General features: G+C 45.4%; 22 protein-coding genes and 1 pseudogene across 25 annotated transcripts; 11 read left to right on the top strand and 12 right to left on the bottom strand.

Moving 5' to 3' along the window:
- Positions 1-17,572: 17,572 nt before the first annotated feature.
- On the top strand, positions 17,573-86,592 carry LOC6595459. Of its 4 annotated transcripts, none has more exons than XM_026988487.1 (6): positions 17,573-19,219; positions 65,670-65,711; positions 77,795-77,927; positions 77,998-78,209; positions 85,318-85,595; positions 85,685-86,592. In XM_026988487.1, exons 1-6 carry the CDS (start codon positions 17,927-17,929, stop codon positions 85,797-85,799), a joined length of 2,073 nt encoding a protein of 690 aa, XP_026844288.1. In that variant the 5' UTR covers positions 17,573-17,926; the 3' UTR covers positions 85,800-86,592. The 4 variants fall into 4 exon arrangements, with proteins under 4 accessions (XP_026844288.1, XP_026844289.1, XP_002020892.1 ...); XM_002020856.2 differs by lacking the exon at positions 17,573-19,219 and adding an exon at positions 47,040-47,954; XM_026988488.1 differs by lacking the exon at positions 65,670-65,711 and having other exon boundaries at positions 17,574-19,219.
- Positions 22,348-129,008, bottom strand: LOC6595463 (dynein-1-beta heavy chain, flagellar inner arm I1 complex). Its single transcript, XM_002020860.2, has 7 exons — positions 128,904-129,008; positions 128,126-128,851; positions 126,199-128,057; positions 125,458-126,139; positions 125,017-125,396; positions 39,224-39,269; positions 22,348-22,501 (listed from the first exon to the last, which is right to left on the bottom strand). The coding sequence occupies exons 1-5, from the start codon at positions 128,965-128,967 to the stop codon at positions 125,017-125,019; spliced, it is 3,711 nt and encodes a 1,236-aa protein (XP_002020896.1). The 5' UTR covers positions 128,968-129,008; the 3' UTR covers positions 22,348-22,501; positions 39,224-39,269.
- On the top strand, positions 103,296-122,632 carry LOC6595461. The gene is made up of 5 exons (XM_026988490.1): positions 103,296-103,466; positions 104,344-104,805; positions 117,112-117,244; positions 121,679-122,141; positions 122,200-122,632. The coding sequence occupies exons 2-5, from the start codon at positions 104,443-104,445 to the stop codon at positions 122,327-122,329; spliced, it is 1,089 nt and encodes a 362-aa protein (XP_026844291.1). The 5' UTR covers positions 103,296-103,466; positions 104,344-104,442; the 3' UTR covers positions 122,330-122,632.
- Positions 122,613-124,185, bottom strand: LOC6595462 (UDP-glucuronosyltransferase 1-1). The gene is made up of 2 exons (XM_002020859.1): positions 123,539-124,185; positions 122,613-123,483 (listed from the first exon to the last, which is right to left on the bottom strand). The coding sequence occupies exons 1-2, from the start codon at positions 124,183-124,185 to the stop codon at positions 122,613-122,615; spliced, it is 1,518 nt and encodes a 505-aa protein (XP_002020895.1).
- A 177-nt stretch (positions 129,009-129,185) lies between the features above and the next one.
- Positions 129,186-130,575, top strand: LOC6595464 (tax1-binding protein 1 homolog B). The gene is made up of 3 exons (XM_002020861.2): positions 129,186-129,533; positions 129,593-129,986; positions 130,046-130,575. Exons 1-3 carry the CDS (start codon positions 129,221-129,223, stop codon positions 130,548-130,550), a joined length of 1,212 nt encoding a protein of 403 aa, XP_002020897.1. The 5' UTR covers positions 129,186-129,220; the 3' UTR covers positions 130,551-130,575.
- On the bottom strand, positions 130,547-130,998 carry LOC6595465 (probable 26S proteasome complex subunit sem1). Its single transcript, XM_002020862.2, has 2 exons — positions 130,829-130,998; positions 130,547-130,761 (listed from the first exon to the last, which is right to left on the bottom strand). The coding sequence occupies exons 1-2, from the start codon at positions 130,938-130,940 to the stop codon at positions 130,634-130,636; spliced, it is 240 nt and encodes a 79-aa protein (XP_002020898.1). The 5' UTR covers positions 130,941-130,998; the 3' UTR covers positions 130,547-130,633.
- A 1,825-nt stretch (positions 130,999-132,823) lies between these two features.
- On the bottom strand, positions 132,824-137,302 carry LOC6595466 (menin). Its single transcript, XM_002020863.2, has 3 exons — positions 135,917-137,302; positions 134,302-135,581; positions 132,824-134,155 (listed from the first exon to the last, which is right to left on the bottom strand). The coding sequence occupies exons 1-3, from the start codon at positions 136,188-136,190 to the stop codon at positions 133,346-133,348; spliced, it is 2,364 nt and encodes a 787-aa protein (XP_002020899.1). The 5' UTR covers positions 136,191-137,302; the 3' UTR covers positions 132,824-133,345.
- A 500-nt stretch (positions 137,303-137,802) lies between these two features.
- LOC6595467 (WD repeat domain-containing protein 83) lies at positions 137,803-139,577 on the top strand. The gene is made up of 4 exons (XM_002020864.2): positions 137,803-137,897; positions 137,948-138,139; positions 138,203-138,733; positions 139,076-139,577. Exons 1-4 carry the CDS (start codon positions 137,819-137,821, stop codon positions 139,201-139,203), a joined length of 930 nt encoding a protein of 309 aa, XP_002020900.1. The 5' UTR covers positions 137,803-137,818; the 3' UTR covers positions 139,204-139,577.
- A 1,862-nt stretch (positions 139,578-141,439) lies between these two features.
- Positions 141,440-163,992, bottom strand: LOC6595468. Its single transcript, XM_002020865.2, has 3 exons — positions 163,096-163,992; positions 155,362-155,671; positions 141,440-143,251 (listed from the first exon to the last, which is right to left on the bottom strand). The coding sequence occupies exons 1-3, from the start codon at positions 163,185-163,187 to the stop codon at positions 141,779-141,781; spliced, it is 1,875 nt and encodes a 624-aa protein (XP_002020901.2). The 5' UTR covers positions 163,188-163,992; the 3' UTR covers positions 141,440-141,778.
- Positions 163,993-165,376: 1,384 nt separating this feature from the next.
- LOC6595469 lies at positions 165,377-172,121 on the top strand. Its single transcript, XM_002020866.2, has 4 exons — positions 165,377-165,513; positions 165,597-165,809; positions 165,887-167,440; positions 170,364-172,121. Exons 1-4 carry the CDS (start codon positions 165,486-165,488, stop codon positions 172,103-172,105), a joined length of 3,537 nt encoding a protein of 1,178 aa, XP_002020902.2. The 5' UTR covers positions 165,377-165,485; the 3' UTR covers positions 172,106-172,121.
- LOC6595470 lies at positions 168,291-169,773 on the bottom strand. The gene is made up of 2 exons (XM_002020867.2): positions 169,026-169,773; positions 168,291-168,959 (listed from the first exon to the last, which is right to left on the bottom strand). Exons 1-2 carry the CDS (start codon positions 169,034-169,036, stop codon positions 168,344-168,346), a joined length of 627 nt encoding a protein of 208 aa, XP_002020903.1. The 5' UTR covers positions 169,037-169,773; the 3' UTR covers positions 168,291-168,343.
- A 635-nt stretch (positions 172,122-172,756) lies between the features above and the next one.
- LOC6595557 (ubiA prenyltransferase domain-containing protein 1 homolog) lies at positions 172,757-175,465 on the bottom strand. Its single transcript, XM_002020869.2, has 2 exons — positions 174,466-175,465; positions 172,757-174,382 (listed from the first exon to the last, which is right to left on the bottom strand). The coding sequence occupies exons 1-2, from the start codon at positions 174,889-174,891 to the stop codon at positions 173,744-173,746; spliced, it is 1,065 nt and encodes a 354-aa protein (XP_002020905.1). The 5' UTR covers positions 174,892-175,465; the 3' UTR covers positions 172,757-173,743.
- A 537-nt stretch (positions 175,466-176,002) lies between these two features.
- LOC6595558 (zinc finger protein 205) lies at positions 176,003-177,591 on the top strand. Its single transcript, XM_002020870.2, has 2 exons — positions 176,003-176,334; positions 176,394-177,591. The coding sequence occupies exons 1-2, from the start codon at positions 176,203-176,205 to the stop codon at positions 177,570-177,572; spliced, it is 1,311 nt and encodes a 436-aa protein (XP_002020906.1). The 5' UTR covers positions 176,003-176,202; the 3' UTR covers positions 177,573-177,591.
- Positions 177,589-178,950, bottom strand: LOC6595559 (glia maturation factor beta). Its single transcript, XM_026988363.1, has 4 exons — positions 178,831-178,950; positions 178,577-178,670; positions 178,249-178,439; positions 177,589-178,196 (listed from the first exon to the last, which is right to left on the bottom strand). The coding sequence occupies exons 1-4, from the start codon at positions 178,831-178,833 to the stop codon at positions 178,068-178,070; spliced, it is 417 nt and encodes a 138-aa protein (XP_026844164.1). The 5' UTR covers positions 178,834-178,950; the 3' UTR covers positions 177,589-178,067.
- A 1,433-nt stretch (positions 178,951-180,383) lies between these two features.
- On the top strand, positions 180,384-182,614 carry LOC6595560. The gene is made up of 7 exons (XM_026988162.1): positions 180,384-180,539; positions 180,607-180,764; positions 180,831-181,102; positions 181,163-181,728; positions 181,788-182,116; positions 182,193-182,327; positions 182,390-182,614. Exons 1-7 carry the CDS (start codon positions 180,403-180,405, stop codon positions 182,512-182,514), a joined length of 1,722 nt encoding a protein of 573 aa, XP_026843963.1. The 5' UTR covers positions 180,384-180,402; the 3' UTR covers positions 182,515-182,614.
- A 125-nt stretch (positions 182,615-182,739) lies between these two features.
- LOC6595561 (transmembrane protein 147) lies at positions 182,740-183,804 on the bottom strand. Its single transcript, XM_002020873.2, has 4 exons — positions 183,716-183,804; positions 183,485-183,626; positions 183,307-183,415; positions 182,740-183,240 (listed from the first exon to the last, which is right to left on the bottom strand). The coding sequence occupies exons 1-4, from the start codon at positions 183,787-183,789 to the stop codon at positions 182,879-182,881; spliced, it is 687 nt and encodes a 228-aa protein (XP_002020909.1). The 5' UTR covers positions 183,790-183,804; the 3' UTR covers positions 182,740-182,878.
- An 87-nt stretch (positions 183,805-183,891) lies between these two features.
- On the top strand, positions 183,892-185,833 carry LOC6595562 (syntaxin-5). The gene is made up of 2 exons (XM_002020874.2): positions 183,892-184,908; positions 184,980-185,833. Exons 1-2 carry the CDS (start codon positions 184,275-184,277, stop codon positions 185,738-185,740), a joined length of 1,395 nt encoding a protein of 464 aa, XP_002020910.1. The 5' UTR covers positions 183,892-184,274; the 3' UTR covers positions 185,741-185,833.
- A 260-nt stretch (positions 185,834-186,093) lies between these two features.
- On the bottom strand, positions 186,094-187,172 carry LOC6595563 (protein cornichon). Its single transcript, XM_002020875.2, has 4 exons — positions 186,929-187,172; positions 186,745-186,857; positions 186,545-186,688; positions 186,094-186,463 (listed from the first exon to the last, which is right to left on the bottom strand). The coding sequence occupies exons 1-4, from the start codon at positions 187,076-187,078 to the stop codon at positions 186,436-186,438; spliced, it is 435 nt and encodes a 144-aa protein (XP_002020911.1). The 5' UTR covers positions 187,079-187,172; the 3' UTR covers positions 186,094-186,435.
- Positions 187,173-187,507: 335 nt separating this feature from the next.
- On the top strand, positions 187,508-189,684 carry LOC6595564 (cell division cycle protein 20 homolog). Its single transcript, XM_002020876.2, has 3 exons — positions 187,508-187,989; positions 188,056-188,392; positions 188,453-189,684. Exons 1-3 carry the CDS (start codon positions 187,678-187,680, stop codon positions 189,400-189,402), a joined length of 1,599 nt encoding a protein of 532 aa, XP_002020912.1. The 5' UTR covers positions 187,508-187,677; the 3' UTR covers positions 189,403-189,684.
- On the bottom strand, positions 189,681-204,935 carry LOC6595565 (NF-kappa-B inhibitor cactus). Its single transcript, XM_002020877.2, has 7 exons — positions 204,704-204,935; positions 203,057-204,110; positions 202,451-202,628; positions 202,092-202,302; positions 191,357-191,445; positions 191,019-191,276; positions 189,681-190,034 (listed from the first exon to the last, which is right to left on the bottom strand). The coding sequence occupies exons 2-7, from the start codon at positions 203,845-203,847 to the stop codon at positions 189,963-189,965; spliced, it is 1,599 nt and encodes a 532-aa protein (XP_002020913.1). The 5' UTR covers positions 203,848-204,110; positions 204,704-204,935; the 3' UTR covers positions 189,681-189,962.
- Positions 204,936-205,470: 535 nt separating this feature from the next.
- LOC6595566 (NIF3-like protein 1) lies at positions 205,471-206,420 on the top strand. The gene has a single exon (XM_002020878.2). The coding sequence runs from the start codon at positions 205,499-205,501 to the stop codon at positions 206,348-206,350; it is 852 nt and encodes a 283-aa protein (XP_002020914.1). The 5' UTR covers positions 205,471-205,498; the 3' UTR covers positions 206,351-206,420.
- Positions 206,352-207,379, bottom strand: LOC6595567 (39S ribosomal protein L4, mitochondrial). Its single transcript, XM_002020879.2, has 2 exons — positions 206,700-207,379; positions 206,352-206,641 (listed from the first exon to the last, which is right to left on the bottom strand). Exons 1-2 carry the CDS (start codon positions 207,359-207,361, stop codon positions 206,422-206,424), a joined length of 882 nt encoding a protein of 293 aa, XP_002020915.1. The 5' UTR covers positions 207,362-207,379; the 3' UTR covers positions 206,352-206,421.
- Positions 207,380-241,484: 34,105 nt separating this feature from the next.
- On the top strand, positions 241,485-242,154 carry LOC6595569 (annotated as a pseudogene).
- The last annotated feature ends 7,490 nt before the right edge of the window (positions 242,155-249,644 follow it).

Below are 249,644 nucleotides of genomic sequence, written 5' to 3'. Positions count from 1 at the left end.
GGGGATTACTTTTGATGCCTCCTCCTCTTGCACTTTGACTTTATTTGATTTCCTCTCTTTGCTCCAATTTGTGGCAGATTTGCCCCCTCCCCGACACTTCCCGTGGCTCCAAATCTTTATGCAAATGCTAAGCTGCTGCATTAGCCGCTGTAAGCGCCGCAAATCGAACCGACTGAATCGACCGACTCGACGGAGCAGCTGCTCTCACATGTGGCCAAGTGACTGACTGCAATGTTTGCATACGGCTTTCGGCTTCCGTTCGCCACTTGGCTAAAATTGTCACGTTTCGGTCAGTGGAGCGGTGGCCTGGGGGAGGGGGAGCGGAGAGGTGTGGGGTGGCTCTCAGCAGGTGCTGCAAAATACATTTGCCATTAGGTTTCAACTTTAGGAAAGTTTTGGTTCAATTTATAACATAATTTCTTTTTTAAAGTTTTGGCTTAAAGCCCACTTGAAAAATATGCAAATTGGGAGCCCCCACCGCCTCACGAGGACAATCAAAATCACAATCAGAGTCCCAAAAGTGCATCCGGCCGTAAATATTTGATTTTCAGTTTACGCATTAAATGCAAATATTGATGGAGAATGCTTCTGCCGAAGTGTCAAAAACACAAAACGCATTGCTATGAAAATTGAAATGTAATTTACAAATTTATTCATTGATTTTTTGCGAGTGAAATTTAATTGAAGCCTATGGGAGCCAGTGGGAGTCAGTGGAAGCCAAATGAGAGCTGAAATGAACACGTCACATTAAAAGGTGAGTAGCGAGGATTAAAATGAATGTCAATTGGCATTTGAATGCCACAAAGGGATTCCGCGGATGCGCCTCCGCGAACCTGACAAAACATTATGCCAGCAAAAACAGAAAAAAGCACATTTTGTCGTGTCGAAAATTAAAACAAATTGGACTAAATGAACGGAGATGAATGCTGACATGCAGAGCAGAGGCGAGAGGAGTGCGAAGTGTGCGAATAAAACTAACAAAACGGACGAAACTTTCGCCTCTGGGAGGAGGGAGAGCGGAGCCCACAAAAACCATTCGGGGGCAGACTCGCTGTCAAATCTGGATGGCTGACAATGACAGCAGCAGGGTAGCCGTAGCCGTCAAGTTCTACAGCAAAATAAATTGTTTTCGTTACACAATTTTTTGGTGTTATGCGCGGCACTTGACTTGTAAACGGGCGATGGCCCCGACGACCGGAATAACCACAAAGGAAGCACACAGAGGCAGCATCGAGGGGAGGGGGACGGACCTCAAAGAGCTCGCTTCTTCCTGCCATTGTTGACCCAGTTATGAGCCACAAACAGCCAAGGCGGCATCTCCATCTCCTTCGTCTCCACTCCTCCGTCTGAAGAATCTCTCCCGCTAATGACAGCAACTCAAGTTTGGTGCGCTGAAAAGTATGCTATGGCTATGTGCTGACATAACAAGGAGCATAAGAAATTAAAGATATATGAACCCCGCCAGACAAGAAGCAGAGCAGCCGAGAATGCTGACCATAAAACTGGCAGATAGAAGCCACAAGCACAGACAGCATGACGCCCAGGGGAGAGTTCTGGAAGGGCGGAGCAGCGCAAAAGCCCCAAGAACCAGAGGAAAGTTTTCCCAAACGGAGCTCCAACGGAGTGGGGACTGGGGAGGGAACGAGACGGAGCTCTGGTGACAATGGTATATGCGATTGTCGGGGGAAGTTTAGCACATTAAACAGGCGGATTAGTTTCGGGAATGCATAAATAAATATAATTGGGTTTCGCCATAAATTTTGGAGGGGAAAGATCGAAACGATAAAACGGAAGGAGGGCTATGAGGGACCTGCCACAATTGTTGCTACTGTGTGGGGAATCCCTAACTATAGAATTCCCTAGAGCAAGCCCCAGATAGGTGGGTATAAGACTATAACATACGAGAGCTACATATGATTTAATTTCCCAGAGTTCTCACAGAGTTCTCTCTGTCAAATGACTATTCACTCGGACAGCTATTTCACACAAAATATTCAGCAAAACTCACAGCAAAACATTTAGCATTCCTCATTAATGTCAGCCCCAACTAAAAAACACAGTTTACAGAACTCCCATTGAAACCCCGAATGCGGTTGACTTTCTGCGAACAAAATAATCCAGCAACCCCAAAAACAATTCAATTCAATCTCCAACATTGTTTGCAAAAAGTCAACTTTGTCCATAACTACAAATGATTAGTTTTTCCTGGTCAAGAGTGGAGGCTGTATGGTTTATCCTCTCCACTTTCCACTCTCCACGCTCCTCTCTCCTCTATCTATGCCGAGACCCCGACCCGAAAATATTTCAACTAAATGAGTGAAACTAAAAATCTATTATAACTTTTGCCCACACAAAACGTCGAAACTTTTCACAGGATGCCGCTCGCTGGCCCTGCGGTGGCCCCTCATCAGCACTCATTCCTGGCCGGCGCTGGCTCTGGCGCTGGCTCTGGCGCTGGTGGGAAAACTTTTTACATGGGCCATCGCGGCGTATGCGGAATGTGCTGCCAATTAGAAGTTTATGTCCGTCAGAGAGCGCGCGTGAGAGGGGGCTCGACAGGGCACGCAAATTAATTTGCCACTCGCCCTTTGCCCCCACCCCATCCTAGCCACTCGGAAAAAAACTTTAACTCAATTTTTTTTTCGTGTTAATTAAATAGACAGGGCCCTAGCCAGGGTGTCGACTTAGAGTTGGTCCGGCATTGGTTACCTTTTGGGAGGCGTAGGGGCAGGAGCAGGAGCAGGAGCAGGACAAAACAGTTTTGTCAGTTTATAATAATTAACTGCGTGACCCGGCTTAGGTGGGCGCCTTTCTAGGGTCAGGAGGTGACAGAGAGAGAGAGAGGGGAGCAAATCTCTGACATGACCGCAATAATCCCCAACAAATGCTGCATACTTTAGGGCGGCTTAGGGGCAAATACTTTTGGTATTCCCCTCAAGACTTATTCATACCAAAGTTTTCCAGAAATACAGCTTCTGCTTAGTCCCCCCCGCAGCCCCTCTGTGTGTGTGCGTGCGTGTGCAACCAAATGCGGCAATGAAATATGCGATTGCATTTCCCGTCTCCGGGCCCAAGTAAACCCCATTAAATGCCACTTACTGTCCTTAATAGTTTGCTTAGGCAACAATATGTTGCCCACTCTGTGGAACTGCTTGCTCCCGTGCACCATGCTCCCCCCCTCCATCCCCCATCCATCCCATCCCATCCCATCCCATCGCACTCCATCCATGGTGTCTAGCCGGGTTTTACCACATTAACCTCATGTTTTACGACATGGCAGGCCGCATGAGAAATTTATTTACATTTCATGGTTTTCTGGCAACATGTTGCACTGCTCTGCTCCTTGCCTCCTTTAACGCCCATACACATTACATAGCCGTATATAATCTCATATATGTATGTGTGCGTGTGCATCTGTGTGTTGTCTGGGTGTGTATACATATTTGACACGAGTCCAAGGAGGCCAAAGCGACCGACAATACATAACTCAAAGTGCAGGCAAACAGCTGAAGGCGGATAAAGGCAAACACCAGGAGACACCAGACGGAGAGCCGAGAGCAGAGAGTCGAATTCGTGGCAAAAGCCAAACGCAAGTTGACACTCGGCCAGCCAGCGAGGGTTGCCTTAGGGGTTTCCGTGGTGGAGTGTCCAAAATGGAGAAGAGTACAGAAAATACACAGAATTTGAGTTACGATTCAATATCATTAGTCAAAGAATATCATAATATCAATATAATGATATATTCGATATTCGACAACCCATAGAGCCCATAGTTTTTCAAATTTAAGAAAGTTCTGCAAGTTCTGCCATGATTCCAGCATTTCATCCCACCCCTAGATACGAGGACATATGTTCCATTCTGTATTCTGTTCAATCACCCCTCGCCACCCCTCATTCCGCTCGACTGGGAAAAAACTGCAATCTCACTTTAGCGCTGCAGCTTAGCGGGGTTTACCGTCTCGGATCCGCTCTGCTCCTCTCGGCTCTCCGCTCTCCGCTCCCCGCTCCACCACTTCTCACTCGTCTCTTGGCAGCTCCTCCCGTTTGTCACTTTTAAGCAAGCGGAAATTCTATTTAAATTCTCGTGCTCTCCTTTTTCCGCGCGCTACTTTTGCCAATAAATTTGTTGCCATAAATTTGGGCTCCGCTCCGTTCCACTCCGCTCTGCATCGATTGCGAGCCCCACAAGAATCGTGTGAGACTGCTGGCCGCCACGCCTTAACTGTGGCATCCCACATGTAGCACAGTCCCCTCTTTTTATCCCACCAAAGAACGGCTCCTCCCCTTCATCTGGGGCAGTTTTTAATTGCGCCATAAATCAAATCTACGATAAATGGCAAGCAGTTAAAGGGCTGCTAACCAAATGGGAGCCATAAGCTGATAACAGACTGTCTAAAGGGGGGGGGATGTGGGGTAGCAGGCAGGTTGGGGCTAGGGCAGGGGCAGGGCGCAGGATCAGTGTAGGTGGTCGACGTGCCAGCGATAAGACCACCGCCGTCTGGCTGCGGCTTTAAAGTGTCAAAGTGCTGGCACCGTATCCGGAATCAGTCGCCGTCATCCGGGGAGCTGCCTCCATTTCCATTTCCATCTCCATCTCCATCACCATCTATCCTCCAGCCACTTTAGTCATTCTCATCGCGTTTAATTTTAATGCCCACGGACGTTGGACGATGGACGATGGACCACGGACGAGAGTCAACGTAATCAAGCCTCTAATTAAGTTGATAAACTTTGTCGGATGTGCCACGCCCCTCAGCCAGTGCTCGGTGCTTTTCTTTGACTCCTGTCATGGCACTGCCGAAAAAAAGAGAAGCGGAAGAGGGCAATAGTTTTGGTGGCCGAAGCTGCGGATACCCTTGGGAGGTCTGTCGTTGTTGTGGGAGTTTCTATGGAAGCCCTGGGATACGGTTGTCCGATTTTGTTCTGCTTTTACTGGACTTTGCCCAAAGACATGCTGATGTACTCTTCACAGTTTGGCGTTTCAAAGATCGAGCCATAATCGTAATACTCTTCCTTTTCAAAGGGTACATCAAGAAAGAATCACAAACTAAATTCCGTTTGGCAGACGAAAGTTGTCGGCCATTTTACGGCACAGTGAGCTCTGGGAGGAGTCACGCCACGCCCCCGCGCCTTACACGACCACCAAAGGCAGATGTCTCCTCAGACTGAGGACTGGGGACTGAGAGCTGAGGACTGGGGCACACTGCCCTCTTCCACTGCCAAAAAACTTTTGGCTTAGTTTTGTTGATTTGCTGCGAATGTCGCCGTCTGTTCGGGCGCTTTTCATTCCTGACTTTTCGCATCGTTTCGGTGCCACTGTGCTGGGGAGGGGGGAGAGGCGGGGCGGCGCCTCTTCTAATTTAATTAAGTGCGGCGACGCGGCGCCTGTTGGTTTGTTTTGGCCCGGACACGGACACGGACACGGACACCGACACGGACAGAGCAAAAAGTTTGCCGAGCAGCAGCTGAAGCTGGAAGCTGGCGAAAAAAGCGCGCCACTGAGAATATAATTTGGAAAAAATATAAGGGAAACTTGGTCCAACAGTTGGCGCATTTAATTTGCTGGTTTTATACTTTTTTAATTGCTAGACAAATGGATGAAAGGCGGGAGTCTGTCGAAGTTCTGTCCCGTCCCGGAAATTCCTTCCATTTTAATTTGTTTGCAGATTGTGGCAAATATTTGCCCGAACGGCGTCAACATCGCAGCGACGGCACTGGGTCAAGCTAAAGACGAGAAAATCGCAGATGATTGGAGCTAAGTAGTTGGGATTATGAGGGGGAGGATTACAAAGCAGAAGAGTAACGGCTGGGTGGGACAAAGAAGAGAAGAGTGATATGCTGAGGCAACATTTGCGTTTGGCATTTCATTCCACGAGAAGTAGAGCACATTCCATTCCATAAGTAGCCTGTTTCCAAATACAAGTTAAGCAATTACAGGTGGCACCCCGAACGAGCACTGCAACTTCCTCTTAATGTGGCATCCCGCCCCACTTGCCCCTACCATGGGCCCCAATGCAGGCATTGGCTTCCAGAAATTACACCTCCATTGAGAGAACAGCAATTGAAGTTTTTACGATCGGAAATTAGTGAGTTTTTTCCGTGGCTATTGCCAGGGCTGCCAGGGTCATGCATAGCACTCCCCTGCACTCTGCACTCTGCACTCCTCTAGCCGACTCGCTCGATGCCTTTGCCCTTTTGGGGCCGTGTCAAATGAGGTTGCCGGCTGCTGGGGCAAGACGAGAATTTCTATTCGATTTGTGTAACGAGTTTTCTATAAACATTTTTAGCTTTTAAAGTTAGCAGCTGACAGTTTGCTGCAGTTGTTGGCAATTGCACACAGATACTCACTGGCAGTGCCACACACGCAGCACAGCACTCGCACACCGCCGGACATACGTATAGAGACACTTGTACATGTTCCATTTACTTTTATGGCATTGCAGGGCAGAAGAGTCTACCATTCCCCCTCCCCCTCCTTCTCCTGCCAATCCTCCGTGTGAGTTTTGTTGGCCCTTTGGTTTGCGCTCTTTTTGGATACCCTGGAAGGTTGAAAAGGCGACTTTATGGAGGATCTTCCACTGGTCTATGCCTCCAAGAGTCACAGTCTGGCAGGTCTCTCTAGGTTCTCTCTATGGGTAGATCCCATTGGATGATTTACTGCTTGAGGATGGACAATAATGTATCGTCTAAGGCAAAGGGTATTCAACAAGTCAGCCCTTCTTTCCGGGTTTTCCTTTGAATTTAGTGTTGAGCTTGGACTTGTCCAAATGCATTTCACAGCTGTCTGTCCGCTGGGTCTTGGTCTCGGGCCTTGTCCTGCTACTGCCTGGCCGCCATGTGTCATGACCCTGCCCGCAATCCTGGCAGCTCATTTCGACAAATGGCCACCAGGAAAAGTGTCCGTGTGCATGTGCGCTTGCACTTTGCCATTTCCCCATCACACAAGTTGACATTCAGCGACTTTAAGCGCCGTCTTAAAGTCTCCTAACGCGCCGGCCTCCACTTCCACACTGCACACACGGTACACGGAACGGGGCGGTACTTGAAGCCACAAGGAAACTATCAGCTCGGTCACGTAATCCCCACAGAGCTCTGCAGAGGGGAGAACTATTGTTTCTCTGGGGAAATTGTTTATTATTATGCTGCCGGAATTGATTGAGTTAAAGTTGATTCAGGCGGCTTTTTGCCTTATTGACACATTCATTGAATTATGGCTCAGATAAATACATCTGCACGCATGTGGAATATAGTCGTTGTCTGGCCAGAAGCCACGACTGTGTCTCCGGGCCGCCTCCATGTTTGGGTCAAGTGTGGCTGACCGCGCATAAATCAACCAAAAAACCAAAAACAGAGAGAGAACCCAAACGATTTGGAGTCCCATTGCTCTCGGGTCCCCGATCCCGTCCCCGACCCGTCTCCTACCCGTCGCCGTTCCATTCCTGGCATCTCAAATATTTACAGGCAATTTTCAAGCAAATATTTTTCTTTTTACTAGACACTGGCGATGTCCATTTGCACCTCCCCGGCCCCGGCCCCGGCTCCTCTCATCCACTCGGTAGAGACTTGTGGCATAGTAGCCACGGAAGCGTGACCCAAATATTTGCTTGATTTATTAGCTTCGGATTTTCTTTTATGTGCCATAAGAATACTCTGAGTGGAGTTGTAGGAGTATGTGCGCTTGGGGTATCGTTGATACATGGCGAAGTTTGTCTTGGGATTGGGAGAGGCGAGGGGGATCTGAGATCTTTCATAGGATAACCCGGAGCCCTGATTTGAGAGCTGATGAATCCTTCTCAAATTTGACATGGGCTACTTGTAGGTAGGTGCACTCTGCATATCTATAACTCGAATTGGTGTAGCTCTAAGCCAAGGAAACTGTCTTGATCAGAGTTGATTGATGGGCCTGTTAAGAGAGAGAAGAACACCCTCCACAGGAAGGGGAGATGTAATGGGAATGGTAATCCCAAATACCTTAGAAGCTAAGGTATCTAATCTCCGAATGGTAATGAAGGGTATTCCCTCTTCCACTTCAGAAAACCCACCTCTGAGTACAAGTGCTGCACTCGAAAATGATGTGCGACAGTTCGCACAGCTCCTAGGATGCAGCTGACGGATAGAAAACAAAGTTTAACCAAATTCTCACCTAATTTTTGGCAGTACATATTTAAGGCTACCTTCGGACAAGATAACCAAACAACAAGTGGAAGTGCCGGGCAATGAGGAAGCGCAATCGAAAGTATCTTCTGGCTCTGGCTCTGCCTCTGCCTCTGCCTCTGCAGCGGCCTTTCGATGATGGGTCTCTGCCGATGCTGTTGCATCTTTGGGATGGTACTGGCTGGTTGTTTGTTTTGCAGCAGCATCTTGTTTATTTTCCTTGTTAGGGCCCGTGCCTGTGCCCCGTTCCCCGTGCTGAAAACTCTGTGAAAATCTGCTGTGGCAAGTGCCGTCGCCGAAACTTTTTACGGCACGCCTGCTACGCGACTTGCGCAAGTTCGGGCTCGGTTCTGGGTTTTGGGAGGAAACTTTGATTCAATTTCCACTCGGAATTCTTATTTGTGAGCTCACTTTTTGTTGGTCAATTGGATTTGTTTCTCACGGGCTTCCGAGGAGATGGGACGGGACGGGATGGAATCAATTGGCCGGGCTAAGCCAGATAAATTCCTTCGGCCCAGGAATTTATGACTCCTGCCCCTCGTTGCGGTCTCGTTTCGTTTCGCTTGTCTCTAAACAATTTGTCACGCTCTTCAAGGGCTGGCAATGTCAAAGCCATCGACAATTGGCAATTTGCCAACAAAAGAAAGGACGAGTACTTGTTGAGTATCTCGAATTGTATCTTGGTAACTGTTTGTGGGGAGGGGCAGGGGGGCGGGGGGTATTTCTGATATTCTCAACACTTCAATTATTCAAATGCCTTGCGATTTCGATAGGCCACGGCCTCCCGCCTGTGGGAGAATCTCAATCGCATTTTTCTTTTCCTTTTCTCTTGTGTGTTTTCCATTTTCCATTTCCCATTTTCCATTTCCCATTTTACATTTTACTTTTCATTTGCATTTCCCTTGATTTGAATCGGCTCTGAGGCCATTGAGGCAGGCTCTGGCAGGTCCCCCCCTCCCTCTCCCCTTTCCCCTCTCCCTTCCTCCCCTTTGCATTCGGAATTGAAATGCTTTTAGCCCTCGACTTGTAACACAAAACTCTGTTCTAATGGCTGCTAATGGAGTTCTAGTCGGGCAGCGAACGTCTTTGAGGGGCTTTACCTCTTTGGGGCCTCTTCGCTTCTAGCTGGGTTCTTCTTGGTTTTCTGTTCTCCGTTTTCCGCTCTCTGCTCTCTGCTCTCTGTTTGATGAGTCAGATGGCTGGCACATCATGGAATTGTGGTAACTGACCTGCGATGTGGCCTCGTCATGTCTGCCTATGATAAATGGTTTAATTTCCTAATGAAAGTGGTTCAGAGCAGGGGAAACTTTCCTTACAGAAGAATTCTTAAAAGTGTTGCATTTTTCAAGCGGTATTCCCCACTAATATTTGAAATCTTCAACCAATTGAAAAGGAAATTTGAACTACTTCTGGACCAGAATCTATTCCTGCCTCTGCTGTTTGTCAACTGCTTGGCCGGAGCATCCGACTGCCTGAGTGGCATTCCAAAACCTGCCCACAACCAGCAGTCATCAACCATCTACCAGGAAAACCTCTTGAATCTGTCAATTGTGGCTTGTGGCTAATAGAACGGGCTAGTGGGAGGGGCGGAAAAGCTAAGGAAAACCGCCTTTCTGACGTCTGACAGTTGGACATTTCAATCAATGGCGTGTCTCTACCTGTTGGACGATGATTGCTAATCACTTGACTGCTCCATTTGCCAAGGCTCTTGAGCACTCTCGAAACTCGAATTTCGCCGACTGCCGCCTGCCGCCTGTCAGGGTCCCGGTCCCCGGTCCGAGTGAAAACAGTCGGCAAATGAATTTGATTTATGCAACTGCATTCGATTGGGATGGTCTCAGTGCTACCTCGGACTCTAATAACTGGAACCCAATCGGAGGCCATAAATCTTGTCCACGCTGGCGGTCTCTTCGGTCGTCTGTCCGGTCCGGTCTGTCTGGCCGAAGGAGGAACGTGCCTCGTGTCTAATCGGTGGCATCATGGGCTGCTCAGGGGCACCCTTTCTTCAACCATATGCTGTCATGTTGAACCGTTTTCCCACCTCCTACCTCCCGCAACTCCTCTTGTGGTCCCACGAAAACTTTTTCAATTTTGCTGGAAAAAGTTGTAAAGTTCCAACCGAAAATTTAAGCCAACATTTTTAAGGAATGAAGAATTGGGATGGAATGGAGGCGGATGCCCATCTACATAATGCCTTGCTCTATATGTATCTCTTGCTGTATCGCAATGTGGACACGGACACGGACACGGACATGCGGATGCGGATGCGGATGCATGCACTGTACTGTACTCGTGGATATCTGTATCTGTATCTGTATCTGCATCTTGCCACCACCATCTTGTTCTTCCTTCTTCCTGCTTCCTGTGTCCTGTATCCTCTGGCTGCATGCAAATTTGATGCAAAAATATGTGAAATTTTCGATTTTAAATGACGCCGCTGCTGCGGTGCATTCTCCCCCGGATTCTCCATCTCCTCGGATGGCCCATCAGTGTGTTGCTGTTACTGCCACTGCCGCTGCCACTGCCGCTGCTACTGTGTTACTGCAACTGCCACTGCCAGTGCCACTGCTGCTTCTTGCCTCACAAAAATTTATGGCGTTTGCATGTCTGAATTTATCTGCTTGTTTCACATGCAAATGCAGCGAACACGGAGATGGAGACGGAGCTGGAGCTGGAGTCGGACACGGGGGATGGGGAGGATGAGGGAAGAGCTTGGTTTGGGCACTGGATCTGGGACTGCCGGCTCGGACTGGTACTCGGGGCCTGGCGGTATGTATTTTCCATCTCGTAATAGTGATAAAAAGAGAAACATTTTACTGGCAAAACGCGAGCACAGCTCCCGCACAGAGGGAACATGCCAGCTTGGGTAAGTATTTGCTGGAAGCCTAGTCTGGCCCTCTGCCTCTATGCCCCTCTGCCCCTCTGCCCACCGCTTGTCTCTGGTCGGTCTGGACTGGGGCTCCGTTCCGTTTGGCTTCGTTTGGCTTGCTTTCAGTTCGGCTGTCTGTGCGCTACCTTTAACAGATTTTCTGTTTTGGCCTGGTTAAGCGAAACCATGTCAGTCCTGAGGTGGCCTCCAGGGAGGAAGTGGGTTGTGGCAGGAAGGGACGGCAGGTTGCACTGCACGAAGGTGTGTGTGTGTGTGTGTGTGTCGAAAAGGGCCATGCCATGCCATGCCATGCCACGACACGCCACGCACTGTGGGTAGGCCGAAGACATTGACGCCTTAAAATTGGATTATGGAGATGGTAAATATATTAAATATTTTTAATAAATATAGGTCGATCATTTATAGATATCATCGTTCTTCTATCTGAGATAATTTCTCCTCTTTAGCTCCCCTACCCTTGACTCTTCCATCTCTTGAAGAACACTTAATGCTCTTCCAATCAGTTCGGGTTTGTTTTTGGGGCTCGCACTCCCATTGTAGGAGTCTCTGCTGTGGGTCCATGGGCGCGTTGCTCTTTCATCATACGTGTTCATTCATAAAAATTGTATATTTATTTGCATGCACAAACAAGAGGCAAAAAGTGGGGCCCCCAAAAGGAGAACTGAAACAAGCCCAGGCCCCGATGCCATCCAACATCCTCCATTCCTCCATTGAGTGTATATATTCTGACCTTGAGCTATGGCACAGCTGAGACGACCTGGCCCAGAGCCCACTGTTGGCCAGTCGGCTTTTTGGGCTCCACAGCTTCTGCGACTGTTTTAATATTCCTTCAAGATACCAGCACGAATATGCGAGAGACCTGCCTCCTCGACCTCCTCAGCCCCCGCAAGCTCCACTTCACTGGATGCCGGGCCCTGCACAGGGAGGAGGGGCTCTCTGTGCCCATTTGAGCGATTCCTTCAGTTTTTATTATATTTATATTCTTTTTCGGGTCGTTTATAGCCGGCGGTTATTTGTTGCCACCTACGTGACTCGGCCTCCACTCAAACCCCCCACCCCCCTTCGACTACGTTGCTGGGGCAACAAGTGTGTCCAGGCGCAAAAGTGGAGCGGGCGCAACTTCAAAGTTTCCACGGGAATATTTCAGCATATTTTCTTTAAGGCTCAGTTTTTGCTCCGAAAGTTTTCGGCTTAAAACTTTTCTTCGGGGCCCAGCGACAAAGTCGGACTTGAGCGAAATTCTGTTGCCATTTATGATGGCTTTTAGATGGAGAGCTTCCACAGGCCTTTGTAGGCGCTCTCAGTGCGTCTTTTAATGGTTCAAATGTTGAACTTCTGGGTGTTATTTTACTGAAGATTGGGGTTTTTAAAGGGAAGCAACTGTAAGCAACTCCACATCCACATCTTTAAAGAAGTGCTTTCTCGAATTTGTTTTAAAGGCTTGATGGACTGTAACCCTTTGGCCATAAAAATGTGCGGCTCAAGTAGCCCCAGGATGTGGCCTGTGGATGAGTGTCAGTGAGTACTTATGGCTCACTCACTTGTGAGTCATCGCGAGCACTCCACTGATAACATTTAAACGGTTTGACTGACTGTTTCCCATGCCCCTTGGAGACGACTTGCCATCTGGGAACAAAGTTGTTTGCTGTGTGGCCAGAACTTCCGTCCGGCAGGAGGAGGAGCCGAGCACCTTCCTCGATTGCATCTCCATCTCCGCCATCAATGGCAGCATATTGTAATAGAGCACTATTCCCTCTGCCTCTGTCCCCACCACAAGCGTTAAACATTCCAACTTAAGCGGGGAAAAAGAGCGGAGAGAGGAGAAGAAAACATTCTAGAGACACAAAGCGGCGCCTTCTTTTCTGGCCAAACAAAGGGGGCCTATGGCCCAGAAAACAAGAGAAAAACACAGAAAAAAGCCTGGTAATAGAACCCCACGAAGGGAAAGAGGTTAAGCAGAGCAGAGGAGCGGGCTAGGATGGCTGAGACAATGGCTGAGGACAGCAGAGAAACACGTACATGTGTATGTATGTATGTATGTATCTACCAGGAGAGGAAGCGTGGGACCCAGCAATGAAGGAGCAGCGGAAGCCCAAGGAAGTGTCTGCCTCCTGGTGTTGTTAACAAGCCAACAGCAACACCAACAACAACAACGAGAAGAGTGCTGTAAAAAAAGGAAAGGAAATTGTAACCCTACAGATAACTCCCTGTATAACGGAAAGCCAGACATATTTTTTCACAGATTTAACGAGGGAAAAGAGACACCGATGATGGCAACTCGTCTTCAATGGCAAAGGCATTTGTCTCTGGCCCTAGGAATACCATACCATAGATATATATACGAGTACGAGTACGAGTACGAGTACAAGTACTAGTATATATCAGGATATCTCTTGTCTCTTGTCTCTTGCGTGGGTGGGTGTAAAGTGGGCGTGGCAGTTGAGTTTACGTGCTCGTATGACGCTGGCAACATTGTGCACTCTGCCTCTGCCTCTGCCTCTCGTTTCGTTTCGTTTCGTTTCGTTTTGGGGTTATATTTGTCATAAAAGTGGCTACAAAGTGTGCCAGGTGGAGGGCTAGGGAGGCAGGAGAGTGATAGACAACTGAAAGTTTCTGCAAAAGGAGATAAGAAGGGGAGGGGAAGGGGAGCGGAGCGGAGAAGCAGAAGTGTATTTACATTGCGATGTCAGAAGGGTCTCGATATAAATTGCCATTGGATATACTTGAAAACTGTATAAATTGGTATAAACACAAGAAGCAGCTCTAAATTGATGGCCAATCGATTAAAGTTTTGAATGTGCAACCTATCTAGGACTCATGCATAACCGTTAATGCCCCTTCTGCCCATTGATACTACCATTATCGCAGTAGGGGATGACAGAGCGTCTCCTTCCGAATTCCGTTTGAACACAACTAGTTTTTCCACCCCTCTCTCTCTCTAGTACTCTCTCCCTTTCGCAGTTGCTTTCCCAGTCTTTGGGCCATTGGTTACTTAGTCTGTTTGCTGATGACTGCCGCACCCACTGCTCGTCTCTGAGCTCTGAGCTCTGAGCTCTCCTGCATTCCTGCACATGTACTCTCGAGGCTGGTGCTGGTGCTTGGTAAAGATATCAACTTGAAAATTGCTAGAGACACGCCCCCAAGCACAACGCCCTCCAAAAAAAAAACAACCAGCTTCATGTTCTGCTCTGCCGAATCGTTCTCTGTGTCTGCTCTACAGATTGGCCAACAGCTAAGCCAAAATAAATTCATCCATTACAATCACAGCAACAACAGCCACGAACACAGCCAGAGCCACAGCTACAGCTACGGGGAAACAATTTGAGCCAAGAGTTGCCCCACCCACCCACTTCTCCCCCCGTCCCCCGATTCCAATCGTAGCTCCCTCCCCCACTCCCACCAATGCTGTGCTCCACTTTGTTTATCGCTCTTGACTTTGTTGGCCTTTTGATGCCCTGAAACAGGGTAATATGGTTCGAACCAGGCTCTCGACACCCAGTGGACCGAAACCCTATATCTGTCCTGTATTTATTACACATCCAGAGGAAGTACAGTGCCCACCTTAGAGGGCATCGAGTGTTTCGGCTTCCCAGTTGTTTATTTTCTTCCTTCTTTCTGGCCTTGTCTGCTCTGTTATTGTTTTGCCTGGAAGTTTATCGGCATTTAACCAGCGGACCCGCCCCCCACTCGACTTCCCCCGCACCCCCCTCTGATTGATTAGGCCGATCAGGAAATGCTAATTACTGTCTGCCCCTGCGGCAGTGGACGTCGCTTTGCCAGCAAATTGCAATTACAATTTTTAATTTTGTCGCTGGGAAAAAGGAACAATAAAAAGTTTCACAGATGAAATTTAATTTAATTGTAGTTTCAAAAGTGATTTATTTATTTATTTACCTTCTTGATGTCGCTAAAATTCATTTAAAAGATACATTTTTAATCCTTTTTCTCAGCTCGAGAAACTTTGGCTGCCAGCAAAAAAAAAACATGGAAACTTTCTGGCTTGCAAAAGTTTGTTGCAAGGGAGGGGGGTGGTAGGGGCTGGGAAAAAGGGGGGGGGGGGGGGGGGCGGGTTTAATGCCTTAGCCCATCATTGCCCCACCGCAAAGTTTGTGTCGCCACCGAAGCATTTTAGTCAACCTAATTAGCAAGTTGATGATTTTTTAACGCTTTATCGAGCACTGGCAATGATTTCATTAGCCCGGCTAAGAGCAACAGAAGGAGTGCCGGAACGAGACTACAGAAGGGCGGGGTGGGGGCTGGACTTCTCTGAAGTGCAGCGCAAATTGCTTCATGATTATTAAATTGCCTTTCGCTCTATGGCTGGGATTCAGTTTTGGGAAAGTCATCCCCCCTTCCAGCCCTCCCCCCCCACCCCCCCGAAAAACTTGTTGAGAAGTTGAAAATGTTGCAAATTAGTTGGGGGTTTAGTTTCGGCTTAGGGGCTTGACGCAGCGATGCATGCCAATGGGTGGGGGAGGGGAATGGGGTTGGGGTTTAAGGTGTTGCATGAGAATATTTATAGAATTTCGGATATAAACAGAAATAAAGTTCGGGGGATAATCTAATTGAGGAGGGAATTTGGTTTAAAGTTAAACGAAGGCAAGACCTTCCTCATAGCTACCTCCCTCCTTCTCTTCTATCTTTTTATACGCATATTATCTAGCTTTCCCTTTGCAAACTTCTTCTACATTTCCCAGAAATACCTCCTCCCCGACAGTCAGGCCTCATTACCTTGTAAGCATTCAAAATTGAGCGTTAAATTCAACACGTAATATAAGTTTTATGAGCGCAGTGGCTTATCACCTACCGTTACTCACCCCAGAGAAGATACTGCGGACACAGATACACCCAGCCGTGGTGTAACAATCTTTAAGCGCTAGAAAATGAAACTTGTTTGCCTTTGAGCTCAACAAATTCAAACAAAGAGAGTTCTGGGGGAGGTGGGGAGTACGAGGCCGAAGAACCTTTAAAGAACCAAGGTACAGACCATCTATCAGCCCGTAATTCGATATAATCAGGCGTCTTAGCATCTTTGATTTAGTTGGAAGCACACACTATTTTTTATGGAGGCCCTGACAAATCCTATTTGCACGCTTACCAAAGAAAATCAATTTTCCAGCACAGAAAAGAAGAATCATAAAATTCCAAGTCTTCATCAGCCCTTCATCAGCCCCTTTCCCCGTCTTTTATCATTGATCAGGCTTAGGTCAGGGGTCGGACGGGACTCTTTTTTATGATCATGCTAAGATGTGTGTTTCCTCCTACCCCCTCCCCCCTCCCCCCGCCCCTAGAACTCTGACTCATGCCGGATACCCTTTTTACTCGATTCGTTTAATGGCAATTAGTTGGAAAACTGTTCGACGGGGTTCAAGGTTATTAAATTCCCAGGATTCTCTGGAAGTCACACACGGAAAAGTGAACACCGTCTGAAGAAGCCCCAATCTCCATGTTATTAAGCCATGTAATGCAATGCCTGGTCATCGGCCCACACACAAGAGCCCAGCAGCAGCAGCAGCAGCAGCCAACGCAAATCTCGGGAACTCGAGAGGAAGTTCTCAAGTAAAAGGCAAATGTGGGCAGGCATGGGCGTCCAACGATGATTACTACAGTTTAAAGAGGTTCAGCCAGATTACGTGGGAGACCTGCTAACATTAACCTTTCCAAACTAAATTAAATTTGCATCGCTTTAGGCCTAGTTCGGGCTATTCTGCTAATAGATTTTCCTATCAATTTTCCACTGTTCAAACCAGCTTCGTGCTGCTGGCAGCATGAGGCCAGCCTTCTCCTAGCTACAGCCACTTTTGTGGATCGCAACATTTGTTGCCAGTGTAACGTGTGTCTGCCAACATTGCATCTCAACATGGCGCATCTCCATTCAGAATCCATGCGAGATCTCGTGCCGCATTTGTTATCTGTAAGTCGTCGGGTCTTGTCTTTATTCGTGGAGCCAGCCCCGCCATCTGCATAGACCAGAAATCAAAGTGGTACGTGCTGCATGCCCCATCTGTGAGGCCAGTCCCCCATCTGGCAAACTTAGTCCAAACAAACAAATTCGTGCACAAACAACCAGATATCAGTGGAGATATAGCAGTACATATAGTACTTATATTCGTACAAGTGGAGCCGTGTATCTCTGTGTCGGTGCGTCTGTGGGAAGTGCGTGCGTGTGTGCGAGGAGGGCGTTTGTCTTGCCGCTGGCATCGCGGCAAAAGTCGCGCGCGTTTTCTTTGAGCCGATTTGCAGGCGATTTGCATAAAAGTGGACAGAAAAGTTCTCGAAAAGAACCATTAAAATTTGAATTTATTAAAAATTACGCAAAAAGTAAAAAAACAAAATTGAACCAGAATATAAAACATAAAAGTGTCTAAAATCACACAAAATTTTTGGTCTCAAGTAAAAGTGAAAAACTGTACAATAAAAATACAAAATAAATTGCATTATTTAAGAGTATTCCAAAGTGGGAAACCATTGAAAGAAAATTAATTGCGTTTCCTCGAAAAATTTTCCAGATGACAAATTGTTGTAAAAAGTGAAAATAAGTGTCGTAAAATAATCTGCGTGCCATTAACGAGAACAATTAAAATTCCCTTTATAAAAAGTTGGGAGAATAAACAGAAAGAAGGGAAATACACATAGAACAAGTGTCGGCAAGTGTCGGCCAGTGTCAAAACATAAAACGCAAGAAGCAATAAGCAATAAGCTCACAAAACAAAGGAAAATATTTAAAAAAATGAATATATATAAAGCAAAATAAATATACACAAACAGAAGATCAAACGACAAAGAGAATTCCACAAAAAGAGCGTACGAAAAAAGTGAGACAAAGGCAGAGAACAGGGGATCTCTCAGCTGGTATTTAAGAGGCCGAAGGTAATACTCGAAATGGCGATGCCTCCCCAAGGAGGCGGCGGGGGCAGTGGGGGACCACTGACCCCCAAGTTCGTGGTGATTCTGCTAGTGCTGGTACCCCTCATCAGGGCCGGGGGGGACGCCAAAGGAACGTCGACGGTGATCACCACAACAGCTCCGCAGATGGGAAACCGCAGTCCCCATCAGCAGCAGCGTCTGCAGCTCTTGCAGGAGGCCCAGCAGCTGGAGGCGGCCCACCAGCACCACCACCACCTGAGGCACGAGCAGCATCTGCGTGCGGAGCTCGAGGGGAACCATAAGCCGCCGTCTGTGGGCGTCGGACCTGGAGCTGCCACGGCCATGAAGCTATTCGATCAGCAGCTGCCGCCGGCGGCCACGGGACAGCAGCAGCACCATTTGCGTCATCACAACCGCCACCACGTGACCTGGGAGCAGAGAGTCTTCCCCTCGCTGCGTCACCAGCAGCACCGCCTGGCCATGAGCTCCACTCCAAGACCCGCCGTCACCACCGAGGCCCCCCATCCACCCCACTCGATGATGGGCAATCACAGTCGCTACTTCGATCGCGATGGAATATACCCGCCATGGGCTGAGCCCAGGTCTACGCGGGGACCCAACTGGCGGCAGGAGGTGGACACCTCCTCCGAGGACGATGACGATGACGATGATGACGACGACGATGATGAGGACTACGAGTACGAGGAGGACTCCGGCTCCAATGCTGTGGACGAAGAGTTGGCCCGACAAATGCCGCGCTATTCGCTCTTCAGTCAGAAGCTGCCGCACATCGAGTCGAAGGAGGAGGAGTACGATGCCTACGACCAGTCCGACGAATCGGACATGAACTCCAGCAGGAACAAGCATCCCAGTGTGGGTAATTCACATGAGAAGGCTGCGGCCAAGAGGAACATCTTCGACTGGCTCTTCAAGAGGGACAAGGAGAAGGAGCAGAACCTGGAGCAGGACAAGCAGAAGACCCATAGGGACCGTGCTCTGGTGGTAGTCAGGAAGCCGCACACGACAGAGAGACCCACAGAGAAGGCCACGGAGAAGCCCACAGTGAAGCCAAAGCTGCAGCTAATCGACGCCAATCTCCAGGAGGTGGACGAGGAGGACTCCTCCGACGACACCGACACCGACGCAGACTCCGACTCCGAGGAGAGCTTCTCCAACGAGCAGTGGAACAAAATCGAGCACGAGCACCATCTCAAGCAGCAGAAGCACCAGAAGGAGCTGCAGGCCCTGCGGGAGACCAGTCGCAACACCCCGCTCATAAGGGGAGCCTCTTACAACATTGAGAATGAGGTGAGTCGTTGGGGTCTGGCATTGCGCCCATTGTGTGCGCTGATAAGGCGGCGTCTCATCTCCGTCCACAGATTCCATGATGTCATTAGCTTTTGTTGCTGCTCTCCCTGATCACTGACATTGCTCCATTGTTGTGCGGGGCTGAGGGGGCACGAGGGCAGCCCCCTCTGTCTGATAAGCGACATGCCTGTACGATGGCAGCCAGGGGATTCATTCAGACATTTCCACAACAACAACAACAGCAGCAACAAAAAAGCTGTGGCCACAAATGACCAACAGATTTCGGAGGGGGTCTACGAGAATTTGGTTGTGGTCTCGGTTTCGGTTTCGGTTTCGGTTTCGAGTTTGATTTTGATTTTGGTGATTACTCAGTCGGTAAATCCATAAGTAAACAGAATAGAACACTGCGAGAAATGAGTGGAACTCTGGAGGTTCGTAGTAAAAGGGAATCCATTACATGGAGGCATTGCTGGGCAGTTATTTCCAAAATGTCATTACGATCTCCTACCACACATTTCTCCCAGTGCTTTGGCACAGAACGCACTGACCATGGCTAATGCCGTTTGCATTTTGGCTTACAACAACAGCAATGCCCCATTTACAGGCAATGCGAAACAGCAACTACAAACAATTTCGCTTTGCCCCCTGTTCTTGTCAAATATTTACCCAGTGTCGTAAAAGGCCAGGGGCGTGTGTTTGCGGGGGGAGGGGGCGGGGCGACCAGCGGGGCGTTCTTAGAGGGGGGGATGGGGCACCGGACAGCAGCTGGCGCTTGTCGCATTTGCACTTTTTGGTTGACCATTCACCGTTCACCACTCACCACTCTCCATTGCTGGTTGGCTAATTGAAAGCAGCAGCACAGTAGCAGAGACAACAGTTACACCAACAATTACAACAACAACACCTGCAACATCAACAACAACAACAACAACTACAACGACATCAGAACGAGTTAAAAACAACAGATACAACCAGCTTCGAAACGACACCAACAAGTTCAACAACAAGAGAGCCAGGGCCAGATGCACGTAGCGAATATGCTGATACCCTTGCAGACCCATCAAATGATCTGCTAGATAATGTAGAAATCAATCTTTGAGTTGGGTGTCTTCCATGTAAAGAAATCTGCAGTTTTCAAAGCTTTGCTGGATAATCCTTCCTTTCCCGGAATAGCCATGGGTACCCTCTGCAAAGGGTACAGCAATTAATTTGCTGCATTTGATTTGCACTTTTTGGATTCCCTTCCCTTCCACTCCATGTTCCTGCTTTGAGCTGTTGTTTGTTGTCAGTGTTCGTATTATTTATTTTTTCTGCGGCGAACGTCCAATTTTAATTGCATTTTCATGCGTTTCTTTGATCCTGCGACCCTCAGGTCAGGTCTGTCCTTTGCTCAGCGTAATTACCTCGAAAAAGGACAAATTAAATTAGCCCCAAAGCAAATAATATTGGTTCTGCGGGAGGGAAGCCCCAGTGGAGCGGAACCCACTAGTTCCGGCGGGAAATTGCAGCTAACCAGAACTCTCTGTTGTTGATTTTAGTGCTGGCTGTTTGTTTTTATTGGCCAACCATTTTGACTTTACTGCAGCCCGAACGGCAGTTAGCTGTGGAGCCCCTGTCACTGAAATGAGTGGCTCGCACTTGATGTCTCCGGGTAATCGATGTCATTAAGTCGAGCGACGGGAGAAGATAAACTTCATCGAGAACTGCCATGGCCTTAAAGTTTACAGTTTACAGTTTACAGTTTACAGTTTGATGCGAAACCAGTCAGTAAATGGCAAAAGTTCTGTACATTGGAAACCAGAAGTACCCGAAATCCGATTCCCAAAAGCGTGAAGGGCACTCGTATTTGCACAGATATTTATCTATGTATAATGTGCCCAATATTTGGGGGATTTAATGACATGATTTGGCTAATTTATAACAAATATTAGCGTCACTTATCCGCAAATAGTAATGGTCCAAACCATTTCCGGTTGCAATATATTTTATGATTTATGATTAGCCCCGAAACATTTTTGTCACCTCATAAACGTCCTCAATTATTTCGCCCGATTAATGTCAATTTAAATGTTTGCCAACGCAATCAACATTAAATCCCATATCCGAATAAATATTCCAGATAATTCAAAACATAATCCGAAATTTAAATTTGAGTTAAGTGCTCGGTCGGTGGCGGGCCAATTTCCCGGCGAAATGTAAATTCGAAATGCACTCGAAAATATTGTTAACAGCTAAACAAACACTCGGGGAAAGCCAGCAGCAACAATGAAGGCAAACAAAATAAAACAATAAAAAAATTAACAACGAATTGCAACAACAACAAAGACCAGCTGCGTGTAAAACAACAGTGGAAACAAAAGTGTAACAGCAATTGAAGGTTTTTCGAGGGGGTGCCACCCCCTGGATCCCCAGATACACCTTGCCACCGTGCCACCGTGCCACCGTGCCACCTTGCCACAGTCGCAATCACCATCCTTTGCCCGCCAGAACAATACAATTAACACATGTCTGCGGATGAGGACGCCGGCTACTGTGCAGGATGTGTCTTTCACCTTCCCTTCGGGGCCCCTCCTCCCGGCGTGTACGTCCTTCCGCTCTTCCTTCCTTCCCTCCCCCATCCCTCCCTCCGCTTTGGAGAGCCGTCGTTCGTGCCACATTTCAATTGTGTCTCCGCCTCGATGTTAACAAGCCCCGACTCGTGCATTTTGCCCTACTTACTCGTAAATACATCATTTAATTGCAAACATAACATTTTGCATTTAAGCCCGTCGCTCGTGCTTCTTCGCTTTTTGTTGCAGCTTTAATTTGTTTTTCTTTTTTGTGTATTATTTACTTCGTTTGGCTGTTCATTAATGTATTGCGGTTGAAGTGGCTCTGATTTTTAATGGAAGGCCAGTGGGATATGTCGAGTGTTTGCAGAAGAAGCAAGGAAATTGCATTAATTTGTGCATGAAAATTACTTAATTTGCCCGCCCCTCGTCAAGTACAGGGGAGCTCTGGTACACAGAAAAGGAGTTAGTAAATTAAAACACAGGAATGTTCTCCTCAGTGGGGTTCTGTACTGTACCAAATACACAATTATATATTTCACTATACAGCAAACATTTCTTGAATATTTCTCTTAATTACAAAAATGCAAAATATTTCATAATAGATCAGATTAAATTTAAATCCCATGTCAAAGCTCTCCGGGGAATATATAACATGAATCCTGGTAATCCCTCTAAGCCGGCTTCGTTTCGTTTCGTTTCGTTCCATTCATGCATGTTTTTCCTTACAAAACTGCAAAAAAAAGAGAAACATTTTCAATGCAAATAGTATTTTCTCTTTTTGGTTTCCGCTTCCTGTTAAAGGTGTTTGAAAAACATTTGAAATGCAATTTGGTCAGTCCTTCAAGGTGTTCTCCATGGTGTGCGGTGTTGTGTTGTGTTGGTGTGTTGTTGTTGAAGCTTTTGGTGTGTGTTTTATTTCTGGTTGTACGCTTTTGCAGTTTCTACTCCAATTTTATACAGTTTTTGATGGTTTCTTGTAGTTGTGTGCATGTTTTCCCGTACTTTTTGAATCGTTTTTCTATTCTGTTGTTGTTGTTGGTGTAAATTTGTTGGCAAGTCTTTTGCAGGCTTGAAAGGTTCTGCTTCCTTCGTACATTCTTTCTGAACTCTTTGCTGAACTCTAATGCATATCCTTCATTTGCACTCCCACACACTTGTTCAGGCCTGCCTCTGTCTCTGCCCCTGCCCCTGCCACACCCCCAAACACTCTTGCTCTTGTTTCTGTAGTAGTTTTCCCCCTAAGCTTTTACCAGCCTTTTGTGGGTGTCTTTTCCTATATTGCCTGCCTGCTGTTCCTCTTCCTGTTCCTGCTACTGTTGCTTCCTTCCAGGCTGTAGCTTTTGTGGCCTTCTTTCTTTCATTCTGTATGTTTGCCGAGTATTGACAGAGCAGTAAATGGGAGAAGAGCGAGAGAGAGGGAGGGAAAAGATGATACCAAGAGTGGAGCTTAGCTTCTGTACTTACTTATATCGAAATGTCAAAAGCGGTTAAGCAAACGCAACGAAAGTTCATCTCATCACTTGCCACCCGCTGGTGTGCCTGAAGGCTGAAGGCTGCCACAGCCACAGCGGTTGCACTGACCTTGGGGCTAGAACCAGCGGGAGCGCAGTGTGGCTTATAGGCAATCGCTACTCACGGATAATGGAGGGGTAACGTACTGATAGCTACTTATAGAAAAAGACAGATGGAGGAGAAGCGTAGAGGCGACATTAACTTGAACAGAATCCGACTTTAAGCCTCCACGAAACAGCCAGTATCGCCTCAACATCAATCTATGATGGACCCACTTTCAGTTTCAGTTTCTGTTTAAATTTGAGATACATTTTGTATATGTTTTGCTTGGCAATGTTGCCTCCTCTCCTGTTTGTGCTGGCTCTGAGTGCTTTTGGTTTCTCCTTATTTGGATCATCATCCTCAGAGCATCATTGTGCCCCTCTTCGGTCGAGTTTTCTTTCCTTAGATGCTTCTGATAACTTTTTCTGTTCTGTTATTTATTTTAAAGCTTGCTCTCGGTTTTTCTTTTATTGATTTCGACCAGCAACTGGACGCTTGGGACTGGTCGAGTGGTCGACGGGTCGACGGGTCGCTTTCCTTTTGTAATTACTCGCTCGGTTGTGGGGGATTTTCCTAATTATTTTTTAGTTATTTCTTCATTGTGTGGCCAGTGCTGATGATGACATTTTCCAGCTAATTTCCACCCGCATTTCAAACATATTTCTCTTTGTTTTCGCCCCGTTATTGGCAGTGCTTTCCTGGTCTGCTTCACCTCTGGTTTTTCTGTTCCTGCGGCATTCATTAAGCCGTCCAGTCGGTGCTGTGCCAGTCGGTGCCGTGCCCCGAGGAACTGTGAGTACGAGTACTACATCATTTGAAAATAATTTCGCCATTTTCCCACTTTGCCCCATGGAAAAACACTCTTCTGGCCCACGTTATGGCTGGCTGCTGAGACATTTTCCATTGCACAACTTGTGCTTACTTATTGTCTCCAGATTGCTCCGCATTCAATGTTCTCTTTTGGCAGACTCTTTTTAAGCTCCTCTGGAGGGGTCTCCGGGCTCTTGACTTGTGCCCGTGCTCCCCATAATTTATAGCCGCTTCCAATATAAATTTCGAGAAATTATTTTCTCGTATTTCCCCTCTCGCTCTGAACCGAAAAAGCAATATAAATTCTCGCAACTAATTGGCAATGTTTGCCGTTGTCTTGTCGGTTTTGGTTTTGGTTTTAATACTCGTAGAGTCTTGCCAGAGTTGACAGAGTAGCCAGAGTTGCCCGAGGCAACTCCAATGACTTTATTAGACTGAAAAGATTACATATGTATGTGCAGGGGTCTATACAGCCCCCACTTCGCACTCCGCACTCCGCACTCCGCACTCCGCACTCCCTTTTCCTTTCGGTTGAATCTTTCTTTGTGGCACACACATGCTGCAATGGAAATTCTTGGAATGCCGCGAAATCTTCAGCGGCTTCGTCACTTTATAAATCATGCCACACTCGCACACAAAACATGCTCCCAGACGCACTCAAGAGGGGGAATGGGAGGTGGCAGCATTGTGGTAGCGACGATAGCAGTTTGTTAGTTAATCTGACAGAAAACTGTTTGTCAGTGGAGGCAAGGCAAAGCGATATGTATCTGCGTATCTGTTGAATGCATTCGCAGTTTGTCGGTTTGTCGGTTTGCTAGTTTGTCAGTTTTCCAGTTTGTTTGCTCAGCGAGAGCTCAAATCATTTACAGCACTCCGGCCTTTGTCTGTGCGTCAGCTTGCATTTTAGTAACTGAAGACACATGGCTCTGGAGCTCTTGGCTTCCCTTTCAATCGCTGACTGATGCCGACTTTGTGATTGATTTGATGATGAGCTTCAGCTTCAGCTTCAACATCGGCAACAGCAGACGATGCCTTCATTGAAATGCATGTCGGGATTGGGCCGGGCCTCTAGTTAACCCATGAATCGGGGTCAAGGTGGATGGATTGTCGGGGTGTGTTTACAGTTAGAACTGCATTACGATCCGCGATCACGTGGCCATGATATAAGCGCTGGCTTGGAGAGCCCTGGTGACATAAATACTTTATTACGTGACGAGAAATTCTGAAATTCTGTTCTCTGGACAAGTGAGAGAATGACCATTTTAGTTTATGCTTAATGTGAATGACTGTATGGATATGGATGTGGATGGATGGATGGATATGTGCCACCAGCAATTACCATATAACTTTACAATTCTCTCGAGCAAAATCGATTGGTCAAAGAAGTTTCTTTATTGAAGCGGATATATCAAAGAAGTCGATTGATTCTGGAAAATTTCAAAGGGAGTTTCCCCAGGGCCTCTGTTAAACGATCATAATTGATCGTATCTCGTATTTTTTCTGTCAATTACGATCATTTAACAGAGCAATAGCCGCGAGAGCGTACGACTATGATGGGCAGAATGGAAATCAGGGATTCAATAAGATCTGGGTGTCGAATAAGGTCAAAGTTTGACTTTTTTGACAGGCATTAGCCTACCGATGTGATCGATTGGATTCAGATAGGTTATGGGTCATCGATCTATCTGAGTTCTGGCCCAGAGTTGTATCTTGTGAGACCTTCCTTCCATGCAACAAATCTTTAAGTATTCTTCACTTTGTAATCAAATTTCCGTTGTGTTGAATCCCAAACCCAGTTCCTTTGTTCTGTAATTCGAACAACTCAAACACTCACTCCCTCTTCCTTTGGCCTTGTCAAGGCCGCTCCTTGCTGCTGTTATTTCTCGTACTTTACAGCCAGCAAAACACCTTTAAATCATGCCCAAACATTCTGGTAATCTAATATCCAAGTCCAAAAGCCCCGCCCGAATGGAAAATGCTTTTATTTCACGCAACACTTGCAAGTGACAAAGCAACACCCACAACGGCACACAGATCCCAACAGCAACAACAACAACAACAACAACAACAACAGCAACAACAACATTGAAAATAACACGCTTGTCAAAAGAGTCCAACGATAAATCATGACCAGCAAACGAAAATATTTTTGTTGACGCGTTGGCTTGTTGCAAGTCCATTGCGAAATGCTTGCCCTACAAAAATCCGCCTCCCCTCAAACAAACTGTGGGGGGGAAAGAAAAACGAGAGAGAAAGGTTAGTGTTAATCGGAGATCGAAGATAGAGATACACTTACGGAGTGGATTAGATTGAAACTGATGGAAGTCTAGTAGGAAGAGCATAGCTGGAATATCTTTTAAGATATAATAAACCATCTAGTCGTGGGGGTACAGACTTTGAGAGGGAATTACTTCCTAAACAGTCAAAATCCCAATACCCTCTGTGAAAAAAGGGTATGAAATGTCCGCAAAAGACAAATTTAAAGTCGTGTTAGGCACATCGTGGATGTGGAGGGGTTACAGAAAGAGTAGAGTGGGGGGGAGGGCCTGTCACGGTCATGCCTGCAGTGCCCCCCCTTAGAAAAACAACCAAAACTGTAACTAAAGCGAACCATTGAGCCATTGAACCGCAAATAGAGGCACAAAAACAGAAAAATCCAACTGAAAATAAAAGACTCCATTTTTCTCGCTGAGACACAAAGATATAAAAGTATCTGAAACCCATTTACGAGCATGGAACGGTGTGTGTTTGGTGAGTTCTAATTCATCAAACGCAACGGATAAATCAAATCGGACTCGGACTCCGACACCGAGAAGTAAATGTCGATTTTTGATGATCTGTAGCCCCCCCCGCCCCGCCCCGCTTCCACCGGTGTCACCTGCTGTGCGCATTGTCCACCTGTCCCTGGGTTTGATAGTGGTACTTCTTTTTGGTTTTTTACTTCTTTGTGGGTGCCTCGATGTAATCTCAGCTCTTCACACACTTTCAAGTGGAAAATCCAGAGAATAAAGGTCAAAGGTTGCCTTGCAAATGTCTTTATCCAATACGAGTATGTATTGAAGTTGATGCATTGCCCGTTTGGTCATTAAAAATTTAACATAAATCTTTTGAGTCGCTTATGCCACACTCTTGGGACCCTCCATCCGTGTATCTGTGGCTGTGTGCGTCTGTCTGGTATGTGTGTCAAAAAGTCGCAGCAAATTGCAAACCCATTATATGACACAGACTCTTGCATACATATGGATAACGTAAGGGGCCCGATTATGGACCCGAGGCAAGGGAGAGACTCTCCGGCGAACGAGAACTCGAACACACACCCACCTGAGAGTGTCACACACAGAGATACAGATAGAGAGTGTGTGTGTGTGTATCTTTGCCTCTGACAAGTGTCACACAATTTCGGTTGGATGCACCGTGTGACCAGATATTAGATCTTATCCAAAGTTGCATTCCATTCGAAGCAAAATAGTCTAATATTTACTGGATTTTCAATCCCTTTAATGGTCATGTGGGACTTTCATCAATTGTACAATTCCGTACTTCTACAATTCTTCATCAAATATTGAAAATAAAATAATCAAAAGTTATGGAATCACAATAGATGAACCCTAAAGAACGTGCCCATCCTATGAGTATTTATAGAACTTGTCCAGAAACCATTCTTCCACCTTTGATATAGATTTGACTTCCTTAGAGATGCTATACTCTGAAATGTATTATCTATAGATTGCTGCCAAAGAGTGACATTTAACATTTAAGCCAAATCGTTGGAATTAAAATATCTGCAAATACCTCCACAATTAATTAATAAAGCAAATACCTGACTGGTCGGGGCGCTCTGTCCGATTAGGCGCTGACAAATAGCTCCAGTGACTTGCCCATTCACTTGATTAATACCCGTGTCATGGCACAAGTATTTCCAAGCACTCGGACCACTGTAAGCCTCAGCTCATTTGGCATTACCAAAGTCGACGCTGACTCGGACAAGACCCGAAAAAAGACACTGCCCGAAAGATATGCACTTTTTGACAGCTAAATCAATAAACATAATTTTGGGCCGTGACAAGAGTCGAATCTGCTGCACTTAGTGCCAGTGCCAGTGCCAGTCGAATGTTGAATGCTGAATGCTGAATGCCCCCAAATGGGGCTGCTGTCATGGGGGGTCCGTATCGGACTCTGGCATTTGGCAGATTGACAAAAATTTTAATTAATGTCTGTTCTGTTCGGCGGCCTGCGAGGATGACTCAATTTTTGTTGGCTTGGCATCTGATAAGAGCAGGGGTCCGCATAGGTCACGACTCTTGTCTGTGTTGTGTTGTTGCCTCTTCTGCCTGCCAGCAGCGTCACAATTTATGACATTCGAAATTGTTGAGAGACAGCGCTGAGGCCGAAGCCGAAGCCGAAGACAGCAAATTGAATGCCAATGCCAGGCCCATCATCCATAAATCGTCTAATTGATTCGATTGGCATAAAGAAAAAGCCCAGTAGCGGACAGCCAGTACGAGCACCTCCTCTCCATCCATCGATGATGGATTTTTTCTTGTGTTTCTGTTAAATTGTTAGAAATTTCCAACGTCTCGAGTTGCACTCGGCTTGCATTATGCATGAGGAGTTGTTCGAATCGGAATCGGACTCGGACTCGGACTCGGAGTCAAGTTCGTTCGCGGACATCGCGGACCGCAGATGGCGGCGGCGGCGGCGGCGCTTGACATGCGGACAATGCATCAGTAAATTTCATCAATATTTCATTTTCAGCATTTCGATTGGCCCCAGCCACACATCGGGCTCTGGCATTTTGTATAAGCGATTTTCTTTTATTACACAATTTCATTTCAATTTTATTGGATTCCGATTCGGCTCGTTGGTTCGCCGGTCCGCCGGTCCGCCGGGGGGGAGAAACAAAGCCCAAAGCCCTCCAAAGTCTTGAAAACAAGACACGAACTTGGGGCACCACACCATCGAAGGTGTTTTGTATATCCAGGGCTTATAACGGGGTGTCTTAATGGCTTGGGTGGGGTTTTCTTGGGGATAGTGTGGGGTGTGGAGTGTGGATTTTGACACTTTCGCTTCTCAATAAACTTCGATTGGGCTGCACACCCAAAAGAGGCTTTAAGGGCATTTCGGGGTTCTCTCCCTAAAGGGGTTCTGCAAGAGGTTAATGCAGCATTTATTTATTGCTTGGATACTGCTAGAATTTCACAACTTTGATGGAAGTTTATTAAAAGAAACAAAGTCAAGGTGCAGATGATACATAAATACATTTCTTGCCGGCAATGAGGCGCGGCATTTTTAGATATTGTGAAAGATTGTGAACAAAATAGACCTCTGCTTAGTTTTATGAATCATAAATATTAGGGGCTTTTTAGAGGAATTTGTTAAATGTATAATTCAGAATTTACACGAATCTTTAATTTGTCAAACAAGTGGATTTCGATTTGATCGAATCAGTGGAGGTTCCACCCTAGAACCTAGGAACCTGAAGAGTTAGAACCAGTAGAGAACGTGTGTCTGTGGAGGTGGAAAGTGGGTGAAGGTTCCAGTCTCAATTGTGGTTATGGTTTGTCTTCACGAATTATATTTATATTTGTATTTATAAAATCACAATTAAAGTTCGATGGAGGAACCTTTGGAGCCAGCGAAGGTCTGCTTCATGTTTGGCTAATTCCCAGAACTCACGATTATCTCCATAAATCAAATTTGATTTTTTCGCAAACATAAAAGTCCCTTGCTGCTGCTTCTGCACTCTCTGATGTCGTAATTTGCATATTCCATCCATCCATCCATCCGGCCATCCGTTCATCCAGCGACTCCCATCCGCTTTCCATTGTTACCCCTTCCTGGGCTCCCCTCCGCCCCTCCGCCCCTCCGCGCCCCGCCCCATCTGCCATCCGCCTTCCACTTGGATGGTGCTGCACCTGCTGTGCGCTTCATCAACCGCAAATCGCTGGAACATTGAGGGGCCCTCGAGGTCAGCTCATAAACTAAACGATATCAAAAAGCCGAATGCTTGCTGGCTTGGTTAATCACTTCATCAACGTCCAAATCGAACACAAATCAGCCCCCAAACGGAGCGGAGTGTGGAGTGGAGGTGGCACGAGGTGCAATGGATTCTAGAGTCCGTTGGCAAACAAATTTCAGAGTCATCAAAATCATTTTTTTGGCATACCCTTTTGAAGAGGGTATCATGGTTTTTGCAGAGCAGAATGGGAAGACTGTGTTCGCTACATCTATGGGATTCATCGGCATTAGTGCGTGAAACTATGATATTAATAGTTCCTTTAGTTCTAAAGACTTTTCACTCATCATATATTTGGTTTACCTCCCAGATTGGACTTCAAAGATCACAGCTCTGTCGTTATAGAGTCCCAATTATGATATAGTATATTATGGTAATTCCAAAGCCATCTGCTGAGTAGCGCATTAGCCGATAGATCTTTGTCTTCTCAACTGCAACTCGCAGTGGAGTCTGCTCCCCAGACTCCAAGGGTATGTGGACTTTGATGCGCCGTGGATTTTTTTTCGCTTTCTCGTTCGTGGCCTTCGTGTCCACCGCGGGGCAGTTGCACTCTTCACGTTGAAATGTGCTCTACGTGGCTGGGCTTTGGTTTCTGTTTGCTGCCAGACAACCGCGATGACGACGACGATGACTATGACGGTGCCGACAGCGACGACGGCGACTACGTCTACGACTACGACTACGACTGCTAACTAATAATTGCCAAAGGCAGGCCACGGTGCAGCGCGGATGGGATGGGAAGGCGATGGCGATGGCGGTGGCGGTGGCGGCTGTGGAGACGGGGACGACAGGCAAATAAATTTGCACAGAGTTGCAAATCATTTGACAGGCGGCTGCCGTCGCGCCGCACCGAAGCTAAGAGATTTAGCTGCTGCCTTTTTGTTGGCTCTGGTGCATTTTTGCTTTTGTTTGTTTTGCGCAAAACTTTGGCTGCCGGCTACCGACTGCCGACTGCCGGCTGCCGACTGCTGCTTTTGCTTTCTGCTGCTGGCTGCTGGCTGCTGGATGCTGGCACTTTGATGATGTCATATGCAAATTCCCCTCAGCAAACGAGCAAGCTGCAGCCCCGGACCGAGAGACAGACAGATGCCAAATTTTCATAGCTAATCCGTGCTCGGTCGCAAAATGACAAAGGTGATGCTAATGGTGATGGATACGGCAGTCGATTGTGTTTCTTTCGATCGGAATGTTGGCTTGCGATTGCCTGTTCGTCTGTCTGTTTGTTTGTTTGCTCGCCAGCGACTTATGCCAGATATTTGACTTATTTTTTATCATTTCTTGCATCTCCTTTCAGGTGAGTTCTGGCGGACGTTTGAACGACATTTCAAGATTGATATTTCAGGTATGTGATAAGAGGGGAATGTGGTGTGTGGAACCTGGTTTTGGCTTGGAGTAGCTTCAGGCATACCTTCTGCAGAAAGCTTATTCGCGGAGTTCTTCTTAAGTAGGAGCCAGGACAAGGAAGATTATATGGAGATTGAAGGGTGTAGTGGAGAACAGTACCAGTTTCTTAGTACTACTAAAAGGTTAGGGATTGTACACCCTGTGGTCTCCTAGGTCTAAGTAGAGGTTCTGTTGATCTTCACCACTATTTCACCACCTATCTCGGCATAGATACATATAGACAGTACCTCCTTAAGTTCCCCCCGATAGTTATCGCCTTACCCCATTCAGTTCCTCCCAGAACAAATACAGGATGTTGTTGGCCTTTAAATTCCTCTCGTTGGGGCCCATCCTTGACCTCCACTTAACATAAAAGTTCCCTTTGTAATCAGTTCGCGTTCCCCATCGTTGCCATCCTCCCAGGGAGCTGCCGATGAAGCGCTACACGCAATTTGTACCTTGTTAAGGAGCAGGACCAGGCACCACGGCCCGAGCATGACTAACCAGCCTCCGCGCCCTACCCTGCCCCGCCCTGCCGCCCCTCCACCTGCTTCCCCCTTATGCTGGCCGGACATATGCCTAACGACCAATTAGTCACGTCAAATCATCATCACGAGCGCTCCCCAACCGCAGCCGCAAGTGCGAAAACAAGGGAGACATCGCCGTGACGGGCCCGGAAAGACAGAGGAGGAAAAGTACATAAAAGTACATTTTGAAAAAGGCAAAAAAGTGGAAAATGCAATAAAGCCAAAGTGATCGTGACCAATTGTTGGGCGTTGGTCAAGCAGCAGGCCACTGGACCAACAATTACCAATCAACAATCGCCAACAAACAGCACCGTGGAGCAGCAACAGAAGCAGCAACAGACGTGGAGCAACGTTTGGATATCTGCAAATATTTGTCCCATGCTGACGAACTTGTGGCAGCGCAGTGTCTCCCCAGACTGCCGCCTGCTGCCTGCCGCCTGCTGTTAGGCATTTCTGTGGAGAGGCTGGACTGCCAGTCAAGTGACCACAAAATGTGGTCCACACAAAGGCAAAAACCAGACCAGTCTGTCCCCACATCTGTGGACTTCCATAGCTGTCCGTTTGGACACCTTCAATCGGAAGAGATATATGTTTATGGGACGTGACAGGCGGCATAGAGTGCTATGTGAGGCGCAAAGAGAATTAAATATATTGGCCGTACGGCATTGATTCGACAATTGAATTTGCAAATTAACATCAGTTTTGGTGCGGATTTTTATTGCATTATATAGCGACAGCCCTGGGACATATGTGGCCCATGCAAATGAACACATTTCCCCCCAGAAACAGCAACAACCAGGGCGCAAAAAGACCGGCAGTCGGCGGAGAGAGGCAGTAACATGCTAAATCCATTTGGGGCGCGCAACCAAAGCCCCAACACAGCCGAAAATTCGGAATCCCAGTACCAGTTCCAGTTCTAGTCCCGGACCCAGACCCAGACCCGGACCCGGACCTAACCCAATGCCGTGTGGCGTGTGCCGTGTGGCGTGTGCAACGTGCAGAAAAACGAATTTCAAGCAGAAATTCAACAGCCAAAAAAACAGCCAACTGCGGGATGGACCAGAGGAAAACCGTCCTAACCGTGGAGCTCCCCCCTTCTGGCACACGAGACTCGCAATCGCCGCTCCCTCACGTACAATACGAGTGGTGGGCGCTATATTTTTTGTGCCTTTGTCCGACAAGGGTATGATGACTTTATCAAAAGCATTTAATACAGAAGGATGCAGACGGGAGTCCATCTCTGGCACTAGTCGAATCACTCTACGGCCTGTCCATCAAAGTGAGATGTCCAACCTGTTGATGCGCAGCTCAAGTGCTTATGGAATCGAATCAGGCCAAAGGGAAGGCACTGGGGAGGCCTCTATTGTTGGCTAAACTACTCCCAGATCTGCCCAGATTATTATTCCATATAATGCCCGTCTCCAAAAGAGTATCTCCACTTTTATCATGCATTTTTCAATGTGATTTTCATGGTTTGTTTTTCCTTTCGGGTAAGTGCAATCGCTTTCTGCGCCATACGCCCCCCTTGCTGGTGGCTGTCCCCCTTCTAAACCTTCTGCGAAATGGGTCTAGTGCATGCTCAGCAGCAAAGCATCGTCCTTTGTCCTTGCTGGCAGTGGCTGTGGCTGTGGCAGTGACTGTGGCAGTGGCTGGGGCAGCACTGTTCGCTGCGTGTTTGCCGGCAAACAAATAGAAAATAGAAAACGTTGCCCGCTGCTTGTCGCCATATGCTGGAAGGGAGGATTGACAGGCCACAGTGGGCCGAGGGGTGGGTGGAGTGGTTGGGGCGGAGGAAGCCGTGCCGCAGCAACTTGCCACATGCTAGGCATCCTCGATGGGCCGCAGCTGGGGCTGCAGTGCCACGCCGAAATTGAGTTTTCGGCCACGACTTGGATTTATTTGCATAGGAGACACAAAAATCGTAGAAGCTTCCATGGTAACACCAGATGAATGCCAGATATAAAGACGGGACGAGGGTCCGTCCGTGCAGGCGAGTGGGGTCGGGGCGATGTTTGTGGGCGTGTGCGACCCACAGCCCTTTGTGGCAGCTTATGAGCTCATGTGTCCTGGCCGTACACGGTCCTCAGCCCCAGCTTCAGCTCCGACATCGGGTCCGTCCCGTTCCTACAGCTCCTAATCCTGCAGCTGACCAAAGCTGCAGCCGGAGCCGGAGCCGGAGCCGGTGCCTGGAGCCTGGAGCTGAAGCTGAAGTGTAAATGCCGTCATAATGCTTGTACCGACATCAGCTTGACAGCTTTCACAGCCCCGCAGTCGTGTGGGCGTGGCACGTGGCTGACCAGGCCTTCGGAAGTGCTGCTGGCCAGGCTGGGGACACCACGTTCGGAAGAGGCCAAAGAGGTTGGCAGCCCCATGAATCCTCGTGGCGGCTTCTGCTTATTAGTATGCAGCTGTGCTCTCCTTGGGTCCAGAATGGTTGCTTGGCTGCTTCTGCTCATGAGCCTGGATGCCAGGACGCCAGGACGCCAGGACGCCTGAATGGCAGTGTCCGTGCGAGTGGAGTGCGTGTCTGTCACTGTCATGATTCAGTTTGCCTTAATTAATTTCGGACTGCTCTCGAACGGAGCCCAGAAATGCTGGCACAGGCCGTGCGATGTGTGAAATTAGCCTCGATTGTTCCGTTTGAAGGTGTACAGTGTGCACTCCGTAAGGCAGAGCTTGTAATCCATAAAGATCCCACAGATAACGGACGGATTTACCCAGTGAGACATAGAATAGTTGTGGTGACAATTTGATCTAGATTCAGGACGATAGCCAGTAATGGAAACCTTGTCATGAGAGCGCCATGTGGGTGATCGATTGCACTGCCATGCACTTAGAGTAAACGCGTAGATCTCTTGGAATACAAAATCCGTGCCATTCCCCCAATTAAATCGATTAAAAACTAAGCTCCCAATCGTCGGAACCGCTGTCAGCAGCACTTGCAACGCACTTGAAAGAACCCAGAGAGACGAGCGGCACTTTACACTTTTCGCAGTACACGCAATTTTTGATTACATTTCAATCTCCCCGATTTGGGCCGCGGATACGGGCCCACAGACGTACCCACTGCATCTGTGGAGCACAGAGCCCTCGTACTCGTAAAAAAAGAGCACTAAATGGGTCACGTGCCGAGCTGAAACGATTTGCGGAAAAATGCAAACTCAAACGCAGTCCGCGAAAAGCGTTTTCCCCCTCTCGAAGTCCCAGAAATCAGAGGGGGGAGGGGCGGCAAATCTCTGCGCAAAAATGCAGCTAGAAAATATCTATCAAAATTAAATTTCAGCTGCGATTGCACTCGAAAATAGAACTGAAATGTTGTTATTTTCCCAGTGACTGGGATACAGTGACTGCGACTGCGACTGCGACTGCTATTGCGATTGTGATTGTGATTTCGAGTTGATTTGTAACTTGATTTATGCAATTTGTGGCTGATTGTAGTTGTTGCCTGTTTGCTGGTCGTCGGGCATGTGATGGAGAGTGGAAAATATTTTTCAGCTTTGGGGTTCGATTTTTCGGTTATTGGGTTATTCATTTCAATTTGTAATTCAGTCAGATGCAACTTAATTTCGCAGCGAGAGAGTCCCACCCCCCCCTCTCCACTCCCACACACAGACGTGCGTTCTGTGGTGGCATTTTTGGGGGAATTCCCCCGCTCGATCGGGCTGCCACTGCAATGAAGAGCGATGCGACTATGATATGTGCCGTGACGACTGGTGTCTGTGTGTCTGTCTGTGTGTGTTTCTCATTTTTCTATTTTGCATAGAAATTATGGCAGTTGTTTTTCAGGCCGAAATGTGGTCTAGTCGAGCCGAGGTGTTGTCTGCATAATAATTGGAATTTTGTAGATGATTTCTGCATCGGCAGAACACGATGTTGGCAGCATATTTCGTTTACATTTGATTTGGATTTTGAGGATTTCCGAATGAATTTCTGTATATTTAAAAGTGCAGTTTAGTCGAGGTTTGTTTTTAAAGAAACATCTAGGGATGTGGCTGAGAACAATTAGGATATTGAACATACATATCTATAAGGAATATTCAAGAGCAACGTAGACCGGACATCAAACATCACATCATCACATGGCACAATACTTTCAGAGTATTCGGAGCATACTTATTCGAAATGAGGGTGGTCTATCTTTAGTATTATTATTGCTTGCTATCTACGCGAATCATTGGGTGCCTCTGGGGTGGTCTCCAGGTCCCCATTGGTCCCATTGGTTCGTCAGTATTACAAGGCATCTGGCAATATCCGTTTGCCATGGCTAACTAAGATCTATGTGGATACGGTTGCATTGGAAGCTTTAGTGGAGCTTTTCGTGCACTGAGCGTACATCTCTGATCAACAGAAGGGTACTAGCCTTGGCCCCATACCTGGCAATTGATGTGCACACATATTTGAAGTACGTGAATTGGATCCTCGGCGTTGTGACAACTGCAGTAGCCCGCACTTTGATTTGTCTAATATTGTACTTTCTGCCACGAAAATGTCTTAAATAAATAGCTTTTTTTAATGACAAAATGCAGTATTGGTGGGGTAGCATTTGGGGTCAATTTATCCATATCTCTAGCATCTATCCTAGGATGGGGCTATTCTGTTTAAAGTTCCACAAGCCATTTCCCATTTCACAGCTCTCTTTATTACCAAGTTTTTTCTTTACTTCTTTCTGGGACACAGAAATCCTCTGATTGCTCTTAGCCCAAAATTCGATTTTGGTAGAATATTTGCACGAATCTTTGGTTTTATTTGGAAGAATTTCGAAAATATAGTACGAAATAGTGAAGAATCCCCACATGGGGATTTTGGGTCACAGTCTTGTGCACAACTTCGGGGCAACAAATACAAATCTCTATTCAAAATCAGAGTACACTCGTCACGAAGCTTCATATAGTAAATTTTAGTACTCGTCTAACACGTTGGAGAAAAACTAAAACTAACTAAAAAACATGTCGGTGGCTATTCTATCCATTTGCTTGGATGCCAGCAGGCTCTGGATTGGATGGGAGTGCAGTGATCTGACGCCAATGTGGGCTCCGGATCTGATGCACTTCTACGATTTCTTCATGGCTTACTATCTGTACAACACTGTGGAACAAATGGCTGCCATCCTGCCACCAATCTGGCATCAAAGACTCCAGATGTTACTGCAATTGGTGTCGAACTATTGATCCACCGAAGAGGTACACAGTTTTCGTCTACCCGGAGATCCCGATACGGCAAGCATTTCTGTTAATGATAAATAAAAACTACGCTCAACAAATCTAAGAGTAGTCTTCCTCTGTTTAAAGTTCCACGAATGGTAGGTTCTTCCTCGACTCTCCCCCGATCTGTTCTTAAACTGGGATAATTAATTTTTAACGTTGATATCCTTGTCTTGTGTGTGCCCAAACCGTTTCCATTAGCTAGCATTTTCGTCTCTATTCCTCTGGCAAGTCTTTGCCTTTGGCTGCTCTTTTCTTGGGCCCCACTTCGGGGCACGTACTCCAGCCGCTCATTTCCCCAGTCGCCATCAACAAATCCTTGAGTCGACTATCCCCCCGACTGACGTTTCCTCTTTAAAACTGCTTAACTTACTGCCTCGGTTACTGTCACTGCTGTTGCTGCCATGCTGCCATGCTGCCATGCTGCCATGCTGCCACGCTGCCACTGGGGGGCAGCTGCAGCTCTTCGCCCGCTCTCTACCCTTGCCGGGGGAGGGGAGGAGGGGGTCTCCGAGAAGCGTGGCTCATTAATCAAGTGGCGGTTGGTCCAAACGAGCGAAGCGTTGACGTTGCCGATGCTCTGGCACTGGTCCCTGCCCCATGCCCCATGCCCCGTCGTGTTGACGTTCACCTCGCAAATGTCACTTCCTGGGCGTGACATTCTCCTCCCAAGTGCCACCACGCTGCCTGCAGCCTCCCTCCCGCCTCCTCCCCTTCCCCTTGACCACCGCTGCCACATGGTGAGGCTTTGGTTTGGGTTGATTAATTATTTAGTTAGTGATTAGAGAAAGAGCGGCCGCAGTGCAAAAACTAGGAGACTGGCCGCTGTGGCCGCTGCCGTTGGTCCAATTAAAATCGCTCACGAAACGCTCGAATAACGCGCTCGCGTTTTCCCAGACAAGACACACGCGATTTTCCGCTCTCTCCCCCCTCTCGCCCTCTTATCGGTGGGAGGTGGCTCCCCGTGTGGTTCCCCGAGCTGCTGTCGTCTCAATATAAAACGTCAACACCCGTTATTGGCACTCCAGTGATGGTTTCTCCTTCGCTCCACTCATATCGTGATGCCCTTACTGGAGGAGGGTACTCCTGCAGTTGCATGGAGCTTCCAGTGAGAGGCAAGCATCTACCATGGAGCAGGAGTTTGTATCCATCAGACTGATGGACTTCGCTACGTATGTCTGTATAGAAGATCTGTAGATCTGTAGCTGAAGATCATGTGGGATACGGAAGTGTGCTCTCTTTTGGACTCCTAACCTACAGGGTATCTAAACTCCGGTTTTTAGCGGTTGTCTCTCGTGTTTTCTATCGTTTTTTCTCCACTGAGCAACACTTGAACACACTCGCTCAGCCACTCTCCTTCTGTGCCACACTTTTTCCTTCTTTCTTTCATCTTTTTTTCGCACTACTTGTCTAAAATGCAGCCAACAATTCTCCTTCTTCCCCTCCAGCCATGCTGCTATCTCTGTCGCACACGTGTTCTCCGCTCTCGTTCATCCACTTCTTGGCATTGTTGCTGCTCTTCTCCCCCTTCTCCACCCCCCTATCATTGAGTCCTGTTCAAGAACAATTCCTTCCACGCAGCAAAGCACACACAATCACATGTGTGCGTGTGTGTGGTGTGTATCTATGTGTTTACCTCTTCAGAGTGCAGTTTTCTGCATGTGACTGCAGTGCAAGTTCTCATCAGCATCCCCATCGTGGAAAAGGAGAGCGCAAAATACTGTTGTCGTCGTCATAAATGTCTCATTTTCTGGCTAAGTGTTGTCGCCTGATGGATAGACGCCCGCCCAGTGAGGCCCTCATCCTCATCCAGTGCAAATACCACGAGTCCAGCCCCAAGGCAGCCAGCCCCCTGACATGTCCAACGCCTCACGTCAAGCCATTGAGGAAGCCCCACCCCTCGCAGGACTCTTGCCCCGTTCTATGCTTAAGAAAATTTCCATTGTCAAAAGTTTACTTACTTTCCGAATGAGTCGTCTCGTCGTTTTTCTTTCCACTTGGAAAGTGCTGGAATAAATGAGTTTAAATTTAGATTTAGTAAATTTAAACAAAAATCTTTGTATGAAATGTATCTTAATGTTCAGTAGAATAGTAGGAAGATTTACTTATTAGAACTCAAGGGATCTTCCACACATTCTTGACCTTGGGGGGTCTTCAACTTAAATTTCTAAAGAGGTGAAAGGGCTGTGCATTTAGTATACCTAGTTTATTCATTATAATCTAGTGGCAATTGAAGTTTTTTGGTTACACTTCCGCCAGAAGTTGTGAAAATATATATTTTCCTAGCACCTTTCCCTCCCGCACTTCCTTGGTTCTGCAAACTTAGTTTTTATTGTTCTCTCTTTGGCAGAATGTCTTAACTTTCATCACATTAAATAATTTTTACTTTTCGTTGCTTGGGGCTGTCAAATACTTTCTCCCCCATGGAGAAAATATAAGAAAACACTTTGCTGCCAGTCATGTTTGTTCACGTCGAGCGTAAGAAAACTTTTCACACAATTAAGTTGAGCAAAATGCTGCGGCAAACCCGAAATTGAAAGGAGTCGTCGTCGCCGTCGTCGTCGCCGTCGTCCTCTTCCACTTCCACGTCCCAAGGATCTTAAAAATGTCTGCCACTGCTGCAGCTGCTGCTGCTGCCCCTGACGGATGCTGCGTCTGCCACGAGTTCCGCATCAACAAAAAAATAATAATAAAATTTCGATTGCCAAAAAATATATATATAAATGTATGTATAATTTTTCCGCCCAAGTTTCCAGGTTGTGGGCTGAGGTTTCAGTAGGATTTCGACCGAATACCTCAGAAGATCAGATATATTAAATATTCATCGTCGATATCGAAGAGTTTCATTTCATTTCTATGCATTTTTGGTTGGAATGATAGTCCAATATAGTTTCCATTGGGAATATCCGTATACTTTATAGATTACACCCCTCCTTACCCCTAGCCGGTTTGTTTTTGGAATCCCACTCAATCCAATTAAACATCATACTATGGTCATTTTCAATTTCGAACTCAAGTAAAACTTAACCCATAGAATGCTTTAGAATTTCCATTCTTTCGTTAACAAAACGAAATCAAAGTGGAAATAATTTTCGTTTAATTTCATTTTAAATGCACTCGAACTCGAACAAAAAAGAGAGAAGAGGAGAGGAGAGAAGAGAGGAGAGGAGAGGAGAACCACCTCCGACGTTTTGTGTGCTATCGCCGAATCGAAATCATCGTAAAAGTACGAGTACGATACAAATGGAAACCGAAAGGTGCAACACCAATAAAAACCAAAATGACTTGCTCGAAATGCCATTGTTGTTGGGGGTTTGGCTGTTTACATTGATTGCGCTCTCGAGATACGAAATACGGAGCCAGAACCAGATCGAGAACGAGTTTCTGTTTCTGTTTGTGTTTAAGAATCTGTTGTCTGGTATCCTGCTCGTACAGCCCTTCCATAAGCGCAGATATGCATAGATCCTACCTGCCGCAGAACCGCTCCCTGAGTGGTCCATTGTCCGTCAGTCAGTGCGGTTCGATTCGGTGCTGTTCTGTTCAGGTCAGGCATCAACTTTAATCCAATTAGTTAAACAATGTCCGAGGAGGATACTGAGATCAGTCTTTGGGCTCGTGCGGCGCCCAAGCGGATCGAATTTTCTTAGAACGCACCCTTCACTCCGTCACTCCATTCGTCACTCCATCCTTCTAATCCTGTCCATCGCCATTTGCTGCACTTAATTAGGGAGGGGTGCTCGGAGAACTAAAGGCATTTCAATTCCGTATTCCCATTCCCGATGCTTTGGCACGTCTCGAACTGGACGATTATAGAAAAATATGCGGAGGATACGGGTATTCCGACAGGCGCACGTTGGCATCGTTAGTTCGGTTGTTCTACCGGACCGTTGCCATTAACTGGAATTGGCTCAAATTGTTTATGGCCAATACACAGAGTCGGGCCTGCTGCTGCTGCTGCTGCTTCTCCTGCCTCTCCTTCTGCTCCTCCGATACACAAACGCATATCAATTGAGCTGCAGATTATTATGTTTATAGAGAAGGCATCCCATCGCATCGCATCGCATGGCATCGCATCGTATCGTAGCGTATAGCAGAGAGAGAGAGAGAGAACATTGTTTGCTTAGTTGGTGGGCAATAGAGGGGGCAATATTGAGGATACAATGGCTTATAATTTAGAGGAGAATGCTGGGGCGAGATGGGTTCTGTTTGGTGCGAAGTATGTTACAAGAGACTGTTGGGGAAGGAAAACTCAGGGAAATGATGCCCTGTTTGCATGTGGGCTTTCAATGGAATTAAGTTTACTGATGACTCAATTGAGTCTTTGTTTCTGATTATTGGGACTTACAGCATTTGAAGTTTGCTTGGGAATATGGCAAGTTAAACAGGAAAAGGTAGATGATAATTGGATTGTATAGGGTTAATTTAAAGTCTTACATCTCTTAAAGAATACTTTCGTAATAGTAATGCGAAAAGCCTTGTAGTATCATATTTATAGTCAGCATCATTATATCATTGCCTTCTCTGTAGGTGGAAAAGGGAAATTTAACTGAATAGAGCCCCAAGCAAGTCCCTCGAAAGTTGCCCTCTTTCCACCCTCATGGAAGGTACGCGAATCCCGAGTGATTATGAATGGAACTGATTTCGCACAAGACTCTCTAGAGAGTTCCCAGAGAGTTCTTGGGCAGCCTGAATGGTACATGATCCTTGCATCATTCCCCTTCTCATTTGTAAGGAAATTTCAATGGTAACTTCTTATAGCACCGTCGTAAAGACTTCCCCCTACGTGTTTTCCCGACATCTTCTGCTTCAATTACCTCGAAGACAACATAAAAAGACCCCCTCTGTCCCTCTCTCCGCACTTCTATTTTAATGCTCTACACGCAACCTGCTGCAGTGGCAACAACACTCCTCTTCCTGCTCCTCCGCTCCTTCTCCACCTCCTCCTCCTTCAACTAATTGCAGCTTCAACGCCTTTCAACACACTGCAAATGCCGCTTTAATAGTCCCCATCTCCCCCGTCTCTTCCCATCACATGGTTCCATTAGATTCCATTCCATGCCACCTTCTCCTTAAATCTTTCCAGCTGCCTGTGCTCGGGGAATGCAAACCATGTCATTGGGTCTCTCGGAATTCGGGAATCTCCAGATGCATTCTCCCAAACTGCATTTTCAGCTGGATTTTCGACTCGAGTTTGCTTTTATTGTATTTTCTTGCCAGCAATTTACATTTTCCCCCTGCCCTGCGCTGCATTTCCATTTCCATTGAAAAACTGTGGCAGCTTCCTGGGAACTTGGCAACTCGTTAAAATGGAGCCATGAAAATGCCTCCATCGCGGTCCCCATCTTCTTGTACCTTTCACCTTTCCATATCGGGAGTTCTTCTTCGCCGCCTCTTCTGCCTGCTCGGAGGCGTGGCATTCCATCTGTAAGACGAATGCAAATTTTCCCTCTCGCTGACAATCGATTGAGTCTCGTTGTTGCTGCCACTGGGATACTGGGATACTGGGATGATGGATGTGTGGCAATCGTTTGAAACGATCTTAAACCATATGTCACAGACCCCACCCTGAATCGGGCGGCGGCCCCCTGACAAGCTTCTCACTCGTTTACCCGCACAGTGGGGCTCAAGAGGGGAACGAAAGCTACTCGAATTCGAGCAAATACACTTCTAGAATCCCCTCCTGGAACGAACAGTGTTCAACACTCACTACACTGCTGAAACGCACTGTACACACACGAATACTGTACGTCATGCACTGACCTTTGACTACACAAACTTTTCTCTGGCCTTCAAAACGAAACCAACGACAAACGAATGTCGTTTGATGATGACAAATATTTGAATGCTGACTGGCACTGGGACTGGGACTGGCACTGGGCTCTTTCGACTCTTTCGACTCTTGTGGCTGTCCCTGTCTAGCTATCTGTCTCGCTTCATCTGGTAACCCTGCCCGCCCCAGGCGGGGGCAACCGGAAATTGCGTTGCTCTTTAACTGGGGTTGGGCACCCTTTTTTTCTGGCTATGGTTATGGTTTGGCCTTGGGCCCCGGGCAATGGGCGATGGGCGATGGGCGATGGGCCTTGTGCCTTGGCAGTTTTATCTTGAGTCAATTTGCTTTTCCCCTCGTCATTGTCGGGCTAAGCGGTTTAGGGCTTTCAAAAGAGTGTTTTCCGGGGCGGGGGGGACAAAACACTGTCATAGATCAGCATTGTTGTCCTCGCTGCTGTCGCTTCTGTCGCTTCTGTCGCTTCTGTCGCTGCTGGAAGCCAAAAACTATTTTGAATAATTAGCAGGAAGTGGCTGTCAGAGGACGAACCACACACGTCGCCAGGGGTTCGTCTCAATTAGGGGTTGCCTTTGCTTTGCTCCCGATTCGGGTTCCCAATCCGCATCGATTCTGCTGATCCAGTTTTTGCCCCTTGGATGATATCCCTCTACTGTTCCCCCTCTTTCCCGCTTTCCATCTATCAATTTCAAATTTGATTTTTATGATTTCGATGGCGTCTCATTTTCCTACCATTTCCCATTCCGCTTTGCACTTGGTCTCGTTCTGTGTCTCATTTGCATTTTGTATTGAATTCGTTTGCGTTTCGGCAGCTGCTGCCTCGGATGCCACCGATGCCGCGGATGCCACCGATGCCTCCTCGATTGAATGGCAACTTAGGCAAATTGAATGCGGTAAATGTGAATTGTAAAAACGAGGCATTGGCAACAGAGGCAGAAACAAAAGCTAATGCCAAGGGCAATGTGGCAGAGCCGCACCAGGTCATGGTACGACTGGAAGATACCCCGCCAAAGGGATTTAGATCTTGTAGGCGCTCCTCCAAAGACTCGACGAGGCAGAAACATAGATTCAAGAGTGCGGATACCTCAGATACTTTATGCTCTCAAGGTTCTGGCGTTCTGTGCGTTGCAAGCATCTCCAACAAATCATTAAAGCCACTTCCGAGGGTACAAAAAACAAGCACAAAAGTAGGATGTTTCGCTATGCTCATCAAAAGCCTCAATGGGAAATGGTTTTGCCAGCAATTTCAGTGGCGGGGCCTAAAAATAGAGCCAGATCCATTACACAATAGGATCCGCGCAGCTAATGGAAAACAGCCCCCGCATACCGCTGCCCCTCTCTCTATCTATCCCTCTCCATCTCCCTCTGTCTCTGTTCTTCTGTGTTTTCCTGAACCTGATTCATTTTAATTAGCGCCAACAAAAACAAGAAAAATTAAATGAAAATGCAGTTGGCGGCGCCTCGACGTGAGAAAAACGGCAACGTTGCAGGGCTCGCCCAACAACAACAAAACGGAAAACACAACAGCAAAAATATAGTAAAACAAATTCTGCGCCTGCTTTCACCGGGTTGGGGCCGGGGCCGGGGCCGGGGCCGGGGCCGGGTACGGGTCCCTGGAAAAGCCCCAGCCCCAGCCGCCACATGAGGCAAAGCTCTTCTTCTACAGATTGCCCCAAAGGCGGCCTGGCCTCCTCGCCTGGGTGGCCTCGATGGTTCCTGTTGTTGTTGCCACTGCTGTATGTGCAACATAATAATTTGTAAACATTTATCAATTATGCAGCAACAGCAACAGCAGGAGCGCCCATTCACCACCCTCCTGCCGCTCTCTGTTGGCCATGGCCAACACTGGCCACATAAATTTCCACGCTGGTCGCCGCCATCGTCGCATACAGCAGGGGCGCCGCCTCTCAAAGAAGCAGGGTGTGGTGGGGGGGAGAGCAGATTGGAGGCACATTGGAGGCACATTCCAGGGGCGTTTTTCGGCTTTGACTTTGGCGGTCTGTCGAGGCCCTGGCAGTGGCACTGGAACTGGCACTGGCACTGGCACTGGCCGGGGCGTTGATTCGCTCGACCAAACATGCAATTAAGTGCAAGTGGGCAACACCTCATCATCATCATCGCCTTCATCGTCAGCGGCAGAGTCAGCGTCATCATCTTTTGGGGCAAGCCACATGGGAGACAGGTGCACGAATGCGGCAGATTCTGATGCGTGTGCCAGGGCTACAGCTGGAGTGCTCTGGAGTCAATCAATCACACTGCAGCCCAACTTGTTGACACCACCAGCCTGGGACAGCACGATGAGGCAGAGACAAAGGCCATGGCGGAGGCAGGAAAGGAGTGGCAGCAGGGCAACGGGGCAACAGGGCAACAGGGCAACAGGACAGCAGGCGCAAACAATAGGTGCAACAACGTGACCGAGTGCTAATCCAAGGCATCTGCCAAAGCGGCAGGTGCGAGTGCAAAACTGATACGGGAATGCGACCCTGCTGCTTGGGAGCCCACATAAAAAGAAATACCTGAGCGTTGGTCAACACTGGTCCACTGAAGCGTTGGTAGGGCCAATGTGGGGTGAATGAAGAGCATTCTGTTACGCAAATTAGTAGACGGAGACACAGACTAGGCAGACTAGGCAGAAGTTTCGACAATTACGAGCTGTTAGGAGATCCAATCTGGAGAGACTCGTGGAACCGCCAAACTTTGACGAATCAGTTTTACGTTCTGGTTCAATGGAAATGTTTACCTCTATTTGCCGAAGAAAATCCCAAAAATAAAGCCATTACCCATAAGAACAAGGCTTCCCCGCTGCGTGTGTGCTTTCCTTCTGTAGATACGAGCATTACCAATGCGTAAGCACAGAAAACTAGATCAGAGCAATAGAAATGTTGAACAAACAATCAAAATGCAATTCGTAACGCCATGGAATCGCGGCCAATGACTCCACTGGAGCCGTAGTGCATTCGATGCAGCCAAAAGCGTGGCACACATTGTATCTTCAGAATTGTGATACTCTCAATTTGGTATTTAAGCTGTTTAGATTCAAGTTTTGAAATACTTTCGCACAAAATACTTCCCCTACTGTCGCTCGGCAACATGCTGCCAGGCCCGCAACATGCACCAACTGCAACTTGTTGCCAGCTGCTGCTGCACTCACACGTGCGCAAAGCCATGCGCTCTCGCTCTCTCAGTATTATTGTTGGCTCCCCATCGCATCTCTCCCTCTCTCTCCCTCGCTTAGCGGCGTCTTTTGTTTATGTTGTCAGCTGTTTTCTGTTTACCATCCACACACACGCACTTGGCATCCACTCGACATCCGAAGGGGAAATGTTGCCAGTGTAAGTCGGGGCAACAAATGCTGCTGCCAAGCGGCCAGACACATTACGAGTGTTGCCGGCCGTCATTCGGTGCCGTTATCTCGAGCTGTATGTCCGCTGTCCCCCTCTTGAGCGCGTTTGTGTGAGTGCGTCTGTATCTGTATCTGTGTGTGCTGTACGAGCGCGAGTGCCAGTGCGAGTGCGTGCATGTTGCGTACGTAATTTTGTATCTGTATCTGTGGATTGTGAAATGGCCAAGAGCAGCGCGTGTTCCGGACTGCCAGCAAAAATTGTGTAAAAACCAAACAGTTTTTGAACATGTTCTAGAGCCCAAAAGACGGATAGACAGCCACAACTCTTGGCATTTGGCAATCAATTGTTTGTCTAGCCGATTTCCTCTGTGTATCTGCATCTGTGCGTCTGTGTATCTTTTGGCATCACAGAAAAGTGTGCAAGTGTGTGGAATCCAATTAAACTCAAATGATTCATTAGCAGCATTCATTCACAGAATTCGTGAGTGACACAAGAATTTCCAAATCTTTTATGCTTTATGATTTATGGCGCTAAAATGTGTGAAAGAATTATTGTCGAAACAAAATCTGTGGCTTATTTCAAGATTTGTTAATTGAAAAATTACAAGAAAAAAAGAAAAGTAAAAACTACAAAGAAAAACAATTAATTTTACGAAAAGACAAAATGCTGCGGAACGTGTTGCTGCTCTGTCCCCTGGCCCTGATCTGTTTGTCTGGCCTATGGCTGGGAGCCAGCGCTAATGACCAGCTGAATAATGGGCCAGAACCAGAGCCAGCACTAGCACCAGAGGATGCTGATGATGATGATGGCCTGCAGAAGGTGTTGCTGCCACACGAACCTGCCGCCGCAGCCACAGCCGCAGCCGCCGCCGCTGATGACTTGAGAAAGGAACGTGATAAAAGTTCAACCAAGATGCAGAAGATGCTGCTGCTGCAGAGTTACAGAGGAGCAGGGGAAGGAGAGTCGGACCAGAATCGAGAAGAGAATCTACGACTGCGACTCCGACACGAGCAGCATCATTTGCGGCACCAGCAACGGGCGTGGGAGCAGCCACTGGGACTGGAACGAGGACTGGGCCGGCCGGTGCGTCATCATCAGCATAAATCTCAGTGGAATCCGAGGACAGAATCAGCGGCAGTCAGGGAGATGAAGCTCCAGCAGATGGAGACGGCCAGGGAGATGGAGCTAGAGCTGGCGAGGCTGGAGAGAGCCTCCACAGATTCCCCCTGGCAGATGTATCTGGAAAAGCAGCCGAAGAAACCCATTCCCATTAAAGATACCCCAGCACTGCCGCCTTCCACTTCCAATGAGCACATTTTGGTTAAACGCAAACTGCACCACAGCCAATGGGACGGCGACAACGACAACCACAACCACAACGATGATCCCAGCCAGCAGAGCCGAGTAGCCCCAGAAGGGGGCCCCACTGCCCCGCAGTGGCAACAGAAGCAAATTGCCCATCAACGCCAAAAGCTGAGGCATCTGAAGGAGATTCTCGGCCAGCGACAACAGCAGCGACATCTCCTGACGGGATTCAATGAGGCCAAATCGGAGGATAATGATGTGAGTACAGCGATTGGGGATTCGATTGAATGTCCCCCGGGGAATACGTCGGGGCGGGAAGCCGTTTGCCGGAGGCTGGCAGTTGTAATTGAAAGATTCTTGGCAATTTTCTTAGATAAGTGGAAGTGGAATCAGTGCCACAATTCAGCGATTCCGTTTATTAAAAGAAGAAGGAGGTTCTTGTAACTTATGATTCATAATGAGTTATTGGTAAGGTCTCCAGTTCATCATCTTTCGAAGGAGTTCCACTGTGCCACGAACGTCACTTGCCTACAAGAATCCCCCATACAATTTCCTATAAATATAATTGTTGCTTGATTTCGATTTCGCTGAACCAATCCACGTCAAGGGGTTTTCTTCAACCAATATTCGTGTAATCCCAGTCATGACTCATTTGCATGATCACGAATGATCCAGAATAGTCTCCCATGTTCGTCTTTTTGTTCAATTTCATTACACCCCCAAACATCAATCTATATCTAATCGAATGATCCATTGCTTTCCAGAACTCTCTCTGGCGTCTTCTTTGTTCCAATAATTGTTTATTTATCACCAATTTAGCTCGTCGAGATTTTGCCAACAGTTGGGTTTTTATTTCTTTGATTCAATTAGGGAACACTCATTGCCCCGCCCCCGCTCCCACCCCCACCCCGAATCCCCATTTCCATTTCATTTGTGTTTTTTGCGTCCCTCTGCCAGCAGAATTCCCCCACTTGGCATACAAATTAATTTGTGAGAGCATTAATTGTGACTGCCCGTTCGGCACGTTCCCTGTGTAAAGGAGATCTCTTTGACCAGATTAGGCCCGGCTTTTTGTTTGTTTTGTATTCTGTTTTTATCATTAATTGCTGTGGGTACTCGCACTCGTGCTCGCACTCGTAATTGTTCAGATTCAATTGAGATTTATGCGATCGCACGGGCTACGAGCGACTGCCATGCAAAGCGTTTACCAATTAGATGCGTATTTATTGCGAAATGCCCAATTGATTCGATTCAATTCGATTCGATTCGATTGAAGTGCTCCGCAGTTGGCAACAGTCCCTCCGCCTCCGAGGATTACTCATCGCATAGGTGTCGAAACGATCTTTCAGTTGGAATTCCTAGGCCGACTCAATGCCAAGAATTGTCAGGTTCGAGACATGTTTGCTCTGCTCCAACGTTGAGCGAACTCGTGTGTGGTCTTGGAATACATTAAGATTGATTGGAAAACTTCTAGAAGATCTGAGCACTTGATGAATTTATGGACAGGCATTCTTTGGAATTGCTAGATACACTAATTGGCAATCTATTGGACAGCTATTACTTGCTATTAATGCTATTATTATTAGATTTTGGTGGATTTATGAGCGCTGCGTCCCTATATATCTATTCTGCCTTCTCTTAAAGTAGAGAAACGATCACAAAACTGATGGGAAGCTTTTGCTTAGAAGTTTTCATCATTTAATCAATTGCAAAACTTTTCCTATAATCCAGATATGTTGGAGATCTTCCATTATTCCACTATAATTTCTTCCGAAATCGCACTTAATACTGTGTATGATTTGTGCCCGAGTAATCCCTTTGGTACTTCCCTAAATTACAGTCTTTCCAATGAGTATCCATCATGTGCATAAACCACAGCCCTAATACCATAATTAGAGCTCGATGGGCTGGTTGTAATAGATTGCTTTCAAGAGATTTTAGTGAGATTTATAAAGAGAAATAATTAGGGTAATTTCTCTAGTTCTTAGGGAGAACAGTTTATGGAAAGAAAATAGTGGAGGTAAAGAAATATGAGGGGGATTAACTTCTGAGGAGCATTTATGTTTCATTTTAGTGAATTCCTCTCATATATAATTTACTTGGATTCTTTCTAAGTGCATTCCTTATTCTATTCCGATTCCTCATGGTGGGTTCCTTCCACTCCTCACTTTTTGTGGTCTATTCTTTTAATGATCTGCTAACTATATCTGTGGCATAAGCAAATATCCCTCTAATTATCCGAGAAGCAGTGTGCCCTCTTTTATCTTTTTATTTCTGTTTTGTGGAGTAAATCGAATTCTCGCCTAATTATTAACACTTTCGATTTGTTTGAATGCACTTTGTGGATGCACTCCACTCCTCTCTGAAGCGTGCTATTCCCATGCCACACTGCCCTTCCCCCCTCCCCCCTCCCCTCCTTCCACCCACGCACACTCACAGTCTTCCTCCCTCGATTATTTTGGCGCCTCTGGGCAAAGCAACCGCCAGTCAATTTTATTTGCTTTTCAAATCGATTCCCAACACTTTCACTTCCCTCTGTGCACCGCTTTCCCCCTCTCCCCTCTCCCCTCTCCGCTCTCCCTTCTCCACAATTTTCCCCACTTTTCCTGTGCGTGGAGCTGGCGGTGGCTTCAGCTTTTGCAATCAGTCTATTAGCCTGAGTTTCGTTCTGCCTCACTTGAGGCACAGGCCCCCACCCCCCCTGCCACTCCTTCTCTGACACCGTCACCCCCACCACCTCCTGTGGGTGCCACTTCAAACATTTTGGCGCGAGTACACAAACGCAGCTGCAGCTCCAAGGGGGAAGGGGGGAGGGAGATGCGGAGAGAGGCAGCAGCGGCAGCCTCTTGCACATTCAATTAATTCAAAGCATTAAAACAATTAAACGTTTGTGGCATCATTGACTTGCCACACGCCTCCCCATCGCACCCCACCACCGCATGCCCCCCGCCGATCGACTACGCCTCTTGTTTGCCAAATGCAGGCCCCAATCAACTCAATCTTGTATCCCTGCCTCCCTGCCTCCCGCCCCCGCTCCCGCCCCCACCACTGTGGAAAATCCACCCCAGAGCCCAGAGCCCAGACCCCAGACGTGACCCAATTTTCACACAAATTAGTGCAGCTAATTTTTAATGATGATGATTTTTCGGTTTCGGCCACTTTACTCGGCATTTTTCATAATTTCCATGGCCTGCCGCCGCCACCGCCGCTTGGGTGTGGGATATTTTCCCTCCCGGTTTTTATTTTTACGCAATTTATGATATTTTCACCCATCCCCACGCTCCACCCCCCGACGTCGACTGGAGGAGAGGCGTCTGTGGAGTCGTCGGAGTCGGCCGACAAGTGCAATTGAAATAAACATGGGAATACAGAGGAAATTTGGATCGTTTTTCGAGGGGGAAACCAGGAGTGAGAAGCGAAAGGGATTGGCTTTCCATCCCATAGGAAAGAGGAACCTTGAAGGCCAGAGACCGCCGTACGCCTTGCGTTTTAGCTCATTTGAACGTAATTGTCATGCAAAGGGGGAAGGGGAGTGGAAGGCGAAAAGAATAATAGAGGACATCATGAGAAGAGCGAACTTAATGCTAATCGAAACCGAAGTAGATCCAAAGGGAGAAAAGCGTGGATATCTGGCAGAAAGAAGACGAAGCGCAACGCAAAGGAACAGAACAGAAGAGAACAGAAAGAATGGAACGGAATGGAATACAAATTCGTAACCAGAACCCAATTTAACGTAGCTCCCCGCACAGCTGTGGCTCCAATCTAGCAGATACTGCAGTATCCTTTGTGTCCACCCCGAAATCCAAATGCAAATCCAACCCCACCCCTATCCTGTTCTGTCCAATCCTCCCGAGAAAACCCCGCCAAAGTTGTTGACTTAATCTGCATTTTGTTGGCGCTGCACACACTTTTCACATCTTTATTTAGCTGGTCAGCGAAAAGGCAGCCAAGGAAATGGAATGAAATGGAAAACTGCAATGGAAATGAAACGAAAGCCAAAGGAAATTTGCATGGCTTGGCCCCTGTTTAAAGTCCCTGTCCCCCTGGCTTAAAAGGGGGGAAAATGGGGAGCACAATTAAGCAGTGGAGGGGGGGATAATCAAGGGAAAAACTTCACGAATATTAAGTCTCATTGCTCTTTCCGCCTTTAAGCAGAAACTTGTGTGCAGATTTGCTTTAATTAAGGTGACATTTATTCGTGTTTTCCGTATGAGAAATGGTTGAAGGATAATCTGTTAAGTTTCCCATAAATAGCCGTGTGGGCCATGTGACATTAATTCGTGAGGTTTTATGGTTTTCGATTTTCGAACAGAATATCATAAATAATCATATTTAAATACTTTACTTCTTTAAAACTTTCCAAAGAGGTTTGAGGATTTGCTAGACGAACCCCCATTGTAGGGGGTGCCCCCATTCCTAAATACAACAGAAAATCTCTTAGGAGATGCTTTAAGCTGTTCCGAATTGAATTCACCCAATCTTGATAATACCCATCTTTAATTTAATTACTCATTCTGCGGGTCCCGTGTCCGCCCCCGAAATAGTTCTGCATATAAAAGGCTTCAAGTTCGTTTTATTACTACTTCCTGCTGTAACGGCCAGGTCCTGTTCAATGGAAAAGTTTTCCTGTTTCCCGCTGAAGCCCCTTCTGTTTTTCGCCGGCATCCTTTTGTAGTCCTGCTAATTCTTTGTCACCTTAAACACAACAAAGGCCCCCAGTGCAGCCATTCTCCCCGCATTCCTTCTTTTGTTAACCAGTCGCCTGTTTACTGCGCCCCTCTTTAGCTACAGCTGCTCCTCCACCCACCCTCTCTCTGCCCCTCCACCCACAGGCTCTGTTGTGCCCAGCTGTCCAGCCTTCAGGAGCCAAACAAAGCGCGGGGTCCGGTCGGTCCCCCTGCACGGAAATACCTAGTGATGGCACATCGGGACACGCAATGATTCATCGTGCGAGTTCCGTTTCATGAGCTTCATTGGCATAGAATTCCTCCCACAACAAAGAGGAAAGCCCTCTCATTAGTCATTCAACTTGTTAGAGTTATAAAACTATCTAGATACTTTCCAAAGGGCTCTAGTCCGATCTTCCTCTCTCTGGGGAGTGTTAGAAAGCGCTCCCTTCAGCGCAGTGTTGGTCAGTGCCTCAAAAGCGTGGTTCGTATTCCGTTAGAATTCCTCCCACAACAAAGAGGAAGGCCCTCTCATTAGTCATTCAACTTTTTAGAGTTATAAAACTATCTAGATACTTTCCAAAGGGCTCTAATCCGATCTTCCTCTCTCTGGGGAGTGTTAGAAAGCGCTCCCTTCAGCGCAGTGTTGGTCAGTGCCTCAAAAGCGTGGTTCCTGCTCCCATCTCTAGTCTCCTGCATTCTCTTCCATCCTCCATGGCATTTCCTTCTCTCTTTTTGTGGCTTTAATTCTCATTCTCATTTATGCAGCCTGTTTTGCAGTTCGCCCACAAATTTTTTACTTATTTCTTCATCCTCTCATCTCATCCCTCCTCCTCCTTCCGCCCTTCTCCCCCTCCCCCTGAAATTCCTTTCATGCTACCAATTTTTGTGTTAGCATTTGTAAATTGCATTTGGCTTTTTTTTTCCCCCTCCCCTCTCTCTCCGTCTCCGTCCTTTTTGTGTGCCACCTTTTGTTCTCGTTTTTCGCCTGCATATTTTGCTATTTATTTCGCTAAATTTCGCTGGCCCCCCCTCCCCCTCCCCCTCTCACTCTGTCTTCTCGTTTTTCCCGTGTTTTATTCCGTTATTTGCATTCTGTCATCATCGTTTTTATTGTTTTTGTTGTGGTGCCCGCTTTTCTTTTTCCTTTCGCTCTTCCTTTTGATCCCCCCCGCCCACTCCCTTTCTCCATCTCTCTCGCTCTCTCTGTGCCTCTACGCCCCATGATGCTTTAAGCGTTTTTATTACCCGCAATTTGCGCATTTTCGCTTTTAGTTTTAATTAACTAAAAAATTTGTGCGACAGCCACGCCCACAATTCCACAAAAAATTCGCCTCAGGCTGCACTAGAACCCACGCCCTCACCCCCACCCCCACCCCCACCAACACCATGCCTCTTTTGCTCATTTTCCTTCCTCTGCAGTAGATTTCTCTCCATCCTCCTGGCGTTCTTTCTTCTCTCTTTGTATACCCTTTCGAAGAGTATTTCGATTTCGAAGGAATTCAGTTCCATCCAATTCGGGTTGGGCCATCGGAATAGGCCTTAAACCTAAGAGACTTTACAGATCTTTCTCTTTGTTACCAATCCGATCGTATCGCTGTAGGATACGTATAAAATATATCTCAAACAAGAACTTGTTGTTGCCATACAAAACCGTAAGATCTGCGACTGCAAGTGTATCTAAAGCATCAGCCCCTCTGTTCGCAGTATTCCTTATATTTTTTCTTGTTTGTTCTCTTTTTTGTTTTTTATTTCTTGCTTTTTTATTTGCTGTCCTCGTTTTCTCTTTCTATTTTCTCTATTTTGTTCTCTTTTTTCCTTTGCTTTGCATTTAATTTGTGTTTATGTTTTTCCACACAGTTTTCATGGCATTTTCTTGTTGGTTTTATTTACTTTTCTTTGTAATTTTTTTGTTTTTTTTTGGTGTTGTTGTTTGCTTACAATTTTAATTATTTGCTAGCTGAAGCCTTTTTTGGCCTGCCGAGCGAAAATATGAAGAGGGTGGCAGTCCTGTCCAGTCGAGTTGGCAGCACTCATTGTGGCAGGGCCTCAACAAGTCTGGCGTCTGGATAAAGAGAGCAGGAGTCTGCCACAACCTTCCTGGCCAAACCCCCCTTTTGTTGATCAAAATGCAAAAGCCAATGAAGGCCAAACTGTTTGCTCCCGGCGTTGGTCAGAGTGCAAGCAGCTCTCTTAGCACATGTCCCTGTCCCTGTCCCTGTCCCTCTCCTCTCTCTCTCATGCTTCTCGCTTGTGCTTACTGTATCTGTCTCGTTCCTTCTGAGCAACGGCTTGTGGCTTTAATTAAACTGAACTTCCAGACACTTTTACCAAAGCAAACAACAGCAACACGGAACACGAACGACGACCAGAATGGAACTAAAAGGTACCCTAATGGCACGTATCTATTTCTCAGATCATCTCTCAGAGTGGAAGAGCCTAAGTGGGAAGAAAGCCCCACAGATAAACCCAGAGGGGCTCCCAATGAAAGTCCATATAGTGCTTTATCTGGCGATTGTTTCTGTTTTGGAAGACTTATCCGGGATTTACGTAGAGGGAAGAGGAACCTTTGAAGGCCACGGATTGTTACGGATCTTCTTCACGAGACGTCTGTAGCATACACCTCCACAAACACAATATACCCTTCAGCTCCAATGGCACCAGCCCTAAAGAGCCTTTGGCTATTGTTCTGCAAACTAATTAAATATTGGAACTGTGAGTTCTAGCCCCAGACCCCCAACCCCTTAGCCCTCCCTGCCCTAACCCCATCTCAGCCCACAAGCTCTTTCTTCCGCGCGCTGCTCCAACTATTAATTCGTTTTAAATCGTTTCTCCTTTGTTGGGGCTTCTTTCTTTCTTTTTTTTCGCCTTGCTTTCTTCCACTCCAATTACAGGGTACCCCGACCATCGCTGTGCGGTGATTAATGATACCCCGCACTGGAGGTACCTTCGTTTTGATTGCCCTGTCGAATCCGACCGGCCCGGCACATCATTTGTTTGAGTGCTGTTTGTTCCAGCACAATATCAATACAAAGCGTACAAAATTCCCCCGACGCGATTGGCTTTTCAATTTCCTCGTTTCCCCATTTGCTCGCCGAAAAATGTACAACTTTTCTTGTCGGGGTTTGCTCTCCGGATTGCTGGATTACTGTATTGCTGGATCGCTGGATTGGGCCATTAATCAAGTTGAAGACTTGGCTCAACCTTCGGCTGTGTGGTCTGGACGACGGCAGGCCGAAAGGGGAGCCCGTGCCCCAATTGATTTGTGTTTACACGTCTAACATCATCAGAGAGATGCGATGGAAAGGGTGAAATGGGAATTAATTGTATACATCTCTGTTCAAACATTGTCATTCTTCATTTGACTGCCTAATGCGGTGACATCGGCTGGAAGGCATTCGGCCTCTAAGAAGATACATTTTTGTGGCCTGGGAGCCACTTTTGTTGAATCTTTTGAATGATGATGGTGAAAAATGGTTTATAAATTAATTGTTGCTTGGACAAAAAAGAGGACAAATGGATAAAACTCTTTTGGTGCGAGAAAACATTGAGGAAAAGTTGAAATTAAATATTTCTTTGTTCGTTTGGTGTCACAGAAATATCTAAACAATTTCCCAAGAGATGATTTAATGGGGATTTTATTTCGAAATTCTATTACAATTCTGTGTCCCTCTACGGCTGCAGCTCCTTGAGGCAAAGGCACCTGCAGCCTTATTATAAATTATATTTTAACATGCAAAAGTAAAAGTTATGGAAAATGCGCTTGCAATGATTTGCTTTGAATTGATTTGATTAATTAAGGCCCAGGTAAATTCTTATCTTATATTCCAATTAAAACCGAATTTCAATACGTGGGAAACCACACATGGACACACATTGGCCGAAGCCAATAATTCATTGGCAACTTTTTGCATTAATTATGGACGGGCTCGTTGATTCAGAAATCAATTCGTGGGCTCGTAATTGGACTGCAGTAATCCACTCATGTTGCATGGCAAAGGGAATGCATAAAGCCACTCAGATACATCTCCAAGCCAATCAGAGGACAGAGTTCTATCTATTTATAAGAGAAAAAAGAAGGGAAAGAAAACTTTTCGTAGAAGATGCACCAGAAAAGAACAAGTTTTATAAATGTACTGCGGAATGGGAAAACATATCTTTGTTTTGTTTACACAAGCAAAGTTTTGTGGAAGAAATATGAATATTGGATTTCGGTGCAGTGTTTATCTTAGTCTGGGGCTGAGGATGGAGGATGGAGGCTGGAGGCTTCTACCTTGAAAAAAGTCTATTCCACATCGAGTTCAATGCTCCAAGGTTCCCCTCCATTGGAGCAGCCGTGTGGCAAGTGGCACTTTTTACTTGCAATAAACACTTGGAGTGCATTCGGGAGTTCAGAAATGAAAGAAAAAGCCCGGGTATGGGGTTAAAACAAAGCAATTTACCGATGACTGCATAAACAAAAGGGCGAAAAAAGAAACCCAAAGATTTGCCCCCCACAAAAGGGTCACTCATGCATGAGGGAAAACCGTATCCAAAGAGAGCGAGGGAGAGGGGGATGGGGGATTCCTTTTGGCAATCCATTAAATATGCCTAGCTGACAATTGCTTTCGAAAGGTTCCAATCCAATCGAATCGGGTGCCAATGTCTCCGTCTTGGAGCAAAAGTTAATGAAGCCCAACAGCGGGCATGTCGAGCAACCAAATGAAGCCAATCGAAGGCACCGTCGCCCAGGGGTCGCCGATGGGTCTGTGAATCCCACGCGAATCAGGGGCCAAGCTCCTCGGAACATATACAAAAATGGAAGGAATATTGTTAATGAGATTAGCCGGAAAAGCTGTTGAGTAAGGGATAGGAAAAAGAAGGATATTATAGCTAAATAATGAGGGAAAAAACAGTTCAAGGACTAAAGGAACTTGCAAACAAATAAAGGTTTTATCTCTGACTAATATAACCGTCACAGGCTTCCTTCAAGCAGATTCACCCGAAAGAATTCCTGGAAAACACTGGTGTTTTTGTGGAACTAACTAAACACCAAATATGCACTGAAAGGTTGCCCCTGTCGCAGTCCCAGTCCCAGTCTCAGTCCCATTCCCTTTGCGGCATCAAATTTGGTTATGAAAGTTCTGTGGAAATTGAATTGACTACCGAAAAACGACGAAAAACAACAATGGGAAATGGAAAATGAAAATTGAAGCCCTCGTCAAATCTTTCAACTGACATAAACTGATTGAAAATGCGGGTGGTACGTAACAGTAACAGTAGAAGGGAGGGGAGACACAGAGGGAGCGACAGAGAGAGAGCGAAACAATGTTTGAGAGGGGCCCCAACGGCGATTCATTCCCGTACACTGATTGCATCGCAGATACAGATACGGATACACGGAGAGAGCCGAGCAGGGATGCCCAAGCCCAAGACCAAGACCCGACCCGTACAGTGGCAATTGCCAAGTGCACGCATTGAGTCATTCACTCGAGCATACACTCGCAGTCTGTCAGGCAGTCAGTCGGGCATGCCGTCAATTATTCTATACTCTTACAATGTTGCCGTCAACCTCAGCGCCGACTATCCGACTAGCCAGCGAATCCAACGCATGGAGCGAAGAGGGCAGAGCCTCTGTCTTGGTCTTGGTCTGGTCCGTATCAAGATGATATCTGTTAGATACTTTCGTATGCAACGCAGCTAACTGAATTTATGTCCGTTTTTATGTGAAGCGAAGAAGCAAAAGAAACACACATACGTACTAGATACAGATACAGATACAGATAGAGATAGAGATAGAGATAGAGATAGAGATGATGACGATGACTGTGATGATGATGGCTCTCTGACATTCCGTTGATGGGTGGCCCGAGCCCCCATTCTCCGCTGCAGCCGGACCGCAGCACACATGTTGACTTCTTGTCTTGTATCTGTCAGATACATATTCTCCGCTTCTTTTCATTCATTCATTTCAGCTTTTGCTCTTGGCGCTTGTGTCGTGTTTTTAATTTTCGGTTTAATTAAATCATTTGGCCAAGGCAGCCCCCTCTGCACCCCTCTCCACTCCCCTGCACTCCTCTCTAATGAATTATGCTTCCAGTCACTCGGTTCGCGGCTTTTCTGGGTCATATTTTGGCCAGAATTTATGACAGCTGCGCTTCGGACTTGTGCTAAGTAGAATCAGCCATAAATTCCGAGCAGAGTGCTCCAAGCGAGTGGAGTTCAAGTTTGGAGTTGTTTGAATGAATGGGTAGGGATGAATGGGTGTGGGGTATCCAATAAATGTGTTGAAAGGTGAATAAACTTGGCATTCTATTGGGTGTAAATAAACGTAAAGGAAGGCAAAGATATCTTGTATAAACAAAAGAAGAGCAGAGAAGGAACTGCGGCTTTTGCTTCTGAATATTCGAAATCTCTTCGCTTTCACTTCTCTGATATCTTTTGCCCCCTCCATCGATTATGATTCAATCGGTGCTCGAGAATCACTTTACAGCTCTATCAAATTCCACATCACCCTCTGAAATCTTTGAGATCTGAAACCTCTGACCCCGTTCTCCACCCTCCACATATAATAAGCCTCGTAAACCCCATTTGTATCTACGGCTATTACTTATCTAATAAACGGCCATAAAACCTTCACTTTCGTGCCACAGAAGTCAAGCGATCGGACAATAAAAAACTGTCATTTTGTATTTTGAGCCAAAGTGAAAATTGTTTTTATTATTGATAGTAAAATAATATTTTCCCTGGGCATTAAAGGGCATAAAACTCTCTTTTTATTGTGTCTCAAATGTCTCATCGGAGATCGGACACACGCCGCACGATGATGATTTTATGGGGGAAAGAGCAAGCCCCAGCGCCAGACCCAGCCCCAGCTCCAGCCCCAGCTCCAGCTCCAGCCCCAAAGAGCTGGCCAAGATTAGAGGTTTCTTTTGAATGCCAATGCCGACGTCGTGTGTGCGTGATCCATGTGATGGTCGACCACAAATTGCTTAATTGGGTTTGAGTGGGGGACGGGACTGCTATGGGAGGGGGGTGTCTGGATAGTGGATACTGGATGGTGGATGGTGGACATTGCATAGTGGCCACCGTGAGCCATCAAATGCTGACAGCTTGAAGTGTGTCACACACACACAACGCCACACACACGGTACGACTCACTGGGGACAGTTTCTTCAAACAAATTATAGACGGGAACGAGACTCCTCCACACCCAGCCTCGCCTCTTGCGTGTCTCTAATGGAGGGGGGTAGAGGGCAGAGCATCCTCTGCTTCAGAGGCACTAGACTAGCACTAGTGGCAAATGCAGGTCCCCCCAATACCTAATTGATCAAAGAGTTCAGAGTTCGTGCTTCGGTTTTGGTTTTCGGTTGTCGGGCGATATGGAGGTCACGCTGGGGCCACTCTCCAACGATGGATATGCCGGATTCCGGTAATTGGCTGCTGGACATGCACTTGGAGAGTCGAATATTATGGGGCTCTAATATGATAATGATAGGCTAGCATTCAGGGAATTAATTCATGAAGTATCAGGGTTGAATGGAGATATCTTTGGACAAAGTTCCAGTCTTCGAATGACTCTTTTGATAGGATAATGTCAGGGTTCCGTAGAGTTAATTCCGTGCTTTCGAAGGAGGTTCAAAGCGTACAAATCATACATCATTCAACGATCCGCAGATCAATCATTCAGTGGAATATCAATAAATAGATTAAGGAATTCTTGGAAATATTTTATGAGGAATGATCCCAATAATCCCTTACGATCATCCGATTCCACTGCGTCTTTCAGCAAGTGCAAGTTTGTTTATCAGATAATTATTATCTGTAAGATACACAATTTAAGCCAACAATGGACACCTGAACCCCCGTTCAATTACTATAAAAACATGAGCTTCAGCAGCATTTCATGGTGTACACAATCCCCCGATTTTGCCTTGTTCAGGTCGGTTACGCTCTGCGGATTTCACGACATTGAAGGGGATTTCCTTATGTAGGGTCTGCCCGCCCTCCCCTTGGTCTCTCCCTTGGCTGTGCCACTTCCAAGTTGAATGTAAATAACACAAAGCTACGTAAAAGTGACACATGCAGCACTTGGCACTAACCAAAGTTGAACACAAGTATTTACAATCAATAAAAGCCAAAGCCAAAGCCAAAGCTAAAATGAAATTGAAATTGAAATCGAAGTCCGATTCGAAGTCGGACACGACACATTGAGTGGAGAGTGGAGAGTGGGTTGTGGGGGGGCTGGGGACTGGGGACTGGCCACTGGAGACCACTGGAAAAGTTATGCATTTGTTGGATACATTTTGAAACGGTCCCGCGTGGAGTCGTGGAGTCGTGGAGTCGGACCGAAGCGAAACCGAAAGTGGGCGTTGCTAATTAGTGCTTGTCCGACTGACCTTCTGTGCGGTGGGTGGGGAGAAGAGATTTATTGTTGGATTAATTTTGAAAAGAGCCAAGAAAAGCGAGAAGCGATGTGGGGGATTCGCCGCCAATGAGCCACTCACTGAACTTCCTGTTAAAATTCGTCTTTGTTTGTGAATCAATATGCTTTGAATCAAATTAGATAAGGAAAACCCCAGAGTGATAACGATTTTCCGTTCGTTTTACGTTCCTCTAGATCTGCATAATCGATTAGCTAATTATTTTTGTGGGTTTTGTGGGCTTTAACTAGCTTTTTACTACTGAAGATTCCTACAACTTAGTCGTAGCAAAGATTTATTTATTATCTTTAAAAAGGACTTCTTTCCATCAATAACTTAATTTTCTTTAAAGTGCAATGTATATTCCAATTTGTTGTTAGTTTTCTAGGTCAAAATATGTCCCCTTTTATTCGATAATTGACACATATATATTCCCAGTCACCATGCGAATAATTCAGTCATTAACCATGCATTATTCATCTTTATTCTGTTCGAGCACCTAATGTATTCGATGCCACAATAACTATAACTATCATCTATTCCTGAGCAAATACGAATACGAATCTCTCGTCTCTATTTACATTCATTGTTGCGTATTCCCACTCATTTACCTCATTCGTTGAATGGAACAACTGTCTCCGTTCGGCAGGGAGTGAAATAATAGTTCTGTGAGCAGGCATACAGTCGTGTACAAAACTATAATTTATATTTCGTTTGCCGGCGATTTATATTTACGCTCACAATATTGGCAGCTCCAACAAGACCGTAGATCACTTTAATGGCATTCCGACTCCGACGCTGACTCTGACTCTGACTCTGGGCTCTTGGGCCATCAATGGCAGCCGCCTGCTTCATTCTGGTAGTAGGCATTCGAGTGGTAATGTCAGGGGCGTTGCTGGAGGGGGGCCTGGGGCTGGGACTGGGGCTGGGGCTGGGACTGGGGCGTGTTCAAAAGTTCAACGATTCGACAGAGCACTTGATACTTTTTATGTTCTCGTTGTCACTGCACGTTGCAGCATTCTCTGCTTGTCAATGGCAGAGCTTGAACAAGTTTTTTCTTTCATTTTCACGAACTTGACTTAGTCACTGTGTACACAACTGTACTGCAGACAAGAGGAACAATCATGCCGGGAATCGCTGATGCTCTTCGGGGGCGCTCTTTGGGGGCAGCAGAACTGAAAGTGAATCAGGAATTTCAGGCAGCGACAGCGGCAGCCAGCAGGAAACTCAACTTGAATCAATATTGAAGTCTCAATCAACATCGACTCGGACGGAATTGAGGTGCAAAATGGCATCGAAGCGGACTGGAGGTGTTCAGTCCATGGGAACACGGAGAGCTCTTAATAATGTGGCTTATCACGGAGAAGTTTTCAGCCATTGAGTGGAAGGTGAAGGCTAGTTGGGGAATCTATAAGGATGCTGCAAGACTGCAGGGTATCACTGTCAAAGAGTGCTCTACTTCCGCTCTATAGACGATCTGGTTCTACAATTTCCTACGGTTTCAAAACCCTACCCTCTGTCCCAGAGTTCATCTGCAATTTGTTCGGCGATTAACTTCGTTTTATTCCCCACTAAAAACACTGATCTTTGCTGACACTTTGAGTGGTCTCCCCATCGCCTCCACTTTCGCTCCGACAGATCCGACAAACATCCATAATTGGATGATTGCTCATTTGCATCCGCACCGCCCAATCTCACCCACTCCCCGCTCCAGCAGTCCCCCGAATGCCGACTTCCCCCCCTTTTCGACCGCTTATCAACATCGATTATAAAATTGTTGTCACGCTTCTGTCACCACACAGAAATGGGGAATAATAACAATAAAACATGAATGCAGTGGTTGAAACGGGAACCGAAGCATTAGATACCCTTGAAGATCCATTGTGGAGGTGGAGCCATGGAACGTTCTATCGATATATCGACAATAAGTTGTATGCCCTGTAAGCAATCCTTGCCTTTTGTGTGGCTCTCGGACATCTGCATGACTCCCTACCCTTTCCCAGGGTATCAGAGGGAGAGCACACTTAACCCGCACTGGCGACGCCTTTCAAAATGATGCCATAAATTCCAAAAATTATGACATAAAATAATAAAAACACAAATGAAAAACGAAGGCAAAAAAGTCATTATCAATTACGCCACTTAATTATTTTTATTGGAGCATAAAATGCTCCATTTCTTGGGAAGACAGCAGCGGCAGAATGGAGCACAAAAGAGCTCAATATCGCATGCATTCTCCCTCCCTCTCCCTCTCTCTTCTTTCTCTCCACTCCACTCCACTCTTTCTCTCCGTCTCCCTCTGTTGTCCCTCCATTTGCCGCACATGGTGTCAATGATGTGCTAATTGTCGCGTGCGCCCACTTCTCCGAGGACCGAGGAGTGTCTGCCTGAGAACATTTCTCGGAGTCTTTGGGTCTCGGGGTCTTGGGGTCGGTCCTGCTCCGCCAAGGGGGACTCCGCTGCCTCGTTTTTGCATAATTTGTTGACAGTTTCTTCGAGTGTATGAATGAATGAATATTATATTGTTGGTCTGGCGACTTGCGGGCTTGGCCCCAGCCCCAGCCCCAGCCCCTGCCCCTGCCCCTGCCCCAGCGACATCTCGAAAATTGGAGGCGTTTATGTTCAGGCACTTTCTAAACGAATTTTGAATAATTCCGTCGTATGGCAAATTATTCAACAGCAGTTGACACCAATCACTCACAAATTGGAGGAAATTCCCTTGGCCAGGGCGATGGAAATAGAATTGGCTGTGTGTCAACGAAAATAGACGACAGTCACTTGATAGGCCCCGTGGAAAACCCAGAAATAGCAGAGCTTTTCCGAAGGAACTCTTCGTGCAATAAATATGCATACAAATCGTACGAGATAGAGATATGCTCTAATCTGTGGAGTCTTAGTGCATTTTCCACTCAATCCACTCAGTCGAAAATCAATGGAAAGATTATCCCCTGCAGAGCCGCATAGACCCCCGATGAAAACTGCTGCAAGTCCAGTAAATGAATTTCCAAGCGACAAAATCTGCAATGCAATTAGCCGACTCGACCATTTTTGTGCATTTTCCAGTTAGCCAATTGTCTAAGATTTTACCGCCAGTCGGCAGTCGGCAAATGCCAGCTGCTCCCCGTCTGACGGAGCAATTAAAAATCATTTAGCGGGCGATGCGGGGGAATGGGGGCCCGGGGGGAGGGAACTATGTGGAGCGACATGTGTTGGTGGCGTTTTATAGCGCATTAATTGACTTTTTGTTGATTAAAAACTTCGTATTTCAATTGTGCAAATGCAGTCTTTGGCTTTGGCTTTGGCTTGGGTTTTCCTCGCTTTTCTTGGGCCTGTTTTTTGTGCAATAATTAAATTAAGGCACGGCCTGGGCCCGACGACCACCCACGGCAAAATTGAGGAGAGCCTGACTGCAGCAATTTGCTGGCCTGTCTCCGGCATTGTCTGCGAGAAAGTTTCCAGCCACAAAAACCATCGGGAAAACATTGTTCGATGGGAGGCATGGGAAGGCTTTATCCGCTGTAATATTATACATTACATTAGCCCGGGCAATTAAGTTTGGGTTTTGTGGCTAGTGGAATGCAATTTCACTTGTCAACAGCCCCAAAGCGAGTCGTCGTCCACGTCATATTTAATCACAAGTTTAGAGCCCGAAAAACGCTCGTCTCGTATATCATCCATGTTGAGGCAACATTGTGGCTGCCAGTGGGCAACATGTTGCCGGCGATTGGACAGGTCTCAAAAGTTTTGGTAGTTCGACCGATGATTGATGGCTCGTTAGCCATTGGGGGCCGACACTTGAATACTAAACACCGAAATGACTCAACAAGTTGCAGCTTGTTGCAACGACAGACGTGTGCAAAGAAGAGCCGGGCGGAAGGCAGGTGGCAGTTGCAGGAAGACAGACACACCCACGCGGGAGCCAGCGAGAGCCAGCGAGAGCTTATGTTTGCATATGAGCTGATTATGATTATAGAGGGGGAGCAGGAGGGGGAGGAGCAGGGCACAGCACAGAAAAAACCCTCATCATACGAAGGGGAAAACTTTTAGTGCAAATGGCAGCCCAGGTAGAGGGGATTACAGTTTTCCTTGCCAAAAGATTATCTCGGTGAATTGTACAAGGTTGTAATGGGAATAAATTCTATGCGATTGCAGATAATTCCATTCCACATTGTGTCAAGGACGAAATGGATTGTCAGGGGATTGCTTGGAAGAAGAAAGATATGGGAAAAGTCTCCACAAATCCATCTTAATGGTGCCCCACTTGTATTCTATCTTATCGCACCTTAACGACCTCCATTCCACAGGAGGCATTCGCTTTGCTATATCTTGTCTATACCCTGTCCGTAGCACATAGAGCCATCCCAGTGCCAGTCCATTACATTGATCATTAAATTTGTGGCTAATTCACATGCAAAATGCAAACAGCGTCTAATGATGCCTCCCCCGCCCACAATCCAGATTCCTTGAGTCTCCCCATTGAGTAGAGTTTCCCGAGTGCGAGTATATTCCGCAACACACTCCAGCCATCATCCAGCAGAAGCACCAGAGAGTAGTAGAACTTTGAAGTACGTCCGTAACCACTCCCCGCCTGTTCTGGGGCAGCCCGGCCATCGTTTGGGCAACACTGTTTGCACTGGCACTAAGCACTTCACTTCCCAGCACTGCCAGCAACTGTTTTTATACTTTGCTGAAACAAAAAGAGTAAAACTTTGGCCAGCCCCGAAATGGCTGCGCACATTAGTGAGTGCCACAGACACAGAACTCGGCAGAACTCAGCAGAACTCGGCAGAACAGAAGAGAACTCAAGACAATTGCAACTTTGTTTGGAGCAACCCACGAGCAACTTTTTGGTACAACTGCAATAATTTTGTCTCCTCTCCTCCGCCCTCTCTCTCTCGTTGCAGGTAAGTGCTGCAAAGACATTAGAAGACGGCAACGATGGCCATGTAAGTACTCAAAACAGCATAAAACCCTCCCACATGTTGCTACTCCCTGTCCCTGCCCCTGCCCCTGCCCCCCAGCCACGTCTTCTATGAGTCCATGAGTCTACGAGTGCCTCAGTCTATGAGTGCTTGAGTGTGTGGTCCGTGTGCCAAGTGAAGTGTACTGAAACCACACCAAGACTGAACCGAACCACTCCTGACAATTGCCGGCACTTCCGTTGCATTGAACTTCGCCATATACGCCCCCATCATCGTCATCGTCGTCATCATCAGAAATGCATCTGTCGTTGGTGCGCCACACGGGTAGATGACCTGCGAACGATCCCATACACACACACACACACACAGTCGTACTACAATAGGCGTCTGCTTAACGATCGTGACCAATTTGTTGGTCAACGAACAACAAGATCTCCCCTCCCCTCCCCCCCAGCGCAGAACCTCAGCTGCATCTGCTGTCGCTTTGCAAATATTTACTCTATGAATAGAGAACGGATCTGCCTCTCGCCTTATCTTCGAGACCAGGGAACAGGGGGGGAACACTATTTGTTCTGCTGCTGCTGCTGCCGCTCGGCACACCCGCCCCTCGTTGTCACCGCACCCACTGGAGACGGAGACCTGTCTATCAATATGAAAAGCGCTGCGGCTGTGCCTTGAATATTCAATTAAAAACCGGCGGCGACTGACGATTGCCATGCAAAAAATAGGCAGAAGGGAGCCCGGGAATCGAAAGACGAAGATGGAAATACACTAGCAGGAAGATCTATAAAGCTACATCCCTCTCCGTCTCCATTCCTTAATTACTAGTAGTATTTCAAGTTTAATAGACTCTGCTTCCGTTTCCGCTCTGCTTCCACTCCGACTCCAGCGAACCCACGGCCATTTAAGGGTATTCGCCAGCGATTCATTACCATACTCGTACTCGATATAGCTCTTGGCGCTTGTGTCAGTGGCTCAGAGTGAAAACGTGACTTGTCTGGCTCTTGTCTGTCAACAGTCTGGTCGGGTCTGTTATGGGCTGCTCTGTTCTCTTCTCTTCTGTTCTGGGCGAAATGATTCGCAATGAACTTAGTTTAATTGAAACGTTGGCCAGAACTTGACGCTGATTTGACTGGAAATGTCGTGGGCTACACACTACTTGCATTACTTACTCTCTGACCTACAATTGGGTTGGAATGGGGGTTGGGGTTGGGGTTGGGGTTAGGGGTTTGGGGTTGACGGTAATGCGGGCGAGAGACAAACAAACCCCTAGCCTGGCATGTTTCTGCGCAAATTTATGACTTTCATTTGTGTTTTTGTCGCACAAATCACGGAAGAGCCCTGCCAGCAGTTGGTACAGCGACAGCGACAGCGATAGCGACAACACCGAATAAAATAAATTGAAATGTGGGTCAATGTTTATGTGGTTGTGGCCACGTTTTCAAGAAGGGAATGACCCCAGACCGAGCAGAACAACCCCCGCCTTAAATGCGCGCTTTTGGAAAACAGGGATTGGCATTTTGTTTGCTCAACTGCCAATTTATTTGCCCGAAAAACCCTAAACTGTCAAATGCCGGAACCGGAACCCGATCCCACGCCCCACAACAATCAGATTTCACTGGATCCCTGCATCTGCATATTCATTCACGACAATAAATGCAGGGAATGAAAGGATTCGGGTCTACAGATACCCTTTTCGTGGGTTTGTGTCGTTGGAATCTCCTAGGGGAATAGCAAGTAGCAGACCTGTTCTTCGACCGATCATATCCTGGGAATATTAATCCGATATATTATACCGAATGTCCATCGGAATATTCATGGCACCCTCTTCTCTACGCCGTGGAAATATATTAAATATAAACGAGAATATTTTAAACAAATATTTAGTTGTCCGCCTTTTGGGGGGGGCGGACTCCAATCCAAACAATCAAATGGACAATTGGCAAATTCAATTTGTGACCCGCAAAAACCCCATAAAGGCATTCATTTGTTCAGTCTGAAGGAGGGATATAGTACATACGTATGTATTCACGAGTACGAGTGTACGTACGAGTGTGCTGGGTCCTGTAGAGTGGATTTATAGATTTATATAAAACATTTTCCGCTGTCGTTTGCGATTTTAATTTAATGCAAACATTTGTGCAACAAAGATTAATTATTAAATATATATGAATGTGGATATCTGGTTATGTGGATGTGTGGATATGTGGCCAGATTTTATTGCTGCCACATGGAATTTTAATTACTTTTTTACTCCTATTTGGAGCAGTGCTGGAGGGGCCCAAGTGAGCAGCTGTCGAATGCAGCTTATAACGAATGTTGCTTATAAATATGGCAAACATTTCAGGGCTCCCATTGGCCTGCTATTTCCTATCTTTGCTTCACTTTCTACTGAATTTGTGGCACAAACAGACTTCTGTTTGCCCAAGAAACACACAAGTTTTATGGTTGAAAAAGTCAAAAGGAACACAATTGAAGTGCAAATGGGAGTCTTTTCTATGGGTTTAATGTTTATTCAGAGCAGGGAATGATATTGGAAATGGTGTTGCATCAGTGATGAATGCAGTCGGAAGATCTGCAGCAAAGTGGATGGATTGCAAGGAATGACCGTATCCAAACACCTGGCAGCATAGAAATGTGATAAAGTAGGTGTCTGTAGGGTTTCCCCCAGGCTTCCAGAGACTCCCCTTCCTCCGGCGTGCCCTAATATCCCTCTCCGCTGCACCTTCACAAAGGATCTCCGGAGGAGCCAGGCCACAGTCGCACAGATTGCTTGTATCGTCATCATCTTTACTAATTAGATTTGTGTACACGCACAGGTTCTACCTGCTCCTGCTGCCCCTCGTGGCCACAGTTCATTAGCCTCCATTAGAGAAGGGAAAGGCGGCAACTACAATAACCAAAGGGTGGCGAGGGGCAACAGATAGAAGAGTAGAGGCAGGGCTAGAGCTAGGGGGAACTGCATTTACAGTACAGATAATTGTAAGACTCCGAAGATGAAGCCGAAGCCGAAGCCAGGGACGGAGCCATTCAATTACTTAGAGCAAACATCTCCGAACGAAAAAAAAGGCGGGGAGGCGGGGGGAAAAAAGGGTAGCAGCCGGCAACAAACCTCAGACAAAGTTCAAAGTGCAGGCGCTCTGCAGGGCTCCCCCTGAGAGCTGGGACCAACAGACACGGCACTTGTTCTCCGGGTTTAACGTACGATAAACCCCCCCTCCCAGCACATCCCCAGACCAAGCCCCACTTCAACGGAACTCAGGAATGATAACAGCGGGCGGCATCGTGGAGGAGCGGAGAAATCTCAAGCAGTTTGGGGCAGCCGTTGACACTGGTTCGAGTGGGGCGGGGAGGGGGAGGGGGAGGGAGGGAGGGAGAGCAATTAGCCACCGGATTATCGGAAGCTGTCGAAAAATATTTGTATATCAGCAATCAATTGAAAGTTTTTTGTGGCTAATGAAATCACTCAAGCGAAAAGAACTAAAGTTCCCAGAAAAACGAACAAAAAGATACTCAGAGGAGCCCAAAAGATACAAGAGATGAAAGGAATGGGGGCTCCAGGGCAGGGCATCGGGGGATTCAGCTGAGAACCAAGCCAATGAACCTTAAATCAGAATCAAAGGCAATTGATGTTGACTTGAGCATGCCCCCCCCACCCATACTCCTACCCCCGCCCCTCCCCCGTGCTCATCCTCTCCTGTGCTTTGGTAAAATACAAAATAAAAGCCTGCACAAAATTCTCAAGAAACTTTACACCAAGAGCAGCGATAATGTTAATTTTGGGCCCCATCCTCGTGGCTCGTGGATCTCAAGCCCTTCGACAGGCATTTGGCAACCTCGTCGTCATCATTTATTCAAGGCAACTTAAGCTCTGTCTCTGCCACGGCCTGTCACGGAGCGATAAGGCCCTCTCGGCGAATTATGAAAGGGAATGTTTAAGAAAATGAAAAATTGAATAAGACCCGAATGAAATCAATAAATTGCAGCATCCCAGAGGAGCAGGGAGCAGGGAGCCGAGCCGGCTGAAGGATGTGCCCGCAGAGGAGGTGGAACTTCCATAAACTGGCATTAAATATGCATGCGAAACACTTTCGCCGGGTTCTCGCACACGCATTTATTCCCGGGAAGAACCCGCGCAAAGCATCCGAAAATAATGTGTGTGCAAAGGCAAGACGGAGGCAAAGAAATGTTCGAAAAGATGAAATGAAGAAATATGCGTTTCCGAAGAAACGCTGAGGCCACCGCAGGAGGATGTGCGGCACGAGGGGCACTCAGGACTGGGACTCGGCGAGAGATTCGCATGTGAGGACACCTTTTCCAGGAATTACTCCGAACGAAAGATGAATCTTTGCCTGGAATTTATGCACTTAAAAATGGTTCTGAAAATGTAATTGATTGACAGAGTTCTAGGGAGAGAAGAGAGGGACATTCGAGGCCTTAAAGTTGAAGAATTGAGCGACGATATACGACAGCGACAAAGGGAAACAAATCTTCCATAACTTTCGAATATCGCTGTTGGAATAATATCTTAAATAGTTGGAAGGAAGGCCATTCCCTCTCTTACACATTTATCTGCACAGCTCTTAAATTCTTAAAGGATATCTCTGCAATTCCCCCATGGGGGAGTCTCCCCAGAAATATTGTCCACTCCCGTCTCTTGAGCATCCCTAGTGCCGTCTGGTCTTGACCAGATCCCCAGCGAACCGAACGAATTTATTTATTTTCAATCAATGCCACAAGCTCCAGTTGTGCCCCGGACTGCTGGCCGCTTCCCGCTTCCCGGAGCAACTTTGTCGCCTCGTCTTGCCACTTTTTGAGCCAGGGACTGGGCCTGACGGGGCAGATTGCTGCGAGTGCGGTTGTTTGGCGAGAGGAGCGCGTGCCGCTTGGAATATTTATGAGCTGCGTCGTCTTTGGCCATCAACAGACGGAAATCAATGTTGACCCACTTGGATGGGCGGCAAGGACGGGTCCTCGGTACATGGGAGTACATGGGGGAAGGAGTGGGACTGGCACTGGGAAGGGGATCTCTTCCGTCGTCTGCATTGCCGATTCAGACGCGACCAAGTGAAAGTCAAGTGAAGAAATTAATTTCGCAGCAAGTCATTAATATTAAGTTTTTTTCGCAGCAACCCAAAAAAGGTCATAATGAGAGTCCGCTGGATCCTAACTGTCGCACCTCCAATGAATCTTTGTCGCGCCAGTTGTTGGCCTTTAATTGCTGCCACATTCATAACGAGGAGTGGGACCTGTAAGCGAGTTCCTCTTCTTCCCTCCCTCCCGCCCATCCCTCTCTCTCCGCCTCCCTATCGAAATGGCGCTCTGATTTCCGTTTCCGCCTTGCTCGCAGTTCGTGTTGTTTCTCTTTTTCCTGCTCCCCAAATTGTTGCCATGTTTCTGGCCAAATCGAAGCCAACCCTTTCGGCCCCGCCCAATTGGCAGCCGAAACACAAATCTGATTTATGGAACAAAATTACTGCAACAGAAAGTTGTGGCAACAAAAAAGTACCACATAGAAGGTGATAAAAGATTCTCCGCCATGGAGGAGTAAAAGATATACTCTAATGTCTCTAGATATCTCCCTCTGGACGGATTTTGCACTCAGATCTCCCTTGGATTGCAGTGAAACCATCTTTCAATCGGTTGGAGAGGCCAGTCCTTGGATACTCCACTCCCTCGATCGCCTCCCACTTCGCTTAGGCATCCCCTTTGCCCTAGCTAATGTATCCTTCGTTGCTCTTCAGTGCAATCGAAGGGCATAAACTATTTTATCGCCCTTGGCATTTGTAGCGTGTATTTTGCTGGTTTTTTGCCGTTGCCCGGACTCGGACATCCTCCCCTTGCCGCTCGCTGCTCCTCCAGGAAATCTGCGTTGGATTTCCGGTCCAATCGATAGCTGGGAATTTATGGCCAGTGTTGCCTTACTAAATGAATTTATGGCAAGCGTTTAGTTTAGCGCCCCACGAACAGTCCTTCGTGCCCCTTGCGAGCGCTGAGCAAATAATATGCGTAACTCTTGCACTCTTGCACTCTCCCTCGCCCCCTCGCCCCCTCTCCCCCCTTTCCACCCTCTCCACCCTTCCGCAACAGTCCCACAAAAAGTTGGCAACACTGAAAATTCATTTTGGTTTTTGGGCACACCCTTCTTTTAGTTTTTTTTGGCGTACTGTACTTTTGTAACGGCAACTTTTTGCGGTCTGTGTTTTTCGCCTAAAAGCAGGCAGGACTTTAAACTTTTGCCAGCCCGTGCATAGCCCTTGCCCCTTGGCCCTGGTCTGACCTGCCATGCCCTGGCGATGCAGTTTTAAATTTGTTTTGCAAGCCGTTCATAAATTTGACACTTTTTGGCTGCCGCTCGCTCTGTGCTCTGTGCTCTGGCTGTGCTCTGTGGCAGGCATGTGAGAAGCTGCTGCCCCCGGCAGGACCCTGGACCCTGGACTGTGGACATGTCCAGGTTGGTGCACACTTAGCACAGGGAGGAAGATAGGATTTGCTACGCTGTGGCATGACATCGGGGAGCACAAGGGATACGGATAGACATCGCAAAGTTGGCAAGTATTTCTGTGGTTTTATCTATGCAAAGTAAACTTTTGGCGCCCGCTGCGGTTTTTTGCGCCGCTTTGCATTGCAAAATAGTTGGGGCTCCAGAGGTGGCCACGGCAGAGTGGAACGCCTTTGCGGCCAGGCCTGCTTAGTCATTAATGTTGTCCTTGTTTGAGGTTTCTTTGCCAGCAACAACTACCAGCAGCTCCCAAGAAGCCAGGGCTAATTAATGAGACTTTCAGCAGTTCTCTGGCTAAGCAGGCTGCCATTTCTGGCCATAGTTTTTGTAGGGTTTTAGTTCCTTAGTTTCTCAAAGATACAATTACGGGTGAAAGATGATGGGAGGTTTTCCGTCCTAGAGAACTCTCATTTGGGGACTAGGGAGGATCGAAATATCCATTTTATGTACAACAAATCACACCTAAAGGCAATGAAAGACGTCAAGGCTTGTTTCATCCTCAAAATGTATTCCGAATCGATTCCAGGTAATCAATTAGAACACGTGTATGCCAGCTGTTGAAATCCTAAATTGAATCCATATCCGACACATCTATAATTCACATCTACATCCGACAGCTGGTAGGAGGCCAGGAGGTCTCCCGCCCACGTTGCCCTCTGCCCTTTGTGCCCTTCCAAAGCAAACATTCCTCGGAGACAGATGGATAGACAGATAGACTGCTGGACTGCTGGACTGCTGGATTGTCGGACAGATGCCCGAGTGAAAGTTCACAAATAGACAGGCCTCTCAATTCCCTCAGACTATTGTGGCACATGGGGGACCTGCCGCTGCCCCTCCCTCGTGCCGCTGCCCCTGCCGCTTCAAAGGCGCATTAAGCTGTGGGCTCGGGCGAGACCATTGTTAGGTGAGGTCAGCACGCAGTCCGGTCCGTGTCCGGCCGTCCACTACGCCGCAGGGTCAGTTACAACACAGAGCCGAGCCAGCAAGGTGCGCCAAACTTAATTTGAACAATGGGGGAGCAGGGAGCAGGGCGCAGGGAGGGGGACACGGGGCCAATGTAGGGGCTGTAGTTGCATTGTAATGCAGCCTGACGTTGAACAAAAGAGCCCTGCCCCTCCGCCCCTCCGCCCTTCCGCCCTTCCTCACCTCCTCCCGGCTGTTGTTATATTCCTGCCACTGCAGATGACAAGCAGAGCGATGCATAACCAGGGCCTGGATACCTGTAAACCGCCCCACACACGGATACATATACACGAGTCGGGAGGGGGGGGAGGGGTGGGGCGAGCATTAACCTGCTTAATGGCGGACACAGCCGAAGAAGAATGAAGCGTGTGTGGACATTCCCTCGTGGCTGATGCGCGAAACCGAGTTAAGACCCCGCAAAGATCTTGGCGCTGGGAGAACTGTAAAAGCGCCCATCGTTCATTCGGTTTAACATTTATTATTCATTTGATGGACTTTAAGGACTTTAAGTTGCGCTTTTTCGGTGCTTTCTCTTTGCTTTTGTTGCTGCTGCTGCTGATGGCGAATGAAAAATAAGGCACCTGGGAAATTTGCGTAAATGCTGACGCAGCAACATATAAATAACGGAAAAGATACATGGCACACCATACGATACGTACATACCATATTTATTCAGTGAAAAGCAAATTACACGTGTATTCGCGTGACCCGGAAAGTGTGGGAAATGTTTTAATTAAATTATAAGTGACTCCGAGGGCGGGAACTCCAATTTACATGTGGATATCCTTGCAGAATTCCAAGAGTTCCGCCCTCGTAGGATGCACGAGTATTTAAGCATCAATTTAATAACGTGCCACACTCCGGCGGCCACAAATCGCTGTTGTAGCTGCTGCCACAACTTTTCATTTAGGCGATATTTATGGGCGGAAAGCAGTCCGTAAAGCGGGCAGAAAGAATTGCCGCAAAACATGTTTCAAAATAGCTGCCAAATACACAGTAACCACACCGAGCTCCACCACCAACCGAGCCACAGATTCGCGCCACAAACACCGCACCACCACACACACAAAGAGAGAGGGAGGGGGAGAGTGCCACTGCCACTGCCACTGCCACTGACTGCAACTCAAACGAGGAAAACTATGTGCATTCATAATAAAAATTTATGCGCTCGGCCTCCGAAGAAAAAGTTGTGCAGGGAAAACAGTAGCAGAAAAGTTGAGGAACAAGAAGAAATACAGTAAAAAGCGAGAGAGATAGAGAGAGAGTGGAGATAGAGACAGAGAAAGAGACAGCTATAAGTTGGAGCAAATTGCTTCGTAAAAATATCAACTTCATTGCCATTATAAAGTTCAACAGATACAATTTATAGGCAACAAAACGCATCAGGCCAAAGCAGGTAACAATGAAAGCGAAAGGGAGTGGGGGGGGGGGGGGGGGGAGAGAGGGGGAGAGACGCACAGATGATAAGTAAACAACAATTACCCAAGCGAACCCACATTTTCCATGGCATTGTTGGGGATAGAATTTATTTTTCACTTTTCCTCCCAACCAACAATAAACTTTCGAATGGAAAACTTTCTTTGGGTTTCAGCTGGAGAACGACTTTTATCTATTTCCTGTGTTTTCTTGCCTGCCAAAGCATTCCTGGCGTCACACGTGGCGTATGTGCAATATTTGCATGTCCCCCGAAAAGTATGCAGCGGAAATTTTCGGCATTTTTCAGCTCCCCCGAGAAAAAGAGAGAGATTTCGTTCCTCGTAGAGTCAATTTAGCATGCAGCTAATAAATACAAGCATTCAACTCTGATATGATATCCCTGGCTCCACCATCGCTGTCTGGCTCCCCATTCTGATGGCGGTGGCCACCAGACAGAGCATAACGGGAGCCGGGGAGTCGGGGGAGCCACCGCCTGCCAGTGAGGCAGCAATATTTCAGCACTCAACTCGACAGCCAAGTGTCTAGCAGGAGACGCCGGGGAGCAGGCGAAGCCCAGGCGGTTGAGTTTTTAATAAGCAGCCAGAGGAGCGGATCGGGAGGGGAGGGGAGGGGAGCGGCGAGGAGCGGCGTCAAATGCCAGAAGTTTGATGAAAGTAAAGGCAGCTTGTCTGGCATCAGCTTCCTCTCGGAGCCAGCCTCACTTTTACTGGCATTGCAGTTTTCAAAATTGAATGAAGCTGACAAACGAGGCGTGGCAGCAGCAAACGCCTCAAAGGGTGAGGAGAGAGGGGAGGGGAAGAGAGGGCTCTCGCGATGGCGATGGCACACTAAAGGTGATAAATTCTCGACGAACGTCACCGACTGAAGTGTCATCAACAGCAGTTGAGGCAAGCAAAAAAAACACACAAATTTAATTGCGAGACTTGGCAGCTTTGAAGAGACGCAGACGGAGACGTGGAAGTGGACGTAGACGCAGGAAGTGGGGTGGCAACGGGCGGGAAACGGAAGTATACGGGTCAGGAAAAATGATTTTAGAAAATGCAATTTGTGAAATGAGATAAAAACTCGAGAGTCGGATTCGGCTTGGAAGGGTGTCCCGGGTCCTGGGTCCTGCATTCTGCCGACTGATTGAAGATAGCTTCTCCTGCAGCGGCGGCGGCGGCAGCAGCTCCCATTCCTGCCACTGGAATTTGCTCTCTGCCAGGACATAACTCATTAGGGATTTCCATTTAAATGGAGCGACGGAGAGCACGAAATATATCACAAGCCAATGGATCCGCTCAAGAGGGGATTTCGATTCTTAGCTTTTTTCCCTCAGAGATCCCAGATCCCAGATCCAAAATATCTCCAGGAGTAACAATCCTCCAACCATTGCCATCTCCATTTCAAGTTAGGATCCAATTTCCTCAAGTATCTGCACATTAAACAAAACTAATCTCTTCTATCGCATCAAATTGCGTTAACGTTTAATGTGGGGCCAGCCGATGGACAAATGGGCATCTACCTGGCCATAAACCAAAGACCCAAATGCCGTCTACTCAAGACTCAAGCATTAACGCCACATTCTTGACAGGCTTCACACCTCAAGGCTCCGCAATCCCCCGTAAGCCGCAAGGGCAGAGGCAGAGTGAGATGGGGAGATATGGAAGATGGCCAGGCAACAATGGAGGGCCCATTCATAAGCCTCAAGGTTAAACCGCTAAAAATCATTGACCAACATCAAAGAGCCATTGTTTTCGGCTCGGCCAAATGGACCAGAAATACTAAGCCAAAATGAGAATGAGAATGAGCGTCCGAGCATCGAGCCGCAGCTCAAGAGCAATACCACAGCCCAAGACGAAGATTTATGCCAATTGCTCTTGAGCACCTTGTACCGCAGACCCCCTCCGACCAGCGACCAGCGACCAGCCACCATCCACCTCCTCTCCTTCCCCGTTCCTCTCCCGAATGTGTGACTAATGAACAGACTTCCACGGCCTGTGCGTCGCTGCTCTTTTTGGGCCTTTTATTTAGCCATTGGCCCACCCACATTTACGGAATTTACGGTTTTTTGTGTTCCGTTCCGTTCCATTCCGCACTGTACAGTACATATATCTATATATACATAGGTAGGCCAGTATATGGAGGAGCTATGGCCACTGCCGGCTCATTAATTTCGCTTAACTTCACAAATTGCCAATTGTGCGCATTGGTCAACATTTTTACTTCGTCTCGATGTTGTTGGTGGCTGCTGCTGCTGCTGCTGGTGGCCGCTGCTTCTGGTGGTCCGTGGTTGACCGGTCGTCTCTGGACCCTGAAGTCCCAGCTCCAGCTCCAGCTCCAGCTTCAGCTCCAGCTGGACGTCCGGCTCCACGTCGATGTTCATGTCCATGTCCAACAATTCCTTCTCTATTGTTCTCTCGGTCGTATTTATTGCCTTGAATGCCAATTTGTTTCGTGTTGCCATTGTTATGCACTCAAGAGGTCAAGGCATCTCGATTCGTTTGTGGAGTTGGCAGATGAGAGATACGGTTCTGTTTGCAGCCCATAACCGATCAATGGAAGGATCATTATCTCAAGTAACAAGTCCAGCATGTTGTCAAACAATTCAGAGATTCATTGGAGGGCCCTTCATGGAGTGCTTAATGAATCATCTAAGCATAGCACTATCGACTCTTCTAGATCTCTCAGCTAGTCTCACTCCATCGCACAGAAGTAAGGGTATCCCAGTTTCACTGTCAAGCGTGCCACCATTGTTCGCCTGTTAGTGGAGGGTGGGGGGAGGGGGGAGGGGGGCCTTTCCCTGTTGCTGTTTTTCTCGGTGCCGTCTGCGTGCACATGAATTCCTAGTTTATGAACTTCTGTGGGTCCAACTGCTGGTTAATGTTCAGCTGGCATGTTCCCTCAATCTGTGCCCACCTATTCCACCTATTCCCTGCCTCCTGCCCCCTGCCCCCTGCCTCCTTGTGTGGACAATAAAAATTGTGACAAATTGTCATCGCACGGCACAAATGGTGGCATTATTAATGTGAGCCAACTTTTATGGAGCGGCCCGGCGTATGCGTAATGTGAATGATGTGCTGGGGGCTAGAAAAGGCCCAGGGGGGACGAACAACATAAACAACCTTTGTGCCATACCCCCCACATACCCCCCTACCGTCGTGCCTTACAATCAATTGGCATGAGCAAACGTATACTAAACATTTGTTGCCCCACCATTTTGCAGGATGTGGAAAACATTTACTCGCCAAACTACATAACGGGAAAGCTGACGCAGAGGAAGGAGGAGCAACTGGGCACGCCCGAGGCAGCGCTCAAGGCCCGACGACAACAAGCCCTGATGCAGAAGCGGGAGAGAGGTGAGTCCACACGCCACAGGGGCAGAGGGAGGCCCGGAGAGTAATCCTTGACCGGGAATTCTCATTGCAGCCCTGGCCCAGGCCCACATGCACCAGGTGATGGCGGACGCCACCTGCCGCGTGCCCCAGCCGCGCTGCCAGCGCGTCCAGCAGGACCCCTCGAAGATCTACACGCCCCACTGCACCGTCCTGCACCGCTGCAGCGAGGACAGCGGCTGCTGCCCCAGCCGCACCCAGATCTGTGCCGCCAAGAGCACCCACAACGTTGAGTTGCATTTCTTCGTGAGTACAAAATAAAACAAACAAAATAGGACTAAGATATATGTATCAGACTCTCGACTCTCTATTAGAGTGGGATAGCTCTCTTTGAGTTTATTCTGTGGGGATTGAAGCTTCGCTGGTCGTACAGCAGAAGCTGCTCAGTCGTAAGCCGATTCCCCACCATCCCCAATAAATCATCCTTCCTCCCTCTGGTGGCCCATTTTTGTCCCAAAAAACCGTCTATTAAAAGTGTCCCTTTTCATCAGCAGCCGCCGCATCAAACATACTCGTGCACACATCACTTTTAAGCTCCTCCATTCAAAGCTTTCGCTTCATGTGGCATTTACGAGCACTATTATTATTACATCAGTTTTCTATTAATCCCCCTTTAATGGGCCACGCCCTTGGGTCTGGCGGTAGAAACTTTCGTTCAAATGTCGCGCTTGGGTGCAGCTCCAAAACCCGAAATACAATTAAACCAATTTCCATTCTGCTGCGAGTACGAATCGGAGCAAACGCATTCCCTGTGTTGGGGCTTTGGGTGAGCAATCGCGCGCTTTCAATAGCCGCTGACTTCTAGAACTAGAGATGGTGGAAATATCGATAATTTATCCGATTTCCAATGCGATAAGTGCGCGATAACATACTTCAATATGCCAGGAATATCATGGTTAAATATGTACACTAAATGGAAGACCTCTAGGATTTGTAGGCATAAATCGATGGTGATATACCAGTTGATTCCATTTTAAACTCAGTTTGAGGATTGGTAATTATGAGTCCTCTGGGGAATATATCCCCAACTGTTCAGTTGATGTGATGCTCTACCTATTTCCCGTAAATAAAACCCTTTTTAGAGATCGAAGCATCATGCAGATGTGCCAACATGAGTGTATATCGAATTCTATATCATTTGATCATTTATCGTATAGCACATCTATTCTTTTTTGCCATTCCCACCTCTAATGACCCACCGCTACTGCTCTCTCCACCTCTCCATCTCTCGATCCCCCACCCTCCACCGTAATTGTCGTTGTCGTTGCTCTTGTTCCTCTCAATGTTGCTCGTGGGCGTAGGTCATGCTTGAGGGCGCCATATTGCAACATAATTATATCGCTTCACCTTTATTTTCGTTTTACCTTTTTTTCCGTGGGTATAAACGTACTTATTTTTTCCGTGGGCTTTTGACTGAAATGACTTTTTAATGACGCAATGATAATTCAATTTGTTTGGTGATTTATGCTCCATGATATGATAATTGTTGTTGCTCTTCGGCTGTCGCTGTGGCAGTGGCAGTGGCTGTGGCTGTTGGCTGACATTGTTCTTGCTGCTTTTTGTTGTATAACGAGCTTTCGATACGGGTGTACGAGAATATGTGGAAATTGAGAATGTAATTAAGCATTTGAAAGGGGGAGGAAGCTCATTTTGTATCATTTTATCATTTTAATATGCTGCAGATTGGATTGTTGGTGATTTGATGGATTGTTGATAATTATATCCGACAACATCGAGGGGAAACGACGGTTGAAATGGAGTCCGAAGTGTGGATTCAAGGTGTATCAATGGGAGATCAAATTATACGGAAAAAGAAGGCCCAAGTGGGGGAAATACTGAGCTGGAGCTCGATAAAAGCCGTGGACTTGAACAACCTTAAATTTCCACTCTAAGACAACTCCCTTGCCAAGTTCCTCTCAGAAAGAAAATACCAATTTGCCTGGCAACAGTAACGTGAGCCATAAAAAACGCCATTCGCTCAGATCCCTCGGCGCCGCGACATGTCCTGTGACCTTCTTTTGGAAGGCAAACATATGCCCTTTTCCTTTTATTCTTCATTATTTCTCAGGGCAAATCCCGTTACTGCTTTGCCTGCATTTGCTTAGTTTTCCATTATGAAAAGCCCTTTTCTTTTTGCAGAACTTTCATAAATTTCCCTTCTCCGGCGCCGTTTTTGCAGCTGCAACGTTTTTTCGCTCCCTCCGAGTGCCTCCGAGTGCCTCCGAGGCGGGCAGACACATCCAAGGAGCTCGTAACTCTCTGAACTCTTCGGATGGCTTTTAATTTTCAAATATTTATGCTGCGCTTGCCGCAAAAAGTTTCCACTTTCAAGATTTATGCGCACACACATTGGGATGGAAGTCCGGGGAGGGGGAGGGGGAGCTGGGGGGAGGGCAGCCGCAAAAACCTTAAGAACAAGACAAGCCTCCCCACATATGAACGTGGTTAGGATGGTAGGCAGAGCAGCTCCCCCGCTTAATTATCCAATAAAAGTTCGGAGCAGAAACCACACAAATTATTGTACGGCAATTTAACATTTTCGTCAGGGAGGCAAAAACCTTGATAGATGATAGATGGAGCACAAGATAAATGGGAGACTTGAGGGAGGAAAGAGTATTCCAAGAGAGTTATCTTCGAAGCAACTCAATGGGTAATCAATCGATGGACCCTACAGTGAATCATCGAACTGGGAGCACTACGAGTTCGGGAGTTGCCTGAAAATGGGGCCCCACAGCCGGTTACAGCAGCCATCTTTATATTCCAATAAGCGACGAAATCTGCTGTTTTTTAGTGGTAATAAATCGTAATTGTTAGCAAAATAGTTCTCTCTTATGCCAGGCTCTATCACCATTTGAATAGAACCCGCCCTCAGAGGTAGTGTATGGGCGAAAGAAAGTTTAGTGTCCTTTGTGATTCCCCTTCCCTTATCCTTACAAAGCAAGCCATAAAGCAGACAAAAAGTATGTCTGGCCAGGAGGTTCAGGAAGCTGTGGCTGCCTTTCAAAGCTGTTGGCATTCCAAAGCTTCCACACACACAGAAAATGTGCAACAAAAACCAGAAGGAGCTAAAGAAGCCGTTCGGGGAGAGACAGCAAGAGGGGGCGAAGCAGTTTAGCAAGAATAAGCAGTGCAGGAAGAAGCAGAAGAGGGCTGGAAGAAGCAGCTGAAAAGTCTGGAGAAGAGACAGCACGAGCTTCGGGGGGGAGCGGGAGCGGGGGCCCATCTCAGCGGTTTGTCATTGAGAGGTGTCAAGTGGCAGGCAAACAGCTTGAGACCCGAGCACCAGTGGGCACCAGGAGGCACCACAGGGCAGCAGCCAGGGATCGAGGTGGAGGAGGGCCCTGAGGCGAGGAGAGATAACCAGACGGAGAGGATGCCACCAACAAGAGTAGAACGAGCCCTGAACTACCAGTAGATACCCTTTTGATGTCAGATTTGGATGAACTTGATCTGCGGAGGATCGTTCTTTCTATCCATATAGGATATCTATCTATCTATATAAGTATCTGCCATGCAGATATCTCCCTGCCACATATTGTATTGATGGTGTTCTTCTCTGAATTCCAAACACCTTGTCAGAGTCCCCATACCCTCACGAGAGGGCATTGAAAAAGGTTAAACATTTGAACAAAACATAATTTATGTTGGGCAAATTTTCGCTCTTTTTCGAGACAAAAAACGAAGCAAAAGGGGGGAATATTCTGCATTGTGGAACGTTCAGCACGGGGCAATGCACTCCACGCCCACACATCTCCCCGCCCGGGCCACATGTTGCAAGCGTTGAGAGATTTATGAGTTGCTCGCATGGTCCTCCCGGTTCTCCGGGGTTCAATGCACTCAACTTTCACCCAGGCCGAAAGGCGGCAGGACAGCGGATAGCGGACAGAGGAGAGCAGGCCAGAGCAGGCCAGAGCAGGCCACAGCCACAGCCAGGAGAAGTTGTGGCTAGAAGAGCAAAGCTGAAATCAAAAGCCTCTAAACGTGAAAGCCAACGCCCACCCACACTCACCCAAAGCCAAAGCCAAAGCCGAGGCCGAAGCCGAAGCCAAACGCAAAGCCAACAAACAAAGTTTTGCTTGTTTAGACCAAAGTCAAAGCTGGGGCCAAGACCAAAGTAAAAGTCAATTGGCTGACAGGCAAATGGTTATGGCCATGTCCCACTGTCCATGTCCTCCCCCGGAACGCAGGCGATTTAATTAATTTGCCACAAAATGTGGCTAGCTCTAGGCCCATGCATAATCAGCTCCAGATGAGCATTCATGAGCTGCGGGAGGCGGGGGGAGAGCAGTGCAGGGGGGCTCGGGGATTGGGGAATGGGCTTCGTGGGTGGCTCTCTCTCGTGACACATCCGCCGCCGGTCCGAGCTGCGTAATGCAATTTTCCCAAGCATAAATCCCCAGGCCAAGCGGAGAGAGCAGCAGAGACAACAGCAGAGCACACGTGTGTCCCGAGGCGGGGCAGGGGAGAGAGCGAGAGACAGAGACAGGTGCAGGTGTATTGCACTGCGACAAAAGGGAGTTGGACTAATAAGCCACTCTGGGAGAGAGGCAGAGTGTGTGGGCACGAGGCAGGGAAGTAAGCTACGGGAAGCTGATTTCTGCATTCGTGCTGGCTATACGCGTCGTGCGGCAGCGCCCATCGGTGTGCTGGGTGGCAGATAATCCGAGGAATGCCTCTACTCTTTCGCCCAGTGTAGACGCAGAGTCGGGGCAAATGCAAATTGCGAGCACGTAAGGCAGCAGCAGGAAAAGCAGCACCTGCAGGACCCCAAGCAGTTATGGCGAAAGCTTCTCTAATGCTCCACTGATGGTCCCGTTTTGAAATGGATGAGCAATGGTCTCTGTGCCTCTGTCTCTGCCTCTGCCTCTGCTGCTGCTGCTCAAACCTCGCCAGAAATCCTGATGACAGTTGCCGTTTTGCATTCTTTGGGCTTATCCAGTATTCGGAATGATCCGAAGAAGGCATTGGCTTGGCTGTTTGTGTGTTTACTGCAGAAGTTCAACGATTCATTGGCCAAAATTCAAAGTTCCCGAACAAAATTCATCAATTCCGTGCAGGTGGAGAGGGGGACGGGCTCCACATTTCCAGTGCAGTCTGAATAATTCAGTCGAAGGCGCTTTTAGGGGTAGAAGGAAGTTTCGGGCTTCGTTTAAGTGGAATAACAAGAGTGCTGAAAGTTTCGTGGGGGAGGGATAATTAAGGACATGTGATACCATAAGTTAAGCCATTTAATTTTAAGTTTTCAGGCGCGGGGCACACCCTTTCCAGGCAGGGTGTCCTTTAATCCAAGCCGAATGAAGGTGCATCGAATCCGTTCTCCAGAAAATAACTAATTGAATATTCCATTTGGCAAGTGAGCAAGCCTCAATCCTCCAGGGGAATCTCTACGGCTATATTCTATGCACTCTCCGTCCAGTGCTCGGCTTAATTTGGGTCTTAGCACAGACCATTGTTTGGGGTCAACACAACACGAGGGGAAGGGAACGCCTCTTGGAGAAGTGCATGCAAATTTAGGAATAACATTTCATACACATTCTGCCGACTTAATCGCACTTCAGCCAGCTGGCAGGACCTCCCCTAGCCGTCCTTCTAGGAGCAAACCGAGCAATAACTGACTAATTGCTCAAGTCACATGGCTGTAAACGGACACATGCCTCTACGGACACCCAGGGACACACGCACACTCCCGGGAGGACAGGGAACAGGGGGAAGGGGAGAAAGAATGCCTGGCATTTGCATGCATAAAAACCTAACCTCAATTAGAGAAGCCATCTTGGAAATAAACCCGCCCTCTGCACCTCCACCTCTAAACAATACGGTTATATATCATGCTATAGGCATAGTTTTGCATATTTGCACAGCACACAGCCGGAGGAGCCCTTGAGTGCAGTTTTTCTGCTCAAATGTGGTCAAAAGGGGGCGGTGCGGAGGTGCGGCGGTGCTGGGTTAAGCGTAGGGGTTAAAGTAACAACAGCAGCACTTTTGCACTTCCGTTTCCGGCAATTACTGCTGCTCTTAGTGAAGAAAAAGGGCCACAGTTTCAGTTGCAGTCCAAGGCTTCTGCGAGCAGTTCCCTCAACAGGCTCTCACGATGGCATTCTTTGTGCCGCAGCCCGCAGAGGGGCGGGGGAGCTTTCTGCCTGAAAACTTTTTCAATTCCTTGCATTCGAGAGAGCATTTGCATAAGCATTGGCCAAAAAACCACACCGCAAGGAGCAAACTACCCGAAAACTCAATTTGCAGCACTCTCATAAATACATTCAGGGAATCCTGGTGGGAAGTCGTGGTTTCTTCGCCCCCGTCCTTCGTGCTCCTTTGCTTTGTCACCTTATTGGGTTTTTTGTTTGCTAGTTGTTCCGCTTCGATGCGTCCAATCAAAACTCAAATGCTTCACAGCACTTTCCCGCATTTCAGCCGCATTTTTCTGCCTGGTCGTCTTTAATGTTTGTCTTTTGCTCCAGCTGCTCCTGCTCCTGCTGCTCCTTCTGCACCTCCTGCTGCTCCTCCTACGACTCCTCCTCAGCTGGATGAGTGCCTGGGCCTTGATTAATAACCAACTTGTTATTTTAATTAAACGAATTCAACTTAATTTATGCAATTCATACGCATTTCATCATTTTGCACTTGTCATGCAACACACACATAAATTCGAGCGAGGAGGAGGGACAGTGGCAGAGGCAGAGGCAGTGGCAGAGAGACATGGGTCCCCAGTCCCCAGTCCCGAGTCTCGAGACCCAGAGAACTCAGTGCCAATGCAATCCAATCCCCAGCAACTCGGCAGCTGTAGAAGTTTTGTGGTCTGCTAATGGCTGCTGGACAGAGGCGTCCGCCCAAACGAAAGGGGGTTCCCAGTGGCCAGGCCGGAGGAGGGTGGCTTCTAATTCGAAAAGTTTGCAGGCAAAACTGTGGGATTTCGTTGCGCTCCAAGGGCTTCTGTGGGGATACAAAAGATTACCAAGCACACGTGGAATGTGTGGCACAAGCCTGGGTTAATTTCAATATTTGAATCTCCCCCCCACAAAACGGCTTCTCGGTATCCGACTAAGCCCCTGCCGTTGACGACTGACAACTCATTTAAGAATTACAAGAGCTATAGCTACAGAGCGACAACGAGCCATGTGGCAACAATGACAACAAGTTTGATGAGCAGTCGGCTTAAGGAACTGTCAACTCCGATGCACACACACACACACCCATAAATGGGGTTCAGTGGGGGGTGGGGGCCTTGTGCAGTTGGGGGCTCAATATGCAAATAGTTTGCTGACATAATTAATGCCTCGACAATTTATACGATACGGCTGCAGTGCAGATACTGATTACGGACTTAACACCCCATTTTCCGGCCGATTCACAGGTGAAAAGCAACAAACAGCACCGACCCATTATCGAGAAGAGGACCTTCGTGAACCACACCGAGTGCCACTGCATTGAGAGATCCAACTTCAAGGAGGACGCCGTCGCCCTGGCCAGCACCTCCATTGTGCGGGCCACCATCCTGAGCTGCACCTGTCCGCGCAGCTTCGAGGTGATCCTGCAGGACAACGGCCAGTGCCGCTGCGACTGCAGCTCCGGCAACTACGACTGCGACTGGCTGAAGCGGGGCAACGAGCACTTCGCCGTGGACGATCGCAAGTGAGTCATGCCCCAGGGGGCCCCTTTCTTTCTCCCTCTCTCTCCAACTGCCCTCCGACTCTACCCGGACTTTCTTTTGGCCCTTTCAGGTGCATAAAGCACGGCGGCTGCAAGCCCCCGACCTGCGAGTACGGCCACTACATGGACAAGCACGGACGCTGCCCCAAGCAGCACGAGCAGCCCGTCTACAACGCCATGTCGTAAGGGGCGCCAGGAGCGTGCCCCCCTCAAGAAAACCTGGAAAAGTATTATTCAAGGCAAGAGTCGAAGCGCCAGGGATGGAAAGGCCTCGGCCGAAGGATCCAACACAACACCCAATATTTCCATTCAAACAGAATAAAGTGAATTTAGTTGCATATCCTATACGAATCCCATACGAATCTATCTAGATAGATACCCCGGACATACCTACATATATACTACTACAGATACATATATATCTGCTGATTGTGTACTAGATCTTTTACAGCCACAATTGTTTGCCCCAAAAGTCTCCCCCAACTAAAATATCTGTAAAGAACGAAAAAGTATCTTCAGCCAAACATGAAACAAGACTTTTTCGCGCATGTTTGAATCCACTAAGAAAAATAGAATTGTTCATAAATGTTTCAATCACATCAATTACGCCAGTACGTACTCGTATTGTGCTCTAGAGAGAGAGAGAGAGATGGAGTTATGCGAGGGTTTTAAGAGAACGAAAATGATAAATTCCAAATATATAAATTGACTGCGTTTTTAGTTTTAATTAACTAATGTTATGTTATTTAATTATAATAAACGACAAGCAAACGAACACAAATCATTAAAATTACAAATTAAATATATATATTAATTACCTATTAACGAACGAACACACACACGCACACACACACACACACACACATGTAGTATATATTATTCATGTTATTAGTTATTAGATAAGTTTTAACACAAAGAAAAACGCATAAACATACACACACAACACACACACGCACACAATCGCAAACAAAATTAAATTTTCATATTTAATTTCTAGTCAAATTTTAATTTTGTTTTCTTTTTGCCCAACATTCAAGCATTCAAACATTCAAGAAAACAAAAACAAAAGGCATTTACACACACATACACACACACACACACAGAAGCATAAATCTTATAGAAAATAATAATTAAAAAATATATCCGCGAGTCTAGTGAAGGATTAATGTATAAACCGTACTCGATTCGATACTCGTCCTCGTATGAATGTGAACTCTTGCTTATTCCCCGAATCCGAATCCGAATCTGAATCTGAATCTTTTGATAGCTCAACTAAACTAAATTAAGCAAATACTATACATCCAGTACATTACAAAGAAACTCCCGAAAGCTGAAGGCTGCCATTCACCCAAAAGCCGAGTCCGTTTTGCCATTCACACCGCACGTGTAGGGATTCGCATCTGTGGAATGGCTTTCAGCTTTAGGGAACAATCCTCACACACTGTAGCTTCTATTACCGCACAACTCTTTAGTTTAATTCTTATCGATATAGTTCCAGCACTGTATATACATATATATTTTAGACGAAAACCTAAATTTAAGCATCACCCGAAATGCAACAACTTTGGCAATAAATATAGGACTAGACCTCAGTGGATATCATTTGCATATTAATGACATTTTGCCTGCGGGAGAGCGGGGAGCGAGGAGCGAGGAGCTCAATTAATCATTTTCGAACAATGTATTTTTTATGCGAATGCATTTTGGGGAAATTCAATTATTATGATTATGAAATTTATTTAGCATTTAGCCCGCGACACAATAAGCCGTTTAATGTTCCGTAATGCTACTCCATTCTCCATACTATATTATTTAATCTACTTTTATCGTTTATTTGCCATACTTTGCGGTCCATATATTTGCTCAAATTTATCTGTATATTTATAAAACACACACACACTCACACACACAACAGTAAATCTCAATGCAATGCTAAATGTCACATAAATATTTCCATAAATCTGTGCAATCTACGAGTATCTATGTATCTGTACACCATCCATAGATGCCGCCACAGAAATACCAAGCAAATATATATGTACGAATAATTATTACAAGGCAACAGAACATTTCAAAATGATTTTATTTACAACTTTTAGCATAAATTTTAATGTATAAAAACAACTAGAAGCGAACCCAAACGTTGAGCAAAAAACAAAAACACAAAAATCATTACTAATAAAACGAAAAATATTACTACTATGCAAAAATCCAAATAAATACGACAGTGAACAAAAAACAATGGATAATTAATGGTTTCCCCGATGGAAGGGGCTGTGGTTGGGGCTGCTGCTGGGGCTGGGGGCCTTCATTAGCAGACCGGCGCTAAAGGAGCTTGTGGCCCAATGAGTTCCATGCCCGGGGAAAGTGAGTGGGGGAAAGTGCAAACTGCGGCTAATGAGTCGAAGCGAAACCTGAATTTATGCAATCGCCGAAGGCAGTGCATTGCAGGGCAGTAAGGCATTGCTTCGTGGACCCAAGGCATCAGTACATCGCGGTGGATTCGGAGCATCTTCATGCCATGAATGATTCTCTAGTACCATAGAACATCTGTGTATCTTGTTGGCTATCATGTCTCTGGAAAACTCAGTTGTCCTGCGGATCCATTAGATTGGAACCTTTGGAGGATGTCTGAGTGACAAATTATGCCGAGTACCCGGCCGTGGTATGGCTTCCAGTTGCTTTTAGCATTATCATGATTACTCTTTGGAAGAGTTTCCAACTAAAAACCAACTCAAAGCTCCACCTGCGAGCCCCAATCTTGGCAGACAATTTCGTGCTAATGACAGCGCCTAAGCTGGAAAGTTTGCACTAATGAAAATGCATAACAAATAGTAGCTCATCTCTTGACCCGGGTTCCACCCACAGGCGCCCGCAGGCGGAGAGCAACAGCATCGAGCAGATGTAATTTTCACGCACACACAACGCGACGAGTGCCAGGTGGGGGGGTGCCGGCAGCGAGGGCCGCCTGCCCACATTATGATCTAAAATTTATAGAATTTATAAGCAGCAGCAGGGGGCACCCCAAGGGGTTAACGCTGATGACAGCGCCACCATGAGACAGCCACTCAGAAAGGGGGGATGCAGGTGTATATATTCGAGTGCATCCATGGACGAACAGGAGGCAGAAACAGGAACAGGAAGCTAAATGGAATCAATTAAAACTGCAATAAATGGCAGCCGAGATAGTTCGCTGTCTCGAGACTTTTGAAATGCATCCACATCCCCGTCTATCGCCCACCCAGTGCCACCCATTGATTGCTGGCAGGACAGTGAAATCACATGGAAATCACATGAAATGCAAACAAAGCAAAAACACAAGAAAAACCATGAAGGATGCTCAAAAAGGAGAGCGTTGCGGCAGTAAGATACCCACTATTCGGATTCCAGAAAGAAAGATTCACTTCATGCCTCTTCATGAAGACAACGCCCCGAATACCCCTTTGGATACCCTCGCCGGGGGGGCGTCCCAGCAAGGAGTCCAGCAACAAGCGTTGCGTGGGCGTGGCAACGGCAAACAGCCAAAAAGGATCAGGCGGAATGCTCCACGGGCAGAGCTCACAAATGAAAACCGCACACGGCAAAGAGTGGGAGTGGGAGGCGGAGGCGGAGGCGGAAGGATGTGTCGGCGGTGCGTGTGTGTGTGTGTGTGTCCCTGTTAGTTTGTTGCATCTGTGTGGGTGTGTGGCTCGTGGGTCTGTGTCAGGGTGTGCGCGCGAGGAGGCTGGCTGGAAATGATGTTGCCATGATACGCCTGCATAATTAATTCCCACCACAAACAGACAGAGACACGGAGAGACAGAGGGAGACAGGGAGACAGGGAGAGAGAGGGCTTTTCCCATGAAATGGGTGACAGTTCTACCTGTAACCCCGCCCCAGCCCCCAAAAGTCACCAGGAAATGCCGACAAACGGCAACGGGCTCTGCGCTCGAGCTGCAACTTTACTCCCAGACGGAAAGGACTCCCGGCAAATCGCTATACACACACACACAGAGAGATAAATCAACCCACACACAGATAAACACAGCCGTGCACAATTGACAGCAGAAGTTCACTTAAATAGGATGTCCAGTCCATGTTCCCAAAGCAGTGGCCACCATTTGGGCAAAACCCTGTGGAGAACCATCTCTCGGTGTGATATGATCTCTCCTTTTTAGACATAAGAACAAACTTCATTAAATAATAGAAATATTTATACATTTCCACCCACCTTTGGGCCTTTCCCGATGCCAGCACTAGGCAAAATGCTCACTCGTCCAAGGATAAATCCATAAAGACTACCGAGTGTTGAGGCTCCATTAAAAGATTATAACGGTGGATAAAAGACCATAAAAAACTATGGAACGTGCACATATGTGCGGCGAAAGAGTTTTAACAAAATTAAACGCTGTTTATAAATTGAATGAAAGTCTAATTAATGAATTTTATTCGCTTTTTTGCAGGCCAAACCTCTAAATGAGGATAATTGTTCAGACAGTAAAAGCTCTGCGGGCAAACCCGTATCAAAAAAAAACCCCCCTATTAGTCCTTTGTGTCTGCTATGTTATATTTTTGTCCCACTCCCCAGTAGAGCCCTTTCTTCATCCATTCCCTAGCTATCTTCGCGGCTGTTTGCCCAATGGGGCTCTCACTGTGGATGCACATGTCTATCCTCTAGTTTGCCTCCAAATTGCACTGCTCCCCGTCTATTGTACGCGCCACGCACAAGAGTATTAGGTGGCGCAACATTGTGGCAGCTTTATGAGCCAATTTAGTATGCAAATGCGTCTGACTGTCGGTCCGTTCGACTGTCCCACTGTCCGACTGTCGGCTCGTGCGTCCTTATGGGTATCTTTATGAATGCGCTAATTTTAGTATGGCTCGCTTTATTGCCGTTTTTGTTTCAGTTAGTATTTGGCCAACGAAAACTCGCAAACGTTTACAAAGAATTAAGCATTAATGCAATTTACTCGGGCAATTTTCGCAGTTTTGCGCAAATTTTAATTGCATGGAAAACCATCTATGCGAAAACCCGACCGAAACAGATTTTAATATTACTTTTTCTGCACTTTCCAGTGGCTCCACGGGGCAACAGTTATAATTGCAGCTAATTGTTGTTGCGGTTAGAGTTAATGGGGGTTGCGGTTGTCGGGGGATTATTTCGGGATCGTTGGAGCTATCCTCAGGATATAATAATATAAGGTATAGGGTATTCGCTACGCAACAGTATGGAGTTCTTCCTTGGCATCACTAGAACTGAGGTCCAAAGAGACTGGCACTAGGAACCCACTTTTGTATGATATATAAGATCCACCATTCCATTCCACAGACGTCTTCATCACGCATTTGCCTTGAAATGAAAGACAGAGGACCCAAGTGTGTCGGGCTATTCCGACCTTTAGTCTTACAGACCTTTAGATTACAATGCCACGCAGAACACACTTCAAAGGCGGCGAAAGCACGATGTTCCAGAAGGACGCGTCTCCGACCCCATAGAGTATATATATTCTTGATCAGCATCAATGGGCGCCTAGAATGAGTCATGTCTGCCCCCGCAGCAACGAAATTTGGTACCCAGACTCCTGTGAATCAAGTTTGCTTTAGAATTGTGCCACGCCCCTTTCCCCTGTATGCATACAGATTCCCAAGAGGTTTAAGATCCCTCCCAGCCCCCCACAAAGGCAGGGAGAACCTCGCGTTATCCTTGAAACTCCTCGAAGGAACTTTCGTGAGTTAATTCCGTTTTCATCCGCCATTGATAGGGGAGCAGCGAGGAAGAGGTCATAAAAGATACCCACACATGCAAGCGAGTGTGTGGCAAGATACAAATGTATCCAGATATGAAACGTGGCGCATTTGCAGCACGAACCAAAGAAGCGACAACTGTAATGAGGATGAAGTAGGAAAAAAAAACGTCAGATAAAGATGCAAAAGAACATCGAACGGGTTCCAGAGAGTGAGCAACAAACTACAGCCGCCAAAAAATATATAGAAAATAATTCCCCAATCGATCTGTGCTCATATTTATCCCATAACTACGGGGCGTGCCCACATTTGGGGCCATAAAAAATCGAAATTTACGAGCATTCGTTGTGTACTAACATTTTGGCTTGCGCGCAAACCGAAACGAAGTAAAACAAAGCACCATCGAAAAAGAAGGAACGAGTCGGAGAGCAATGGGAAAGTACTCGAACTATCAGTTACCCACTAATCAGATTTACATCGAATGCATTCGGCCTGTGGAAAAGGAACCCAAAGGAACCACAAGAACCCATCCAAGATATAGGCTTTTTATCAGAGAACAAGACTCAGGAACACCACTTTAAATAGTAAATTAATTCCTCGTTCTACTCGTTGGATCGTGGTGAGTAATGGACTAGTTAGTTATATAATACGTATTGCCAAATCCGAGAGCGACTTCTTTAAACTTTGTCTTCATCTTGGGAGCTTGGAGGGTGATTGCTGCAAGAGGCTATGATAAGAATAGCAACCAGAGTTATAATTAGTTCCGTTGTGCCATTTACAAAGTACCTTACGGATAGCTCCACTGCTGATCTTGAAGTTTCATTCTTTATAGAGTAAATACCCCTATCCCCCTCAGGTGGCAGGGTACCAGGCACTCGAAGTCGACGCGTGGAGCACAGTGGAGCTGCTGCTGGCGCTGCTGCTGCCGCTGCCAACAGCTGGGAACGTTGCGAATCGTGTGCTAATCTTATTTTTATGGTCTCCACGGACTTGGACTTGTTCTCTGTCTCTGTCTCTGCTTCTGTCTCCTTTTTCCTTCTCTTCTTATTGGCGTATCGTGCGGCGGGTGCGTAAATGTTGCCCCAGTCTGCTTATGACATGTGGGGGGAGGCAGGAGGCAGGAGGCAGCGTGTGGCATGGCAGCATTTGAGCCAAGAAAGCGAGGGGCAGAGAGGCGGAGTGTCTACGAGACGGAGAACAAAGCCAGAACGAGACGGAGAGAAGAGACATGTTCCGACAAGTCGTTTAGCTGTTGATGATGTTCCAAGTTTCTTCGAGTATCGGGTGTTGGGGGTCGGGTGTGGGGTGTGGGGTGTCTGGTGTCGTGCCCCAAGAACAAGAAGCCCGCTCTCTCACGCATTGCAAATTTTGCGGTTAGTTGGTAATAAATTTTTGGCTTATTGATATTTATTATTAGCCCCGGAAATTGTGCGCTTCTGTGGCTCATATATCGCCTCGATAATGTTCCATTTGGGAATTGCTGCAACGCCACTTTGGGGCAACAGTGGGGACAGAGGGCGTGAGGGGAGGGGCATGGAATGTGCTTATGCTTTGACTTTTGGTTTCGGAATCACACAATTGATTGAATGGGGAGGATATTTGTTGGGGTCAATAAGTCAGAGGCGGGGATTAAATCTCAGGGTTAATAGCGATAAATATCGGTATCAGTTGAGCTTTCGATGGGTGTGCATATACATAGGAAACACCTTTCGGAATATTTGATTAGAAAACCCGCCCGAAGTGGTCCCCAACTAAGAAGAATCCTTTGAAGAGTAATCCACAGTCAAAGATTCACTTGTGGCAGATGCATCTTTAATTAAAATAACCTCCTTGAATATCAGCCATTAAGAGAACGAACTTTTCGCCCCAGCCTAATAGTTTTGTGGGTGTGAGAGCCAAGCCCACAATTCTCCTTCAGCCCACACTCAGAAAAGTTTTGGTCTGTTCCTGCGAAATGGTTCAAGATTTTCCACCTTTTCAAGACGCTTTTCACAGTTGACATAACCCAAAGTGGAGGGGCAGGGGCAGGGACGGGGGCAGGGGCAGGGAGAGGGGGGCTAACGAGTGGAAAGGGGGATCTGGAGAGGGCGACAAGCATTTGCCATTGACGCATTGCTTCAATTAACATAAAAGTTGCATGCAATGCAAACACACACCTACACATGTTCGACTATGTGTGTGTGTGTGTGTGTGTGTGTGTGTATTAGCGCTTTTCATTACCACCTCTTAAGTTTTCCATATGTGTTTGTGTGTGTGTGTGTGTGTGTGGTGTGTCTGTGTTTGGCTTACTTCCTTTATGAAAAGCATTTCACACCGACTGCAGAAAAACTTTGTGCCAGAGTAAGTCTGCCTCTGCCTCTGCCTCTGCCACAAGCCCCTGCCACCATTTCAGTGTCGGCAAAAACTTGAAAAGACTTCCCACGAACTTTCTAATGCACCTACCACAGGTCCCCCGTCGCCCGTCCCCCAGCCTGACAGACACATCCAGGAGTAGGAGGATGAGAGGCAGGCGGTGGCAGAGGTGTGAGCAGGGGTGGGCTCTGGGCTCTGGGGTCTGGGGCAAGGATTGTTGCTAATGCAACGCCTCTTAATCATTTAACAACCTTTCGCCCCATTTTCATTTTCACAACACCCACACGCTCTTATGCCAAGAGATAGACAGAGACAGAGAGAGGGAGAGAGAGAGAGAGGGAGGGTCTGATGGTGGAGGATCTGTCTCTTCGGCTGTGGTTCATTGAACGATCTTGGTTCAATTTTATAGACAGATTTTGTTACACTTTGGACAACACTTTCATACCCTGATTGCTTGGATCTCCCCCCATCATCTGGCATCCTATACCCTTACGCTACACGTTTCTCCAGAAGAACAAGGATTCCTTCAGCAGAGCAGTAGAGCGCCCAGTGCTATCCTTTGACCCCATCCCATATGTCGAAAAGTAGCTTCGACTATTTCCGCGGTGCCACTGATTTATAGCCGACATTCCACACAGAACCTCCTCTCTGCCGAATCCTAAAGATGAAACCAATAACTGCCTCTGAAACGATCGGGGGCCTTTCAGGGTATTCGCAGACGAAACTAGCCTTCGTTTCTTCCATTGACAGATTTTATGCACTTTTGGTAGGCTTCTTTTTTGTTCATTTGATGGGAAAGCCAATGGCCAATTATTAAGATCTACCCACAACATCGATGCCGATGCCGATGCCGACACCGACACCGAGACTGTCCGCCCCTGCAATCTCCTCAGAAATCTCCTCCTAAACGAACACGAAATCTTAGCCGCTCTTTTATTTTTTATTCAATTGATTTCCATTTCGTTTGGGGCCGGAGCGAGTTGGAGACTAAGTGGAGAGTCGTCGTCGTAGCACTCAAAGTCGTCAAGTTGGTAATAAAAATTATTATTTTGCAATTTAATTGCCAGCCAAACAACGCCCCAAAGGCCAGCACAAGCTCTGGGCCGACTCTGTCGAAGCGTCGACATCAATTTGGTCTTGAATACGAATGCGAATGCGAATACGAACACGAATACAATTATGGGTGCGAGTATGAGTATGAGTACCCATAATCTCAGGCCATTCTCCCTCTCCATATGCACACACATCTACATATCTCCCTGTTCCTCTGTCTGTGATCTCAGATGCCATCTGATGCAATCTCTTGGCCATTGGCAGTGGTTTCGTGTTGTCTGCCGTCTGCCGTGTGCCGTGTGCCGTGTGCCTGGTGCCGCCTCTGGCCTCTCGCCTTGTGTCATTTATCGCATTTGAATTGAAAGCTGGTAAATAACTCGACGAAAAATCGAATATCGAAATTGAAATTGAAATTCGGCATCGTTGCAGATTTAATTGAATTCCATCGCACACACGACCGCAGAGAGCCTTTAGCCAGAAATACGAGTGTTCGTGAGGGCGTGGGGGCGTGGGGGGATCGCAGGTCGAAACCTTTGCCTGGCCCCAATTTCTGGTTAATTGCCCAACAAAAATTGTGCTCAAAAGGGAGGGGGTGGAGTGGGCAAAGCGGGATGTTGGCTGAAGATCACAGGCGCCCTACGAGGGGTTCTTTTGGAACAGCAAAAGTTTTCAGTGCCGTATCAAGGGAGGGGTATACGTAGATGTTCTATTAACACATATGCTCCTTGGGTAAATGTGTTCCAGCAAGGAAAATTCTTCGGGAATCCTTCTTCGTTCATCATTCTAAAATCGCTTTTATTCAATATATCATATATAAATCGGAACCTTTTTGAAAAGAAGTCAAAGTACTCTGTTTGCATGGTAAAAATTTCCATATCTTTATCTTCTATCGTATTTCCATGCTTTCCTCAGAAATACGATGTACTTTCTGTTCTTTTCTCCTCAGAAACTGCTCTAAAAATTGCATTCTATCTTACAAATGTAGATCCCTATAGAATGCTGTGAAATACCTTATTTATTACAAAACTACTAGTGAAACCCCTCGAAAACACTCCCCCGACTACGGCATTGCTGCTGCCTGAACTCCGATCACCGACATTAATGGTCTTGTTTGAGTTTATGCCCCAAAGGTGTTCGATCATTGCCTACTTTGAATATTAACAAAACATTTATTAATCGATATAAATAAACTTCTTTATAAAGTGACAAACTTTTTGGGCATTCCAGCACTGAGGCACTGAGGCTCTGAAGAACTGAGGCACTGAATCACCTGCTTATCAATATGGGAAATGCAAGCCCGAATATAGTAGTCGGTATTCATTCCATCCATTCTCCCAGTGAGTCAGCCAGCAAGCAGCAACGACCTGCTTCAGTTCCTTCAGTTCAGGCACTTGACAGACTCCAGGAGAGAAGATCGGCCCAGCTCTGGATGAGTCAAGACACGGAAGCCCTGCCTGCCCTGTATGAAAATAGTTCCCTTTCGAATGATGGCAACCGCAAAAACCCCAACACAGGCGAAGGCACAAGAAGCGACACCACTTTTCTGTCAGATGTCAAACACCTCACGGGGGAGCCATTAACCCAGGACCCCGCACCCCGCACCCCATACCCCGACCCCGTAACCCATCTGCATACGAGCCCAAAGAAAAGCGCCAGCAAAGCCAGACCAATAAACGCTGATGGGATGGGGACAGCGGAAGGAGGAGGAAAAACCTTCTACTGAAAGAAAGACAAATCACATGGGCAAATTGGTTTACAATAACCGCAGAGACAACAGCCAAAAACATAACTATATACAAGTACTGTATGTGTGTAAGTCGTACCGGGAACGAGGATACAGAGGAGGGGGCTGCAGAGGACGAGGCTCCAGAGGAGGAGGCCACGGAGGAGGGGGCTCGAGAGGAGGAGGCCACGGAGGTGCTTCGGAAAAAAGGAAAAACCGCTCGCAGACACAAATATCACAAATTTACAAAGCAATTTGCATAAAACTCATATTTCGTTGGAGCTACTTCTCTGTGCTCTTCCTCTGTGCCCCTCTCCCCCTCTCCCTCTCTCTCTCTCTCTATCTCTGTCCCATTTTTCTACATTTTTCTTGGTCGAGACGCTTTGGGCCACAAAAAAACAAAACTATTTATATGCAAAGAAACAAAAAATAGAGAGAAAAACATATATATGCAAAAATCGGTTGTTCGGCTGAGATTTCATAATCGAGAGGGGGTCGGTTCGGGTCCCCACATGCAGATGCAGATGAGGTAACCAGACGGCAGCCGCTGAGGTCAGCCGGTACTAATCCCCCATCTGCACCTCCTTTGGGCCTCGGGCAATCAAGCCTCCGAGTTGGACACAATTTTTGACACAGTCTCTCGTGTTGGCCAATCGAAAATGTGGCCGCTGCCGCTGCTGTGAGTCCAAACAACAAGCCGCACTAATTGCCACTGATTTGGGGTCTGGTCCGGGGGTTACGTATAGGCATTACGGACGGTAATCGGTAATCGCAGTTGGGGCCACTCAGAGGTAACCAAGTGCGCCGACTGTCGTGTGTCCGTTTAATCGATCAAAATGCGCTTCGACGCGGCCGGGGTTTCGGGTCTTGGGTCCCCAGGGGCCTTGCTAGAGCTGTGGTCTAATATATACATGTATATTTGAACGTGCCGGGCGACACGTTGCCGGCTCTGTCGGAAGCTGCCTGAATGGATGGCCTCCATCAACAGCCCCATCCCCACTCGCAGCCCCGTTTCAAAGAAATCTGTCCACGTGCTTATCAGTTGATGGCTGTGTGTGCCCACATCGGCAAACACTACACCCGAGGAGGAGCAGCCTCCAACCAGAAACTATGACAGAATGCCCCGTCAGTGCCCACGGCCCGGTCCGAGGGGGACAGGGGCTCATTGTTTGAATCACGTGCAAAGCGTTACGGATTTTAATTATAAACCAAACAACAAATTGGGCCCGAGAGGACACACAGGTCACACAGGGAACTCCAGTCAGACGACGAGCCGATGCCCTGGAAAATGTGGAGGGAAGATTGCATTCAAGCGAAGGCAAATGTACTTTACGGGGTGTAAATGGGTCTATATTGTTCGTTGGTATAAATTATTCATGAATCCCCGCAAACCCCACATACCCTACCAGGCATAGGGCAAAGGGTACACCCGTTCAGTCCTCACGCATTGCTGAACTTGAACTCTGTGGCCACAGAGCTCTGCAGAGGCATAGAAGAAGAGATAGAGAGCGACAGAAAACCAAAGCATACCCTGAGGCGTCCGCGGGGCCGACCAGCCCGTGGGGCATGCTGGACAAACAATGGCTGGAGAACAGCTGGGAGGCAAACAAAGAACAGAGACGACTGCATATCATTGTGCAAGAATCGGAGGAGGAAACAAAAGGAAATGCAGTTCCGATCTCTCAGGGAAGACCCGACCAGACAGAGGTCAAAATAGAGATGTAGAGATGCAGGGGGATGTTGGGAGGAGGTGGAGGCAAGACTCCGACAAGGGCACGCCTCTGATAGCAGCCGGGTCGCTAGAGAACTTTGAACTTTGAGCGTCATCACGACGATCCGATATCCGAGACTGCGAGACCGCGAGACTGCGATAGATCTCCTCCAATTTGGCCCAATCTCCCTGCTGTAACTGGCGCTCTTCTGGCTAGGATTCTGTGGGCCAACAGACCAAATATAAACCGCATTAATCATCAAACAAAAGAGGGCTAAGGAGAAGCACAAGACACTTGTTGCCACCCCAAATGGGAAATGGGAAGGCGGTGGCAGGACGGGGGCCATCCACCGACTGTCGCCAAATTGGCTTGGCGCCCCAGAAGTCAAAGAAATATATATGCACATTTCAGAGAATAAAAACATTAGCACAGTTCTGGCTTTTTTATGTCTCGAGCATCTGCCACAACAGAGCCACCAAAGTGGCCGCAAAATGTGGCAGAAAATGTATATGTATCTGGCTTATGTCTGTCGAGTGACAGAACTTTGGTTGCCCTTAAAAGAGTCCGGAAATATACGTTAGGGAATGAACTACAAAATCGAATCAAAGAGAGAAACTTTGGAAGCTGAATGGAGCTTAAAAGGAAATAAAAAGAATGCCATTCGAAGGGGAATCCCATTCAGAATGCCCCTTAGATACAAGGATCCGCAGAGAGATATTTGTATATTTAAAGGGAACATTTTGTAGAATATTAATGGAGCTATTCTTGGGAGAACCTGCCAATTAAAGACAATAAATCATTCCCTTTCACAGCTGCGCACCAAATGATTATAAGAATCAGTTATAGCCACATAATGCCGCGCTGTCTCCGGCCCGAAGACATAAACCAAATAAACACTTGCCAAAGGCGGACCCCCAGCAATTAATTTCAATGGGAGCCCACGCCACGCCGCACCACGCCGCGCCACGCCGCGCCACGCGAAGGAAACGCACGGAAAATGTCATAAAGCATAAGCCACACACAGAACCGCAAGAATAAAAGAGTCTCGGCCAGCCCCTTGCATCATCATCATTGGCCATCAGTCGCAATAAAAAAGTTGGCAACTTGCGGCATGTGGCATGAACGCACCCGCGTCCATAGAGAGTCTGTGTGTGTGTGTGTTTGTGTGTCGCGAATCTGTGTACAACGTCGTCATGGGTTTTATTTTTAGGTTTCTGTTTAGCAGCCGGCTTGTCTCGCCTTTCGATTGGTTTCGCTGCCAAAAGTATTTAGACACTTCGGTGGCTATTTACATTATTGGCACAGTTTCGGTTCGGTGCGGAGCGGTTCAGTAGGCCAACAACCATCTGGCCATGTCTGGGCCGTCTGGCCCCTGCCCCTGCCACCAGTCCCCAGTCCCCAGTCCCCAGTCCCCAGTCCCCAGTCCTGTCTGTGGCTTACCTTTTTTCAGCGTTTTTGTATCGCATAAAACACACACAATTTGTCTTGGGTACAATCTATTAGGTTCGCCCCCTCCACAGGCCACCATTAATCTCTGGGGCTCTCTGGGGCTCTCCCTGATAAGTTGTTGATTGTTTGCACATTGACATTTTCCTTGGTAGCCCAGAGAGATGGAGAGAAATCCCCAAGACTGGAGACTGGAGACTGGAGCAAAGTGCAAATCATGAGATTAGTTTACCTCAAATATTCACACGTCCCAGGGCCGAGATCTCAATGGCTTGTACAGATATTTGGCTTAAGTCAACAGCAAACAGCAAACAACCAACAACCAACAACAAACAGGCCCCCAGACACATTTCCCACTTTCACTAATTGTCGATTCTGTGGCTCGATCGGAAAGAGACAAAACCGCACACTGGAAACTGGAACAAACCGAACCGAACGTGCCCCCAACGCCACAGACAGCAGAGTGAGAGTAAGAGAGGGAGGAGGAGAGAGAGAGAGGGGGAGAGGGGCACTCGTACCAGAGATAAGTTGAGCAAACGATCGTTTTGCTTGACGCCCTCGCAGAGGGACAAGATATTTATCGTAATGCGTTTCCATTTATGGAATTTATGGAAATTCTCCCATTGAACAGAACGCACTCAATGGAAGCAATCAATGGAGGAGGACCGTGGATCGTTGAACCGATCCCCGCTGATTGAAACGCGTTCCTCTAGAGTTGCTGGAGTTGGCAGCTCTTATCGGATCTTGAGGAGAGGAGACAAATGGCAAACACAATCTGGTCTGAGATTAGCAGAAGAGATCCACTGTTCCACCGACTTACTCGCTCCGCCCCGGGTTTAGCCACAAACATGTAAGACATTCACCCAGTGATGAGATCATGTCATTGCCATCCTCTGTGTGTCATTTCCCCTACCACCATGGGGTACCACCATGGGGCGGAGAGCATGTCAAGCAATTAGGAGGATCCCATTGATCAATGAAAGACAACAGAAATCCGAAAAGGGCGAGATATGAACTGCCAGCCTACAGATTGAGTGCCATGCCCCGCTTCCAGCCGCATCGTGAGTGAGACATGAGTCTTCTGTCTCGTCACAGCTCTCCTCCCAGATCTCCCAGTGGTGCCCGTCCCCCTTTATCCAGCTGTTTGCCTGAGATAGAAACGAGATCAGCTCCGGATGGGGTGCTCCGAAAAGCCGTGGGGAGGAGAGCCCAACACAAATATGACCCATGAAAATGTGTCAAAAGTGTCTACGCAAATGACAAATATTCAGATGAGGGGAAGGGCCTCGGTAGATGGGACAACGAAGCCAGATCGGTGCAGATCGCTGCAGATCGGGCGACATATATGCAAATTGCCCGATCGTGGGTGGAGACAAGACTCCAAACAGGAGGAGCGGCGGAGGTGAGGTCCGCCACATATTTGCGATTGGCGTTGCCTGAAAAAGAAGTTCAACAACGAGGAAAAAAAGGAATTCCTCAAGCCTATTAAAGATTATTGGCCTGGTGCGAAGTCAGCAACGCCCACGAGGCACGCCCATTTGCGGCAAGGCGGGAGCATTCAAGTATTGCACAACAAAGTGTGAAGAAAGATCCGGAAAAGACCCCAACGAATCGGGAATACCCTAACAACAACTAGAGCGACTTGTGGTAATCCCCAAGTAAAACATTTAACACCTTCAAACTCCCTTAAAATACTCTACATTTTATAGCCATATATGCATAAGGGATCTATGTTGTTAAGCAAACAGGTTAAAAACATCTTCTGTTGTCTACAAAGTTCAACATTCAACGTGGCGCACCCACTCAAATTAGGGCAAACGATGGGTCCCCTCGTAATTCCTTGGAAAAAGGGTAAAACACATTTTGTCAGTCTGACTGATTGACGGTAGCGCTGAAAGCAGTTGTCCGTCAGCAGCCCCAGCCACACCAGAGAACTCAGAGTCGGGAGTCGGGAGTCGAGAGCCGAGAACAACGAGGGGCAGAAGCCCGGACTTAGAACTGAGAAATGAAATGCAAATGCAGACATGAATGTATGCAGATCTTGTGGTTCTCTTCTTGGGCTCATGGCCACTTGACAGAGATCATTAATAAGATTTATGGGCTATTAGCAGAACCAGCCAGGGGCCATAAATAAGATGCGACGAGAGACAGAACCGAACCGAACCGAACCGAACCGAACCGAACGGAACGGAACCCCAGAACGGCAGCAAAACACCAACAGCAAAGAGCAGAGTGATACGAGGCGGCAGCAAGATGCAAACCTGTTGACAGGCTAACACACTTCTGGAGCTTTTAGCTCAAACGAAAGCCAAGGCATTCGCAAGAAAACACCAACAAGGAGCACACCAACACTCGACACCAACACTGAAATACTCCAACAAAGAACTTCACCAACAACAAGGAATACCGCATCGAACGGCCAACTCAACAAAGAGCTTCACCAACAAAGGGCTACACCAACAACAAGAACAGAAATCACACCAACATCAGCAAAGAGCATACAACAAGAAACTCCAGTGATTTCTCAACAACAACAACTCGAGCCACCAACAGAAAAGCTCCGCAGCCGAAAGAACATCCGATCCGACCCCTTCGCATGGCCCCATGGACTGACGTGTTACGCCGATAAGCATTCTTGTAATTGGACTTTAATAGCCACAACGACATGCGGCATGCGGCATGCGGCATGCGGCACGAGGAGTAGACGACAGGGAAGAGTGAGCGCACGAAGAGAGAGAACGAGCGAGAAAGTAGGGAAAAGGAAATGAGCAAACGCTCTAACGTAATGGTAACAGTATCCGAGATTCTCATTTCTATTTATAAATTGTAAGAAATACAAAACAAGAAATTAAGAACAAAACGCGCCAATGAATCACTTGCAGCAGCAGATTAATAAGCCCATATAAATAATTATAAATAATTGGCACCAAAATAATGATTTATCGCCGACAGGTTTATCAGAAAAGTAAGGGGGAAAGAAGGATCCAATGCAAATCTATACACAACTCTATAATATCTGCTTTTGTTGGGTTTAGAGGGAATCTTCACCAAGCGAAAGGTTCAAGGGCGGACACAGTGAAATACATATGTATCTCTTGGGCAAACATGATCCACAAAAATCAGCCTTGTGGGAAAAATAAGTAACTTCAGTAAGTAACTTTTTTTTAAAGTGGGGTTTCCCTTTAAATGTCTGGCAGCGGCATCCTACGGCTTTATCTGGACTTCGAAATTAAACAAAGAGATAATCGCCGCACCAAAGGAATTGTTTTGCTGCTGGCCTTTTTGGCTGGCCTGGCTAGAAGGCCCTTTTCTATGAGCACACAATGCATGCACATACTGGAATCTACATTCGGGATATTACGGTTCCCATGTGAGTCATCCCTGCAGATCGAATAACGTCCAAAAACCCGATGATTCACGCAGCTCTTCTTAAGAGAGTTCTCCAAGAGAGGAACACAGAAGTGCCGGGAAGTGCAGTGCCGGGGAAAAGAAAGCACAGCTCCACATGCGCTCGGCACGCATCTCGTTCGCCCAGACAGCCCCAGAGAGGCAGAGAAAGAGAGCCGACGAGGGTGGCCCCAAGAGAAACAGCAGCGATCGGGCGCGAGAGCTTTGGGAATAAAGGCTGCTGCGGAACGGCAGAGCGCGCTGAGTGTGCCGGCAACAGTTGGAGCGTCGACATCATCACTTTCGTGCCGTATCGCATAGTATCGTACCGGATCGACACGGATCGGATCTAGCGCGAATCGGTTCCAGTGTTCCCTGCTCAAAGAATCTCCAATGAAAAATCTCAAAATCGAATAGAAAAGTGATCCAACTCCAGGATATATGGCAGTGAATGAGGTGCCCCGATTTGTGTTTATTTTTCCGCAATAGAAGACCAATCAAAAATCAAATTCAATTTGATGTGCGAAATGAGGTGTGACGTGACATAATAATTAGTCAATTTCGCAACTGCTTGTCAAAGTTCTTAAATGAAACGGAAGAACGGGAAAATGTGTTTCAATAAATACACAAATTTATGGTGCAAAAATAATAGTGAATAAAACAAAAAGAAGGAGGAAAATCAGTTTAAAAACTTATAGTTCTAACAAAAATCAGTCCGTTTTTTTTCAACAATATTTCCTGCTAAACCGTACCATTTTCAAAGAACACGTCATTTCCATTACTTTTTATACATTTTTCCTGCGATCGGCAACAGTCCTCACAGAATGATCCCAAATTCTTTGTTTAGGTAGGCCCAAGAAAAAGAATCTTCAGATTGTTGCCAGTGGCATTATTTCATTAGCAAAGAGCAGACAGCAAACAAATTATTTATAAATAAAAAACAGCGACGCGACTGGGAAAATCTTTTTTCTTTTGCTTCCATTTGCAAATATGTAACCGAAAAACCCGTTGAGGCCCAGCAGCTGTGAAAAGCGCGAAAAGCGCGAAAAGCGAAGGCGTGTGCCAAAAAATGAATATATGCACATATAGATAAATATTTGGACGCATGCCGAAATATTTAAACAACTTGTTGGAATTGAGCAAACTCTTTAAAAACAAGCTGTTGTGACAAGCCGCAAAGTAGCAAATAATCAACAACACGAAAGGAGTGCAATCGTGGGGGAAAATACAAATCAATTAACTGAATTAATACTTTGTGTCCGCGAATTATAATTAATCAAATTTACATGGATTCCAATTAATAAAGTTCGTTTCTTGTTCCTTTAATTTCCAGAAAAGTGTCAAGTGTCCAATAAATAATAACAAAGAGCAATAAATACTGCAGTACACAAATAAATTATTAAGTGAAGAACAAGTTTTGAAACATTTTGAAATGTACTTAGTCTTTCTCCTGATCTTTGCCCTCGCGCTGGCGGACGGCGCCAAGTATCAGCGTTCCTGGCTGTTCAATCTACCGGATAATAATTACCGCGACGTGAGAAATGTGACCGCCAGAGGCGTCAGCTTCTATCTGTACAACAGGCCCACCGTGCATCCGACCTCGGCCCCGCCGCCGACCAGCCCCACGGAACCCTACGACTTCTACCAGGACCAGGACCAGGACCTGGACCTGGACCTGGACCAGGAGGAGGACGAGCGGGTAGAGGGTCTGGAGATGGGGTACCACAAGCGCGTGCCACGGCATCCGCACGATAATTACAACCGAGTGGATGGCTCGAGCACCGACTTTGATGAGGTAAGTTTGCCGAACCCACACACAGAGCAAGAGATAGGGAGAGATAGAGAGAGAGAGAGAGAGAGGGACTTCGTGGAAGTCGTAAAAAAATATCCTCCTCTCCACGATGCTTGTTGACTCTGCATCCAGCGGGGATCTCGCTATATCTTTTATTATTTCCCTCTGGCTCGCTCGCGCTGGGTGTTTGTCTGGAGTTATGGCTAAATATTTGTCCGCTGGCTCTCACTCGACGAGGGTCGACACAAGATTTGTGGGGAGAGTTCTGTTTCATGGATATAGTAACTCAAATTCGAAGAAACTTCAATCTTCAGCATTTTTTATTGTGATTTTTCTTGGGAAATTCGTTTAAGTGTTTAAGTTTAACGGCAATTTGTTCCACTTTTTCATGGACTGATGACATCATTTCTTCCAAAACCAATAAAAAAAAGGAGACACAAAATGTCGCGAATAATATTTAAAGCGCTTTATAAATAATCTATGAAAGGAGCTTCCTCTAATTCCATGTGCATTTGTAAGAGAAATGTTTCCAGTCTTGTAAATAAATCCCCTGGGACCAACTGCTTGATCAACCCTCTGTGTGGGACAAGTTTCGAGTGTCTGCGCGAGTTGTTTGCGCATTAGAATCGGAATGAATGAGATGCCAGATGCCTGATGCCTCACCTTGAACCTCGCTCGGGGCGTGAACGAACCAATGCGACCGACTCGAGTGAACGACTAACCCTGAGCCTCCTATCCAGTCCCGATCTCGAGCACTGATCACCGATCACACGAAACGGAACGGAGCGGAGGAGCCCACCCGGCTGTGGATCGGTAAGAAGCAGTTACACAATGCCGTGGATACTGTGTTGGGTACTGTGGGTACTGGGAAAAGGTTCCACTCGCAATTATGAAACGCGTTGCGGCAGGTAGGAGCCGCCAATTTGGTTAACAAGCCAATTTGGCTCTGCCCCTCAGATCGGTAGCCCAAAAGAGGCCTGCATCCTCCTCGGCCAACGATTGATGCCATCGGTTTCACTTTCCGGCCTGTAATTGGGCCAGCCCAAGCCGCTCAATGTCGTGCCGAGGCAGAGAACCAGTCTCTGACGCTACTTGCATGTTCCAGGGCCGACAGCAGCTGGTCAATGATCGCCCCACACACACAGAGAGATGGAGAGACACTTTCAATCCCCTCATTGCATACAGGAATCTCAGATCACTGAAACAGGGCTACATAACTCTCCGTTATGCTGGTGGGCCATCGTTAATTGGCCTAATTGAAGCGACAAGTTGTAACTGCTTGTCGCCTTGGGCCCTTATGGGGAAATCGATCGTACTTAAGCCCACACAGATCACAGATCTCCTAATATACGATGATGAATATTGATTACTCATAATTGAGATGCTAGTAAATGTGATCTCAAGGAAATCAATCACTTATTGGAATGAAATTATAACTATAGCTTACTCATCGCTGAGTTCGTAGATCTGATCAGATTCCCAGTCCAACAAATGGCCCTGAACTATATGCATATGTAAAATATATACCAGCAATCACTCGCCCGATTTGCAGTCTGTAGATGGCCGTCCGTCTCTCTTTCCACTCATGCCAATCCATCGCGTCTTGCAAAAATAGAACTATGAGTAATTGGTCATTATTTCATTCTTAACACTTCTAAAACATGGAATAACTCTGGAATCCCTCTCCATTGTGTTCGTATGTGTGTGTAGTACACACACTGTGACATATCTGACATCTTGTTCGAGTCGATTGTAGTGCAGTGCCACTCTTATCTGTGGCACACACCACCACATATGTGCCTGCGAGTACGTATGGAATCCAATGCCAAAGCTGATTTAATAAGCGTTCATAAATGCCACTCCACGTGAGGCAGTGAGTGGGGCGAAGCATGATGCCCCGTGTGGCAGTGAGTGGGGTGGGGGGCGAAGCATGCCACAGTGCGTCGGGGAGTGGGCCATAAGGCGACCTGATGCAGTCAGGCGGTATAAAAAGCTTATGGTCTGTGGTCATGAAATTACCTGCATGCCACCTTACCGCAAGCCGTCCTTCCTTTTGCCTCACCCTCTGACCTTTTGAGAAAGGAATTTAATATCTGTGTCCTTGCACTCCCCCAAATTCGCATCAATCCGCCTTGGGGCACTCTGCCTTGCCTCTCAATATCTGTGCCCTGGTCCCCCATGCGGCATTCCCTCCCACATGATCCCTCCTCATTCCGTCTGTTTGTTCTCCTTTCACCGGTTTGTTTGCCAACGCATTCCCCCGTGTGCATAACTGCACTGAGATGACGGTGCGAGGAGCAGAGCCGTTCTGTTCTGCCGTATTCCACCCGCAACCTCAACATTTTTAATGCTTGAAATTTCCAATCGGAGACCCCGAAAGTTCGGCCGCCGAAAGGTTATCTCTACGAGGCTGACCTTTTTCCAGCTTGTAGTTTGGAGAGCTCTCTAAAGCGAAATATAGAATATAAAATATTGACATACTAGCGGGGAAATCAGTTTATATGTATACTCATCGGCGCACTTTGTTGGAGCCCAGCACAAGGTCAACAAAATGCAAAACATATGCACATACGGGAATACGAGTATATATAGACCCGATCTAGTCATTAGCATCTTGGCGCATACATAATTGTATAATCTCTGTAGTTGAATGACTACAAAATGCCGTTTATCTTCAACAGAGCGCGAATGCGAATGGGAATGGGAATCGGAATGGGAATGGGAATGGGAATGGAAGGAGGTTATCTAAGGCAAATACTCGCAGGGCGGGGGATTGTGTGCTGAGAGCGCACACTGCAATGGCACTAGATGATGCCCACCTATAAACAGTTGCACGGGCATTCAAACAGACTCGCGATAGGGCGGAATGATTGAAAGTTCGTCAAACATTCGCCTGGGGGATTCGTGGAATCGATTGTGCATGGCATTAGGCAGGCAGTGAGGTAATTCATTCAAAAGTTCTATTCCCCTGGCATACAGAAGAAAGTGATTTCGGTTCTCTGGGAAGCTCTTGGCTCAGAGTGCCAAACATGAAATCGAAAGGAACTCGTAAGTCGCGACGTATCCGAATCAAAGGTCAGCGATATCGGCAGGCACTGAACCCCTTCTGGCTTATCACTTTTGTAGCCCTCTCATAGACACACATTCGGGGAAGCCCCATCTAGAATGGTGATTGGCTAAAAACAGAGATCTCTGTTATATATCATTTCACTTTCGCTTTCGCTGGGGATTGTACTTAGAACGAAATAAACAAAATGTTCTCCACTCGCCACCCGACCGTAAAATCTTGACCTGCCGATTGCCACACTCTGTTGAGAGACGAGATCCGTTGCCACATCGATAGATATAGTATATCTATCGTATATACTCGTATGTTTCGGTTTTCCTTTGGTGCGTAGATACATATGTCGGTGGTAATTTTGATTTATTGGCAATTCTAATGTGGGGCGCTCTCCGGCACTAATGACAGGCAAATCGGCTTATGACATAATAGCAAACCGCTCAAAGTGGTCTCCGGTTTCCCTCTCCGAAGTCCGCTACGATCTGGTCGTGATTTATAGTTCAACCGAAAGCTAAAACATAACGCGGAAGCCTTGAATTTATATGGCAAATCTATAAAGTTTTATATTATTAATTTCCCCCGCCTTTCTCCCGAGGAAATCTCTCGGGGGGAAAGTGTTGGCCCAGACGCAGCAGCAGCCAGAGGAATGTCTCGTGGGGAATGTGTAGGGGAACTTGTCGCCTGCCCGTACAATAAATAAGAGAAAAACGGCTCTAAAGAGTTCACTTTTTGGCATATTTCGGCGGTTTGGGCCATAATTTACTCGCCCAGACTGTGGGACTGTGTGAACTGCTGCCTGATTGATCGCCGGCCGACCGACTTGTTGGCCATTAAACGAGCCGTGTGCCAAACAGTCACGCAATTAAAAGCCAACAACAACATATAAATCACGGCCAAGACGAAGTTTGTAATACTCTGTAGTACCCCAATACCCCATGTCTCCCCCCATAAATCATAGAAATCCCTTTGTTCTATATTTAATGCCGGATTTTCTCTCAGATGAAGGAGAGAGAGAGAGCATGGAGTAGTTCCGAGAATTCTTTGTGCAGATTTAAGTGTGATTTCTGTTTGAAATATTTTGTAAGCGACTTTATGCTTGATTGATGGATTGCTGCTGGAGAAATATGAGAGAAGTACTCTTTATTTTGGCATTTCGGGGGCTACTGAGGGAAAAGATTCTTTTATATTCTATATAGAAGCAATCCCCAAAAGGAATAAGCACAAAAACTTACCCATAGCCTCAGTTCCTCGATCGAAAGGCAGGGCATCGCTGAATGATAAATGCAAACAAATTGGAAAAGTCAATCTAGACCAGTCCTGGACAGACCCCAGTCCGTGCCGAGACAAGACCAGACAAGACCAGACCAGATCAGATCACATCGGAGCAGCAGACCAGAGGCAGGACCGGCGCAGCGGAACGTTTCAATCTCTTGGGCAATCTCTCTCGCGGCAATCGGCTCAGTGCGTGTGGGCGTTGCAATTAGAAGAGCTGCAGCCGCAGCAGCCCCCCGCAGACCGCCATCTCCACGCCCATCTTGCACTCCTTGCCCCAGACATGTTCTCTTTCTATCTATCTCTATCCCAAGACTTCAATTTGATGTCTCGACTGGCAATCAGTCAATGTGATCGCTGCTGCCTATCGATCCCTCAATGCTGATGACGCCGATGATGATGATGATGATGAAGATGATGATGATGGAGATGGGATCCCGGGTTCTCAACATTTCCGGCATGTGCATGTTGCTGTTGCAACTTTTGGCGATGCCCGCAACTTAATTGGAAGGAGGCGCCCCAGCTATTTCAGCTGTTTGCAGCTTCGGTCGCTTCTTTTGGCTTCTTCTGGCGGTGGGCCTGTTCTCTCGGACGCAGCACCAGTCGCTGTCATTGACATTGGACGGATCCACGGGTCGGTTGGGCACGGTGGCATGGCCAAATGTTGCCTTTTATGGAGCCAAAGGCGGCGTCTTTGGGGCTGCTGCTTTCTTTTATCCCACTCGACAGCTGCTTTCGTTTTCGCATTCACCGAAAAAGCAAACAAATATAAAATCGTCATAATAAACCGGGGACCATGGACCATGGACCATGGACCATGAAGCCAGAAAGCAGAGCCATGGAGGGTTACAGTGGTATCCATTCGCTCGTTAAAATTAAAAAGCATTTACCATTTACACACCAGCCAGAAGTCGAGCTCTTTCTTTAAAATGTATGAAATTGTATGGGTTTTTAACGCGAGTGCAGTTTCAATTAAGACATAAAAGGCGTAAGCCACTGGGCCTGCAAGTGTCCTCCCGTCGTACGTCCCGTCTGTACGTATGCAAAGCGTTGCCTAGTTTTAATTACTTAAGTTTATGGCCAAATTGCCAGAGAGCTCCCTAATTGGCACTTTTATGTCAAGCAAAAAACAACAAAAAGTATTAAAAGAAAAGAAAACACAAGCACTGAAGCACTCGGAGCAATGAGCGGCGGGCAAACTCATCGCACATCAAGCATACGCCATGTGGTCCACTCTTCCTGTGCACTGACCCCCCTATATCATTCTCGTGTCTGGGGGCCATGTTTACAATTTCTAAAATGAGAAATATCGAGAGACACGGTGCTGCCCAACATTTTTCCAAAACACTGCACGCTGCTGCTGCGCTTTTCACTGTTTAGCTTTTAGCCAAATTGCAGAATTTTGCATTTTGCATTGGGGGCATGGCATTCTACACAAATTAAGAAAACAGAATGGAAAAAAGCCTTTAAAATACAGAGAGAAGAGTCAGTCTAGTGTGCTGAAGCGAACTGGGGATGCCCTTCGGGCAGAAAGAAAGAAAACTCCTTAACACAAAGGGAAAAACACAAGGGTATTTTCAATTGACCTAAAGAAGAGAAGAGCTTTAGAGTTACGAGTAGAGATACAGATGGTACAGATAATCCAAGAAAACACCTTTGGAAATGATAGCGCTCTTTACGAGTTTCAAAGAAATACATATTGGTATTATACGGTCCTAAATAATCGCTGCAAAGAAATCTTTACCACCAGATCACGTCACATACCGTAAAACGTTGAATCATCTTGTAGACCCCCCACAGAACATTGCAAATGATATATCCAAAATCCATAAAGATTGCATCTCCGCGAACAGAAATCTCTTCACGCAAAGACAGTGAAATGCTTTCTTCTGCGAGTTCTATGGGCTCCAACAATGGGCGCAACTTTCATCATACCCCGCATTCGGATGGGAGGGGAATTCTAATTAAGCAAAATAGAGGGGATCATAGTGGGAATCTGGGATGGAATCTACTTCCCCGTTCAGAGACGGCACCTACGGGGAAGAGCCAGCGTCGCACATATTTAGTCGGCCCTGTTTACTGTGCGCTCTTTGGCGCAGACAAATATTGGATGGATGCCCCTGGGAGTACACGTCTCTCCACTCTGGTGTCTAGCCATCATCCTCAACTTTTCTGCCCCTTTTTCATCACACCGTCCCCTTGTTTATTTACACAGTTGTTGGCGAATTTGCTGGCCAGACTATTTATGCCACTGTTTTTTGTGTACCCTGCAGCCCACTAGAGTGTAACGGGATGCACGGTATACGGTATACATAAGAGACTAGAGCAGCCAGAATACCTCTGTGCTATCCAGAACCAACTTGTTCACGATCCAATGCAAACGATATTCTTTATGATTATCAAATAGGTATTGCCCGAGTTCGAGGTATCTTCCCGTTTAGTAGGTATCGCTTAGTCGCAATGTCAAATAAAGCTTCTGTTCCTTTTTCATGTTTTGCCAAATTGGGCATTCTACAATGAGACCTTAAGATTGGGGGCACAGCTTGACCAGGGCCTACACCTCTAAGCCCTAAAACCTTTGAAAGGTTGATTCCCTTTATATAGCCGATACTCAAAGAAGGTACTCGAAGAAAACGAAGGGAATAAAGTAAATTTAAACAATAAAGAACAACATAATTTCTCACGTCTCTTTTCTCACTTACCCATAATGTTGTGCCGTCGCATACGATTCCCATAAAGAGAGAGAGAGAGACATACGACAAAACCGAACTGAAACCGCAAACGAGATGCACAAAATGATTTCCAATAAGTGCAAAAATTTAAGGCATATTAATTTAAGGTGAGGCACTAGAGGTCGGAAGTTCGTGTAAACAGATAAGCAAGAGAGAGTCAGATCAACAGTTTTGGGAATGCCTCACCCTATCATGAACTTCACTTGGAACGAGAGCTCTCGTTCCTCTTTGATTCTCTTCTTCACTTCCCACATCATGGAGTGGGAAAGGGACAAAACTTGACGAATTTGCAAGCACGCACACACACACATTGCTGGAACTCACGTGATCAAACGAAAACAAAAAGAAAACGAGACAACGAAACATTTTTGATATTGCACATGAAAAAAAGAATTTACGCAAATAAAATTGTTTATCTATGTACATATACATATGTATGTATATCACATATTATTTATATAAACATATGTACATATGTATGTCACAAAATGCTGCACTTTTCCTTTCTAAATCTGAATTTTTTTGCCATTCTGACTCTTTCTGCGCCCCCGCCCCTAGGCAAACACATTTTCTTGCAATAGGCACACGGTTTTTTTCATATTTATATTTAATTGCTGCATCACAACACGGAACTTCACTTCCCACACCTGCGCGGCAGTTTAGTCGATGGATTTTTCACCATTTTCCGAGTTTTTCACGGATTGAAACGCGGAGCTGACTTAGGAACGCACGCTTTGGCCGAGAAAAAATTTGAGTGAGAGCGGCGCAAATGCATTCATTCTTTGATCTCCTGCTTCTCTTCCTATTCGCTCTCTCTCCCACGCTCTCTCGGGCGCTCGCGCCTGAATAGAGGGCGCGTTGCGAGAGGGGACTCTCGGACCACCTTGTATAATTTCATCATGCTCCTTGTCCTCTTCCTATGCTACTGCCAAGAGAGATCGAAAGAGTGTGGGAGTGAGATGGATAGATTGGTGAGAGAGTTACAGTGCGCATGCAGAAATTACTTTATTTAATTCAATTAATTGATCTCTCTGTGTAGTAGCAGAGGTAGTAGAGATAAGCATAGGCAAAAGTAGCTGAAGAGAGCGTGGGAGGGAGGGAAATTAGGAAGCCACAATGATGAAATCAATTTGCAGTGGCCGTCCACACGATTACTCATTCGGAGTATCGAGTATAAATGTGGTGTCGTGGCCGTAGCTGCGACTCACAGCGTTCCCCCTCGTTTTGTAGAGTAAATGGATGGATGGGGAGCCGGGTGGACAGGGACCAGAGAGCAGAGAACAGGCAGCAGGATAATAAAACAGTGCGTTCTGGGTGCGCTATTTGCATTTGGCTCATAACTCTTTTGATTGCAAATAAACCCACGACAGGCTCTTTATTATTGTTGTCGCAGTTGCCTTCTGACTCGTAAAATACCAAACACAAGTCACACCCACGCCAGGAATCCCAATTGAGGCTAAACAAAAAGGTGAAAAAACCAAAAAAAAAAAACAACACAAAAAAATAATAATAAAGAAACTGCCAGAGAGAGTCCGCCACACAGTCCGCCCGTCCGGGGCATCCTTCAAACGCTCGAGCAGAACACAAGAGGCAAATGCAAATGCAAATGAAGTTTGGTTCGTTTTTTATATTGTTCGGTAGGTTCCAGGCCGGGGCCCAACAGAGCACCAACAACTGTTTTTCGAATACTGTCAACCCGGCAGACACTTAATGGGCTTTTTCTCTCTTTTTGTGTGTGTGTGTGTGTGTGTGTGTGTGTTCATTCATCTGGGTTCCAGCCACAGCCCCAACCCCTGGAGTGGAGCTCCGGTTCCTGCTCCTGGGATTGGCACTGCAGATTGATGGCAATGCAGGGAGGCGCTGGATTCCGAGTCGGAGTCGGAGTCGGGTCTGGTTCTCATTCTCATTCTCGTTCTGGCAACCTGGGATGGAACGGCAATGGCCCTGTCATGGCTGAGCATGCGTAATGAAGCTTAAGTAGAACTGGTTATAAACCACACGAGGCACGGTCGAGGTGTTGCCTTTGATGGGATGGGAATTAGTCGGAAAGAAGTGGAAGAACGATGGGTAGGTGGATGAGGAGTTCTGGAGAAGCTGACAGAACGGTAAGACTTTGATTCAGCTAAGCAAAACGATCGGTGGATTTTATTGCAACAAGATAGGAAAAGAGAGGTAAAATTCATCGTTCGGGAAATATTCAATTAGAATTACGAAAATAACATGTGAAATTAGTAGGATATCAACTTTTAGCATTTGGAATAAAAGAAGTACTTTAATAATTAATGTTATGGAATGTAACAAATGGAATCAAGTGACATTACAAGGGTAATATTATTTATAGAACTATCTAAAGACGGAAAATATCACTAATATAATAGATCAAACCGAAATTTATAACTTAATGAACCTTTAGGAAGATTTCGACTTGAACAATTTATAGGACAAATAGAAATGGAAACAGAATAGAACAACAACTGAAAATGCAATTAAAATATATGCAGGAAGAACAATAAATGATTCATATGAACAGGAAATCGAAACCAATCAAATACTTGAATACTTGAGCGTTCAGTTTCTTGGAATAACAGATAAACATCATTCCCCACCCACGAACCCTTTCACGCATTCTGAGGATTCAAGCAACCAAAGAGAAATGTGTGCATATCGGAGCTCGGGAATGGCTCGAGCCATTAACTGCTTTGGCATGCAGGACATGACTTGGCATAACCTCCAATTTTCGGAGTCCCCGAACCTCTTCCCAGGACGGCTCCTCAGAAGCCTTCCATTTCGCTGGCCATTTCACTTAACGCTTTGGTGGCTAAGGGAATGTGAATGGCGATGTATCCTTGCCGGCGCTGCTTGCTGCTTGCTCCTGAATTGCTGGTGATTCAACTCCTCCTGGTGTCATTTTTCTTACATGCACACTTCATTTATTACACCCTGAAGGCAGGTTCTCCCCTGGCTACTCTATCCTTTGCCTCTAGCCCCCTCCCCATCCGCTTTCACAGCCCCTTCCCCAGTTGTCGCATTATGTATCACTTATATGCATGTCGTTAGTTTTCATGTCATTCGGGGGCGGAGTGGGAGGTATCTGGGAGGGGGAGTGTGCTGGGGAGTGCACAGAGAATCCTTTTGTTGAAAATCGATATGTGGCAATGCAAATTGTAAAAGTTTTTCCCTACTCCACTGGCTGCTCTCTGCGGATGCTGCTGATGCTGCTGGTGGTTCCTCTGTTGCTTTTTGAGCTGTAAGTGATAGCCTTTCAGGTGCTCTCAGGTGTGGCACACGTTGCTGTTGCAGTTTGTTGCTGCTGCTGCTGCCGCTGCCGCTGCGGCTTTTGTGTGTGTGGAAAGCGTGTTAAAAATCTGTTAAATAAATCAAAATTTCTGCGTATAACAAGCCGAACACACACACCCACACACACCAGCACAGGCATAGCCACTGCCATGAATAGCTGCCACACACTGAAACACATTCATAAAAAGCTGCCGCATGCCACACACACTCATGAATAGCTGCCGCATGAATACCTGCCTCTGCAGCCTGCCAGCATAAATCAAAATGCATAAATTTAATTTAATTTTTGTTCACTTGCCGCAAAAACAAAGCCAAACATCGGATAAAATAAAGCTGGCAACAAGAAGCTCTTGTTGCATACTCCAAGGGGCAGACAGTGGGCGGGGGGTGGGATTTGTGAGGCATACAATCTGCTTATTGCAAAGTGCATTTTCCACACGATTTTCCCCTCATCAAATTAGGGCAAAACAAAATAAGATTTCATCACACAAGTCGATACAATACGAGGCTTTGGATATTTCACAAGAAATTGTAATTCAAGTTTTTGCTTTGTTGTGAATACAACATTATGAGACATCTCATGATCAGAATTAAAATATTAAAATACGAAAGGGTGGCACAAGAAGAGGCAAAAAGAATAGATGGGCGGGACAGCTTCCGGTCTAGATACGAGGGACTTTCGAGAAGCAAATCCAAGCAAGACCATTTGATGAATCAGTCTTCTGGCGAACGAGAATTTGTCAGATAAGCCAACGAATGTCTATCGTATGTACAATGTACATATGTATATCTAAAATTAGTATCGTATCTTTTATAATTATTTCTTTGGCTGTGGGACTTACTGACAAAACAACAAACAGTAAAAACAGGGATCGTCGCTTCTGGTAAAAACTTCATATGTTAGGAATTAGAATTCACCAGAAGCCTCTTAGGCACAGAACCCAGTTTAAAGCACAACTCGAACGAGAGGCACTGCTGCATGTCACGTGACACGTGCAATCAAACAGGTCGCATAAATAAGGAAACGGAACAAGAAAGGACCACTTAACTAAGAAAACTATGACTAATTTCTGCATGTAGCCGCACTCTTAGTAAAGATCCTATCATCGACTGTATTTCAAACTCTTTATTTTACTAAAACTCGATCTATCTAATGATTTCTGAAACATCGAAAGGCCTTAAATGGCCCGAACACGAGAGTGTATTCAGGAACAAGATCTAAGTTTACAAAAATTTACAATTTACACGTGAATTGAGTCTTCAAACGTTCTGTTAGTAAAGTATATGTAAAGTTTGAATTAAAAAACCAAATACCTTTTATTTTCCACGATTGAGTGTTTTCCGCGAAGAAATATCTCGCTTTTTGCGAAAAAATTACATCCCTTAGCTCCTCGAGGACCTTTAGTCAGCTCCAATTAAAGTAAAGTTTGACTGCACTCAAACACGATGAAAGTTTATTCAACCCTTGGGCATAGCCCCCGAAAAGATGTTAATAAAAAATTAAATTTCAAATATTTCAGTAGGGTGTCGTCGTGGGACCCACCAGAATTTTACAATCCAATTTATTAGCTGCTCGCGCTGTAATTTATTTGCAGGGCCATTTTTGTGTAGTCACACAATTTCCACAAAATGGTAAATGTTTCATGGGGAGTAAAACCATATGGCAATAGTGCAATAATAATGAAAGCCTCAACACACAGAATGGGAAATGGAGTTGCGTGGTGGCCACCAAAAAAACACAAAAAACAATAAATAAAACACTAACCATAACAGAAATACATCCATATGAAAGAAATACACACCAGCATATGGACATATAGACGTCCTATGGAATGGGTGTGTGGCAAAAGGGAAAGCGTGGCGCGTGCAACATGCAGTATGCTGGATTTTTGCATTTCCATATCAATTTTCAATGGTTTTTTCTTGGTCTCTTTTTTGCTGTTGTAGGACTATCCATCCGATCAGGCTCCGGCGCCGGGCTTTTTGACGGCAGAGAAGGAGAAGGAATTGGGAACACCCAGTAGGGTGCAGGCCTCCCGACAGGCCTACGAGGCCTACGAGAAGCAGGAGATAAAGCAGAGTGAGTACATCCATGGGGTTTATTGAGGCCATTAAATGCCGTCTCACATAAGGTCGAACGATGTCTCTATAGCACCCTACCCCTTTCCCTTGCCCTATCCCTATCCCGCCCCGTCCCATCCCTTTCTGTTTGTGGTAATTGTGCTGCAAATAGATGTATGTAAAAGGCGCCCAACCGACCGCCGCCCGCCTATGATGATCACGTTCTGGCCATAAAAAAAGTGCTAAGCAAATGTTTTTAGCGAAAAAAGAAAGAAAGAAAGAACGAAAGGGGGGAAAAGACACACAGACAATACGAAATGGCACAGAACAGAATGAAATTGTATGGTGTTTGATGTGCAAAACCGACCAGACTCAGACTCAGACTCAGACTCAGAGATAGAGATACTATGTATGTACAGATAGGACCCAGACCGACCCGACCCGACCCGACCCGCCACAATCCCAGTCGTTATTTATGGCAATGGAAATGAAAATGACTGTTTTATCCTTTGGCACGTGACTCTCTGCAGTTGATGATGGAAAACCAGAACTACGCCAAACGAGAGAGAAGGTCAAACGGCAGCCTTGTTCGGGCCATACGCACTTTGCTTTCTAAACGCCCGACTGAAACTCGGAACCGAACAAATGAGTGAAAATTCCACTTTAAGAAGGAATAAAAAAAAGCAAATGCATGGCAGGCCGAACGTTGTAATACCCTTTAACATAGGATTCATACGATTAGTAGCCCTATTTTAGCAGGAAGTCGTGAAGTGTGGATTATCTTTAGATGTGGAGAGAGAGCTCTCCCTATCTAGGGAGGAAAACAGAAGACTCTAGTCAAGAATTGCTCCAGATAGTAGCTCTATTAATCATTTTATTCTATGGCTAACATTCCCCCAAAAGAGACTATATTTCTGTCAGAAATGGAACCTCTATATCCCCCTTGAGGTTTTGATAGTGACGAATATTTGTGTACCCTCTTTAAGGGTATAGAAATACCCCATGGGGTATTTTCTCACCCTCCATCTCTCCTACTAGCCCCATGATGCATCTGCACTTTCGTTGCAATTAAAAGGAGAGTTGCCTTGTTAACCACACTCACTCCTCACACGCTTCCTCCACCTCCCCACCTCCCCACTTCCCCACTTCAGGTCTCAGCTTCTCCCTCTCTTCTGTTGATTACAGCTACTGCTGCTGCGAATGCTTTTGGGGAATTCAAGTCTCGCATAGATCTTACCAATTACTTCATTACAAGCTTAATGCCGCTAGGCTTGCCAGCAGCCACTACTCGTGCAGCAACAGCAACAGCAACGGCAACAACTTCAACAGCAACAACCACAATTACCGCAGCCGCAGAGCCTTAGACCGAGACAATGACAATGAAATGTGAGCTCGGGCTGGGGCTCCAGCTCCAGCTCCAGCTCCAGCTCTGTCTCAATATCTTTTTATCTCTTACCACTCCTCCGACTCCTCCTCGGTGGCTGCATCTTTCTCTCTGGCTCATTTACCATTTGCATTCGAGTGGAAAATTGTCGCCGTTTAATGGGCGCGAAAATTGTGTGTTTTGGAAAACCGTTAAGAGCATGTGGACAGCAGAAGCAGACGCAGAAGCAGCAGGAGGAGTAGCTGGCCTCCAATGTCACGCCAATGGAAAGTGTGTCACTAAGCCTGGGAAATTGTCAATGAATGCGGCGGCGGCTACGGCTATCGGATATTGTGAATGCTGTCGGAGAGGCTCCATTTCCAACTGCATAATGATGCAATTTTCTTATCACATTGCTCGTCGGCTGTTTGCATTAGCAGGAAAATAAGCTGACAGTTGGAGGCTTCCTCAGATTGGCTTCCTTGAGGTGTGTGTTTATCCCCCGTTATCGACTGTTTGCACATCGCTTTGGCGCACAGAGGCGCCCGCAGAAGGGAGCCTTCGCTAAAAGAGATTCAGTTATTTTCCCAAGGGAATACCCCTTACTTCGATTTATTCGTCCCGCGTCCCTAATTTCGACTCGATTGGCCCGAACGTCGGAATTTGCGTTTGCTGTCGGGGAGTGGTATTTATTTTTCAACAGAAGCGCAAAGGAAAACATTGTTGAAGTAAGTCAAGTGACTTGATCAAAGAACGAGCTATATCTTTATGAGATGAATGGCTCCTACGGAGAGTACTTTGGATTGGCTCAAATTAGATCACTCTCCCAACAAATTGTGGCGGAATCGGGTACTCAAGTAGTACTGAAAAGTAATTTTGAATCTTATTGGACACCTCTTTAAACATCATTTGATTTTTGAATTGTGCAGCTGTCACGATTTTCGATGCAGATTTCTGCACTCGAGACCCAAATGCTTTTCTCACATGGAATGGCAGATATTCCCTGAAGCTCTGAAACTATTAAAGCGTAAAATATATTTGTAGATTCTACATAATAGACCCCCTCAACAATTTTCAAATCTTATTTTTGCCTATCCCCCCCGTAAAGTACATTAATTCTTTCTCCTTCCCTTTCCCCACTCGAATCGTTTAGCTCTTCTATATTCATACATTCTCGTATTTGTGCGAAAAGTTCTGTTCTCCCCGGTCTGTTCCATTGGTAAAGTTTTTCCCTTGATTAAATGATGTGTAACATTTGGCAGAGCACTCAAAATGACTTTATTGGCCAGGCTCGACTGCCTCAGCTGTTGGCCATGGTAAACTATGGTAATTTCCCAGAGAACCACAATGCCCCTCTGCGCTCTCCTCGAGGAGGGGCCTGATGCCAGGGTCGCCCCACATTTTCATGGGCAATGCCATTCCAAGTTCAAAGGCAAGCCAGTCCAGCAGACCAGTCCAACCAGAACTGGGGAAAACTCTGCAGCAGCAGCAGCAGCATCATCAGCGTTGCAACGTTCCCTCCCAACCCTTCCGCCTTCTGCCTCACCTCTCTTGTTTCAGTCCTTGGAGCTTGTTGAGATAGTGCCCCTTGAATTATTCATGTGGCTGTTGTGGATGCCGCCGACGCCGACCCAGCCATTCAGTCTGAGGCATCCAGCCATCGCAGCGATGCCCCTTCCCTTGCTCCGGAGACTCCCCCCCTCCCCACTCTCTCACCTACTAAAACTAGCCCCAATCCACCTCTTGCGACCCCCCTCAGAGCACTCGTTAAGTTGATGATTCAATCATGAAGCGTTTATGAAAATTACATATGGATGCAGCTGATTCTGTGTCTGGGTTCTGGGTTCTGGGCTCCCCCTCACCCACCCAAGGAGCCGAAATGCTTTGAAATTTCTTCTCCAGTAGGTGATTCGAGTGGGAACTGGGATTAGCTGCACACTAGGTGGTCCGCTTTGACTGTAGACTCCTCCGGGCTCCCCTGCCCACGGCTCTCTGCTCTGATTTGCTTCTGTAACTTTATGGCTCTAATAGGAGCTAGACATCGAGGAAAACCGAAGGTTTGCATACCCTGGAAGATCGTCTTTAGACGGGGGAGACGGGGGGCTTGCCCCCTAGCATGATATTCCATTCCGATTTTGAATATGAGAAAAGTTTTAGAAATAATTTATGTAGAAACAGATACCGTCTGTTCCTTAGCGCCTCTTCTGCTGATGCACATTCAATATACCTTCCTAAAGGGTATGCAAAGGAATTCCGCTTGCAGATTTGTTCAGAGAATTTTTATAGCACGACACATAAAAAAAGGAGAGGAAAACACACGCAACGGTAAACTTAAGCAAGGCAAAGACCATAAAGGTGCTCACTGCTCCAGTCGATCAATAAAGCGAAGTCAAATCGCTAAAATGATTTTAATCTTGGAGCCAAAAAGCCAATGGATGGGCGATCAAAAGCGCCTGTGAAATGCCCGCGGAACGCCTGCAAACGGCATTGAAAAATGCAGTTTAGTGAACCGCTAAAAAGACCAGAACCCTAATGGGTTATTAAATAATTAACTGGATAACAGGTTATATCAGTGACATACATACATAGACGGACGTACAGACGAGTATTTCCTGAACTGGTAGATGTTCGACCTATATTCAAGGAAAGTTTTTAATCGGATATTTGAGGGATGATCAATGATTGTCACATAAACTTAACAATTATTCCACTTTCGTTTTCAAATATGAAGGACTTTAATTAGCTCTATAAATTTCAAGGAAAGTTTTTAATCGGATATTTGAGGGATGATCAATGATTGTCACATAAACTTAACACTTATTCCACTTTCGTTTTTAAATATGAAAGACTTTAGTTAGCTCTATAAATTTCCCATAAGCGAGCCGCTCGCATTTGTTACCAGCGACTCAAACAGAGACCATCTCAAAAGTGAGATTTTAAACGTCAATATTCTGGATCCAATGGAACTATGGTCTAAGTTCCATCAAAGTTACAATCTAATCAAATCATGACCTTTGTGTTAATATTCTCAAATCGAATCCGTATTCGTGTGTCATTCTTCAAAGCACTTTCCAACTTTTACCTTTTCAGGGACAATCATCCTATTGGCCAGAGCCCACAACAACCGACTGATCAAAGAAGCCGAATGCAAAGTGCCCAAGGCCCAAGTCATATATATGATCGGAGAGACAAATATACAGTATTATCCTCGGGCCACGATCCTGCATCGGTGCGACAGCTCCACTGGTTGCTGTCGGGATGGGGAGATCTGTTCCGTGAAGAAAAACGTCACGGTGGAGCTGCCATTCGTACTGAACAACCGCGGCAAGATGATCCCGCTGGTGAATCACACCGAATGCGAGTGTGTGCAGAACATGAGTCGTCGGAAGCGCAGCACGCAGTGCCAGTGTCCCAAGCACTTCAAGGACTTCAGCTGGCGAGGAAATGTGGTGGGGGCGGTGATGCTCCACTGCCGCTGCGATTGCCATCTCAACGATGCGGCGTGCCAGAGGTTAAAGAACGGCGAGGAAGGATTCGCCATGAATGACCGAATGTGAGTTTCCAAGATCTCGCTCTCTCTCTTTCCGTCTCTCAATCGCTCTTTTCCACAGTCGCATCCAGCACCGGGAAAGCAGTCAACCGATCTGCAACTACGGCCTCTATGATGTGAAAAACGGACGCTGTCCGCGTCCGGGCTCGATGCATCAGCTGCAGACGAAGCTGCAGTGGGGCAAGGGCTAAGGCTCTCGCCTGGCCCGGCCTCCAGCGAGTGGGGCAAATGCCGCCGACGCCGCCGAACGAAAGCAATCCAGAACTGTGTATACACTAAATATTACTTGTACGATTAATGCATGTTTACTATCTATAAAACTATGCGATGCAGTGTCCGACTGCATCTGATACACCGAGAAGGAAAGATATCCAAGTTCCGTTCAGAAGTATTGCAACTAACATTCAAGTGTACTTAAGTTACCTTCGATTAAGTTCATATCTTAAGCTATATACCGCGTGTATCTGTATTCAATTAAACGATACTTCTAGTCACAGAAAGCCTGCTGTTTATCCTCCTCAAGACTGCTATCAGCAGCACCAGTCCGCCATAGACAATAGCATAGACATCGAGTGAGTAGTACTGCATAAAGTCCAGCTGCCGGGCGGGACTGTACAAGTGCTTGGCCCCCCTGTGACGTATGACATACTCCAGCCAAAAGGTTGCCACGTCGCTGGCATTCATCGGACGATCGCGGTAGAGATGGGAAGCTTTCGATATGCTCTTGGAGTAACGCGAGTGGCTGAGAGCACTGCCCATCGCCTTTGAGAGCTCTGCATGGCGGAGATTCTGCGTAGACAAAGTCATACCCCAGCCTTTGGCTCCCATCTTGAGAAGGTTGGCGCGCTGATCTCCCAGCAGTGGCAGCCCCACCATGGGCACTCCGTAATACAAAGCTTCGGTGAGGCTGCCCTTGCCTCCGTGGGTGATGAAGAGGCATGCCTGCTGCTGACCCAGCAACTGCCGCTGGGGCCACCATTTGGCCAACTTCAGATGAGAATGATGCGACATAATTTCACTGGCATTGGGTCCATCGTAGGTCCAATAGATATCGTAGTCGGGAAACTGAGCGAACGCCTGTGTAAAGGTCTGAACAAAATGGTCAGGAGATCTTTTCCAAGTGAAGCGGGTGCCCAGACTGAAGACTATGAGCGAGCGATTCCCCGATACCTCTAGGAAAGTCTCATTTAACTTCTGCTCTAAGAGTATCCCACCTATGTCCACCATGCTCGGCAATAGGGGAGCAATGGGGCCCTCGCTGATCATGTGATGATTGTTCAGAGCCAGGGCGACAGAACGACGCATCGTCTCGAATGGTGGATAGTGGGGTTCGGGAAAATGTGAACTGAAAGGAGATATTATGGTCAGGGGCTGTAGAATTGGAAAAACATTACTCCCACCTGTAAATCCTTCGCAGAACTCTCCGAGCCACCGCTTCCATCAACTTTTCCCACGCGCCAAAGAGCCAGGCAGAGATTCCACTACGCTGGCGACTGTCATATGGTTGGGGGACGTACCAGCGCTCCTCGGGATTCCCCATGAGACTGTTGACAAATCCAATCGGCTGTTGGGTGGAGATGATCGCCGCTGGACAGTTGAAGTGGGCAGCCACGCCCAACAGATGATCGTTGAAATGGTAGCCCAAAAGTAACAGATCGAAGTGGGGTTTGGGTGACAGCCTCATGAAATCTTTCCAGGCAGGCTGGTCGAGCAGATCCCCCGACTGCTCCAAGCGGTTGAACATCCGTAGCAAGCGCAGCAGCCAATCCGTTGCGGATCCAAGATGATCTTCATCCGCCGGCTGTTGCCACGGCACCAGTATGTGAGTGACATTGCCCTCCAATTCCACCTCCTCCAACGGGAGCGTGGTGACCAAAGTCACCTGATGACCCCGTTGCAGCAAAGCACGAGTCACGGCCATGTGCACCAGCAGCTGGGAGCGATGCAAGTTGACAAAGAGGCCCAGTATATGATGGGACTCCACCCCTACCGCGCTGCAGATGGCTAGCATCCACAGCAGTATATGGCTGATCGGCGGTCGGTTCATGACTGAGGCCGGAGAATGCCCAACATGCCCATCAACAAGTAATTACGAGTATCTCTGCCCCCGCATACTCCCAATCAATCAAATTGATAAAAAATTGGCCCAAAACAATTTGGTTACTCAATACAATCGCCTTCAAACTGTGACGTCGCGGCTGGGTAAGAAATACGATACACAAAAGTAATGGCAAAATTAATAGATCAGTCGAATAGTTAAATAAAAATAAAATATTATCATGAGATAAAAACGATTTATACCTTAGACCTGACGAAAGATCGATCGACAAATGAAGAGAAATCAATGAAGCAAAAAGACATACCAACAGACAGTTTTATGGATCGATTTGTATATGGATTGATGGTTTCGAGACTCTAGCTCTTGTAGCTCTTGTAACCTTCTCACTATCGTGGACTCACTTCTCACACATATCTCACGTATATCTTAAAATTATTTTGCAAAACTTTACGGACACTAAGCATTTACAGCATTAATAACGTGCACCGCAAACGACATCCACGACGGGCGTTGGACACCACAGCTAATTGCCCGAAACCGCACATCAACGCAATGCTCAATCAGCAACAAATGTAATTACATTCGGTTTGAAGCTTATTTGCGGTTTTTTACTTGAACAGCATTTACATTTTAAAACTTAAAGTTCCCTAATTTAAATAGCAAGCAAATCTGTCCCTGAAGTGGAGAACTGATCCAAATAATGCCCGTAAATCAAGGACCAACAGATGAAGAGACGTATCAAGAGACAGCTTTAGGCATGGCATTTAGCTATTGAATATTAAATTTATATAAAGTATTCACACAACTGAAAAAACTCACCTATTTCTTGGGTAATTTCGAGTAAAAATCCTCGAGGAATTCTTTCAATATAAACTTGAACTTTTCCGCTTGCTTGGCCAGCTCCAATTTGTTTTCATCGCCTTCATTGTCGAGCATCTCATCAGCCTCGCTCAAGGTCTGAAGGTAGTGCAGCCAAGCGGACTCCAAGCCAAGCACCTGCTCATGCGTCTTCTCGGCCAGATTCACTTGGTACTTGTGGAGCAGTACAAAGAGCTCCAGCATGGGTGTAAAGGTCGCCTGTTTGAGGGGCAGCTCTTGGATCAAACGCTCGAAGAGCTGTTTGGCAGCCACCGTTTCGCGAATGGTGCGCGGTACCTTCAATACATTCCTCTCATTCCGTCGCATATAGCGATAGGTGCCTGCAAAAGAAGAGGAGATTGAATCACTCTAATTGAGAGAAATGCTAGTGTGTGGTCCCACCTCGCATCCAATTGGTGGCATGATCCAACAGCATTTTAATATTCAATGCCTGCCATTTCTCTATCCAATCCAATATAGTGCTTTTCAGGGCATTCTGATTGATTAATATGAAATAAACATTCGTGATGGCATCCACAAAGGACACATCATCGGCCAGGGCACTATAATGTTCGATGCCACCTTCAAACACTCCCGCTGTCCGGGCGCTTTTCATCAGCCGTTCGGTGAACTGTTCTTCTGTGGTTTCCCACAGCATGCGATGGTGGTTCCACTGCTCTTGATAGCTTTCCATCTCCTGCCGCTGCTTGGATATTTCCGCTTGGATGCTGCGCATCAGCTCGGAGCACTCCTGATCCTCGCGAAACACTCCAGCGAATCCCTGACGCTGCGCGGTCTTGGGCAGCCTCAGCTTGTAGCCCAGTCTGGGGAACTGATCCAGCATGCAGCGGATATTGTCAATTACTCCACACAGAACGGTAGCAATTTCATCCATATCTGGGCTAAACACAATCCGACCATCCTTGACATCCGATTCCAGTACCAATATGGGGGCAGGGGCCATGTCCTCGTCGCGATGAAGGGCTTCGTAGAGCTTTGTCAATGAACTGCGAGCACTGGTCATTAAGGCGTTGGCCAGCATATCATCCAGACCGTTCACATAAAGAATCCACTCGGCAGACATCTAAAAGTTGTAAGTTTTGAGTTTTGGTTAATAGTACAACAAAATCAGGCTCAAATCACCTCATCTTTGACCAAATGGAACTGCCTGCTGAATGCGGAAAGCAACTCCAAAATATTATTGTAATAATTCCTCAGTGTATCGCCAGAACTCGCTAGCCAGCCGGATAGTTGCTGCTGCAGCACGGATATGTCCACGGCACCCATGAAATTAAACCGCAGCAGGGTGGTATCGCAAATCTTTTCGCAGCACCTGGCCACGCCCCGATTGGCTCGCTTATAGATGTGGACGATCTGCTGAAAGTCTTGAATAAACTCACCGCAATCTTCAAAGAACGATTGCTCGCTTAAATCGGCCCCGTAGGTGAACTTAAAGATGCCCGGAGCCAAGTGCCGATCGCAGGCCAGGACCAGCGGTCGAAATAGTTTCCGCTCTCGATCTGTAAGGCCCATCAGGATGCGGTTGTAGCTGAGACACAGTTGGGTGACGCTATTGTACACAGATCTCAGGCATTCGCAGCGCTCGTAGAACTTTTTGATGGTACTGGGTATGGGGAAACCCAACCGCTCAAAATGCTGTGCCTGCTCGCATATTTCGACGACAGCCGGATCTATGTTGCACTCCAGCAGACCTCTCGCCTGCTTGCTGCGTATTATCAGATAACGCTCGAGCCTCTGGTTGAGATCGGCTGACCAGCCACAGCATGCCGTTTGCCAATCCTCATAGGCCTGATGCGACTCTCTTTCGTACTCCTTGCGCAGCGAGTCGAATTTGGCCAGCGTGGCAGCAGCCTCCTTGACTGTCGGCAACCATTCGGCATTCTTCAATCGATTCCGCAGCCAGGTGAGGCGTTCCAGATTGATGCGGTAATTGAGGGCACGGGACACGTGATGGGAGAGCCAGGACTCTTGTTGCTGTCGACACTCCAGCAGCTTCCTCGAAGTGGCATCCATTTCCTGGGAGAACATGCGCCACAAGCGACTCACCTCCCGAAGGAAGGTCTTCCTCAGAGTGCCGCGATGGCGATAGGAGTAGAAAAGCAAGGCTTGCAGGCCTTCCAGGGCCTCCTCCACATTGCAGACATGCTGAAATACATTGAAGATCAGACGCTGGACTGTTTCCTCCAAGTGCTGGACATTGGTGCGATACATGGCCACCAGGTCATACCAGTCCTCGCGATGGACATTTAGGATGATGGACTGTGAGCCACTGCATCGTTGCAGCTTCTTGAGAGTCTGCAAAAATTTATTTTCCACATTGGCGGCAATCCTGTCCAGCTCCTCGCCCCTGGAGCCACCAAACTCCGCCCTGGGTATTGTCTCGTTCTCATCCAAACGGCCAAATACAATCATCGACTCACAAATGTCAATCACATCGTTGAGCCGCTCCACAAATGCATCCACATGGTTGAAGATGATCCCCTCGTCTAGCTGCCAACCCACTTGGCTGTGCTGGCTCGATATTTCCTCATAGATTCCCTTGTAAACCAGGCAGCAATCGATCGACATGTTGCAAATCTCGATGCCAAAGCGCGGCCGTCCCTCGAGTATCTCCTGCACTTTGGTCTGTTGCGTGCAGAACATTATAATCTGATTGCTGAGATTCCGAAAGAGACCGGTGATGAGCTCCCGCGTATTATAGTACTCCGAATTCAGCCAGATGTAGCGCACAAGATGGATTATTCTGGGCAGAAGTTTTGTAAGCTCTGCGGGGCTGTTGGACAGATCAATTTTGGAGCAGGGCTCGATCAGCAAATGGAGATACTTGATGTTGGACAATGACTGAACAAGCTCCATCTTGGCCGACGCTATTAGGTCATCCACTTGGGGCATGTGAACGGAGTTGGACTGTCGTAGAACACGGAAAACCTTGTCTACATCTGACTGGGCCAATTGTGCGTTGATTCCCTGCAGGACTTCATCTAGCAAGAGGGAGAAACAGAGACTAGATTATTTGAGGTGCATTTCTTGAAAGAATTGCTCTACCTACAACGATATTCCCAGAACTCAAACTCATCTCGCACTGTGACCAAATCGTGGGGCACCGTCAATGTGCAATCCCCCAGCAAAGTACGAATCTGAGTTGTCCAATAGAGAGCAATGCCTTCCAGGCTCTTAACCAGCTGCCTGTCCACCTTACCCACTCCAGCCGAACCTTCTTCGTCACCGCCTCCGAGCTGTTTGATCACATAGGGGACATAGAGCACGGCCATGCCACCAATCTGGTAATGCATTCCAGTGAGAAATCCCAGAAAGCGATCCATGCTCGAGCAAAAGCGCTGCCGGACAGTATCATTCCATTCGGGATAGTTCCGAAAGAAGGGCATATATAGCCACTCCAGGACATGCAGCAGGCAGCCATCCACATCGCTATGAACCGTTCCGAATTGGATCTCGTCGTGGAAGGCCTCCACACTGAAGATCTCGTTCGGTTCGCGACGAAAGTAGCTCATGTCGGTAATGTACGCGGTGGGAAAGCCCAGGCAGGCGGTAAGCGTGCTCCCATCATAGGAAACAGTCAGCAGGGGCTCGTTGACCTCCAACAGCCACCGGCGAATGGTGTCCATTGAGTTCTCATGCCAGTCCCGATGGTCCAAGCAGCTCAGCACACACATGCGTTGTATGAACTCCACCAACTGGTGCAACTCCTCGTCACTGTACACCGGTCGCGGTGTCTCAACACGCTGCTCCTCCTGGCGCTGCTCCACGTTGCGCTCTAAATGTGTGGTTTCAGACTAGACCTCTCAATAACAGTTGTCCCAACTCACCCTCATCATCGCTTAAATCGGAGTCTGTAAGGTGCTCATCTTCTACAGCGCTAGAGGACGTCATTTTCGCGAAAACTATGGGTTTTTATGCAAAATAAACAAAGAAAATCAGCCATGGCAACACAAAATGCGTAACCGTTACTTGGGGGTTGCAGCATATTCCAATAACTTTGGCGCTAAAATAGCCATCTTGGGAAAAATACCGAATGCGGTATATTTCATTGGCAGTATTTGTCACACGGCCACACTTGTTCACACTGATCGCCAGATTTGTTTTGGCGTCCCTTTTTAATTTTTTAAATTTAATTTAAGCAAATATGGCCAAAAACCCGACAATAACCGACGAGATGGAAATGGTGATCCAGCAAGGAAACACCCTGCTGCCGGATCTGCACATACGCCCCAGCGACCTCGCCAACCCGACAGAGGCTTTCCTCACCAAAGTCTATGTTCACTATTTGCGCTGCTTTGGACTTCGTGTGGACCCACCATTCAATGTTGACAACGAGAGCACTGATACGTCGCGGGAGAAGCGCGTCTTCCTGATCAAGCTGTGCCGCCAAGTGGAGCGGATAGTGCAAGTCACTTTTCCCAACAAGACGTACACATACCTGGACATTATCAGGCCAGGTAATCACGAGGCTGTGCATCAAACAACAGTTCTCTCTATCTACGTTTCGGTCTTTTAGCTCCAAAGAAGACAATCAAAACACTAGATCCCCTGTTCAACTACTTGGCCTACTACAAAATGTTTAAGAGGTCGGTTCTGATGCCCGTCGAGGAGAGTATTAAAACGCGGGAAGCCCTCATCGCTGAAATCACATCCAAGCGCTGTCAGTTGGAGAATCGAAAAGAGAAAGCAGCCACTGTTAAAACAGATATTGAAAACTGCCAAGCCTCCATAAACGAGTTGCACGAGGAGCTGCCCAGGGCTCAAGCCGAGGTGGCCAAAGATAACAAGACATGTGCCGAACAGAGATTAGAAATGGATTCGCTGGAGAACCAGCATACAGAGCTCACCAATCAGATCCGCCACTGGGAGCAGCTGGTCGTGGAGGATGACGAGGTGCTGACTCTAAAGAAGTAAGTTCTTAACCATATCAAAAGCTGAAGTCAATCTCTTTATGCAACAACCCTTGCAGGCAAATCGAAGACATTTCACAAGATATAGAGAATTGCAAGGATGAGTTGGCCGGCCAGGAAAAAGTCTTCAACGATCAACGCCATCAAATAGAAACCAATCTGAATATGGTCAATGAGATAGAGAAGGCCTTGGAAGTGCTGCCGTCCAATTGTTTGGACGAGTACAAGGAGAACCTCAAGCAGCAGGAGCTCGTAGAGAAGCAGCTGTCAGCCCTGGAGGCCCAGAATCAGAAGATCCTCAACGAAATTGAGACCAACAACGTGGAGCTCCAGCAGTCCGCCGAGCAGTTCCAAATATGCAAGCACAAGTACGATGAGGAGTGCCAAAAGCTCCAGCAGCAAATCGATGCGCGAAAGACCGCCTTTGAGGAGCAGAAAAAAACTGAGGAAGAGCGAACCAAGAACATGGAAGCATTGCAGAGACAATTACAAGAACAAGAACTAATGGGCAAAATGATTGAAGAGATGTTTCTGGAACTTGGCAAAAACGGAAAATCCACTTAATATATTGATTTTATTCTAAATTTAACCGATTTGCTCGTTTTGATGGTTAGGTACGAACGCGGGAAAAGGGTTGGCTGGATGGACTATGTTTCCATTTTCTTGCTCTCCAGATGCGCCTTCAGCTGCTGGCTGAAGTCATCCTCCACGTTATCATCGTCCCAGTTGTCCTCCCACACGTTGAGCTCCTCCTCGTCGTCGCCGACACGGAAGTCTGCAATAACAATGTTTTTGCAATTGCTGCTCTGGAATGGAATGGAAGCCAAAAGCGGCGGTCTCACCTTCAGCCGGAAACTCTTCGAACTCGTCGTCTTCCTCGAGCAGACCCAAGTCCTCGCCCTTGTTGGTGGCCTCCTCCTTCTCTTTCTCCTTTTCCTTATCGGGTGCCGACATTTTCTCTTCTCTAGATATTTCTCTTTATTTCAAAATAAAATTTTCGATTTTTTTTTTCGATGCTGTTTTGATGCCGAGTCACTGGCAGTGTGACCGCGGATATTTCGATAGCATATACGGTCCGACCCTCAAAAATATACCGAAACATACATTCTTACTTTGAAAATATACCGTAAATATACTGACGACCTCAAGTTGTATTATACATATTCCTCAATTTTGATTTTCCGTCGAATATTCCCAGCTATAAAGAACATTTAGCCATGCCCACATAGTTTTATACGATTGATGAATCAATTTCCTACTTGACTGGCTTAATTTAAATACTTGCTTTTATTGGATCGGTTGCTTTTTTTGGATTTGATTGTAAAATAAATTTAAGCAATTTCCACTAAATTAATATCCTTACATGGTAACTACACGCTAACTACAAATTGCTTACATAGTAACTACATGTCTATGTAATTACAAACATCGACTCGATAATTCGGTTATCGAAAAGATCAAAAACGAACTTACCGCCAAATAAAGTGCACTTCAAAAATACAAATTTTTTTTATGATTTTATTGTTTTATAACATTCTGACTTGTGGCTATTTGACTTTCAAGCTAAAAGGGTTATTGAGCATTTGGATTTTAGACTACATATAATTTAAACTGTTCCTCGAGCAATGGCTGCTGTTGTTGTTGGCTATTTTAAAACAATTAGAGCGAAAAATTGATGTTACTTTAACATTTATAAATATATATGTATGTATACGTTTATATATGTATGTTTCTATATTGTGGTTGTTCCGGTTTGCTGCATTGTTTGATTTGTTGCATAGCGAACTTTCGTTATCGGGATTTTGTGCTGGCCAAAATGTAAAGAAAATCAAAAACCATTTCTCCTCTCATCTGATCTGACATTTCCATCACTTAAAGTTACAAATTTTGTATGCCAAAATATATAGTATATATAGTATAGTATATAATCCTTTGTATCGTCTTGTTTGTTTGTTTAAGTATCTAGTTTTACATTAATATAACTGGTAGTTCAACATTTAACATTTAGTTTTGCTGCGCATCTGCATCTACATAATTAAATAGTTTTCATTATTTTTACTTTTTGTTTTTTTGATTTTGTGTAATGTGTTGTTTGTTGTACAATATACTCGTATATGAGGAATAAAACACCATACATTGATTAGTTATATTGTTGTTCAGTTTTTGTGTGTTCGGGCTGGCCATCTCTCACTTTTCTCTCTCTCTCACGCTGTCTCTAAACATTATTATTCATCACAGATGCTCTACGCACAAATCAAATCAAAATCGAATTGAATGCAATTATTATCATCATTTAACAATTTGTTACAAGCTCCAATTTGTGAATTACATTTTGACATGCTTCATAATTGCGTTTGCTAATTGGGCGATTGGGAGGGTAGGGTGAGGGGTTTGGTGGTTGGGGGGGAGGCTGAAGAAGTACAGGGATATTATATATCTATAGACGGGATATGAGTATATCCCTAAAACAAGTGCGCCTGGACAGCAGGACTGTTGTGTGTGTGTCTGTCTGTGTTTCAAGTGGGGTGGGGGAGTGTGATTTAGGTATATTCTATGTAGTAGTAGGTTTATAAGATATAATATGAAAGCTTTTCTAGAAAAAGTGTTGTATCACATATAGAGAGGAAGTGTTAAATATGTATTATTTCTTTCGGTTTTCTATTCCGGTCATCTTTCTGTTTCTTGTGTGTAACAAAGTTTTGAACAAAAAAAAAAAAACTTATATGTGTATGTTCCATCCTTATATAGTACAGTACAGGGCGTGGGGGGAGGGATATACATAGTACATTTGTAGAGTGAAAAATCAAACAGCTTAGCCTCAATAAAATGCATTCAAGTAAATACATAAATATATATTGTTTCTGTTTTCTGTTTCTCGTTTTCAAAGTAGAGCACCAATAAAGTTACGCTTAAACAATCAATAAAACATACAAATCTGCAGGAAGTGGGGGATACGAGAGATAGATAGCAATAAATACAAAGAGTAAAAGTATAACAGCTAAAAATACATTATAAATACTTAGCATAGCTTATATCGTTTCAAGTGCTTGCTTCATTTTGTGTGTGTCTATGTGTGGATCGTCTGTTAATGGATCTGTCTGGATCGGTCTATAGGGTTTAATCCTTTTACAATTTTGTTTGTTGCCTTTAAGTTTTTTAGTTTTTTTTTATATTGCTTTTAAAACGCTAGGCGTTCTCTAACGGATTTCTTTTGCGCTTACGAACTACATAAATACACATCGAACATCAAAAATATGACATACAGGCATACATCCTATGTACATATGTATGCTATGTATATACTCGAATATGGATAATAAAGGTTTTTTCTGCATTACATAGATACAGGACAACAAAGTTTACTCGCGACGCGTTCTCTTCGGCCGCGAGGCGGCTATTGAATCCCCGCCTGGCGATGAGGCCCCGAGAGAGGCCCCTCCTGCAGATCCACTGCCTCCAGATCCAGATCCACCCCCGACACCACCCTCTGTGGACGACGATGATGATGCAACCGTGATGGTGGCAGATATGGTCGCCGCCGACTGCTTCTCGGCCACGCCCCGCACCTTCCGCGAGGCCACCGACTGGGCCGTGACCTGCAGCGATATGGCGTGCGTATTGAGCTTCTCGGCCAGCAGCAGATCCTTGAGGCCCTTCATCTTTTGGCTGTACAGCGCAATCACCGGACGTTTAAGCATTATCTCAAAGGGATCATAGTCATCGGGTGCAGTCGCCTCTGGCTCTGGCTTAGCTTCTTTGTGCTGTGGTTGTTGAATTTGGATTTGGGTTTGGGTTTGGCCAGCATGATGGCTTGCCTCACTAGTAACTGGTAACTGGATGGCAACGGAGTGGCAGTGACTGCTGCTGCTGCTTGTACTGCCTCCATTGCTAGTGGTTACTGATGCTGTGGTTGTTGTTGTTGCTGTTGCTGCAGTTGTAGTTTTTGTAGCCTCCTTCTCAGCATTATGGTGATTGTTGTTATTGCTATTGCTATTGTTGTTGTTGTTATGGGGCTCTGTGTTCTCCGTGTCCCCCAATGATGTCTGCTGCTTTTGCTCGGCAAAAGGCTGACCCCCGCCCTGAAGCAGAAAGTCCGGATTGAGTATCTTCTCGCCACAGGCGGCGGTCAGATCAGCCAATGTCGTCGGCAGCTCTGAAGATTTTGTCTTCTATTCGAGAGGAAAAAAGAAAAGTGATTAGAAAAGAGTTTTTTGGAAGCCAAGAAGACTTTGAGTGGTATATACTTGTAGCTGTCTTAATTTTATATTCGATGCATAATTAAATCTCTGGAATGTACATATAATCTCTGACTCACCTCGTCCTTCTTCATCAAGGTGTTGTTATTTCCTTCTAGAGCCTCTGCTCCGGCCGCCATCATTGCCGCAGCCGCTGCTGCTGCCGCGGCTGCCGCCGCTTCCTTAGCCTCCAATGCGGCCGCTTGTGCCTGCTCAGCCTCCAGATCCTCGGGCATCTTGATGACCACCTGAGAGCGTATATCGTAATCAAATTTGGTTATATTATTGACCAGTGGCTTGGCCCAGCCAATGTGCAGAATGGGAGTCAGGCTGTCCTCCTCCCACTGGCAGATGCCATCGTAGAAGCGCAGCAGATTGGCAAAGACCTCAGCATCCCGCAGAATGCTGCGTGCCGAATGGCCTGAGCTCTCCGTTTTCATCACATAGGGGATCAGCTCGTTGGCAATGTCCAGCAGCTCCTTGTAGATCTCTTCGTCGTCGCGGCACTGGTACGTGTACAGGCGGATCACGTCGGCGGCATTGGCCCAGGCGGCGAAGGCGTCGCGATACTTGAGCAGACGGTTGTAGTAGTTGCCCTGATACGTGTACGGATAGACATGGTGGTTGCGGTAGTGCGTCCGCGCCGAGTCGATAGCCTCGCGGTAGAGCTGCTCGCAGGTGATGCTGCTATGCGTCCGATGGATCTCCTCCAGTTCGCCGAGTGTACCCAAGGCCATGGGATACCGCTTGAGATGTCCCAGGTCGTAGAGGAGCCACAGCAATTGCTGCTGCAGATCGGCCACTTCCACGCAATCGCTGTTGGCTGTCAGAGAGATGTTGAGAGCGGCACAGATGGCCGCCACCTCCATGCCACGCTCGCAGACCACCGCCAGGCCACCGAGATAGAGCCAAGAGCCCGACTCGATCCCAGGGCGTATATCCTGGCCCCGCTTGTCCTCGCTGCCCTTGCCGTGCCACGTCACCTCGATGGTCTCCACCCGTTTCTGCCCAAACACCACCCAGGCATGGTCCTCGGAGATGGCCAAGCGCACATCCTTGTAACCCAGCAGTTGACAGCCGGCTACCACGGCAAGTGCCACACCGAAACAGTCCAGCTTGTTGCCCGACAGATAGCTGTAGAGGTTCTGCAAGTGGGCCCGATCCTTGTAGCTGCTGCGGATCAGCGAGTTCCATATAACGTCCGACACCTTCTTGATGATCTCGCGCGTGGCCTGTCGGTGTGGCTTTGGCTTCTCCACCACCGATAGGATTGTCTGGAACTTCTTGTACAGGCCCGCAATCAGCTCGTGGGTCACCACCGGGAAGGGAACGCTGTTGCCCATGATCACGTCGCTACCGCCTGTCAGTGAGTATATCGATTAACTAAGTTTTCTTGACCATACAATAGGTACAACGGAAACCACTTAAAACAGAACCCTTGAGAGTGTAATGACAGTGCGTTTCATCATTTAAAGACTGATCTAGTATAGGTTTCATCAAAATTTCATCCTCCCGAATTCCCGAATATTACAGAAAAGAATCATCGATAAATATACTTCTGCGAAAACCCTACACTTCTGAACCGCACTGTCTTACTTAGAACGCTCCTTCGACTGAGCTGAGGGTTAAACTACCGTTTTAATTGGTTTCCGTTGCTTCTGCTGTTTCACCCGCTAACGGTACAGGGGTACGCACCTGTCGCTGTCTGCGTCATGTCAGCTGCTGCAGCAGCGGCGGCGGCAGCGGCTGCGGCGGCCGCCTGAGACGCCGCCTCTCCCGTGGTCAGCGAGAGCTCGATATACCCCACCACAATGGAGAGCAGGGTCAGATCGGGCTCAATACCGGTGGTGAGGGAACGACGGAACAAATTCACTACGTCCGCGGTGGACCTCAGCGGAAAGAGACTGGCGTCGATGATGCCATTGAGAGCCATGGGGCTGGCGCTGGCGCTCCGCGTGACCGTTGACATGGTGCGGCCGAGGGGGTGGGCGGGAGCTGTTGCTGCGCGTGGGTGTTACCAAAGGGGGAGCGGAGCGAGTGCGAGTAAGCCTGTTGCCTGTTTCGATCTAGCCGCAGGCGTTGCTGCCTTTGAAATGACTCGAGGATCGGGAATCGGCGACGGTTTCGGTTTCGGTATCGGATTGGGATTCCACTTGGTAGCTGTACAGCCAGCCAGCAGCCACTCGTTGTGGCTGCCACATTTGAGCGACCAACAAGTTGACAAACAACTTTTTTACTTTTCCACCTTGTGTCGTCGTGTCCGTGGGCCCTTTTTCTTGTACTTTTTCTCTCGGGTTGTTTTTTTTTTGTGCTTTTTTGTTAGTGTTTGCCTGTGTTTGCTCCTTTTCCGTAAGTGTGTGTGTGTGTGATTGTGCACTTTATTCCTGGCCTCTCTTCGCTCTTCTTCAGGTGTTTGCACTCCTTGTCTCTCTCTTTCTCTCTCTCTCTGCTCTCTTCTTGTGTGCAGTTATGCCTTACCTTCTCCTCCTGGTATGCACTTATTCTTAACTTTTCTTAGCTCCTCTCCAGATATGCACCTTTATACCATGCTTCTGTTCTTGCTTCTCTCCTCTTCCTCTTCTGCTGTGCAGTTATTCTGGAAGCAGGATTTTCGCTCACTTTATGCACTTATTGGCAACAACAACTGGTTTGCTGCGTTGCATACTCCTGTATATGTGTGTTTTTGTGTGCGTGTGTGTGCACTGGAAAATATGTGTATATCCTGTCGTCGTCGCTTGACTGCTGGCTGTCCTTCGTTTTGCAGCCCACGTCATCAGAAATCGGCTTTTGGGCAGGTTGTCGCGCTTGACATGCGTTTCGTTTGCTTTGACCTGCTCTTGTCTCCTCCTCCTCCTCCTCCACCACACACTTCTTTTTATTTTATTTTTTTTTGTTGGTTAATGCTCTGCACCGCCGCCACCCCCGCCCACTAGTAATTTACACTTGACACGCAGTTCCTCAATTAGCAAGAAATATATATGAATCCTGCATGAAATCATTGAACATTTGCTTAACTATTAAAACACACTTGATTTGCCGCCAATTCGTTTCGATTTTATTGCTTATTTTGTTCGAGTGCGTAAATAAAAATTCCGTTTATTGCGTTGTGTTTACCTTTTTGCAGCAGAGTGTGTGCACACCCGACACGTGCCGAAAATTCCAACGATAGTGCTGCAAAGGGGCCGAAACTCAGCTAATGCTGGTATTTTTACTATGGGTATTTTCCAGTTGCGTTAGTGCCTTTATGGTATATCGGTATATAATGGTATATTTTGTCAATTTCTCTAATCTATTAAATTTTATTTTTAACTTTATAAAGGAATCCAATAAAAGCGAGTGTTAAAATTAAACCAGCCAAGTAGAAAAAAGATTCATTAATCGGATAAAATTCTGTGGGCATGGCTGAAAGTTCTATATAGCTGAGAAAATTCAACGGAAGATCAAAATCGAGAAATATGTATAATTCGTCGGTATATTTTTGAAAAGAGACGGCATTTTTAATATATTTTTGAGGGTTGGACCGGACGGTATGTTTCAACGATAAATCCGCGGTCACTCTGATCTTTTGTAAACAAAAGCTAAAAACAAAATAAAACAATGCCGGTTTTTGCCAATTACCACTGCAAAACAACTATAGACTGCCAACAGGGTGCAGTGCGTGCCGTGCGCTATAATGGTGAGTTGATATGATGAACAAAGGGCATACGTTTGATGTGATGATTCCAGTGGACGGCTCTTACTGCATGTCTTGCGGCTCTGACAAGAAGATCAAACTTTGGAATCCTGCCACTGGATTACTCCTAAAGACCTATGGAGGCCATGCCGACGAGGTAACAGATGTGGCTGGCAGCTGCGATAGCAGCTACATTGTCTCTTCCAGCTTGGATAAGAGCATAATCTACTGGGATGTTTCCACAGGTACGAGTTTTCATGTAAATTTTCATCAGAAATGCACTCAACTCCACAGATTTTCGCCTTTAGGAACACCTGTTCGCCGTCTGCGCTCCCATGCTGGTGGCGTCCGTTGCGTCTGCTTCAATGAGGACTCTTCCATAACCATTTCTGGTGGTCGCGACAATGCCGTCATGTGCTGGGACATACGCACCCGCCGCCTAGATCCCGTCCAGGTCATGAAGGACGCCCGCGATTGCATCACCACCGTTCTGACCAATGAAAATAAGATCTATGCCGCCTCGCTGGACGGCTGCATCCGACATTACGATATACGTGTGGGAGAGATGACCTGCGACAAGATCGGGGAACCCGTCACCTACTTGGCCAAAACACAGGACGAGCAGTGCCTTGTCGCAGGCTGTCAGGACAGTGTGGTGCGTCTGATCGACTGTGAGACGGGAGGACTGCTGTCCGAATATAAAGGACACCGGGCGGATGACTATCACATAGAATGCGGCATCCTGGCCAATGATGCGCACATTGTGGCCGGCTCCAGCGCCGGGGATGCCTACATCTGGGATCTGCTGGAGGGAAAAGTCTTGCAGAGGATACGCATAAGTAAGGAAGAAATGTGTATTTCATGTATTTCTACAGACGTGTAGATTGATGGGTCTCTGTGGTCTGTCTGTCCTTTTTCATCCAGCGTACATATCTTGTACTCTCGGCTGCATATAGGATTCTACTTACCATAGGATATATCAGTTTTGTAAAAACAACTTCGTTGAACAACTTGGTATAATTAAGGAATCCAATCCAACAATTTCAAAATCTTAACCAAATTTGATCGAAATATCTCATGATATCAAAATAACTACATCTATCTATGACTAAGAAAACTATCTATCCCATCTTTGGGCTGAGCATCCTTCATGAAATTCATTGTAAATATTTTTATTTCAGGTGACAATGGTGGAGTGGTACACTCCCTGGCCACGCATCCCAGGCGTTCAGAGGAGCTGCTGTTCGCCAGACGGCGGGACATGTACGTCTTCACCACAGACCTGCAGATCGAGGAAGAGCAATTGTAGAGAAGATATGAGGGATTCCATTAGCAAATCAAGAAAAAACCTTTATCGCCTCAAGCGACTCGTCTCTATGTTTTTGTCGATATTTAAACCCAATTTTGGGGGAGAAATTTCAGGGTGAATAAGATCCCTGTTCAAGACTAACCCCATTTAGAGATCAATTGAGACCACTTGTAGTGGGAGTACGATCGCTCTTTGTGTGCAAGACCATTAACAGATCATTAACATTAAAGATCATTAGTAGTCTCCAACGGCTCGCGCACACTACAGCTGAAAGTGAAGCTGAAGTTTTCAGCAAGTTGTGCAAGCTTTCAGCTCTTCTTTTAGCTAGTCTGTGCGAGTCCTTACAGTTTAAAGTCCATGCTTGTGATAGTCAATAAAGAAAAAATATATATAACTCCAGAGTTTTGTTTGAGGGAAAAAGGAAAAACCATTTATTTGACATAATCGTTTGTATTTTTTTTAGTTTTTTTTTGTAGTTTTCTGTTTTTATAGAGCATGAATGTATGTAGTAATATGTTGTATGTATGATCTGGCTTATATACTCGTATGCTTCAATGTATTTTTCGTTTTCTTGATTTTTGTTTAACGGTAAACGACCTGCATATTGTTTCCTTACGACATCCATCCGTCATATCCTATCCCGAATGCCAGACACCTGTGCGAGCGGTATGACCATGTATACGTATGCGTTGTGTGTGTGTGTGTCTGCCTCTCTGTCCGCAGCTCTCTCTTCGATCATTCTCATACTCTCTCTCCTTGTGAGGGGAAGGGGGGGATGCGCGGGATGCCAGGCCGCCAGCGGAGGCTGGGCGCTATCTCGGACACTTGGTGTCGTAGCTAGCTGGCAGCTACCAGAGGGCGCGCGTGCTCGCAGCCTCGCAGCGGCTTAGCCAAAGAGAGACGACAGCAGCAGGGTGTAGCAGCACACACGCACACACACCCATAGCGACATATCCTTCTCGCACAGCCGTGGGCATTCGCGTATGACGGGCCTAAGAGGGGTTTAAGGGTTCTCGAAAGGGGGTTTTGGCCCTTTTAACTCTGAACATTGTTGTACTTATGTACTAAAGCATATTAAATATGTATGCAAAGTATTTATTTATTCTTTTATGTATAGGTAGTGTATATATATACTCGTATATATGTATGTTTGTTTCTGTGTATTTTTTGTTTTTGTTTTAGTATTAATTTTATGTAATGTTCCGTTACTTATGTAGGTATGTATTATTTATATATGTTTATGGTATATGTTTATATGTATATAATTTATATTTATATAATGTAAGTTTATATAATAAACGATTTTCACTTTTTTTTTTAGTTTTCTCTTTCGTTTTCTGTTTCTTTTTTTCTTACTTTCGTTATTAAAGGGTTTTTTTTTAATTTTAGGCTTAATCATTCGCTCTAACGATCGCTCTCTCTTTCTAATAAGACTTAAATTTTTTACACAAATATATCAACAAAAACTCAATAAGTTCCATTCAAAAAACATTATGAATCCGTAAATAAGGTAATGTTTAAATTAAGTAATAATACGAAAAAATAATTTAAAGAAAGGTAAAATTAATGCGATGGTTTTTATAGAGTTCAACACTGTTGTTAAGCATGTGTTTTACATACATATATTTATATATATACGGTTATCCTATATACATACACCTTATCGATATATAGTATGCATGTATATTATATACTTTATGTTATTTTTAATGTGGTTTTTTACTTAGTTTTTTTTCCCCATTGGATGATTTTACAATTTTTGCTTTTGTTTTCTCTCTCTCAAAACTTTCTTTATATCCTTTTCTTCGTTCCTCCTCCTTTCTATTTTTGCTATTTATTGTTTCTCCTGTGTTTTTGAGTTTCTCTTTTTTATTAATAAATAATAAAAAAACATTCAATAATTTGTATGTCTATTTTTGTTGTTGTTTGTTTTGTACTTTTGTTTGTTTCGTTATTCTGTTTTGTTGCTTCTGTTTTTGTTTTGTAAATTAATATTCTTCCTTTCTGTTTTAGCCGTTATCTGCTCCTCGTTCTCTTTCTTCTTCTTTTATCCTTATCTTAAGTTAACAATGGGCTTGTATTCTTCCTAATTTTTCCGATTAATTACTGTGGCTTTGTTTTCGCTTTTGTTTTATGGAAAGTTTTGTTTTTTTTTTGTTTGTTTTGAAGAAAAGAATATTTTGAAAATCCAAAAATACAAAAATTGTTTCAGTTGTAGTTTTTTCCGTTTCCAGTTTTTCGTTTTGTTTTATTTACTAATTTTTTACATGTGTTTTCTGCCTGTGGTGGTGCCTCCTCCTCCTCCTCTGTTACGTAGAGGGTCTTTCAGCGGCGTAGCATTTGCATTTCTGTTACCGTTAGCGCTTAGATTACCGTTACTGTTACTGTTACTACCGTTACGTGGAGGAGGCCTACCGACGACTGTTACTGCATGTCTCTGCTTGTTGAAATTAGTTGTTGCTGCTGCTGCTGATGCTGCTGTTGCTGTTGTTGTGGAAGCCACCGTTCGAGCGCCTTTAATACTAGCTCGTGCTGGTCCTGATCGGGCGCTGGTCTTGGTCGCGTCATTGGGCAATCAGGATGATGGCAGCTGCTTGGCCACAATCACTCCCGGGCGACACTGCTTCAGGGCCGTGGTGATCGTCAGCTGCTGGGGCGTGCCGCTGCCACTGCTGCCGGTGACAATTGTGGCAGCTCCTTGGTGGCTGAGACCCATCCCCGCACTTCCGCTGCTCTGCACCTTGAAGATGGCGGTGGGTGTCACGCTGCTACCGGTGGTGATCATACCGCCTCCATCCTTGGCCGTCTTGGCCGTAATGATGACCTTGTTGTTGCCCTTGATCTGAAGAAAGGGCCGCAGCTCCGCCAGCGCCGCATGCTGTTTGCCGGTGGTGAGGGCGAGTGGCGCATCCTGGGCCAGCCTGTGATGATGATGCTGCTGATGGTTGACCCCCACAACGCCCGAGTGGTGCGTGCTGGTGGTCACGATCTGGTGGTGATGATGCTGCTGGCTGTACTGCTTGTGCTCCGAGCCGTTGTTGCCGTCGGAGAAGAGATGATCGCCCTCCAGGTGTCGGATGGCCTCCACAATAGTCTCCAGATTCTGGCGGTAGTGCACCGTCGGCACCGGCTGGTCGAGCTTTTCCGTCTTCACCTTGACGATCTTCTCGTGGATGCGCTCCACCTCCACCTTGGGCGTGGCCTTGATGGCCGCCTGTAGGATCGGCTGCAGCATGGCCGCACTGGGCGTACAGCCCTCGGCATAGGCTTTGGCAATGGCATTCACGTTCACCTCGTTCTCGGACTCCGTGGAGCTATTGGACGACAGTATGACCTCCTCGTGCACCTGATCCTCTGTGATGATCTCGGCAGCGGCGTCCGCCTCCAGCTCCTCAATGCTGGAGCACACCACCACCTGCTGTTGTCCTGTCATCTCATCGATCTCCACATACGAGACGGTGCCGCCCAGCTCTTCGAGATCCTCGCTGCGGACAAAGTTGTCCGTATGCTCGATGACCTCACGTGGAATGTAGGTGCCGCCGACGTTTCCTCCGCTGACCGCCGCCACCGCTGTGCCGGGTGGTGCCGTGGCCACGCTGTACAGCTGTCGCTTGATCATCTGCAACTCGTCCTCCAGCAGTCGGCGCAGGCTACGCTCCTTCTCCAGCTGTTTCTTCATATCGAGCAGTTCCTTGGCCGCAATAATGCTGGCGTTGTTCAATTTGGTGGTGACCGCCGCTCCGCCCGCCGACAGCAATGTCATCGGCTCTGGGGACATGGAGCCCAGGCCTTCGTCCGAGCTGTCGCTAATGGCTTGAATGCTGATGACGTTATCCGTGAGCTTGCGCTTCTTGATGGCCACCGCCGTTATGTTGCTGCTGGATTCGTAGTTGCCGCCGCTCGCAGCACTGCCGCCGCTCTCGCCCGAACCGCCGCCTGCCTCATGCTCGCCCACCTGTCGCTTCAGTTCGCTGTTCTGTGTGAGGAGCTGTGTCTTTCCGTTCTCCAGATCGACAATGTATTGGAAGGTCTGTTGTAGGATGGCAGCCTGTAAAGAACACAAGGAGAACATGGTTGAAAGTTGTTCAAAATAGTTTAAGTATTTAATGTTTTTAGTGGAAATTGAAGTCAAACGGTTCCGCCAAAGGGTAATAAAAAAGGATTCTATCATAGAACAAAACTCCTAAATCGATCATTCATTCATCCAACGACCCAGAAAAGATTATGTAAGGATTGTATGAGTGTTAAACAATTACAATTTTTAATTGAATACACTTTTAGGTTAATGTCATATGGTGCATAATTAGTGATTTTCCAGGCCCTTCAATGCGCTCTCTCTCTTTCGTTCCAGAGACAACGCAAATCATTCACAAGGCGAATACACATGACGCATACGCATACACATACACATACAAATCCCATGGGTAGAGAGCAAGAGACTTGAGTGAATGAAGGGAAGCAGCATAATTGCCGAGGGAGCGGCAGGGGCAGACTTAACTGCAACAACAACTTATGTACATAAAATGCCTTTGCTTTTGCATTTTTCCTTTGCTCTCGGCGTCCGTCTGTTTTTGTTTGTGTATTTTCCTCTGTGTTGCTGCCGTTTTTTGCCTTTCTTTTGTTTCTCTTCTGCTCTGCCTTTTTGGCCCTTTGCTCGTGTGGTAGTGTTTATAGTAAACACTGTAGTAAAGCTTCGTTCTCATGCTTTTGCTCTTCTGCCGATGCTTGGCGGTCGAGCGCCAAAGGTGAAGGAACTTGTGTCCTGTCCTTCAAAATGCGCGCGCTCGCCAGCATGTCCAACACTGGCCGAGTGGCCCGCCTAACTCGCAAATTTTATTGCGTAGGGGGGACGGGCTTGCCGTAGCGGCGCAAGAAAGCTTAGAAAGCTGCCTGCAGTCACTGCCTTTCTCTGCGCGTAGGCGAAATGTTGCAGCTGCCTGTGCTCAAAAAAAAGTAAATATAAAAGGAATTTCGTAGCCATTTAAAGATAACGCCAGCAATATTACGAGTACTAGGGGGCTGCACCAAATGCGTTTTACTGGTTCTATTTGAAAACTTAACATTTTGCAGCATAATTACTCCAACAAAATCTTGAAGGGAAATTCTTTTAGAATACAAATCATTTCTACATAGCATAGTCCTCAATCCTCGACCAAAAGTAAGGGATACGTCTTTTTCTGGGAATATTTTTCTCGTAAAAGCATTCTCTTTCTTACAGTCGGCAAGTCCTACAAGTGCTAACAGTTTACCCAAGTCAAGTTCCTCGAATCTCCTGATGATAAATTCCCAAGATTGCCAGCCACCCCCACACACGAGAATGTGTGCACACCAAAACCATACAGATTCATGTGCATACTACATACGAGAGTATGAGCCTCATCATGGTTAAGGAATGCGTTGTGCGGCTGGAAATTCTTTTAGCTTTGATTGAAAAACAATAAATCTTATTCCACTTTGGCGTTGTTGCAGTAATAAAACTTGTTTTTCATATGGGGGTACGACGTACGTAGCGTCGCGTCGCACTGCTTGTTGTCGGAGGTCACTACTACTACAACAACAACAACAACAACAACAAGAACTACACCTCGTAGACGCCGGCATCGCCGCACAGCTGCTGGTACACCATACCCATTCTCTCTCTCTCTCTCCGAAGCTCTTTTGGCGCTTCTCTCGCTCGATGCACACCAGCTGTCGGGGACCCGACCCACACAAAAAGCTGCAGAAAGAGTGAGATAGCAGCAATGTTGTTGTGTACAGTTTTCTCAGGTTTATTATGATATACTCTCCCCGCCCGCTGTCCCTGGCTCTCTTCTTAGTCCTACACTTTTGATAAAATCACAGCCATCTCCCCAAGCATCGCCTCATCTGTCTGGCATCGACGGCATTGCAATGTCGCGCGCATATTTTATTCTTATAGAAAATCAAGAGACAAATGTATAAATAACATAGCACATTTAAGTTTTCTAGCTGCTGTTATACACACACAAAGGTCGTTCATTGACTCCATTTCGCGGTGTCGTTAGAGACTTGCATTGGAATTATTGGAAAGATACTCAGAGCAAAGGCTTGGGTTCAAGGGAGTTTGATAAATGTTTTTAATTAAATTAGCACAACGGGTAGAAAAAAGGACAATGTAAGAATGTACATTTGTGTACACTGATTTGGTTATTTATTTGATGTGGACATATGTATAAAGAAGTACATGATTTCCCTTGACAATGACAAAGCTTATTTTGAATAAGTATGAGAATCCCTGTACAAAAAAAAAATAAACACCAGTTTCTAGTCCCATAAAGTGATCCCATATATCCTCGTATCACAACACATCAGAGCTCTAGGAGGAGGCACAACCACATTCTACACTAGAAATACATATTCCTTAAACATTCTCACATAAAAATCATTAATATTAGGGGAAAAAACATCTAACCTTCCTTATTCCGGAAAGTTCAGAACTTAAAATTGTATTTTTAGTTGAACAACAGTTCCCCTTTTATTAGAAAGGTTTTTAATAATTTGTTCCCTATGTGATTCGTACTCTACTCTAAAGATTCGCCCATTGCAACCAATCATATGATTGTTTTTTGTCTTTACAAAATTAGAAAAGAAATTTGAATAATTCCCGACTGTTTCTTTCTATTGGATTTGCGTTGAGCACATGTGTTGTATATCATATGCTCTCGATAAGGTCTGAAACTAATTCCAACCCATCATATGGTATTCTTCTCTGTCTATCCATCAATAGCCGGCATTTTAGGCCTTGGCTAATAAGAAAATTCGTTGCCGCAGTCGCTGCTTTTGCTGCTGTCTGACGCAGTTGGAAAATGCCGGCAAATAATACCGGGGAAAAAACGCAAACAAAATCTATAAGCGGCTCCAGCTGTACCACCACTCCACACCACACACACAGAGAAGATTTCGTAGTGGTTTGAGTGCAAGTAAACAAAAGGCAAACCCAAAATCAAAAGCATAAACAAAGAAACGACAAAGGAAAAATAAAAGACGATCAAACGCGCGTTGGTTCCAACAAGAATCCCACCACCATCCACCAGGCGCAGAGGCCGCAACGCGTTCGAGACACAACCAACAAACAGCGTCGTCGTTGGCAGAGAAGCGGCATTCAGCGTTGTCGTTTTTGCGGTGACTGTACCTTTTTTCCAACACCACCGACACGAACCAGCAACAGTTCCAATACGAACAACTTTTTCAATTCATTCCGTCTGTCTCTCTAGTAAGAACTTAATAATTCTCTCTTACAAATGCTCTCTCTTAAATCACGCTCTTAGCATGTTTGGCAACATCTTTTTGCAACATTAGCTAGAAAGTAAAATAAGAGACAAAATAAGAGAGCAAATGCTCTCTGTGATTCGATTCGTTCCGTTGCGTTTCAGTCCCATTCCGTTTCGTTTCGTTGCGCTGGCGGGTGAAACGGAAACAGTCGGGCCGCGACGCGAAGCAACGTAGCGAAGAAACATGTGGGACCAACCAAGCAAGCTTTTGTCAGCTTTTAGCACTGCTTGATGTGATGTATCTCTCCCTCTCTCAGGCACGTGTATTACGACGGTCCCTCTATGAAGCTTTCCAGCCATTTATTCCCATATTCAATTGGAAGTGAGTGTCTGGTGTCGCTCTCGTGCCGCTAGCTCTCTCTCCTTCCCAAAAGAGTGGCAATCTGAAACGCATGTACAGCAGCAGCTGACGAGAAGCGGCTTTTCTGCTTCTATAAATGGCGCGTCGGTCTACAGCGGCGGCCTGTTTCTGCTGCTGCCGCTTTTCCTTCCACCCTTCACACACCACACTACCGTTTTTTCATTTGATTGAATAAAACGAAATGCATAAAAATAGCAATGCTGATGCTGCTGCTGCTGTCGCTGCCGCTGCTGATTCGTCATCAGCTGAGCTGGCAATTGAGAGAGAGAGAGACGCGACGGTCTGTTGTGTGCTGGTGTGTGTAGTAGGCAGACAACGACCACCCAACCCAATGGACACAATCACTGCTTGAAAAACGTGTTCACTTGCCCGGCTGAGATTAAAATGGAAGCAAAACCAACGAAAATGCAGCCCCATCCATCCCTTTTCGGGCCTACGTGCGTGCACGCATGCCTACGCGTGACGCTTTCCGCCAAATACACTACAGTTTCAAGGCGCGGGCAAGCGGACTGCCGGAAAATGTAGTAAACATGAAAAACAACATAAAAACTAAAAATCAATTTATTTTTACAACTTTGTTGTTTTTAGTTTGGGGCAGCCTCGCCGCGCCCCGCCCCACAAGCAAACAAACGGCACTTTATCTATTACAAGAAAACTGTCGCAGGTAATGAAATTTCCCTTTCCTTTGAGAGAGGCAGAAACAGATCTCATTTGAGGAGGGCGATAAAAGAATGCAATGGGACTTTTTAAAGGGAAGTTCCCTGTTTACCGATTCGCCAAATGTTTATTCTTTCTTTCTGTTGCTGTTTATCTTGCAAGCAAGTGTATGTGTGTGTGTGCGTGTGTGTGCAGAGTAGTTCTTTTTGAAAGAGAAACAAGTCAGCTGACATTAATTTTTGTGCAAATTTTAGCTCCCAGAAACTGATGAAGAAACAAAAGCGCGTGTTGGCTTGGACTGATACTCATTAGCATTTTGTAGCATTTAGCTTTTTGCTAAAATTAGCATCAACGAGCAAACATAACGGAACCCGAGACGAGTACACGATTTGTTGCAGCAGCAGAAACTATTTTGTTGCCTTTTGGCCATAAATATGGGAAATATGCGCCAACACGAACACACACGTTGCTGTTTTTGCCGCTGTTGTTGTTGTTGTTGCCATTTGCTGTTCCTCCTACGCGAAATGCAAAAAGAAGAGGAAAAACAGCTGCGACTACTATTGCCGGCATTGATGCTTGCTTGCTTGCTTACTCACACGCACACACATGTGCGGATGAATTGCGAGCACACCCACACACACACATGGTCATGCCATGCCGTTGTCTTTGGTTCAGTCGCACTCGCTCTTTCTAGCACACAGCTGGTTGGCGGCGCGCCCACTACGCTGGGCGCCAAACATGTGTTTCCCCCCCACACACACACACGCGCGCGAACACGCTCTCGTAGAGGCTCCTCAAGCGAGAGTGTGTGCTGTTAATCTCCCCAGAGAGACGGAGAGACAGAGAGAGGGTAAGAGAGCAAGCGGCAAAACCTGGTGACAACATCGCGCGTATTGTGGTCATTCAGAGGCGTCGGCATTGTCGGCTGCTAATGCACAAATTGATGCTATTTTTATACTGCCACACTAGCACCGCACTCTATACCCCAGACTACCCCTCGACATATGCTTACTGTAAAATATCAAAAGGAAAGGAAAAGAGAGCAGCAGAGAAATGCCGTCATCGAAAGTTTTTCGGGGAGAGGGAAAGCAAAAGATTAGGCGCTAGGGGCGAGGTCTCTTGGGGCAGAGTCATTCCAACATGATGATGGGTTGGGTTGCGTTTTAAAAGTTGGCCCGAAAAAAAGGAACAGCTGTGTTAGATCTATACAAATACCTGACACACACAGACACACAGATACAAGATCTCTTAGCACTCATCAAGATTTTGGCAAATTTTTAGCTAAACTTTCAACGAGCTGATGCTGATGCTGCTGCTGCTGACTCAAGCAGCAGTCAGAGCGAAAAAAAGTTCACTATAGTATATAGTATTTTAAGTATTATTTGCCTTTAACGCTAACCTAATTAAATTCAAACACGTGCTGTTTGTGAGCTCAGCAATGTACACACATTTATTTATATTTATATATATCTACATATGTACATACAGCTATATACATATGTACATGCATGTGGATATACCCCGCAGTTGTCTCAAGGCAAAAGTCGTAAAAAATGGCAATTAAAGACCGCCAGCGTAGCGCAGCAATTGAAAACCTAACGGCCCAGGGCTGCTGCTCGACAAAATGCTAACGGATTACCAGGGCTGCCTAGTCTGATAGAAAGACCTAAAACTGATCTAATGGAACACACCATTCCCCCGTGTAACCCAATTTCATAACAAAATGCAACTGTCACTTGCACTTTTAGCTTCATTCAAAAACAAAACCCCAAAGAAATCCCCTTTTACGCCAAAGGTGGGGTCTAGCCACGGCATGCCACGCGGTTGCTGCTGCTGCTGTTGCCGGCGTTCGTTCACGAAGCTCATGGTCAATGAAAGCATTTAATTAACATAAAAAAAAGGTTACACACACACACACAAACAGAAAGAGTGTTCTCCTCCTCTCTTTAACACACGCGAAAATGGTTGAAAGCGATTTGAATTTAAATAGAGGGGGAGGTAGAGCAGCCGCAGCAGCAGCAGCAGAAGCAATGAAAGCACGAAAGAGTGAACAACAACAAAAGCTTGACATTTTTGTGAATGCCGCATGCCGGCAAAATGTTGTCGTTGTCAAATTCCAAAGCAGAAAACAACAACCAACGAAAGAGGCAGAGCGTGGGGCAGCTGACTCTCAAAAGCACATACACACACATACAATAGATTCAACTTTAAAAGCATGTGAGAGAGATCAGCTGATCGTATTTCATGTCATACTTATTTTATATTTCGAGATCAATGTGTGTAAACACAACACAAGACAGCTGTTTTAATTAACTGAAAAAAGCCACGACCAAACCGAACATTGGGGCTGTTATAAATATAAAGTACTCTGTACTACATTTGATTGCATTTCTGAACGATATGATGATGATGACGCTTTCTCAGTGTCTCGCTTTGCCACAAGCTTACGACGCAATTGGGAAAGCTGAGCTTTTGCCGGGTCTAACCTTGTTTTTGTTTTGCTTGACCAGCAGCTGACTCCTCTCCCTTCCACCCTTCTCTTTCTCGCACAAGTCCGTTTGTGTAATTGCGCAGCAAAAATGCCGGTTGGCTCGTTGATTATTTTACAATATAGAAATTTATCGAGTTTTACAACAGCCCAGCCCAGCCCACCCCAGCCCAGCCCGTATATCCGTATATCAGCTGTTCGGCTGAATCATTTTCTGTAGAAATCTCAATATTTATGACGCGGCATCTGCTCAGCGCTTGAATTATGGGCAAAAACAATTGACTTGCATATCTTGAACGGATCGAAACGGAACGGAACTACTACTAACCCAACACAACCGTACGCGCGATAGTACGCGTGGAGATAGAGGCCGATGCCGAGGCCGTTTTAGCCGGTCGTGGACGACTTTTTAATGACGTTCAAGATACCCTTCAATTGGGAATTTTATTTTTGAGAGGTGTCTCTGATGCAGAGATGATTGGAGCTTAGTATTTGCATCGATTGAAGCAGATTGAAGTTTTATAATCAGGAAAATCAACTCTCAAATATCAGACATGTATTTTGTTCTTGCATTCTCTTCAGCACTTTTCGCATGTGCCTCTGTGGCTGGCTCTCGGAGCAAGTACTGCCAGGGTATATGCACTTCGTTGCGACTAGAGTGAGCTTTTTACCTCCCCATCATCTTAACCGGCAAAAGGAGAAAAAGATTGCTCGCTGCGATCTTTTCTTGGCTTTGCCATTGATGAAAGAAAAAAAAAACCGTTACAATGCAACAAAGTCATTAAATCCGGCGAGACGGCATTCCATGTAATCAACAACAACAAAAACAACAACAAACCGTACGCTAAAGCTCTCGAAAGTCTGCAATTGACAAAGTGACGGCAGCGACGACGATGTTGCATCGCGTCGCGTCGTTTCGCCTCGAGACGATCTTCAGAGTCAGACAGACAGACGGGGGAGAAGTGCAGCCAACGACCGACCGACATTTTTGCAAGCTCTCTTGCACGCTCATACACACACACACACACACACACCACCCTGTATCTGTCTCGCTCTGTCTGCCCGGCAAATAACTGATCCAATGCACTTATGCTTTGGCTAGGCCATCGCCTTGTCTCTGTTTGCGTCTGTCGCGTCTGGCGGGCTGCCTGCTCTCTCAGCTTTCTCTTTGCTTTGTGCATTCTTCTTTGGCTTCTCGCTGTGTTTGTTGCAGCCCTGGTATCTTTGCAGCACTAATTCCAGTGCCTTTTATGGCTATTTACAACACTGTAAGACACTGCGCAACATTGAAAGATCAACTTTATTTCGATTGAAATACATCAATTATATATTTCGATTGAAATACATCAATTATACACCTAATGGTAATTTATAATTAATACCCAAATTATTTATACTTCTTGGTTGGACTCCGTCACTCCACCAAATTGTGTTTCAATGAAGCGTACATTGTGTCCTTACTTAATTAAAAAGAACAATTAGTTTCTGCTCTCCGAAATAAAACCAAATTCACTCCCATTTTGTGCCTGAGGATATCGATATAATTGGGCGCGTCTACTGAAGCATACAAATAATTTTGTATTACAAACAGCAGATGCAAATGCAGTCTCCGGCTCCCTGCATTAATTGGATTTCGAGGCTAGGCTGCTGCTCCTACGCCCCGCACTAGCGCCAGCCACATGCAGTCGTAGTAGAGCAAACATTTTTACTACGAAATGGTATTGCCAGTACGGACTTCACACAATGCGCCATATACTACTTACCGAGCACCGAGTTGTACATAGGGGTTATATAATAATCAGGTCGTACCTATGTTATGTACTACAGTACCTGTTATGTATTCTTCGGTACTCACAAAACTGGGTGTTGGCGGCATGGCCCAGAAGCGACGGGGGCAGCGGCAGCATCAGCCTCAGCCTCAGCATCTCTTCAACAGCTCGGACAGAACAGAGGCCACTGCCTGCCACTGCAATCCCGCTGCGTTCCGTTCCGGCCAAAAGGTTGCACGACGATGCCAATGGCCTAGTGCACTCTGCCACCCTCCTCTCCTCTTGCTTTCCCTTCCATCAGCCCCTGCCTGCCACGCCCCTGTCGTCATCAGCAGCGCCGCGTAATCGAGTCAAAGAGCCGGAGTCAAGAAAAAAATCATTTCGCCGGGCCAACACGCCAAGTGCGCAGCTGCAAAGCTGAACGCCCAATATTCTGATGGTGGGTGGTGGTGTTGGTGGGGTTTTTCACTCGCCAGTCACTTCACTTCCAGTCTTTGGTCGTCCAAACAGCTGCCTACCAGGCGCCAGACAGACGCCACAAAAGCTGGGCCAGAACCAGAACGAAATGGCAATGAAACATGGGATACAGGACCCACACTCACACACACACACACACACACACACAGCTCGAACCAACCCACCAACACCCTGGCACACAGCTGTGCCAGTGGTGTGGGTTCGTTCCCATCTGGAGTTTCGGCTCTGTGCGCCAACATTTCTATATTCCATTTCCATTACACGTTTGGCGCCCATTGTCCTATCTTTACTTTTTGGGGGTAGCTTTTGGCGCGCGTTTCGCCACTGGAAGGACTGTGTGAGGCCCAATCGATATATTCCAGTTTTGCGGCACACTACCTCTCCCTCTGTCTTTTGCTCTCTCGCTCACTGTCTCGCTGTCTGTGTCTTCTCTGAGTGCGATACACCCGCTCTCTACCCACTTTAATGTAGGTTAGTTTCAGCTGCGGCGCGCCTAAAATCTCCAATGGACGCAGCAGCAGCAGCAACAGCCACAGCAGAAGCAAAAACAACAAATGGGGGCACAACTGTACGCAATTGGATATTTGCACTCTTTAGCGCCACCTAGCGTGCAAGTTCAATGACCTCCACCGGTCCGGACAGCAATCACTGACTAGTGCACCCACCCTCCCACCCACTGCACAACCGCAGCAGCAGAAGCAGCAGCAGCAGCAGCCGTGCCCAGGGCTTGGGCTTGGGCAGTATCTGTGGCTGGGCTGGGGCGGGGCTGTGTGTATAACAGTTATGTACAGTACGTACCGTACCCAACACCCCACCAACTATGCACCGGACTGGACTATGTGTGCCGTGCCGTGCCATGCCGTTCCGTTCGTTCGTTGTATGCGTAGAACTGTGAATGGCATGGCCGGATCGGGGCCGGGCCTCGTTTACTTTTTTTTCTGTCAGCACTGCAGTTTTTTATTTTTGCTCCTCTTTCTTTATTTTTCGCACTTTTCTGCAGTTTTTCCATGGGTTTGTGTGTCTGATTTCATTCGGTTTTTGTTTCTGTTTCTAGAGGCCTACCTACTACACCCCCCTTGCTCCCTCGCTTGCTCTATGTACACCCAACATATGTATAAGTATACATAGAGGTTATATAGCGGGCGTAAACTTGGTCAAGCTGTCGTCCCAGGTTCCGTTTCGCTCTCTCTCGCTCTCTCTCTCCCTCTCTGTCTTACTATCGTTCTAACTCATTCACATATTTACTATAATGTTTACTATGTGTGACAGGCAAAAGTGCATAGAAGAAAAATCCATAAACTACTTGCACTAGACAGCCCCTCCCCTCTCTGCTGGTAGTCGTCGTCGTACCTTTCATCAGGGCTGAGCTTACTCCTCGGCCCTCTCTTTCGCTCTCTGTCATGCACATTATGTCATTCATCAGTCGCGCTGCCTGCCTTTCGTCACTCCTGATGTTTGTGCTTTACCCTTTTCTTCCTGTTTCGTAGTATTTTTAATATTTACGCGTTTTTCCTCCCGTTTTCTCTCTGTGGCTTGGGTTGCCTTGACTCTGGCTTTGGCTCTTTCCTGTTGTTTATGCTGCGACTTATAAGCAGTGTTTTCTTTTTCGCTTTATTTTCTGATTTATGGGAAAATGCAGTTTGGGTTGACATTTTTCAATTTGCAATAAATAAGCTGAGCTTCAAAAGCTTAGAGGAGGAGTCACGTTCCGTTCGCAGTGCACCAAAGGATGACTGTTGTTCAAGTGATAGGAAGCTGCATGCTTTTCCAACACTACTGGTCTTCGATCACACGAGCTCTTTTCGTACTTCCCATCACTATTCCTTCCAATTTACGTTTCCAGTCCTATCCCTCCCTTTGCACAAAAAGCAGACTCATAAATAACGACAACAAAAGAGACAGAAATGAGTCTCGGTTCTTTCTTTAATATAACATTTGGTTGATTTAGTGCCGTCTGCTCGAAAAAACTCAAGGTGAGAGTTGGCGTTTTTGTACATACATATATTTGTACAGTGAAATGCGCATTGTGGAGCAAAGTTGCCCTTTGATATTTGAAAAACTGAAAAGATTGGTGTTCCAGCCAAGAAAGTTTTCACTCGATGTATCGATGTACATACAATGTTAGGTCTTTCGTAGTTCCTTCGCTTTCAAAGAGTTCTACGTGAAATAATTGTCTGTAGGGTGAGTATCAAGTGCGTGTCCTTCTCTGTGCAAATGCTCCTCCACTTCTGCACAAGCCAAGCCGTTTAAGCTTGAGTGGTAATACACTGACAACCCATCATCAACCTTTCGACAAGGCCGTCTCACCGGCCAGCCAAAAGCCCTTCAGCTTCAGCGTCTTCTCAACATGCGCGTCACAACAAATCGATGTCGTCTCAAGGTGAAAATCCCATAAATATAAGAACATGTGTGTATGCAAAAAAAGCAGGAAAAAAAAAGAAAAGAAAACCACATAAAAAGAAAAAAGCGAAACGCCTCCAACCAACAATTGAGAGGCGCCACGCGGCTACGTTGCGTTGCGTTGCGTTGCCCTGACGATTAAATGTCGAAAAGGGACCTTCAAAGCTCTTCCTCTCTGAAAACAAAATAAAAACGTGAAGCTTTTTGTAAAGCAGTTCGTGTGTGCGCTTGTGTGTGTGGACACAGGAGTCGCCGGCAATTTGTCAACATGTGTTCGGGGTAAGGCCTGTAATTGCGGCTCAGGCCCAGGGTTCAGGTTAAATGTAATTGGAGTTGCGTGTGCAGAGACAGACAGACAGAAGAACAAGAGGGATTTGACCATAAATGGTGTTGAGAGATGTGCAAGAGAAACATTCTACACTGAGCGAAAGCATACATATCTCAGAAGGGGCGAATGGGAGGATACATTTCGTGTGGAAAGCGTTGGAAAATTAAAGGAAGAAAACCCATATCAGCGAAACTTAGATCGAACATCAATTTGCCAAGAAATGCCCACCAAGTGTACTTTGTTTGGTTTAAATTTCCCTGTGCATCTCAAGTCGATCATCAAGGTGACGCCTCACGTGCCATCCAGCTTACGTGTTTTTTATTTTTTCTTTCAGTGTAGGCAATCGGACCCCAGACCTCGCAGTAGAAATGGAAAATTTGAGAACTTACCTTGCTCAACTTTTCGCCCTCGTGGCGGGGCAGCAGGGAGCGCAGACTCTGGAAGCCAGCATTGATGCTCTGCATGCGTCGCCTCTCATTGCTGTTGGCTATCTCCCGCCGAATCCTCTTCTCGCTGTCCGCCACGGGCTTCCCATCGCCGTCACTGAGGGCCCCACCACCAGAGCCGCCTCCTCCCCCCTTGGATGTGTTTGTGCCGCTCATATTCGATTGGCGTCGCTGCGAGCCTATAGTCTGATGCTCCGTCTCTGAGGTGTAAATATGATAGGTGTTCTCTCCGCCCGAATCCTCTAATTGTAATCTGAAAATAAATGGAAATGAAGAAAGTATAAGTATAAAAGGGTCATTGGTTGCAAATAATACTGCATATTTATAAAATTTTTCAATGTAAAAAGCCTTTATAGATTGAAGAAGAAGCTCTCTCTCCATCAAGAGGAGGAACATACTCACGGAGCTGTATATTATGGGTACCTGTAGCGGTACTTTAAAAGTTTAAGGAACTATTTTGAGTTGAAAGATCTTTGAAAGATGATATCTTTGATAAGGTAGGGTGTTGCTGATTATTCTCATTTCTTGGATAGTTCCCACATCTAAGCGACCATTTGCTACTACTACTCGTATTGTACATATTTATGACTCAGCTTGGCTTATCGCCGCCCAAACATAAAACCAATTAACTTTTACAATTTATACACTGCCAACACTTACACAGACAACACACACACACACGCACGCACACACAAAGGCGCTGAAAAATTCATTCATTCATAAATTTACAATTCCATTCAATTCAATTTTAGTTGAACCCGCCGCCGCAGCACAACAGCGCCAATACAATACACTTACATACACACACCAAAGCGAGTACAAGCATTTGTGTGCACACACCTACACCCAGAGAGTTGTCGCAGTCACGACTGGCGCTGGCAGCAGAGAAGAGAAGAGAAGAGCAGAGCAGAGCAGGGCAGCATCATGGGCGCACAACAAAACAGAACACGCGGTGTGTTTAAATAGGCACTACTCGTCGATACCTGGTACTACCCTGAACTTCTGTGTTATAAAGACATAAATATTTTTGCAAAAATCAGCCAACTAAAATTATAATAATTTACAGACATTGGATATATAATTGCATTACTTTTGGTGCATACGTAAATATAATTCCAGAAGTCTCTCTGTAAATGGCATGGGATGGTTTTCTCCATAAATCTCAGTAACAAAACCCCAGGAAGTGCCAATAATCTATGCAAATCAGCATACTCGCCCAGTGAAGGGTATCATCAATAACTGCACTATCCAACAGCAGCAGAGGCAGCAGCAGCAACATGTAAAAGAGCGCACAAAAGCAAAGCCCCAAAGAGTGGGAGAGAGCGTGAGCGAGAGCCCACAGCACAGCTGTCAATATGGTATTCCTTTGTTATTGTTGCCATCACTGTCGTGATTTTCTGTGTGGATTTTCTGTTGTTGTTGCTGTTGTAGCGGACTCTCGGCTTTGACACGGCTTTAGATTTAGTTTCGGGCTGTGCGTTGTGCAAGGTATTTCAATAAGAAGGCAAAGGAGTAACCTAGTTGAAGTGTGGATTGAGTGCCCGGACAGACGCCGCCCACACCTTCTATTCAATATACCTTGGTCTTGTCTTGTCCTGGGTCTATGCTGCAGCATAGCATCGTCTTTTGGTCTCAAGAATTCCAAACCGGTTTACCCGGTAACAGAGGGAGAGAGAGAGAGACAAAAGCAGAAACACGTTTGCTTTTCCACAGTTGCCCCGCTGGCTGGCTAATGAAAACAATTTTCACAATGGTATGCTATGCTCTACCTTCATGCATGTCTGACAGAGTGAGGCAAAGAGCGGCAGGCAGCGCCAGAACGAGACGGACGCTATGTCTGCGTAAAAGTTGCAACACTGCATTCCTCCAGCCAAGAAGAAGAAGAAGAACATTTCCAAAGACGACGACGCTGCTAGAAAATATTAGAGTCGGCATCCGTCGGGGGGTTGCATGGTTTATTTTTAGCCACATAATCCAAAGGTCGTTCTCCGGCTGCAGCAGCAGAAGCAGCAGCAGCATTTTTGCGGCAGTCGAAGAAGGAGATGCCGATAGAAGATGCTGCTGCCGCTTCTGAAGTTGGTCAACAGCAGGCGGATGTTGTGGCACAGGAATGTGGCTCGGTTCTGCTGCAGCGCCTGCTTCTGGCTCTTTGGCGTTGGCATTTTCCATTTTCCCCCATTTGTTTCGATGCTTTTTGCACAATAAAAGCCAAACAAGGATAGGAGACCGAAAAAGTTGAATGAAACTACTCTCGGAATGCACTGACATGCTGCATCTGCTCTCTTGTGGTGCGGTGCGGTGCCGTGCGGTGCGGTGCCTTTGCTTTGTGTGTGCCCCGTTTTGGTTGCTCCAAAAATGCACCTGTGTGTGGGTCGTACTTTATGATGGGCAATTATTTCAGGTATGCAGAGCAGAGCAGAGCAGTGCGCAAAAACTTGTTCCATAATCTAATAAGCCTGCTGCACTTTTCCCGGAAGTACTCCGCAGATTCTGGAAATTCCTTTCGATTCCCTTTTGCCAGGGAAGATATTAATTGGATTATTAAGTTTCTTTTTTTAATGCCACTTTATTCCGGAAGCTAGAAAATCCATTCTCCGAGCATAATCTGGAAATTTCATCCACATGCCAGAATATTTGATGTTAAAAACTATCTATTTGGGGATTAAATACTCGCAGAGATAAGTGGAGTTTTACAGATGTTCTGAGTAGTTTCTGTGCAATTTGTGATTTTTTCAAAGTCAATTAAATAATATCATTTTTTCCGGATGTCTTGCAACATATGCATGTGCTTCCGCCAAGAGTCAAAGGAGAAAACTCTATTGCAATTTTGGGGAACACAGATTCCCCAAATACATACAAAAATATATTTCCCCACAGGCAAATTATTCTAGCTTCTTCCGGAAGTCTTTCTTTCCATCGCTATGTTCTAGAAGTTCCCTCCCCACTTGGGGCTCACAATTTGTTCTTCTTAGAGAGGTGGGGGGTGGAGCAACAACAGCTGTTCAAAATAAAGTTTAATTATAGCACGCAGCCAGTGCTGCTTAAATAGACGCGCGCGCCAGCTGCAGGGCCTGTGGGACCCCACAGAAAAAAAATCAAATAAAAAACAAATATGTGGAGGGAGAGGCAGAGAGATTTGCATTTCACATTCACATTCTTAATTGCAATTAAGATGCAGCACGCATTTTTTGCATTTCACCAAAGCAAGAAGAGCAGACGAAGGTTAGTCGAAGCCTTTGATACCCTGCAGGAGGTATCAATCAAATGGAGGAGCTCATGAAACTGGCTCGTAGAAGCTTAATTCCCAGCTTTGACAACATCTTGAGCATAATCATCATACCCTGCCGAAAGGGTATAACGAAAACAGTGGAACATATGACATACGACAGCTGGTTGTTGGTGCGGGCTGCTTCAGGCTTCTGCTGCACCGTGCTGCGCGCTGCGCGCTGCCAGAGTTCAATGTAGTTCATTGGCCACTTTTCGCCAACACACACATACAAGTGCACACAAACGATAAACAGAGACAGAGACAGCGAGAGCGAGACAGAGAAAGAGAGAGACAAAGCCGAAGTCACGAGTACCATCGAGAGCTGGCGACGCCGCTGCCTCTGCTTCTGCTGTTGCACCTAACGCCCCACTCCCCCACCCGCACCTCACCGCACCGTACGCTTCCCCATCTGGGGCTGCTGTTGCACTTTGCACATAAATTGTACATACGTTTATTGGGTCACTGCTTACGTCATCATTTCACTGGAATTCGTCGTACTGCCGCTGCTCCCGCTGTTCCTGTAGCAGGTGAAAACGGGGGCATGTATCAGGCTAAAAACGGGGGCTTGGAGCGTGGGTGAAAAGGGGCAAGAGGGGTAAGTTAGGGAGGCCGGCATTTTCAATTCATAAAGATAAACATGAAAATTATACAACACACGAAAGGTAAACAATGGTAGAAACAACACAGACGACAGCAGCCAGCGCCCTAGCCTCCTCCCCTTTCCCCCTTAAATTCGTCCTTATCAGCCTTGCCACACTCACTTTTTGCTTGGTCATATTATAGATGGGGATGGGATGCTGCTTAAACAAACAAAAACGTTGAGAGCAAGAGCGTTACAAGGGGCAAGGGGCAGGAAGTAGACGCCAGTAACAGGATTGGGGACAACCTTGAGAAAGGACTCTGACATAAATGAAAATCACGTAAGCGGAGAAAGCGCAACACCGCAGACTATGCTAGAAAGAACTCCCACATCGCTAAAGGACTACATTTAAGAAAGACAAATGTACTTATAATTCTGACTAAGGGACATGTACAACAACTAAAATCAATGGAATCGAATAACATTTCTTAGCAAATACAATTTCAGTTGAAATAACTTTAAAGCCCAAGCAACCTGTAGATCCTGTGGAAGATGTACTGTGTTAGTCGCAGCCCAGTCACGTAAATGCATAAAAGGGAAATTCGCTTCGAGCCTGATAGAAATTTCAAGCGGTAGGAAATCTTTGTTTCGTGCAAAAAAAGTAATGGAATTCCCTCCGTAGAACGCTCCGGTCGAGCCGGTGACAGCGACGCTGGCTGCGCGACTGCATCGGCTGCAGCGGCTGAGGGCGAAATGAAATGCAACGCAATAAACGCTTTCCACTTGCGTAATTTGTGCAACAAAGTAAAGGCGCCATAAACTAATGAAATATTTTAAAATCGACCAGACCAGATCCTCTCTCTATCTATTCCCCGCGGTCTCTGTCTCTCTCTCAACTGCTCTTTATCTCCACCATTTGGCGCCACACTAGCCATAAAAATATAGTAGAAGCAGAGACACAGATACAGATAGATTACATAAGGCCAGGTCTGAATGAGGTAATACTACAATGGGGGTGGAGGTCGTGGGAGGAGAGGAATGCATCGTCCTCTCAGGTTACACAGGGTAGTGGCTAAAAGGGCGGGCGACGGGGCACTATGCGTGTGGCACAGAAAGTGCATAAATCATAACTGGTGCAAACAAATTTGCCATAATCTGCAATTTCACGATAAGGGGGGAGGGGAGTGGCGAAGGCGGGAGAGAGACAGAGAGGGGTGCCAGGTGTAGTAGTAGTTTGCCGCCTTCGTATCCCTCCCCCTCCTGGCATGGCACGAAAAACCGTTGTATACAAAAATCATGTGTTTTTCATAAACAACACGAAGCCGCCTCTCTCTGCTTTGCTCTCACACCCTCACACACATATTACTCCCCCACTAGCGAGCGCTCTCTCTTTCTTTGTCTACTTTTGCAGGTTGCCAATAAATGCCTCTTGAAAAAAAATAACACATGAAATAGCCGAAGCTTTTGATACCCTTTCTGCTATGGTATGGGATCTCAACGGCATATACAGTCAACGAATGCCGTATGACGTATGCTCTCTCCGTTGCAAACATCTCCCGTATCTTATAATACCCTCTTGCAAAAGGTATAAAAAACAGACGAAACGTTTTGGCATATGAAAAGTGGAAGCACCACATCGGGGTACAGGGAGAGCCATCGCCCAAAAATTTTGCGCAGCAGATTTGTGTCTATGTTTGTATGGGTCTGTCTGTGTGTGCGAGTGTTTGCTTGCTCGTTTCGTTTTCTTTCATTTTAGTCGCTCTCACTTGCACGCTGTCTGACTGCACCGAGAGCAGCTTTTGTGTATACTTTTTTCAATGAAACGTGTGTAGTAGTAGAAAAAAGCATTCGCCGTGTGGCGGCATCTGTACTTTTGCGAATCTGTCTCTGGCTCGCTCTCACCCACACCAGCAAAGGCGCAACAAGCTTTTGAGTGCAATTCAAACACACCACAGTCAATCGTGCCCTCCTGCTCTGACAGCCAGCACACTCAACTCTTGCTCACACACAGACACAGAGCGAGCGAGAGAAACTCTCATGGCGGGGCTTATGTACTTTTCGCAAACTGGGGAGCGGCTCTTATAAAACTGCAAGCTGACCCGAGGAGAATCGAGTTGTGGATTCTAAAAACGCGCTGAGAAACTTCCCAGAGTGGCAGGCAGCTCTCTGGCGTGCTTTCCAGTGAGAGAGAGCGACAAAGAGTAGAGTCGAGAGTAGAGTGTGTGGGGTAAAAGCGGAAATGACGCCACATGGTGAGGCAGGCGGCATAATATTTGCAAATGTGCAACGTGTGGAGACTTTTAGCCGAGGCACGCCGTAAAGCAGCTGCTGTTAAAACGAAGTTCCCTCCCACACACTGGTGGCCAAAATATTATAGAATCTTGTGTATTTTAATATTTTTAAAGCCGCTAAAAGCTGGTCAGCTGTTAGTGATTTTTATAATTGGAGGAAAAAACCAAAACATGCGAATATTTATTGATAAGTATTTCCAAAGAAAGCCTTGAAACCCCAGCTGTGAGAGATTACGGGGTGACGCGACTGTGCTGGGTGTTGGTTTCTTCATACTCTCTCCCTCGTTGCTCAGAACATATGTCAGATAAGCGGAGCGGCGTGACGTGACGTGTGAGTGCCATATGATTCTGATAAGCCGGCACAACTTTCGCTACGAAAAACTGCAAACTCGATCAAAGAAATAAGAGACAACAAATAAGAAAGAAGATACGATCAACAAATACATATAGGCAGAGGGTGAGAGAGCAATAAAAAAGAAAAAGCAAATTAAACTGTACATTTTTCTGGGCTGGTGCTACTCTCTTCTTTCTTTTTAGCGCACTTTTCCTCTTCTTCCCTACAGCGCATTTTTCACTCGCACTCTCAGCCACAAGGTGGTCGTGTCGTTGTCGGCCACTGTTGCGCTTGTGTGGGTGTGTGTGAGAGGGAGAATGAAAACGACGCCGCTCAGGTAGAAACATCGTGTGAATAGTGCAAAACCATATGATGATACACGCATACCGGTACAGCTGATTTCGATTCGACTAGCATCAGAAAAAAGTTGATTAGGTAGGCAAACCAGTGATAAGCAGAGCGAGTGGGACAGCTGATTCTTTCGAACATGTGAGCGCAAAGAAGAAACTCAGAAGAGGGGAGAGAACTGCACGATCGGCTGGCTATCTAGCAGCTGTAAACGCTTTGAGGCAGAGGTTTAAGAGCGATTTCAGGCTAAAAATATACTGTACGTGTATTTCAATACTCAATTAACTAAATATTCATTCGCTTATGAGCTCAAATCCTAATGGTTTTAGATTTTCCTGCTGACACAATATATTTGCCTGCAGTGTAGCGCCGCTGAATAAATTGACAAAAACAGCCGTTTTTACAATATGGACGACAACGAGGCGAGGCAAAAAACAAGAGCGTACAAACAGCCAGAAAGAGCGGAACAAGAGGAAAAGGAGAATGATGAAAAAAAAGTAGCGTCACATTTATTCCAGCAACAAGAAACAGCATGGAAGTGGAATGGTGTGGAAATGGGAATGGAATTCGACTGCTGCTGCTGCTGCATTGGTAGTGGTGGTGGTTGTGTTTTTGTGCCGTATTTGTTTTGTCGGCAAAACAGGCGGCAAAAGGTTCTACGCTCTCTCTCTCTCTCTCTGCCTTCGCTCTCACTCTCTCAGAAAAGAAGGCGAGAGAAAGAGACCGCGCGCTTATAGTAAAAATAATCAATAATTTGCGTGATAAAAAAATGCAACCAAAGCTCTGGGTCTCTTGTTACTTCTATTTCTATAAGCAAAAACATAAACATAATACGATTTTGGAGAATGGAACTTACTGTAATTCCTCATCCAATTCCTCTGCGCTGTTGTATTCGGCGTTTTCTAGTATGACTTCCTCCGTTTTGATGGCGACCGGTACTCCAGACATGTTTGATCGTGTATTGGCTTATTGTGGGCGACGCAAATCGCACAGTAATCGTCGTTCTCGTTTTCCTCCCAATAATTCTCTTAGCCACTGGTGAAGCACGTGTTTCTATTGTTGCTATTTTGTTGCATTTACTTTGTTTCAGCTCTACTCTTCCTGCTACTCTCTTTTCCTTATTTGTTGCTGTTTCACTCTTTATGCCACAATTTGTTGCTGTACTGTTTGCACTCTTATCGCTTCTACTCTTTCCACTCTACACACAACACACACACACGTACCGCTATCGATCGTTGTGTCAGCTGGTCTTTGGCTGCCTTCAGCTGCTTTTTTCGTATTTAGCGGCAAACTGTTTGGCCTCTCATACACACAAACACGGACATACACTCTCTCAACAAAACTCTCAACACACGAAAGCGCTGAAATAGATTTTATCGGGTTTGCTACCGATCCTGGGCGGTTTAAAGTGAGATTTTTTCTTTTTTTTCTTAATCTCTGGTGTAATTCGCAGCTGTTTTTTATTTTGCTACAGCACTTTGGTATTCACTAATACACACGCGCGCGCACTATACTAGTAACAATGGTTGAACTGTACGTTAAGCGCCAAAGTACTGTTGTTTTGCTCCCCGCGGTCAAAAGCAAGGGATGTTGCACAAATATATTATTGTATATCGTATTCTTTCAACCGAATTTTCTGTATTCGGCTAAAATTTCGACACTTTATTCCCGCTGTTTCCCTGTTTGCGGCAATTATGTGTTCACGAGTTTCATATAAATTCCCCACCACTTTGCGCGCGCATCACCCGTCCGACGTGTTGAAAAATTTTTTTGTTTTGAACGTGTCTCGACCAGTGTGACCGCGAACCCATTGCTAAAATATACCATCTGGCACTCAGAAATATACCGTCTCACTTTCAAAATATCCCGTAAATATACTGACAACTTAACATATTATTATTAGCCATCACACATATTCCTCGGTTTGATATTCCGTTAAATATCACTAGCTAGATAGAACCCTCATCCCTGCCCACACAATTTTAACCGATTAATGAATTAATTTTCTACTTGACTGGCTTGTTTTAAATACGGCGATTTCTTTTTTTGCCCCTCAACAATATAGCGTCTAGTTATGATGAAAAAGAAACTTAGCCCACTTAACCCCCCCTGTATATAAACAGTTGAACGACTTGAGGTAAGTGGTGGCCCATATTACTAATTGTAAATTTTCCTTTTAGACCCATGCCAGTCTTCCTCTGAACTTAAAAAAACCACGATATCTTTCACCTGAGCTGCACTAAAATAACTCAATTTTCATTATTTTCGGTGGAATATTAAAATACCCCATTGGCTTACAATGGGTTAATCGCTCTCCATCGAGGATTGGAAACCATATTCCTCGATATTATATTTCGTGCAATATTATTAGCTAAATGGAACATTTTGCCATGCCCACATAATTTTATCCAATTAATGAACCTATTTTCTACTTGACTGGCTCATTTTGAATACTAGCTGTTATTGAATTTTGTCATAAAAAAGGTTGGAGCGAAACAGTTCAAACAAATAACACGTAAGAGAGTAATCATTTCTATTGTTCAATTTTGATATCCTGTTGAATAATTTCCATTGATTTATACATTTTTTACAAGATTGGCTGACTTAAAGTCCCACCTTTTATTATTACCTGTTATTCTAAAATAAGGCTTAAACAAATAAAGTCAAAGCACGGAATGTTACGTCATTGTTACTGGTCAACAGGTATCTATGAGTATGGTGAAATTGTATACCCTATTTTCTTTAATAATGTTAAAATTCTGTTTTCCAAGCTGTATTAAAAAGTCATGCTTTTTCTTGGATGTGTATATCTCGATCCCGATATCTATTCTTGGTCTCGTCTCTGTAAGAGGACCACTAACTGCAATATTTCGTTATACCAGCTTTAAAACAAAGACGACTAGTTTCTGCATTAATTAGAGCCTGGGATGACAAACATATCCTCAATTCTATAATATCCTTCTCCCTAGGGTATGAAGAATGTTGCTCAATCCGCGCCATGTTGAGGGACAATGCTGCTCGGTTTCTCGAATGTTGCAAGCAACATACGACGTAAGAAATCGGTATTGTTACGGTATATTTTTAATGGTCAGACCGTATATTTTAGCGAGAAATCCGCGGTCACACTGGTCCAGCTTTGTCAACAGTACGCGCAATACAATAAAAATTATAAAGTACGCATAAATTAAGAAACAATTGCCACAAACAAAGGCTACAAACTGAGCACCCAAGCAGTAGCATGTAAAGATGCTAAAGTACATCAAGAGGCAAACCAGTAAGTGACTAGAATTGGTGAATTTCTGTCCCTCTATGCAATGACACCAATCCGCGAAAAATTTCTTTTTTTTTTGGTTGCAGGCCGTCGTCGCAGCAGCGCCCACAACGCGGTGGCCACTGATGATGATGTGGACGTGATAGACTGTGCGGCGCAGAAGAAGCGCCATTCGCTGCGGTCCACAACCAGTTTCTGTGATGAGGTTTTTATGGAAGAGGAGGAAGGCGGCAACGGCAACGGCAACGATGGCGCATCCGATGCCGTCAGCCTGCTGAATGGCGGGGGCCCTGATGATGGTAATTAACCTGAACAATTGCTTATCACGTTTCGCACCTTTCTCTCTCAACGATTGTTTTTTGTTTTTCATTGGCAGACATATTCAAGTACAATTCCCGGCTCTCCATGAATCTGGCGGCAATTGTCAGCGAACCGAATTGTTTGAGCTATTTCATCCAGTACCCAGAGACGCGACAGGCCCTGCCCTTGATCAAGTTCTATCTAGATATAGAGAACTTTAAGAGGGCGGCTTTGAGCCAGACGGAGGGGGAGAACGAAGAGCCCGAAGCGCCTGCAACCAAAGCAGAACAAAAGCCAAACGAAGAGAAAGATGTACCTGAACTGAAGACGCTGTGCGATCTATCCATGCGGAAACCCCTCACGGACGACGAGAAGAGCCGCATATATGCGGAGACCAACAAACAGATCAAGAAACAGAAGGCCTGCAACGAGCTCTCGCTGGCGAGCATCAGCGATGCCATAGCCATCTATCAGAAGTACCTGATAGTCAATGCGAATCTGCAGGTAGAGCTGCCCATTGTTATCCTGGCGCACATATCCCTGCTTCTCTGTGGCCGGGATAAGTCGCTGCCGAACCATCCCATCCTTGCCAGCTGCTTTGATGAGGCCCGGGACTATGTCTTGGAGCAGCTGGAGCGAGAGCATGTGCAGGGCTTTCTGCAGAGCAGCTACTACTGTAACTACTGTCTGGAGCTGATCGAGGTTGAGGGCACCATTAACATCTACGATGTCCTGTACAGCGAGCTCGCTCTGTTCTACTTTACGGAGTATCTAGAGCAGCAGCAGGAGCGCGAGTGCCTGGAGTTCTGGATCACGGCCGTTAATTTCCGGAAGAGTTTCGCCGGGGATGAGGACCAGCAGGCGGCCCAGGCCGATGCCATGATCATCTACGGGAGATACTTCTCCCTGCAGTCAGAGTGCCGTCTGTGGATGTCCCAGAAGCTCCGGCTGCGCGTGGAGCAGGCCATTTGCGGTCCTGATGAGATGTGGCAGGCCTTCGATCTTGCCCTTCTCGTCACAGCCAAGTATCTGGAGCAGAAGTACTTTGCTGATTTCCTCAAGTCCCACATCTTCGACAATTATGTAAATGAACTAAAGGCGAAGCGGGGCACTCTGGTCACCGCCCAGGATGTGCCAGAGTCCAGCAACAACTCTCTGTCGGGGCTGCAGCACAAGCTGAGCCTGCGACGGGCTTCCAACGTCTCCGCCCAGCAGCGGCATCGCAAGACCATGTCCATGTCGGACTGCACGCACATCTCGCAGCACAATACCCTGCTGGCGGCGATGGATCACCAAACGAAGCCACCAGCAGCAGCTGGAAATTTGAACATCGATGCACGGCAGCTGACGAATCCACAGCTGCTCTGGCAGCGACCAGTGGGTGCTTTGAAATTTGGTTTTGTCAACTCCCTGGGACGCTACGAGCGAGACTTTGAGGCGGTAGATGCAGTGACGCTCAAGTCACAGCCGTGGTCGCTGAGCGTCAGCGGTAGCAAGATCAAAAATGCCATGAGGAAGCTGGTCAATCTGCCAGAGGACAATGTGCAGGAGGAGATTGCCTGGCAGGTGGCTGAGATGATTGTAAAGGATGTGACTAGCATTACCCTCAAGGGTGCCTCTGGGGTGCCATAAGACTCTTTCTTCCTCGCTGAAGTTGCTTTTTATTCGAATTTTAAGAAATTATTTCTCGATTTGTATACATAAAATTTTTAGGTTATAATTTTTGGCGCTCAAATCAAACCATAAGTGCACAAAGGATATCTCAACAGAAGCTCTCTCTTAACCCCTTTATATTCCACTACCACTCTCTTATGTACAAAATATGTTGAACAAATGCAACTATTTATTATTAACTATTTAAATATTTATGTTAATGCTGCTGTGCGCTTTGAAAGCCTATTTTGAAATCAGAACTAGCGATAGCTCATTTTGTTATTTAAAGCGACAATCGCAGTCTCAAATATATTCAAGAAACAATAGAAGCTAATTCCTAAATCGTAATCTACCCCAAAAAGGATCAATCGATCATCGCTCTCAAACCATTTCGATTTGATTTCATTCCGTTTATTTTCTTTTATCATTTTTAATATAGAATGTACTTTTTGAATATTTTTGCATACTGAAAAACGCAATGGAAAATGTATTGTTATTAATAAACTTTTTCTATAATCAAATCAGTTGTGTACAAGTTTGATGGGAATTGATTTTAGCTAAAGTAAGATATAAAGCAAGTTGTAGAGAAAAACGAATTATATATGATGCAGTCATCCGATGTTGATTCTTCAGATACGATACGATATCCGCGGTTGCCACATAAATATATGTAAAAAGATTGAGTAAAAACTAAGGATTAGTTCTGGATCGATTCAAATCTCATAGTTTTTCTGATTCAACAATGTAATGATATAATAAAGGAATGGCACATACAATATTTTGGGGAAAATGCATCGAAAATCAAACGGATGCAGACCATTTCTCTATCTCTTTGCCTTAAACTTTATTTAAACCAAGTCTTAACCTAACGAAAGTTCATCTAGTCCTCTCCCTTTTGCCCATCCTCCACATCCTGGGGGACTGCTCCCGTTTCGCTGAACCAGCGAAGGATGCGCAACATTGTCTTCGCGGAGTACAGACAGAAAGGATATTCATTGTAGCATCGATCCGTGAAGCCGCGCAACGCCAGACCCCGACTGAAGGCGCGTCCGATCTTGGCCGGAGCCAGCTCCAGCGATGATTCCAGGTAGTCCATGAGGAGCTCAGCCTCGGGAGCAGCCGCCTCGGCGCCGGACATGAGCTGGCAGATTAGTGACTGGAGGCACTCGAAGGGATCGCGCGAGAGGATGCGCTTCCAGTCGATGGCGGGCGGTGGAGCTCGATAAGGACCCCTTCCAGAGTCCGGAGTGCCTCGAACCCCATCCAGTTCATGCCTCTGTCTGTGATATGATGGCGCCTCTCTTCTACCACGAATCCGAGTCAGGGCGGCACTGGCCTGACCCGCCAGAGCTGGGAGTCTGTTTAGATTCAAGCCAGAGCTAACCTGACCCGCCAGCATGGTGATGCCTTGGATGGGACGTATCCTGTTCCAATCCTGTGCCAGCTGATGCATCATGTACATAGCCCCCAAGCCCATGGCAGCCAATAGTATGAATCTGCAGAGGATGATGTTGCGTCTTAGGGGGTTCCTCCTTTCACTTACAGATGTGGATCGAACCCACCTGAATCCCATGTCTGTATCCTGATGCTGGTAAAGAAGAGTCTGCTTGCGTGTCCTGTCACGACCGTTGAGCTTCGCTGTCAGCGTTCAAATGGGCAATCTCTCCGAGCTGCAGTCATGTTTAAGCTCCAAATTGGATGCCAAAAATCGATGCCAGCTGCCTACGATGCCAGGCTCCAGGCACCAGTCCCAGCTTCAGCTCCACTTTTGGCCCCTTTCGCGCAAAAACCGGAACCGCGCGAAGTTATCATCAAAACAAAGTCCATCCCACTGCTTTCCGCAATGGCGATGACATAATAGCCTCATCCAATCGAGTTGTCCAGGCTACCCCAGCCTTCAGTCTTCAGTTTTCAGTTTTCAGCCTCAATCTCGGTTGTGGTTTTCCTTTCGTTCGGTCAGCCACCAAACGGGTTTCTATCCATTTGTGCGTTTTCTTCGCTTTTCTTGTTTTCCTTGACTTTGGTTTTGGGGCTCTGGTTTTGAAATAGTACCGGGTAGCGGCTCATGCTCATGACCATTGCGGTGGGTCGGTCGGTGGGTTGTTACGTCAGTCAATCCCCTAGAAATTACTATTGAACTTTCCACACAGGCAGTGGGTCAGTTTTCGGTTCAGATCTGGGTCTATAAGGCTCCAAGGTAAAAGCTGTGTAATAATAGAGATGTTGCAAAAACAATGGGGGTCAGGAGTAGGTAGTAGTTTTCTGTAGATGGAGATTCGGGTTTTCGGATTGACGTTGTAGCGATTTGTAGGTAGTTTTTGTACAAATTCAAATTGGTTTTTATATATTTGATACTCACGAATTAAAATAGATTTTTTAACATTGTTTTTAATCATAAATAAAATATTTCATACTCTTTTAAAACGCAGCTTTAAAGTGGCTTAGGTATATTATATCTCCTCGCAAAATATGAGATATTGAATGCAAAATTCCTAAGAGATTTTCATAACTGGTAAAGAGCATATTCTTAGACTGTTCTGAATCAGCGAAATCTTCTTTAAGATTGAATTCAAAGAAGACGTAAAACCTGCTTTATATTCCATTTTGCACCCAGGTGATAATTTGTTAGAAACTGTTACAAAAGTGGTTAAGGGGTAAAGCTGAAGACATAGCTTCGTAAGAGATTGCAAATCAGTATGGGGAACATCTAAAGCAAATATCAACCAAACTTAGCTTCCATTTCTCAGACAATCGATGAAGGATATTTTCTGAAAAACAGTACCATTATGAATCCTTATTCAGTTCTATTGTATTCAGGGATAACTCGTAAATGGCGAACAAGAATGTATCCTTTACCCATTGATCTTCCTCTTAACTGCCCACACAACTCCCTAAACGAGTCTTTCGAAAAACTTTTCCGCCAATAAGAAAAAAAGAAAAAGCTTTTCCACAAAACATCTATAAAAGACAGACCGCGTCACGTCAGCGGATTCAGTCGATTTGGGTGAACGTCAGCCGCTGGACTCTGGGGAAGAGGAGACGCCGAAGTCGAAGCCGATTGCAGCAGAGTGGAAATTGCATAACGAGGAAAAGTGAAAGTAATCGTCGAAAGGAAAACATGTTTTATGCGGTCATCTGGATTTTCTTTGCCACCCTGTTGGCGGTGCTTTTGGGAGGAGTACGCAAGCCGAAGAGATTTCCGCCAGGACCCCGATGGTATCCGATTGTGGGTAGTGCCCTGCAGATCTCTCAGCTAAGATGTCGCCTGGGTATGTTCTGCAAGGTGATCGATGTGCTGGCCAGTCGGTATGTGAATCCCTATGGCTTCTTTGGCCTGAAGATTGGCAAGGATAAGGTGGTGATTGCCTACACAAACGACGCTATCAGCGAGATGATGACCAATGAGGATATTGATGGCAGGCCCGATGGCATCTTCTATCGCCTGCGGACCTTCAATTCGCGTCTGGGAGTCCTCCTTACCGATGGCGAGATGTGGGTGGAGCAGCGTAGATTCATTCTGCGGCACTTGAAGAACTTTGGATTTGCCAGAAGTGGCATGACGGATATTGTCCACAATGAGGCCACCTGCCTCCTGCAGGACCTCCGGGCGGTGGTGCGTCGTGAGGGCGGGCATCAGGCCCGGATCCAAATGCACGATCTGACCAGCGTCTACGTCCTGAACACCTTGTGGTGCATGCTCAGTGGACAGCGCTATGACCCGGGTTCCGTGGAGATAACTGAACTGTTGGAGACCTTCTTTGAGCTCTTCAAGAACATCGACATGGTGGGTGCGCTGTTCAGTCACTTTCCGCTCCTACGATTTATTGCTCCGGACTACTCCGGCTACAATGGCTTCGTCGAGAGCCATCGTGCGCTCTACTCTTTTATGAGCAAGGAGATCGAGCTGCATCGTCGCACCTATCGGAGCTTCGATGAGCCCCGCGATCTGATGGACAGCTATCTGCGTGCTCAGGAGGCGGGCAACGACGACAAGGGAATGTTTTCGGACGAAAGCCTGCTGGCCATCTGTTTGGACATGTTCCTTGCTGGGTCGGAGACCACCAACAAGAGTCTCGGTTTCTGTTTCATGCACTTGGTCCTGCGGCCGGATATACAAGAGCGTGCCTATGCCGAGATCAAGGAGGTGGTGGGTCTGGAGCGCATACCAGAGTGGACCCGGGATCGCTCGAAGATGCCCTACTGCGAAGCCATCACCCTGGAGGCAGTGCGGATGTTCATGCTCCATACATTTGGTATTCCCCATCGTGCTGTCTGCGATACACGACTGGCGGGCTATGAGATACCCAAGGACACGATGGTCATAGCCTGCTTCCGTGGAATGCTCATCAATCCGGTGGACTTTCCGGAACCGGAGACTTTTAATCCTGAGCGATACCTGTTCGACGGTCAGCTGAAGCTTCCAGAGGCATTCAATCCTTTTGGTTTTGGCCGACATCGTTGCATGGGCGATCTTCTGGGACGCCAGAATCTGTTCATGTTCACCACCACCGTTCTGCAGCACTTTAAATTGGTTTCCATCCCAGGGCAAATGCCGGAGGAGGTGCCACTGGAGGGTGCCACAGCTGCAGTGAAGCCATATGAGGTCATGTTGGTGGCCAGGACCCCAGAACAGGAATGCTGATCAATCAGCGTGGGGGTACTGAAGAAGAATTACAATTTAGAATTTATAGGTTTTCTGTTAAGATTCAGTTTTTGTTCAAACATACTTCTCATATAGGTCCTTGGCATATCATCTTTTTCTGGAAGCGTTCACTAATAAAATCTTACCACAATTATCGTAAGATGTTCTTGCATTAAGCGCACGGGTAAAGGTAATGGGGCTCGACTGTCCTTGAAATTAGTCTTGATCTAACATGTAGCACTTCCACACACAACTCATCAATCGGCATCTAACTAACACTTCAGCTGGCTCGTCATGAACTTAGTCTTGAGTTGGTTTTGAAGTTACTGCCATATTTACATACATATCGCCTTATGCCGTTAGCTAGCTTAATAATCTATATACAAAACACAATTTCATGTATACATTCTCTAATTAATATAGTTATCAATATTATTATTATAATTATTATTGTTCATTGTTGGTTGTGGTGTTTGTTTGTTTGTTTTGTAGTCTACAAAGTTTGCATTTAGTTTGGTTTTTCTCTTCTACTCAACTTCACTTCGTATAGTGATCCGATCCTCTGATCCTCTTTCAGTTAACAGAACAAAAACATTTAATACATATACGTACCTATGTAGAACAAAATAAATGAATGAAATGATTGGATCGTCTTGTACAATGTACCAAAAAACAAAGCGTACAAATTATTATTGCCACGTAAAATTGCTCAAAATTACACAATGGATTTTGGATACAAATGGATTTGACTTTTCTGCCTTCTTTCGGTTCTCTTCTCTCTATTCTTTTGTTAAAGCTATTTGTTATTGTTAATGGAAAACAATTGTTGCTCTTTCGACTTTCGTCTTTTACAAATATTTGTGTATATATTCCCCTTTTCTTTTTCTTTAAATTTAAATTTAAATTTGTGTTTTTCGCTTTCGATATTTCTCACTCTTGAGCCTGCCGCTAGACACTGGGCTTACATGATCTAGATGTATAGTATATTTTTATATATATATGGTGTATATAATATATGTAAAAACTCTAACAATGGTTACACAAAAGCAAAGCCAGCTTCCACACACGAATTATCCTTAACTTAGCTGCATTTCAAGCATTTCTATAAAGTAAATCTGCATTTTGATTCACACGCACACACGAAAAAACTTAAGTATCTGCTGCACCATTTATGGCTATGATTTTTTAACTTTAACTAACATTTCAATTCAATTCAGCTATTCATATATATGTTCAAGGATATATATAAGCTGATTACTGACTGTTGTTGCACATCGACATTCTTTTGGTCCGTGATTCCCAACGCGCGAGAGAGGAAGAGTATAGTAATGAAAGGTGAAATAAATAAAAGCGAGTATACAGTATAGGTAGGGTACATAGGATATGTTCAGTTCCAAATGATGTTTAAGACAAGACTTATTGGGAGACTAGCAAGCGTTCGAAACTTTTGTGCAACATCAAAACCTGCGCGAAATTGACACAAAATTACATTTCAGGTTTTCTTTTTCCTTTTCAATAGAACAAAATCACGAGACGAGGTTACGGCTACACTCATTGACTATAAAAACTAATGAAATTCCCTAAACATTTTGCAGCGATTTACGATTTGATTCCGTCGTCTCGTAGTAATCTCCCTTTTTAAACTTTCCGAAGCACAAATGTGGGCAACTGTTGGGCACAGCAGCAGGCCACAATATAAAGAATGCCAAAGAAGAAGTTCAGCTTGGCCGTCTGCCGCGGCACCAGATGCATCGTCTGCTCGTTACGGAACCGCTTCTCGATCTTAAAGGCCTGCGGGAGTGTTACAAGTGGCAGCAGGAACCACAGGGAGTACTTCAGGCCAAAGATGAAGAACAGAGAGTATGGTGTAAAAAGTAGCATGGCGTAGAGCACATGCGACGCAGTGCGTCCAATGAGTATGGCCAGGGTGACAATGCCCGCTTTGCAATCGCTCTCCGCATCGCGCGTATTGTTGCTGTGGAGGATGGCTTCCGTGTTGAGGGCCAGCGGTATGGCATAGCCCATTGTTGTCCAATCGACATGACCCGTTTGTGACATGAATGCGAATAGCACCGAGATGGGCCCAAACAAGATCAGGATGACCAGATCGCCCAGGGCAATGTATTTGAAACCAATGCCACCTGTGTACAGAAAGCTCGATGACAGACCACCAAAGTAGATCAGTGCCAGGTGCTCCATTTTGGCCGGACTGAGTACGGCGAGCAGCACGAAGCCCCCGCAGCCGGCCATGTATAAGATGGCGCCCAGCGAAACCACCTGAGAATGAGAAAAACAGAACATGTTTATAATCCATTAATTAAACAGCAATTAATATCGAGCCGATCCGATCGCTTGCTTACCTCATCCTTGGTGAGTATGTGATCGACCAGCGTGCGATCGTCAGCCTTCTGCTTGTCAATGCCTTTGATGAAATCGAAATAGGTGTTAACCACATTACCGGCACAGTGGACCGTGACCGCGGTGAAGGCAGTGAGGAAGAAGGTGAGTAACGAGAATTCCGCAGCCCACTGGGAGCGATAGGCCAACGCGGAGCCCAGCAGCGTGGGTACTAAACTGGCAGACAGCGACCAAGGACGCAGAGCCAGCAGATATGTTTTAAATTTCATAAAAGTACCCGAATTGGCCATCATCGTGGATGTCGTGGGTGCTGTTGACGCTTTCCCGTTCGTTGCTGTTGCAGAGGCAGTGCCATTTGGCTGATGACGGCGTTCCTGCAGCAGCTGCGTTGCGTCCGGTACCAGGCTTTCGTTTCTACTTGTTGCCATTGCAAGCTCCAAACTATAACTGGCGCGGAAATCTATCTATCTGTTCATTCGCTAGAACACACAAACTATTCTGCGTTTGTTTGACCTTCCACCGTGGGGTGTGGAGTGGGGTGGAATTGTTTATAAAAGCATAAATAATTCAGCGAAATATCTTGTGTTGTTGCTTCTTTTGCCGGCACATGGGCAGCTCTGCTGCGGCTGCAAATACGGCGGATTTCTACCTGGTCCGTGTATATGCCCGCCTAAGTGTGTGCGTGTTCTGCGCGTAGTTTCTCAATAATCGCTAATATTGTATACACAGCATCTTGCGACTGTGTGTTTGGTGTGTGTGGCGGCAGGGAGCTGGGGATGAATACGATACGGACTGGGGGTGGGGGCGCCTCCACAGCAGCAGCAGTGTCCCAACCACAAAATTTCACCGAGCAGCTCCAATTTTGCAGGCTTTAGTTCTGCGTGCTTTTCACGTCCTGCGCCGATGTCTTCCGGGCTGTAGGGCCAAGCAGGGACACTCTGTGTGTAGTGGTAGCGCCTGCTTTGATTGATTGATTTATGTATAATTGAATTTCACTCTTGCTCTGCTCTTTTTTTTCCCATTTATTTTAATCAAACAAATCAACTGTCACGTCAGCGCTAAACGAAATAAGGTCATACCTTTTTCTTATTTAGTGTGTTATGCCGGAGCCCTGCGCAACGATCTGCCAGCCCTGGTCATCAGCTGTTTTTCTGAACTGTTTATTATACTAAAATGACTATAGGGTATATTATATTTGTTGTGAAAATGGATGTGTGTAACATCCAGAAGGAATCATTTAGTGTATATAGCCGAGGCGATTGAGCCCTGTCTGTCTGTCCGTCCCTATGAGCGCTTAGTGCTTAAAGACTATAAGAGCTAGAGAAACGATATTTTGTATCCAGACTTCTGTGATATGTCACTGTTACAAGTGTATTTCAAAACTCCGCCCCGCCCACTTCCGCCCCCACAAAGGATGCAAATATGTGGCATCCCCAATATTGAAAATACGAGAAAACTATAAACGCACAATAATAAAGAATGACCATATATACCAGATTGCCGAATCTGGATCAGATCGCATCATTATTATAGCCATAAGGAACAAATCAATTTACAGTAGCTACGCTGCGCCTGACGATACGTTCAGTCACGTTTTCTGTCTCTCCCGCACTTTGTATCGCACAATGTAGTCATACTGACTATGTATATACATATGTATCGGGTATAAATGTAGAGTTGCGGTCGCAGCAGCAAGTCAAAACGCTCCCCCTCGTTAATTTTTCGGCCAGAGAAGAAAAATGGATTACAATATTCACAAAATCTGTCGCGTTTGCCTGGAGGAGGGCACTCCAGGACCGCTGACGTCCATCTACAGCACAGACTTTGCCATGATGCCCTCTGTGATGCTGATGCAGTGCGCCAAGATACGAGTATGAGTACCAATTAGAGTAAAGTAAATGTTTGTTTATGTTTATGTTTTTCTTGATAGGTCTATAAGACAGATGCTTTGCCGTCGGTTATATGCAATAATTGCATCTACCGTCTGGGTGTAGCTTTCCACTTTAAGCAGCAATGCGAAAACAGCGATCTGAGATTGCGTCAATATTTGGGTGTACTAGAGTCCTGGCGTCAGGATGCAGCCACCAACACGGACTTTGTAGAGAAACCCATAGCCCCGAGTCATATACTGATCTCCAGTGATGAGGAGGAGCCTGCGGACACTAAGACGAGCAAACGGCGCTCGCGTTATCAGCGCAAGCCGCCCGAACAGCACAAGAAACGCGGACCAAAACCCCTGCCCAAGATGCCACACACCTGCTACGAGTGTCACAAGAGCTTCAAGTGCATTGCTCAGCTTACCCAGCACATACGAACGCACACGGGAGAGAAACCGTATCAGTGCGGCTATTGCATCCAGCGCTTTGCCCAGAAGTACAATCTGAAGGTGCACGAACGTACCCACACGGGCGACAAACCCTTCCAATGCGAGATTTGCTCCAAACAGTTTTCAGCGTTGGGCAACTTTCAAGCGCATCAAAAGATCCACATCGGTGTGAGGGATCAGATCTGCTCGCTGTGCCAGAAGGGCTTCTATACGGCCGGTGATCTGTCCAAGCACATGATAACCCACACTGGCATCAAGAATCATCATTGCGATGTTTGTGGCAAAGCCTTCAGTCGGCGACGTGATATGCGATCACACAAACTGAAGCTCCATCCTTTGGAGTCCAGCACGGTCCACGATATTGTGGATGATGATGATGATGAGGCCATAGACACGGATCCCGTGGGTCTGGATACCCTCGACGATGATCATGCCCACTTCAAGTGTCCCGACTGTGATAAAGCCTTCGATACTGCCGACAGTCTTAGCTTGCACTTCCGCACCCATGCAGTGAACAACAACCTCCTGAATCTACCCTTGCCGCCTGCTCCACCCATGTCTCATCACTACCATCACCATCATCCGGCAGGGAGTGCACCGTCCTCGGCAGCCATGCATCATCACGATGCACTGCATCATCTGGGTCCACCAAATGCAGCCACACAAATGGGAATGGCCGCCATGGCTCACATGTTAGCACCACCGCCGCCGCCACCACCCACGCCCAGTGAGGGACGCTACTCAATGCTCCATCACACGGCGGCCCAAAGGTTGCACTACTAAATGGACGGCTTGGGGGTTTTAGATAATATGGAACACTTTTATTTATGTACGTTAATATAAAATGGAATATTTGCATGTTTGCTTTGTATCTTTACAATAAATACATGTAGAATTTGGCAAGCACAGCTTCTATAAGATCATTACGATTGCTAATGTCAATGGAAAGATCGTATTCTTTTCGTTATACCGACTTAAATGCAAAAAACTAAACACACTAAAAACTTCCTTATACGTATACGTATAGTGGTACATAAAATTGTCATTACTGTAGGTATATATAAAACTTATATATTGATTTGTGTCGTAAAAATTGTCATATATGTCAATATTGATTGGTTTGTTTGGTATTGGTATGCATCGTTGGTATTGGCTCCTGATCTGATCTCCAGTTTATAAAGTGTATACTATAGTAAAAGAATCTCCTCCAAAATAAGAGTCATCATAAAATATTGCTTTGAACAACGGCCTGTATGGGCGTGTCTATGTTGTGGTCCTCTACTTTAGCTTCTCCCTGAGCCACTCTTCGGTTAGTTCGTCCAGTTCTCGTATTTCGTAGACGCGTGTGAGATCCACCTCGCGCTGCAGAGCGCTCTTTGTGCAGGCATACATCATCTGCAGTTCAATCTGAAATCCCATTTTAATGGCGATGCTTTGTACATTCTGAAGGCGCACATACCTGGCTGTCCCTTGGTGTATAGAATATGAAGCACATCGGATATGATATACGCTGATCATCGTGCACCATTTTGTATGTATAGATAATATAGCGCGGCTGATGGCCTGGAAGTGTGTCCTGCAGCTCATCCACGGATATATCATCAATAAATTCATCCAGCACCACAGATTGCTTCTCTCTATCGACTTTCACTATTTTGGGCAGCGAAGGGGAATAGAGAAAGAGATCATCAATCAATCACATCCCCACTTAATTGGTTGGGGACACGCATAGGCCCCGGTCCTATATGACTATACTTTTAGCCATGACATGGAAATTTTTAGCTTACATATCAAAGCCGCATTGTTTTTACTTTTACTGAAGCGAAACTTTTTCAGTTCCTCCAGCACTTCGATGCTGATATCGCATATTTTGTTATCACCCTGTGGAGCAAAAATATCATATTAATTATAGATGCATAGAAACAGAAACCACCGGACCGGACCTTATCTTACAAAAGCAATCACCGAACCACAAAACACGCCCACAGGGCCATTAGTCATGCTTCTGGTAATTGATGTTCGACTTGGCCAAATCACTTACCATTGCTATAGTTAAATGGGGACTGTGGAAAACACTCTCCTCTGGGAACTTCTTTGGCAGGTCTTGAGGAGGATTTCTTGCTTTAAAAACTCAAAGTATCACTGGCCTGGCCTTTTGTTTGGTTTTTTTTTGTTTTTGCTGTCTTGCTAGGGATGTTAATATTGATATATCGATATTTATTTGAAACATCGACCATTATTATCGATACGAAATAAAGAATTTAATATACATAGTTTAATTATTTCCTTCATATATAGTCTATATAATATTATACACCTTACTAGAAAGATAGATATGCACTAGTTTCGCTTCTAGTTGAGCTAGAAGCAGCGTATTGGTAGAATTGTAGTTTCAAAGCCCACAATTTGACTATACTTGAATAACTATGCGTGTTTGTGAACTATTTTTTTTTTTGATTTTGAATATTCATTTATTAATGGCATGTTTACAGGCTATACAGGAAAGATAGGTAGATTTTCTAGTTCTGATCTCGTTTACCAAATTCTGTGTTGAGGTGTCGCAAGATTCGTAGAGTTCCTTGAGTGTAGAAATATTAAAAAGATGCCGAATCTGTTGATCGGACAACCTGCCTTCGCTTTTACTATTAAAAAGGAGAAGGCTTTCCAGAGGAACGCCCCGTTTGTTGATCATTCCCTCGATAAAAGAGTTGCGTTGAGGACCGTCAAAAGCCACACTCAAATGTTGCAGCCTGGGCAACTGGCAGAGCAGCTCATAGTGAACCGGGTATTCGAAGTATGTTCCGTCAAAGTTCAGACGTTCTAGTTGCTGGAGGTTAGTCGCCAGATGTTTAAAATTTTGTTGACTCATGTTTTCAATATTATAAAAGGTAAGACACCGCAACTGCTTCATCCTTTGGCAGCAATCTACCAAGATACTGGCATCGAGTTTATCTACGTCAACCAGATCCAGACATTCAAGTTGATTCAGAACAGGCAATCCTTCTCCGCTATATGAGGAGCTAGACTCCAACTTCAGTTTCCGTAGACACGTGAATTGCCTGAGATTGTAAACAAATTTCGTCATTAAAGCACAGAAAAGCGTCCACATATTTGAGCTTTTTCAGGCTGTATAGATCGGTCCATTCGTTACTGGACCCAAGGTCAATTTTCAAATTTTCAATATTCGTACAGTGGCTCCGCAAGAGTCACAGCAGCTTATCGGCACCTAATCTAGGATATATGTAGCTAACCAGATACTGGCCAACGAGCTGCAACGAATCTTCAGTGACTCAGCAATATGTTTGTACCAATAGCTGGCGTATATTCCGCATTTATCTCTAATATATCCGTTCGTGGAAGCTATGCTTAGCAGGCTTAGCAGAATTTCAGAGAGGTGCACTACGACCGGTTGCACCCGTTTCTCGCAAATGCGCCATCTATGGTAGATAGTATCGATAGCACAATTGATTAGTCTATTTTCAAGTACTATACGCACCAGGGCTCCATGTTTTTACCGTTGGTTCAAAGTAACAATGTGGAGTGGGGATGTTTTTTTTCATATTTACCTGATGCACATGTAATCAAATTGAATTGTAACCATCTGAAAAAAAATATGCTTCGAACTCTAGACTTGGCCCGGTATGAAAGCTACCTGCTTGAGCCCTGCTGGAAGGCAGGCGCCGCCAAAAGCCTACGAGCAACAGGTGTTGGCCGAAATGAGATCGCTGCGGTGAACATAGTGGCCTGCTGGTAAGTTGCTTTTGGCCAGAAAAAAAACAACAAAAACGTACGTTTGCTCACTGGTATGGATTTTTAGCAAGCAGATAACTGATTTAATAGATGAAAATAAATTAAGAAGAAACGAGACCAGGTCCTTGAACACACGTTCCAAAGGATATGTTAATTTTAAGGGCATTACGCGTCTCACCCATGGAGTGGTCCATATATACAGGAGTCAAGTGGACACATTGTTGGGTAAATTTAAATCAAATAAAACCAATAGCAAATTGATTATACTTAAAAATGACGATGCCGATACAGATGATGCGAAACGTTTGCTGGATCAAATGAATCACACAACGTTCGACTTTGTGCTCACTACGAAGAAAACGGTGGTGATGAAACAGGCAGAAGGGCGAACCCACCGAAAACGCAAGCACGTTATAACCAAACAGGCCAGGGTAACTCTCTCGAAGTGTCCAAGAATCCAAGAGCCCGCGCTGCTGGATGATGATGTCTTGAATCACTATCGCGCCCTTATGACTGATTGCCAGGTGTGGAAGGCAGAGAGCACACAGGAAGTCGTAGAAGAGGTAGGCTAAGAACCAAAAGCTTCCCTAGCTCTGAATACTTTTTCACATTTGTTTCCATAGTCCATTGAGCTGCCTCGAATGGTTCAAGAAACAAACTTGACCATCACCGAAGAGTTTGCTGTCTATGAAGATCATAGTTCTGTAAAGGAAGAGGGATTTGGAGACGCCGGGCAGGTGGATTTGACTATATTTGAAGAGCTCTACCCCTTAAAGTCCTTAAGGCATCACTCTTTGAGCCCGAATTTAACGCACACTTTAGATCCCAAATTGGATAAGAGTATCAATCCATTTGGAAGCTCAATTTCTGATAGTGTTATTCAGACGATAATTCAGGATAATAGTACTACATCAGCGACTACTGTATACCACCGGGATGCAGATGCATCCTCGTTACCGTCACTTCCACCGCGCTCACCCACCGATATCTATGTACCTAGGAAAAAGTTAAAAAAACGAGGCAAACAAAAAAAATTAATAGTTGACAAATGTATCAAATATTCTCGTGATGAACTAATCAAGCACAGACATCAGTACCTATATAATCACAGGAACAAAGTTTTAAAAGCACCGTCTCCCAGTAAGCTACTAAAAAGTGAGAAAAAACTTCTGTCAACTCTGAAGAACAAGTAAGGAAAATAAAGCCTCAATACATTAAGCAACTATTCCTTTAGCGCTTTCTTGTCAGCTTTATCTTTCCAGATTTTTTAAAAAGACGTCAGAGCCATACATTAACTGTAGAACAAATGGAAACCGACTGTGAGAGTATATTAAAAACGATTTTTGGTGACGACTATACTGACACTCTGGCCAAGGATGTATTTGGTGGGCTTTCGGAACTGCTCATAGCAGCTAATCCAGGAGAAATAGCTGCTGCTGTTCCGCCTATGTCAGTTGGAGATATTGAAAACAATACACCGCCTCCACTGTTGCCTGTAAATGTGAAGGCGGTAACTCCCGTCAACAACAATCATTTCTATAAGCATAAAACAACAATCTACGAGGATAATCCATTTGGTAAGATACGGCAGCTCTTAAACAGACTCACTGCATACAGATTCTATAATTTTTAACACTTCCAATGCCAATACAGACAGCCACGACGTAATGATGGACCTTTTGGACACATGGCGCCACTTTCCAGACCTCAAAGGAATAGATGCAAATGAATTCATCAAGTCATTTCCGCACCGCACTAAAGCGGCCCTGGCTTTCAGTCACCTCTTAAGTAAGATGCAAAATGGTCTTACTTTCTAGAATCTAGATGATCTACATATCTTTTGCTTGCAGCTCTCGTACGTGACAATTTCATAAGTATCTCGAAAAGGCCAAACTCCAATGAAATGGATCAAATAACACTGGGCGAACAGTCCAATGCCCTAATTGTAAATGTAGCGCTGGACAAGCAGTCATAATTTTGTTTTTTTTTTGTAACAATTTAACGAAATTGTTACCGACTATTTTAAGAATTGTTAGAAAAGTCCCATGCGTGTAGCAAGGGCATTTTATCATTATCTATCATGAAATTTATATTATTTTTGTTACTTTTGTTATTCCACCTCAAACGAACCGTCATCTTTAAGTTTCTTTATCTTTTTCTTTTTGTTACTATTACGTTACCATAGTTATATTAATTCATCAACATTTTTCGTATTTTCCTAGAACCGTACTTGTTGTCTTTGTTACAAAAAAATCTCTCATTCTCTCCTGTGACAACACCGAAATAAAAACAAAGAAAATAATTAAACAAAAGGAATACAATGATGTGACTGGAGAGGCTTAAATGCCAATCTGCTGGGCCAGACCCGAGTAAATGTGCAGCGTGCAGAAGCCAATGACAGCGGCCACCAAAGCCTTCACAGCAATCGTCAGCCAAGGTCCAATGGTCAGGATATGTAGGAGACCCTCTAGCCAGACACCTTTGAAAACGGTCACAGCCAGCAGTACGCTAACCAGTGGCTTCAATGCCTTATTCAGATCGTGGCGCGTGAACAGCCAAATGAGCGTGGCAGTGGATATGTGCTGAACAAGCATAACGTTCGACTCCAAACATTTGAGTATGTAGATCCAGCTGAATTCAGTGCCACGGGCACCCACCCAGAGCATAATGCCACGTGAGAGAATAACCTCGGCAGTGGCCCCTGCAGAAATGGAGGGGAGGGAGATCATCTAATTGATTTCTGTCATAAATTATTTAGGTTACTCACAGCCAAGACCAGCCGTAATAAGTTTTGAATGTCCCTTGCCAGGTATGCGGCTCAGAATCAAAGCAAACCCAAGCAAATCGGCTATATCCACGCTGCAACGGAAGATTTCCTGAAATGAAAAATCACACCTTAACCTTACTACAATGCAAATATGGCGCCGTTACTGATAAAGACTCACCGCAAAGAAGTTAAATTCGCCGTTGCCAGTGGAGGATGTATCCGAGTAAAAGAACGTGGCCAGAACAAGCATCTTACAAAGTTGGGTGAATATATAAATGCCGCCCGCCTGTATGCACTTCCAAAATGCCCCATATTCGGAGCTGTACGAGTGTGCCGGGCAAAGAAAGGTACATATGATAAATGTTTTTATTGATTCAGAATGACCCACATTCAAGGGCCCCAAACTTACAGGCCGGAGTATTTATAGGTGAAGTAATATGGCATCAGCAACGCTACACAGTTCCCGAAATGATATAGCGTCATTTTATTTGATAATTATGATAATATTTTCTTTATTAAATTAAAACATAGGAGAGGAGGAAAAAACGCAGCTGTCACTTGCGCTATCGATATCTGCATATCGATATACAGCTATTCAACACGTCATCTGCCATCTGTGAAGTCTGCTAAGAGTGTGTGTTGTTTGTGTGTGCGCCCGTGCTGCGTGTGTGTGTGTCTGTGAGTTTTCTCGTAGAATTCAATCAAATCTTTTAATTAATAAACACAGCCAAATTCCAATGATGTTCAAACCAAAATTAATGTTATAGAACACACAGAGCATGACTTCCACTTATTGAGCCAAAGATATACGAAAAAAACCTAGAAAAGCAGGCGAAAACACACACAAAAAAGTTTCGCAACGAAAGGAAAGTCCATTCCAGATCTTTGTGAATATTCCAGTGCATGACGAATGCAAAAAGAAAACTAGCAACGTCAACTCGTGGGGGCAAAGCGTAACTTGAAATGAGATGCAAACTCGACGACGACTCCATCAAACGGACCAGCAGGATTACAGCAACACCTATACCCTTCAAGCAACGGAGGATCAACAAGCATCGAGCGGCGGAGGACCTCACGCGTTAATACAACCTGGACAGCAATCACTGCTGCAGCCAGCAGGAGTCACCCTTGACTCGGCCATTCACATTGGCGATCCGCAGTCATTGGCTTCAAGCGGAACAACAGACTCCGACGACAAGTACGGCAAGGCAGCTCGTCAGTGGAACTTACGAGCCTTCTCTGGCCAGGCACTGCGCACATTGAGTGCCGCCGCAGCTGTTGTCACCGGCAATCATCCAGGCGACAATAATAACGACAACAACTACCACTACAGTACTGTCACAGCCCCACAAACTGAGCGAGAGCCAGATACTGAGCCAGAGCCAGAGCAGGAGATATTCATCATGGCAGCAAGAGATCGAACGGCGGAGTTCGCCAATGCGATACGTTCGCTGCAGGCACGCAACATCACACGGGCCGTCAACATCCGGGATCCCCGCAAGGCCAAGCAGATTCAAAGCTATTCAGAGTTTATGATGGTGGCCAAATTTATTGGCAAGAACATAGCCAGTACCTATGTCAAGCTGGAGAAGCTAACCCTGTGTGAGTGATTGATTGTATTCAAGTGTGGAAATGGAAGAATTCTTCATGTAATCCTTTCTTTTTGTTTGCAGTGGCCAAGAAAAAGAGCCTCTTCGATGACAGACCGCAGGAGATACAGGAACTGACCTACATCATCAAGGGTGATCTGAATGCATTGAATCAGCAGATTGCCCGCCTGCAGGAAATCTCCAAGGACCAGCGACGCAACACGAGCGGCAAACATCTGGTATCACATTCCTCCAACATGGTCCTAGCACTCCAATCAAAGCTGGCCAGCATGAGCACGGATTTCAAGCAAATTCTGGAAGTGCGTACCGAAAATCTCAAACACCAGAAGACGCGTCGTGATCAGTTCAGTCAGGGGCCAGGTCCCAGGGCTGCTCACTCGGTATCCCCATCGACGGCCAAACAGGGCTCGCTGCTGATGAGCGAGGAGAACCAAGCGATCAGCATAGACATGGGTGGCAGCAGTGATACATCACCGCTCCTAGGACCACCGGCTCGCCTGCAGCAGCAGCAGCAACAGCAAATGGCCATCTACGACGAGTCGGACAATTATGTTCAACAGCGGGCTGAGACAATGCAAAACATTGAATCGACAATTGTTGAGCTGGGCGGCATATTCCAGCAGCTGGCGCATATGGTCAAAGAACAGGAGGAGATTGTCGAACGCATCGATACGAATGTGGCCGACGCTGAGCTGAATATTGAGGCAGCGCATGGCGAGATTCTCAAGTACTTTCAGTCTGTCTCAAAGAATCGCTGGCTGATGATTAAGATATTCGGTGTTTTGATATTCTTCTTTATATTCTTTGTTGTTTTTATGTCATAATCCAATGCCCTTCGCTCAATGCTGCCCAATGCCCCTTACCCCTCTGTATAACACCCAATTATGATTAAACAAGCTTTGGTTTTGAGAAATATATACCATATTCTTTCATGCTGTGGCCTCCCCAACCGATTGGATTGTAAAATAAAGTATAAAGATACGTAAAAACGTGGAAAAAATGCGTTTATTTGAGGCAGCTAATGTGTAGGTCTCCTCCAAGTCAGTTCCATTATGTTAGATTGTGATATCTATGTTGGTATAGTTGATAAGCGTTTTGGACGTAATCAGGCTCTCCATGTCTCCGGCTAGTCGAAAAATCCACTATCCCTCAGGCTGCATATAAAAATTGTACAATAATTACTTCGATTTGACTTTTATTTAATGCTTAAAATCCAACTACACCAACTACAATGCGAAATGCAAAAAAAATAATACAACTTTACAAAAATATAAAATAAAAATAATTCATAAGCAAACAAGAAAATGCTGATCTGATCTGAGTAATATCGTTTGTTATGAATCGCACTGATGGGATTTACACCTAAACTTTACAGATGTGAAATATATTGTTCGCGGCTGTGAGACAATCTCATCCGAAGGGAGGGGCACACGGCACACCACACTCCCCGTTCCGTACCGTACCGTATGTTTTTATGACAACTTATACACGATGTAGAGATCCCGATCCCCAGGCAGCTCTATGTGGAGATGAGCGAATAAACCATGCTAAAATTAGCCAAAAAATGTTATACAAATGAGTGAACAGTACCCTGAAAAGCAAATGAATAGATATGCATCGCTAATTACCCATAGATGTAGTAGAAGAAACTAATCAAATAGACGGCCAGCTTGATCCAGCCCTCACGCATGTTACGCGACAAGGTGTCCGTCTTCAGCACCGTTGTAGGATCGTACAAACCCGGTCCGGACATGACTGGACGAGTTTTGTAGCTAAAAGCAGTTCCATGATCAGTTAAGTGAGTCATTATGCGGGCTGCGCTGCTTACCGCCAAATGTGATACGCAATGAGGGGTATGTTGATGGCCAGGGAGAACCATTCGCCGCACACCAAGAATAACAAATTGAGGAATATGTGGAGCAAATATTCAGGTAAGACTAGCTGAAAGTAATACAAATCCATTAAGTAACTGAACACATCCCAGAGCGCTACACTGAACTTAGAATACGCACCGGATTAAGGCTGTTACATTGATCTATTGGATTTTTATAATCTGTTTTCAGCTCATCAAAGGCAATGACATGGAATATTGCGAAAAATATCAAGAATGCATCGCCAATCAAGGCAACGATGTAGGTGAAGGCGGTAAAGTTGAAAACCATCGTGTAGACAAATAATTCTTGCTAAGGCACGCTTCTAATTATTTACGTAAATTTTCAATTGTTGTAAAAACTAGCTTGTTTTTTTCTTGCGGGGCGGCGAGATGACAGCTGGGGACCAGGGATGAAAGAACGCGACGGCATACGTACGGTCACACTAAACTAAAATATATATGGAGGCAGTGTGGCGGTTGTGAGCACCCAACGAACCTACGGCAAACTTGGACAGCAAGCAGACGTGATTTAGAATTGTGATAGTTTAATAACGAAGCAAATGTATATGCGAATTCTAACTTTCAAGTCGTGCACATAGTTTTTATAATTCGGTCACAGACGGCACACTTTTTCTATATAATGTGCCCGGAAACTTACTTCGAATTTCCTATGCTCTGAACACTTATAGTATCTCAGTATATATTTTGATGAGCAAAAGTATAATTTTTCGGAAAGCCGCTTACGGTCACATTGCAATTCCAAATCGAACCGCCATTATTGTTCGCCAAACAACCCACATCCGAGTTTTAGAAACCGAACGCTTGTGCTATTACTAGACCACTGGTTAATCATAATTGAAGTACGTGATAAACCCAACATTTGCCAAAATGTCTCAGTTCAATTTTGTGAGCGACTTGCAAAATGCTCTGATCATGGACGGCGAGACGCGCGGACCTGCCCCGCGCTGGAAGAAGAAGATGGAGGCGTCCCTGAATGGAAGCCAGAATACGACACGCTCGGTATTGTCCGTCTCTTATAATACCAGCTTCTCCGGCGTACAGGCCCCCACTAAGACGCCCGGGAAGAGTAGCGAAGGCAAGACCAAGAAGTCGACAACGACGCCAACAAAGACGCCAGGCGGTGGCGATCGTTTCATACCGAATCGCGCGGCCACCAACTTTGAGTTGGCGCACTTTCTGGTAAGTGAAGAGAACCAGCAACTTCATTGATGGCCTCTCAAAATGGCGTATATCTTCTCTGAGCAGGTAAATAAAGACTCGGGCGAAAAATCTGATGAGGAGAATGACAAGGCCACTACTAGCAACACCAACACCAACAGCAACGAGACCAATGTCCAGGCATCGGCCCACAAGGGAGAGCGACAGAAGCTTATCTCGGAGGTGGCCCAAGTAGCCGGCGACAGCAAAGGTGGTCGCATTTTGTGCTATCAGAACAAGGCTCCAGCCGCACCAGAGTCGCACACGAATCCCCTGAAGGTGGTTTACTCCATCAAGACACCCATATCGACTAAGAGCGGTTCTCGTTATATACCAACCACTTCAGAACGTATCCTAGATGCTCCAGACTTCATTAACGATTACTGTAGGTTGCATCTGCCATCCTCTTAAAGCAATACTCAGTTCTGTCTTGTTTTTGTTACAGATCTAAATTTGATGGATTGGAGTGGTGACAACATCGTAGCCGTTGCTCTGGGCAGCTGTGTGTATTTGTGGAATGCTGCCAGTGGCAACATTGAACAGCTGACCGAGTTTGAGGAGGGTGACTACGCCGGTTCGCTGTCCTGGATACAGGAGGGCCAAATCTTGGCCATAGGCAACAGCACCGGCGCCGTTGAGCTTTGGGACTGCTCGAAGGTGAAGCGGCTGCGTGTGATGGACGGTCACAGTGCTCGCGTTGGTTCCTTGGCCTGGAATTCCTTCCTGGTTTCATCTGGCAGTCGCGATGGAACCATTATCCATCATGATGTGCGCTCGAGGGAGCACAAAATCTCCTCCTTAGCCGGCCATTCGCAAGAGGTATGCGGTCTGAAATGGTCAACCGATTTTAAGTACTTGGCCAGCGGCGGCAACGATAACCTGGTGAACGTCTGGTCCCTGGCCGGCAGCGGAGTGGGCACGGCCAGCGAGGCCCTCCACAAGTTCAATGAGCATCAGGCGGCCGTGCGTGCCTTGGCCTGGTGCCCCTGGCAGCCCAGTACCCTGGCCTCCGGTGGCGGCACTGCTGATCGCTGCATCAAGTTCTGGAACGTTAACAATGGCTCGCTGATCAAGTCGGTCGATTCCAAGTCACAAGTCTGCTCCCTGCTCTTCTCCCGACACTACAAGGAGCTCATCTCGGCCCATGGCTTTGCCAATAATCAATTGACTATCTGGAAGTATCCCACAATGGTGAAGCAGGCTGATTTGACGGGACACACGTCGCGTGTCCTGCAAATGGCCATGTCCCCAGATGGCAGCACTGTGATCAGTGCCGGTGCTGATGAGACATTGCGTTTGTGGAACTGCTTTGCCCCAGATCCACTGGCAGCCAAGAAGTCTGCCAGCGTCAACAGCAAGGCCAAGCAAAGCGTGTTCCGACAAAGCATTCGCTAGAAATGCACACTATTTAGCCTTAATCAGAAACGTAATAACATTGTAGACTGTGTGTTTGTGCCGTTGACATAAGATATTTCCTTTTGCGTTTTAAGTTTAGCGTTATTTGCCATCCTATGTTCATGGACTAGTAAATTATATATTAAATTGAATGCTTTACTTTATTTCCTGTTTGCGGTTTGTACCAAGGTAACGATATATGTAGTTACTAGATGGAGGAGTTTGTCTAATACTTTATTAAATCTAAGTTTAAATATGTATAAATAAAATGCCTGACATTCTGCATCCTTGTATGCTTTATTTTCATTTTAAGTACTATTATGTGTGTGCTTTACATTCATTCCTTCGGTTGGGGAGCATGGGAGAACGTGTGTCAAAGATTATTGCATACATTTTACTTAATTTTGCAGTGGCAGGGGCAGGGGCAGGCAGGAACAGCAATTGAACCAGTTTGTTAAGTTTTGGAATTCGGGTTTTGTTTTTTGCGTTAATCGTATATGTGTATGTATGTGTATTTTTAGGCTAAGTTATGGGGTGGTATGTACAAGTGGTTGGGGCACTCAGGCAACTGTCATGGGATTGCCGCCGTTGTAGCTGACAAAGTAGCGCGGATCACCAAAACGATCGTACATCTGCAAGTACACAAAAACGGGGTATAAACCATTTAAGGATTGTTAAATTACATATTTCAGTTGAAAATATATATTTTTTGGGAAGACTATGTTATGTTAACCAAATAAAAAACAAGCAATTTTAACCAATAAAAGCAGCAAACAACAAACAATTTAACAACAAGAAACTAAATTATTAGGAGTAAACATACATTACATTACATACCTTTTCCCCATTCATCATCTTCATAATTTAAAAAAAGTGAATATTTGTTGCTTTTTTTGTTTTTTGTTTTTAAGAGTAAAATATTTATTTTTTTCAGTCAGAACATGAAAACATCAATTAGATTTAGCTAACTTAGGGTATAGTAGAATTTATGGTTCCATAAAGAGTTAGATCTAGGCGCTACACACACACACACACTCACATACAACAATTACAAACACACTGACATGCGCACACAGAGGCATACAAGAATACATAGTAGCAGATGTAGTAGGTGGATGGATAGATAGATAGAGAGAGAGTTATAGCAACGAGCATCAAGAGTTTACATAGAACGACAGCTTATCAGAATAACCGCATGGTTGTGCCACGCAAAAGGGTTACGGACATCAGCATATATCAGTATAAGTTATTGCAGTGTTTGTTCGTTACTTTGTTGGTTGGATCGTTATCTTATATACTTTGCAGGGTTTTTCTCTTCTTTCAATGGGCTCTACTAAAACATAGATCCCCTATCTAGATCGATGCTGCTTCTCTATTGATTGCTTTTTGTTTTGTTTTCTTTTTTGGTTAACAATACATAAATGTGACAACAGTTTTTACAGTTTCTAAACGGATTATTTCAACTGAATACCAGTTCAGCTTAAAGGATTTTCACTTCCTTATGTTTGTTTTCATATAATCTTTTTGAACATTTTGGAAGCTGGTGGTGGTCCATTTTTCTTTCTTATCTTCTAGTTTCTTTTGATTTTTCTGTGAATTTATGCTGTCACGCTCACCTTCGTATCGTCTAGATCTTCAATATCGCTACTATCGTAATCACTATCGGGCGGCGTTACGGTCTCGGCGCCGCGTTTCTCGAGTATATTCTGCATTCGGGATTTGTTCATGATGCACGCGAACTGGTAGGCCGTCAGGCCGGAGAAGGTGGCCGTCTCCAGATTGAGTTTCTCGCACTCGTCGAGCAGGAAATTGGCCAAATCCTCGTTGCAGCCCTCAATGGCAATGTGTAGAGGTGTGCGTCCCGATTTACCCTCCTATCAAATGATCCGAAAATATTAGAATTAGGCGAAATATTCTTTGTTAACAAAGAGTATATATATGTATATGGACTTACCCTAGCGTTGATATCCGCTCCATGTGATACCAAAATGCGTAAAATGTCAATGTGACCTGCTTCGGCAGCCAAATGTACGCAACGTTCGCCTAAAATACAAAAAAAAGATATACATTTTGATTACAAAAATTGTTAAATTTAAACAAGAGTTAGCTTTTAATTTAGTTTATTAATTTTTTTTTAAATAATTTGTATATTTCGTACAATTGGTGTGTCGCACCACTGTGCCCTGACAAAAGCTTTATTTATGAATGAAATGCGATCGATCTCTTGCACTCTCAAAGCTTTTGAGCCACCAAAAGCTCCCACTCTCCGAACGAACCGCTTTCAGTTGTAAAACAAGTAGCGTTTTATAATACGACTACAAAAAAAGCTTCGATTACGACAATGACCACTGGACGGAAGGGGTTTCCATGTGGGCTGGAGGGTAGGGTGCCAGGCAAGTGGAGGCTTTTGCCATATAAGACAATATGACAACGCGCGTTGACTTCGCATGTCTCTTACTGTGTGTGTGTGTGTGTGTTCATGTGTGATTGCCTGACGAGTGTTGAGTGCATGGGTGTGTGCGTTGAAAAACCCAAGAAATTCCCACAATAAAACAGCAGCAATAACACACACAATCACACACAGCAGACAGAGCACAACAACAATAACAATATCAACAACAAAACCCAGCAGTGTTGGCTTTAAAGTTAACAAACCAACAAAAAAAACCTATACAAAGTTGGATTTTTTGGATTTCTGCTTCAGCAACAAGTTTGCTCAAGTTCAAATTGGTTTGAACACACTAGATACGAGATACGAGTATCTGATACACATACTAATATATAAATTGCTGAATTTGCAAATAATTTAATTGACATTTAAACTTCAAACTAGATTCCGAATATCAGTCTTTTATAAGTATACGAGTAAAAGATAGAAGAATAATAATAAAAAGTTGGCAAAGAACAGAAGCATACTCATGTAGAAAATACTTTATTTGGTGAACTTTTAACATTATGAAAAGACACTTTCAGAGACTGTAGCCTTTGCTGCGGCAAGGGCCGCGGCTCTACTTTATGACCGGTGTGAAGTCACTATATATGTACATACACACTTGATCATAATAATAGGTACACACATCTACGTACACTTTAACATAACAAAAAGCAGTTGTATTCAATATTTGAAACTTGAAACTTAGTTCTCAATTATACCAATAGTATTTGTTTTCAATAAAATAAACTTTATTATATTATAGGATAATGTTATAAAAGAAAAGAGAGCAATTTGTACTTCAGAGTCAATGTCAGGCTGCTCAAAATAATAGGTACACTTCAAGTTTTGTTATGAAAAAAGTTTTTTAACTGATTATTATTATTTTTTTGTTGCCTAAATGGGATTTATAGTTAATATCCGATGTATCCAGCTTTATTTTTTTTCACCTTTGTAATTATTTTTGGCGTACTTGTAATAAGCGTCTGGCAGGTGTCTCATACCACAATTTTTGGACGCCCTCGCATAATTTTTGATTATTTGAAAATGAAAACTTAGCTAATTTTGTTTCGTAAATCTCCCCACAAGTTTTCGATTGGATTTAAGTCGGAAAATTTAGGAAGCCACTTTAAAACGTCTATTGTTTGGTCCTCAAAAAAGTTGGTCAAAAGCTTAGATGTGTGCCTTGGGTCGTTATATTACTTAAATACCCAATGGAAACTCATGTTTTCTTCAGCATAAGGTAGCATAACTGTCTGCAATCTGGGTTTGTATTGCTCAGCGTCCATTCTGTTCGTTGTCAGGAAAAATGGACCTACGCCGTACCAGGATGAGCAGCCCCATGTCTTTAGCTGGCACCTCCATGTTTGAGAAATTTTTTGTTTGAAACATGGATCAAAATTCTTTCGTTTAGGGCTTCCTACATTGCTTTCACATTCATTCCCTAATAAATTTATTTTAGTTTCGTCGCTCCATAAAAGGCTTCTCCACTTTTTCTCTCCGGCGCATCCTGCGCAGTCTTTATGATCTTTAGCAAAAGTTTGCCCCATGGCTAGATTTTTTTGACGCGTAAGTGGGACCTTTCTTTCTATTCTCCTTGGAAGGCTGGCTTGTTGTAGCCGTCTACGGATCGTTGGAGCACTAACTTCTAGTGCAATTTCTGATGCAATAGCCTTTGACGACTTAAATGGGTCCTTATTCCTCAAAGAAAAGTATGTAGTGGTCAAGTGTTATGGTTGTTTTCTGTGGCTTTCCGCGAGTTTCCTGACTAGGTTTTATTTTTTAAAGCATTGTAACAAAATTATGAGAACTTTTCATTAATCTGGCAATGGCCCGAAGAGATTGGCCTTCTTTTTTCAGACTAAGAGCGAATTGGGCTGTGCAATAAGACTTTCGGCCTATTCTTGTAAGAAAAAAATAATTATTTGTTTATATTTGGACTGTTGTTAAATGAAATGGATGTTTAATTGCCAAAAAGTCAAGAATTTCCAAATTATTCACTTGATATTCAAAATTTACTGACACTGTACCTATTATTTTGATCAGCCATAATGTGATGTCAACTCGCAATTTCGCTTAAAGCTCTGTTATTCGGCGGTTTCCCTGTTTAATTTTTTTTGTCACGGAACTGCAATACATTGACAAATAAAACATACCAAACAAAATTTTGTTTTCAACACTTAAAGTACGATAAAACTAATTATTAATGAAAAGCTTCAAGGTGTACCTATTATTATGATCAAGTGTGTACATACAATGTATGTATGTGAACTTATGATTTATGTATTTATGCAATATTATTTATATGTCGTTTAGTATCGCTGGGGACAAATTGATTTTTTTCAAGAAAAATTTCATCAAAAATTATATGTGTTGGATTTTATCTGTTTTTATTTTTCTTTAAATTCCTTTTTTACATGTTTTTTTTCTATTCCCCCGGCAGTTCTTAAATATAATTAACAAAAAAAAAAAAACTTTATACCTTGCATTGCTACTATATAAACCTAGAAATACGCCTTTCTTTCGTCTGACCAGCAGTTGCTGTCTTCCCCCAACTCGAATCAGAGTCTCATTCTTAAATTGAGCCGTTAACTGCTCGGTATCGCTGTGGTCCGTCTCTCGTCTCGCATACAGATTATTGTAGTAAAAAAAACGTTGAAAATAAAGGCGGATTGTTTAGTTTTTTGTTTGTATTCCATGCCTGGGCTTTTGCTTGATTTTATGGCTTTATGATTAGTTGACGTAGTCTTTTGGCGTTGCCTGGTTTTGCTGCTTTTATTTTTTTGCGGCTGGCTACACGTGCTGTTGATTGACTTTCACACACAAACAGCAGTCGGCCGGTCGGACCCCCTATTTGCATAATACCCCTTCCCCCTGCCAACACTTGTAGGAGGAAGATCGGAGATTTCCGCAAAGAATTTGTTTTTGCTTGAGAACACAGTCACAGTCTCTAAACTTTGACTGTGACTACGATTAGTATTTAGGGAAATGCAGTAATAGTCAAAGTTGGAAATTTATGAGTCAGTCGAATCCTAGAAGCGATAGCGACAGGGTCTAGCCATGAACTTGAGTCATCAAATCAGGAGGTTATCAGAAAGAAAGATTAAAAGAAATAGATCATAGCATATACCAAAGCCAGACCAGTACCTTTTTACGTTTCCAGTTCCGTTTTTTCTCTCTCGACTGGAGAAAGAGGTAAAGAAAGCGGCAGCGGCGGCTCAAGAAACTCAAAACTCTACAGTCCAGTTTTTTCTTTCTTTTTTATTTGTTGGTTTTGTTTTATTTCGGACTCGTCGACTACGATGATGGGGAGGTTTACAAAAGCAACAATTGTGTCACAAGCTTTAAAAATAAACGATGACAACATGAAGTTTTTGTGTGTGTGTGTGTGTCTGTGTGTGTGCTGTTCCAAAGCTCGACTAACTAAAAGGAGAAGCAGCTAAGACTAGCCGATTGAGAGACAGAGAGATGAGGCGACCAGGCGGCTGTAAAAGACAGAGCCCAGTCCTCAATTCAATTGTTGTTGCAAAGCTGCTCGGATCTCGGATTTCGGATTTCGGATCCGAGCAACGTGCCAATCGTTAGCATACGATTAAAGATGGGTAGTAGGCAACCAACCTACAGATATAGCAACTTGGAGGTATATATGGTAGTTATTAATAGACACACAAACATCCACATGTATGTATACATACATGCAAATATGTACATATGTATGTAAATAAAACATGAAATATGAAACACAAAAGTTTGTTTCAAACTTTGTTTTGGGAATTCCCCCGCAACCGCCGCTTTGGCTGCGTCACAAAAATCACCATAAAAAATTTTTAATCCGTTCCATGATTTTTTCATTATTTTGGGAGGGGAACCTGCCAACAAGTCTGTGAGATATTGGGCACCGAAAAACCTGACATCAGCTAATACAATGCTAATCGAATTGGTGAGGTGAGGTGAGGTGAGCGTTTGCGGAGCGTTTAGTAACCGTTATGAAACCGTATTGAGAACTGCGCAGAAAACCCCATGGGAAATTCTATTTGTCGAGCACTCGAACACAAAATGCCACTGCACCCCCACTTCATGCCACTACCAGGCCAGTACTTAATGCCTATTTACACAGGCGTTGGCGTCCGGCGACCGGCGACCTTATGTTAACTGTTATATTGTGAGAAAAACCCAAAAACGGCGCAGTTAAAAGTACTCCATAAGTCAGCCAAAAAGTCGCCGCAAAGTTCATAAATTTATTGACAGCCCGCAAATATTAAACACGATGTTGATGTTGCTGGCAGGCAGGCTGTTGTTGTCTTTCGTTTAAATTTAATTAATTGTGCTTATTGTTGAAGCAGGCATATCTCTGAGATGGGATCTGTTTTTTGTTTTTTTTTTTGTTTTGTCTCGTTGCTACAACGGGTTTTGTTGTAGCAGTAGTAGTAGAACCCTCCACTCCACTGCACTCCACTCTGCTCCGCACGAATGTATTTGTCCTTCAGGGCAAGTGTGGGATATCATGGCGGTTCATTGATTCATAATTATACATTTATGGAATTCAATTTATTCCTAATAAAAGATTATTCAAACATTTATTGGAATGTTCGCTTTTGTTTCGGCGACGCAATTAGATGTTGGAATTCCCATGATCGGAACGGCCATCGGCCAGTCCTGTCAGTCAGTCCGGTGACAATCCTGGTGGGATCGATAAGCTTAATATCCAGTCATTATTACTATTTGTATTATTTTTGTATTCCTAATAAAAGATTATTCAATCCCCTGGCAGGATGTGGTATCGACAAGTATCGATAAGCCTGGTATTCATTGGTGCTCTGGGAATTCCTCAAACGTTTGATTAGAAATTGTAAAGTGGAGTAAACATTTTAGCAGCTGGGTTTTGAGTTTTCCCCCAAACGCGTGCCAAAGAAGGAAGGTACCAGGCCATTAGGGGAATTACCTGGCGGCCACCACAAAAACCCACAAAAAATATACGAAAAAGTCAGCTGTCCAAACAAGACACACAAAAGCATACAAAATGAACAGAAAAAAAGGAAAAGATAGGAGAGGGTAAAAGACAATATCAAATTAGTAGTTTATTTACGAAAAGACTTCTGGGCGCCATTTGCCAATTTTTGTGTCGAAGTCGAACTTTCCCAACGTGAAAATTAACTGAATTGCAAGTGAAAAACCCCAGACCCAGACGACCGCCAAATGAAGCGAATCAACTCAAATAACAACGGCAACGGCAGCGGCAACGACAACGGCAACGACAACAACGACTATAACAAATGACAAACAACGCGCACAATTTAGCACAATTAAAGCTGCGGATTTTCCATTCCATGACGTTACTCTCCAACGACGACAACGACTGACTGACTGACTTGGCAATGAAAGTGTTTTGAAAGGCACTCAAGACTCAACTCAAGACTGAAGATCGGGAGTCGGCGATCCAAAGCCAGTTCCAGCCACCAGCCACCAGTCACCAGTCACCGGGTGGGTTATGTCAGCGATCCGCCACCGCCACCGTTGTTGACTTTCTTTTGAGCTACATTTTGTATGGATCCGACCCGATCCGATCCGATTCGAATGCGGAATGCAAATACTTGGGGATCGTCAGCCACGTGTGGCACGCAAAACGAAAGAAAAGAAAACACACACAAAACCCAGGTATAATAAAGCCGCAAATGGGGGGAATTTTGGGGGAAAATCCCACCTGAGCAACGGAGCCGCCATAGGTTTCCCATACAAGAGGTCACCCGTGCTACGCCATCCATGTCGGAGTGCGGCAGCAGTAGAAAGGGAGATCAGATCAACGTATAAGGGCTCGTCGGTATTTGTGCTGTTGGGGTCTTCCATCAGGTAGTAGTGGTATCATTCATAGAGCTTTCAATATTGCAATACTTAAACTTCCGTTGTTTTTGTTTTTTGTTGTTGAGCTCATGTTTTCAGCGGGGGAAAAAACGTACATTTTACTCATTGGATATGAACTACGAGTATTCATTGAAGATAAACGAGTATAAATAATGGCAAAAACCAGAGGGGGGAGAGAAATATTTCCGATGTTATTTATGAGATTTAACCTTGTCCAGCGTAGATCTTAATTCTCATAAGAGAGTGCCCATAGGGGTCACCAAACTGAACAGACAGTTTCTTCAATGAGTTAAGCGGATAAGACGGAAATGATACGATCAAACCGATTCATCAATCTGATCTACCCACGGAAATACGATCATTTTACACGTTTGCAGTCAGCAGCCAGCAGCCACAGCCACAGCCAGCAGCTGCACAACAAAGCGGGAGAGGCCAGGCGCTGTCTCTGACTAATTTGTTATTCATTAATGTAATAGGTAGATGCCATAGATAGAATGTCATGGAATCAAAAGTAAGTAAATAATACTCCGACACCCCGACACAAAACAGGTTCTATAGATAGGATCGGGTAAGGCGCTATAGGTATCTACATATGTATGTATATCGAACTATCTTTCTCTTTGTTTCTCATGCGTTCCTGTTTCTGTTATAAGGTCCAGTCAGTCCCCCACAATTGACGATAATTAAGCTCCGATGTGGCAGTTATTAGTTTCAATCCATCATTAGGTGACTTCTTGAAAGGCATTTCCATTGTTCTGGCTACGTCGAAGGTTTATAGGATTATTGGTTTTCCACGACTTCCGTCAAGTCATGCCCTGATAGCGAATTCCTAACTGTCGTTCGTCGTTCAACGGTTCCACGGTTCAAAGAACAAACGACCGGATCGAACTTTTCGAATATCGATCACTTAATTCCACACACAAACGGTATGGTATGGGGCGGCCCAAGATCATCGTAAATAAGGAATATTGAAATGGTAAAACCATTTGGCTGATAGCTAGTTATCTTCTTTTTTAATGGTAACAGGTACTGGCAATGGCAATGGGAATCGGAATCGGGGAGTCGTACTCGTATAATCGCATAATAAACGACCACCATGGGGTTTTCCTGGCCGTCGGCTCTGATAACGGTACGACTGATTTCCCAGTTACCAAATGTCTGCTGACGATCGAACATCGGCTGGAATACACAGCTGGACGGTCGGACATATCTCGTTTGCTTTGGCGTTGGCTCTGGACAGCCGCCTTATCAATCGATTGTCGGGGGAAGTACGGAATTCAAGTGCCCAGCAACAGATTTGTGATTCGAACTCTCATTTCTCTGAATGACTCGATATATGCATTTCACTTTTATCTGTATATTAACAAAAATCCTACGAATCAGCCTTCAGGCTCTCTCGAGAGATAACTGAAGCGTCGAACACACAAATTGGAATTGGCATTGTTCCCAATGCAACATGCCACACATGCGGCACAAATGCTGCTTATTTCTTGGGGGGGAGGGGGGATTCCTTGAGATTCTGAAATTCCCTGCAACGCTAGATATGCAATAAAGCATAGGACGAAGAGGTAATTTCCCTTGGGAAAATTATACTGCATGCAAGCATTTGTGGGAATACAAAAAAAAGATACAGTACATATGTACTACCCAGTATTCTGGAAATTCATCCATCGATCCGGGGATTCAGTCGCTTCTTTACGTACAGATAAGCATACACTAGTATAGTACTTGGAAACGTCACAATTACCATCCAGATAATAAAACATATACATATATACATATGTATGTGTATAGAACGAGCATGTGGGCTCCTCTTCTCTCTTCCCTCTTTTCGATAACGAATTCACACAATCAATCGATTACCCAAAATGGGGAAATTCTGCGATGGGACCCTCCATTCCATTGTCTGAAAGAGGGGAGGCCTCGCAGCAGAAGGCTTTCTGCTCTCCAACTATTAATAGATCCTTGTCCTACGGGGGACTCTGATTGCGTGAGGTTATTTATAATCGAAATCCATTTTCATTTCCATTTCCCATTTTCCCGTTGCGTGCGTGTGTGCCTGCGTGCGTGCGAGTGCGAAGCGGTAATGAAGGGGCCCCCAAAATGGATTATAATCCCCGTAATTACAAAAATACTTGGGATTTCCCCACAAGAAAATCAGCACAAATATTTGAGCTTGAGGTTGAGGTTGAGGCTAGGAGAGTTCAAATGGTCTTCATTGATAACGAACCTTTCCCAATTTCCTCCACCAAGCGGATTTTTTCTTATCGATCGAAAATTCTTTTATTTGCTTAGGCTTTGTTTTTTTGTGTGATTCTTTTTAGGTCTCCATGGTGCACTATTTTTAACATGTTTCTACATTTAAATGGAAAGGAATTTAGCAAAAAGCCCTTTAAATGGGGGTATAATATTAAATTAAGTCATTCTATTAATATCAGTGGGAGATTCATGAAGGTACGCTACGCTTGGTTTTCCAAGAAATAAATACTCTGTCAAAACAAAAAATGTCTGATTTTACGCCTGATGAAATATCCAGAAATTCATGGAAATTACAGGATTATATTTGACTTGGGGGCACTGGCACTGGAACAAAAAATTGAACTTCGGTTCTAGTACATTTTGCGTGTGTGAATTCCCTAAAGACTGACGTCAATTGGCTAGGGAGGGAGGAAGGCTGGAAGGCCGTTCTTTAGTACATATTATTTGAGGAATCTGTTTACAGAACTCTACCCTGCCCTCTCCCGATTCCGATATTTCAAATTGCTTTCAAATCAAAAAGTTTTGTGTGCAAGTAGTAGACTGGCGATCGGGAAAACCCAGAAATTTCAAAAGAGAAATACTCAGGCGGCAGCGTATGTATGTCTGCTCGTCTCTCTCTCGCTTCGTTTGGTTTTTAATAGTTTTGGTCGGCTGTGTCTGCCTGCTGCCTGCCGTTGGCTAGCCAAAATACATTATATTTGGTCCCAGTCTCCGAAATGGTTATACATGTATATAGCATAAATAGGTATACACGTACCTAAGAAGAGCAGCTGTTTCTGGGGGCCCCCAAAAACCGGTTTCTGCTGCTGCTGCTTAAGGCTGACCGTATAATAATGTTTGTTCACCAAAATGTTTGCCACTCACGAACTCGAACTCAGACTCATTTGGCACTCTTTTTGTTTTGTGTATGTGGTTTGTTGTTGGGTTTTATTTTTGGGCAAGGTTATAGCAAAATCGAAAAACAAAAAACCAAAAATGTATGAGGGAACACGACTCCCAGCAGGGAAATCGATTAAACAAACGAAAGGTTAAAAGCAAATAACTTTGATATTGCAATATACTCGTGTGTACCCTCTGACACAAGTTTATTAACCTTTTTTAGTTTTTGTGGTAAGAGAGGGACAAAGACTTTTACTTTTACTCTTCTAGGTTTTGGCCAAAAATAGCCAGATTCGAGTCTAGGCATTCTCTTTGGCACTTTTCGCTTGTGCAATGAAGAATAAATCTCTGAGCAATGTATAGAATTGTATAAATATCTAACAATGTTTCCAGTGCCATGCAAATTTCTGGGACTTTAGCAATGTCTTGTTTCTATAAATACTCATTCTCTCCCCCACACCTCACGCAAATCAATAATTCGATTTCTGTTCCAAATCAAATAAGGAAACCGAACGAATGCGAAATGTAAATGATGGGCCGCCACGCCTGCCCCGTCCCTGCCCATGCTGCCAAACGCCTGCAAAATGATTTCCTTGACGCAAAATGCATGCGAAATGAAGTCCGGCGGAATCTGGACGAACTTAAAGTAATTCCATAAAAGTACAAAAACCATGTTTGATCTGTACTTAATTGATTCAATAAATTGAAGTAAATCAATTTACATTTGAAATAATTTCCAGCAATTTTCTTATTTCTTATATAAGAGAATTTCTTGTTTTTCCTTCCATTTTCTATTTTCTTGTATAATTTGTTTTAATAGTGAATTTTGCTGACGTCTGAGAACCTGGCAAATGTGTGCTTTTCGTTTATTTTCGTTAATCAATAACGCAGGGGGTGAGAGATGAGAGGGTGGGATGTCTTACCGAAAACAGTGGAAAAGTGTGGAAAATGTTCAGGGTGGAGAGGAGAGGCCACAATGTATTTTTGGCATCTGTTCAAAGACTATAACCAGAGATATATGTACACAAATACACATTCCTTGGTATAGATATATATATTCTATACGAACAGACGACAGACATTGTCTCGCACTGTGGCTAGCCGATGTCGGGACAGCAAATTACACTATATCTAGGAATATATGTATACCATTTCTTTTGGCACAGATTCATGAAAATTTTCATGAAAATGTGCCTCAAAATAAACCATTTACTACGTACTATATGTACATACATATATATCGAAATATAGGGGCACTTACCATCGTAGTTGCGTATCTCCAGATCGGCGGGTAGACGGGCATAGCTGAGGGAGCTAACAGCCTTGTCGTTCGAACGATGTCCGTACTGGCGATGTGCCTCATGGATCTCCGTGGCACCAAACTTCTCCGTCAAGGCACGAACACATTGCTTCTCGCCGGCAATGCAGGATAGGTGCAAAGCAGTATTTCCATGACGATCACGAACTGTAGGCTGTGTAGGATATGGTATTATAAGTATTGTATAATAGATAGATCTTTGCTCAGGCTTTTGTTAGTGATTTAATGGGATAGCTAGAGATTGTTATTTCCTTTTGATTAATCAGTTAATCCGCAAAAAATTTCAGAAGATTGATATTTACCTCAGCTCCAGCCAGTAGCAGCATCCTCATGATGTTCGGTTGGGCTGTGAGGGCAGCCAAATGCAGTGGGGTTTGTGCCACATCGTTCTGGATATTGAGCAGGCATGGATGCGGCGCCATGCGTATGAGAGCGGCCACCACATCGACATAACCCGATATGCAAGCCAAATGCAGAGGTCTGAAACACACAGAGAAGCAAAAACAAACGATCAGTCAGAGTTTATTTACCTGAGGTCTGGTCTGGCCCTCCCTTTTGCTTCCTTCCGCCGTTTCTTTCTTTGTGGCTTTCATTCGAACACTTGTTGTCTGTCATGTCTCGTGCGTGAGTAAAAACCCAGAAAACCCAAAAGGCAAGGAAAGAAACACTTGCCCAAAAACCAGTTTTGTTGTTGTTGATGATGATGATACCTGCCCACATACCAGGAAAACCCCCGAATCAGTCACACACATGTGTCAGTGCGCGTCTGAAGTCGCGTTTCTTCCCAGTCCCAGACCGAGTCCCAGTCTCTCATTGTCTTTAATGTGATTCATGAAACTCTCCCCCACAGTTGGTGGTCAAGTCGTCTCGATGCGATTTTTCGGGAAATTCTCAACGGAAATACTTACGTGTCGCCGTCGTCATTCTGCTGATAGAACTGCTCCCAGGCGTTGATGATATTGATGCTGCTGTTGTTCAGATTAGCCGATCCAGAGGCAGATGCTGAGGCTGCTGCATTCGTGGGTTTGTTATCGCTACTGATGGCTTTGCTGCGGCCCGAAATGGAGGTGCTGGTGCCCAGATTGTTGAGGACCTCGCCACGTCCGGCCAGATTGCTTTGGACTGTCCATTGTGGTATTCCGGCGTCTGTGTTGTGTTTGAGGCGCATTTGTTCAGTGGCGGCCGGCTGTTGCTTGATGCCAGCCTGGGAGGATGTTGGATTCTGTTGCTCCTGTTCGTCGTTGTCCTCCTCCTCGGTTTCGACCTCGTCAATGATGCCCGAATCAAGGACCACGGAAGAGATTTGCTTTTGATCGGGAGCCTGACTGGTTTTCTGCGATGACTCGAAGGCGGGTGCGGTCTTGGGCTTGGATTCGGTGTCGGTTGCGGTGTCGTGCTCGCTGATAATCTCCTCGCTAAAGATCTGCGATGATTGCGGTCCAGATATAAAACCAGAATCACTTGTTTCGCTTTGTGCTGCAAATTCTTTTTGCTTGTTAATGGCGTTGTCGTCGTCGTTGTCGCCCCTTTGCTCCGTCTTCTCGTTGATTTTGCCGCCAAATGAGGATTTTGGATGTTTACTGTTATCAAATGAGTTGGCAGCACATCCACACTCCTCTGCACTGGCCACCTCCTTGCTATTATCACTTGTTGCTGCTGCGGCTGTTGCTTGTGCTGCCTCTGTTGTTTGGTTCCACATTTTCGAGCTTTCTAGGGCTTTGCTTTACTTAATTTTCTTTGCCTTTGGTTTCAGCGCTGCTCTGCTCGGCTCGGCTCTGCTCTCGTTGCGGTTCGGTTCGGTTTGGTTCTGCTTCTGGGCTTTCTATTCTGCGCGGCGCGAGTATGTACTTGTACTTGTTGCGTTGCCAGTTGTTTCTTGAATGTTTTACTCTCCGGCACTTCACTGTCGTTTTATTAAAAGTTTGTTTAAGTGGGGGTTGGGTTTTTTGTTGTTTAGTTCTTCTGCAAAATAATTAGTTTGAGTTGTGGAAATTTACTAAGTTGAACTTTGCTTTTGAGCTCAGTTTTAATCGCAAGCTCTCTCTTTAGTCTCTCTATCGCTCTGCCTCTCTTTCGCGCACACACACTGGCATAAGTTGACACTCTCGCAAGCTCACGTAACTGCGCTTTCGAGCTTTAATGTGCCATGGCATGGGTGCGAGTGAAACAAACGTAGATGGGGGGCGCAAGTGAAAACGCAATAACAGCAATTTGTAGATTAAAGCAATTTATAAATTATACATGTGTATTGCTGACAACAAAGCTGAGCAACAAAAAACCCGTGCGATTCATTGGGGAACTATTCCATTAAGTCTTTGTGCATATATTTATGTTTCCATTTTGCACTTTCCATCTGCTTTTGTTTCACACGCACTCACACACTGCCACTTCTGGAGATCTATTTTCTCCGCACAGCCTCTCTCTATCTTTGTTCACTTTTTATATCCTATTCTTTGTTTTTCATTTGCATTCACACATTCTCAGTGATTTCTTTTCAAAATGGCAGCTTTAAAACATTAATATTATTTTAAACATTCCACTATGTCGCCCACTACCTTGTAGCTTAATTGCTGTTCCACTCTGATTTTACGCACGATTTAGCTACGTTTTGCATGGGTGTTATAAGTTAAATGCACAAATTCAACTCATTTGCTAATTAAGCGAGTTTTATACAATAATACGTGAATGTTAATGTCTGATCAAACAATATTTGCAGAAGTTTTCTGCATGCGCGATTCTATATTTTTCATCCGCCGTGCGTTCAGTGGTGCTCCGCGTTTTTTCTTTGCGACGCGATTTCTTCGGTAGCTTGACTTTTTTTAGTTATATTTATTAGGATTGCCAGTGTTGTTCAACGGACAATAAGTTGACCTTAACCCACTGAATCCACCATTAAAAAACCTCCATTTAAACAGGTGAGCAACTTGAGTTAAGCCGCGGAAAATAGCCCTGTTAGTAAATTCTACTCTTCCCTAAAAACGATTTACCTAAACTGCGCTAAAATTTTCCCGTCGGGAAAAAACACGGCAGAGCTAAATTGCAGAATTCATTTTTGTTGGTTATCCATATTTTATGTTATTTTACGCATTTTTTTATTTTTCTTCAATTGGAAGTGAGATAATCCCTGTGTAAATAAAAACTATAATATGCATACCAGAGTTTTGTTCACTTTAAATTTATCTTATATGAATGAAATATATTGTTTCTCTCTTTAAATTACCGCCAGAAATACTAGTGTTAGGTAATGTTTCCCATGTGACATTCTGCAAAAAAACACCGGGCGAATATTTTATTTATTTCTCAAAAATTTCAAAATTCATATGTTACGGGGTGTAACTAGCTTAAGAAAAATGAGCAGCTACAGTGGTCGCAAATTAACTGCTGTTGTCAAGGAACTCGAAAACTTTGCCCCGCTTTCGCTGGCCGAAAAGTGGGATAACGTGGGACTTCTGATCGAGCCGCACAATGAGAGAGATGTGAAAAAGATACTCCTGACCAACGATCTCACCGAGCCCGTAATGAAGGAGGCTGTGGAAAAGCAGGTGGAGATGATCATTAGCTATCATCCGCCAATCTTCAAACCCCTGACAAGAATTACCAAGTCCAACTGGAAGGAGCGGGTGGTGGCTGCCTGTTTGGCCAATTCCATAGCCCTGTATTCGCCCCATACGTCGTGGGATAAGAAAACTGGTGGCGTCAACGATTGGTTGGCCCAGTCCGTGACCATTAAAAGCATTCGGCCGTTGATACCCGAGTTCGGGTGCACCGAACCTGGCACCGGCTCGGGAAGGTTGATCGAGACGAATATGACAATTTCTCAGTTGGTTGAGGCACTGCAGCATCACATCGAGAACGATGTGCACGTGGCCCTGGCCGTGGGACATGATTCAAAGACACTTGTGCGCACTGTGGGCATCTGTGCGGGATCGGGAGGCTCCCTTTTGCGGGGCATCCAGGCCGATACCATCATCACGGGCGAAATGTCACATCACGAACTGCTGGAATTCAATCACAATGGTACCACCGTGCTGCTCTGCAATCACAGCAACTCGGAGCGCGGATTCCTGCGCATGTTTGCACCGAAACTTGGTGAACTCTTGCAGGGAGCCTGTCAAATCCTCATATCGGAGAAGGACCAAGATCCACTGGTCACGTCCGTACGGGTATCTGTGAGTGCCGCCCCAAAGCAAGCTCAACAATAAATCGCAGCTAACAATGCATTTTCTGGCATCAAAAATAGTTAAATTACAAATAAACGACTATAATAAGACATTTAGACTTGATCTAGCTTGAATTTGCCGCCCTTGCTGGTGGCATCAGTCCGATGCTGTTGATATAGCAGACGCTGTTCCAAATGCTTGACGGCATCCACAGTCAGGACCAACGTATCGTGCTTCAGCATAGAGTAGACATTCAGACCAAATGCTGGCATCAGATTCACATAGCCCAGGTCGTCGGTGGCATAGCAGATGTTTTCGGGGAACATGTATTCTCTGATATATAAGCAAACATTAGATTGCATTTGTCTCGAAGTTCATGCTCACCACTCACTTGTCCACAATCAAGACTGATGGTCCCCAATTGCGCTCCGCTATCAGATCTTTGATGAATTGGGCATCTCTGGTGGGAATGTCTACATTCTCAATGACGTGCAGGTCATCCTGGGCCAGCTTCACGCTCAACGTTGAGGTCAGTCCCATCACGCGCTTGTAGAAGGGCAGCATATAGAAATGTGTGGTGGGCGAACGGGGACCATGGATGACGCCACCACCTTTGAACAAAGGTGAACGTATGGAGCCATGCCGAGCACGACCCATGCCTTTCTGGGGCCACGGCTTTCTTCCGCCGCCACGCACCTCCGCCCGCGTCTTGGCATGGGCCAAACTTACATAACGATATTTTCGCTGCCATTCGATGTTCTCCTGAATGACGTCCACACGCGGCTGTGCCGCAAACACATCCGGATGGAGCTCAATCAGACCCATCTTGCGCTCGGCCACTGCATCGATATTCTCTATCCATGCCTGGCGTGGGGCATTCCTGTTTAGTGGCGCATAGTCGGCATAATCTTGAGGCAATATCAGTGCCGGCTTTGTAATGTTGGTAGCAGCTGCGGACTCGGCGGCTACATTGCTCTGGGTGTTGGTCTTCGACAGACCACGTGCCAGTGGAGTCCACACCTGCCTCGATTTATTTAAAATGTTTTTCAACATTTTCGAAAATAATGTAAATTAAGTAAATAAAAGGTGCACTAGTGATGTTATCGGGCGAACTATCGATATGCCGATTGACAAATATGCGTTTGTGAACCTTAACCCACAACCAAAAGAGTGCTCAAGTGTCAGCTGCTCTCTCGTTCTATCTGTAAGGGTGAGATTTAAAATTTTTTTAAATTTTTATTACCATTTGTATGAAATTGAATTAAATTTGTGGCTAAAAAAATCTTAGAAATCTGGGACGTACGTTCTCTCGACTTTGTGCGTGTCCTGTTTGGGTGCTTGAACCACTGGCTTCCTTTCTTCTCACAACTTGTTCCGTTGATGCGATGTTTCAGCGGATGTTGAGTTGTTTCCCGCCTTGGTCTGCACCTTGCCCACGATTTCAGAAATTAAAGAGTTGAATTCATCATCATTGAAGGGATTAGCATCGGTTTTCCTGGGAATTTTTTGTTCGGCTGCACCAGCACCGCCCCCTCGGCACCCCGGCACATCCCTGGCCAACGTCCTTCTTCCTTTTTTATGTCATTTTGACGACATTGCAGAATTTCGTTTCCTACCAACAAGCTTCTGTCAGCTGACAAACTGATTGGCGTTCAGAGTGGTCCGCAGTTGGGCAACTGTTGAGTAATTTGAATTTTGAAAAAACGGTTTTATGTTCTATATAATATTTAGAGATCTGGGAAGTGTGGAAAATCTCGTAGGCTAAGAGTGTGTGTAAACTATATATTGCATACCATTTACCTATACAGTTGCTAACTAACCCTTTCAACCCCCACATCTCCGCACTCCGGTAAGGTGAGATGGCTTTTGCTGAGCAACAACCCCCATGACTAAATGAAAACTCTTTTTCTTTCAAATTAGCAACTGCATCAGCCTAGCTTTTCCTGGACAAAAGGGGTTTCTATGGTGAACCGGTTGTGCTCCGCCACCACCAAAAACCCATCCCGGAGGCAGCCTCCAACTTTAACCAACGCCAAACTTTTACACATTTTCCCATTGCATTTCCCATTTCCACGGCGGCGGCAATGATGTCATTGATACGATTCTGTTTGATGTTGGGCATGGGAGGGAGGCTGTTTGGGGTGGTTTCGCTTAGCTTAATTAATAAGCGAATTTCCTGAAATATTATTCTCGATTTTCAAATCGCTGGACGGTCACCATTTTCTCCCCTTTCCTCCGCTGATCTCATCAGAATCGACGAACACATAAAATGCCAATAAAAGATTGCATAAAAAATAGCTGTAGCGAAACTTTGGGCAGTATAAAAGCGAATTTGTTATGTTATGCGCACAAAAGTAGGAGATGCCCAAATTTAAAACCGAAAAAAGCGCCTGAAATTGAGGGCATGGCACAGTTAAAAGCAGGGAAGAAGAAAACTCCCTCCCGCAGCCGGTAGCCCCGCAAAAATGTAATTCCTTTGGCGCCAGCCCTGTGATTATCGAAAGTAGTTCTTTTTGATGTCGAAAGTTTGCTGCCACCCCCGACATGTCTGCCTCGCATTGCGCCCTGTAGGTGGCAAGTGAAAGTGAAAGCGTCCTGGTCCCGGCTCTCGTTCTGGTCGTGGTTACTCGTCTATTTCCAGCGGAAGGAAATCTGAGCACATAAAGGCGCCTCTATGTACTTGCTTGGCACACAAACACACACACAGTCACAGGGTGGCACTCATACCATCACATGGATGGGAAAAAGGGGGAAAGCCCGGAAAAGTGCGTGAATTTTTGGCAAAAACAAAAACAGCTGCAAATTAAATGTACGGATAGCAACGACAGGGGAACACTCTTATGATTTTGAATGGAATTTTGTTCAGTCGTTAGTGGAAATTTTCAATACATAATCGATCGATGTTCAATATATGTACATATATACTTATGTAGGTTATAATTTATCCAGATTTACATTGTTACATGCAGTCTGCCTGAAGCCTGATGTCATATGGAATTGAAAAGAATTCTTTAAAGTTTCTTAGCACAGATTCATTTCAACAACTTTGTCCCTTCTCTGTTTCTATAGTTTTATAAGAGACCCTTCTGATTTCTTTTGATATTAACGGCTGTTCACTCGTACTATTCCATCGGAAAGTCCTGGTATCCTTCGCTTGGCAGTGCGTGCGAAAGAAAAGTTAAAACTATGCCGCGTAGGCGACATGGCAACAGCAGCCGCCCACCCCCGCCAACAGATTGCCTCCAACCTTCTCTTTCCCCCTCATCCACCGCATCTACCATTCCGGGAAAACTCTGCCGAGCCTCGACTGCGTTACACTTTTCAGCAACTTTTACATGGGAAACTGGCGCCAACTACAACAACAAAGCAGCAGAAGCAGCAGCAGCAACCGACTATGTTTCAACCCTGCCTTAGGGCCTAGGCGCCACCACCCACCCACTACAGCACTCCCCCGCCCCTGGCCACAAGTTCTATGTGGCGTGTGCAGCGTTGCGGCTGCGGCAGCAACAACAAAAGCAGCAGCAGAAGCAGCAGCGACGTTGGCTGCTTATCGCAACATCAACCAAGCATAAAGCTCAGCCCACCCACCCCCGCTTCAAGCAACCCCCTCACTCGAACGCACGCACAGCCCCCACCACCCCGCATCCTTCCTCAGTTCGGTTGGGAAAGTTGAAAGTGGAAAATTGTGCGTGGCAGGCAAAAGTTTTGAGGCCCCCCTGTCGAAAGACAGACAGTCGACAGAGTCGAGACGATGTAGGCGCAACGAGGTTTGTTCTACAGGATCCCACTCCGCCCTCTCCATCCTTCGTGAGAGCATCCTTCTCACCCTTTCCATTCCGGCTTCCGGATTCACCCATTTACTTCTGGAACAAAAATGAAAATTAAATGAACAGGAATCATCTGTGCATCATCAGCGACCAAAGGGGGAGAACGAGGCGGAGCAGCCGCGCTGCTGTGGCATGTGCATTAGTATCTTGGCCCCACCCCCAACTGTAACACAGCTGGTAGTCATTTATCTGCTCCTTCGTGTGCTTCCTTCCTCCTGTTTTCGCCACTGGCGCCCGAGTTTTGCATTTGAATTTATTTTTCCTCGCCAAGGACTCTCTTGGCCCCTGGCCGGATCGAGGCCAGCTCAAGTCGGGCCATTTCGCCAGCCGGATTAGGTGACCATGACAATGGCCCTTCTCTGTTTGCTTTTTGTATTTCCAGCGGCCAAAGATATATTCAAATCTGCCTCCGAGTGTACACCGAAAATATAGGATCTATCCTAAGTCTTAGGGAGACTAAAAACTATGATACTCGTAGCGAAGCTTAACGCACACAATCCAATGCATCTTAGAGGTTTAAATGATTGCCTTCTAGGTAAATCTATCTCAGGTATATTAAGACAACGGGGGCCATATTTAACAGGACCTATTTCAAAGCAGCTCCATTTTGAATGTTATTTTGAGTTCCTTAAGCTTAAGCTACATAGAATTCTGCAATCAAATACCGATTGATTATAAGTTTGATGGCAATATACATATGTACATAGTACGCTTTCTTGATATATTTTGTTGGAATGTTTACCTATTTAATCCTTGCCATCCCTAGTGCAACTCATCCTCCCTCTAACAATCTTCTGCACTCTGCCTCATATTTCCTCTATCCCTCCGGCGCTTGAAAGTTTGTCAACAACTCTCGTCCCGCCTTCAGCCAACACACAGGAAAAAACAGAAAGAAATTTCCTCCGAGGAGCAGAAGACGGATTTCGTTTTTATTTTGGGTTTAAGCGGGAGTGAAACCTGCCCTAAATTCGGCCAAGCGGCTTAAAACGAACAAAAAAGGAGCCCGAGCCAAAGCACGCGCAGCAGGAAGCTAGCCAGCATCCTGGGGGGAAGAGGAAGCGTCAACAGCAGGAGCAGCATAAAGGAAACGACTACGTTGCGTTTTCCTTCTTCTTCAGGTTGCAGGACACTACACGCACGCACATATCTGGACAGAGAGAGAGGGAGATAGGCAGGAAGATATGGCAATGGGGGACGGAGGCGTCCTTTTGTGGAGGCGCAGCACGCATAAATCTAAGAGTCCAAATTACATTATTTTGTCATTTTCATTGGGGCCTCCCTCGGCGTGTGTCCTGCTGTTGCTGTTGCTGTTGCTGCTGCTGCTGCCGCTGCAGTGTCCTGTGCCTGCCCGCCAGGCACATAAAACTCTGTCAAAAATAAACTTTCAAGAAATAAACCCCACGCACCGCCCATGGCCACCCGCCCATCCACCCACATCCCCAAAAAAGAAAAAATGCAAAAGCTCTGGGGCAAAAGTTTCTCCAACAACAAGAAAGGGAATCCATGTACATTATATGCAAGCAGCCTGACATGGGGGCGGGGGTGGGTAGAGGAGGATGGTTGTGGAAGCGGAGGGGTGCCGGGTGGCAAAGAGGGAACGTTGGAAGAGGGGTGAGGTCCTTCGCCCTGGGGTTGCTCCTGAAAGTGAAAGTAAATGCAAGCCGCACGAAGTTAACGCGTCGCAGTCGCAGTCGGTGGCGCGGCTGGCGCCGACTGAGCTGCCACTGCTTCCTTTTCTTCTTGCCTACCCCCACCCTTGTTTCACCGCCACCCCCAGTTTATCCCCTGCAAGTATCCAAGGACATTGCGGCCATTAAAAATGAAGCGTAAAAAGCTTCGCGTAACCAAGTTTTCTTGAGACAACTGCAACTTTGACAAACTTTCCTCTCACTTCTTCTTTCTCTCTCGCTCTCTATGCTGCTCTCTTTTGTTACTCTCTCTCCCTGTAGCTGCGCTCTCTCTCCCTTTTCTGCATTGTTTATAACTATTTCTGGTGCTGCGCCTGCGTTTTCTCTCACTCACTCGCTGCCTGTCTCTCGCAGAACTTTCACTTTCCACTGACTGTCGCCTTGTCCTTTGCCTTCAACTTTCACTTTCACCCTGAAAGTTCGACGACGTCGTCGTCTCTCTGCTCTCTCTCCCTCTCTCTCTCTCTGTGGCTGCAGCTTGCTCACTCGCTCTCGGGCTGCGACTTACGACTTCCTGTGTGGGCTTCCGGTTTTGTTTTTACAACTGATAAGGCGTCATGCCGGCGCGGGCTCTGGTCTGAGTCCCTGCCTGCCCGTGTCCCTTGTCCGTGATATTCTGCTATCTCGCTCTCTCTCTCTCTGCCTCCCTCTCTGACTTTCTCTCTGTGTGGGAAGACGACCAGCAGGCGCCACTCTTCGGCTTCTGCTGCTGCTGCTGCTTCTAGCTGGCTTTTATTATGGCTGTGCGTTGCAAGGATCAAGGACGTTCAAGAAAATACGCTGCCAAAATCGAAAAGCAAAACAAACTAAAAGAAAAACCAAATGGAAAGGGAAAGTATAGAAAAGTAAAGAAAAACGAAAAGCAAAAGGCAAAGACAAATAAATGCAGGGCGTTTATTTTCATTTGAGTGGACGTTGGGTTGGGGCAGAAGGAGGATGACTTTGACACGGGTACCAGGGTTTGGGCTTGGAGTTTTCCCTCCCAGCTCTTCCAATTGTGGGTGGGTGTGCGTGTGTATTTTTTTCGGCTGCAGCTTTTATATACTTGTATATATTCTAACGAATACATGGCCAGATGTGCGTGCGCCGGCGCCTATATAAAACTTTGTTGGCGGCCAAGGGCGAGGGCAGGCTATATTTTTGTGTGTGCGTGCGGGGATGTGGTATGTGGGAGGACGAATTTACTGCAGTCCTTTATGGGCAAGAAGCCGAAGAAGAAGCAGAAGAAGACGAAGAGGAGAAGTGGCAGCCAGCTCCACTCCACTCCACACCCTTCCTTCGGATGCCACCTTCCTCGCACACCCATTAGCAGCGACGCCCAAGTCGACCACTCGCTGCGTTTGTAATTTTGGCGCTTTTGTGCGTGTGCAGCGGTTGGATGGAAGAGTGCGTGTGGGGGGATTGGGAGGATGTATAAGGACGGTGTAAGGTGGTGGAGGAAAGTGAAGAAGAAGAGGAATGAATGGAGAATGGGTATTGGGGAATATACAGTGACAAAATGTTATACGATATGCGTATGCATTCTGCCTTTATAGAGTGCGTAATTGTGGATGCTTCTTGTGTTTTCTTGGATTTTTCTCCGGAGAGCATATTTAAGCGGATAGTTCTTGACTCTCTCCCGTCTCTCCCGGATGGACCTGTACATTGGAGAGCAACAAGAGTGGAGATATTTCTCTCAGTGTGTGGGCCAGGCACATTTTCTGGCGTATTATGGGCTGCGGCAATGTGAGTGACGTTGGCTGCGTTGTTGTTTTTGGTGGGGTTCTATGTGGTATATAGCACAGGGAGTTTTGGTATATAACAGCTTGGTTTTCCCCGTTTCCTTCCCCTCACTTCTTCCCGTCTTGTTTGTGTTGCAGGCCTCTTGCTTTTTGGCCAAAGTGCGTAGTTTCGTTTTTGGTGCTTCCTCTTTGAATGCAAGAAAAACGAAAAGGGAAAACGTCTCTTCCCCGTGCTATACGTACTCCTATACTTTTGGTCGCCTTCATCAATGTGGGTCGCGTCCTGCTTCTTTTACTGCTTGTTCTCTGCTTCTTCTACTGCTTGTTCTGCCTATCCTATGCCTACTCTTCTCCTCAGTGCCATGCCTTTCAGTGCATAGCAATGAGTGCCTGTCTGTGTGTGTGTGCTCTGTTGCGGTGCGTTAGTTTAAAGTTCTTGCTTTTCGTGGGTCAGGGGGAGGGTTAGGGGAGAACTGAGGTTAGGTTTCCGAGCTGCGGCCTCAGCCTTCTCCTTTTTTTGTCCCCTTCTCATGCCCTTCGGTTTTCGAGGAGCGCCGAAAATTCTCTTTGAGGTTTGAGGTTTTATTTTGTCAGATGCCTTTTACTTCTATTCCCACCTCTGTTTCTCCACCATCTTCTTCGGTTTGCCCCTCTTCATCATCGTTCTTTTTTTCCAAACAGTTTCTACGGTTTTCTAATAAAGTGCCAGCCTTTTTCCTCGTTGGCGGAATGGATTGTAAGAATACTCGGTGAGACTTGGTTAACTCTGAAGTTAATTGTAATTTTAAAGATTTATGGATTGCTATCTAGGACATTTTGGTTTATTATGAAAGAATGTAAGTTTAAACTAATATTCTCTTTGCGTATGAGTGATATTTTAAAGATGTTCTTTAAACTTAAAAGCTCTTCAATCTAGCAGATTTGCATTGTATGTCTTGTGCCTGGAAAATGCTCTCCAAAAACTACAAAATACCAAAGAAACGCAGAAACCATTTTCAATAATACAAAAATTAAATAAAATTCTGACCATCAATTCAACTGAAAACTTTTCCAAAAACTTCGGTCAAAACGTTTCGTTCTACAAAATTTTCTAATTAATTTAATTACTCCAGTGCATTCGAGACAGCACCTTCTACCCCTCCTCTGGATATCCCTCATCAGATGCCAACCTATCTGCCACCCATTCATGACTTTCCACTTTCAGCTTCACGTTAAGTGTCAATCACAACATCGCCTGCTGCTGCCTCTCTGTCTCCCTGTCCTTCCTGCAAGCACTCTTCACTCTGCCTGCCCTCTCCTCAACCCTTTACTTAACCCAAAGCGAACAATTAAAAAACCTTCAGGATTAAATGTATTTGTAATTATGTATTAGCCGAAACAAAAAATGCGACAACATTTTGCCTCTTCCATTGCCGGCGCCGTTGCCTTTGCCTTCGCTGTTGCCTCCTCCGCCTTGAGCTTTGATGCTGCTGCTGATGCGATGAGGATGAAGTTGAAGCTGGAGCTAATGCGTAGGCTGAATTTAAGGACGAAGCTGAAGGCTGAAGGCGACAGTTGTTGTTGCTGTAATTGCTGTTGTGCTGATAACACACACCAGCCCAACACACACGCACAGGCGGATATACATACATAGCAATATATACTGCTATATACTAGCAGCCAAGTAAGTACATAGAAGTCGGTGGGAGAGTGGTGAAGGAAGACAGGAAACACGAGCAGCTATGCCAGCGTCTGCTTGCATTGACATGCGGAAGAAGCAGGTTCCACCAGCCTACAAAGCTGTTTAGAAAGAAGCAGTGTAACACTTGGAACAGTTTAAAGAAAGGGTCTTCATAAAATCTCCACAAGGAACACAACCTCCAAAAGCAGTTGGAGAGCAAGTTTCGCTTCTGAAATATCAGAAACGACTGACTGTAGAAAACGCGAAGCCTCAATTCAGCCTACGCACACTCTCATACACACAACATCCAAAGACGCCACGCCGACAGCGGACACATACAAATGCAGAGTAATTATATTTCCCCAGCAGCATCCACTCCACCACTCTACTCTACTCTACCCTCCCTCAGCTCGTGCTCCCTTTCTCCCTACTGCTCTTTGGTATTTTTAGTTGGGCTTCTTCTTCGCCTTCGACTTGTTTTCATTGCATATCTTCTGAGCTCCCTTTCTCTATCAGTCACCTCCGCCTCTGCCTCCTCCCCCTCCCCTTTCCCTGTATCTATGTATCTGTCTCACTCTCGCGCATTGACATTGACTGGCGGCAGCGGCTCAATTGAAATTTGAGGATTTTTGTCTCAGTGCCCTAATTAATTTTACGTACCATGAAAATCATTGTTTGTTGGTGCTGCTCCTGCTGCCACTCCTCCTGCTGCTGCTTCTGATTCTGCTGCCAGGCTCTATTCTGTTGTCATTGTTGTTGTGCGTTCGTTGTTATTGTTGTTATTGTTGTAATTGTTGTTGGTGTTGTTGCTGCTGTTACGCGTGGTGTACATGGGCATAATGCAGATATTTGTGTGTGTGGGTGCGCGTGTATTTGTAAATGTATGTGTGTAATGGTGGGCAGGGAATCGAGGAATAAAGAAAGCTGAGGTAGAGACTCGCTTTTACTCTTCTTGTACTTTGTATCCCTTACATTCAGCCTCCATCTCCTAATCGTCTTCACATGCAAGTATTCTTCTCAAGCTGTTTAAATTTAAGTCTTTAGCAGACCTTCTGTTCTTACCATTCTTCTCCTTTTCTTGCTGATCATAATAATTTCTGAAATAATTATTCTTTCTTTAACTTTTGCTTTTGTCCCGTCTAGTCTCTACCTTTTATATTCTCTTAATCAATCTTAGTTTATACTTTTGTACGTTATATATGTTCCTTAGCATTCTTTTCGAACTCTTCTCCTTACAAAGTTAGTCTTTATATTCCTATGATCATTATTTGTATGGGTACATTCGTCCCATATGACTTTCCCTTATCCTTTCCTGACCTTCAATTTTGCTCAATCACTTTTGCTTAAAGTCTCATATTCGAAGTTCTCTTCTGACATACCATCTTTCAATTCTCCTTCTGCCATCTCATGTGCTTCTGTTCTGCTGAATATTAATTTATGCATTTGCATTTGTAGCACCTGAAACACCCTGTTACTCGTACAGTGATTTTTCGAACCAAAGCTCCCAGCGATTCCAGCCCAATCTCGAATCTCATTTTGTTGGAATTTCTAACCGACAGCCACACTCCCCCTGTGCCTCTCCAGCAGCATCCCTTTCTGACACACTCCGCTGTCCTCTTCCAGGTTTTGCTGCTTGGGAAATTTGAGAAAATTAGGTTATGCCTTTGTTTTGCCTTTCCTTTCCTTTGCTTTTCCTTTACTTCTCGGCGACCTGGCACCCATACCCATCCCCATCCCCATCTCCTTCCTTCCCCCTCACCAGGAGATCCGTTTCCACGTTTTTTCTCCTAGGTAATTAAATGCTGCCCGGCTGGACCGCAGTTAGCAGTGGCTGCGGGGCATGGAACAGGAATGGGAAAGGGAATGGGGCATGCCACAGAGGAAACGAAAGCAGGCAGTGCTGGATGAATGGATGGGGACACCTAATCAGCAATCCCGTCGATGTGGACCAGAAACCGACTCCCAGCGGGTGGTGGGAATTATGCAAATGCCAAGCGGGGCGCCGTGCTACACATTTTCCAGCAAGCAATGTGGAAATTGTTTTTTCATTGCTGCATTTGGGGAAAATATGTTTAAGGCCAATCAAAATTTTAATTAAAAATTTGGCTCTGGGGACGTTTTCCTGTTGCATTGCGGAATATTTCCAAAACTTTGAAAACCTTCATTAGAGTTGTTTCTTAAATTCAAGCAAGATGTCATTCGATTGATTCCTCTTCCTTACTCTACTTTTTTCCCCGCCTCTCTTGACCAGACTCAAGCACTTTTCCTTGGCTGGTTTTCCCTCATTTTCTATTTCAGACGGGTTTCCATGACATCCATTAAGTGGCAGAAACGTTGCTGTGGCTAATTAAGTGTATCTCCTAAGATCCTTAAAAAAGTACAATTTCCTTTTAATTTTCTCAGAGTTCGTCCTTGGTTCGGGCCTTTATTGACACAAATTGAAAAGTTAGCTGAGGAGTTGTATGAGGAAATAGGAGTCCAAGAGTTGGGGTTCCTATCTATCATTCTTTCATAAAAAACTACAGAATTTTCATTGGAAGTTGGCTTTCCAATGAAATATTTATCTCATAACATGCGTCAGGTATGGTGGTACCTCCCATTTCCCTTTCCCCATTCCCTCTTCTCATATCCGAACACTGCAGCATCCCTATACTGCAGCATCCATGATTTATTCACCACGAATATTATTTCCAGTCCTTTTTTGTTTGGTCGGATGTCGCTGTGACCATTAAATTAATTGCAATTTATCGATTTTCAAATTGCAATCTCAACGGGCCATAAAAAATATCGCTCCGTGGTTCAGCCTTTACCAAAACACATCCCCATCCTCAGCTCCATCGCATATCATCGCGGAAAATGCCGCAGCACGAGTCGCCGGGCACCAGATAAGGGAGCCGGCTGTGTTACATGGTTGTGGAGATGGGCGTTGGAGTTGGTGTTGGAGCTGGAGCTGGGCCCGTAACGCCGACTGTAACTGGGTCTGGGTCAGGTTGGGTGGCTCCTTGCCCGCGGCCCGCCAATGCGCTGCATCCTCATCCACACCCATCCCCACACTCGGAGACACACACACAAGGTGACAGCTCGAAAAAATCCGCGGCCTCTGGTGTATAGAAATAAATTGTTGTTCCATGCCGAAAAGGGGGGGACGCAGGGAGGGTGAGAGCGTTTGGAGGCTAACGAGAGTACTACTCCGTGGATAGGTAATGGGTGTGCGTGGGGTATGCTGGAGTGCTGGAAGTGATCCAAAAATAAAACAAGATAATTCAAAGAATAGTCATAGGAAAATCATTGAAAACAATCAGAAATTAGAATAAAATCACTATGTAGGAAATTTACTCAAGTGAAAGGTATCCCTCTAGTCCGCTCTTCGCACACTGTTAGCCAAATTCTGTCTACTGGTCAGCAGGCTGGCAGGCAGTCGCCAAAGCAATAATGAAAAATATATGTGAGCACCATTAAAATACATCAGATAGGCATAGATCACATGCTCAGCATGTCCATGCGTGTGTCTGTGCGTGTGTCCGGGTGAATGGTTGTGCCCCTCCCCGCTGGTCATTTGCTTGCCACATGCATTGACAAAGCAGGAGCTGGCGCTGGAGCTGGAGCTGCTGCTTCTGCTGCTGTTATTGCGTTATCTTTGCTGTCACAGCAACGTCAGGCGTTCCCAGTCCATTCTGCCCGTCGCCCGTCGCCCATCGCTGTAGCTTCAAGTGCGTGTCTGTATGCGTCTGTATCTGTGTGGCTCCCACATAATGTGACGGTGATGGGGGTGCGTGTGTGGGCCGGGGGGAGGATGGCTTGGATTGGAGTAGCCTTTCATGCAGGTTGAAGTGGATGGCTCGTTAGTTAAATGCGAGATGGCTTCAATGTAACTTTAATGAGGTGTTGCCCCCATCAGGATTTATGGCGGAGGGCCAGCCAGCGCAAGAGGCTGGGGGGCAGCCAGATAAAGATAAAGAGATAGGGAGAGAGAAGAAGAGCATACGCAAAAGGTTGATTCCAGATTCTCATTGAAGAAAACCTAAATTAAATTAACCTTTTCCTACCAAACTTTGGGACTACATGGTGCATAAAGAATTCATTCTCTTTCGATACAAGTACCGTTCCTTTTTAAGTTAAAGAAGCTTTGACATGCTCCAATTCTTCATGAAACTGAAAAGTATCTTTCTAAAGTATCCAACACAATCCCCGAGCTGAATTTCGCACGAGAATGATCGATCGAATGAGCTCGATCAGAGATACCAATCGAAGTGTTAGAAATCGTGCAGTCTTAGGAATGATACGCTGCCATGCCACTCCCAAGGCGCAGACCGGCTCCAACGGCAAGTGGCAGGCTTCCCGTGCCAAGTCTGTGATGATTGGGACGGGCTAGGCAGAAAGAGGTTTTCATTAAATTCGCACCAAACTGATGGATTGGATCAACGCTGTCCATTTGCAGCTGTCTGCGGGCCAAATCTGTGAAAATCTTCATGGCCATTGACTGCAATCTGTCGCATCTGGTGCCCATTCAGTACCACCTTATCATTGGTCCAAATAGTTACATAGTGTTGTCCTATATTTCCGTTCGTCTCTTAAGAGTTCTTTCTGCAATATCAATAATATCTGCCTTCAATTTCCATGGTATCTGCCTGAAAGACATTTCCCTGATTTCCACTTTCTTCAAGTTATATTTCGCCCGAATTCCCGTTGGCTTTTTCCATGAAACCCATGGCCTGTCCCGTTTGCAGACAAATTTAAGTAGCTTATCCTTGTATCCTGTGCCCCAACCCACCCGAAACCCTCCCGACCCATCGCCCTTGCATACCACTTTAAGCCAGGTTCTCTGTGCAATTTAAACTTGTTTCTAGCCGAGAACATAGGCACACTCTCGAGTGCCTCTTGACTTATTCCACTTGTTTGTTACCAAGAAGCGAAGCCAACGAATTGGAGAGTGGGAGGGGAGGGGAGACCTCTGGCCAGAGCCGAACTTTAGTTCGCATGTGTTGTGGTCTTCCATCAAGGCAGGAGTCGGCAACCAAAAAGCGAACGATGGCAGTGCGGGTGAGGCGGCGCCACATCAAGTATGCGCACTGTTGGCCATGCCAACCGAAAGCCAACAAACGGAAAAAGGAGAAAAAAATGTGGCTGTTGTGTTGTGAAAAGTGCCACGTTACTTGCCCCAAAACCCATCCTCCCCCGGGCTCACCCCCGTGATCCTGGCCAGAGCTCGGGCCAAGTGCGTGTGTCTGCATTGTAAAAACTTTTAATGGCCAAAACAGGCAGAGGCCCGGACCGACAGCAGGTCGAATCCTGCCCCCGGGCTTCTGCATATGTGTACCGCAGGTGGCTCCAGTCCTCGCTTTCTTTCTTCTGCTGGAATGCTCCGTAATGTTTTGGTAACAACTTTACAGCTGCTGCCTCAATTCCCGGCCATAATCATTAACATTATTGCCCAGATTGCCCGGGAAATCGCTGGCTTTAAATTCGCTTTCATTCGCTCTTCTCTGCATTTTGCGTGGGAGCATATTCCTCTGCTCTTCTGGAAGACCAATGCATTTTCAATATACAGATGACAACGTCGACAATTTATTTGCGTTTGGGCCATAAATCAAAAATGCGTAAAAATTTGTTACTCCGCGAGCATTGGACGGGACGGGGCACGCCCATGCTTCCCCCTGCCCCGGCAGGAGCAGCCCAGAAAAAAGGTATATATATGTACATATGTATGTATGTATTTGGGAGGCCCATTATCATCATCAACAGTCAGCAAAATGGCCCAAGAACTGAAGGGGAAAGTTGTGGGCAGAACGGTAGGCAGTGGCCGGAGGAAGAGCAGGAATAGCAACAAGCAGGCGCACCTGAAGCTCGTGTTGGCCGAAACAGGATGGGGATAGAAACAGAAGGAGAGGGTGGATCGAGAAACTTTCGTATATTTACTAGTCAGATAGATAGAAGCTATTCAACTGAAACAATCTAAAATCTATGTATATTCATATTAATTCATTGCTATTATTAGTATAAGCCGGTAGAGCTCTCCAATCTCCATCACTTTTGAAACGACCCTCGCAGCACCAGCCCTTTTCGAAACATTTTCGGCAACAACGTTGCAATAACAACAGCAAAGGGCAGCAGCAGCAACATCCACAAACTGAGAAACGAATGACAGGAACAGTAACAGTAGCAACAACATCCCAGAGCGATGGATACAAGTGCCTGCCTCTAGAAGCTGCAAGGAAGCAAGCGACTCGCAAAAGGTGTGGGTCGTAGAGAAGAAGAGGAGACAGGGAGTCAGGGGGCCGTGAGCCATGAGCCAAGAGCCAGGCAGGGGCAGAAGAGGAAGGAAGTTGAAGGCGGAGGTGGGCAATGGGAGGCCAGGGCACAGGCCCAAAAGGTGCGTACAATCATTTTATTGATTTATATGCCGAAGCTATTACAACTGACATTCGAATTTTCCAACCAGCAGGGGGCTGGGGATGGATAGGATGGGGCAAAATGGCAGCAAAAGTTGCGTGTGGCATGTGGCAACCCCGAAATGCCAGAACTTGTTGTTGTTGCTGTTGCTGTTGCTGATGCTGCTGCTGCCCCCTTTCTGTTGGTGGATGTTGTTGGTGCAGTGGCAGGCTGATGCTGAAGATGGGGCTGAAGCGAAGGAAGGGACTCTGAATGGTTCTGAATATGGGGGGCTGCGGGATGAGGCTGATGCTCAGGCGATGCTGATGCTGCTGCCGATACGTAGGCTCGTGGCCGAGAGTCCGTGTCGCCAGGCAACGTGCAACAAAAAAACACATAGCGAAAGATGAAGACGCAGCAGAAGCTCAACAACAGCAAAGAAGAAGCAGTAGAAGCAGAAGCGATAGAGGCAGAAGCAGTAGATGAAGATGAAGCAGTGTTAGAAGCATCGCAAGCAGTACAAGAGAAAGCTGTGACAGAGCCAGGGCCGGTGGCAGCTCCTTTATATACTTTGGCCTGCCCACTTGCTCCCGCTCCTACTGTTTAGGTGTAGCACACTTTTAGGCGACGCTTTTGTCTTTTTAGTTTACTTACTTCTGACAGCCGTTGGGGGGACGTGGGTGGGTAGCCCCCAAAAAACTGTAGGCGTTCTCAGCGGGGGGCAGGAGTGGAAGGAGCGGTTGGGGATACGTAAAGGAGAGAATGGGATTGAAGGCAGTGCGAGGGGGCGTCGGGATTTCGGGATGTGGCTGACAGTCTGACGGCCTACTCGTTACTTTGACAACACTTCCCCCACCATCTTGACGGGAAACCCAGCACCATTCTCTACTCTCTTTCAGCTGCTTCTTCAGATGCTTTTGTGTATCTATGAGATACATTTTCGTGCTGCGCTTTTGCACTTTCACTTTCATTTTCGTTTTCACTTTCTCCACTGTACATAAAAGGGAAAATCAATTCGTGTGGGGGTGGCATCTATCCGAGCAGAATGTCACTTGGCTAAAAATTAATTAAGCTCGAAAGAGGGAAAGTATCTTCGTCGTGCGGCCGCCTCGTTCGCTTCTGTTGCGTTCTAATTAAAATTTATATATGCGCGATAAGTTTTTAGTGGCTTGCTCCTGGTATCCTTCTCTTTCTGCTTCTGCTTCTGCCTCCCCTTCTCCTTAATCGGTTTCTTCTACTCTTTCCTCTCATTTGACAAAGCAACGATATGTAAATGGCGTGTGTGAAAATCGGTTGACTCTGTATTCAAAGCGAAATGTATTAAATATTTATTAGTCAATTAGCTGGCGAAAGGAATGTCAATAGTTCCGAGAACTTTATTCAAACTTAAAAAGAACTTTGACAGATGGTTTCTGTGTCTATGAGTGGGATACACAGTTCTTGAAAGGCCATCAAACAACTTGAAAGTCTTCTAGAGACGTACAAATTTAACGTAATTTTGTTGAAGTGACCTTTTGCTTACTGGCTTGTCAGAACAGTAAAAATGGGTCTGGAGCAGGATTAGCTGCCATCTATTTGCATTTAACTGTTGTATGAACAATCCTTTTTTAAGTTCTTACTGGATCCTAAAGTAAAGCTCGAGCCATAGAATGCATTCTTTAAGTATTTCCCGTATTATCTTCTGAATAATTGGTTCATGAGCTAATTTCATACACCACTTCCATATCTGCCATTTCCGCATCAAAATTCTCAACACACGTAGACCCCATCTCCAACAGGCATTGCCATAACATTCTTCTGACACAAATATGACAAATTTTGAGCAAATTGTAAGCCAATTGGTGATATTAATTACCAACATCGTTAATTTGTTCCCTTACAAGCAGGAAAGAAGCTCAAAGGTAGGGGAATACGAACTGGATGAACACACCCCAAAAACCAGAAAGAGAAGAAGTAAAGGAAATGCCAGAACACACTCCAGTTCCACTCCCCCCTGCCCACCACACAGCGACGACTTCTTCCACTTCCACAAGCTCTTCCTCTCTAACGACTCGTTCTGCCGACCAACTCCAGCACTCGAAATAGTGAAAGTTATAGCCAAAAAAGAAGAAAGTTTTTGACACACTTTGCTTCGCATACTGAAAGGACTGAAAGAGATGGGGATAGTGCTGTAGATTGAGAGAAGGCTTCATCCAGAATTGGGTAAGGACGAAAGGCAGCACTTGTGCCGCCAAATGGGATAAAGGACAGCGCACAGACAAGCAACGTCATGCATGGCTCGTGAAAGAGGTAGCCAAAGAGGAATGGAAAGAGATAGCGAGGGAGAGAGAGAGAGAAGCGGAGATAGAGAGATTAGAGGCGGCAGAAAAAGCGAGCAAAATAAAAAGGGATAAACATGCTGAAATTTATTATATTTAGTTATAAATATGTGTGTGCTTGGGGGATGCTTGTGGTCGACAAGTGCAGCACCCTCTGAAACCCCCAAACACCCCTTAACCCGCACAAGCCCCGTTAACCCATCCATGGCACCGTTACCCTCGTACTTGCTCTGGCGTTAAATGAGATATTTAAGTCATTCAGATGCCTGCCGGCTGATAAGCAAATTCAGGTCAAGCCTTTTTGGCCCATCCCTCCGAATTTTTAGCTCTACAGCCCCCTCTATTTCCCTCCCACGAAGCACTCAAAGTAGGTGAAAAATAATGGCCAAGGTCTGTTTATAATTTGTTTTTATTTAAGTCAGCAAAAAAGTTTCTTCTCTTCTATTTTTTTATTTTGCATACATTTTTGGAAAAAGGATAATTACTTGTTATTTGATGTTTTTTTTGTTCCCTTTTGTTTTAATCTCTCTAATTTAAAAGTTTTATTATGTAACCATATTAAGTTCAGGGGTGTGTTCTGGTGTTGGGTTTGCTTTTGCCTTTGGCCTTGCGTATGAAAAGAGGTTAGGTTGTTTGATTGCCGGCTACGGCTCCGTCAATCAATCATTCAGTTCAGAGCGGGAGGCCGCCTCCAGAAAAACTGTTGCATACTTTAAGGGATCACAATCAAACAGCAGAAAAAAATAGGAAATTACAAGAAGTAAACTTATTTTAAGATACATATATTTTGGATTGAAAGAACGTTTACTCATCAATTCAATGGATTTTTTGTGGGATTAGGGCTCTAAATATTAGACTCTCACAAACCTGAAAAATTTATAAACACGATCTTAAAGCCCACGATGAAGAAAACACCATATGTATTCTTATATCCATATAAAACAAAGTGGAATAGAATCCAATAGAATGGTCGGAATAGAATATTCCCAAATATGTATGACATTTTATAATCTTTTAAAGGGGCAGCAGAATATGAAATTATGTAATCCATTGTTAATTGCATGCAATTACCACAATTTTTTGTTATCTGATAATGTCTGCTGTCTGTCTATCGGTTTGCCCCTGCCTACTCAACCTACAAAAATTGTTAATATATGTCAAACTGAAGCAACAACAATAGCAATAGCAAATAGAGAATTAGATAAAAATAAACCACAGATGACATTCGCTATACAAACATTAAAAATATCATACATACACACATACACACCTTCATAATACTCACGCATCGTTCGACACAAGCCAGACCTAGACTAACATAATTATTATCATAGATTATATAGAATCAGCCACACGCTTCGCTAGACAGACCCCAAAAAGCCAAACAAAGTACACACATCTGTATCTGTGGGCATACGCACAGATACATAGATATGTCCATGCATACTCGCAGCTACATACAGACATGCGTTTGCCCAAAATGCTTCGTTGTAGCTGTCGAGCGAAATAGAACGCACGATCGGCCACAGATAAGATACCCTACTCCGTGTGGGCTGGATTGTTGGACAGCGTACAAGCTTTCAGTGATGGCCAAAAATTAGGGAGCAAGCTGATGGTATGATAAGCCATGGGTTCACGGCGTTACACTTCAAGTCATCATTTCAACGAAGAGTTTATCTGTTTCTATGCAAACTAGTGTAGTCTATATCGAATCAAAGATCTAACTTCATTGCTGGAACTTATTTAAAACAGGGATTTGAAAGATCAAAAAGGAACAACTTGTCCTCTGACTAACAAAGTTTTTTTTCGGTCTTAAAGGCTATCCGAATCCTTCGTCTCCAAGTCTTTCTGTCTAAAGTAAAGTCGAATGTTTCGAATTACTAAACAGATATTGATTAATGATATACATTTTCTCTGCGTGACTGAAAATGTTCATTTAGTGCTGTCTCGTGCTTTACAAAAACTGCCCGCTGCCATTTCCAATGAACCTCTCTCAACTGCTTCCAACTGTTCGGTCTACGCTCTCGTCTACCAAGCATGCCCTCTCTCTCTCTCTCATAGACATCAATACATGTTGTGCGCTCCCATGCTTTGGTGATCGCACGCACTCGTGTGTTGGTCAGACGACTGCCTCCACCCTCTCTCTCCCACTTTACCACCCAGCTACGTTCTTATCTCCCACACACTCACGCACATACTCGCAGCCAGAGCCTTCTATCCCCCCAGCAATAGTTAATGATAGTTTTTTATTATTTTTGTAGTTTTCTGCGGTTTTTTCCTGTTTTTTTTTCCATTTAATGGCTATACCTTGAACTTCACCGAATTTTCGCCATTTGTTTTGGACCTACATTTGTTGTTTGTTAATTCGTTATGTTTCGCATTTCTATTTCGCGAATTTTTCGCCAGTTTGTTGCTGCTGTAGTTTCCCCCCTTCAGTGCGTGGGTTATTGTAGGTCGTAATCTAATTTGTTGTTTGGGGCGAGAATAGTTTTGTCTGATTTTGTTTGGGGGTTCGGCAAAGATTTGATTTATGTTCTCAAAAGTGAGTCATGACTCTAGGGGAAGATTGATCAAAACTAATTGTGGGAAGATGAAGTGTTCTTAACAGCAGAATCATCATTACATTTATGTTGGATTCCCTAAAAGTACTATAAACTACTACTATACGTACTACTAAACAAAAATAGAATCGAAAATATGTATCGAATGAAAATTATCAGTTTTATTTTGGTCGACAGCTAAATGTAAACATACAAATTAAGCTGATCTTATTCCAAGAACTGAAATTGTTCTTACTACCCTCAATTCTCCAACTCCACAGCACCATATAAGATGGTATCCCCTCTTGCTTCCCCCTTAATAAAACTGGTCATAAATAGTCCAACAAAAAGAAAAAAGAAAAAAAAATAGCAATAAAAAATGCGTATACATTTGCATTAAAAATGTTGACCAAAAGAACAGCGATAGCAAGTGGGCAGCACTTGGAATAACCATTGGGCTTCTTTCTCTCTTTCTCTATTTCTCTTCTCCATCTTCTCCTTCTTCATTCTCATATGTATGTGTGTGTTTTGCGTGCAAGCCCCCCTGCCCCCTGTGGCCTTCCGTCCAAATAAATTATGTTATTTTTGTGCAAGTTTTGGTACCCCTACTCTCATTCCATCTCTTTCTATGCCTCTCCCTCTCTCTTTCCTTGGACTTGGGATTCGTTGCGTTTGGCGTGAATGAACTTTTCAAGGTGAAACTAGAAAATGTAGCGACAAGAACGCCGGCCGAGAAAGAGGCCGCAAGGCAGAGCAGTTGCAAAAAAGAGAACAGGAACTGCTTTAGTGTGTGCATGTGAGCGTATCTATGCGTGCGTGTGCTTGTGTGAGTGTGTTCTGGGGAGCGTATGATTGTTGTTCCAATCGACAACAACAAATCTCCCCACACGCATGAGGACTGAGACGGGTTTTTTTTTGCGCCAGCTATTCTTCTCTGTCTCTCTATTTTGCGCTTTGGGGAAAAGAGTCATCGCTTGCAGGTCGCTTGTAAGATGGAAAAGAGGATAGTGGAGACCACTCAAAAGAGCAAAAAAAAACACCAAGAAGAATGAAGTAATCGATTCTGAAGTTGAAGTTGTTGATACCCTGAAACATCTATCGAAATTATATCCAGTCTGCTCTTCAAAACTGTACATAATATTTGGGGTCCAAAAAGACTTTTTCTGCCCTCGAACATGCATTTCAAACACCTTATCTGGTTCGTAATACCCTCTATAAAGAGTATTCAAAAGTAGAAGAATGGAAACCAAAAGAATTGCTAGACAAAGTTTGGCTTTGGCTCCGCTTTCGGGTTCGCATGGTTTGGCTTTGGCTTTGGCTTTGGCTCCGGCTCCGTCTTTGACTTTTGATTCTTGGCTTGTTATTCTTTTGGTTGAAAGCGTCATTTTTGTGGGCTCTGTTGTTTCTACGTTTATTCCTAGCCCTGCGTTGGACTCCCGCGACTCCACCCCTCACAGGTCCCTCCCGACCATTGCTTTTGACTGGTTGTTGATGCTTTGCACTGCCCGTTTTTTTGTCATATTACTTTTTTTTGCTATTTTTTGAAACCTCAACAGCAGCAGCAGGCCGTCGTTAAAGATTCTGTTTTGTAATTTAAGAAATCATTTACTTTGAGGTCGAGTTGGGAGATCATCTTCCAAATGGTGGCTTAGGCAGAGGGGGAAGTTTTGAGAATTGCGGGGGAATTTTAAAGGCCAATGCCTACCAAAAAAATATTTTCTATGAAACAAATATTGAGCTTCCTTATTAAATATTTTTTCCTAGAGTAGCGAATGATATCCCACTGAAGACCTGGTCCAACATTAATTTATTCTTGGCTCCCCAAAAATATTCATTAATTTCGAAGTGCGTTCAATGAGTTTTTGTGCCGTTCCACTCAAGAACAGGAACGCACACGACTTCGAGAGTTCCAGACCTAGAGTGAATGGTGCGAGGCCCACGCATCTTGGGGACTTCCTCCTACATGCTACCTGCCACCCCCCCTCGAAACCACTCCCTGGCACCCACTTCCCCCCGTGCCAATCAATTTTACAGCACAATAACTTTTCGTTAATTAATTGCTTGGCCCAGAAAAGAACAAACGCAGCAGCTACAAATTTATTCAAATTTCAAGCTGTTTCGAATATCGAATATCGTGTATCGCAATATCGTTTCGAATGCCGAATGTCATTCTTGTACAATAGTTGGTATGCATAGAGTGGAATGAACGCTTGTTGTATTGTAGTGTTTCAAGGTTACCGCATCTGATTTCATTCGAGCTAGTCTTAGGCCTATAGAGATAGAGCCCGCCCCCAGATCTTTCAGCTTTAACCATATGCAAATTATTTGGATTTGTATGCAGTGTTTATACGAACAAGAAAATATTAATGGATCTTGTACTTATTTCCTATCGCAAAGAACGTTGAATGTAAGAATGGAATTAAATAGTTTTATTAAAATATCATCGAGATAGAAAAGTAAAAGTTATGAATGGGTGTAGCCATAAAGATTGAATCTCCTTACCCCTCAACGAGTTCGGTTGCCTCGCACAGAATTTCTATTCAAAAACGAACATCTATTTTGCATAAATGTGCGGCCAGAACTTTTGTTGTTTTCTCATTGTTTTTGTGGGCGACGCACATAAATTGAAATTTATGTTTTGCTAATAGCCGCCACTGTATTTATCTGCATAATGAGGGGGCATTAATTGAAAGGCACTTGAAAGTTGTGTACAGGGGGGTGGGTGCGGTAGCAGCGGCCGTGTTACATCAGTAGTGGGGAGGTGTCAAAGAGAGCCGCCACAGCAGGAGCAGTAGGAGAAGCAAGCAGCAGGAACAGGGAAATCGACAGCAATCGACAGGAGGGGGTGCTTCGTTTCTTGATTCTGGATGTCATGATAATTCAATAATGCAAACATTCTTGTGCATCAGTGTATTAAATGTATACTGTATACTGTATATAGAGCAACAAAAATTAATGAATGAGCCAGGTCATCGTTGAGAGCAACGAAGAGGGTGTAGCGACTACTTGCAGAAATCACCGCCTCTGCAGATCTTGCTACGCAGCTTCGCAAAAATGGGGACAAGCTGGCCCTCCGCTCCAAAGAAATGAGAACCAGAGATCGGAAGATTAGGGAGCATTAAGGAAAGGAAATGCTAGAGCTCTAATGACGCCTACGCGGGCGTCGTCGCCAGCAGCAGCAGCAGCAGCGTTCATGTCAGCGCTGATTGGTGCACGCCAGCAACAACATTAGCAAGAATAATATAGCGCTACATATACACACACATATAGCACATGTATATAGCAGCACTCATATGTGTGTGTGTGTGCGAATTTCTAACAGAGTCAATGAACTTTCCTATGCCGCTACCACTGTCCCGTGCACGATGCGGTAACTTTTGTTCCTCCTCTCCCTCTTATTCTACGCTCGCGAAATTTCGTTCCGAGCATTATCTTTTTTGAGTACGAATTCGCGAGAGCTTTTTGTTCCTTTTTGTCTGCGGTTCAGAGTGCAATGATCGCTGTGACAGCAGCACAGCAGCAACGACGATCCACATAAATCAAAATTTGGCACCGAGAGCGTGGGAGGAAATTAATTTGCTTTAATTGGAACCACGAAAAGCTAATAATAAACGATATTAAGACTAAATTTGTATAAAAATAAGTATGATCGATCTACAAACTATAAAGGAAAACTAAACTCAAATAAGAATCATTGCTAAAAGTGATAGTGTTTCTGGGGCTTTATCTCTCTCTCTCTCTCTCTCTCTCTCTCTCTTGCTTGTAAATCAACTTTCTTTGGGTTTTTTCTTTTAAATATTTTGTCAGCTTTTGCTTTTTTATTTTTCATGGCACAAACGTGCCGAAAATTAAAAAAAAAATGGAAAAACAACAAACAAATTAAAAATACACGTTTAGCAGACAAAAATACATGTGTATCATACACGAATACTATATAGTGGGGGATATAGTTTGAGGTGTGTGTGCGTGAGAAAAGTAAAATTAGAATTTATGTGCGTACGGCGCGAATGGCTAATCATAACAAAGAACCCAAGTAAAAGTTGTTTTCTATCTCCTTCTCGCTCACTTTTCTCTGCCTCTCTCTCTATCACACTGTTTTCTACCCTTCTTTCCGTTTCTTTGCTACCTCAACATAAGATTATGGGGCCGCCAGCCTTCATGGCCATTCAAGGTCAGGGCGAGAACTTGTCAAACATTAAATCATTTTTCAATACTCATAAATGTCGATCAGCTGCAGCTGAAGCAGCTACTCAAATGATACAATAAATTCCGAAAAATATGGGGAAACACTCGATTTTTTTTTTTTATAATCAAAATAAAACTATAAAATGGGATATAAATGTTCGCAGTGTGTGCCAAAAATTGTGTTTCTTTTGATGAGTAGATTAGACAGATCATCTGTATGATGTGCGTACATATTTATAATTAGATTAATGGGATTAGTTTATGTTATCTGTTATCTGGAACAGTTTGCATATACAAAGTATCCACTTTGGATCGACCATAGGGATAATCTCTTGCGGCTTTTGTTGACATGACAGGATACTAGCTTGAGCCGGACTTATGTCTGTACATATTTTATGGATCCAAACGATCGTTGATCTGCTCCTAGGTACCGCTTTACCGTATGCAAAACTGAACTCATCTAATCAAATGATATAAAAAAAGAAGATATTTAAAAAGAACCCGACAAACACGCATATTAATTTCATATTTCGTAGACATATTTCTATACATTTTTTTATGGTTATTCTATCTGTTCATCCAAGCCATTCCCCTCATCTAGCACCGCTTCTATCTCGTCTATTCTTCGTCGTGTTCTGTTCATTTTACTGTGTGTGTGTCTTTCAAATGCAAAAAACTTGTTCAGCTTGGACTTTGATGAATCGCCATCGTTTGGGCAGTGCGTTCGTTGGCCACATAGCCCGTAGCCCATAGAGTATAGCCTATTATTCATGCTAAACAGCCCCCATACTGCCCTCATCCAACCCGCCAATCCCACATTCGCTTCAGTCCATCCCACATGTCTTGCTGCGAATTAGAATTTAGACAGGCCGAAAACAAAAGTCGCACAAAGCAAAGTGCAGAGTGCGTGCTGAGAAGGCAGCAGCAATAAAAAAACCGAAGTCGGAAAGAGTTGGGGAAGCTTCTGTATACATATGTATGTATGTATGTGATTTTGTTGTAAAGATGTAAGACCAAGTCAAGAAATATAGTAATCACTAGCCTAGGAACTCCGTTAACTGAAACTCAAAGGCCTTGAACTGTAACTATTACCTGTATTATCATTTGACTGTATATCTGATCAAACTTATGTATTGATTGAAGTGTAAATATTTATTTTCTAACATTAATTGCTCTCAAAAGCGTGCTATAATAATTTTCCCGCTTACAAACTCTCCTCGAAGTTCTACATAGCGGGTGCCCACTGTCCAACCGGCCTGGCGTCGCCAAAATGCGTGTATTGCATCATCAAATTTAGAAAAACAAATTCCACACACAACAAAAAACGCACGCACACTCACGCACTCTCTCTCAATCGCACACAAACGAGCGTGGCTGCTTCTGCTTGCGCTCGTTCTACTGCTGTTCGTTTCTGCTGGGCGCTGCTACCGTCTCTGCTTCGCCTGCTTGTACTGCTTCAGTTGCTCTTCTCTGCTACTGCTGTTCTCTGCTTAAACTGCTTTTCCTGTTCTTCTCTGCCGCTCGCTGCTGTTCTTCTCTGTCGCTGCTGTTCTTCTCTACCGATCGCTGCTGTTCTTCTCTGCCGTTGCTGCTAAGACTGCTTTTGCTGCTGTTCTTCTCTGCTCTTGTTGCTGCTCCTCTTGCGCTGACTGCTTTTACTGCTTTTACTGCGCCTGTTCTCTGCTTCAAATGCTTGTGGGGCTCTTTAACTGCTGCTGTTCTTCTCTGTTCTCTTCCACTGCTTCTGATGCTTGTGCTATGCGTGTGTTTGTGCGCGTGTAGCGTATTTATGCTGATCATGGGCTGCTTGTGGAATTTTTTCTATACATTTGGCACCAATACCGAGGCATACTGCCGCTCTTAATTGTCGTTGCTGTTGCGTTGCGTTGCGTTGCGTCGTCTACTACTACCTTTTTTGCGGCTCTTTTTGATTGTTGCTGTGCCATATCATATTTTTTTTTGATTTTAGCATTAGAAAGTGCAATAACCTCGGGGCGAAATTTCGGGGCGCGAACAGTCAGCGCCTGACATTCGTGGTCCGACCAAGTGCTTTGTTTTGAGCTAATCTCATATTTTGCCTTTGCAGCGTACGTTGCGTATGAGCAATAATCTGTACGCACTTCTCCAAAAAACACCGTGAGTGGCAAAAATTAGTGGTCGAATATTGTAAGTATAGGAAAGGAGAATCTGGCTTTGTATAAAATATGGCAGCTGTATTATTTTTGATAAAGAAACATAAATTCCAATCAAAGATTGATCCACATGTCGTATGTGCTATTTCCTATGAAATTTGTTTAGTCATAATCACTCATACGCCTTTTGCAATAATTATATCCATTGAAAATACATTCAAAATAGTTAAAGCCCATATGATTTCTCCCATTCCCAACTAAAATTATTCTGTAAATACAACTCGGTGGCAATAAACGCATAGAGCAACGCAATTTTTCTGGCAATTCTGCGCGATTCATTTTGGACAGCATTCAACATGACGCAGTCACATGATGCCCGAAAAACAGTTCCCCATCTGTCATTTCAAGCCCACAATTCCACTTCATTCCCATGCAGATACATAGATCTGGGTATGTGTGTTGTGTTGCTGCTAGCCCTAACCATTCCCGACATTTGCACTCCACAAAAGAATCGCCAGAAAAAAAGGCACAAATCAGAAATCCCGCTCCGTGAAGCGGAGTTGTTTACGAAAGTGCGTGTGAAGGCGAGCAATGAGAATTATTCCAGTAAACAACGACTATGAGTATTGGAGGGGAACAGAGAAGGAAGGCTTTGGCTTGCCTCTGCTACCTGCAGCGTCCCACACACACACACACACCCCTAGAGAGACAGAGGCAGCGACGCACATAGACAAACTACCTGTCATTATTATTTGTGCCTTCGCTGGCATACATACCTTGTAAGCCCAGAGCTTAGGGGTATGTTGGTCTCTCTGGAAGTCTGTAAGGGGGAAACCTCTAAAATTATGATTGATCTCTTCTAACTTTTAATGTAGTAGAGACTTCTCAGAGTCCAAGGCTTTAACTTAAATCGTTACTCTCTCAATTCAATTGAATACGTTTTTGGGTATCCTCATGCTCGTAGTACCCTCCTCTGAAAAACTTCTCTATTTATTATAGTTTCCCCTCTATTTCGATTGTCTTTGGCTCTCTTCCTGCTGCTCTATGACATTCTGCTGTGGACGTTCTCGATGTTTCTGTTGCCTCTCCACGCACTGCGACTCAAGAATCGAAAATGCGAAAAAGCTCAATTAAGAATGATATTGTGGCTATTGTTGTTGTTGCTGTTGATATTCTCCCTGGTGCTGCTGTTGCTGTTGCTGCGAATCTCAACAACAAAATTAAAATAAAAGCGTATAAAAAACTGAAATTGCCTCTATCGCATTTTTCAAAGTCAGTAACCCTCTAACCTTGAATATTGTTCTATGCTGGCCGACCGACCCGAGGCTATAGTGCGTGTGATCCGTGATCTATGTGAGTGTGTGCGTGAGTGTGGAACGATGTGCTCCTCGTATGTATGTGTGCGTTGCTGTTGGTGTTTTGATAATGGAACGCAGCAGGGTGCTTCATACATACACACATGCATAGGTACATAGATATAGCCATAATATTACTTATAGGCATACGCAGATACTGTACATATGTACATATGTATGTAGTATGTAGACTCGTCCAAGCATATGCTGTGTCTATCCATTATGTTTTGAATGGATTTCTATATCCGTCAGTCTTCAGGTTGCAAGTGCGTAATGATTAATATTAGCAGATTGCTCGTATAAGCAAAGCATCATTAATTTGTCAAAATTATCATAGCTAAAAATAATTAGAAATACATATTCAGCTTTATAATTGACTCGTAAGACAGCTTGACAATGAATTGAATGAATACATATATTTTTGGGATGGAAATCTACTTTCTAAAGACCTATTGAGGCAGGTCCAAAAGGTTAAACGAAACCTCGCTTATATATCTATAACTATGGATAATCCACCTGGATCAGGACATTCAACGAAACACCATCTGACGCTGACTAATGACAGAAGAAAGTTTTTTTTTAATACAAAATTAATAAAGTAATCCTAAGGTGACAGTTCTGGCTATTGATTAAAGATTTGGTTGGCTTTATTTTCAATTAAACGTCCACTAATTGCAATAAAGACTGATTTTCTGGATACCATAAGTAAAGCATAATATTTTTTTTTTTGGTTCTAATTTGTGCCTTTCGAAAATTGTATTCAGAAATTGATTATTTCTTTTCCAAAATACTCATTTTGGGCTCATATTTCTTGTTCTCTGCATTAATAATTGAGTTCCATTGTGCAAGTGCGTATGATTAATATTCATTTCGAAATTCGGAATACCTCTACATCTGTCTGTGCCTATGCCTATTCCTCCATGCCTATTTGTGCATATATTCGTACATGTATATGTATGTACGTATGACTATATCTTCTAACGAGTTTTAGTTAGACTTTGTTTTTGCTTTGGTTTTTTATAATATGTATTTCCGCTTCTGCTAATGACAGCCGATGGATGCTAAGTTGTATTTTTTTGGTTTTTTCATTACAGTGTGCAAAGTGCGTAAGCTGCATGACAGACAGACAGAGACCACAATAGAGTGACAAAAAGAGAGAGAGTATATCTAAATGCGTGTCTCGAATGACAGCTGTCAAATGTTTTGGTAAGTTTTTTTATCGTTTTATTTCTGCCTTTGGCCATTTGATTAATGTTTTTTCCGTTTTCATTTGGGTCTCTTTTTTTAATTTTGCAATAACTTTGTATTTTTTGTATATTTTTTAAGAGTGAGCTGCCCAAATGGCAGACCAAGTGACAAAATATTTTGAAAAAGAGGAAAGTGGGATTGGGGGAAAGATTCTGTCTGCTGGGTGGTCTCTGATCTTGGCCTGCTTGGGAACTTATTTCGAAAAGTGCGTATGATTTATTGGGAAGGAACTGTCCTAAGATAACAGCTTCAGACAAATGCGAATAGAATGCCAAAATGAAGAGATATTTTGCAGTAATTTTTCTGTGGGACCTGGTTTTATATTCTTATATATATTGTAAATAGGTATGAAATACCACCTTGGTTCAACTTTAAGGATTGCATTTCATTCTCAACTTATTGAAGTTTTCTTTTGATTTGTGGAAAGTACAGTGCTCCCTTGGGAGCTGTTGATCGGTCAATAGATCGGCAAACTGCTGCCATCCCAGAACGAGAATATAAATAGCCTTTTGTCCCAACAATTATTTAACAATAATGTGAGCGAAATTGGAAAAGCTTAGCTAATAGCTACAAATCATAAAGTAAGTAGGGGTACTTGCAGCATAAGCATAAATCAAACATACACTCATTCCGCTCTCTCATTTGCATACTCATACACTCATTAACATACCCACACACTCATTCACTCTCTCATTAATACACGTGTCTCGTGTGTGTGTGTGTTTCTGGTAATGGAAAATCAGAGCTGGGCGTGCCGAAAGTCGCGGAATGAATAGGGAATGGAATTGGACACAGAGAGGGGTGAGGGTAAGGTAACCATCTCTCTAATGCTCGAGGACGAAGCGTGGGTGGAATTACACACATAATAACCACCAGATATATGCACGACAATTTCATAAAATTTAATTACACATTCACACTTGCCGTAGGTTTTTTTTTGTATGCTGCCGAGACATTTTTGTAGGTGTGACAAGCACGCGATTTTCGTTTTGTCTTTTATTTTCTCTCATTTTTGAGCTTCTGTTGCGGCTACTCCATTTTGACTTTGATTTGTTGAGCTTCAACATTAAATGGTGACAAATATAGAGGGGTTCCTGCATACATATATATCCATGTGCGTGGGCAGATTTCTTTCCTCTCTGTGGAGGGACCTTCGTGCCTTGGCCTGGTAAAGTGCATAGCTTAGGCTTTGGCTTTTGTTTGCAACTTAATTACGGCCAGGCCACACTAATTACGGGGCGAGTGTCTCGCTGAGTTATGCCATTTTGATTTGGAGTTGACAGACAGTTTTGATGGGAAGGTCGGGGGGTGTGAAGAAGTCGGAATAACTCTCCGAAAAGGAGGCCTCTAAACTAGTCGAGATTGCAAGGAAGTATCAGGCAGATAAGCGACTCGCTTAATCTTTTCAGAACCGTTTTATTCATACGATTTTTTGATTACAATATTATCATTACACAAAAGGAATGAATAAAGATACGATATCCTCTGCTAGCACTGTTTACTCGTATTTATGGGTACGTTTTACAACTTCAATTTACAGAACTCCCTTCAACGCATATTCACTCTATATAACTATCTATAACTTAGAAATTGAACCACAAACCCTCAACAAAAACTGACCTTGCAATAAAAAAAAAACAAAAAAATAGTTGTAATATGACTTCATCGATGTTTGGGCTGCAAGTTGTTTCTTAATTTATGTTTTTGGTTGTGTATGCTGCGTGCTGTTTTGTTTGTTGGCTTTGTGTTTGTTTGGAAGTCGATGTAAACTCCGCAGCAGCAGAACGAAAAACGAGCAACGAATCGACAATCTACGACTGACTGACCTTCAAAACCACGACACTCACTCACACCAACACTCGAGCAGCGCTCTTTTAAGGGCCTCAGTCTCTCTCTTTCTTTCTCTCTCATGCCCTTCAAAGCGAACCTCACCAACACCACCTCAACGAAAATCATCAACAGCAGCCATCAACAATTCAACAATCGACATCGCTGGTGTTGCTATTGCGCCGCTATCAATGCGTATATCAATTAAATTTTGTTGGTATTTGTATATGTTTGCATTGTTGTTGCTTGTGGGAGACGGAGACCTTAGCCCTTCCATAAAGTTTTGCTTGTGTGCCCTGCTCATTTCCGCACTCGGCAACGAACAAGTTTTCGAACACGCTGTGTTTCTTGTCTGAGATTAGAGCCGCTGAAAAATTATCAAACATAATTTAATAATTTTCGATGTTTTTTTTGTACAAATAAATGCATAACAAAGAAACCGTTGAACTTGCCAAGGGCACAAGCAAGATGGGGAGCAACCGAAGCTGATAAATGATATTTAAGCGGAGATCGTTATTCCCTTTGCTAGCTATTGGATTTCAGTACAGTACCCATGCCTTCTACAGAAAAAGGGCCGGGAGAATAATAAGAGAATATCGGATATTGCGCTATACACAATGTATAATGATTATAGGTTATCGAGGAATCGACTTCCAAAATCAGCGAGACTTTAAAGAAAAGCTCATCACACACAAGCCTGCAGAGCCTCTGATAGATATCAGTTCACTAGACTAAAGTCTGTTCAACTTTCAATGTCATCCATAGAACTAGGCAACAAAATCGAATTTCTTTCTTACTCAACGAATTATGTATTTGGATAAAATTAAACGCTCCACGAATTTGATGCATTTTGATTGGATTGGCATACAAAGATACGGGTTTCCCAAAAGTTATTCCCTACAATGACGCACAGGTCTCAAAACAAAAACGTAGCCTGCAACCGCAACTGAAAATCGAATATCTTTTATTCTTAATCCCTTGCTGCCGCGAAAAAGAGGCTCGTTGACAGGATGTTGTTGCTGTTGCTCTCATCGCTAGGTACTGGCAGAGGATGATACGACGGATGCTGCTGCGGCTTCTGCTGCTCGGTTTTGGCAAGGACCTGGTATTCTAAGTAAACTAAAGGTGCGTAATGCGCTAGCAGCTGCAGCTGCGACTGCGACTCCGATTGAGACCGCACTGCTGCTGAATGTTCCCAAAAGATGGCCCTCCAGAAGATCGTCGAGATGCGAAAGAAGATCTTGCTACTGGTCCAGGGCCAGTCCCAGTCCCAGTCCCAGTCTTAGGAGAAACAGTCGCCAGCACAGCCCGTCAATCGCCGACACACCACAGAAATCACCAGCTCCTCGATGGGTGCTATACGAGCGCCCAGCGTGGACGGCCAAGTACTTTGGCGTCCAGGAGACCTTCAAGTCCACAACTACCGCGATCAAGACGCAGTCGATGCCGCCACGAATTGTGACCAAGGCGGAGGCCACCAACGAGCATGTGCGTCAGCCGGGGACGACATTCCTCACGCAGAAGCGTCGCGAGATGCTGAAGCGCATGCGTCCCATCTCCCTGGACACCTACACGAGCAGCTCCATCAGTCCCACAGCGATGCCCAGTCCCAAGAGAGCGCATTCGCCCAGCAATCGTGCAAAGGCCACCATCTCCAGCTTCGAGGACATTGAGGTCACGCCCCAAGAGCTAAATGCCGCCGGCAAGGACTTCAAGCGTCTGTGCGTCGAGATATTGGACTGAAAAATTGTTAAATTTTGGCCAAGTATTCATAATTCTCCCAATTTTTCCACAATTCCCCAATCCCCAATCGAAATTCAACCTTTTCCCCTTTTTTTTTTGCTCTCTCTGCATGTTTTTATACCCGATACTCAAAATGAGTATTGGGGTATATTAGATTTGTGGTAAAAGTGTATGTGTGTAACGTCCAGAAGGAATCGTTTCCGACCCCATAAAGTATATATATTCTTGATCAGCATCAATAGCCGAGTCGATTGAGCCATGTCTGTCTGTCCGTCCGTCCGTCTGTCCGTCTGTCCGTCCGTCCGTCTGTCCGTCCCCTTCAGCGCCTAATGCTCAAAGACTATAAGAGCTAGAGCAACGATATTTTGGATCCAGACTTCTGTGATATGTCACTGCTCCAAAAATATTTCAAAACTTTGCCCCGTCCACTTCCGCCCCCACAAATGGCGAAAATCTGTGGCATCCACAATTTCGACGATACGAGAAAACTAAGAACGCAGAATCGTAGAAGATGACTATATCTTCTAGAGTGCAAAATCTGAACCAGATCGTCTAATTATTATAGCCAGAATCAAGAAAACAATTTCATTCTTTCTCGCTCTGTCTCTCTCTAACACACAGGTTTCATAGTCGGTTTTGCCAATTGCAAAATATGAGTTCAAGGATCTCAGAACCCATAAGAGCTAGAGCAACCAAATTTGGTATCCACACTCCTGTGATATCGGACCTTGACCGTTTTGTGTCAAAATTTCGCCACACCCCCTTCCGCCCCCGCAAAGGATGAAAATCTGAGGCAACCACAAATCTCAGAGACTATTAAGGCTAGAGTAACCAAATTTGGTACACACACTCCTTTAAGATGTCACTATAAAACGTATATCTCAGAATTTCACCCCACCCCCATCCGCCCCCACAAAACACGAAAATCTGTTGCATCCACAATATTGCAGATTCGAGAAAACTAAAAACGCAGAATCATAGAGAATGACTATATCTATCCGGTTGCTGAATTTGGATCAGATCAGATAATTTTTGTAGCCAAAAGGAACAAATCAATTTGCATTGGCTACGCAGCGCCCGACGTCACGCTCAGACTGATTTTCTGTCTCTCTCGCACGCATTCTTTGTCGTGTCGTTTAATATTAGCGGCGTCTGCCGGAGGAGAGCCATACTGACTTAGTATCGGGTATAACTGTAGAGTTGCGGTGTCCGCAGCAACTCACAACGTTCCCCCTCGTTTTGTATTCAATTACTTGTATTATGCTTTAATACTAGTACTTATATAAGGTTAGCAACTAGTTGTGAGGGTCTGGGACTGTGGTTTGTTGGTGGGGTAATGGGGCGTAGCTATGCGGTACGGCCGCAAAGCATTGCTTCGCACAGCCGTTCCTCCTTACTCCTCCGACACTTTCCTTTCCCTCTCCGCACTCCGTAGCTCTCCCGCATTATAGTGGCGGCGAACCTAGTGGTGGCATCCCACGCCTTGGGATTCGCTACCATGAGCGGCACGATCCCTCCGACGCTAATGCTGGTGGCTAGCCCATCCTCTAGCTGGCGCCTCTCGCGCTCGAAACGGTGGCATTCAAAGCAGACGTGGTGAGCGTCCTCCACGATACCTCGACCACATGATGGAGGACCAGTCCTCCGTTTTGTGTCCAAACCGCTTCAGGTACGACCTGAAGCATCCGTGACCGCTCAGCATCTGAGTGAGGTGGAAGTCCACCTGTCCGTGCTTCCTCTCCAACCACAGCTTGATATCCGGAATAAGCCGGTGGGTCCAGCGTCCTTTAGTCGAGGAATCCCACTTCATCTGCCACCTCCTGACGGTCTCGTGCCTGGGTGCCCCTGCGAGATAGCTCGTACATCTCGGCCCTTTCCCTCGCTTGCTCTGCTATTGGGACTAGTCCCGCGATGACCAGTGCTGCGTCGTCGGATATGGGTCTAAACGCGCAGGCGATCCTGATGGCACATAAGCGGTGCGTTGCTTCGACTCCTCGCATATAGCTCGCCACCTTCGGCCACACTGCGGCAGCATACAGGAGCTGAGAGGAGACGACGCTGGTGTCCAGCATAACTCTATCTATGAGTGTCATGATCCGAATGTTTTTATTTCCTTAAAATATTCCGCTCTAAATCAAAAAACAATTTTTTTCATAATTTCCCTGAGAGTGCTCGTTGACAGGATGTTGTTGCTGTTGCTCTTATCGCTAGGTACTGGCAGAGGATGATAAGACGGATGCTGCTGCGGCTTATGTTGCTCGGTTTTGGCAAGGACCTGGTATTCTAAGTAAACTAAGGGTGCGTAATGCGCTAGAAGCTGCAGCTGCGACTGCGACTGCGACTCCGATTGAGACTGCACTGCTGCTGGCGGCAGACGTTCTTGGATGCAGCGGCTCCACGGATGTTGCAGACGGCGTCGAAGCCGCTGCAGCGGCATTCATGTTGTTCATTGAGTTATCGTCGCCATTCTCCTTTCCCCAGAAGCATTTGACCAGATTCACGAATTTAATGAATGCGAAACCCTTGTCCTTGAAGACACGCACATCCTGAATGTTCCCAAAAGATGGCCCTCCAGAAGATCGTCGAGATGCGAAAGAAGATCTTGCTACTGGTCCAGGGCCAGTCCCAGTCCCAGTCCCAGTCTTAGGAGAAGCAGTCGCCAGCACAGCCCGTCAATCGCCGACACACCACAGAAATCACCAGCTCCTCGATGGGTGCTATACGAGCGCCCAGCGTGGACGGCCAAGTACTTTGGCGTCCAGGAGACCTTCAAGTCCACAACTACCGTGATCAAGACGCAGTCGATGCCGCCACGAATTGTGACCAAGGCGGAGGCCACCAACGAGCATGTGCGTCAGCCGGGGGCGACATTCCTCACGCAGAAGCGTCGCGAGATGCTGAAGCGCATGCGTCCCATCTCCCTGGACACCTACACGAGCAGCTCCATCAGTCCCACAGCGATGCCCAGTCCCAAGAGAGCGCATTCGCCCAGCAATCGTGCAAAGGCCACCATCTCCAGCTTCGAGGACATTGAGGTCACGCCCCAAGAGCTAAATGCCGCCGGCAAGGACTTCAAGCGTCTGTGCGTCGAGATATTGGACTGAAAAATTGTTAAATTTTGGCCAAGTATTCATAATTCTCCCAATTTTTCCACAATTCCCCAATCCCCAATCGAAATTCAACCTTTTCCCCTTTTTTTTTTGCTCTCTCTGCTTAATACTAGTACTTATATAAGGTTAGCAACTAGTTGTGAGGGTCTGGGACTGTGGTTTGTTGGTGGGGTAATGGGGCGTAGCTATGCGGTACGGCCGCAAAGCATTGCTTCGCACAGCCGTTCCTCCTTACTCCTTACTTATTCAAAGAAGACGTGGGGAGCGTCCTCCACGATACCTCGACCACATGATGGAGGACCAGTCCTCCGTTTTGTGTCCAAACCGCTTCAGGTACGACCTGAAGCATCCGTGACCGCTCAGCATCTGAGTGAGGTGGAAGTCCACCTGTCCGTGCTTCCTCTCCAACCACAGCTTGATATCCGGAATAAGCCGGTGGGTCCAGCGTCCTTTAGTCGAGGAATCCCACTTCATCTGCCACCTCCTGACGGTCTCGTGCCTGGGTGCCCCTGCGAGATAGCTCGTACATCTCGGCCCTTTCCCTCGCTTGCTCTGCTATTGGGACTAGTCCCGCGATGACCAGTGCTGCGTCGTCGGATATGGGTCTAAACGCGCAGGCGATCCTGATGGCACATAAGCGGTGCGTTGCTTCGACTCCTCGCATATAGCTCGCCACCTTCGGCCACACTGCGGCAGCATACAGGAGCTGAGAGGAGACGACGCTGGTGTCCAGCATAACTCTATCTATGAGTGTCATGATCCGAATGTTTTTATTTCCTTAAAATATTCCGCTTTAAATTACTTAATATTATAAATAGATATATCAAAAAACAATTTTTTTCATAATTTCCCTGAGAGTGCCAACAGCTGGCGGGGGCACGCCTCGAAAGTGTGCATGTATCTCTAACCAAATAAATAGCTCTAGCCAAATAGCGTGCAGCCCTCAGCCCCCAGCAATGCCCTGCCTCTTCTAATCTGTTTAAATATTTAAATTGAGCCATAAACCTGTAACCTGTCGGCTGTTTTCAAGGTTATCATTCGATGGTTTTCTTGATGGTCTCGGTCTCGGTCTCGGTCTCGGTTCGGCTTTTCAGTTTTCAGTTCGGTCTTCGACTTGACCTCTAGAGCGGTGCATGGCCACCGAACGAACAACCGTTGGAATGTCGGTGTACACGTGAGTTTGCCCTGGGAAAATCGGCATCGGCATCGATATCGGTATCCACATTTATCTTAATGCGCCATTCGATTAACCGAAGCCATTGTTTGATTTAATTTGATGGTTTGTTGTGCATTTCATTACACGATGATTGGGCTCTAAATTTATGATTGAGGAAGGGCGTCAATCGGGTGAGAGGGTCTTGGGATGGCTATGATTGGCTTAACTGCTTGATAAAATATTCAATTAATAGCGGGATAAGGTATACAAATTCGAATTGCTGTCATTTGGGTTGTACGAATATTGGAAACTATCTATATAGTTTATATAGTATAGGTTGGAGTAATAAAGCACTAGATTATGCATTCCTTGGGGAATGCAAGTAGCATATTCCAATGCAAGTTCCATATTAAATTCCACTCTATTCCAAGACTATTGCTGAGCTATTATAACAAATTAATCGAAACATTTGTTAGAATTTTAATCAGTTCTAGACTATACATGAACACTTCTATATTTGCTGTCCCTATCAATATTTTTCATATAATTAGAAGAAATAGAAATTGAAATTTAGTTAAAAAATAACATATGTACATGCTCGTATTAATTGCGATAATAATTGGAATCGACTTGGCAATAGGCATAAATGTGAAGATTTATAATTAAATAAGTCTACAATGTACATATGTATGTATGTAAATTTGTTAGCTTCAATACATTTATATATGTACATACATATCTCTTTATCCAACAATCGCACTGAAAAAGCAAATGCCAGACCGAATGTACTCCATAGTTTGCAGTGCAAATACGAATCAGTTGCGTAAATAATGCGTATCGTTTGGGAAGCCCCCCTCCCAAAACCCAGCCCCCATTGCTCTTTTGAGGCATTTATAAATTACAGCCCCAGCGACAGCGACAAGGGCCAAGAGCATTAACCATTTTGATTAGCAGCTGCAAAAACTACACAAAAAAAGAATCCAACAAAAATATACATGCATACAAATACACACATGCATATGTAAATATGACTGTATGTATGTACATATATACAAGAAAAATAGAAAGAAATATGCGTACAGTACAGCTACAAAACTAACAAAAACGTCAAACGCACTGACGAAAAATCCGAGGAAAAAAGCGACTGAAATTCATTTGTCGATGCGATGCGTGTAGCCCTGAACATAACCTTGAGTTGGGTTGAGTGTGGTTTTTGTTGTTGCTTTTTTTGTTATTTAAAGATTCGTTAATTTTTTTTTCATGAATTTTAGTGCCTCTCTGTGGAAGCTTTTGTTGAATAAATGCGTTAGAGCGAGGCGCAGCAGAGATAGAGACAGAGATAGGGGCAAAAATGCGTTACGCACACGACCATACACTCATACATGGGCACTCAATCGCTTAGAGATAGAGAGAATCACACGGATACAAACACATACACACACACACACACACACACACATATAGGCATAGTCACAGTCATAGATCTAGACATAGGCGCATGGCACTTGAAGGCAACCGAAAAAAAACCAACCGAAATTATGCGTTGCCGAAGCTTTTTGGATTGCCCCCTGGGGACCCCGGTCCGGTCACGCGGGCTGACTGAATGCGCTTCCAAAACCAAAACTAATATCGATTGCTGAGTGTCCGAAAAAGATCAATATTCGATCATTGATTCGACGTTTAGAATGATATTTGATAAATAGTGTCCGATACGGTGTAACTACAAGCTGAATGAATGAATGTACATATGTATGTTTATGCATCGATTAATATCAGATGAAACCAATCAAATATAATTCTTTAAGTAGCGCACCTCTTTAGACGCCAAGCCGAACTCCACAAACAAACAGAGACTCAACTCTGTCATGAACTACGAATATGAAGCGCAAAAGCGAACGGCGAATGACGAAGTGGTAGAGAGAGAGAATCAGTAAGAGGCGACACCGAAATCGAAAACCTTTGCCAAACGCATAAAATTCTGCGTGCGGTTTCTTCTGTCCCAAGCTCCGGCGCAGGCCGGCGGCCCAAGTCTAGGCCTAGAGAGACTAAACTCCAAACCAAACCAGAAATACATTTTTTGTTCAAACATTTGTGTTGCCAGGCGTGTGTGCGAGTATGAGTGTGTATCTGTGCGCGAGGCTTGAAATCTGTTGGTTTTATGTGGGCTTTTGGCCTGAAACTCTGGTGTTAACACAACACGCATTTTGTGCGTAAGGTCGACGCAGCTTCAGCGTACAATAACCGGTAATTATGTATATAGACATACATATGTATGTATGTATGTACCAGATGGATGTAGATATGTATGCATGTTCAGTCCAACTAGCAACAACAGAAATGACGCTGCAAACTATTTTCTGGGCTGAGAAAATCGTTGTGAAACCTCATCAGCCGCTGTAGAATCATCAGCCAAATAAATCTTTCAGCATTTCCGCATTTCAATTGCCCAATCCAAATATTTTATTTTCGCTGCAAATCCGTTCACGTTTGAATCTCTAACGCCCCTTAGCTTATTCGAGCACCAAACCATTTGAACGAATCTATGGGTATCTTGTCTCTGGTTGCGCAGTTCACTTTTGCTTTCGTTGAACTTGACGAAACGATCGCGCTGCACTCTTACGATCCGACCAGAGCGAAGCGAACGTCATGCGTTGCTCTCTTCCATAACAGGTGGCTGCTCTCTTGAAATATATGTGTCTGCTTTTCGAAGATACGTAAAATCGAAGTGAATGGAGTTAGTGTTCCCTTAACAGGAAGATGGATCATGAAGTATCAAAACTCCTTAAAAAAAATAAAATAGACGCATGTCGCAATAAAACCTGTTCGATAAATCTTTAAGATTGCCATTAGAAATGATTGGATCCAAGGAACCTCTGACGAATCAGTTGTGCTCTCACACTATTCAAGACTGAAAAAATCATTGTGATCAGTCGAGCCGAAAAGTAAAGCAGAACATTCCAATAAATAAATATTCTAAATTGATTTAAGGATGCCATCGACTGGGATGATCGCGCAGAATCAGGCACCGGTGCCAGAGCAAGAGCAGCATCCTTTAGCAGCGGAGCAGACTGTCCAGGTGATTGCAGAAGAGCAAGTGCCACAAGCGGCTGGTGCTCCAGCGACTCCAGCAAATGTTGATGCTCCTAGAAATAGGCGCCCAGAACATCGACATAGGCGCCAACAAACGCCTCCTCGAGTCGCTTATCTTGTTGCCTGGAACAGGGTCAATTTCCCCGAACACAGAGGCCGACCAGAGGCAGCACACGACGACTCAGTGTTCATGGTGTTCGTGATTCAAATCTGTGCATCCATGACCTACAACGACTACGAAAAGTTGTTGGCCGGTGCCTTCCTCTGGTGTTTGTATCTGCTACAGCCCAACATTGCGCTCTTGATCTTAGCCGGGATGTTCTCGCCGCTAAACGGACCCGTCATATCGGCCATTGTTGGGTCGGTAAATGGGGACCGAAAGTTCTGTTGGCTGGGCCTTAAGAACTCGCTGTTCGGGATCGGCTTCTCGGCCTTCACGGGCTTCTTTATCGGTCTCACACTGTACGGCTTCGGTCACTTCTTCTCCATGGTAGGTTCAACGGCCCAGGACATCCTCTATCAATGCAATTATCTCCCCAAATTCGTGCGTATGGGAATGGCCATCCTCTCTGGAGTTTCTTCCGTCATGTGTTTTATGGATGAAAGCTTTTTATACTCAGTGCGTGTGGCCACCTCGACCTCCCTGCTGCTGCAGGCAGTGGGAGCAGGAATGCAACTTGGCCTAGGCCTTGCCACCCAGATGTTTCAGCCGGGCCAGCATATGTGCAAGAACCGGTTCAACTCATACACGTGCCAGTACTCCAAACACCTGGAAATCGAGATGATCATGTCGGGCCTGGTAAGCGTCTTCCAAGTCGCTCTTATCTTGTCCTGGATAACAATGATGGGCACATTCGGCCTGTGGTGGGCGTTCTGCAACCAACGCATTCCGGTCCTGCAGAATCCCCGCTAACCGGATGGAAGCACACAGGAGATGCTTCGGAGGAACAGCCAAGTCGGCATATGCGTAGCTGATTATTTATATGGATTTTTAATGAATTGTTAAGCCAGTTGGAAATATAATTGCGACGAATCTCTGCAATGGCCTTGGCTCCTTCATCCTGCAAAAACACCCAACAGCTGGGCTTAAAAAATTATAGAAAAAAGCCAAAGTTTCGATTTCATTTCATTTGGACAAAAACCAGGATAAAAACCAGAACAAAATCTCAGAAAATTCATTATCCTTATTGATCTACTGACATTTGCCAGGGGGATAAGTTCTCTTCATTGTTCTTTTTGTTTGTAGTTGCCAATGACATTATTAGGGTGACTATTGGCTGGGGGTTGGGGGTTGGGTCGGGGATAAGTTAGTCCAGAAAGTACTTAATGTATTGGCTGCCATTTCTTAGCCTCCCACGGTCCCCCACTTTTGCAGTCCTCTTCTGGGCCTTCCTTACCACCAAATCTCAATTGAAATAAAGTCCTTTGTATCCGACTGTTGTTTCTGGTCTTTGACTTTCGTTTCCTGCGTTTGGCGGTCAATGAAAATGTGTGCCACATGTTAATGTCTTTGTGCGCCTCCTCCTTGCTGTCATTACAACTTTTGTCTTTGACAGCCCTGTTTTATTGCCATTTTATATTTTTTGACATTTATTGGCAAGTTATTTTTTGAAGTACCTCCCCTCCTCCGCTCTTCGCCAAAAAACTTTTTACAAAAATCCGTGAGCTCACTAGCTGAGAGGTTTGTTTTCCCCATATCGATTGATGATTTTGTTGTTTTGGCTTGCCAAAAGAGAATTTCAATATACATACATATGTTCATATAATATCAAGCTTGAAGAATAAATAAAAAGATCTAATCATTACAGAAAACAGATTGCAAGCTTTTTTAAAGCATTAATGTACCAAAAACACTACGAGAATGTATTTAAGAATTTCAGCATTTACACCAGATTTTCCTACAACCTGACAACCCCCCCTCCCATCAACAGCTTCCCCGCTCGTACATATTTCGCTCTATCAAGCGACTGGCATCGACTGGCACCGAGCCGCAACTTCCTCTCTTCCTTGCAGTTTGTTAAGAACAAATTGTTTTTGTTGTTTTGGCTCGTCCGCTTATCAATTTAATGGCCAACTGGCGACGGCGGGTCGTCGGTCAGGTCCAAACAAGGCAGCAAAAATTTCGCAAATAAGAAAAAAATAATCTCCCCACAAATGTCACAAACAGAAGCGGAACGGGGCCGTAAAAGGGGCAATGCCAATGTCAAAGCCTAGTGCACCACAGACACAGATACGAATGTACATACATATATGTATATTTTATATATCCACAGAGTTAACCATTAACCCTCATTCCTCATTCCCAGGATCAAAGCTTGTCAGCGACGCCAGAATGCAATAACATTGTCTGGCGAGGAAATTTGTTTGGGGCCAAAAGTAGGCGAAAAACAAGTCAAAGATTAAAAACAAACGCATGAAAAAATACACACAGAAAAACATACATACATACACACATATATACTATACTATACTATACTATACTATACTATGTAGATGGGGGAGTCCCCTTGGTTTTTGTTGCTGCTATGTTGTGCTGTGTTATTTTTATGAGGCCGTCAGTAGGCGCCAGGATTCCTGCTTCCGAGCGTAGGCCCAATAGTTCTCTGTTCTTCTTCCATGGAAGAGGCTTCGTTTCGGTTTACTTCAGTCAGCGATTTTCGCCATCTTCACTTGCACATTTCATTCGGCCTGATTGGATTGGATTGGTTTCCTCTTCGTTCTGTTCTGTTCTGTTCTGGATTGCTAGGCACTTCCTTTCCCTTTCGTTGACTTGTTTTTCACATCATTTTCTCTGCCCCGCAACCCACTACAGTGCTACTGCTGCTGCTACTGTTCTTCTCCCTCGTCCTGGAACTAATTTGAATGATTTTTTCGTTGCTTGGGTATAAATATACACATTTATATTTTTTCCAACTTTATTATCATATTTTTGTCGCTAGATTTGGTTTGGTTGGGATGCTGTAATAATCGTTAAATGCTCCAAATGTACAAATCGGCAAAAACAAGGAAGTGAACGGCACATATTTTTAGAAGTCTTACCTCCAGTAACAAAAAAAAATTATTTCGATTTGCATATTCTCCTTGACCATCCTGCAATAACCCAAAAAGTGTATCGTTACCAGTAGCAAAGGCACACCCCTTGGACAGGGCAATACTATTACCTAAATTGATGAGACACGACAAGAAAAAAATAGAATTATAAATGAAAACGCAATTTTCCTATAAAAACCAACCATTGAGCGTTGGCCAAGCCCCAAAACAAAAACGCAGCAAATAATGAAATTATTTAACTTTTGTAATGAATTTTTTTCTCTGGTACGCATTAACGCAGAAGGAGGCCCTCCAAATGAATACCGAAGAATGGCCA

Source organism: Drosophila persimilis, unplaced genomic scaffold (assembly GCF_003286085.1).
Source record: "Drosophila persimilis strain 14011-0111.01,24,50 unplaced genomic scaffold, DperRS2 tig00000191-arrow-pilon, whole genome shotgun sequence".
In the NCBI taxonomy this organism is placed as follows: Eukaryota; Metazoa; Arthropoda; class Insecta; order Diptera; family Drosophilidae; genus Drosophila; species Drosophila persimilis.
The sequence above is the reverse complement of the archived record's forward strand: the minus strand, read 5'-3'. Positions and strand labels throughout refer to the sequence as shown.

What these genes read in the sequence shown, in the direction of transcription:
- LOC6595459 (XM_026988487.1), top strand. Translation starts at nt 17,927, where the DNA reads ATGGCGATGCCTCCCCAAGGAGGCGGCGGGGGCAGTGGGGGACCACTG. An exon ending in ACGTTGAGTTGCATTTCTTC is followed by an intron (nt 78,210 to 85,317) that starts GTGAGTACAAAA and finishes GCCGATTCACAG; the next exon opens with GTGAAAAGCAACAAACAGCA. An exon ending in TTCGCCGTGGACGATCGCAA is followed by an intron (nt 85,596 to 85,684) that starts GTGAGTCATGCC and finishes TGGCCCTTTCAG; the next exon opens with GTGCATAAAGCACGGCGGCT.
- LOC6595461 (XM_026988490.1), top strand. Translation starts at nt 104,443, where the DNA reads ATGTACTTAGTCTTTCTCCTGATCTTTGCCCTCGCGCTGGCGGACGGC. An exon ending in GAAGCAGGAGATAAAGCAGA is followed by an intron (nt 117,245 to 121,678) that starts GTGAGTACATCC and finishes TTACCTTTTCAG; the next exon opens with GGACAATCATCCTATTGGCC. An exon ending in TTCGCCATGAATGACCGAAT is followed by an intron (nt 122,142 to 122,199) that starts GTGAGTTTCCAA and finishes TCTTTTCCACAG; the next exon opens with TCGCATCCAGCACCGGGAAA.
- LOC6595462 (XM_002020859.1), bottom strand. Translation starts at nt 124,185, where the DNA reads ATGAACCGACCGCCGATCAGCCATATACTGCTGTGGATGCTAGCCATC. An exon ending in GTTCTGCGAAGGATTTACAG is followed by an intron (nt 123,484 to 123,538) that starts GTGGGAGTAATG and finishes ATCTCCTTTCAG; the next exon opens with TTCACATTTTCCCGAACCCC.
- LOC6595463 (XM_002020860.2), bottom strand. Translation starts at nt 128,967, where the DNA reads ATGACGTCCTCTAGCGCTGTAGAAGATGAGCACCTTACAGACTCCGAT. An exon ending in TGAGTTCTGGGAATATCGTT is followed by an intron (nt 128,058 to 128,125) that starts GTAGGTAGAGCA and finishes CCCTCTTGCTAG; the next exon opens with ATGAAGTCCTGCAGGGAATC. An exon ending in TGCCACCAATTGGATGCGAG is followed by an intron (nt 125,397 to 125,457) that starts GTGGGACCACAC and finishes CTTCTTTTGCAG; the next exon opens with GCACCTATCGCTATATGCGA.
- LOC6595464 (XM_002020861.2), top strand. Translation starts at nt 129,221, where the DNA reads ATGGCCAAAAACCCGACAATAACCGACGAGATGGAAATGGTGATCCAG. An exon ending in CCTGGACATTATCAGGCCAG is followed by an intron (nt 129,534 to 129,592) that starts GTAATCACGAGG and finishes TCGGTCTTTTAG; the next exon opens with CTCCAAAGAAGACAATCAAA. An exon ending in GAGGTGCTGACTCTAAAGAA is followed by an intron (nt 129,987 to 130,045) that starts GTAAGTTCTTAA and finishes CAACCCTTGCAG; the next exon opens with GCAAATCGAAGACATTTCAC.
- LOC6595465 (XM_002020862.2), bottom strand. Translation starts at nt 130,940, where the DNA reads ATGTCGGCACCCGATAAGGAAAAGGAGAAAGAGAAGGAGGAGGCCACC. An exon ending in CGAAGAGTTTCCGGCTGAAG is followed by an intron (nt 130,762 to 130,828) that starts GTGAGACCGCCG and finishes TTGTTATTGCAG; the next exon opens with ACTTCCGTGTCGGCGACGAC.
- LOC6595466 (XM_002020863.2), bottom strand. Translation starts at nt 136,190, where the DNA reads ATGTCAACGGTCACGCGGAGCGCCAGCGCCAGCCCCATGGCTCTCAAT. An exon ending in CATGACGCAGACAGCGACAG is followed by an intron (nt 135,582 to 135,916) that starts GTGCGTACCCCT and finishes ACTCACTGACAG; the next exon opens with GCGGTAGCGACGTGATCATG. An exon ending in CCTTGATGAAGAAGGACGAG is followed by an intron (nt 134,156 to 134,301) that starts GTGAGTCAGAGA and finishes CCTCTCGAATAG; the next exon opens with AAGACAAAATCTTCAGAGCT.
- LOC6595467 (XM_002020864.2), top strand. Translation starts at nt 137,819, where the DNA reads ATGCCGGTTTTTGCCAATTACCACTGCAAAACAACTATAGACTGCCAA. An exon ending in GCGTGCCGTGCGCTATAATG is followed by an intron (nt 137,898 to 137,947) that starts GTGAGTTGATAT and finishes TGATGATTCCAG; the next exon opens with TGGACGGCTCTTACTGCATG. An exon ending in CTTGCAGAGGATACGCATAA is followed by an intron (nt 138,734 to 139,075) that starts GTAAGGAAGAAA and finishes TTTTTATTTCAG; the next exon opens with GTGACAATGGTGGAGTGGTA.
- LOC6595468 (XM_002020865.2), bottom strand. Translation starts at nt 163,187, where the DNA reads ATGTCTGGAGTACCGGTCGCCATCAAAACGGAGGAAGTCATACTAGAA. An exon ending in GAATTGGATGAGGAATTACA is followed by an intron (nt 155,672 to 163,095) that starts GTAAGTTCCATT and finishes ATTTATTTTCAG; the next exon opens with ATTACAATTAGAGGATTCGG. An exon ending in AGGGCGAAAAGTTGAGCAAG is followed by an intron (nt 143,252 to 155,361) that starts GTAAGTTCTCAA and finishes TGTTCTTTACAG; the next exon opens with GCTGCCATCCTACAACAGAC.
- LOC6595469 (XM_002020866.2), top strand. Translation starts at nt 165,486, where the DNA reads ATGCTAAAGTACATCAAGAGGCAAACCA. An exon ending in GTACATCAAGAGGCAAACCA is followed by an intron (nt 165,514 to 165,596) that starts GTAAGTGACTAG and finishes TTTTGGTTGCAG; the next exon opens with GCCGTCGTCGCAGCAGCGCC. An exon ending in TGGCGGGGGCCCTGATGATG is followed by an intron (nt 165,810 to 165,886) that starts GTAATTAACCTG and finishes TTTCATTGGCAG; the next exon opens with ACATATTCAAGTACAATTCC.
- LOC6595557 (XM_002020869.2), bottom strand. Translation starts at nt 174,891, where the DNA reads ATGGCAACAAGTAGAAACGAAAGCCTGGTACCGGACGCAACGCAGCTG. An exon ending in ACATACTCACCAAGGATGAG is followed by an intron (nt 174,383 to 174,465) that starts GTAAGCAAGCGA and finishes TCTCATTCTCAG; the next exon opens with GTGGTTTCGCTGGGCGCCAT.
- LOC6595558 (XM_002020870.2), top strand. Translation starts at nt 176,203, where the DNA reads ATGGATTACAATATTCACAAAATCTGTCGCGTTTGCCTGGAGGAGGGC. An exon ending in TGCAGTGCGCCAAGATACGA is followed by an intron (nt 176,335 to 176,393) that starts GTATGAGTACCA and finishes TTTTCTTGATAG; the next exon opens with GTCTATAAGACAGATGCTTT.
- LOC6595559 (XM_026988363.1), bottom strand. An exon ending in AAACAATGCGGCTTTGATAT is followed by an intron (nt 178,440 to 178,576) that starts GTAAGCTAAAAA and finishes TGCCCAAAATAG; the next exon opens with TGAAAGTCGATAGAGAGAAG. An exon ending in ATACACCAAGGGACAGCCAG is followed by an intron (nt 178,197 to 178,248) that starts GTATGTGCGCCT and finishes ATGGGATTTCAG; the next exon opens with ATTGAACTGCAGATGATGTA.
- LOC6595560 (XM_026988162.1), top strand. Translation starts at nt 180,403, where the DNA reads ATGCTTCGAACTCTAGACTTGGCCCGGTATGAAAGCTACCTGCTTGAG. An exon ending in GTGAACATAGTGGCCTGCTG is followed by an intron (nt 180,540 to 180,606) that starts GTAAGTTGCTTT and finishes ATGGATTTTTAG; the next exon opens with CAAGCAGATAACTGATTTAA. An exon ending in TCAAGTGGACACATTGTTGG is followed by an intron (nt 180,765 to 180,830) that starts GTAAATTTAAAT and finishes ATGCCGATACAG; the next exon opens with ATGATGCGAAACGTTTGCTG.
- LOC6595561 (XM_002020873.2), bottom strand. Translation starts at nt 183,789, where the DNA reads ATGACGCTATATCATTTCGGGAACTGTGTAGCGTTGCTGATGCCATAT. An exon ending in ACCTATAAATACTCCGGCCT is followed by an intron (nt 183,627 to 183,715) that starts GTAAGTTTGGGG and finishes ACACTCGTACAG; the next exon opens with CTCCGAATATGGGGCATTTT. An exon ending in GCGAATTTAACTTCTTTGCG is followed by an intron (nt 183,416 to 183,484) that starts GTGAGTCTTTAT and finishes TTTTCATTTCAG; the next exon opens with GAAATCTTCCGTTGCAGCGT.
- LOC6595562 (XM_002020874.2), top strand. Translation starts at nt 184,275, where the DNA reads ATGCAAACTCGACGACGACTCCATCAAACGGACCAGCAGGATTACAGC. An exon ending in GCTGGAGAAGCTAACCCTGT is followed by an intron (nt 184,909 to 184,979) that starts GTGAGTGATTGA and finishes TTTTGTTTGCAG; the next exon opens with TGGCCAAGAAAAAGAGCCTC.
- LOC6595563 (XM_002020875.2), bottom strand. Translation starts at nt 187,078, where the DNA reads ATGGTTTTCAACTTTACCGCCTTCACCTACATCGTTGCCTTGATTGGC. An exon ending in AATGTAACAGCCTTAATCCG is followed by an intron (nt 186,858 to 186,928) that starts GTGCGTATTCTA and finishes TATTACTTTCAG; the next exon opens with CTAGTCTTACCTGAATATTT. An exon ending in TTCTTCTACTACATCTATGG is followed by an intron (nt 186,464 to 186,544) that starts GTAATTAGCGAT and finishes GGCTAATTTTAG; the next exon opens with CATGGTTTATTCGCTCATCT.
- LOC6595564 (XM_002020876.2), top strand. Translation starts at nt 187,678, where the DNA reads ATGTCTCAGTTCAATTTTGTGAGCGACTTGCAAAATGCTCTGATCATG. An exon ending in TTGAGTTGGCGCACTTTCTG is followed by an intron (nt 187,990 to 188,055) that starts GTAAGTGAAGAG and finishes TTCTCTGAGCAG; the next exon opens with GTAAATAAAGACTCGGGCGA. An exon ending in AGACTTCATTAACGATTACT is followed by an intron (nt 188,393 to 188,452) that starts GTAGGTTGCATC and finishes TTTTTGTTACAG; the next exon opens with ATCTAAATTTGATGGATTGG.
- LOC6595565 (XM_002020877.2), bottom strand. Translation starts at nt 203,847, where the DNA reads ATGTGGAACCAAACAACAGAGGCAGCACAAGCAACAGCCGCAGCAGCA. An exon ending in CAGAATGACGACGGCGACAC is followed by an intron (nt 202,629 to 203,056) that starts GTAAGTATTTCC and finishes TGTGTGTTTCAG; the next exon opens with ACCTCTGCATTTGGCTTGCA. An exon ending in AAGATCTAGACGATACGAAG is followed by an intron (nt 190,035 to 191,018) that starts GTGAGCGTGACA and finishes GTGTACTTGCAG; the next exon opens with ATGTACGATCGTTTTGGTGA.
- LOC6595566 (XM_002020878.2), top strand. Translation starts at nt 205,499, where the DNA reads ATGAGCAGCTACAGTGGTCGCAAATTAACTGCTGTTGTCAAGGAACTC.
- LOC6595567 (XM_002020879.2), bottom strand. Translation starts at nt 207,361, where the DNA reads ATGTTGAAAAACATTTTAAATAAATCGAGGCAGGTGTGGACTCCACTG. An exon ending in TCAGTCTTGATTGTGGACAA is followed by an intron (nt 206,642 to 206,699) that starts GTGAGTGGTGAG and finishes CTTATATATCAG; the next exon opens with AGAATACATGTTCCCCGAAA.